General features: G+C 44.4%; 8 protein-coding genes and 1 pseudogene across 10 annotated transcripts; 4 read left to right on the plus strand and 5 right to left on the minus strand.

The window, feature by feature from the left end:
• Positions 1-23,844: 23,844 nt before the first annotated feature.
• LOC307070293 (interferon regulatory factor 6-like) lies at positions 23,845-126,466 on the plus strand (the record flags this gene model as incomplete). Its single annotated transcript, XM_079728592.1, has 8 exons — positions 23,845-23,895; positions 24,937-25,113; positions 28,926-29,130; positions 30,163-30,291; positions 32,305-32,463; positions 123,873-124,265; positions 124,980-125,098; positions 125,757-126,466. 8 exons carry the CDS (start codon positions 23,845-23,847, stop codon positions 125,979-125,981), a joined length of 1,458 nt encoding a protein of 485 aa, XP_079584718.1. The 3' UTR covers positions 125,982-126,466.
• Positions 49,740-67,966, plus strand: LOC307048906 (TRAF3-interacting JNK-activating modulator-like; the record flags this gene model as incomplete). Its single annotated transcript, XM_079698191.1, is given in 16 exon segments — positions 49,740-50,066; positions 51,716-51,863; positions 51,996-52,059; positions 52,330-52,354; positions 52,617-52,646; positions 52,740-52,835; positions 58,246-58,317; positions 60,573-60,713; positions 60,836-60,973; positions 62,784-62,919; positions 63,450-63,512; positions 65,017-65,076; positions 66,123-66,169; positions 66,171-66,256; positions 67,702-67,712; positions 67,715-67,966. Coding segments are annotated over 16 exon segments (1,521 nt in total). The 3' UTR covers positions 67,792-67,966.
• On the minus strand, positions 68,106-68,967 carry LOC307048724 (UPF0739 protein C1orf74 homolog; the record flags this gene model as incomplete). The annotated part of the gene is made up of 1 exon (XM_079697931.1): positions 68,106-68,967. One exon carries the CDS (start codon positions 68,965-68,967, stop codon positions 68,176-68,178), a length of 792 nt encoding a protein of 263 aa, XP_079554057.1. The 3' UTR covers positions 68,106-68,175.
• IRF6 (interferon regulatory factor 6) lies at positions 74,096-85,493 on the minus strand. The gene is made up of 7 exons (XM_079696428.1): positions 85,317-85,493; positions 81,299-81,503; positions 80,614-80,742; positions 78,196-78,354; positions 76,538-76,930; positions 75,705-75,823; positions 74,096-74,818 (listed from the first exon to the last, which is right to left on the minus strand). Exons 1-7 carry the CDS (start codon positions 85,488-85,490, stop codon positions 74,594-74,596), a joined length of 1,404 nt encoding a protein of 467 aa, XP_079552554.1. The 5' UTR covers positions 85,491-85,493; the 3' UTR covers positions 74,096-74,593.
• LOC307070294 (U3 small nucleolar RNA-associated protein 25 homolog) lies at positions 112,066-123,206 on the plus strand (annotated as a pseudogene). The gene is made up of 7 exons: positions 112,066-112,178; positions 113,300-113,339; positions 114,046-114,279; positions 116,280-116,450; positions 118,741-118,829; positions 120,535-120,945; positions 122,915-123,206. The product of its transcript is annotated as a U3 small nucleolar RNA-associated protein 25 homolog (transcript).
• A 5,142-nt stretch (positions 126,467-131,608) lies between the features above and the next one.
• LOC307048963 (UPF0739 protein C1orf74 homolog) lies at positions 131,609-132,470 on the plus strand (the record flags this gene model as incomplete). The annotated part of the gene is made up of 1 exon (XM_079698259.1): positions 131,609-132,470. The coding sequence occupies one exon, from the start codon at positions 131,609-131,611 to the stop codon at positions 132,398-132,400; it is 792 nt and encodes a 263-aa protein (XP_079554385.1). The 3' UTR covers positions 132,401-132,470.
• A 139-nt stretch (positions 132,471-132,609) lies between these two features.
• LOC307048023 (TRAF3-interacting JNK-activating modulator-like) lies at positions 132,610-150,836 on the minus strand (the record flags this gene model as incomplete). The annotated part of the gene is given in 16 exon segments (XM_079696870.1): positions 132,610-132,861; positions 132,864-132,874; positions 134,320-134,396; positions 134,398-134,453; positions 135,500-135,559; positions 137,064-137,126; positions 137,657-137,792; positions 139,603-139,740; positions 139,863-140,003; positions 142,259-142,330; positions 147,740-147,835; positions 147,929-147,958; positions 148,221-148,245; positions 148,517-148,580; positions 148,713-148,860; positions 150,510-150,836. Coding segments are annotated over 16 exon segments (1,521 nt in total). The 3' UTR covers positions 132,610-132,784.
• A 25,803-nt stretch (positions 150,837-176,639) lies between these two features.
• Positions 176,640-208,110, minus strand: HSD11B1 (hydroxysteroid 11-beta dehydrogenase 1; the record flags this gene model as incomplete). Of its 2 annotated transcripts, XM_079725528.1 has the most annotated exons (6): positions 208,002-208,107; positions 207,128-207,258; positions 206,276-206,387; positions 205,954-206,145; positions 178,467-178,610; positions 176,640-176,857 (listed from the first exon to the last, which is right to left on the minus strand). In XM_079725528.1, exons 1-6 carry the CDS (start codon positions 208,087-208,089, stop codon positions 176,640-176,642), a joined length of 885 nt encoding a protein of 294 aa, XP_079581654.1. In that variant the 5' UTR covers positions 208,090-208,107. The 2 variants fall into 2 exon arrangements, with proteins under 2 accessions (XP_079581654.1, XP_079581655.1); XM_079725529.1 differs by lacking the exon at positions 178,467-178,610 and having other exon boundaries at positions 208,002-208,110.
• Positions 208,111-230,080: 21,970 nt separating this feature from the next.
• On the minus strand, positions 230,081-231,035 carry G0S2 (G0/G1 switch 2). Its single transcript, XM_079696498.1, has 2 exons — positions 230,934-231,035; positions 230,081-230,774 (listed from the first exon to the last, which is right to left on the minus strand). The coding sequence occupies exon 2, from the start codon at positions 230,741-230,743 to the stop codon at positions 230,432-230,434; it is 312 nt and encodes a 103-aa protein (XP_079552624.1). The 5' UTR covers positions 230,744-230,774; positions 230,934-231,035; the 3' UTR covers positions 230,081-230,431.
• Positions 231,036-256,892: the final 25,857 nt, after the last annotated feature.

Consider the following 256,892-nt stretch of genomic DNA (forward strand, 5'->3'; position numbering starts at 1 on the left):
TACATCCCTCTAATGAGTTGGTGCAGCTCCAAGGCTCTATCCAGTAACAAGGTAGTGTCAGGCAGTGCTTGTTGTACTCACTGGCTTTTAATCCTCCAACTGCCTTGTAATCTCCTCCTTCACACCTGGATGCTTAGAAATGGCATATTTCCTGAGGAAGAGGTTTCTAGGGAGTCCTGTATACTTGCTTGACATGGGGACAGGAGGATGGAGGAACAGAAGGGAAGATACTGGGAAGATGAACGGGGTTTTTTTATATAAATTTTTATGCCATAAAAACTATAGGTACCAAGCAAAGCAATCAGGGAAATTTATATTCATGCATTAATTTACCACTTACAATGATGAGTAGATAGAGAACATTAGACAGATTAAGGAAGTATCTAGGAGGTAAAATGGATAAGACTGATAATGGATAGGATATTGTGGCTGATGTGAGAGGTTGAACTCAAGGATTATTGTTAGGTGCCTGGTTTATACAACTGGGTGAATGGTGTCACTACACACTAAGACAAATGAAAATGAAGGAGGAGAGATTCGGCAGTTTAGGGAGACCATGAGTATTTAGCTTTATGTATATTTTTAATGAACAGATTTAGATGTTAAATAGGCAACTGGATTTACAGAATTCAGATTAGAGGTCTCAGGTACACAAATGTCCAAACTTTATGGAGTTGGTAACTGAAGCTGTGTGTTTCTGTGAAATCATATTACGAGTTCTAGAGTGAGAGGACATAATGGCCTAGAACTGAATTTTGAAGAATTTCAACATTTAATGTCTGAGGAGAAGGATATGTAACTGCAAAGAAGATAGAGAATGAACTGCCACAGAGATTAGAGGAAAACCAGAGGAGTTTTTGGGTCAAGGAAAATCAAGTCTCAAAGACAGAAGCAAATCCTACTTACAGGTCAAGTAACTAGGAGATAAAATTTTCACATCGCATCCATGGATTTGGAAATAAGTTATGAAGTAACTTTTTATTGGAGTAATTTGGGAGTGGGTTGAAGCATGAGAAGGAAGTAATAAAGTGAAGATATCAAATATAGATAAACATTTATAAACAGCTTTATGGAGGTAAAACTGATGCACAAAAAAATGGCACATGTTTAATGTATACTATTTGATGAGTTTGGACATATGCATAAACCCATGAGACAATTAACACAATCAAGGTAATAGACATATCTGTCCCCTCCAAAAGCTTCCTTGTGTCCCATTTTTTCTGTGTGCGGTAAGAACACTTAACATGAAATCGACCCTCTTAACTAATTTTAAGTGCTTAACACTATTGTTAACTACAGACACTCTTTGTACAGCAGATTTATCGAATTTATTCATCTTGGATAGCTGAAAATTCATACCTGTTGAACAACAGCTCCCCATTTCTCCCTTTCCCCAGCCCCTGGCAACCAACATTCTATTCCCTGCTTCCAGGAAGTCTGATTATTTTAGATACCTCATATAAATGGAATTATGCAGTATTTGTCCTTCTGTGACTGGCTTATTTACTCAGCATATTGTCCTCCAGGCTCATCCCTGTTACCACAATGGTAGAACCTCCTTCTTCTTTTAAAGTTGAAAATATTCCATTGTAAATATATACTACATTTTTTGAACCATGCATCTGTCGATGGACATTTTGGGAAAAGCTTCTTGACATTGATCTTGGCAACGATTTATTGTCTATGACACCAAAAGCACAGACCACAGAAGCAAAAATAGACAAGTAGAACTACATCAAAATAAAAAGCTCCTGCACAGCAAAGGAAACAACCAACAGAATGGAAAGGCAACTAATGGAATGGGAGAAAATATCTGCAAATCATGTATCTGGTAAGGGGTAAATATCCAAAATTTGTAAGGAATTTCCACAACTAAGTAGCAAAAACCCCAAATAACTCGATTAAGAAATGGGCAAAGAACTTGAATATACATTTTCCAAAGAACACATACGAACGGCCAAAACGTATATGAAAAGGTACTCAGCATCACTAAGCATCAGGGCAATGCAAATCAAAATCACAAAGAGATATCACCTCACACCTGTTAGGATGGTTAGTATCAAAAATACAAAGGTAACAAGTACTGGGGAGAATATGGAGAAACTGGATCTCTTGTACACTGTTGGTGGGAATACAAAATGGTATATAGTCACTATGGAAAACAGTATGGAGGCTTCTCAAAAAATTAAAAATAGAACTATCATATGATGTAGCAATCCCACCTCTGAATGGATTTATGTATATATATATATATATATATATATATATATATGTATGTATATATATGCATGTGTGTGTGTATATATATATGTATAAGAGAACTGAAATCAGGATCTCAAAAAGATTGCACTCTCATGTTCACTGAAGCATTATTCACAATTGCCAAGATACAGAAAAACATTTTCCAGAATTATTTTAAAAACTGCGCCTTTGAAGAAGAGATAGTGTGGTAATCAGTAACAGAAGTCAGGTAGAGAAAGGTGAGTTTGGTTTTGCTTTTCTTTTTTGCTTTACTCTTCTTTATTATTTTTCCCAATTTGGAAGATTTTAGAATGTTTAAAAAAGATAGTGGGAAAGATCCAGATTAGAGAAGGTATTGAACAAAATAAGGATCCTTAGAGAGTGGAAGGTGACACAATCCAAATCACGAGTAAGGGAATTGGGTTTAGTAGGAATAGAGCTTCTATTCTGTTAAATTACCAAAGGAGACAAAGATGGGAGCAGATGTAGTAATTCTATTATATTAATTAAGAGGAAAGTTCTCCTAATGTCTTTTCTTTTCTTTTCTGTGAATTAAAAGAGATTATCTCCTGGGCTTCCCTGGTGGCGCAGTGGTTGAGAGTCCGCCTGCTGATGCAGAGGATACGGGTTCGTGCCCCGGTCCGGGAAGATCCCACATGCCGCGGAGCGGCTAGGCCCGTGAGCCATGGCCGCTGAGCCTGCGCGTCCAGAGCCTGTGCTCCGCAACGGGAGAGGCCACAACAGTGAGAGGCCCGCGTACGCAAAAAAAAAAAAAAAAAAAAGAGAGATTATCTCCTGATATTATAGCAAATGGTGGGGACATGGCCATTTAAGAACAGTGCAATAGCTGAATCACTTTGTTATACAGCAGAAACTAACACAACATTGTAAAGCAATTACACTCCAATAAACACGTTTAAAAAAAAAGAATAATGCAGAAAGAGAGAACGCACTGTAGAGAGTGGGAAATGATGGGTCCAGATTAATGTAGCAGAATTAAAGGGCAATATTAAAGGATCTTTTAGGTTAGTGATCATGAATTTATAAAGGAAACAATCTAAACTATTATACACTTTACTTGGGAAGACTTTGAAAGCTGGAGATCAAGAAAAGAGAAAGCAATGGTTTGGGTTGGTCCAGCATAATTAAAAGACACTGGAACGGGGTAGGGACAAACACACTATTAGATAATGGACATTGGAATGTAAGAGAGTAAGGAGAGACACAAAGGCAGTATCAGGAGAAAGCAAGGGAGTAAACAGACCTGCTTCAAAGTACTATCATAGTGGTGGGGTATTGGAACAAGTGAACTGGAATGTGAGAAGTTATTGAAAAGGGATGGCATATTTGTGTTAATAATTTTTAAAGACTATTTCTCTTTTTCCAGCTCTGATTTTTATTTTAGAGGACTGACTCCTGAAATCTCGGTTTCCCAGGATTCACTGACAACTAGCTTCCAATTAATTTTGAGTAAAGGAAGGACTGGTGAGAGTTTGGAAGAAGGGGATAGGGGAGAACCCAGAATGACCTCTTTCTTTGAGTTGTACATACAACTGAGGCTTCGTCTCCCTCATGCGTCCAATTCCTCCTGCTCAAGGGCTTCTCCCTCCATGTTCCCAGCACCCACCAGCAGTCTCTACATTCATTACAGTTCTGCTTAGGGGATTCAGTCTTTCCAAACTCTAGGTTGCCTTCCTATTTCGTTTGACTCCAGCTTTTATAACTTTTGAAACAAGCTCCTTTTATTAAAAACTACTTTCTAAACTTCCTGAAGCAGATTTCCTGTCCTGCATGAGTAATCCCAGGAAAAAGATGCTCAAGATGGGACTCTGGAATAAGGTTTTGAGCTTGAATGTACTAGTGACTCCATTGCCAATGCAAAGACAAGTGCTTCTTTCGAGTAGTGGAAGCAATAAAGAAATTACCAGCAATAAATTACCAGCAATATTTGCTTTGAACATATTGCCAATTGAAGACAATACTTTTACATGTCAAGTGGCAGCTGATTTTGTCTATTATGGCAGTAATTACTAAATGATCGTCTGGGGCAATGCTGCCTTAATGAGAACATTTGTGCATTCTCACAAGGTAAAGTTTCCTTCCCTGTCATTTTGATGACTGATAATATTACTGTAAATGTATTTGGTTTTCTGAAGCTCAGAGGGTATTAATATGTTGGAGCACTATGTAAACTTAAAGAAGTCATAAACAGCATTTATTACTTTGGTATATCAAAAAAAATAATATCAAGATCATTCAAATCACACATTAAATTTGAGGTTTCTATTAGACATCTAAGTGAAGAGGTCCTGGAGGTAGTCAAATATGCATGCACATCTGGGATTCAGGGGAGAGTCCAGGATGCCCAAATGGGAGTGGTCAGCATATGAATGAGACTGAAAGAGATCACGACGTGTAAATACAGAGAAGGAGCCTGAGAACTGAACCCTGGGGGCTTGTAAATTTCAGGGGCTGGTGGGGGGGGATGAGGAAGAACCAGCAAGGTGATGGAGAAGGAGAAGCCATTTGGGGAGCAGGAAAGCTGATATCTTCTCCCATTTACTGATCAATCCGTCTCAGGAAAGGCAGGTTTACAAAGGGCTTAAGACTGAGGGTATTGGACTCAGTTGGATCTGGATTCAAATCTCCATCACAGTAAGTACAAAATGAGTTTACACTTCATATATGCCACTGGAACTAGTATAGGACCTGGAGGGTATTTGTTCAGTAGTCACTGATTGCGCATTACTGTACACTGGGCATATATTGAGTGGCAAGGGAGTTTATGAGAAAGAATAAAACAGAGGCCCTGGCCTCAGGGAGCTCAGAGTCCTGAGGGAAGGAGGAGTCCTAGAAGCCGATGATTGTCCATGACATCACAACATGATAAATTCTTGAATGAAAGTAAGAGCCATGCACCGAGAGAACAGAGGTGGAGTGATTAATCCAGCCTGCAATGGCCTGACTTAAATGTGATGGGTTTTTTTTTCTCATTCACCTTTTACATGCCATTTTGCCCATAAAATTCATGACTTTTCTGAGCACCACCAGTTAACCTACATGACAGTTTATGAGAATGCTTTTCTTTAGGAGAAAAGAAGTGGGGGGAAAAATCCTCAGGATATAGACTACGATCCTACATTTAAAAAAATGAAGTTAAGAATTACCATCTTGAATGAAAGTGAATCTATAATTGCCTCTTAGCTCAAGTTGACAGCAGCTGCTATGTTCTCCCACATTTTTTTTTTTTTTTTTTTTTTTTTTTTTGCAGTATGCGGGCCTCTCACTGCTGTGGCTTCTCCCATTGCGGAGCACAGGCTCCGGACGCACAGGCTCAGCGGCCATGGCTTACGGGCCCAGCCGCTCCGCGGCATGTGGGATCTTCCCGGACCGGAGCACGAACCCGTGTCTCCTGCATCGGCAGGCGGACTCTCAACCACTGCGCCACCAGGGAAGCCCAGTTCTCCCACTTTTGACTGTTAACAAATCACTCCCTGGTGTGGTTCTCCCATCACAGGCTTAACTGCCCAGCCTGTTACATCTGGTGTGGGAGGCTTCAGTGATCTTAATCTTTTTCCTTGGGCGCTGATTTACCTTGCATTTTGGGGGCAGCTTTTCTTATTCAGATAGTGAAGCCCCAAGAATGTCAGCCTTTCCCATATTGAACAACCATACATTTCTCATGAAGAAGATTTCTAGCATCTTCTTGTGGTTTTTATTTCTCCTTGTTTTCCTCTCTGTGCATTTATTCTGACTAGAACTAAAAATTTTAGAAATAAAGTTTGCAGCTAAAGATGTCCTTCATGAGTTTACCATAAATTCTTGCACTGAAAATTCCACAAAGGCAGATTGCAAAGCTGCTTGTAAGTCAGTGTTGAAAGCGGACTACCTTCATTCTGCAGACTTAGAACTCCTCCAGCTCTGCCTGAAGAGGGGATTTTGGAGCCAGATGAATGTTTGGATCATTGTATCCTCCAATCCTAAAGTAACTGTACTGTAGTCTCTTTGATGGCTGGAGTGGATGACAGTGAATGTACCTTTGACAAGGCAGGAAAAGAGATGAGGGCAGCATGGGTAAGTGTTGAGCACTGTCAGCTGGGATCCAAGGCGGACATTCTCTTCAACCAGCCAAGAATATACCCAGGAACCAGTGTTTGTTCTTCCCAAAACAAAAAGAGCATGAAGACTCACTAAAAGAAAATAAAATTAGACAAGTGTGTAGCCCTGATTCAAAAATGAAGAAAACACTAGCTTTTTCTCTTAGAAAAGATAGTTAAGGTTTATTTCCCTCAAAGGGTATATATTATTTGAAGAATAACTGCTCTTCAAAGTTGTCCCTGTACTTCAGCCTTTAACTAAAGGGACCAAGTCTCTTTTAAAGTTGGAATCCCAACGACACTGAGTACAATGGACTGAATATTTGTGTCCCCACGCCCCATTGCCAAATTCATATGTCGAAATCCTAACCCCCAATGTGATGGTAGCAGGAGCTGGGGCCTCTGGAAAGTGATTCGGTCATGAGGGTGGAGCCCTCATGAATGGGCTTAGTGCCCTTATGAAAAGGACTCCAGAGAGCAACCTCGTCTCTTCCACCATGGGAGGACACAGCAAGAAGATGGCCTTCTAAGAACTTAGAAGTTGGTCTTCACCAGGCACCAAATCTTCTTGGAATTCCCAGCCTCCATAACTGTGAGAAATAAATATCTGTTGTTTATAAGCCACCCAGTCTATGGTACTTTGTTATAGCAGCCCAAATGGACTAAGACACCAAGTTTCTCCATGAGTAGATTAGCAAGGAGTTCAGTCTTCCTTCTGGTTTGGCCAAGTCTCTCAATGATGTTGACCCAGTCCAAAGGGTCAGTCCTGGTTACATTCATCAGCAGTCACTGCTGAAGCCTGGGTGTGCTCCAGCGGGCAAGAGCAGACATTCTCCCCAGCCCTCCCTGTGCCCTCCCCAACTCCCCCCAATTTGTTATACTCAGTCTCAGGCATGCCACTAGCTCCCAGTGGTATAGCTCTTTAAGGTCCGAGTCTTTCACTTGATGAGTGCATGGCCATTTCCCTTGGCACACCCATAGTGTCAAGGCAGGTGGGTTGGAAGGAGGCTTCAGCATCAGCCTCATGCCATTCCCAGAGCCAACTCACCCCTATGATGGGCTCCAGGCCCTAGGTCACTACTGTCTTACGGTGAAGGTCATTTCAGTGGCCTTGTCACAACTGTCTGTCATTGAGCCTTGTCAGGACCCCTCTAGTTCATCTGACATGTTCTGGTGACTCTGAATCTCAAAGAGACTAGATCTACAAAGCTCAATGTGAGCCATTATGATTGTTGAGCAAAATTTGCTGTCTAAGCATAAGTTCCTATTAAATTAAACTGAATGAAATAGGAAGGTGGGGAGGAGTTGACTCTGCCACTCGCAGATGAGTGTGTGTGTGTGTGTGTGTGTGTGTGTGTGTCTATGTTGTGGGGGGAGGAACAAGCTATAAAGACCTGAAAGCACATTCTACTGAGGTCCAGGACTCTAATTTTCCTTCTTGTGATTTCCTAAGAGAATCTAGGGTAGGACAATACCAAGGTGTTGAAAACGGATTTGGGGTGAGAGGGAAATTTTATAACCTCTAGCCGTCATCAGAGTCAACTGTCTAAAATTCTTGAACCTTCAGCCAGTTTGGGCAGAGGCCTTGCACTGCCAGTAGTAACCACATAGAGCACTTCTGTAAGTTTTTACAATCACATAACAGGCCACATAAAAATCATACAGTAGGTATGCCAGGAAACCCAGAGAGAGCTGCTAAGAGCCCTGGGAATCCAGAGAGAGGCAGACATGCTTCTTTGGTCTATCACAAACATCAATTTTTGACACCCCAATTAGCAATGCTGAGTATCTCCTCTATGCTACACCTTTACGGAATGGAATGCTCTGGCTCCTCCTGTGCAAGAGTTGATCACCTCCTTTGGGAAAGCAGAAGGAGGCATTCCTAGGAATAAATAATTAAGACAACAGACTCTGGACAAGGCCCCTGGGCATGACCTTTAGCTACCCTGGTTACCACTGTATGACCAGCTACCTTCAGAAGGAAATGCTATATACCTCCCACATGACCACTCTACATAGCAACAACCTGGTTCCTGGGATTAAGGAAGTGTTTGCTCCTAGTGGTCAGGGCATTTGGGTTGAGAAGTGAGATGGCAGCAGCTGGCACCCCTTCTGTCCATTCCAGAGCCAGGGTAGACCATTTACCAAAAGGCTTTACTCCAGGCTTTACCATTCATCAAGAAGGCACAGACATCTCCCAAGAGAGGGTGGCTACTGTGCCTGGAGAGCCGGGTGCCTTGTTGTAGTGAAAAACCATCTGAACAAATAAAAAGACAAGGCTAAGTCAGGGTAGGTGGGAGCAGACACGGGCTGGCAGGGACATCTACCCTCGTATTGGATTAGAAGAGGTTGGCTATCTCCTGGGAGAGTGAGGTAGGTATTTCTTACAAAAAGCAAAGTCCCCAGTTTCCTACAGGGCTATGAGCAAAAGTGCTGTTAATTATGTTAATTACAATAACAGAGCACTTCAGTTCTCAGGAGAGCTTTTCATCTTCAAAGGGACTCCAGGACGGAGCATTACCGGTTGACATGAAAGTCTCTGGAGTTTCAGAACTGAAGTCTGAAGTCCGAGGGGGCCTAGCTGTGTGGGACAGGAAATGCCCAAGGAATTCTCTTGCTTCAGGGTGGGGAGCAGGTCAAGGCAGGGTTATGTGTCCAGAAACTGGCCCTTGCCTCCCTGAAATTGGAGAGGCAGGGGGATGGAGTGTCAGCCTCAGTCCAGTTCAACCAAGTCCTGCCCCCTATATTGGGGTTGCCAGATAAGTTCAGTTAAATTTGAATTTCAGATAAGCAAAAAGCTCACGGAGGCACTAAACAATTATTTGTTACACACACACACACACACACACACACACACACACACACACACACAGCCCCTGCGCAATCAGAGGCTGGGCTTCCTACCCAGACTCCTACCTGAGAGCTCAGCGAGTCAGGACGTGTTCCCCCAAAGCCACAGGGAACAGGTGCTCTCCAGACCTGCCCAGACCCAGTCTCTTTCCCACCCTCCTGTAGGAATGTGAGAAAGTCCTCCTTTCAGAGACTCAGGACTGGGCTGCTGGGCAGACAGTCCAGCCTTCCCAACTCCCTTATTTGCCTTGGATTTGGGGATGAAACAACCTCAGGGATGGAATGTCTCAAGCTTCCCTTCCCTCCCCTCTTTCCTTCTCCACACACTGATATGCACCCCACCACTCTGTAGCTTAAGGGAGAAGAAGCCCGTGGCCACCCACCCACCCCCATCACCCTGAACTACTGGAATAGAAATTCCTCTGTGACAAAACCCAGGGAGAAATGGTCCCTGGGCTGAGATGAGCTTTCTGCCTAGGCGGTGGAATCCAGGCCACCGGGACGGGTCTGGGCCTGAGGTAGAAACGCCTCCGGTTTCCCAGGCTGGGCGGGAAGGGAAGACAAGCTGGCACTTGCCACAGCGCAGAATAGCAACTGGGAGTTGGCCATGCCTGCTCTGAGACAGCGAAACTCTTGGGGCCTCCAGACATTGAAGCACTTAGAGAGAGGTTCCCCGGCCCCTAAACCTCCAGATCCAGCCCCTGGGTTCAGTCAGTCAGGGTCAAGGACAGAGCATCTTGCCTTCTTCACGCCCCCAGGACAGACAGATGGTCATGCACATTCACATCCTGGGATATTACTTCAGGCCCGTGGGCAAGATTAACATTCCAAAGCTTGGGTTCCCCTCCATGACCTAATGCAAAGGACACAGGGGCAGGCAGATCGGGCCTGGCCAGCTTCCTACTCACCATTTACCAGCTGGTAATTTATCCATTTACCTTGGATAAGACTCTTTTAAAGATTAAATTTAAGAAAAATCCCCCGATGGACTTGAAAATAAATCCACTAAAGGAAAATGAATGTGTGCAAGATGAACTGACTGGCCAGCAATGTAGTGCATGGGGTTCTGGCACAGAAAGCAGTGCACTGAGCCGTGACTGTGCCTTCAAATACAAGCTTCTGGAAAGAGTCCAGAAATTGGTAAATTACTCTCAGAATTGTATAGAGGAACAACAGCTTTCCCCTGTGAATTGTAATAGTTGGCAAAACATGCTAGTGTTTCCTTCTCTCCTTATCCTTTCTGAATAAATTGAAAGTGTATGAATATATGAATAAAATGTGACACAGTTCATGGGCATCATTCAAATCATTCCCTGCCAATTATGGGAGTCTGTTGAACACTGAACAACAAATGTTTCTTGACTGACTAAACTATTGTCTGATTTGATGAAGGGAGGAAGAGAGGAAGAAAGAGGGAAAGGAAGGAAGGATTGATTTTATGGCAACTGAGTAGATCTTAGCAGAAATCCTGACTCTGATTTTAATTTATTTATTTATTTATTTTTAGCTGTGTTGGGTCTTCGTTTCTGTGTGAGGGCTTTCTCTAGTTGTGGCAAGTGGGGACCACTCTTCATCGCAGTGCACAGGCCCCTCACTGTCGCAGCCTCTCTTGTTGCGGAGCACAGGCTCCAGACGTGCAGGCTCAGCAGTTGTGGCTCTTGGGCCCAGCTGCTCCACGGCATGTAGGATCTTCCCAGACCAGGGCTCGAACCCGTGTCCCCTGCATTGGCAGGCAGATTCTCAACCACTGCGCCACCAGGGAAGCCCCTGACTCTGATTTTAGAAGCCTCAAACACTGATATTCTATTTCCCCAAATCCCCCTTCACTGGCTCTATTGTTTTCCCACCTCCTTTCCTTTCTTTCTTTTTTTAAAATTAATTTTTATTGGAGTAGAGTTGCTTCACAATGTTGTGTTAGTTTCTGCTGTACAGCCCACCTCCTTTCATTTCTATGTATGCAGCAGCCATGAGCAGCTCTGCTAATAATGTTTGTAAAAGAGTGAACTAGATCAGAAAAAGCCTTGTAGCTACCTGGTACCCCTAGGGATTTAGTCATCCAGGATCCTGGACAGCAAGATCTGATGAGTCCTTGTTTGATTTAGAAAGACCCAGAAGAAACTGCTACTGCTAGCAACTCAACGTTTTACAGATGTCACTGTGCTGGGGAGGGACAGGTGGTGAGTGGGCTGCCTCATCTCTGATTCCTAGGTCTGAGTGAGATAAGAGAGGGAAAACAGTCCCAGAGAATGGCATCAGAAGTTTCCCAGGGGGGTGAAAATCAAGTGGAGCCACACACAGGACATCTGAGCTGTCCCCACATCCTGGATAGGGGATGGGGGTGGTGTAAGGGTCTGACGAAGAGCTGTTTCTACTCTTCTGCTCTTAGTCTACCTTAATCTATCTTTCTTGCAAGACATTTTGTCTATTTCCAAGTTCATAGATTTGAACTTGAACCTGAGTGTGGCCACTTCCCGTGTCATCTATTGTCTTCCATGAGCCTCAGTTTCCTCAAGCGTACAATACGAATACTAATAACTAACACATACATATACATTTAGCAAACATGTATGAACACCTACTGTGTGCCAGGCTCTATGGCAAGCACTGAGAACACAGTGGAAATAAGACAAAGTCCCTGTCCTCCCGGAGCTTACTTGAACTCCAGGCAGAAGCCCCCAGAGGGCAGCTCCTATGCAGGGTTTTATATACAATTGAAATTTTATACATAATCAAAATTTTTTAAAAACTTGTTGCAAACGTATAAAAAATTGGAAGATTTTATATAAAAATCTAGATTTCCCAGTGGCAAAACTGGGCCTGTCTTTCTGTACAGCAACCATCAGCCAGAACTCTGGCTGCTTCCTTTACAAGGAATGCATGCTTCCCAAGTAGACACAGTCCTCAACATTCCCGGACACTCTTAAACAATATTGTTTAAAGCTTAAACAATATTTTTGTTTACTTGTTTGTTTACCTGAAACCCTGCAATGTTCCCTCACTGTAAATAGGAGAAAGTCTAGCTCTTTGATATGACATTCCATTCAAGGCCTTCCAGATCTGTTTCCTGCCTAATGCATCCCTATAAATGCTACACACCAGTAAACTGCAGTTTCCTGACCCTCCCATGTGGTACCTCTGAACCTGTGCAGTGCTATATTCTTTGCCTAAAATGTCCTTTGTTTCTGCTTTTCTATCCAGATAATTAATATTGACATTTAAGTGTCATCCTAAACACCTCCCTCTCCCTTTGTGCAGGCTTCCTGTGAGGAAATGCCCATAGGGTCACATGGTCTGGAGACCCATAAAGATGCAAATGGTCCACTTGAGACCAAAAGGGAATCAAGTGTTCTTTATCTTATGGTTGGGCCCAGGGACCTTCCAATGGCTGGCAACTTGTAAAAAGCCTCAGCTTTCCCAATAAGTGGGGACAAAATATAAACATTAAATGAAATAATGTCTGTAAGTGAAATTAGACAATACTTTTTAAAAAATTTAATGGAATTATTGATGCTGGATAAGTAGCAGCTATTATTCCAGTTGTTATTATTATTCGAAGTGGAGGCCACTTCATCAAGGATGATAGGTCAGCCGCTGCCAAGTGTGTTCAGGGAAGAAGAGTCTGTTAGGGTTACAGGGTAGCAGAATAGTAAGAGATGTGATTGGACAAACAGAAGAGGGCCAGCAAGGGGCCTTCCAACTCATCTCCCTGCTTGGCCATTTTCTCCTTTCTCTTTATTTTAAACGCAGCAGCCAGAGTGATCCTGCAGAACAAGTCACCCCACGTCACTTTTCTTCTCAAAGCCCCTAGTGGCCCCCTATCTCTATCAGAGTAAAAGCTGCAGCTATTAGATCTCAGATCTCACATCCCAACCGTCTCCCCTCTCTCCTCACTCTGCCAGACACTGGGCCTCATTCTGACCTCCCTGCTCATCCTTTAAAGTGTGCTCTTACCTCAGGGCCTTTGCACTTGCCAGCCTCTCTTTCTGGACCCATATTCCCTCTGCTATCTCCAGGGTTCCCTCCTTCATTTTCTTAGATCTTTACTTAGATGTCTTCTTCTTGCTGGTTAATCTATCTAAAATTTTACTTCTCCCTCACTCCCTCCACTTCCTGACCTGTTGCCTTATTGCTCTTAGAACTTATCACCAACTAACATGCTTTACTTATCGTACTTGTTTATCTTGGTTATTGTCTATCTCCCCCACTAGAATATAAACACTCTAAGAGCAGAAGTTTTTATCTGTTTCTCATGCTCACTGCTGTATCCTCAGCACCTAGAACAGAGCCTGACCCATCGTAGACATGCAATAAACATTTGTTGGATGAGTGAATCAAGTTTCTTGATTCAATAAACATTGGGAAATCACAGAATGTTTTTGACCAGAAGAGTAAACTGATCAGAGCTCACAAAGGGGCTTAGGATAGATTAGGGTAGGGGATAGGATGGGGCCACAATAGTAGAAGGATACACATGGGAAGGTTTAAACAGAGGGTTTCAGTGGGAATAAAAGAAAACAGTAGGAGGCAGTAAGTTTCATGAGGGCAGGGATTTTGTCTGGCATATAAGAGGCGCTGAATAAATATTTACTGAAGGATGAATGAATGAATGATGCTTGTGTCACATGTGGGATGGACCCAGGGCTCTGGTTTGGGTCTGTCTTAGAAAAGATATAAATCCTTTTTGATCTTGACTCAGATGCGCTCGTGGTCAGGGCTTACACGAGATCAACACTGAACGCTTATATCTGTATGTACACCTTCCCTTTCTTCCTGGATTGAGCTAACCCTCCATGGCATTTAGTCACCTTGTAGGCCTCAGTTCAACTCAAACAAATTGGGATTCAGACTGTGGGAATTGAGGAGGTGGGTCGAGCTGTAGGTGTCTAGGAGCAGCATCCAGATCGAATGACCTGTTTGAATGCTATGCAACCAATGTTTTAAGTGATGTGGAGAAGTTAGTGTGGAAGGCAGCCCATAGTGTGGAAAATCACTGTGCCAGTCCAGAGCCACTCAAGAGAGAGGAAATCCCTGTGGACACCATCTTTACCTTTTCTGCAGAACGATAGGTAATGGAATAGGAGGCTAATCTAGGTTGAGGTTGTGTATGTGGACACTGTTAAGAGAAAGTTCCCACAGTGGAGGGGTGGAGGGATGGAGGGTACTTGGTCAAAGAACCTCTCATTCATGCCCTCCCTTGTCTACCCTTTAATTAGCTACCTCTCCTCAAAGGAATTACTCACTAGGCTCTGATATCCACACTTGGACCTTGCCCCTAATACAATCAACAGAAATGAGGTGCTTCACATTCTCCCTACCCCAAGAATAAATAATACAGTGACTTATTTCTGAACTCTTCAGGTGTTAATTAAACCAATGCCTGGTGACCAGAACTGTGCCAGATCCTTGCCTAAATATGGGAGGTGCAGCAGTTGAGAAAACATACATTTGCTGCTTCACTTATTTGTTGCTTTACTTATTTCATTTAATCCTTCAGTCAGTCCTGAGAAATAGGCAGTATCCTCATGCATGAGTTGAGTAAACTGAGGCCCAGCCAGCTCACACAGCTAGGAATTGAAAGGGGAAATTTGAGACAACTTTTGACTAATTCCAAAGCACAGGTTGTTTTTCTGAGGACATCAGTGCTGCCTCTATAAGTTACTTGTAGAACTAGGAATTGTTAGAACTAGAAGGTGATTGTGAGATTTGTTCAGCTCCTTCAGATAAAGGGGCTCAGGCTCAGACAGAGACGGTGACAAGCTCTGCTGTCACCAAGTACCAAAGAAAGATCTGACACCCAGGTCTCTCCTGAGTCCCAGGTGCTCTTGCTTCTTTCTTTAAAAAAAAAAAACTTATAATAATATTTTTCTTAAATTTTATATATATCTGCTTTAAAAATTAAATAGTACTGCAAGGTTTATAATCAAAATATCAGCCCTCCCCACTCCTTATTTTTGTTAACATAATATTTCATCTCCTAATATTTCCTGTTGAAATCTTTCATCCATCTTATCTCCCTGCCTGTGCTTCTGTCCTCTCTTAACCTTGTGGGTTAAAATCTTTTTTTTTTTTTTTTATTCCTTCATTGTCATTTTACTGGAATGGCCTGGGGAGGCAGACACGATAAAACACATTTGGTCAATCAGTCTTACTGAACAGAAGTCCAGTTTTTCATCTCACTGACCCCCAATGATCCTGTATCCCCAGATAACTCATTTTTCTGAAGTCAACACATTCTCCATTGCTCGTGGAGATCACCCTGCCCCTAGCCCTGTGCCAGGATCTCCTGACTTACAGGAGTTCCTGTCTGGCCTGTGCCTTGCTGCCCTCAAGGACTTGACTGAGGCCTGGAGAGAATGATTTACAGGAGGAAACAAAAAGCAGATAATAGCAGTGAGAAGCCCTCCCATCCACACAGCACTTGTCCAATTTCAGAGAGCTTTCATATCCACGATCTCATATCACAGCCACAGATAATAAAAGGATAGGTGGTTTGGTGGTGACCAAAGTCAAAATCAGGACACTGCTCTGTCCCAACAGGGAAACATATTTGAAATCAGGACTATGAACCCTCACGCTCATGGTACTTGTAACTTCTTGTTTGGCTCTTTTATCTGCAGGTCCAGTGACAACTTTCTTTGCCAGGGGAGATGGAAGTGGACTGTTAGATTGGTGCTGAAGGGAAGAAGTTTGGAGGGAGGGCCCCAGGTGGGCAGCGTACTTCCAAGGGAGTTACTGAGCCTTCTTTTTCCTCCTCCTCCTCTTATACAGATCCAAGTTTGGAATAAAGAAAGCTGCTTCTCTGAGAACACTTACCAGTGCTCAGCTTGGTCCAAGGATAAGAAGAGAGTCAGAAACAAGTAATTCTGAACACGTTAGTGGAGAATTCTCCTAAAGTCCCAGGCCAAAGTCTGTTTCATTGTCTGGGTTGGAAAGTGAGATAGATTCATTTATGGATTTCTGCTGCAGCTTCCGTTGCAGAAAGCTCAGTGATTCTAGGATTTGGATTGCATTCTGGGATGCAGTCTGTGGAGGGTAAGGGGACAGAGGAAGGGGCAACAGCAATGTGCACTACAATTTAGGTTGTTGTTCAGGCAATGTGTTAGGCCCATCGGTGGCCCCAGTACCTTGAAACACTTGATGGAGCCAGAGATAAGCCAGGGCCCAGAAAGGACTTGGGGTAGACCTGGTGGGTTCCAGAATTGCCTTCCAGAGGCTGGCTGGGGTCTGAGTTCCTCTGAGAGAGCACAGAATTGGATTGTTTCGCTTGAAGTCCCTACCCCTTCTTCAGGAGCTCCACTGACGTGCAGCCCAGTCTCTGAGATTATTTGCTGTCACTGATTCCAGGAACACTCTCCACTGTACCGAGCCATTGGGAAAGGTTCCAGTTGCCATGCCCTCTACTCTGCCAAGAAGAGGGTGGGATGTGGGTCACATTTGGGCTTTGGGCTTTATTGTCCTATGTTTGATATTGCAGAGACCAAAGCCACAGGGTGGTGAAAAAGACCCCTCCTCACCAGGTAAGAGTTGCCTGGGAGCCAGAGAGGGAAATTCCCTGATTCCCTGTAGTTATGAATCACGGCCTCTGTGCTCAAACGTACATCCCACTGCCTGAAACTCAGACTCACAAGTGACTCAGTAATGCCTCACCTGAGCAGGGACGGAGGGCAAAATGCTGGCAACACTGCAGGCTCAAGCCACACTGGGGAGGTCTGAATCCCGTGAGAGCTCTTTTGAGAACATAGAAGAACTGATTCCTCTAGAGCCCTTGCAGAGACTCACAAGATGTTCTTATTCCTCAGACCAAGCAGATGAGGTATGTCTCAAGCAAAGGAGACTTCAGGGTAGCCTATTGCCAGCTCTCATCATTTGAAGAGCCAGGAGTTTCCTCCTGATCTCTACCTTAATTCCTCCTGCTTTATTCCCTTTCACTGATTCTTCAGTCGGGTGACACAGGAGTTGTTCACCATAATATATCGACAGTGTCTAGATGCATGGGTAACTTAAAAAAAAAAAATTAACGACCAGTGCAGCACAGTCAGAATAGAGTCTGGCTGGGGTGCTGAACAGGGTCCAAGTGAGAAGAGCTCTGGGCTTGGGTTCTAGTCTTGGCTTTGTGGCTAATTTGCTATGTGACCTTAAGTAAATCACTTGACCTCCTTGGGCCTCAGTTTTCTCACCTTTAAAAAAGGGATATTTGGACTAGAGGTTGCAAACTCATATGCCTACAGAATCGGGAAATTAAAGTAAATGAGTGAATCCAATATGATGGGGTTGTCCTGACTGCTACCTGTAGACTCCCTCTAAATGGGCAGCTGCTGCCTGTTGGAAATGCTGACCTAGGCTGTCCAGAGCATTTGACTCTTCAAGAGATGCTAAGGACCTGGATGTTTATGTGAAATCTCCCAATGTTTAAAAAACTGTTTGGGGGACTTCCCTCGTGGCACAGTGGTTGAGAATCCTCCTGCCAATGCACGAGACACAGGTTCGAGCCCTGGTCCGGGAAGATCCCCCATGCCGTGGAGCAACTAAGCCCATGCACCACAACAACTGAGCCCGCATGCTGCAACTACTGAGCCCGTGTGCTGCAACTACTGAAGCCCATGCACCTAGAGCCCGTGCTCTGTGACAAGAGAAGCCACCGCAATGAGAAGCCCATTCACCGCAACGGAGTGTAGCCCCGCTTGCCGCAACTAGAGAAAGCCCACGCGCAGCAACGAAGACCCAATGTAGCCAAAAAATTTTTAAAAAGTAAAAAACCAAAAAACGTGTGGGTCAAACAAACATCTCTAAGCCAGTTTCATCCCTAGACTAGAGGATTTGAAGGGCCCTCCCAGCTCGAATTTTCTGATTCTAAACTCTGTGTCTTCCAGGGAATTCCCTGGTGGTCCAGTGGTTAGGATTTGGAGCTTTCACTGTTGTGGCCCCGGGGTTCAACCCCTGGTCAGGGAACTAAGATCCCACAAGCCACACAGAGCAGAAGAAAAATAAAATGTGTCTTCCAAAGAAGATCACTAAGAAATCACCTTAGTTATGGTAATTTCAGCTACTGGAAAAGTGAATGTCCATGTGTGCACTCATACTCGTATGCCATTGGGCTTTTGGCTCCCCTCAAATGACACTCTCCTGGTGGTCTTCCTCCATCACACACACCTGCAGTGGACTGTTGGCTTGGTCTCAGGAGCCCAGCCCTGGGCCTGATGGAAGATATGGCTTGTCCGGTGAGCTCATCAGCAGTAATAGGCTGGCTGTGCTGACGAGATAGCCCTTCCCTTCCCCTAAGTGAAGGGAAGAGTGGCCACAAGCAGTGACTGAGACAGAGGCTGCCTGAGTCAGGATCTGGGCCTTGCTGCCTTCCCAGGCCTTTGCTAGCTATGTCCCCAGGCTGAATTGGGACTAGGAATCAAGTCCACAGTATTACCAAATCTGGAGCTCTCCAACCCATCTGTATTAGTTTACTAGGGCTACTGCTAAACAGCAGCACAGACTGGCTGGCTTAAACAACAGAAATTTATTGTCTTACAGTTCTGGAGGCTAGAAGTCCAAAATCAAGGTGTCTGTAACGTCGGTTCCTGCTGAGGACTTTGAGTGAGGAAAGGATCTGTCCCAGGCTTCTCTCCTTGGCTTGAAGATGGCTGTCTTCTCCCTGCGTCTCTTCACATCATCTTCCCTCAATGCCTATCTGTCTCTGTGTCCAAATTTCCTTTTTTTTTTTAGAATGACACAAGTTGTATTTGATTAGGGCGCACTCTAATGACTGCATTTCAACTTGCTTACCTCTGTGAAGACTTTATCTCCAAGCACGATCTCATTCTGAGATACTGCAGGTTATAGGACCTCAACATCTGAATTTGGGGGGGACACAAGTCAGTCATAACACTACTCCATCACGGTCTCTCACACATTGCTTTAAACTCCAAAACCTAAGTACCCTGCTTATGCCCCTTCTTACCTGTGACAGCCTAGTGCTTCCACATCTCATGTGCTAGTACACAGCTCACCGTAAGCATGCACTTTACATGGACCGGAGTTCTCTGCAGTGGGAAAGGTGAGAGAACTTTTATCAAGCACCTGTTAAGGGACATACAGGCTTTGAATTTCAGGTAACAGTAGATGTCTGTTTCTTCCATGAGGCAATGCCAATATGGTACTTTTTATCCTCACACCAATAAAAATGGTATTTATACTGCACTTGGAAAGTGCCAAATACTGTTCCAAGCACTTTATATGAAGTAATTTTTTGAATGCCCACAACACGCCTTTGAGGTGGGTATTATTATTTACCTCCTTCTACAGATAAGAAACTGAGGCCCAGACAGCTTAAAAAACTTGCCCAAGTCTGTAGTAACTGATGGAGTCGGATTTGAATCTCAGTAGTTGGCTCCAGAGGCCATGCTTTTAATCATTACCTGATAGTATTTGGAAAAGGCAGGACTATTATTCTCATTGAATAGATGAGGAAACTGAAACTGAGCAGCTAAGCAACTCACTCGGGGTCATAGGGGTAAAAGGCACAGTGAAGGCAGAATTCCTGCCCTGTAAGCCACAGGTCTTCCCTCAGAAGGGACCAAGTGTCCCGAGTCCCTCCCTTCCCCATACCCCACTCCACTTATACAGGCCCACAGGTATTAGGGCCAACACAGGTTCTCTAAATATTTATTTGTAGTTAACTGTCTCCACATCGCAGGGGGATTATGGGGCATGAAGGAAGGGAGGCACCTTCTCGACTTAGATCTAAGTCTTTTCGACTTATTTTTCCTCCCAGTCGCTTCCAGTTCACAAGACCACTAGCCCCAAGGGGTCAGGTCTAGACCCCAGTCCCGGAATTTTCTCAGCCCGGATTAGAAGCCGGGTAGGGCGGTAGGGAAGGGGCTGGTGGGGTGCTGGGCTGCCCAGGAACACGGAGTATCATATTTCTCGCAACCCGCCAATCCTGAACGCAGGGGGGCGTGGCCACACCTGGGAGGCGTGGCCGGACGGCTGATGGGTCCGCGGCGTCCCGAGGCGAGGCGCTGACGTGAGCTTGGTTCACCTGGGCGGGGAAGGTGAGGGCCGGTGTGGGACCGGGAGCGGAGCCTGCAGTCCCTACCTGCGCAGAGCCAGGTGTTGCTTGCCCAACCGGCCGAGGAGAGCAGTGGCGACGGGTGATCCTAACTGGGGACTTGGTTCGGAGGGACGTTCGCTTCTGGCAGCCGGATTGCAGAAAGGTGGGGACGCCAGCGTCTGTAGCCTCGCTTGAGGGAGGGAGGACACGCCCGCCGGTGAAGAAGCGTCCCCTCCAGAGTTTGTGGGGGTGAGGAAAGCTTGCTTAAGGACATCTGTTTGTTTGGGGATAGCCTGTAGGGCTGGGTGCCCATCGCTCTGCTTCAGGTAGCTTTCGGGCGGTCCTAGCCCGGGGTGGCGCTGGGCCCTTACCGACCCCCTACTTCTGTCGACTCCCTTTCCCTCCCGCCCAACTGGAGTGTGACGCTCTCGGGCCCCTACCCACCAACCGTCGGGGAGCGCTAAGGCTCCTCCACCACGCTGGTCCTCCCAGCTCACCGCTCCGCAGGCCCCTGGATCCCGAAGAGGGGATTTCCCAGGCCGGCCGGCGCTTGATCTTGGTGGGTGTTTTGGGAAATTGCGCGTCGGGCCGGCCAGTAAGTTTAGCCAGTTTGTTTCCTCTCCTGGGATTTGTTTAGCACAGTCAGGCCCCTGCCCTGGGCCTGAGAGACACCCGTGAATTTCCAAGTAGCGAAGCTACGTGCTGGCGAAGGCGGCGCCGGGCGTGGTTGCTCTGGGGGTGAGGCCCTCTTCGCCTGAAAGGGCTGGAGGGCTGGTATAGAGAAGTGGGGAAAGTCTTCCAGGCCTGACTGGAAAGCAGGCCCAGGGTGCCACTGTTTACAGGGAGCCTGCTGTGTGGTAAAGGGGTCATCCCTGCCCCAGCCCTGCTCTCTTGGTGGATGTCAGAAGTGGAAGCCAGGGAAAGGAGAGGAAGAAGGCGTTTGAGTAGGGGTTGGTGAAAGCTGATGCCGACCCAGGAGAGTAGTTTTCGATGTTTGTCTACTGGGTGACAGCAGCACCTCTACCCTGTAGCTCCCTCTCTCCAGCCCCCAACTTCAATCAAGCAGGGAGGCAGGGTGTGGGAATTATGGCTAGAGGCCCAGAATTTACCCCTAAACAGGGCTAAACTAAACGGAGGAAAGACTGGGGAACTTGGAAGATGGCATTTCAGGTCTCTCCAGGAGGAAGGGAAAAAGCAGGACCACTCCTGAGGCCTGTCTGCAAGAAATGAGGGTGTGTGTTTTACTCTGAGCAAAACCATTGACGACTGAATCTTGGCTTTGGGGTGGCCGTGTTCCTGGAAACTAGTCTGGGCAGGGGCTGCAGAGGTGGCAGTACAGGTGTTTGTAGGGGACCTGTTCCCTGGAATGGGGGTGTGAGATTGGATGGTTTATGCCTTGGGGAGGTTGATAGTGTCCCTGCTCAGTGCCCAGTATGAGGGGAGTGGATGGGTTCAATCTTTGTTCTTTGGCTAGTTGAAAACCTGTTGGAGACACAGGCCTTGAATTTTGCTGTGATGGCAGCTAGAGACGCCAGAGCTGAGTTAAAGTAGGCTAAGCTTGTTCTGTGGGCATTGGGATTTGGGTGGTGAGAGTGTTCTGAAAGAGAACTCTGGTTTAGGTGTGTTTAAGGGTGGGTGTCATGCAGTCTCCTCCCTAACCACTTCGTTGGCCCTCCATGCTGCTTGGATCTTTGTTGATGTCTTTCATTTACTTTCTTGGTGTATAGAAGAAGGGAGGGACTTAGAAGGCTGGGTGCAGTGGCAGGATATGGTACAGCACACTCTGACTGAGAAGTGTTGGGTCCAGGCCCCAGATAAAACACTTTGCTGTGCCTCAGTTAACCCAGCTGTAAAATGGGGATGATAACAATGGGGATGATCATTTCATTATGAGGATGAAATCAGACACGTTAAACAAAAGCGCATGAAAAAACTGTTAAGCCTATGTAGATAGAGGATTGTTGTTACCATGGTTTCATTAGCTGAAGGCCATCATCTTTTATATCTCCCAGTGACCAAGAAATGTCTTAGCTTCCTGTGGTTAAAAAAAATACTACTTGTAGTGTTTTGTTTTTAAGTTGTGAAGCGACACACGGCATTGTAGGAAAATGTGAATCGTATATAAAAGTACTTAGGCACGTATAAAATTCACCCACAGTCCTATCACCAGGTAACCACTAAGAACTTCTTGTCGCATCGATGTATTATTTGTTTCCCTTTCAAAAATTCTCTGTGCTTATGTACACAAGTGCGCGTCCTGTTACAAGATGGAGATACTACTATACAGTCAATATTGTATGATGCCTTTTTCCCCCTTAAGTACATATTTAAACATTTTCCCAAATCCAGTAAAAATTCTTCAGATGCCTCGATGTTAATGGCTACTTGCTATTGCAACCTATGAATGTCTAATTAGATATTTTTCTCTGTGATCTTGGTTGCTTCCAAAGTTTCCCTCTCTGCCTGTTCTTATAGTCTTAGGTGCTGGGTGGCAGGTGGAGGAGATCTCGGTGGACTTTCAGAAGGTGGAGAGGGTTAGCTGTGATGGAGGTGGGGCATAGAGGAGGAGGAGGCTGGGGCAACGTTGCTCCTGTGTACTGCCATCTTGGGAGAATGCTGAGAACACAGGGCTCTAGATCTTAGTCATCGACCTCTAAGGGTGGCTGCCTCTCCCTCCCCATCACTCTGTGCAGTTCCTTGCGTTGGCCTGGTTGCCTTAATTTTTTTTGATGTGCTGTGGATCAACTAGGATAAGCCCTTTTCTTCAAAGCCCATGATCCGTCAAGAGGTGGATTTCACGTGTCTGCCAGGCCTCGACACAAGACTGACCAATATTGCAACAGAAATTCTCGAAAGCCCCTCACTAGGTGGACCAGTTTGCTGCCCATTTCCCTGTTCTCTTTGTTCTTCCCTTACCCCATCCCCCTTCCCGCAGGCCAGGACTGAGGAAGAGAAGGCTAGAACTTGCCCTGGGGAGAATATGCATTCCCTCCTCCTTATAAGGTAAATGTTCTCCATGGTGTGATAGCTTGACTTTGCAGTCCTACAGAGCAACCTACACCAAGGCCAAGAACATGGGGGTGGGGGGCACTTGAGTACCGAGTGCTACCTCACCTACCCACTGTGAGCTGCTCCCAGGGGGGAAGGTTTCAGTTGCAGAACTTGGTAATTGGGTCAGAAGGCTCAGGTGAGAGCAGGTCCTGCCTTGCTCTTAAAGTGCCAGTGACCGAGCTGGGTTTGAGTTTTCCCATTTGTTGGGAGCCTGGCTGGGGAGAGAAGTGGCCTTAGGACCCACCCCTTAAGCTAAGTTCCTCCGAGGGGGAGCCTTCGGGGGAGCCTTCGGCTGACTCTTCGGCTGACTCAGCTGGTTTGGGTTCTGAACCGCGATCCAGGTGGGAATCTTTCTGGGTGGGAAGGTGACTTATTTATCTTCCTTTGCTCAGGTCAGTGGATGTTTGAGCAATTCCAATGTGGATTTCTTCAGGGAGTCTGATGAGAACATTGTGTTTAGTAACTAATGTCGCCCTTGTCACACAGTACCTGACGGACAAATATTTGTTGAATTAACGTTCTTTTGCAGGCCTTTCTCACCCGAAGTAAAAACAAAGAGGAATGAGAACGCCAAAAAATCTAAACACAACACCCCAGGCACACACTTCTCCGGTAACTGCTTTTTCCTTTAGGCACCCAATCTGGGCAGGCCTTTGTTTCCCCGCTGTGGCCACCAATGTTATCTGCTACGCTATGCCCTTTATGAGAATCAATTGCAGACTTTACCCAGGCTGGCTCCAGCAACCAATCAGTTCAATTCAGCCTCTGTGGGGAGGTAAACAGACCCAGGTGAGGAGGCTGTCCCAGCAGTACAGAGCTTGTCTTATGACTGGTTTTAGTACTCTATAGGGTTAGGAACTGTGGTATTTGATCATTCTAGGGCATCTTAGCTTTACCAGACTCAGATACAGGGCAGGGTTCTTACACTTTGTCTCCAGTGCTCCCAAGCCTTCTCCTAGACACTGGATTGTCGTGGGGATAACCAGCTCAGACCCCCACACCCCGCATTTTTTTTTTTTGGTGCAGAAACTTTGGGTGGCCCAGAGAAAGGAAAACTGACTTGAGGCCCAGCTCTCAGATCCCTGTGGATACACTGCCTGCTCATCTATGTAAGTGAGGACTTTGGAACCAGGGACCATCCCTCGCCTACTTCTCTCTCATCACGATGGTGTCACTTCTTACTAAAATATTCCCATTCACCTTAGTTGTCTAAAAAGAGAGCATGCTTCAAGTTCTTGCCTATATACCTGCTATTTCCGTGACTTTTTTCTTCCTTCTCCCGAGATGAGATTGAAAAGAGCAGTTTCCCTTCTCTTCCCTTGGTACTTGCAGAAGGACTGTTTTCCAGCAGGGATGACATCATCTCTTTATTTTTCTGCCTCAGGATTTAAATAGAAGAAATGTGATCTACTTACGTGATAAGTCTGATTTGGCTAGAGCATGAAAAATAAATGGCTTTGGAATAAGAATCAAAAGAACCTTTTAACCTGTTTTCTTTTCTTCCCCACCTGGCACAGTTTATTCCCATATTTAGTTTCTTTGCTGTAATCTAATGGAACTGTAGCTCTATCATATGGGAACAGTGGCTGGGACCTTTTCCCAGGGGCTGGCCTAATTCTCCTCTCCCCATTTCTTCCCCCTCCCCCAACCCAGATCATGGCTCTCCACCCCCGCAGAGTTCGGCTGAAGCCCTGGTTGGTGGCCCAAGTGGATAGTGGCCTGTACCCTGGGCTCATCTGGCTACATAGGGACTCCAAACGCTTCCAGATTCCCTGGAAACATGCCACCCGGCATAGCCCCCAACAAGAGGAGGAAAATACCATTTTCAAGGTAAAGGTATTCTTTTACCATCTGACTTGAAGTGTTTTCCAGTTCTCTCAGACCTTTCTGGTTTTTTGTTCTTCTGTTTTCGATTTTGGCTTGAAGAAGGTACTAGATCCAAAATGCTGATGCAGGGCTTCCCTGGTGGCGCAGTGGTTGAGAGTCCGCCTGACGACGCAGGGGACACGGGTTCGTGCCCTGGTCCGAGAAGATCCCATATGCCGCGGAGCGGCTGGGCCCGTCAGCCATGGCCGCTGAGCCTGCGCGTCCGGAGCCTGTGCTCCGCAACGGGAGAGGCCACAACAGTGAGAGGCCCGCATACCGCAAAAAAAAAAAGAAAAAAAAAAAAAACCCAAAATGCTGATGCAACAAAAAGAATGTTTATGATGGGGGGTGGGGGCAAACTTAGCAGGCAGAGTAATTTCTCTTGTTGGGGCATGTCTGTTATGGTTGAGGCCATTTATTCTTTCCCATTGGTCAAAGCTACTCAACTCACATCCCAAGGGATCCCAGGTGTGATTGGTTAAACTCCTGTAAGTGCGTGTATGCTGTGTATGTTGTTCTAGAACTCCCAAGGGTCAGCCAGCAGTCAACCCTTCATTCGCTCAGGGCTCTTGCTCTGGCCCGGGAATGGCTGTCCAGATCAGAGCAGAACTCCTGAGTGTTCGCAGGCTCCTAGCAGCCTGTAGAATGGATGTCGAGGGCCCTTTGCAAGTTTTTCTTTTGATGTTAAAACCTTTTGCCCCATCCATAACCTCCGCTTAAAAATGAAAGGCGATTTAATTACAGGTTTTTATTCTACAAATATGTTTTCTTAACTGAAGAGTAGCTCTGATGTGACAGTTACTTTGCTTCACTGAAAATAAGATTGAATCACGTGGCATTTCATAAAATGTCAGTGAAACCAAAGTCTAAGACAGAAGTAGGTGGGAAGCTCGTTGTGGGAAGGGATATTATGTGGTTTGTAACTCCGGAGCCCATGCCTCTGCTCCAGACCAACTTCTCTGTGCTGGTCAGTCTTCCATCTCATGAGTAGCTTTAGTTCCTGCACTCCCAAGACACGGAGAAATGAGTTTGCCCATTTCTTCCCTGACTATAAGTTGGAAGTCAGAAGTGAAATCCAGTCCCTGCCCTGAGCCTCTCAAGATTGATGCTCCAGGTTCTTGCTGAGACTGGGCCAGGAAAGGTGGGCTCATACCTCAAAGGAGAGAGAGCCAACTTAGAGTTGTTTCCCACCCAACTCGGTTATATTGGGTGTAGAGATGAGAGGTAGAAGAAAAATTGGCCTGTGAATATTAGAAAGTAAATGAATGCTTTTAATGTAAACATTAAATAATGATATGAAAGTGGTAAGGAAAACATCTGTAAATCAGCACCAATTACTGGAGCTGGCATCAGAGGGGGATGGGCCTGCCCTGGCCCAGCTGGCCTCTCGCTGTGGCCTTGGTCTGAAACTGGACTTGCTGTTGAAGTGCCTGGTGGTGGCTGGCCATGTGGGAGAAGACTGGTTCCTGAAAGCTCCACTCATGAGAGTGTTCTGTATGCTTAGGGCTTGAGGAAAAATTGGCTGTGGGAAGCTGCTTTGTCCTACTTATATCTGTGTATCTGTTTGCAGAATGCTAAGGGAGGGCCTGGGTGTCAGGAGAAGAGTGAGGGTGCTTTCACAGATCCCAAGCTCTGACAGGCCTTTGGCAGGATATGGGGTGTGGGCAGTTCTGACTAGCATTAAGTGGGTGCCTGCTGCATACCCTAGGTCCATTATCTCATTTGCTTCTCGAGAACACTGTAAGGGGGGCGGCACCCTCATGTTACAGATGCAGAAGCTGAGTCTCAGAGGGGCTAAGTAACTTTCCCAAGTCACATAGCCAATAAGCGGTGGGGTTAGGGTTTGAACCCAGGCCTATCAGCTCCCGCATTATCAGACGGCCCCTTCTGACCAGGAGCTGGAAGATCTGGCTTCAGATCCTACTACCATCCCTTGCATGTGAGGTCTTGAACAAGTCACATAATCTCTTTGGGCTTTAGCTTCCCCTTCAGTAAAATGGGGCCAAAACCAGTCTTGCCTGCCTCACAGGATTGTTGTGAGAATTGAGTGAAATCAGTGTGTGGGAAGGTACTCGTAAATTGCCATGAAAATGCAGAGACTGTGTCCATTTTAGGAAGAGAAATAGGGACCTGCCCAGTGACCAGAATCTCAGAGGCAAGACTCAGAATGGGTTTGAATAAGGGATGTTTATAAAGCACAACGATTGTCATGTGGTGGGTACCACCCTCTGCTGCATCAGCCTCAGGTTCTCTGCATCATCTGAGTGGGCCCTGGGGAATGGCTGTGTTTTGAGCAGGATGTTAGTCTGGCTGCTCTCTGTGGAGGGGCAGGGATTCAGGGAGCCACAGAAATTTTGCAGACCTGTGCCAAAGTCAGCACAGCCCAAGCCAGCTGGATGGGGCCAGAGCGGGAGTGGGCATGGAGGATCAGGCAAAGAGAGGGGAAAACGTGAGGAGGCAGCAGCCAGGTACTGCCAGGTGCAACTGGAGACATGCCTCTCCGACACTAGGGACTGATGAGGTTGAAATCCCCTACAGGGGGTTGGATGGAATGGAGCCTGCTGAGTGCCCAAGGGCAGCAGCTTTGTCAAACTGCTTCATTCCATACTGCACATCAAGTGGAGGAGCCCCCAGGTCTGAGAAGATGGTAAGAAGAAATGAGTGAATTGGAGGAGAAGGATTTAGCTCGGCTATTGAGAGAAGCTTCCTCATGATTGTGAGGCTCTGCAGGGATTGACTGAGGGAGACCAGAGAGCTCAAAGGATGGGGCCGGAAAAGTTCCATTTCGGCTTGAGGAAGTAGTCTAGTTCAGGAGCAGAGGCGGGGAGTTGGGACTGGACAAGCGATGTGCCCTGTCCACTTGAACAAGCTGCCGTGTGCTTCCTGACCTTGAGTCCTCTGCAAAAGACATCCCCCTTTTCTGCACCAGCACATACGTCACAGCCCTGAAGAAAGTGTAGACATCTGAGATACGTTAACAGTGGGAGAGGGCTGATATCCCGTGAACAGACACGTAAATGCCTGTTAGACCTGGAAATTGAAAACCAGAGAGGCGGGGCCACACTGGTCTTGGCCCAGGCCACCAGCCACTGGTGTTCCCAGCAAAATGTTCCCAATGTGGGAGTTTGAGGAAGCAGGGAAAGGCAGGTGGTGTGAGTTTATTAGGACTTGAGGCCCTCAGCCTCGCACTGAGGCCAGCTGAACCCCCAGAGCGTGCTTCCTGCCCTCCTATGGGCTGCTACTCCTAAAGGTACTTGGTTTCAACAGTTATTTGTGCATCAGATTACAGACTGAAGGGGAGGGAACAGCAAGCCTAAATTCTTCATATCATATGCCACCTCCCTTTCTCTTCTCATTATATAAGCAATTCATGTGAAAAACAAATAAGACAAACAAAACAAAACAAAATTACCTGAAATCTTGCTATCCAAAAGTTACCATTAGTATTTTGGTGTATACTTGTTCCAGATTTTACTTTATTTTCAACCTTTCATTAAGGCCATTGTAGTCTTGACAGATGATGCTGGCACAAGCACTTGAGATGAGGCTCCTCTTTTTAAAATACTGTATTTGCATTTGGCTTAATTTCTCTCAGGCCCTGCCTTGCCTGGTGCCCAGCGTGGTGTTTTCTGCTGCAGTCTCTGTAAATTGGAGTTGGGGTGATGGGGCGGTCAGGCAGGGCTGTGTGTATCTGTGTCTGTATGAGGGGGGGCGGGTACACTTTCCAGTGTTTCTGGGCGACAAGCAGGCACTCACTGCAGTTTCCTATCCCTCAGGCCTGGGCTGTGGAGACAGGGAAGTACCAGGAAGGGGTGGACGACCCCGACCCAGCTAAATGGAAAGTCCACCTCCGCTGTGCGCTCAAGAAGAGCAGGGAATTCAACCTGATGTACGACGGCACCAAGGAGGTGCCCATGAACCCAGTGAAGATATATCAAGTGTGTGACATCCCGCAGCCCCAGGGCTCTATCATTAACCCAGGTGAGGCCCCAGCTGCTGGGGAGAAGGTGGACAGTGTGCCAGGTTCCGGGCTGGGCCCTTAAAGCGATAGTCGACTTGAAAGTCTCCTCGCTTACAAAGTTGAAGACTGGTAAATAAAGCAAGAAATCCTGTCCCTAGAAAGAACCCAGAGAACAAAAGATATAAACTCAGCACAGTCTTCCTGCCCACGCAGTGGAACAGTAAAGCATTAGAAAGAAGAGGGGGTATTGAGTTCTATAGAAAATAACTTCTCTTGGGACTCAACACTGAGAAGAGAGGCCAGGTAGTTTAGAAGAAGGAGGGATTAAAACTTAGAAGGTCTGAGTTATAAACCTCGGTCTTTCCATCTCACTACTTGTGGGACATTGAATCAAATCGTTCAACCTTTTGAGCCTCAGCTTCTCTCACTATAAAATCTGGGTTCTCATCTTTCCTGCGTATTTCAAAGGCTGTTCTAAGAATCAATTGACATGACATTATGAAGGCTATTAAGTTCTCTTTATAAATGATGGGTAAGTGATCATTTAATTTGTATGGTATTTTTCCTAGGAGAATACCACCTGATCCCTATATTTACTCAATTTTTACCAAGTTCCGACTAAGAGCCAGATAATTTAGACTTGACCTCCAGTGAATCTAGTGAGGCTCTGCCATGAGGGAAGGGTCTGTCTTCACAGTAAGCGTATAAAGGAGAGAAGCTGTGCTCCTTGGGTCCTTAGAAGGGATGCTAATGTGTAGAAAGGGGTTTAGAGTAGGAATTAAAAGATTTCTAGGAGAAGGGAGTAGGGTCTGCAGCTCCTGGATAGGGGAGGGGATGAGAGCTTTCACTGGGGCACCGTAGGAGGAGCTGGGAGTGGGGTGAACACCCTTGGTTCCCACTCTTTGGCATTGAGGGTGCACACTGAACCCAAGGAACCTCTGTGCTGGCAGTGCCTAGCTTGAACAGTGGGTCAGCTGCAGGGATGACAGTGCAACGTGAGCGCCTCACTTTTGACCTTTGTGTGTGTGTGTGTGTGTGTGTTTCTCGGGTAGGATCCACTGGATCTGCTCCTTGGGATGAGAAAGATAATGATGTGGATGAAGAAGATGAGGAAGATGAGCTGGACCAGTCACAGCACCATGTTCCCATCCAGGACACCTTCCCCTTCCTGAACATCAATGGTGAGTGGGGTGGGGGGTGGGACAGAGGCATGGAGAGGATGTAAGGGGCTTTGATTTTGCAACCGTTGACACCATATCCACCATTGCACTGGGAGCAGCGACCAGGCCCTGGGGCCAGGCTGCCAGTCTGTTAGCAAGTAGGAGTCATAGGCAAAGGAACCCCGTAGGCATAGTTATCCCAGTGGGGTGGCTTCTAGGCAGAGAGAGCATCTTCTGAATCTTATGTGATAATTCAGAGAAATTAAAAAAATTAAATTCATTCTCAATCCTGCATACAAATACACAAGCTGTTATAAATTTTGCTGATTTCCTTCAGGCCAAGTGCAGGGATCATTTTCGTGAATTGTAGGCAAACTCTTCTGCTATTTCCCTCGGTACAAATTTTCTGTCACTGCCTTAACAGCCTCTGCTAAGGCTGTATCATGGGAAACTTGTGGCTCTACAGCTCTTAATACTAGGCTCTGATAAAATTTCTCTACTACAGACTTTTATCTTTCTTTTCAATTGACTTTTTGAATTCAGCTTCCCAGGAAAGATGAGTTTAGAGGTTGGAGGGTCACTGTGAGACAGAGCAGGTACTGCGTCTCCCATTGCACATTCTGAGGACGCTCAGACACAAGGTGAATTGCTCTTCCACAGCATCTTCACTTGAACTTTTCACTGACATGCTCCTAGTCATATGACTTCCATTCAGTTGAGTAGCTTTTCTCTACTGCCTGCTAGGGTCAAATGAGATACTTTTGCCACCTAGAAACTTTAGTATATGAAGATGATTGCTGTAGGATTTTGGAGTAACCTTCCCTAGGTGATGCCCCTTCTTTTGAGAATCAGGAAATGACTCTTATCTGTCTACTTGCCCTCCTTGACTTACCCTGTCATTTATAACCTTGCAACCAAGTGATGAGTAAAGACAACGATCATAGAGCTCTCTCAGGTTAATATTGCCACAGCTACATTCCCACTTGGTGCAATTTTTAAGATTTGGACATTTGGAAATGTGAGATCCTTTCCCAAATCATTGGCTCACTCATTCTGTTATTCTCACCCCTTAAAAGGATGCAACCCATTTCCAGGATCATGATTTCCCTTTTTTTTTTTTTTCATGTTTTTTTAAAGCTAATATTGTGTGTCCTTACGTTATGGGCCACCTTGGATCCTTTATGGAAACATGTGAACATATATTAAAAATAAAAAAGTAAAATGGGTACATAGATATAACCAGACTCGTACACAAAGGGTCAAAGAAACCTTAACCTCTGATTTCAGAGCTGTTGGGCAGAGGAAGAAGAATTGTTGAAGGATAGATGCTTAAAAGGTGAGGCTAGGAGGAAAAATCTGTAAACTTTGGAGTGAGCCAACCTTGACAATAGCAGGGATATAGGATGTGTTTTTCATTCTCTCTTTTAAAAGCTTTAACTGGATACTTTTGAATAAATAATACTTTTACATGGTTTAAAATTCATAATGGTACGAAAAGGAAATCAGCTGAAAGGTTTTCCTTCTAACCTGTCTGAACAGTTCCTTCCCTGGAAGAGAGACAGATCTTTCCAGGTTCTTGAGTGTCCTTCCAGATGTTTCATGCATGTAAAAAAGTATGTGTTTGTTTTTAAAGGAATTTCTATACATTAACACTTACTTGAAGCTAATCAACCAATTTAGTTGAGTTCATTTTACGGAAGACAACCAGTTTCTGTTTAATTGCTGGGTTCAAATTTTGTAACAGGGAATCTCTCATTCATGCCTGTTCTAATTTAACCCCAGGGAGTGCCCACTTGTCTGTTAATCATCAGCAAATGCATGTTTTCAGAATTATGAGTTTATGAGAGAACTAATAAGATTAGGAAGCAGAAGCAGCAGAGCCTTATTTCTTTTGGTGTTTTTTGGGGGAATTACTGATGGGCTGCCACACGGAGTTGTGGTCCAGTGTTGGACCTTTTAGGTTTGAGAGCTTCGGAGCCAGGTGATATGCATGTGTGGTGCTCCTGCCTGCTCACCCACATCCTTCTGTTCTAGGTTCTCCCATAGCACCAGCCAGTGTGGGCAACTGCAGTGTGGGCAACTGCAGCCCCGAAGCAGTGTGGCCCAAAACGGAACCTCTGGAGATGGAAGTACCCCAGGCACCTATACAGCCTTTCTATAGCTCTCCAGAGCTGTGGATCAGCTCTCTCCCAAGTAAGTGAGCCTTGATTTTCTAGCTGGATCCTCAGCTCCTATTACAGTCCACTTCCTGCCCCACCTTCTGCCTCCATTTCTTTGCCATGTATAGAATAGTCCCCCAGGCAGCCTCTGTGTCTGGTTCCTGGCTGGCTGATGAGTCACCAGGAACTAAAGAAACATTAGCCCATACCTACTTGCCCATGGGGATGCTCTGATTGGTGCTGTGCAGCTCTAGGTTACTCACCTGTTAGGTGGGTGGAAGGCCTGGGTTTATCAGTTTGCCCAGGGGATTTGTGGGATGGGGAAGTTAATGACTGTGGATTTGGTCAAGGAGGCCCTTGGGGTTTGAGGGACTTTAGGACCCAGAGAAAATCTCTTTCTGAATTGGGTACACATTGATCTCAGTGAAGAATCATTGTCATTGCACCTCCCTTTCACACTACACATGGTAGGGGAGGTGCGGGTGGGGAGCACTAGCATTTTGTCCAAGAGGCTGATAGCTTTGATAAGACCTATAGGGTTCAATGGACACTTGCTGAGTGAAAATTTACTTTGTTGTGAACTGTGTCCTTCTGTGATATATTATTAGAACATATCAACAGTGTGTGCTCATCTGTGTAATTTTCAGAAATATGCCTTCGTATTTCGTATTGTTCCTCTGGTGTCTTTAAACAGTGAGTCAAAAATGATACACAGGGCTTCCCTGGTGGCGCAGTGGTTGTGGGTCCGCCTGCCGATGCAGGGGACGCGGGTTCGTGCCCTGGTCTGGGAGGATCCCATGTGCCGTGGAGCGGCTGGGCCCGTGAGCCGTGGCCACTGGGCCTGCGAGTCCGGAGCCTGTGCTCCGCAGTGGGAGAGGCCACAATAGTGAGAGGCCCGCGTACCGCAAAATAAAAAATAAAAAAATTTTTTTTTAAAGTTACATATTTTATTAAACACACAAAAATAATAATAATAAAGATATTTAGATTGTCAAAAGATTACATATTTTAACTTTTGCCATCATCTCATGGATGGAGAGGTTCCACATGTTTATTGGTCTTTTGAAGTCATAACTTGAAACATTTTTATCCTATAGATATACTTGTGAAATTATACCAGACAAAAACTCACTGAAACCACTCCTTCATATTCATACAACTGCAGATCCAACTGAGAATCCATTACCTCCACCACTGACAGGTCACAAGGGCTAAAATAATAGTTACAGCTAACATGTACTGAGTACTATATAAGTGTTAGGTCATATAATCTTTAAATAATCCCATAGGGTAGGGATTATCATTATAGTCATTTTACAGAGGAAGAAACTGAGATGTAAAGAGGTTAAATAATTTACTAAACTGAAACAGGCAGTAAAGGTGAAGCCAGGCTTCCAACACAGGCAGGCCTACTTTGGAGCACCCTTGCTGCTCTATTGCCCTGGGCTGCCACTCAGGGCAAAACCCTTCAGAGTGAGCAACAGGACGTATCAGATATGATACATAAAGTAATCTTGTTCCAAAGTTGAAAGGTATCCCAGCGCTGAATTTATCATTGTAATCACAGAAAATTATAATATTATAACTCATAGTTAATTTTATGTCTATTAAATGGTATTAACCAGTGGTTAATCATTATCCTGAGCAATGCTAGGGAGGCATGGCTGTCATTCAATAATAAGGAAATTATTAAACAGATCGTAGCACACTCACATTATGAAAGATTGTGACAACACTAAAAAGTAAAAATGTGAAAAAAGGTAAAAACATGAAAACTATTTATAATACAGTATCAAGTGGAAAGAAAACACTTAACTGTAGATTCACAACACAAAATCTATATTTAAAAAGAAAAAGATGTGTGCATACAGGCAAAAACTAGAAGGGAATATAAAACATATGAAACTAATTTGTGTTTGGGTGGTAAGATGAGGTCTTTCTTTTTCTATTTTAAAAATTCTTTTAAGGGTATCAGATTACCCCTTTATAGAACTGAAAAAAAAGAAAATGAAAGAAAATCTGTAGGCCTTCTGACCCATTTCTCCACCGAGCTGCTTTCATTATTGGTCTTCAGAGCCCTGGAATGCTCTCTGAAGAGCAGGCTGACAGCCATCTAACATGTCAGCGCTCTGGTGAGATCAGTCTGGGTTCATTTTACTGCATCAATTCAAATATTCTCTGTTATGGATAATAGATTGTGCTGAGTATAAAACAGATCTGAAAGGTTAGGGTAGAAATGTAGATGTAAGATATATTGAAAAGGCTCTGGAGGACATTACAGTTTGGGAATGTGAGGCCATCTGTGAAATAATTGGTATTGTTTAACTGAAGCTGTGGCCAAAAAATGACAATTTAAACTAGAAAGGAAAATTGTCAGTTTCAGAAAGAGGATAACACTATCAAATAACCTAAACTTACCAGAGAGCAAATGTCTCTGGAATTACAGTGTTAGTGTGTACGGTTACCATGGTTGAGGTTCTTAGAATTCTTGGCTTCAGACAGTTACTGGCTCTGACGACCCAGGCTTGTGGAAGTGAAGTAGAGTAAGTGAAAGCACGTTTTAAAGAATAGAAGCTTCATATTTTTAATTTCTTCTTAAGTGACTTTTGGTAGCTGAGTAATTTAGGTAAGTATATTGTTTTTAATAAATAAGGTGGCTTTTTAGTGATAAACTAGAAGTTCTCAGAGTCCTGTTATTGGACAACTCACCCTGGGGAGAGGAGGGCAGTGCTTTAATTGAACCCTAAAAAGCAGTAGTTTTCAAAGTTCAGAAAGGGGTATGGCATACCTAGGGGATAACTCATGATGATATTTGATTCGGAGAAAAGCCTTATTTTGTACTCTGACAGGCCCAAGGGGACACAATCCAAAACAAAGTCTAAAGGGAGAAACTAAGTTGCTCTGAAGACTAACACTCAGTTTTTCCTTTTAGTCCAAACAGATTGGTGTCTGGGAGGCCCTCCTTTTCTGGCCTACCTTCTTCTTCGCTTTTCTATCTGTCCATTCTAACACACACACATGAACACACCTTCCACCCCAGCCTCAGGCTTAAAGTTGCATCCTGTCTGGGCCCTTCCAGGTCAAAGCCAGTGAGATGGTCCTTCTCAGGAGCCTCAGATGAAAAGTAACCTGTTCCTTGCTCAGACCCACAAGAATGGATCCACAGTTAGCTGTGCATTGGGGTTAAGCCTTTCAGATTCTTAGCGTCTATACAATAGATGAATCTCATGCCAATATTGATCATCTCTCACAGTGTAACTTGGAGGTTTTAGTACAGTAAAAGGTCCTCTATCAACAATGATGACACAAAGCACAAAAAAGAGGACTGAGACTTCTGTCCTGCCATGAATGTGAAGTTGTAACTCCACTGTTAGAGAAGCAAACTTGCAAATGGACAAGTTCAGAAGATATTTATCTTCTCCTGATGAGTTTAGACTGTATCACCTCTGAGAATGAATATTTGTCCTAGGGATGTTTGTACGGACATCTGATTAAACAGTTAGCAGCTAGACACTTGGAAGACTAAAGAGGAAAGTCTGCAAGTCTGCACTGGGGAAAACTTGAATGGGAACAGACTTAAGTATGCCCACCCTGAGCTGCTCTGCAGGACTTAGAGTTCCAAGCTCCCCTCACCAAACACCCCTGGTACCTTCGGCAAAATGTGGGTTGCCAAGGCCACCGGGTACTATTCTGTTGAATGTCTGTGAACTTATTCTAAAGTGAATAACTTAGACTTCAGGAAGGCATTGCTGAGAAAACACTGGAGGGACAACTGCTTTTGAGCAAGGTTGCCATTTCCCAAAAAATGAATAAGGAGTCATCCAGTAGAGTGGAAAGGGGGAACAAGATTAGAACTAGTAGCACCCATAGGGGGCCCTCCATGGGTTAACTAGGGGTTAACTTCATAGTGCTGTTTCTTGGAGTATAGGAAAAGTCATACTAGCATACAGTTTAAAATTTTTTCTTTCATAATTGAGATTCCCGGTCATTACCCCAACCCTACCATAAAATCTGATAATCCTATACCTCCCTGTGTGATGTTGTGAAGGGTAAAGCAACAGGGTTCTAAAGCATAGTGTTTCTTATCCTATATTCACCCCTTCATGGGAGCTCATAGAGGGCTCAGCATCTATCAAGGCGACCATATCCCAAAGTTCAGGATATGACCATCAACAAAGGGACCTGGAAATAGTGAGGAGAAGCACAGAATGCCAGCCAGTAAATGCCAGGTGGTCAACTCAACAGGGGCCTGATCTAAATCCTTCTCTTTACTAACCCACACTAGAGGAAGGGGACCCTCAGGTAGAGGCAGGCAGATGATTAGACTATCTATCTCTACTTGAGTCTAATTTGGTAAAGCAGAGTTTCTTAAATCCATCTTATCCAGATTTTCAAAACACTAGCATAGTTACACAAATAACTCTACATTTATTTTAGTTTCCATTGAATTATATTTACTTTCCATGTATCATTTATACATTTTTACAGATACGCTTTTGCTTTTTTACATTGATTTGGCTTGCTAGTAGTTTATTTTACTGCTTTTGTTTTCTATTGGTATTTATACCTCTCTCCACAAACACACACGAGGACCAGTTCCTGAATTATTTATGAATAAATAAATGAATTCTACTCTAAATTCCGATTTATTCTATTGATTTCCCCTTTAGCTCCCTTTTATTCTTACCTCCTTTCTTTTTTTAGAAATTTATTTGAAAATAAATAAATGGACAGACGTGCGCAAGCCGCGGCTGAAAGCATGGAGCCCAGAGACGGGCGTGGGACGCTGGGGCTGCTGCTGCCGCCGCCAAGAGGCCTGTGTGCGAGCGCAGGTCACTGTCCACGCCGCCCTTCCGGGAGCCTGTACAGCCAGTCACTGCCGGGGTCCTGGGATCCAGAGACGGCTTCCCTGGGAGAACGCACGGCGCGCCACGGGCTGGTGCAACGTCACGCCGTCCTCTGCCGCTGCAGGCTCACCCCGCACTCCGTGCCCCTCCCTCCCCCCCCGGCCTGAGTGAGCCAGAGTCCCCGAAGCGGCTGCTCCTTTAACCCTGTCCTGTCTGAGCGAAGAACAGACGCCCTCCGGCGACCTACACGCAGAGGCGGGGCCAAATCCAAAGCTGAGACCCGGGAGCTCTGGGAACAAAGAAGAGAAAGGGAAATCTCTCCCAGCAGCCTCCGAAGCAGCGGATTAAAGCTCCACAATCAACTTGATGTACCCTGCATCTGTGGAATACATGAATAGACAACAAATCATCCCAAATTGAGGAGCCAGGAGTCAGTGCTGTGCCTCTGAGGTGGGAGAGCCAACTTCAGGACACTGGTCCACAAGAGACCTCCCAGCTCCACATAATATCAAACGGCGAAAATCTTCCAGAGATCTCCATCTCAACACCAGCACCCAGTTTCACTCAACGACCAGCAAGCTACAGTGCTGGACACCCTATGCCAAACAACTAGTAAGACAGGAACACAACGCCAACCATTAGCAGAGAGGCTGCCTAAAATCATAAAAAGTCCGCAGACACCCCAAAACACACCACCAGACATGGACCTGCCCACCAGAAAGACAAGATCCAGCCTCATCCACCAGAACACAGGCACTAGTCCCCTCCACCAGGAAGCCTACACAACCCACTAAACCAACCTTAGCCACTAGGGACAGACACCAAAAACAACAGGAACTACGAACCTGCAGCCTGCAAAAAGGAGACCCCAAACACAGTAACATAAGCAAAATGAGAAGACAGAAAAACACACAGCAGGAGAAGGAGCAAGATAAAAACCCACCAGACCTAACAAATGAAGAGGTAATAGGCAGTCTACCTGAAAAAGAATTCAGAATAATGATAGTAAAGATGATCCAAGATTCTACTTCCAAGATCCAAAATCTTGGAAATAGAACAGACAAAGTGCAAGAAACAGTTAACAAGGACCTAGAAGAACTAAAGATGAATCAAGCATCGATTAAAAACACAATAAATGAAATGAAAAATACTCTAGATGGGATCAATAGCAGAATAACTGAGGCAGAAGAACGGATAAGTGAGGTGGAAGATAAAATAGTGGAAATAACTGATGCAGAGCAAAATAAAGAAAAAAGAATGTAAAGAACAGAGGACAGTCTCAGAGACCTCTGGGACAACATTAAACGCACCAACATTCGAATTATAGGGGTTCCAGAAGAAGAAGAGAAAAAGAAAGGGACTGAGAAAATATTTGAAGAGATTATAGTTGAAAACTTCCCTAAAATGAGAAAAGAAATAGTTAATCAAGTCCAGGAGGCACAGAGAGTCCCATACAGAATCAATCCAAGGAGAAATACGCCAAGACACATATTAATCAAACTGGCAAAAATTAAACAAAAAGAAAACATATTAAAAGCAGCAAGGGAAAAACAACAAATAACACACAACGGAATCCCCATCAGGATAACAGTTGATCTCTCAGCAGAAACTCCACAAGCCAGAAGGGAGTGGCAGGACATAATTAAAGTGATGAAAGGGAAAAACCTGCAACCAAGATTACTCTACCCAGCAAGGATCTCATTCAGATTTGATGGAGAAATTAAAACGTTTACAGACAAGCAAAAGCTGAGAGAGTTCAGCACCACCAAACCAGCTTTACAACAAATGCTAAAGGAACTACTCCAGACAAGAAACACAACAGAAGGAAAAGACCTACAATAACGAACCCAAAACAATTAAGAAAATGGGATAGGAACATACGTATCGATAACTACCTTAAATGTAAATGGACTAAATGCTCCCACCAGAAGACACAGATTGGCTGAATGGATACAAAAACAAGACCCATGTATATGCTGTCTACCAGAGACCCACTTCAGACCTAGAGACACATACAGACGGAAAGTAAGGGGATGGAAAAAGATATTCCATGCAAATGGAAACCAAAAGAAAGCTGGAGTAGCAATTCTCATATCAGACAAAATAGACCTTAAAATAAAGACTATTAGAAGAGACAAAGAAAGACAAAGATCGATCAAGGGATCGATCCAAGAAGAAGATATAACAATTGTAAATATTTATGCACCCAACATAGGAGCACCTCAATACATAAGGCAAACACTAACAGCCATAAAAGGGGAAATCGACAGTAACACAATCATAGTAGGGGACTTTAACACCCCACTTTCACCAATGGACAGATCATCCAAAATGAAAATAAATAAGGAAACACAAGCTTTAAATGATACATTAAACAAGATGGACTTAATTGATATTTATAGGACATTCCATCCAAAAACAACAGAATACACATTTTTCTCAAGTGCCCATGGAACATTCTCCAGGATAGATCATATCTTGGGTCACAAATCAAGCCTTGGTAAATTTAAGAAAATTGAAATTGTATCAAGTATCTTTTCCGACCACAATGCTATGAGACTAGATATCAATTACAGGAAAAGAGCTGTAAAAAATACAAACACATGGAGGCTAAACAATACACTACTCAATAATGAAGTGATCACTGAAGAAATCAAAGAGGAAATTAAAAAATACCTAGAAACAAATGACAATGGAGACACGACGACCCAAAACCTATGGGATGCAGCAAAAGCAGTTCTAAAAGGGAAGTTTATAGCAATACAATCCTACCTTAAGAAACAGGAAACATCTCGAATAAACAACCTAACCTTGCACCTAAAGCAATTAGACAAAGAAGAACAAAAACATGCCAAAGTTAGCAGAAGGAAAGAAATCATAAAAATCAGATCAGAAATAAATGAAAAAGAAATGAAGGAAACGATAGCAAAGATCAATAAAACTAAAATCTGGTTCTTTGAGAAGATAAACAAAATTGACAAACCATTAGCCAGACTCATCAAGAAAAAAAGGGAGAAGACTCAAATCAATAGAATTAGAAATGAAAAAGGAGAAGTAACAACTGACACTGCAGAAATACAAAAGATCAGGAGAGATTATTACAAGCAACTCTATGCCAATAAAATGGACAACCTGGAAGAAATGGACAAATTCTTAGAAATGCACAACCTGCCAAGACTGAATCAGGAAGAAATAGAAAATATGAACAGACCAATCACAAGCACTGAAATTGAAACTGTGATAAAAAATCTTCCAACAAACAAAAGCCCAGGACCAGATGGCTTCACAGGGGAATTCTATCAAGCATTTAGAGAAGAGCTAACACCTATCCTTCTCAAACTCTTCCAAAATGTAGCAGAGGGAGGAACACTCGCAAAACTCATTGTACGAGGCCACCATCACCTTGATACCAAAACCAGACAAGGATGTCACAAAGAAAGAAAACTACAGGCCAATATCACTGATGAACATAGATGCAAAAATCCTCAACAAAATACTAGCAAACAGAATCCAACAGCACATTAAAAGGATCATACACCATGATCAAGTGGGGTTTATTCCAGGAATGCAAGGATTCTTCAATATACGCAAATCAATCAATGTGATACACCATATTAACAAATTGAAGGAGAAAAACCATATGATCATCTCAATAGATGCATAGAAAGCTTTTGACAAAATTCAACACGCATTTATGATAAAAACCCTGCAGAAAGTAGGCATAGAGGGAACTTTCCTCAACATAATAAAGGCCATATATGACAAACCCACAGCCAGCATCATCCTCAATGGTGAAAAACTGAAACCATTTCCACTAAGATCAGGAACAAGACAAGGTTGCCCACTCTCACCACTCTTATTCAACATAGTTTTGGAAGTTTTAGCCACAGCAATCAGAGAAGAAAAGGAAATAAAAGGAATCCAAATCGGAAAAGAAGTAAAGCTGTCACTGTTTGCAGATGACATGATACTATACATAAAGAATCCTAAAGATGCTACCAGAAAAGTACTAGAGCTAATCAATGAATTTGGTTAAGTAGCAGGATACAAAATTAATGCACAGAAATCTCTGGCATTCCTATATACTAATGATGAAAAATCTGAAAGTGAAATCAAGGAAAAACTCCCATTTACCATTGCAACAAAAAGAATAAAATATCTAGGAATAAACCTACCTAAGGAGACAAAAGACCTGTATGCAGAAAATTATAAGATACTGATGAAAGAAATTAAAGATGATACAAATAGATGGAGAGATGTACCATGTTCTTGGATTGGAAGAATCAACATTGTGAAAATGACTCTACTACCCAAAGCAATCTACAGATTCAATGCAATCCTTATCAAAATACCACTGGCATTTTTCACAGAACTAGAACAAAAAATTTCACAATTTGTATGGAAACACAAAAGACCCCGAATAGCCAAAGCAAAGTTGAGAACGTAAAATGGAGCTGGAGGAATCAGGCTCCCTGACTTCAGACTATACTACAAAGCTACAGTAATCAAGACAGTATGGTACTGGCACAAAAACAGAAAGATAGATCAATGGAACAGGATAGAAAGCCCAGAGATAAACCCACGGACATATGGTCACCTTATCTTTGATAAAGGAGGCAGGAATGTACAGTGGAGAAAGGACAGTCTCTTCAATAAGTGGTGCTGGGAAAACTGGACAGGGACATGTAAAAGTATGAGATTCAATCACTCCCTAACACCATACACAAAAATAAGCTCAAAATGGATTAAAGACCTAAATGTAAGGCCAGACACTATCAAACTCTTAGAGGAAAACATAGGCAGAACACTCCATGACATAAATCACAGCAAGATCCTTTTGGACCCACCTCCTAGAGAAATGGAAATAAAGACAAAAATAAACACATGGGACCTAATGAAACTTCAAAGCTTTTGCACAGCAAAGGAAACCATAAACAAGACCAAAAGACCACCCTCAGGATGGGAGAAAATATTTGCAAATGAAGCAACTGACAAAGGATTAATCTCCAAAATTTATAAGCAGCTCATGCAGCTCAATAACAAAATAACAAACAACCCAATCCAAAAATGGGCAGAAGACCTAAATAGACATTTCTCCACAGAAGATATACAGACTGCCAACAAACACATGAAAGGATGCTCAGCATCTTTACTCATTAGAGAAATGCAAATCAAAACTACAATGAGATATCATCTCACACCAGTCAGAATGGCCATCATCAAAGAAATCTAGAAACAATAAATGCTGGAGAGGGTGTGGAAAAAAGGGCACACTCTTGCACTTCTGGTGGGAATGTGAATTCGTACAGCCACTATGGAGAACGGTATGGAGGTTCCTTAAAAAACTACAAATAGAACTACCATATGACCAAGCAATCCCACTACTGGGCATATACCCTGAGAAAACCATAATTCAAAAAGAGTCATGTACCAAAATGTTCATAGCAGCCCTATTTACAATAACCCAGAGATGGAAACAACCTAAGTGTCCATCATCGGATGAATGGATAAAGAAGATGTGGCACATATATACAATGGAATATTACTCAGCCATAAAAAGAAATGAAATTGAGCTATTTGTAATGAGGTGGATGGACCTAGAGTCTGTCATACAGAGTGAAGTAAGTCAGAAAGAGAAAGACAAATACTGTATGCTGACACATATATATGGAATTTAAGAAAAAAAATGTCATGAAGAACATAGGGCTAAGACAGGAACAAAGAGACAGATCTACCAGAGAATGGACTTGAGGATATGGGGAGGGGTAAGGGTAAGCTGTGACAAAGCGAAAGAGCGGCATGGACATATATACACTACCAAACGTAAGGTAGATAGCTAGTGGGAAGCAGCCGCATAACACAGGGAGATCAACTCGGTGCTTTGTGACCGCCTGGAGGGGTGGGATAGGGAGGGCGGGAGGGAGACGCAAAAGGGAAGGGATATGGGAACATATGTATATGTATAACTGATTAAATTTGTTAAATAAAAAAAAATTTTTTTAAAGCTAAAGAAGAAAATAAATAAATGGCTAATTTGTTTTTAAACCCCCTTATTTAAGTAATGAAAATATTTAAGACTACGAATACAAAAATATTTAAGACTATGCCTTGGCCATATCTCATAGATTTTGTTCTTAATATTCTCATTAGCATTGTTTTCAAGTCATTGTTAGTTACAGATTTGGTTTCCTCTCTATTTCAAGAGCAAACCAGGAGGATTTTTTTCCCAAGAGGTTGAAATGTTTATTTCTTCCAACTTTTGCTATTTCTTTCTTTCTTTCTTTTTTTTTTTTTTTTTTTTGCGGTACGCGGGCCTCTCACTGTTGTGGCCTCTCCTGTTGCGGAGCACAGGCCCCGGACGCTCAGGCTCAGCGGCCATGGCTCACGGGCCCAGCCACTCCGCGGCATGTGGGATCTTCCCAGACCGGGGCACGAACCCGTGTCCCCTGCATCAGCAGGCGGGCTCTCAACCACTGCGCCACCAGGGAAGCCCTGCTATTTATTTCTAATTTTACTGTACTACGGTTAGAAAATCCTGCTGTAAGAGAGAAACTTGTTTTAAGGTTTGCTTTATATTCTTTTGTATGCATGAAATATAATAATTTTTATTGTGGTAAAATATACGACATAAAGTTTAGAATTTTAACCACTTTTAACTGTACAGTTTAGTGGCACTACTTAAGTAATTCACATTGTTATGCAACCATCCACCATTATCCATTTCTGGAACTTTTTCATCATCCCAAACTGTGCTTTTGGTGTCACATTCAAGAAATCATTGCCAAATCCAATGTCCTGAAGATTTTGCCCTAAGTTTTCTTCTAAGAGTTTTATAGTTTTAGCTGTTACATTTAGGTCTTTGATCCGTTTTGAGTTCATTTTTATTTATGTGATAAGGGTCCAACATCATTCTTTTGAGGGTAATACATTTTTAAACGGAAAGCAAAGAATCAGAAAATATCAGCTCCAGAACGGGCCCTCCCCATTACGAATGAAGAAATTGGGATAGTAATAAAATAATAAGCCAAGCTCACACAACTGATTGAGGGCAGCAGCAGACTAAAAGTCAAATCCTGTCTATTTTCAATGCATTACACTAGACTAATGTTTACTTTTTTTTAATGACGCTTGCTTTATGATCAATACGGTGAATTTTTTGACACTTCTTGGGCATTTGAAAATAAGGTACGTTCTCTGTATTCAGAGTTCTCTCTCTCTGTGTGTGTGTGTGTGTGTGTGTGTTTCTCTTTCTTTCTGTCCATATAGATAGATAGGTATGACAACCTTATTAATTGTATTATTCTCAGAACATAGTGTTAAGAGCTCAGGCTCTGATGCCAGGCAAACCTGTGTGACCTTGAACTCACACTTGTAACCTCTCCAAACCCAGGTTAAAGTAGAGGTGGTATCCCATTGAATGCATAGCCCTAAAAGGGATTTCAATCTTCATTCACATTTCTTTCTGACTTTCAGTGGAACCCAAATAGTTGGCCCACAGGAACTCCTATTACCGTCACCTGTCCTCTCTTATGCTCTAGCACCCTAAACTCCCAGAACCTTCTCATACTTCTGTGCCCATAACATTCTCTTACTCTGCCATCTTGGGCTCCCCAGCCCCTCTGTCCTCATTCCCATTTCCATGTGCCAAGCTTCAGGCGCAGGACCTTGGGCTATTGTCTCTCATCCTGAGGGAATGTCGTTTCCCTTCAGTCCCAGTGCTTGAGAATTCATCCTCTTCATTTTCCCCTACCTACTCCTGTTCTCTTCTCCTCAGAGAATGGAGGCAGTAGTAGGCAACCGAGAAGATTGTGACATACTCCCAACCTCATAATAATTGTTATCTTATCACAGCTATTTAAAAGTCTCATTACGTGTCTCACATGTGAAGTCTTAGACTTCATGGTAGCCACATAAATCATCCATTCAGACGCTGAATGGACCATTCAGACAAGATGAATTGCACAAAGGTTACAAAGCTACTCAGTCAACTTGTCCCAATCCGGTTCCCTCTCCACCATCTTATACTGAACTTCTTGGAAATTTCCTGACTATCACATTTGTAATAGTTTCTTTTTAATACACACAGATAAGTTCCTTTTAGTTTTTCCCCACATTTCCTAGTTCAGTGGACTAGGAAATATTTTCATAAGATTCTGCCTGCTATTGCTCCCTGATTTCCCAGCCACCCAACCACCATCTTTTCACCTTCCCCTACCCCCTGTCCCCCGTCCCATTGCTTCAGAAAGGAGGAAATTCAGAGCTGACCTCATTCCAGAATTCTGAAAAACAAAATACCAGTACTTTAGAAGAGCAAAAAGCCTTTACAACACCAGGATTGGGAAGAAGTAAAGTAAGAAAAGAGAAAATCCTTACACAGAGAACTACCTGATACACATGAAAACCTACACTGGAACCTCTCTTCTAGGTCAAAAAGGCCTTTTTTCCCCCTTCATAGAAACTGCAAGGTTTGACTCTGACCCAGAGACCCATCCTTGTCTAAGCTAGAAAGGGATTTTTGACTTGAAACTGCCCGAGAGCTCAGACCAATCGAAGAGCAAGAGAAAGGGTGGCTGGGATGCCCGCTGGTGGGAGGAGCTCCTGAGCCCAGCCCTGAAGGCCTCAAGGGTTCAGGCGCCCCTCAGATCGCACCAGAGAGCAAGAGAGGAACTGGGGTGAGCAAGTATTGTGGTTTCCTGTTTCAGCAAGGCTGCTGTACAAAAAGAAAGACAGTACCAAGAAGGGAAATGCTAAGGGGGCCCAGAGCCATGGATTGAGAGCTTGCCCCATTAGAGACCAGAGCCGAGATCTGCCCAGGAGCTGGGATGCTTTCCTGAGCTTCTTGGGTTGGAGCCTGGGACCCAAGGTAACTGAGGAGGAGGCTTTTGTGTCCAGGTTGGGGACCTCCGATTCTGGGGTGGGGCAGAAGAGGCTCTGTCTGTCAGCTTCCCTGGTCTGAAGGGGGAGACACTGGAGTGGATGTTGTAGTTTTGAGTGTTGGGGGTTGGGTACACAGGAAAGTGTCCCGCGTTGGTCTCCAGAGGCACAGCTTTCATCACTGTCTGCTCCATCCATAAGATTAGATTAGCAGTGAGCCAGATGACTAAGGGTTCAGGCTCCCCAGTGATGGGGGGTACATTTTACAGCTCCCTTCACAGCAGGGACCCCATAGCACCTAGCTGCCTGCCCAGCAGCTTGGGTGCAGGCCCTTCTCTCCTAGCTCACTCTGAGAGCTCTCGGCTAGGAAGTCCAGACCGTTCATTCATGCAGGAGGCCATTTATCACACACACAGCAGGGAATTAGGAGCAAAGACCGGGAAAGTCAGCAACAAAGCACTGTCAGGTGAGGGCAGCGCCCAGATCTCCCCCTGTGGCAGTGAGCACAGTCTCCCCCAGCCAATACCATCCTTTCCCAGAGCTCCAGCTGGGCCCTGTCATGCCACCAAGGGCTGCCTGGGCAGTGGCCCAGGGACCTTTCTTTGAAGTACATGGGGACCCGTTCCATTTTCTTCTAGAGCCCATCTCTGTCAGTCAGCCGTCCACATGGCTTCTTGTGTTTAAGCAAATCAGAATAACCAAGACCTCCCGGAAAGTTGGGTATGATTCTACCCAGGTGTGCCACACCAAGTCCTACCCAGTGTGAGAGTCTGGGGGCCTGAGAACACTCACATCTCTGAGGAGACTTTCCCACTGCAGCTCCGAGCTTGGGTAGCAAAGGCTAACGTCTGCCCCCCCAGAAAACAGAGCAGGGCAGCCATGCGCTTCAGTGAACTAGAGTAGACACAGCCCACACACTTATCTCTCCCTAACAGCCCTTTCTTCTTCACAGCAGGAGGCAGGAGGATTCTCCACAATCAAGGGATCTGCCTAGTCTACGAAGCCTGAGGGATTACCTGGAACCAAACAGGGAGGGGACCTAGCGCCCCACATTTTAAAAGTGAGAATCAGGCAGTCCTCTCTTCTTTGCCTTTCTGCCAGGCCTAACTGAGATGGCAGTTGTATCCAGACCACAGAGTAGTCCTTTCTCCCTGCAGCCTACACCCAGAAGTCAGATGAACAGAGCAACAGTAAATATGATTTCAACCAGGGACCAGCATCGCCTCCGTGGGGTAGACAGTGCCCCTTCAAAGAGAAAGGGGGCGGGGGAATTAGAGGATGAGGCATTCTCGGTCCTGGAGTGCTAGGTTAGCTCGGGACATTTGTCTTATAGCACTGAGTCTTCGATATCCAAGATCTGTAGCACAAGAGTGATAATAATCATATTATTCTAAAAAGCTAACATTTCTTGTGTGCTATGTCCCAGATGCTTGACATGCATTTTCTCTTTAATCCTCATAACCTTAGGAGGTAGGTTCCCACTTTATAAATGAGGAGACAGAGACATAGAGACAGTTAATAGCTTGTTCCAAAGCACGTGGGTAGTAGATGACAGGGCCAGGACAGGAGTCCACACAGTCTGAGTCCAGGGTCGGGGTACCTCGCCTCCCCCATTTACGGCAGAATAACTAGGGCCTATGGCTTAGGACACCACAAGTATAGATTCTGAAGGTGGAGTTTACCTGCACACCCAGTCCTTCATAATTGAATATGAATCAGCCTCTCAGATCCTTTCCTAAGTTTTTTAACGAAGAAAGTGGCAGGTGAGAAGTGAGGGGACCCTACAGAGTAGGAGTGAGGAGAAAAGCCTAAAGAGAGGGGAGAAGCACCCAGGGATGAGACGAGCGGACAAGCATTGACAACTTAACAGTTCTGCTTGGGGTCAGCACTGCCCAAGACCAGAAGATGCCCCTCCAAGCCTGGAGAGTCAGGCATTGGAGAGCGAACAGGGTCTGACTGTGTAAGACTCCCTCTCAGGGGGTGTGATACAGCCCCACCCATGACCCCACCACCCCCGTAAGGAGTCGTATGACCAGAGAGAGAGAAAGAGAGCAAGAATCCTGCAGAGAATTCCAGACTGATCCAGGAGGAGCAGGGAACTCCAAAGAAAGGGCGGAGAGGCTGCTACCTGTTGGGTCTGTCTGACTATAAATAAACCCGAGGGGCCAGAGCCAGCAAATGCCTCCTGGTTGGTGAGGCTGAGAAATCCCTTCACTGACCTCCCCGGGAGCTAGATTCCCAGGGCGGTGGGTAGTGAGGCTGTGGGACAGAGAGAGGCGGCAGCTGTAAGGGGAAGTCCCCCTCCCTTCATCAGTCTCTGGGCTGACCCCAGGGACCAGAATTTCCAGTGCTCAGAATCCAGCTTAGCCATGTCCAGCCCCAACTCAGCCAAGCTACCAGACGGTTCTAGGAGAATGAATAAATTTGCAGAAGGTAGGTGAGGGAGAGTAGGAAAGAGAGAGAAGGGCACAGAGAAGGCAGAAGGGGTGAGGGTGGGCTTATGTGAGTAGCAGGTAAGGCCACGCAGAGGGGCAGCAAGTGTGGCCTCTACTCCAAGCCTGGTGCCCTGGGGACCTTTGGTTACTGTTTTTGTTTGTTTGCTTTGGTTTCCTTTTTCTTGGCAATAGCTTTATTTAGGTATAATCCACATCGTTGCTGGTTTCGATGGCACAATCTGTGTCTGGGCTAAGGAAAGCAGACTTGGCACCATACTCAACCCTAACAGAGAGGTGATTCTAAAAAAATGGAACCTGCCACTTGAAGAGATACTGAGCTGAAAGCTCTGAAATGAGTTTTGGTCAGTGATACTCAGCCAGTATGGATCTGGGTGGTCCTGTACCTCAGAGACAGAGCCCAGTCCTGGGCCAGGAGTGGAGTGCCAGGGGACCAAGGTCAGGACTCCATGACTGTAGGCAATAGCGTGGGGTGTCCCTGCTGGACCATGCCCCGGTTCAGGCTGGCAAGATAGCTGCTAAAGGCTAAGCAGAGGACAGTGAGTGCTGGCCATAGGACTGGTAGCACCTCGAGGGGTTTGCCTAGCTCTCCAGGCCTTGAGAAAAGTTACTCACCTATGTTAGTAACAACTGGGCCAAGAGAGCAGTAAAGATTCTGGCTTTCCTTTTAGATTGGGGATCAGGGAGCCAGTTTAACTGGTTTTGTAGAAGTCCCTGGAAAAGAAACACAGCCCCAGCTGCCCTCCAGAAGGCTAGAAGCTTTTAGTGATTTTTATCAATTATTTCTCATGTTCCCCTAACTTAGAAGCAGGGTGAGACGTTTGGTCAAGGAAGAAGTGGCAGCCAGAGGAATCTCGCCACTTTGCAGAAGGGGAGATGCAGGCCAGAGAAGAGCAGAAATTAGTCTAGAGGCTGAATCCAGAAGTCCTGTGTTCCCGCATGACATCACCCCCTCTTCAGTTGTCAACCCACACATATGGGACGCTGTGATATTTCTGCCCCCTCGTCCAGGCAGATGGCCATTTTTCGGCCCATCTCCTGACCCCTCCTCTTCGCCTCCCTCTTGGCACTTGGCAGATCCGGGCAGCTATTCCAGGAACTGGAAGCGAAGCACAACAGATGCTCACGAGGTCATCATGATCAACCCAGACCCTATGCCTGCCTCTGGCTTGGCCTGGTGGGCTGAGAGCTACGAGGCCAAGTGTGAGCGCTGGCAGGAGACCCGTGAGAGCCGCCGCTGCCGCCCCAATGTGACCACTTGCCGCCATGTGGGGAAGGCGCTGAGAACCCAGCAGAGGGAACAGCTCCAGAGGGCACGACAACAGCAGTTTTTCAGGCAGAGGAACCTGAAGGTGGAAGAGAAAGGCAAGGCACAGAGCCCGCAGGCCAGGGAGCCAGGCCAGGCGACTGACCTCAAAGAGCCCTTGTCTTGGGCCAACAGGATTTCTTCCCCCAGACAGCAGGTGGGCCATGTCGAGGGACACGCTTCTCTGGAGGGGATGGGGTGCAGCACCAAGGCAGGTGGGTGGGCTCAAGGTCACTAAGAAGTGATTTAAATGAAGTCCCTCCTTCCTCAGTCATCAGAAAGTCTCCCTTAGCCACTTACTCAACAGATATTTTTGTTGTTGTGTTTTGGGGGGTTTTTTTGTTTAGCTATTTTTTTGTTTTGCACTTGCCTTTTAGGAGAAAAAAGAATCATTTAAAAACAATTCCATAGCTAATTCCTAGTATTAGTTCAAATTCAGTCTATCTAGACGTATCTTCTACAGCATTCATTCATCCGTCATTCAACAAACATTCAATGAATGCTTACTGTAGGCCAGGGACACAGACCAATCTTCTTAACGTCTCCCTCAAATCTCTCACACACACACAGTCACACACACACACACACACACACACACACATTTCTCATCTCTATTGTTCTGTAAGGCTGCTGCATCATCCACCTTCTCTCTTTCTCTTGGGCCATCCCAATTCCAATATCGTTCACCTAAGGCCGCATCTGTCCCAGGAAGCACTAGCTTCCCTAGCTTCTTCAGGCCACCTCTGCTCTCTGTGGTTTTTATGAGGTTATAAATCCTCTAATATTGTGTAACTTTTAGAGGGCCCATTAGTCTGTCCTGGGAAGGAGCAGTGCTGGCAAAACCCAGGGTATGTTGAAATGAGCTCAGCCAGCAAACCATCTGTGTCTTCCTATCCACGTTGTGAGCATGTGGACAGCAGGGATGGGTCCTCCGGATTCCCTGGGAGTAACTGGTATTGTACTGTCCCCAGAATAGGTGCTCTGTTGGGCCTTCTGAACCAGTGCATATGTTATCCACAACAGGAGGTGCTGTTCAGAAAAATGATCCTTGAGCCCAGCTGTAAAATAAAACCAACTGTGTACTTTCTAAGGCAAGAAGGTTTCTATGTGCTTTCGTTGAAAAAATAATTTTAAGGAGAAAAAGAACAGAAAACACAGTTACCTAAAGAACTCTTCCTCAGCCTATCAGTTATTTAAGGTTTCTTGAGATTGAGTTAGTCTGCATGATTAGCTGCCACAGGCATTTCCTAGCCTTCTAGTGTTATGTTACAAACATAAAATTTTTTAGTTTGTAAGAAGAAAATATAAAAATAGCAGGCAAAATTGTGACAACTACTGCTACATTCCTCCCTACAGCTGCCTAATTTACCTTCTCTTCACACAAAACCTCAACAATAGTCCAGCTGTTAATAAGAGGAAGGAAACCACCTCTAGAATAGGACGGCACCTTGGACACCATCTACTCCAAGCTCCTCATTATACAGCCAGGAGACTGAGACCAAGAAAAGGCAGGACCTGATCCCAGATCCCCTCATTCCCACCTCAGACCGGTTCTCTTTCCGGGATCATGGACTCTAGAGAGAGTAATTGGAGACAAGCCCAGCTCCCCATTTGCCTGGACTGAGGAGGACCGATCCCACCAGCCAGGACAAGAAAGGGCAGGAGCAGGGATAACCTTGTAGCTTTGAAGGCTTGAATGGGTTCCTTTGGTTTTCTGGACCCGAAACGATCACTGGCTCATCTTTCTGCAGTCAGCTGGAGAATCCTGTTCTAAGAGGCTCTCAGCATCCCCCACTTGCTTTCCAGGTGTCAGGGACCAGCTCCGAGGTCTTTGCAACCCAACACCATCCTCCGTCAGGCGCCTGGAGGGATCCGGCTGACCACCTCCCCTCCCAGGCTGGGGGCCTTCCACCACAGGACTCTCTCATCAAGAAGCCACCCAAACACCACCGTGGTAAGAGCAGGGCCTTCCTCACTCACTGGGCCGAGGCATTTCCACTCGCTGGCGGTGGAGAGTCCCTATCCCTCCCCACTTCCCTCACTGCCTCTCCCATGGGCTCTGAATCACCCTATCCCTATCCCTCAGGCACTCAGACAAAGGCAGAAGAAACACAGCCAACAATTAAGAATGACGCCAGTCAGCAAACCAAGTGAGTACCTTTCATGTTCCTGACCTCAACTCCTTCACAGCCCATCCATTCCTCTCTTCTAAGCTTTTACCTGAACCCTCCCCCAGAATGTGGAGAGGAGCGCAAGGAACTTCCACGTCCACCTTAATTAAGAAAAAGGAAGGCCTTCCCCCCCCTTCCCCATTGGCTCTTCAGAAGAGATCAGAGAAGGAATCAATACTCTGACTCCTGACACTCTTATTTCTTTGATCCATTGTCATTTTTGTTTTTTGTTTTTTTTGTCTCTTCCAGTTATGGAGCTGCAGTTCTAGACACGGTAAGAAAATCCTCATGGTGAAGGTGTTGAGTCAGGTGGCATCTAAGCTCCTCCAAGGTCTGACATTCTGGAATTCCACGGTAAACTCAGCTGGGATGGAGGGGTACCCACTTCCTGGATGAGCATAGACATGGGGGCCTGGAAGGACCCTGAGCCAAGGAAGAAAGTTGACTCAGCACAAGCCAATCCTGGCTCGGGTTCCATGTTCTAGGATTTCAGGGAACCTACAATCTTCTTAAATACCCTTTTTCTTTCTCTCTAGAAAATCATCCAGCTTTCTGAGTACCTCAAAGTAAGTAACATGTGAATTCTCCCCTCAGCTCCTCCATCCATCTGCTCCCTTCTCCTCCAACTTAATCTTACCCTCTTGCATTTTGCCCCCCAGGAGGCCCTACAGAGTGAGCTGGTTCTAAAACAGAAAATGATGATTCTCCAAGACCTACTGTGTGCCCTGATTCAGGCCTCTGACAGCTCTTGGAAGGTAAGGGAAATCTTTGCTTGAACAAAGTCATGGACTTCCATGTGTGCCTATCTCATTCTTCTTTCCATACCATCCCAGCAAGAGAAGGGGCTTTTTCGCTACTGAAGAGGCCGAAGGTGGGGGATGGTGCTAAGACCTAGAGGTCAAACATGTCACAGTAAATATATGGGAAAGCTTGGCTCAATCCAGGGTGGTCAGCTGAGGACACACCCATGGAAGACCCAGAACCAAAAGAGGCAAGAGTTTCCATTCTTTAATTTGTTGGAAGAAAGAAAGGACGGTCCCAATTCGGTTAATATTACTGACTGTGATAAATGCAACTATTTTCATATGGGATTCACACCAATATTTATTCCAAGTCATCCTACACCTACTAGTCAGCCCAGACGTGAATGTCAAAGCGGGAAGGGACCTTGGAGATTAGCTAATTTTCTCATTTTGCCAATGAGGAAACTGAGTGTCAGGGAGGTCAGGTGACTAGTCCACAGTCACACTGCTAGTCAGAGGCAGAACTGGAACTAAAATTCAGACCTCCTGATTTTAGTCCATTCATTCAACAAATATTCATAAGTCATGGTCTCTACACTGAGCACTGGAAATGAGGTTAGTTAGACAGGGTTCCTGATGCTAGAGAGCTTGCGGTTTTGTCAGGGAGACAGATGCCTAAACAACGCAGAGATGTGAGAAATAAATGTTTGCAGGATATGGTAGAATACAAGGAGGAATGAATGACTCCACAGAAGGAGAGAACCAGGGAAATATTTATAATTATGTTAGTATTTTCCAGGCAAATGTGGAAACAGGAACTATATTCTGGGCAGGGGATACAGCATAGGCAAAGAACCAGAGGCATGATATAGGCTAATGCAGTGGGTCTCCAGCTTTTTAATCTCAGGACCCCTTTATACTCTTTAAAAAAAATTATTAAAATCCAAAGAACTTTTTATATTTACCACTTTGAAATGAAAACAGGAATCTCAAAATATGTATTAATTTTAAAATAACAATAGTAAATAGATTACATGTGAACCTAAATTATATATTTTTGTGAAAAATAAGTATTTTTTAAAAAATAGTGAGAGGAGTGGCATTGTTTTATGCTTTTTCAAATTTTTGTTTCGTTTTGTTTTTTGGGTTTTTTTAACATCTTTATTGGAGTATGATTACAGTGTTGTATTATTTTCTGCTGTATAACAAAGTGAATCAGCTATATGCATACATATATCCCCATATCCCCTCCCTCTTGCGCCTTCCTCCCTCCCTCCTTATCCCACTCCTCTAGGTGGTCGCAAAGCACGAAGCTGGCAAATCTTTTTAACGTCTGAATGGAAGACAGCTAGATTCTCATATTTGCGTCTGCATTCAGTCTGTTGTTAATACATTGTTTTGGTTGAAGCATATGAGGAAAATCCAGCCTCACACAGAAATGTAGTTGGAAAAGGGAAGACCTTGCAGATCCTGGATTCCCAGGGGTCCTTGGACCCCACATTGAAACCCCTAGACTTTAATGTTCAGGGAGCATAAGCAGTTTGATGCCACTGGAGCAGAAAGCCTCGGGTGCACAGAGAGAACACCCAACCTCCCAGCCTCCGTGAACATCTGACCTTACCACGTAGATGGCTGTGCTTAGACAGAGAGATTTGATGGGAGGACGTGGGACAAAACTAAGAAGTTTGCAGTGATGTCAAAGAGACTCCTAGGCTCAGCCCTCCCTCTTCATGTCGGTCACTGTATCCGGATTTAGGTGTTTATGTTCAGGGCTCCTGCTGGTTAAGGAAGTTGTTTTCATAGCTGAGTAGGAGCCTGAGACACACAGCTGTGCATGCCAGGTGGTTTCCGGTGCTGAACTAAACTGAGTTGTCTCACTCGTTCATTCAACAGACATCTGATAAGTTCCAACTGTGTGCTGGCTTGGGTGCTCCAGGGACAGAGGTAGGGTCCTTTGTCTTTAGGAGTTCCAAAAGCAGCCAGGAAGAGAGAGACAGCTCATAAATAACTACTGCAGTGTGCTAAAGCTGCAACAGCACTTTCTACAAAGTGACACAGAGAAAAGAGAAGGGAGCAATTCTTCTGCCTGAGGTGGTATAGGGTAGACTCTCAAGGAAAGGGACCACTTTAGCGGGGTCTGGAAGGATTGAATAGGAGTTTACCAGTACAGAAGCAGGAATGATGAAGGGAAAGAAGAAGGAAAAAGGAAAAGGGTGCTTACAGTAAAGGAATCAGAATGACTACAGGCCTAGGTGTAACAAAGCATAGGGTACAGCAGAGTGTGATGGAAATGAAGGGACTGTGTCAGAGTAGCTCCAAAGATAAGACCGAAAGGGCCTCAGATAGGTCTCTAGAATTATGGTGCTTAAACATTTTCTGTTGAATAGAGTATCTGAAACTTAAATAGTTATAGATTCCCTCTTAAAGGAAAAGTATATATATATATACATACATATATATATATACATACATATATATATACATACATATGTGTGTATATATATATATATAAAATGAGAATCCATTCCACCCCAGTTTAAGAAACACTGCCACAGGCAATAATCAGGGGAGCCGTGGGACCACGTTTTCCTCAGGTTTAAAGCCCTACACTTAGCAGTGTCCGGCCCATCCTGAGAAGGAACTTGTCCAGTAGCCGTGGAGTTGCACTCGCTTGGCAGCACGTGTACTAAGATAGCTGTGGTGGGACTTCCTTGGTGGTCCAGTGGTTAAGACTCCACGCTTTCAATGCTAGGGGTGCGGGTTCGATCCCTAGTCAGGGAAGTAAGATCCCTCGTGCCGTGTGGCGTGGCCAAGAAATAAATAAATGAATGAAATGAAACGAAAAAGATAGCTGTAGAACTGAGTTGAAAGCGATTGATCAGATCTGTGTTTTATAAACCTTATAAAAGGTTCTCTGACAACAATGAGGACCCTGGCTCCGAGTGGGGGTAGGGGTAAGCTCTTGCAATACCGCAGGTAAGACACAGTCAGAACTTGAGTTACGGCCCGCGTGGTGGGAATGGGGAGGATTTATTGAGAGCCATTTCCAAGGTGGACTCTGAGGGCAGTTTCGCTGCCCCTGCGGGGGGCAGGAGTTCCTCCAGCTGTGGTTTTCTCCCTCCCTTCTCCCCCCGCCCCCCTCCCGCTAATATGCGCCCTTTTTGTCTTCTTCCTCCCCACCAACCCCTCAGCTTCCTGTTTTTAAGAAAAATAGTCTCAGATTTTTCAGTTAACCGCTCTTGCTTCCCCCAAAGCAAGACAATTCAACCCCCTACCCCTCCCTTGGAAAGCTCAACTTCAATGAAAGGACAGTCCCTGACTGCAGTACTTGGGGAAAGTAAGTGGAAGAATGTGGCCAGAACAGGGACTCCGATATTCAGCCAAGTTCAGGCCTTTATTTTTTTTCCATTTGGCCTCCCTAATTTGAATCTCCAACTTCACATGCAGAGAAGCTCACGACAAGCTCTATTAGAACACCAGATCAGCTCCCTCTGTTGCCTCCACCTTCAAGCTGACTTTAGGCCTTTTGGATGTGACAGGCCCTGGGGCACAGCAGAGACTCCTGAGCTGGGTCCAAGCTTCAGAGCAGAAACAAATCCGGCAGTAGAGAAAGTGAGCCCTCAGTATGGGGCAATACAAACCCAGAGCAGGGCACACGTGGGTTTTAAGTTCTGCAAAGTGGAAATGAGATCTTAAGATGACAGCGCAGTGGGGGATTGGCTGCAGGCCCTAAGCAACCTCTAGTAGAGCAGAGAGATCAGAAGTGGGCTGGTGCTTCTGCGGTGAGGCGGTGGTGTTTCTGGAGAGCAGATCAGAGGAAAGCCAAGCAGAGGCAGGAGCTGAAGCCCTCAGACCAGCACCGGGTGTGTATGGCCTCCACCTTGCTCCCTTTTACAAGCGGGGGTACTATGCTCTCTGAACCCTGGGTTCCTGGAATGCAACTGCGAAAAAAGGTCCACAATGGCCTGTAAAAGGTGCTTCTTTCCCCATACTGTACCACTGGGCTTCATGTAGGAAGAGCTGGGGCTCAGACCAGGAAACCACGTGCCCCATTTGCAACAACTTGGCTGCAACTTTCCTGCCTGCCTTCGGGAGTCTGGGCAGGCAGAGCTGTGGATCACAGATGTTTTCAAGTCCCAGACTTGGGTGGCCCTTTGTCTCCACTGAAGGGGCTAGCCTGAATTGTCTTCTATTATAATGTGAATGGAAAAGTAATCTGGGGTGTGGTTAAAGCACAAAAACAGTTGGAAGAGGCAAAGACACAGGATAAAAACCATACTAAGGAAGGAGAAGGGAGCTACCCAGAAAGGGTAGGAGACTGGGGGAATTGTAAGAATATTGCCTTGGGCTTGTTTGTTTTCTTCTGAAACTACGGCAAGATAAACTGTCAAACTTAGTGGGTTTGATTGCATCCTGCAAATTAAGAGTTTAGGCAAAGGAAAATACACAGAGTCAGACTCTGAACCTGGAGCTGCGGTACAGGTGGAGGGAGCTGATTTCAGGACTTGTGGATTAATGATGAACAGGCCATGCAGGGGAGTAACTTTTCCCAGTTACTCCGGAGCCCAGAACAGTGGAAGTCTTTGTCCATCTGTTCTATCTGTCCCAAAGCCCTGTGGTTATTGTAGATGCCAAATCCTGGCTCTCGGTTCTCACACCAGACATTATGAAAAACATTAATAGCAGGAGGCACTTTGAAAAATTATTTTTGGCAAAGGCTTTTGCTTTTGCAAGGCCCCGCTGAGGAATACTGGAAGGAAAAAGGGTGGAGGCGCCTCCTGGCTCCCAGGGTTAGAAGAATTAGCCAAACAAGGTCAAAACAGGAGCTGTGAGATACCACCTCCTGCCTCTCCCAGGTGCCCTGAAACTCAGTGAGTGGGACAGACCTCAAAACAGAGGCTCGGGCTTCCCTGGTGGCACAGTGGTTGAGAGTCCGCCTGCCAATGCAGGGGACACGGGTTCATGCCCAGGTCCGGGACGATCCCACATTCCACGGAGCGGCTAGGCCCGTGAGCCGTGACCGTGGAGCCTGTGCTCCGCAACGGGAGAGGCCACAACATTGAGAGGCCCGCGTACCGCAAAAAAAAAAGAAACAAAAAAAGAAGAAGAAAAGGAGAGCTTAGAAGCTTTCCTTCAAATGGGCCCCTGCTATGATACACTGAGCCATTTGATACAAAACTCAAGGTACACAGAAGACTTTGGGGGCCAGTCTGATTCTTCCTTCTCCTATTACAGAGAAAGAGGAAAACATCCTCTTCTTTCCAAACATCCATCGTCTCTCCCCCTCTCTACCTCCTGAAAGAGCTCAATTCCACATACACTGTTTATTCTAGGCAGTAGGCTGGGAATAGGGAACAAAACTCTTTGCGTGCTATATTCTAGCCCAAGCTGTATTCTGGCTAACTCATCCCATTTGCTCCAGGGCCAGCTTAATGAAGACAAATTGAAGGGCAAACTGAGATCTTTGGAAAACCAGCTGTACACCTGTACCCAGGTAAGCATTCTGGAGGACCCTTCTAGCCCAGGAATCTAGAATTAAGGGAGAGAATGCTTGAACCTCAAGCTTCCTCTCTAGAAACATCACCTGCTAGAGGTTAATGCACCCACCCCTACTCACCCAGTTCTGGCCTTTACCATCTTCACTCTGGCCTCCAATTCACCCGAACACTATCTGCATCACCCTCTCCCTTTCTCCTGGTGTCCCTCACTTTGCACCCTAGGAAAGGAAGCCCAGCACTAAGCACTTTGCCAGCTCCGGGGGAACCTTGAGAATACCTGGAAACGTAGGGAGAGGCCGTTGGTAAAGATTCAGCTCACCTGGACAGAACTTCACAGGCCCTAACATTTGAACAGATGAGTTGGCTATTACAGTGAAGTCTCGCGAAATGATTTTCATCCCATGGGCAACTTGTATCTAGCAGCAATCCCTGGGAGAAAGTAAAAGACTGTGACTCCTGGCTTTCTGTGGCATTGTTATCCAGCTCCAGTAATCTCTTGATTGGCCTCATCTTGGATTATATGAGATAGAAAAAAGTTTTCACACTCGAGAAGTGATAGATTTCTGACAGGCGGGGAGATAAGTCAAGAGAATGAGATGGACCGGCGAGACTGCTCCCACTTGATGTTAGGAAGATAAGGTGGCCATGTAGTTAGAATTCTGCAGGGGAACATAGTCTATATAGTCTATGGGTCTGCGGATCCACAGCTTTTATTTTTTCAGTAATGCCAACCAAGCTCATAAGAGACTGACATATAATCCAGAATGCCAGTCTACTCGTTTTCAATGGGGGATAAAGCTGGTCAGTAACCAGCATGGTTAAGTCCAATAACCTGGACATAACCATGTATGAACTCAACCAGTAACTCCTGTATCTGGTTTCTAATGACAATTCCAAGAACATAAGACCCACTCAACATTTAAATCCAAATTTTCAGATGACTCCAAAGCTAAATGAAAATGATTTGATATTGAACTCTAAATTTGCATTATCTAGACTATCTCTTACCCAGTTGGGTAACCCAGAATCGATAGTCAAAGGCTCCTGCTTTCCCCAAAATCACAGGGCATAAAAATGAAAAGCACTGGAAAGGCAAGACCCCCAGTGAATTTGCAAAGCTGCTCTTGTGTCTTTTTCTTTTTGACCTTGAAGCCAGGAGAAATTCTAAAAATACAAATGTATTAATTTTTAAAACTTGACTTTACTGAATATTGTTCAGATCCCCAAGCCTACAAAAATAATTTTATTTTTTTAAAAATGCTCCCTGCCTCAAAGGAGTTTACAATCCCTTAAAGGAGACAGATGAGTCAATAGATTAGAAATATAGATACTATGTGAACACCAGTAAAACTGCCTAATCCATAAAGAGTCGGGGGGTAGGTATGGTTGGCCAAGTTTATCAGAACTTATGATTCTAGGGCTGAATCTTGAACATGGGTAGAAGTTAAGCAGGTGAAAAGTGTGGGTCACGATACTCTAAGCAGAAGAAGCTTTATGGGCAAAGGCAGAGGCTGAAAAGCACAGTGCTTAGGGGACCTACAAGCACTTCAGCTTGCGTGGAGGCAGCATGAGATGAAAGTCTGGGCTTGTAAGTAGGAACCATGCCAAGGAGTTTGGACCTGATTCTTAGAACACTGAGAACCACTGAGAGATTTAAGCAGGTTGTGATGGGATCAGATTTAAGTTTTAGAAAGAACCCTCTAGCTGCAGGACTGAAAAGGGTTTGAAGGGAGGCAAGGCATGAAGATAATACATAGTCTCTATATAATCCATATAATAGTATTACTAGGATCTGAACTAAGGAGGTGGCAGTAGGGATAGAGGATACAGGTAATGAGCTGTTAAAGACGTTGACTTGACAAAGCTTGATGATGAACTGATTCCTTGAAGAAGGTGAGAGAGAAATCAAGGATGGTTCCCTGGTTTAGGGTTTGGGAGACTGGGTGGGTGGTGATGCTGGCCACTGAGATAGGAGCAGGTTTAGAAAGATGATTTCCCTTTGGAAATGTCGGATTTCAAAGGCCTAGGGGAGAATGCCCGGCATGCCCAGGGCAGTTTTTTATCCCCACTCACCTCTCACATCACCTGAGGGACTCTCCCTGCCTGCCTCCAGCCTGGAAGAAGGTCCACCAGATGACTGACATCTCTGCCCTGTGGGCAAGGACCGATTTCTTTTCATTTCTGTGTCCCTGCTCAGGCTTTAGCACACAGTAGGTCAATGTGTATTTGTTGAATTGCCTCAAATTTACAGAAATACACTTCTTGGGGATTGAATAAGTTGCTATTAGAGATGGAAGACCAGAAAAACAGCTATGAGCAGAAGGCCAAGGAGACACTGCAGAAAGTGCTGGAGGAGAAAATGCGTGCAGAACAGCAACTGCAGAGCACACAGGTGTGGGGATGCTCCATAATCCTTGGGGCTGGGAACCCTGGGGCAGTCTGGGTGGCAAGGGAGCCAGCTGCACAACTCCCTGGAACCCCCAAGGCACCACCCTCTCCTCTGATCTCCCTCAGCGGTCCCTGGCTCTGGCCGAGCAGAAGTGTGAAGAGTGGAAGAGCCAGTACAAGGCTCTGAAGGAGGACTGCAGGACCCTGGGGACCCAGAACAGGGAGCTGGAGAGCCAGCTCCACGTGCTTCAGTCCAAACTGCAGGTACCAGGCCCTGGGGGTAGGGAGGTGGGGAGGGAAGGCAGGGTTTAGGGGAGGGAGGTGTTGACAGCAGTGATGAGAGAAGCTGCCGCTGGGCAGGGGGCCCCAAAGTTAATTTTGAGTTTAGCAAGGATATCTGCACTGCTCATGCAAATGACCTAAGTGTTCATTGAAATGACATCATCCGAATGCAAAGAGCTGGGCTGGAATAGTCATCAGCCTACTGTCATACCCCAACCCACTCTCTGCACCCCATCCCAGCAGGGCATCCAGTTCAGAAATGCCCACTACTGGGGCAGAATAAATGTCACCAGTTTACTTACAGTTTGAGTATCAACTAACACATCTTGCCAATGTGTTTTTTAAGCCATTACAGTAGACCCTTGGCATTCTCAAGGGTTCCATCATTTCCAATCCGTGTTTACCTTGGAGAAGTTAACTAACCTCCTAAGCCTCAGTTTCCACATCGGTTAAATGAGGATAATAATGGTACCTCTATCATAGGATTGTTGTGAGGATTAGGTGAGGAAATCCATGCAAAGCACTTAGCACAATGCCTCGCACATATAAGCTCTCAATAAATATTAGCTATTGTTTTTCGCGGATTTTACTTACTTGGTTTGGAATTTCGAGGACCCACCTCAAAAGTGTCTCTTTATACTTCTACTGAAGCTGGGATCTGAGAATCCTAGTGTGTGCCAGTTCTAGAAATAAGATCAATTAAGTGTGAAAGTTGTTTTTGTTTGATTTGTTATGTTTTTTAACAACCTAAACCTTAATGTGTGGCTCTAAGGTGAGCAGGGAGAAAGGGGAACATTTTGAGTGATTGTAAAGAATTTGTTGGGGGAATGGTGGTCCAGATATCAATGTGTTTGAGTTTTATTTACAATATCCTATTATTAGCAATGAAGAAGAGTGCAACTCTAGTTCAAAGTCATTAAAAAGACATTTGTAATTCCCTTATTACCTCGAGCACTTTGTACTCATTGACATCATATTTGTTTATGAAGAATTAATGTGCCAAATGTAGGAAAAGGAAGAACAGATCAGACAGAGGAATGGGGGTTAAAAACATTTAAGATTTATCTATAGATTTCCTTTCAAATCTATTAAAAAACAGAAACCTTAGAATTTATTTGCTTCTCGCTTTTTTTGCTTCTCACTTTTCATATTCTTATGTACAAGTTATTCTTATATTGTTCTTTAATTTTTTATTTTAAAAGGCAAAGAATTTCTCAAAGGACGTTAAAATTCTTTTTTTTTTTTTTTTTTTTTTAAAAAAAAAAAAGCCCATTTGATGAGAAACAGCAAGTGAGTCGTCTTATCACAGGAGGGAACCTTGCTGGGCGCTGCACCGCAGCCACATCTCACCCACTGTTCTCTTCCTCGAATCACCTACAAGGCAACTCTCCTGAAGGCCCTTTTCTTTTTAACCTTAATTCGTTGTGAAAAATGATCCTACCCGCCTCCCCCCACCCGCCGCCTCCCCCCGCCACCCCAGATAGCGTGAGAATGAGAAGTAAAGACAAAGTGAAGACATCTAGAAAAGTGATGATTCAGTATTCCTTAATTTGGGCATTTACCCAAATGTATCCCTTGTGAACATCAAAAATCTAATGCACTGTTTGCTGTAAGCATGAGGAATAGAGCAAAGCGAAGAATTTAAAAACTTTTCCTATTTTTCCATTTCCCTAAGGCTCCTTCCAGCTCTAAAATTCCACAATTTTCTACAGTTTTCCTCTTCCTTGGCATCTGCCCCCCACCTTCACCCTAGCACTGACCTGCTTGTGTCCACCCCTCCTCCCCCTTCCAGGGAGCAGACAGTAGAGACTTACAGATGAACCAGGCCCTACGGCTTCTGGAGAATGAGTGCCAGGAGCTGCAGGCCAAGACTGAACACCTGCAGGGGGACAGAGACCTGTGCAGCTCGGATACCCAGCACCTACAAGGTACCCTTCTCCTTGGAGGCCTCTGGCTGAAGGAGCCCAGAGAAAGGAAGCTGGGTGCAAATGCTTCAGTCTTTCACTTGTTCCTTTGGTTGACTTGGCGATTTCATTTGACTTTGAGAAAAAGTCCAGGCTGTTTTAATCATCCAAGACAAAGGATCCAGCCCATCCCTCTAAGCCAGAACACAGCAGTCACGTGTCAAGGCCGCATTCCTAATTTAAAGGGAAAGGTCAGTTGAAACACAAGGCATAGTGAAGGTTTCCCAGTCACAGCCTCTGTCAGCTGAGAGAGAACCAAATTATGTGCACATATAACCCTTAATTCAGCCCACTGTTGATGCAGATGAAATCCCAGGTAGTCGGGTTCTGGTTCACCTCTTCCAAACTGGGACAAGCAGAAGAAAGAGCAACTTCCACTTGACACTGGTCAGAGGCCATGGGCAAGACAGCATCTGTTACTAATTTCCAGCCTCAGGGGTGAGCTCATTAAGTCTTAGGTTCTTCTGTTTTGGTTTGCATTATTTCATTTTCAGATCAACTAAAGAGGTCAGAGGAGGAGAAACTTGCCCTGGTGACCAAAGTACAGCAGTTGCAGAGTAAGTCCCTTTTCCAGATTCTGAAAGGAGCACAGGTGGCTTTTTGGTGTCCCTGGGGCTCCTGCCCCACGAAAGGCACCCAAAGAAGGGATGGGGAGCCCGGTCCTTGGCATATCCTCTACCTCTGCATTTTCAGACTCTCTTCTTGTGCAGTGAGGTGATTTACAGCTCTTCACAAGTTCCACATTAGCCTCTGGGTTTTTTTATATCTACTTTTCTCCACCATGTTCTCTGACAACCACCTGCATTTCCCCCAGAACTGCAGATGTCAAAACGTGTCGAGGTTTATAAGGTAGTTCTTATTTTATATATTCTAATTTATTATGTACATATGTCACATAGACCTCTGTCACTAGGAATGGTTCAGAAAATAAGCTCACACTACCTATGCCTCAGTCCACTTCAAAATTACATGTTGAGGCCAAAGAAGAAAAGGGACGTCTCAGAAGAAAAGCAGGCAATTTCTGAAAAGCCGGAGAACCTGATTCAATTAATAGCTCTGCTGGTTGCCCAACACCTTAACCTCTGACACCCTGACAGGGAAGTTTCATGCAAACAGTAATGAATATGAAAACAGCAAGACAGCCACAGGGGTAAGGGAAAAAGAACACCAGCAGAAGCCGGGCTCCTACACAGTGGGAGCTGAATGGGCAAGTCACTTCAAAATCATGCCTTTATTTCTTCAATACATATTTATTGAGCCCCTACCAAGTGCCAGGCACCCTAGATACACACTGGGGATACAGTAATGAACAGAGCTGGCATGGTTTCTTCCCTAACAAAGCTTACATTCTAAGGAAACACTGCAGTGGACTACGGAGTTTCTAGGAACAAATATGTGTCAGGTATTAACAACGGCTACAGAGAAAAAAATAAAGCAGGTTAAAGAGAAACTAGTTGCTATTTTACACAGGGTCATCTGGGGAAGTCTTTCTTCTAGGGTAACATTTAAGCAGAGACTTAAATGTACATTGTAGGAAAAGACATAAGGGTGGTGTGTTCATAACACAGCACCACAAACTGGGTGACTTAAAGAACAGACATTTACATTCTCATAGTGCTAGAGGCTGGAAGTCCAAAATCAAGGCGTCAGGCAGGGTTGGTTCCTTCTGAGGGCTCTGGGGGAAGGATCTGTTCTAGACCGCTTTCCTTGTTTTGCAGATGGCTGTCTTGTCCATCTCTTCACACGTCTTCCATCCATCCACATCTGTGTCCAAATTTCCCCTTCTTATAAGGACGTCAGTCATATTAGGTTAGGGCCCATTCTAATGTCCTATTTTAACTTGATTACCTCTGCAAAGAACCTATCTCCAAATAGGGTCACATTCTGAAGTACTGGGAGTTAGGGCTTTGACATATGAATTTGTGGGGGCCAGCGGGGGGAGACACAATTCAACCAACTACAGATGGGAACACAATCATTGAGGTTCTAAGCAAAGTTCTGAAAGGATACTCTTCGCAGTAAATACGCTAGCACAGAAAAGTTCCTTGTGTTTTCCAACAGGTCTGCTTCAGAATCAATCCTTACAGCTTCAAGAACAGGAGAAACTCTTAACAAAGAAAGGTCAGCAAAGTTATTTCCACAAATTCTAAGATATTGCCCTTTCCTTGTCCGCCTAGAGACAGAGGGACGGACTACATGACCTCTTGGAGTCCCACCCAGTTCTGGAAGTCTGTTAGGTCAGGGAGCTAGAGGACCATTTTAAGGACTCATCACTGGCTCTGAGAATACTTTAGTTAGCCTCCTCACCTGAGAGGTATATAAACTGTGAAAAGGATTTCTACTCCCTCTGAAAACATATGTCTGTATTGGATATTTCAATAAATTGATTTTGAACTCAGGGCTTTATGTTAATTTTTACCCTTAACTTTCCAAACCACATCCAGCTCCCCAAGTAGAAACCACGTCACATGCAACAGTCAACCTCACTCTCAGCCCTCAAGTCTGCTGCCCTAGCTTCCCGAGAATTCATCATACATCTGGAGGGGCAAAAGCTCCTCATTTATCCACTGCACATGGCCCTCTGTTTTGTCATCACAATCACTGGGTAAAATATAAAGAAAGAATTATTATGCCCACACAGGATGGATAAGAAAATGAAGGTAAATGAAGGTCTGTGGTCATACAAACTAAGGACACAGCTATGACAACAATCCAGAATTTCTGACTCCCAGTCCAGGGCTCTCTTCACCAAGATGTAGACTGTCAGGTGGCATTCTCATCTCACCATTTTGAAACAAGGACAGAAGGAAAATGGAGTTATACTGAAGCATCCAGCAAACCTCCCAGCCTAAAAGATGAGACATGCAACCAAAGAAACTAAATTAATAAGTATTTTCTAAAAGAATCTGGCTTTAGACAGGACTAGAGATACAGAGAAAAGTAAAATGCCAACCTTGCCCTCAAGGGGCTCAAATTCCCGCTCTCTGTCCAGTCTGGGCAGGGTCCCAGTGGATGTTCTTTAAAGGTCAGAGAATTGCAATCCACACAGTCTGGCCAGGGACAGGCCCTTCCTTATTCCCTCCCGCCTAGGGGTTCTCTCAGTGTGTAGGGGCCATTCCTCAGAGGTATGGGCCTCACTATCACTGTGAATCTGGCTGATTTTTCAGATCAAGCTTTGCCTGGGTGGAGTCCAAAGCCCTCCCATAACGAAGTGGAGCCTGAGGGTCCAGGGAAGAAGGACTGGAATTTCAGAGACCAGCTCCAAAAGAAAACTTGGCAGCCCCTGGCCAAGGAAAAGGAGGTGAGATGGTGACCTCAGATAGTAAGGGGCTCATCCTACAGTGATAGGGAAACTGCTGGGAGGCAGCCAGACAACAGGCATTTCAGAGCTTAAGTTGTGATTGGGTGCCTGCAGGTATTCATTTAGGCCTGAATAAAACATCTTTGCTTTCGGGTTAACTTGTCAATCTTTTCTCTTATTTATACCAACCCTTATTCAAGGTTTTACTAAAGAGTTACTTTTCAGAAAGTCAATCTAAACTCAAACACATTTAACAAACACATTAACTCCTCAAACTTTGTCCTACATTGAGTATCTTAAAACTTTATACAGTGTCTTTTAAATAACAAAACTTTTCCTATCTGTATACTCACAGAAATACGTAGCTCCAGAAGTGTTCACATGCAACTAGTCCCCAGCAAAGAGACTTGCACTGAGATCACTTCCAGGTTGTGTGTGCTATAGGAACTTCATTTTTGTGTGTCTCCATTTACAAAGCACTGGCACATACAACTGTCACACATGTATAATATATAATAATATGCATTATGATCAATCATTTAAATGAACACATTACAAACAAACTAGGTGAGACAGTCAGAAGGCAAACTGAAAGCTCTGAGAAAAGCTGGGGAGGATGGAGGTAAAAATTCCAAATGAATGACAGGGTCACTTACACAGGTCCCTCTCCCCTACCTGGGCCCTGTCCCTGACGGAACTGTCTTGATGACCTTGGTGGTGTTCTCCCCCCCCCACCCCCGCACAGTGCAGAGAACTGCATTCAGAATTAGACAACCTCAGTGATGAGTATCTCTCCTGCCTGCGTAAGCTGCAGCATTGTCGAGAAGAGCTGAACCAGAGCCAGCAGCTGCCTCCCAGAGTTAGAGGGTCTATCCTCCCAGACAGCCCTAGGTGATCGTGGGACGATTCCTCCTTTAGCCAAATCTTGCCCATAAAATTGTTCAGCCCCTGCCAACATCTGACCAGCCGGCCCCGTTCAGCTTGGTTTATACTGTACTGAGAGTATAGCAACAATGTAAAGAAACACTGGCTCATGCCTCCAAGCCTAATTTTCATGGAACGCCTGAGCCTGAAGGGAAAAACTTACTGAAACGGTGTTCTTTTAGTCTATTATGAGCATAGTGGCAAGGACAGAGTGACGAGAAAAGTAATATAAACAGAGGACAATTTTGCTGAGTTATTTTCCACTTTTGATTATTCATATCAGTATTTAAGTACCTGGCCCCCGCTGGCTGTGGTTCGCTGGGCCAGCGACCGTTGGAAAGTGGTTTTATCCCGAGGGAGGTGGCAAAGTGAGAGAGACAGATATAAAAAGCTTTTTGTCCGCCACCAACCCAAGGTTTTCCACTGGGCTAGAATGGGAAGAAGGAAGATTCTTTTTGCCTGCATCTTCTCTGACCAACCCATGGCCTCTTTCTCTTCTCTCCCCCTCCCTCCTCACAAAGGCAATGTGGCCGAAGTTCCTGATGCTGATGGCGCTGATGGCTATAGCAGTGGCAGTGTTCCTGGCCAATAAGGACTTCCTGAAGTTCTGAAGAACTGGTGACAGCTGCCTTGGGTGAAAATCAGAGGCAAGACATTCAGTAAAAAAACTGAAGTCTGGGTACTTTAATGTGTGGGTTTTTCCAACTCAAGTGAGATTTCTGACCCTCATTATTTTTTTTAACCTGCTGTAAAAAAAAAAAAACAAATAAACTTCACCTGATGGCCTCTGTTCCAAAGAACTCTGTTTATTCCTAAAGCATCCTGGTCTACTCTCCCTAGTCCAGTTCAGCATAAAAATGGCAAATTTATTACAGCATTCTTCCCTAGTGTCCTCGAGATGCTTGGAATTGGCACTTGAGGTGATTCCTATTTGCCACCTCTGACCTAGAGCTGATCATTTACCGAGCTCCTTCTACACAGGAAAAGAGTTAAAGTCAGAGGGCCACAGCCGGCAGTGTGACTATCTCAGAGGAGATGCTGAGGTCAGCGAAGTCATTCTGAGTCCTACATCGAGTTCTAAGGTCCTTCTCCCAAGTGTTTAGAATGTTCCTCAAGGATGGGAACAAGCTCTCTGGGACACTAAAGGAATAGAGCAAGACTGGTGGTTGACCACGTAGCCATGAGATCCGGGCAGTGAACACCCGTAGTGGAGTCTGGGCTAAGCAGTTGTCATCTCCCTGGTTCATGTGAAAAGTATAGGGGACAGGATAGCCCAGGAGGATCCCAAACACAGTACAGAGATTCCAGTCTGAGGAACGGAGCCTGCTGCAGGAGACTGCCAGGGATCGGTTCCTCCGTGGCCCCTGCAAATGTGTGATGATCTCAGCCACGAGGGCCTTTAAGTCCTGAAGCTGGTCCAGGGAGCAGATGGAAGGGTGAAGTTGAGAGCTGGAAACATCCACAAAGACTGTGGTACCAAGCAGCACCTGCTCCAAGTGCCGACACACATGCTCAGGAAGGACAATCAGGCTGTTTTCTCCAATCTCAAGGATGTGAAGTCCCTGGGTCGGGAAGCCCAGGCCCTGCAGCTCCTCCAGATAGCTCTGGAGCTCTGCTGCCCCTGCACAGTTGCAATCATAGAGCAGAGCTGGCTTCAGTCCCCTGGTCACAGCCAGCACCTCTCCGGCTAGATGAAGGCAGACAGCTCGGGGTGGGCCTCGTCTCTTTCCTATGCCCAGGGTCTGCTGAGCAGCTGCCACCAGCAGCTGAGGACTTGGTGCTGACATGGGATCTGGCAGCAACAGTAAGCATGGCCTCCTCAACTAGTCACATTTCCCTCCCCTGGGCTGCATCTCTGAGCTCCAGACACTTGAAGAAGGGCCTAAAAACAAAGCAGTAGCAGGGGATTATTAACACCAGCTAGTGACATACCAGGAAACCTGCCAACAACTTTCCCTTAAGTCTTACAGCATCTTCCAGAGGCCATTTCCCCCTCCCTCTGCTTTGGAATGCTAACCCAGCCCAGACAAGATGGGGTCACCGATGCTATCTGATTTTTTTGGTTGACTTGGCCTCCATTAGTCCCAAATTCATGTGTCTTTCTAGCCTACGGCTAGATTTATATTCTCTCTGGCTGAATTTTACCTGTTTTCATTGATTTTCTCTGATTCAAACGTTAAGGAGTTTGGGGCAGAAAGGAAGCAGAGGACTTTTTGGCAAAATTCTGAGCATTTCACCTAAAACTGCCCTCTGAGATAGAGTTCTAGGTTCCAAATGCACTGTTTTCACTGCCAACTCCCCCTTCTCTTCCCGCCAATAGTTGTAAGAATAGCAATCTGATTAAACTAATATACACTAGAATGTGGACTACCAACCATCTCACCCTGAGACGGAAGAGTAAATAAATGAAATCGGGTAGAATTGCAAGAGGGTTGTATTTTAACTTCTGCTGGTCCCGCCTTCCCCTACTAGTGGACATCCACGGGCCCTCGGACGATGGGCTCACCTCCACCCCTACACCGTTTCCTGAGCATAGTACCGTAATTTGTTAAATGAGCCAGAGGTCTCTCTCACACATACATACGTTCTTCTACTTCCGCTGCACGTTCAGGCTCAGCAACTCCTGCCAGTTTCCTGCCCGCTGCCAAGAAAGCCGCTAGGCGCCCGCCCTCTGCCACACAACTGCCACACAACTGGAAATCCCACCGCGTGGGCAGGTCCTTTAATGCCGGCGGGGCCAGGGTCGGCGAAGTCGATCTATTGCGCATGCCCAACACGTCCCCCGTCCCGCCGCCTTCCTTGACGTCACCCAGTCCGCTCGCGCGCCTCGCGTTATAACTACCCGCAGGGCAGCCCGGCTGAGTGCCGGAGGTCTGGGCGCCTGCGGCCCGGCCCCTTCCGGCCCCTTTCCATTCCTACGCAGATGCGGGCCGCACCCGTCTGTTTAGGAATGGAAAGAGGCGGGAGTGGAAGGAAAGAGGCGGGTGAAGCTAGTAGCCCGCCGCCGCCCTCCCTCGGCTCCGCCGCTTGCTCTCCTTCTGTGTTAAGTCCGGTGTCCCGTTTGACCCGGAAGGCAGAAGCAGGGCACTCGACGTAAAAACACGCTTTGATTTGTCTCTGGAGAAATGTACTTTCCCCTCCAAACGAAACTTATCTCAAGACAAGCGACGTGTTTTGCATAATACCCTCACCTGTGGGTGCTGGAAGGTTTTTTTGCTTGTTTGTTTTTTACTTTGACCTACCTAAATCCTGAGAGGCTGAATTCCGAGAAGTGGGTGGACAGGTGTCCTGGCCAAAGTTTGTCATATCTAAGCAGGGTGTGAAGTGCATGAGTATTCACGCCGAACAAATGTGTGCTAGGTATGCTTCTGGGCGCTGGAAGTATTACAGCGTAGAAAACAGACAAAAACCCCACCTTCTTGGAGCTCAAACTGAGGAATTCAGTTTGCTGACTTCACATGAGAAATGAGAGGCAGAGGTGCAGAAGCTTTTCAATCAGGTCATTAGGAAGAAAAAGTTAGTTCACTGAAAGGTTAACTACCAGTGATATGACCCATACCACGAAGGGAAAGAATTTCTTGAGAAAATTCGTATCTGAAGAGATAGCCCCAATTTATTGATACATGGGCAGGGCAGAGGCTAAGGGAACTGCAGTCACCTACACTGGAAGTTTCACTCCTGGCTGTACCTTGGTGGCATCTTCAGACTGTGAAAAGAGACCACTGTAGAGTAAAGGTGGGGCCAGCCTGGAAGGAGGTCCAGCTTGTAGGGGCTCCCACACTAACGTTCTTAGCTCAGAGGGAGTCAGAAGCAGAGCAGAAACTAATTGTAGAATTTTTTCCATCCCCACATTTACTTTATTTTCCCATGGTAGTTAGCAATCAGTTTCTGAAATGAAGGACGTATTGAGTTAATGCATTTATTCTAACAATAAATATTTGAGAACATACTATGTACCAGACATTGTGCTAAGGGCTGACAGCAAAGTCCAAGACAAACAGTCCCTACCTCTAGCAAGTCTGTAGTCATGCAGGACACAAACTGAGCAATTACAAGGGAATTGATTATTCTGAAAGAGGAACTATAGGGTGCTATGGGAACATATAGCCAGGGACCTAATTATGTGGGCAAGGGACCAGTCCAGATCCAACATTTGCCCTCCCAATTTACACCTACAGCTAATCTAGTTTAGTGGGGTGGACAGTGAAGAAAATGAAAAGCTGGGGACACCACCTAACTCCCTTCCCAGTCTTAAGCAAGGTGAAGGCAAGGAAGTAGAAAACACCAAGGGAATGAGTGGTGTAGCCACCAAAGGAGATAGCAGACTGAGTCTCCAAGAAAGGACACCTGGCATCAGGACCAGAGACGGAGCACTGAGGGAGATCAGTGGAGAGCCCTGCATGCACTCTCCCAGTGTTCTGAAAAGGATAAAGAACAAGGAAGAAACTACACTACTGGGTTAAGACCACATAAAACCACTCATCCATTCCTCTAACATATTCATCAGCTTTTCATTACAATCACATACTAAATGTTCAATCCTTCTTGGCACTTAAGAACACCGTTCTCTACACCCTTTGCCAGCTCACATTTTCTGGGCCCCCACCCAGGTGTACAGCCTGGCTGTTAGCGTCTCACAGAATAAGGGGAAGAGACCAGCCCAGATCCAGCAGTTGCCCTCCCAATGTATTTTCTGTGGATTCTTTTTAACTTTGAGCTATGCAGATACAGACAGAGGCAGCCAGACATCAAGACCAAATCCCTCACTTCACCCACTCAACAAAATGCCCCCAAAATATAAAGTTCCTATACCTTGCATGTTTCTTGGTCTCTAGAAGCCCAACTTCTGCTCACAGCCGAGCCCCTGAGCACCCAGATTTCTCTTGGTCATGCTTTAGTAACAGCAGATTCTACTAGGTCCCTTAGAGAGAACACCCAGATTTCTCTTGGTCATGCTTTAGTAACAGCAGATACTACTAGGTCCCTTAGAGACCCTAAAACCACAGCTTAGGCTTTCTAAATAAATAAGTCCCATTGCCACTTGCGATTGAGGGGTTTTTGAAATAAAGCTAGCACAATTTTACGGCTAGCTCAACTACAGTAGCAAGTAGGAGGTGGCTTGCTTTAAGGGTAGCAGACCAGACATGGACTTTCTTAATATGGCATGGCACACATAGGTATCAGTATTCAGGAGGGTTGGAACCTGCAACCAGAGATAAGCATCTTGTTTTGCATTTAGGTCCTGGAGTTTAAATTATGTATAATTTCATCCTAAAAAACAAAACAAACAAAAACAAAAGAGAGTCAACGGGTCAGGGACAGAGCAAACGTTAATAGATCAGACCAGTTTGTGGCAGCCATAGCTGAAATGTTCTACACCTTAATTGTAGCCATAGCTGCAATGTTCTACACCTTAATCTACACTCTTCACCTTAACTGTTCACACCCAGCTACCTCCACCAGGAAGGGAGACAAGCAGGTTTGTGCTAGGTGAGCCATTTCCAGAAAAGCACTGCTCAGCCCTTCTTCACCTTGACCTTTACACATTTAACACCCCACTTTTCCCATCCACAAAATATCCAAATGACAGGAAGACTGTAAACATCTCCATACAAGGAGGAACTGTCCCTCTCTCCTCTGTGGTCACAGGAGTTGGTCCTGGATGCCCAGCTCACTCTCAGGTCTTCCTCAAGGAAGGGAAAAAAGAACAAGAGAGCTCTGTCCTCTCCAAAGGCTATCACTGAGTTATATACTGTCGTCTACCACACACATACAGTGGTACAGACATACCTCATTTTATTGTGTTTTGCTTTATTGCACTTTGCAGATACTGTGTTTTTTACAAATTGAAGATTTGTGGTAAACCTGCGTCAAGCAAGCCTATTGGCGCCATTTTTCCAACAGCATTTTTTCACTTCATGTCTGTGTGTGATGTTTTGGTAGTTCTCACAATACTTAAACTTTTTTATTGTTATGTTTGTTATGGTGATCTGTGATCAGTGATCTTTGATGTAACTATTGCAAAAAGATTATGACTTGCTGAAGGCTCAGATGATGGTTACCATCTTTTAGCAATCAAGTATCTTTTTTTTTTATTAATTAATTTATTATTTACTTTTGGCTGCGTTTGGTCTTTGTTGCTGTGCGCGGGCTTTCTCTAGTTGCAGCGAGCGGGGGCTACTCTTCGTTGCAGTGCACAGGCTTCTCATTGCGGTGGCTTCTCGTTGTGGAGCGCAGGCTCTAGGCATGCGGCCTTCAGTAGTTGTGGCATGCGGGCTCAGTAGTTGTGGCTCGCGGGCTCTAGGGCGCAGCCTCAGTAGTGTGGCGCACAGGCTTAGTTGCTACGCGGCATGTGGGATCTTCCCAGACCAGGGCTCGAACCCATGTCCCCTGCATTGGCAGGCAGATTCTTAACCACTGCACCACCAGGGAAGTCCCCAACTATTTTTAATTAAGGTATGCACATTTGTGCTCTTAGACATAATGCTATTGCACACTTAACAGACTACAGTATAATGTAAACATAAGTTTTATACGCACTGGGAAACCAAAAAATTTGTGTGACTTGCTTTATTGCAATATATTTCACTTTATTGCAGTGGTTTGGGAATAGCCCTGCAATATCTCCGAGGTACGCCCATATTTCAGTGATGATAAGTTGAAAACCTGACAGCCAATTCTTCTACAGAATCCCTAAGCCTTCTACATCAACAGCTTCCCTTTAGAAGCTCAATTTGTGAGTTTTTACTCCACAGGCTGGGTGACTTTCAGACTTTGGCACCTATTTCTATTTAGATATCTAGCTTGGTTCCCAAGCAACCAGCCGGTGCCCCTCCCTCCCTCTTCCCCCATCAGGGAGCCAGCTTACTATACTAGCAGAACAGGTCAAACGGAGATCAATCCTGGACAAATCAGTGCTTGAGGGAACTTTAATGAAAGCAAAAAAAAAAAAAAAATGTGGTGCAAGAACAAGGCAGAAATGTTCTGTTCCAGGCAGTTTTGCCTTGTACAAGTAGAATGAAGTCACTGAGTCAGAGTTTTAAAGCTGGCATTATTTCAGGCATCATTCCAGCTCCTTCATTTTACAGTAATGAATCTGAAGCCCAGGGGCTAAATGACTTGGTTCAAGGTCACACCACTGGAAGCAAAGCTGCAGCTAGAACCCTGGTGTCCAAACTCCCAGGTCCAATCTCCTTCTACTACATTACACTACCATGGGGAGGTTTAAAAAAGAAAGGGAAAGTATGAAGGGTGATTTTTCCATAAATTAAATCAACTTTAAAAGGCACATTTGGAGAGTCAGAGAGTACTAATATTGTTAGAAAGAAGAAAGGTTTAAAAGCTGGTTAAATCTAATTTAAAAAATCCATATGTACAATATTGTAAAAAAGAGAAGGAAGACGGCATTCATGATTACTGGGCTGGCAGGGTAGGGGACAGTTGCATGCTGGGGGTGGGCTGCATGGGCTGCCAGCTTTCCTGGGTTTGCAGGATGCGGTACAGCTGCTTCAGCTGAGCAACAATGTTATCCTTGATGTCTGGCGTTGAGATCTGCAGGCGGACACTGCCACTGTCAAAGGATCGTGTGAAATCACCAGAAAACATCTCATAGATCATCCGAGCCACCACCGGAATGACCTGTTCAGGACACAGAGCACACAGCTATCCACTGAGGAAAGGGTATTTTTTTTTTTTTTTTTTTTTTTTTTCGGTACATGGGCCTCTCACTGTTGTGGCCTCTCCCGTTGCGGAGCACAGGCTCCGGACACGCAGGCCCAGCAGCCGTGGCTCACAGGCCCAGCCACTCCGCGGCATGTGGGATCCTCCCGGACCGGGGCACGAACCCACGTCCCCTGCATCGGCAGGCGGACTCCCAACCACTGCGCCACCAGGGAAGCCCAGGAAAGGGTATTTTTAAACAGCAGGAGGGGCCCAAGATTGAAGGAAGGACCAGTGAGGCTGTGGGGAAGCCCACCACTTTAATGTCTAGATACAGACTATGCCTTCATCTCTCTGGACCATCCTGCCAAGGTTCACTTTAGAATTTGGTTCAAATGAAGGTAAAGAACCTAGAAGTAGCATCACATCACATGCCTAAATAAATAACTGCTTATTTAGCAAGACTTTTATCCAAATTTCATCTACTGCCTGTCTTGATGCACAAATCCACAGCCAAACCCAAGTGGTCTTGCTGCCACTTTCCAGAATAAGAACACGTTCTTAAAAGTACCTCAAAAGGTTTTTCCAAAAGAGCTAGCAAGAGTCATATCCTATTATGTTTCAGCAAGACTCTAATATTAGTCAGTAAGAGAATAAGGTCTCCCCGAATCAGTCACTTGCTTTGAGGACACTGTATTCTCCAGCCTGGTCCTACTGTACAATGTACAAAGCTCAAGTTACTACATCTGACGGGATTAAAACCCGCAGAGGCTGATGGATCCTCACTCAGGGCTCAAGTCCAGACCTAGGGGCTAAAGCATTAATAAAAAGGCAAAGAGTTGTTGACACAGTAGTATCTCCTCACCTGAACCAAGATGAGTTTCCTTTCCTGAGGTTTCCCATCTGGCCATTCTTCCCCAAAGCATAAGTAGATCTCAAATGGTGGCTGTTTCTCTATCTGTCCTTTCTGGTGGGCAATGAGATCTGCAGAACATGGAAGAGCATGGAGTTTGGGGTACTGGGTCATTCCACACCTACTCAGTAAACACTTTCTTTTACACTGTCCAGAATAGTAGCCACTGGCCACATCATGTGGGTATTGAATTTAAATTCATTAAAATTAAGTAGTTCCTTAGTCACATTAGTTACATCTACATACTCAATAGCCACATGTGGCTAGTGGCTACCATACTGAACAATACAAATATAGAACATTTTCATCATTGCAGAGAGTTCTACTGGACACCACTTAAACCAGACTTAGGGTTCAAATCACATTGGAAAATTCACATCTCAGTGCTCTCCCTAAATATGTCTGCTTAAATTTGCCACGCAAATATGTCCCAAATGAGAAGAGTATATGTTTTGCTGATTATGATAAACAGGGTCACCTTCCAAAGTTAAGGATAAGCTGGTAGAATGTGGGGAGCAAACACAAGGCTGTCTCCTTCTTCTGCCAATAAAGGGGCCACAACCACCTAAAACTGCCTTCAAATGCATAGCTTTGGAGCGGAACACCCTTCTTTGTTGCCCAGGTCACTTTTATTTTTCAGAATCAAGGTCCCCTTCTACCTTGACTTCCTCCAGAAGAAACTGTTTGGTTAAGATCTTTGCAGAGCCAGGAAAGGGGGGCAGGAAGGAGGAAGACAGACTTGCAGGGAGCAGTTCCCACCATCAATCGTCTGAAAAAAGACTCACCACTAAGGAACGTTTCCAGACAAAACAGTTTGACCTTCTTTTGTCTCTCGATCAGGTTGGGGGCAACAAGCGATGGGGCACATGGCCCAGACCAGTACACCTTGCACTGGCACAGCCTGATGGCATAGATGGCATGACCGCTGACCTCCAGGATCAGTCCTCTGTCCATGACGTCTAGCAGCTTGCTGGTGAACAGCTTCTGCTTCTCATTGGTGATGTGCTCCGGACCTGGGAACTTGACCTGCTCCAGGCTGACGGGACCAAAGAGCTCCTCCTGGTCAGGCATGGGACCCAGGTCTCCATAGAAGAGCCGGCAGCCCTGGGGGTTGCTCACCGTCATGGTCTGTGCATACTCCTTCCCACGGTACTGAAATTTGATGTCCAGGTCAGTCACTGCAAGGTGAGGGGGGGACAGTGAGAGTCCTGCTCTGCTGCTCTGCTGCTCTGCCCGTCCATCCCTAAGACTCATGCAATGCAAGTCCATCAAGATCAAGCCACCTTTCAACCAGCATTCAGGAAGGCCACTGCCATAGTTATCCTTCCTGCAACAAAGGGAGACATCAACATATCCCTGGAATATTCACTCAAAAGGCTGCCTTGAAGCAAATAGTTCAAATTCCATCTATACTATCACTGTTCAGTCACCACACTCTAACAGCTAGAATTTCTCCAACCAAAGTTCTGGGTCCCGGTCTCCCCATTTTGTACTGAGTCTTTACATCAATAGGCATTGGAAGGAGCTGAAAACTAAGGCAGCATCTGGTTTGTGTATCTTTTTTTTTTTTTGTGGTACGCGGGCCTCTCACTGCTGCGGCCTCTCCCGCTGCAGAGCACAGGCTCCGGACTCGCAGGCCCAGTGGCCACGGCTCACGGGCCCAGCCGCTCCACGGCACGTGGGATCCTCCCGGACCGGGGAGCGAACCCACGTCCCCTGCATCGGCAGGCGGACCCACAACCACTGCGCCACCAGGGAAGCCCTGTGTATCATTTTTGACTCACTGTTTAAAGACACCAGAGGAACAATAAGAAATACCAAGGCATATTTCTGAAAATTACACAGATGAGCACACACTGTTGATACGATATAATAATATATCACAGAAGGACACAGTTCACAACAAAGTAAATTTTCACTCAGCAAGTGTCCATTGAACCCTATAGGTCTTATCAAAGCTATCAGCCTCTTGGACAAAATGCTAGTGCTCCCCACCCGCACCTCCCCTACCATGTGTAGTGTGAAAGGGAGGTGCAATGACAATGATTCTTCACTGAGATCAATGTGTACCCAATTCAGAAAGAGATTTTCTCTGGGTCCTAAAGTCCCTCAAACCCCAAGGGCCTCCTTGACCAAATCCACAGTCATTAACTTCCCCATCCCACAAATCCCCTGGGCAAACTGATAAACCCAGGCCTTCCACCCACCTAACAGGTGAGTAACCTAGAGCTGCACAGCACCAATCAGAGCATCCCCATGGGCAAGTAGGTATGGGCTAATGTTTCTTTAGTTCCTGGTGACTCATCAGCCAGCCAGGAACCAGACACAGAGGCTGCCTGGGGGACTATTCTATACATGGCAAAGAAATGGAGGCAGAAGGTGGGGCAGGAAGTGGACTGTAATAGGAGCTGAGGATCCAGCTAGAAAATCAAGGCTCACTTACTTGGGAGAGAGCTGATCCACAGCTCTGGAGAGCTATAGAAAGGCTGTATAGGTGCCTGGGGTACTTCCATCTCCAGAGGTTCCGTTTTGGGCCACACTGCTTCGGGGCTGCAGTTGCCCACACTGCAGTTGCCCACACTGGCTGGTGCTATGGGAGAACCTAGAACAGAAGGATGTGGGTGAGCAGGCAGGAGCACCACACATGCATATCACCTGGCTCCGAAGCTCTCAAACCTAAAAGATCCAACACTGGACCACAACTCCGTGTGGCAGCCCATCAGTAATTCCCCCAAAAAACACCAAAAGAAATAAGGCTCTGCTGCTTCTGCTTCCTAATCTTATTAGTTCTCTCATAAACTCATAATTCTGAAAACATGCATTTGCTGATGATTAACAGACAAGTGGGCACTCCCTGGGGTTAAATTAGAACAGGCATGAATGAGAGATTCCCTGTTACAAAATTTGAACCCAGCAATTAAACAGAAACTGGTTGTCTTCCGTAAAATGAACTCAACTAAATTGGTTGATTAGCTTCAAGTAAGTGTTAATGTATAGAAATTCCTTTAAAAACAAACACATACTTTTTTACATGCATGAAACATCTGGAAGGACACTCAAGAACCTGGAAAGATCTGTCTCTCTTCCAGGGAAGGAACTGTTCAGACAGGTTAGAAGGAAAACCTTTCAGCTGATTTCCTTTTTGTACCATTATGAATTTTAAACCATGTAAGAGTATTATTTATTCAAAAGTATCCAGTTAAAGCTTTTAAAAGAGAGAATGAAAAACACATCCTATAACCCTGCTATTGTCAAAGTTGGCTCACTCCAAAGTTTACAGATTTTTCCTCCTAGCCTCACCTTTTAAGCATCTATCCTTCAACAATTCTTCTTCCTCTGCCCAACAGCTCTGAAATCAGAGGTTAAGGTTTCTTTGACCCTTTGTGTACGAGTCTGGTTATATCTATGTACCCATTTTACTTTTTTATTTTTAATATATGTTCACATGTTTCCATAAAGGATCCAAGGTGGCCCATAACGTAAGGACACACAATATTAGCTTTAAAAAAACATGAAAAAAAAAAAAAAAGGGAAATCATGATCCTGGATATGGGTTGCATCCTTTTAAGGGGTGAGAATAACAGAATGAGTGAGCCAAATTTTGGGAAAGGATCTCACATTTCCAAATGTCCAAATCTTAAAATTGCACCAAGTGGGAATGTAGCTGTGGCAATATTAACCTGAGAGAGCTCTATGATCGTTGTCTTTACTCATCACTTGGTTGCAAGGTTATAAATGACAGGGTAAGTCAAGGAGGGCAAGTAGACAGATAAGAGTCATTTCCTGATTCTCAAAAGAAGGGGCATCACCTAGGGAAGGGTACTCCAAAATCCTACAGGAATCATCTTGATACACTAAATTTTCTAGGTGGCAAAAGTATCTCATTTGACCCTAGCAGCCAGATGGAACTTAGAAATCTGTAGTGAAAAGCTACTCAACTGAATGCAAGTCATATGACTAGGAGCATGTCAGTGAAAAGTTCAAGTGAAGATGCTGTGGAAGAGCAATTCACCTTGTGTTTGAGCATCCTCAGAATGTGCAATGGGAGACGCAGCACCTGCTCTGTCTCACAGTGACCCTCCAACCTCTAAACTCATCTTTCCTGGGAAGCTGAATTCAAAAAGTCAATTGAAAAAAAAGATAGGGCTTCCCTGGTGGTGCAGTGGTTGAGAGTCAGCCTGCCGATGCAGGGGACGCGGGTTCGTGCCCCGGTCCGGGAAGATACCACGTGCCGCGGAGCGGCTGGGCCCGTGGGCCATGGCTGCTGAGCCTGCGCGTCCGGAGCCTGTGCTCCGCAATGGGAGAGGCCACAACAGTGAGAGGCCCGCGTACCACACACACACAAAAATAAATAAATTAATTAAAAAAAGATAAAAGTCTCTAGTACAGAAATTTTATCAGAGCCTAGTATTAAGAGCTGTAGAGCCACAAGTTTCCCATGATACAGCCTTAGCAGAGGCTGTTAAGGCAGTGACAGAAAATTTGTACCGAGGGAAATAGCAGAAGAGTTTGCCTACAATTCACGAAAATGATCCCTGCACTTGGCCTGAAGGAAATCAGCAAAATTTATAACAGCTTGTGTATTTGTATGCAGGATTGAGAATGAATTTAATTTTTTAATTTCTCTGAATTATCACATAAGATTCAGAAGATGCTCTCTCTGCCTAGAAGCCACCCCACTGGGATAACTATGCCTACGGGGTTCCTTTGCCTATGACTCCTACTTGCTAACAGACTGGCAGCCTGGCCCCAGGGCCTGGTCGCTGCTCCCAGTGCAATGGTGGATATGGTGTCAACGGTTGCAAAATCAAAGCCCCTTACATCCTCTCCATGCCTCTGTCCCACCCCCCACCCCACTCACCATTGATGTTCAGGAAGGGGAAGGTGTCCTGGATGGGAACGTGGTGCTGTGACTGGTCCAGCTCATCTTCCTCATCTTCTTCATCCACATCATTATCTTTCTCATCCCAAGGAGCAGATCCAGTGGATCCTACCCGAGAAACACACACACACACACACACACACACAAAGGTCAAAAGTGAGGCGCTCACGTTGCACTGTCATCCCTGCAGCTGACCCACTGTTCAAGCTAGGCACTGCCAGCACAGAGGTTCCTTGGGTGCAGTGTGCACCCTCAATGCCAAAGAGTGGGAACCAAGGGTGTTCACCCCACTCCCAGCTCCTCCTACGGAGCCCCAGTGAAAGCTCTCATCCCCTCCCCTATCCAGGAGCTGCAGACCCTACTCCCTTCTCCTAGAAATCTTTTAATTCCTACTCTAAACCCCTTTCTACACATTAGCATCCCTTCTAAGGACCCAAGGAGCACAGCTTCTCTCCTTTATAAGCTTACTGTGAAGACAGACCCTTCCTTCATGGCAGAGCCTCACTAGATTCACTGGAGGTCAAGTCTAAATTATCTGGCTCTTAGTCAGAACTTTAGCAAGTTAGGGGTTAGGGTTAGGGGTTAGGGTTAGGGTTATCACTTTAAGGGTCTAGCCCGGAACCTGGCACACTGTCCACCTTCTCCCCAGCAGCTGGGGCCTCACCTGGGTTAATGATAGAGCCCTGGGGCTGGGGGATGTCACACACTTGATATATCTTCACTGGGTTCATGGGCACCTCCTTGGTGCCGTCGTACATCAGGTTGAATTCCCTGCTCTTGTTGAGCGCACAGCGGAGCTGGGCCTTCCATTTAGCTGGGTCGGGGTCGTCCACCCCTTCCTGGTACTTCCCTGTCTCCACAGCCCAGGCCTGAGGGATAGGAAACTGCAGTGAGTGCCTGCTTGTTGCCCAGAAACACTGGAAAGTGTGCCCGCCCTCCCTCATACAGACACAGATACACACAGCCCTGCCTGACCGCCCCATCACCCCAACTCCAATTTACAGAGACTGCAGCAGAAAACACCACGCTGGGCACCAGGCAAGGCAGGGCCTGAGAGAAATTAAGCCAAATTCAAATACAATATTTTAAAAAGAGGAGACTCATCTCAAGTGCTTGTGCCAGCATCATCTGTCAAGACTACAATGGCCTTAATGAAGGGTTGAAAATAAAGAAAAATCTGGAACAAGTATACACCAAAATACTAATGGTAACTTTTGGATAGCAAGATTTCAGGTAATTTTGTTTTGTTTTGTTTGTCTTATTTGTTTTTCACATGAATTGCTTATATAATGAGAAGAGAAAGGGAGGTGGCATATGATATGAAGAATTTAGGCTTGCTGTTCCCTCCCCTTCAGTCTGTAATCTGATGCACAAATAACTGTTGAAACCAAGTACCTTTAGGAGTAGCAGCCCATAGGAGGGCAGGAAGCACGCTCTGGGGGTTCAGCTGGCCTCAGTGCGAGGCTGAGGGCCTCAAGTCCTAATAAACTCACACCACCTGCCTTTCCCTGCTTCCTCAAACTCCCACATTGGGAACATTTTGCTGGGAACACCAGTGGCTGGTGGCCTGGGCCAAGACCAGTGTGGCCCCGCCTCTCTGGTTTTCAATTTCCAGGTCTAACAGGCATTTACGTGTCTGTTCATGGGATATCAGCCCTCCCCCACTGTTAACGTATCTCAGATGTCTACACTTTCTTCAGGGCTGTGACGTATGTGCTGGTGCAGAAAAGGGGGATGTCTTTTGCAGAGGACTCAAGGTCAGGAAGCACACGGCAGCTTGTTCAAGTGGACAGGGCACATCGCTTGTCCAGTCCCAACTCCCCGCCTCTGCTCCTGAACTAGACTACTTCCTCAAGCCGAAATGGAACTTTTCCGGCCCCATCCTTTGAGCTCTCTGGTCTCCCTCAGTCAATCCCTGCAGAGCCTCACAATCATGAGGAAGCTTCTCTCAATAGCCGAGCTAAATCCTTCTCCTCCAATTCACTCATTTCTTCTTACCATCTTCTCAGACCTGGGGGCTCCTCCACTTGATGTGCAGTATGGAATGAAGCAGTGTGACAAAGCTGCTGCCCTTGGGCACTCAGCAGACTCCATTCCATCCAACCCCCTATAGGGGATTTCAACCTCATCAGTCCCTAGCATCGGAGAGGCACGTCTCCAGTTGCACCTGGCAGTACCTGGCGTTTGGAGTCCCTCCTCACGTTTTCGCCTCTCTTTGCTTGATCCTCCGTGCCCACTCCTGCTCTGGCCCCATCCAGCTGGCTTGGGCTGTGCTGACTTTGGCACAGGTCTGCAAAATTTCTGTGGCTCCCTGAATCCCTGCCCCTCCACAGAGAGCAGCCAGACTAACATCCTGCTCACAACACAGCCATTCCCCAGGGCCCACTCAGATGATGCAGAGAACCTGAGGCTGATGCAGCAGAGGGTGGTACCCACCACATGACAATCGTTGTGCTTTATAAACATCCCTTATTCAAACCCATTCTGAGTCTTGCCTCTGAGATTCTGATTACTGGGCAGGTCCCTATTTCTCTTCCTAAAATGGACACAGTCTCTGCATTTTTATGGCAATTTACGAGTCCCTTCCCACACACTGATTTCACTCAATTCTCACAACAATCCTGTGAGGCAGGCAAGACTGGTTTTGGCCCCATTTTACTGAAGGGGAAGCTAAAGCCCAAAGAGATTATGTGACTTGTTCAAGACCTCACATGCAAGGGATGGTAGTAGGATCTGAAGCCAGGTCTTCCAGCTCCTGGTCAGAAGGGGCCGTCTGATAATGCGGGAGCTGATAGGCCTGGGTTCAAACCCTAACCCCACCGCTTATTGGCTATGTGACTTGGGAAAGTTACTTAGCCCCTCTGAGACTCAGCTTCTGCATCTGTAACATGAGGGTGCCGCCCCCCTTACAGTGTTCTCGAGAAGCAAATGAGATAATGGACCTAGGGTATGCAGCAGGCACCCACTTAATGCTAGTCAGAACTGCCCACACCCCATATCCTGCCAAAGGCCTGTCAGAGCTTGGGATCTGTGAAAGCACCCTCACTCTTCTCCTGACACCCAGGCCCTCCCTTAGCATTCTGCAAACAGATACACAGATATAAGTAGGACAAAGCAGCTTCCCACAGCCAATTTTTCCTCAAGCCCTAAGCATACAGAACATTCTCATGAGTGGAGCTTTCAGGAACCAGTCTCCTCCCACATGGCCAGCCACCACCAGGCACTTCAACAGCAAGTCCAGTTTCAGACCAAGGCCACAGCGAGAGGCCAGCTGGGCCAGGGCAGGCCCATCCCCCTCTGATGCCAGCTCCAGTAATTGGTGCTGATTTACAGATGTTTTCCTTACCACTTTCATATCATTATTTAATGTTTACATTAAAAGCATTCATTTACTTTCTAATATTCACAGGCCAATTTTTCTTCTACCTCTCATCTCTACCCCCAATATAACTGAGTTGGGTGGGAAACAACTCTAAGTTGGCTCTCCTTTGAGGTATGAGCCCACCTTTCCTGGCCCAGTCTCAGCAAGAACCTGGAGCATCAATCTTGAGAGGCTCAGGGCAGGGACTGGATTTCACTTCTGACTTCCAACTTATAGTCAGGGAAGAAATGGGCAAACTCATTTCTCCGTGTCTTGGGAGTGCAGGAACTAAAGCTACTCATGAGATGGAAGACTGACCAGCACAGAGAAGTTGGTCTGGAGCAGAGGCATGGGCTCCGGAGTTACAAACCACATAATATCCCTTCCCACAACGAGCTTCCCACCTACTTCTGTCTTAGACTTTGGTTTCACTGACATTTTATGAACTGCCACGTGATTCAATCTTAGTTTCAGTGAATCAAAATAACTCTCACATCAGAGCTACTCTTCAGTTAAGAAAACATATTTGTAGAATAAAAACCTGTAATTAAATCGCCTTTCATTTTTAAGCAGAGGTTATGGATGGGGCAAAAGGTTTTAACATCAAAAGAAAAACTTGCAAAGGGCCCTCGACATCCATTCTACAGGCTGTTAGAAGCCTGCGAACACTCAGGAGTTCTGCCCTGATCTGGACAGCCATTCCCGGGCCAGAGCAAGAGCCCTGAGCGAATGAAGGGTTGATTGCTGGCTGACCCTTGGGAGTTCTAGAACAACATACACAGCATACACGCACTTACAGGAGTTTAGCCAATCACACCTGGGATCCCTTGGGATGTGAGTTGAGTAGCTTTGACCAATGGGAAAGAATAAATGGCCTCAACCATAACAGACATGCCCCAACAAGAGAAATTACTCTGCCTGCTAAGTTTGCCCCCACCCCCCATCATAAACATTCTTTTTGTTGCATCAGCATTTTGGGTTTTTTTTTTTTTTCTTTTTTTTTTTGCGGTATGCGGGCCTCTCACTGTTGTGGCCTCTCCCGTTGCGGAGCACAGGCTCCGGACGCGCAGGCTCAGCGGCCATGGCTGACGGGCCCAGCCGCTCCGCGGCATATGGGATCTTCTCGGACCAGGGCACGAACCCGTGTCCCCTGCGTCGTCAGGCGGACTCTCAACCACTGCGCCACCAGGGAAGCCCTGCATCAGCATTTTGGATCTAGTACCTTCTTCAAGCCAAAATCGAAAACAGAAGAACAAAAAACCAGAAAGGTCTGAGAGAACTGGAAAACACTTCAAGTCAGATGGTAAAAGAATACCTTTACCTTGAAAATGGTATTTTCCTCCTCTTGTTGGGGGCTATGCCGGGTGGCATGTTTCCAGGGAATCTGGAAGCGTTTGGAGTCCCTATGTAGCCAGATGAGCCCAGGGTACAGGCCACTATCCACTTGGGCCACCAACCAGGGCTTCAGCCGAACTCTGCGGGGGTGGAGAGCCATGATCTGGGTTGGGGGAGGGGGAAGAAATGGGGAGAGGAGAATTAGGCCAGCCCCTGGGAAAAGGTCCCAGCCACTGTTCCCATATGATAGAGCTACAGTTCCATTAGATTACAGCAAAGAAACTAAATATGGGAATAAACTGTGCCAGGTGGGGAAGAAAAGAAAACAGGTTAAAAGGTTCTTTTGATTCTTATTCCAAAGCCATTTATTTTTCATGCTCTAGCCAAATCAGACTTATCACGTAAGTAGATCACATTTCTTCTATTTAAATCCTGAGGCAGAAAAATAAAGAGATGATGTCATCCCTGCTGGAAAACAGTCCTTCCGCAAGTACCAAGGGAAGAGAAGGGAAACTGCTCTTTTCAATCTCATCTCGGGAGAAGGAAGAAAAAAGTCACGGAAATAGCAGGTATATAGGCAAGAACTTGAAGCATGCTCTCTTTTTAGACAACTAAGGTGAATGGGAATATTTTAGTAAGAAGTGACACCATCGTGATGAGAGAGAAGTAGGCGAGGGATGGTCCCTGGTTCCAAAGTCCTCACTTACATAGATGAGCAGGCAGTGTATCCACAGGGATCTGAGAGCTGGGCCTCAAGTCAGTTTTCCTTTCTCTGGGCCACCCAAAGTTTCTGCACCAAAAAAAAAAATGCGGGGTGTGGGGGTCTGAGCTGGTTATCCCCACGACAATCCAGTGTCTAGGAGAAGGCTTGGGAGCACTGGAGACAAAGTGTAAGAACCCTGCCCTGTATCTGAGTCTGGTAAAGCTAAGATGCCCTAGAATGATCAAATACCACAGTTCCTAACCCTATAGAGTACTAAAACCAGTCATAAGACAAGCTCTGTACTGCTGGGACAGCCTCCTCACCTGGGTCTGTTTACCTCCCCACAGAGGCTGAATTGAACTGATTGGTTGCTGGAGCCAGCCTGGGTAAAGTCTGCAATTGATTCTCATAAAGGGCATAGCGTAGCAGATAACATTGGTGGCCACAGCGGGGAAACAAAGGCCTGCCCAGATTGGGTGCCTAAAGGAAAAAGCAGTTACCGGAGAAGTGTGTGCCTGGGGTGTTGTGTTTAGATTTTTTGGCGTTCTCATTCCTCTTTGTTTTTACTTCGGGTGAGAAAGGCCTGCAAAAGAACGTTAATTCAACAAATATATGTCCGTCAGGTACTGTGTGACAAGGGCGACATTAGTTACTAAACACAATGTTCTCATCAGACTCCCTGAAGAAATCCACATTGGAATTGCTCAAACATCCACTGACCTGAGCAAAGGAAGATAAATAAGTCACCTTCCCACCCAGAAAGATTCCCACCTGGATTGCGGTTCAGAACCCAAACCAGCTGAGTCAGCCGAAGAGTCAGCCGAAGAGTCAGCCGAAGGCTCCCCCGAAGGCTCCCCCTCGGAGGAACTTAGCTTAAGGGGTGGGTCCTAAGGCCACTTCTCTCCCCAGCCAGGCTCCCAACAAATGGGAAAACTCAAACCCAGCTCGGTCACTGGCACTTTAAGAGCAAGGCAGGACCTGCTCTCACCTGAGCCTTCTGACCCAATTACCAAGTTCTGCAACTGAAACCTTCCCCCCTGGGAGCAGCTCACAGTGGGTAGGTGAGGTAGCACTCGGTACTCAAGTGCCCCCCACCCCCATGTTCTTGGCCTTGGTGTAGGTTGCTCTGTAGGACTGCAAAGTCAAGCTATCAAACCAAGGAGAACATTTACCTTATAAGGAGGAGGGAATGCATATTCTCCCCAGGGCAAGTTCTAGCCTTCTCTTCCTCAGTCCTGGCCTGCAGGAAGGCGGATGGGGTAAGGGAAGAACAAAGAGAACAGGGAAATGGGCAGCAAACTGGTCCACCTAGTGAGGGGCTTTCGAGAATTTCTGTTGCAATATTGGTCAGTCTTGTGTCGAGGCCTGGCAAACACGTGAAATCCACCTCTTGACAGACCATGGGCTTTGAAGAAAAGGGCTTATCCTAGTTGATCCACAGCACATCAAAAAAAATTAAGGCAACCAGGCCAACGCAAGGAACTGCACAGAGTGATGGGGAGGCAGAGGCAGCCACCCTTAGAGGTCGATGACTAAGATCTAGAGCCCTGTGTTCTCAGCATTCTCCCAAGATGGCAGTACACAGGAGCAATGCTGCCCCAGCCTCCTCCTCCTCTATGCCCCACCTCCATCACAGCTAACCCTCTCCACCTTCTGAAAGTCCACCGAGATCTCCTCCACCTGCCACCCAGCACCTAAGACTGTAAGAACAGGCAGAGAGGCAAACTTTGGAAGCAACCAAGATCACAGAGAAAAATATCTAATTAGACATTCATAGGTTGCAATAGCAAGTAGCCATTAACATCAAGGCATCTGAAGAATTTTTACTGGATTTGGGAAAATGTTTAAATATGTACTTAAGGGGGAAAAAGGCATCATACAATATTGACTGTATAGTAGTATCTCCATCTTGTAACAGGACGCGCACTTGTGTACATAAGCACAGAGAATTTTTGAAAGGGAAACAAATAATACATCGATGCGACAAGAAGTTCTTAGTGGTTACCTGGTGATAGGACTGTGGGTGAATTTTATACGTGCCTAAGTACTTTTATATACGATTCACATTTTCCTACAATGCCGTGTGTCGCTTCACAACTTAAAAACAAAACACTACAAGTAGTATTTTTTTTAACCACAGGAAGCTAAGACATTTCTTGGTCACTGGGAGATATAAAAGATGATGGCCTTCAGCTAATGAAACCATGGTAACAACAATCCTCTATCTACATAGGCTTAACAGTTTTTTCATGCGCTTTTGTTTAACGTGTCTGATTTCATCCTCATAATGAAATGATCATCCCCATTGTTATCATCCCCATTTTACAGCTGGGTTAACTGAGGCACAGCAAAGTGTTTTATCTGGGGCCTGGACCCAACACTTCTCAGTCAGAGTGTGCTGTACCATATCCTGCCACTGCACCCAGCCTTCTAAGTCCCTCCCTTCTTCTATACACCAAGAAAGTAAATGGAAGACATCAACAAAGATCCAAGCAGCATGGAGGGCCAACGAAGTGGTTAGGGAGGAGACTGCATGACACCCACCCTTAAACACACCTAAACCAGAGTTCTCTTTCAGAACACTCTCACCACCCAAATCCCAATGCCCACAGAACAAGCTTAGCCTACTTTAACTCAGCTCTGGCGTCTCTAGCTGCCATCACAGCAAAATTCAAGGCCTGTGTCTCCAACAGGTTTTCAACTAGCCAAAGAACAAAGATTGAACCCATCCACTCCCCTCATACTGGGCACTGAGCAGGGACACTATCAACCTCCCCAAGGCATAAACCATCCAATCTCACACCCCCATTCCAGGGAACAGGTCCCCTACAAACACCTGTACTGCCACCTCTGCAGCCCCTGCCCAGACTAGTTTCCAGGAACACGGCCACCCCAAAGCCAAGATTCAGTCGTCAATGGTTTTGCTCAGAGTAAAACACACACCCTCATTTCTTGCAGACAGGCCTCAGGAGTGGTCCTGCTTTTTCCCTTCCTCCTGGAGAGACCTGAAATGCCATCTTCCAAGTTCCCCAGTCTTTCCTCCGTTTAGTTTAGCCCTGTTTAGGGGTAAATTCTGGGCCTCTAGCCATAATTCCCACACCCTGCCTCCCTGCTTGATTGAAGTTGGGGGCTGGAGAAAGGGAGCTACAGGGTAGAGGTGTTGCTGTCACCCAGTAGACAAACATCGAAAACTACTCTCCTGGGTCGGCATCAGCTTTCACCAACCCCTACTCAAACGCCTTCTTCCTCTCCTTTCCCTGGCTTCCACTTCTGACATCCACCAAGAGAGCAGGGCTGGGGCAGGGATGACCCCTTTACCACACAGCAGGCTCCCTGTAAACAGTGGCACCCTGGGCCTGCTTTCCAGTCAGGCCTGGAAGACTTTCCCCACTTCTCTATACCAGCCCTCCAGCCCTTTCAGGCGAAGAGGGCCTCACCCCCAGAGCAACCACGCCCGGCGCCGCCTTCGCCAGCACGTAGCTTCGCTACTTGGAAATTCACGGGTGTCTCTCAGGCCCAGGGCAGGGGCCTGACTGTGCTAAACAAATCCCAGGAGAGGAAACAAACTGGCTAAACTTACTGGCCGGCCCGACGCGCAATTTCCCAAAACACCCACCAAGATCAAGCGACGGCCGGCCTGGGAAATCCCCTCTTCGGGATCCAGGGGCCTGCGGAGCGGTGAGCTGGGAGGACCAGCGTGGTGGAGGAGCCTTAGCGCTCCCCGACGGCTGGTGGGTAGGGGCCCGAGAGCGTCACACTCCAGTTGGGCGGGAGGGAAAGGGAGTCGACAGAAGTAGGGGGTCGGTAAGGGCCCAGCGCCACCCCGGGCTAGGACCGCCCGAAAGCTACCTGAAGCAGAGCGATGGGCACCCAGCCCTACAGGCTATCCCCAAACAAACAGATGTCCTTAAGCAAGCTTTCCTCACCCCCACAAACTCTGGAGAGGACGCTTCTTCACCGGCGGGCGTGTCCTCCCTCCCTCAAGCGAGGCTACAGACGCTGGCGTCCCCACCTTTCTGCAATCCGGCTGCCAGAAGCGAACGTCCCTCCGAACCAAGTCCCCAGTTAGGATCACCCGTCGCCACTGCTCTCCTCGGCCGGTTGGGCAAGCAACACCTGGCTCTGCGCAGGTAGGGACTGCAGGCTCCGCTCCCGGTCCCACACCGGCCCTCACCTTCCCCGCCCAGGTGAGCCAAGCTCACGTCAGCGCCTCGCCTCGGGACGCCGCGGACCCATCAGCCGTCCGGCCACGCCTCCCAGGTGTGGCCACGCCCCCCTGCGTTCAGGATTGGCGGGTTGCGAGAAATATGATACTCCGTGTTCCTGGGCAGCCCAGCACCCCACCAGCCCCTTCCCCACCGCCCTCCCCGGCTTCTAATCCGGGCTGAGAAAATTCTGGGACTGGGGTCTAGACCTGACCCCTTGGGGCTAGTGGTCTTGTGAACTGGAAGCGACTGGGAGGAAAAATAAGTCGAAAAGACTTAGATCTAAGTCGAGAAGGTGCCTCCCTTCCTTCATGCCCCATAATCCCCCTGTGATGTGGAGACAGTTAACTACAAGTAAGGATTTAGAGAACCTGTGTTGGCCCTAATACCTGTGGGCCTGTATAAGTGGAGTGGGGTATGGGGAAGGGAGGGACTCGGGACACTTGGTCCCTTCTGAGGGAAGACCTGTGGCTTACAGGGCAGGAATTCTGCCTTCACTGTGCCTTTTACCCCTATGACCCCGAGTGAGTTGCTTAGCTGCTCAGTTTCAGTTTCCTCATCTATTCAATGAGAATAATAGTCCTGCCTTTTCCAAATACTATCAGGTAATGATTAAAAGCATGGCCTCTGGAGCCAACTACTGAGATTCAAATCCGACTCCATCAGTTACTACAGACTTGGGCAAGTTTTTTAAGCTGTCTGGGCCTCAGTTTCTTAACTGTAGAAGGAGGTAAATAATAGTACCCACCTCAAAGGCGTGTTGTGGGCATTCAAAAAATTACTTCATATAAAGTGCTTGGAACAGTATTTGGCACTTTCCAAGTGCAGTATAAATACCATTTTTATTGGTGTGAGGATAAAAAGTACCATATTGGCATTGCCTCATGGAAGAAACAGACATCTACTGTTACCTGAAATTCAAAGCCTGTATGTCCCTTAACAGGTGCTTGATAAAAGTTCTCTCACCTTTCCCACTGCAGAGAACTCCGGTCCATGTAAAGTGCATGCTTACGGTGAGCTGTGTACTAGCACATGAGATGTGGAAGCACTAGGCTGTCACAGGTAAGAAGGGGCATAAGCAGGGTACTTAGGTTTTGGAGTTTAAAGCAATGTGTGAGAGACCGTGATGGAGTAGTGTTATGACTGACTTGTGTCCCCCCCAAATTCAGATGTTGAGGTCCTATAACCTGCAGTATCTCAGAATGAGATCGTGCTTGGAGATAAAGTCTTCACAGAGGTAAGCAAGTTGAAATGCAGTCATTAGAGTGCGCCCTAATCAAATACAACTTGTGTCATTCTAAAAAAAAAAAAGGAAATTTGGACACAGAGACAGGTAGGCATTGAGGGAAGATGATGTGAAGAGACGCAGGGAGAAGACAGCCATCTTCAAGCCAAGGAGAGAAGCCTGGGACAGATCCTTTCCTCACTCAAAGTCCTCAGCAGGAACCGACGTTACAGACACCTTGATTTTGGACTTCTAGCCTCCAGAACTGTAAGACAATAAATTTCTGTTGTTTAAGCCAGCCAGTCTGTGCTGCTGTTTAGCAGTAGCCCTAGTAAACTAATACAGATGGGTTGGAGAGCTCCAGATTTGGTAATACTGTGGACTTGATTCCTAGTCCCAATTCAGCCTGGGGACATAGCTAGCAAAGGCCTGGGAAGGCAGCAAGACCCAGATCCTGACTCAGGCAGCCTCTGTCTCAGTCACTGCTTGTGGCCACTCTTCCCTTCACTTAGGGGAAGGGAAGGGCTATCTCGTCAGCACAGCCAGCCTATTACTGCTGATGAGCTCACCGGACAAGCCATATCTTCCATCAGGCCCAGGGCTGGGCTCCTGAGACCAAGCCAACAGTCCACTGCAGGTGTGTGTGATGGAGGAAGACCACCAGGAGAGTGTCATTTGAGGGGAGCCAAAAGCCCAATGGCATACGAGTATGAGTGCACACATGGACATTCACTTTTCCAGTAGCTGAAATTACCATAACTAAGGTGATTTCTTAGTGATCTTCTTTGGAAGACACATTTTATTTTTCTTCTGCTCTGTGTGGCTTGTGGGATCTTAGTTCCCTGACCAGGGGTTGAACCCCGGGGCCACAACAGTGAAAGCTCCAAATCCTAACCACTGGACCACCAGGGAATTCCCTGGAAGACACAGAGTTTAGAATCAGAAAATTCGAGCTGGGAGGGCCCTTCAAATCCTCTAGTCTAGGGATGAAACTGGCTTAGAGATGTTTGTTTGACCCACACGTTTTTTGGTTTTTTACTTTTTTTAAATTTTTTGGCTACATTGGGTCTTCGTTGCTGCGCGTGGGCTTTCTCTAGTTGCGGCAAGCGGGGCTACTCTTTGTTGTGGTGAATGGGCTTCTCATTGCAGTGGCTTCTCTTGTCACAGAGCACGGGCTCTAGGTGCATGGGCTTCAGTAGTTGCAGCACACGGGCTCAGTAGTTGCAGCATGCGGGCTCAGTTGTTGTGGTGCACGGGCTTAGTTGCTCCACGGCATGGGGGATCTTCCCGGACCAGGGCTCGAACCTGTGTCTCGTGCATTGGCAGGAGGATTCTCAACCACTGTGCCACGAGGGAAGTCCCCCAAACAGTTTTTTAAACATTGGGAGATTTCACATAAACATCCAGGTCCTTAGCATCTCTTGAAGAGTCAAATGCTCTGGACAGCCTAGGTCAGCATTTCCAACAGGCAGCAGCTGCCCATTTAGAGGGAGTCTACAGGTAGCAGTCAGGACAACCCCATCATATTGGATTCACTCATTTACTTTAATTTCCCGATTCTGTAGGCATATGAGTTTGCAACCTCTAGTCCAAATATCCCTTTTTTAAAGGTGAGAAAACTGAGGCCCAAGGAGGTCAAGTGATTTGCTTAAGGTCACATAGCAAATTAGCCACAAAGCCAAGACTAGAACCCAAGCCCAGAGCTCTTCCCACTTGGACCCTGTTCAGCACCCCAGCCAGACTCCATTCTGACTGTGCTGCACTGGTCGTTAATTTTTTTTTTTTTAAGTTACCCATGCATCTAGACACTGTCGATATATTATGGTGAACAACTCCTGTGTCACCCGACTGAAGAATCAGTGAAAGGGAATAAAGCAGGAGGAATTAAGGTAGAGATCAGGAGGAAACTCCTGGCTCTTCAAATGATGAGAGCTGGCAATAGGCTACCCTGAAGTCTCCTTTGCTTGAGACATACCTCATCTGCTTGGTCTGAGGAATAAGAACATCTTGTGAGTCTCTGCAAGGGCTCTAGAGGAATCAGTTCTTCTATGTTCTCAAAAGAGCTCTCACGGGATTCAGACCTCCCCAGTGTGGCTTGAGCCTGCAGTGTTGCCAGCATTTTGCCCTCCGTCCCTGCTCAGGTGAGGCATTACTGAGTCACTTGTGAGTCTGAGTTTCAGGCAGTGGGATGTACGTTTGAGCACAGAGGCCGTGATTCATAACTACAGGGAATCAGGGAATTTCCCTCTCTGGCTCCCAGGCAACTCTTACCTGGTGAGGAGGGGTCTTTTTCACCACCCTGTGGCTTTGGTCTCTGCAATATCAAACATAGGACAATAAAGCCCAAAGCCCAAATGTGACCCACATCCCACCCTCTTCTTGGCAGAGTAGAGGGCATGGCAACTGGAACCTTTCCCAATGGCTCGGTACAGTGGAGAGTGTTCCTGGAATCAGTGACAGCAAATAATCTCAGAGACTGGGCTGCACGTCAGTGGAGCTCCTGAAGAAGGGGTAGGGACTTCAAGCGAAACAATCCAATTCTGTGCTCTCTCAGAGGAACTCAGACCCCAGCCAGCCTCTGGAAGGCAATTCTGGAACCCACCAGGTCTACCCCAAGTCCTTTCTGGGCCCTGGCTTATCTCTGGCTCCATCAAGTGTTTCAAGGTACTGGGGCCACCGATGGGCCTAACACATTGCCTGAACAACAACCTAAATTGTAGTGCACATTGCTGTTGCCCCTTCCTCTGTCCCCTTACCCTCCACAGACTGCATCCCAGAATGCAATCCAAATCCTAGAATCACTGAGCTTTCTGCAACGGAAGCTGCAGCAGAAATCCATAAATGAATCTATCTCACTTTCCAACCCAGACAATGAAACAGACTTTGGCCTGGGACTTTAGGAGAATTCTCCACTAACGTGTTCAGAATTACTTGTTTCTGACTCTCTTCTTATCCTTGGACCAAGCTGAGCACTGGTAAGTGTTCTCAGAGAAGCAGCTTTCTTTATTCCAAACTTGGATCTGTATAAGAGGAGGAGGAGGAAAAAGAAGGCTCAGTAACTCCCTTGGAAGTACGCTGCCCACCTGGGGCCCTCCCTCCAAACTTCCCTTCAGCACCAATCTAACAGCCCACTTCCATCTCCCCTGGCAAAGAAAGTTGTCACTGGACCTGCAGATAAAAGAGCCAAACAAGAAGTTACAAGTACCATGAACGTGAGGGTTCATAGTCCTGATTTCAAATATGTTTCCCTGTTGGGACAGAGCAGTGTCCTGATTTTGACTTTGGTCAGCACCAAAACACCTATCCTTTGATTATCTATGGCTATGATATGAGATCGTGGATATGAAAGCTCTCTGAAATTGGACAAGTGCTGTGTGGATGGGAGGGCTTCTCACTGCTATTATCTGCTTTTTGTTTCCTCCTGTAAATCATTCTCTCCAGGCCTCAGTCAAGTCCTTGAGGGCAGCAAGGCACAGGCCAGACAGGAACTCCTGTAAGTCAGGAGCTCCTGGCACAGGGTGATCTCCACGAGCAATGGAGCATGTGTTGACTTCAGAAAAATGAGTTATCTGGGGATACAGGATCATTGGGGGTCAGTGAGACGAAAAACTGGACTTCTGTTCAGTAAGACTGATTGACCAAATGTGTTTTATCGTGTCTGCCTCCCCAGGCCATTCCAGTAAAATGACAATGAAGGAATAAAAAAAAAAAAGATTTTAACCCACAAGGTTAAGAGAGGACAAAAGCACAGGCGGGGAGATAAGATGGATGAAAGATTTCAACAGGAAATATTAGGAGATGAAATATTATGTTAACAAAAATAAGGAGTGGGGAGGGCTGATATTTTGATTATAAACCTTGCAGTACTAATTAATTTTTAAAACAGATATATATAAAATTTAAGAAAAATATTATTATAAGTTTTTTTTTTTTTAAAGAAAGAAGCAAGAGCACCTGGCACTCAGGAGAGACCTGGGTGTCAAATCTTTCTTTGGTACTTGGTGACAGCAGAGCTTGTCACCGTCTCTGTCTGAGCCTGAGCCCCTTTATCTGAAGGAGCTGAACAAATCTCACAATCACCTTCTAGTTCTAACAATTCCTAGTTCTACAAGTAACTTATAGAGGCAGCACTGATGTCCTCAGAAAAACAACCTGTGCTTTGGAATTAGTCAAAAGTTGTCTCAGATTTCCCCTCTTTCAATTCCTAGCTGTGTGAGCTGGCTGGGCCTCAGTTTACTCAACTCATGCATGAGGATACTGCCTATTTCTCAGGACTGACAGGAGGATTCAATGAAATAAGTAAAGCAACAAATAAGTGAAGCAGCAAATGTATGTTTTCTCAACTGCTGCACCTCCCATATTTAGGCAAGGTTCTGGCACAGTTCTGGTCACCAGGCATTGGTTTAATTAAAACCTGAAGAGTTCAGAAATGAGTTACTGTATTATTTATTCTTGGGGTAGGGAAATTGTGAAGCACCTCATTTCTGTTGATTGTATTAGGGGCAAGGTCCAAGTGTGGATATCAGAGCCTAGTGAGTAATTCCTTTGAGGAGAGGTAGCTAACTAAAGGGTAGACAAGGGAGGGCATGAATGAGAGGTTCTTTGACCAAGTACCCTCCATCCCTCCACCCCTCCACTGTGGGAACTTTCTCTTAACAGTGTCCACATACACAACCTCAACCTAGATTAGCCTCCTATTCCATTACCTGTCGTTCTGAAGAAAAGGTAAAGATGGTGTCCACAGGGATTTCCTCTCTCTTGAGTGGCTCTGGACTGGCACACTGATTTTCCACACTATGTGGTGCCTTCCAAACTAACTTCTCCACATCACTTAAAACTTTGGTTGCATAGCATTCAAACAGGTCATTCGATCTGGATGCTTCTCCTAGACACCTACAGCTCGACCCCCCTCCTCAATTCCCACAGTCTGAATCCCAATTTGTCTGAGTTGAACTGAGGCCTACAAGGTGACTACATGCCAGGGAGGGTTAGCCCAATCCAGGAAGAAAGGGAAGGTGTACATACAGATATAAGAGTTCAGTGTTGATCTCGTGTAAGCCCTGGCCATGAGCGCATCTGAGTCAAGATCAAAAAGGATTTATATCTTTTCTAAGACAGACCCAAACCAGAGCCCTGGGTCCATCCCACATGAGACACAAGCATCATTCCTTCATTCATCCTTCAGTAAATATTTATTCAGCGCCTCTTATATGCCAGACAAAATCCCTGCCCTCATGAAACTTACTGCCTCCTACTGTTTTCTTTTATTCCTACTGAAGCCCTCTCCTTCTACTATTGTGGCCCCATCCTATCCCCTACCCTAATCTATCCTAAGCCCCTTTGTGAGCTCTGATCGGTTTACTCTTCTGGTCAAAAACCTTCTGTGATTTCCCAATGTTTATTGAATCAAGAAACTTGATTAACTCATCCAACAAATGTTTATTGCTTGTCTACTATGGGTCAGGCTCTGTTCTAGGTGCTGGGGATACAGCAGTGAGCATGAGAAACAGATAAAAACTTCTGCTCTTAGAGTGCTTATATTCTAGTGGGGGAGATAGACGATAACCAAGATAAGCAAGTACGATAAGTAAAGCATGTTAGTTGGTGATAAGTTCTAAGAGCAATAAGGCAACAGGTCAGGAAGTGGAGGGTGCGAGGGAGAAGTAAAATTTTAGATAGATTAACCAGCAAGAAGAAGACATCTAAGTAAAGATCTACGAAAATGAAGGAGGGAACCCTGGGGATAGCAGAGGGAATATGGGTCCAGAAAGAGAGGCTGGCAAGTGCAAAGGCCCTGAGGTAAGAGCACACTTTAAAGGATGAGCAGGGAGGTCAGAATGAGGCCCAGTGTCTGGCAGAGTGAGGAGAGAGGGGAGACGGTTGGGATGTGAGATCTGAGATCTAATAGCTGCAGCTTTTACTCTGATAGAGATAGGGGGCCACTAGGGGTTTTGAGCAGAAAAGTGACGTTGGGTGACTTCTTTTGCAGGATCACTCTGGCTGCTGTGTTTAAAATAAAGAGAGGGCTTCCCTGGTGGCACAGTGGTTGAGATTCCGCCTGCCGATGCAGGAGACATGGGTTCGTGCCCTGGCCCGGGAAGATCCCACATGCCACGGAGCGGCAGGTCCCGTGAGCCATGGCCGCTGAGCCTGCACGTCCGGAGCATGTGCTCCACAGCGGGAGAGGCCACAGCAGTGAGAGGCCCACATACCGCAAAAAAAAATAATAAATAAATAAAATAATAATAATATAAAATAAAATAAAGAGAAAGGAGAAAATGGCCAAGCAGGGAGATGAGTTGGAAGTCCCCTTGCTGGCCCTCTTCTGTTTGTCCAATCACATCTCTTACTATTTTGCTACCCTGTAGCCCTAACAGACTCTTCCCTGAACGCACTTGGCAGTGGCTGACCTATCATCCTTGATGAAGTGGACTCCACTTCGAATAATAATAGCAACTGGAATAATAACTGCTACTTATCCAGCATCAATAATTCCATTCAATTTTTTAAAAACTATTATCTAATTTCCCTTACAGACATAATTTCATTTAATGTTTATATTCTGTCCCCACTTATTGGGAAAGCTGAGGCTTTTTACAAGTTGCCAGCAATTGGAAGGTCCCTGGGCCCAACCATAAGATAAAGAACACTTGATTCCCTTTTGGTCTCAAGTGGACCATTTGCACCTTTATGGGTCTCCAGACCATGTGACCCTATGGGCATTTCCTCACAGGAAGCCTGCACAAAGGGAGAAGGAGGTGTTTAGGATGACCCTTAAATGTCAATATTAATTATCTGGAGAGAAAAGCAGAAACAAAGGACATTTTAGGCAAAGAAAATAGCACTGCACAGGTTCAGAGGTACCACATGGGAGGGTCAGGAAACTGCAGTTTACTGGTGTGTAGCATTTATAGGATGCATTAGGCAGGAAACAGATCTGGAAGGCCTTGAATGGAATGTCATATCAAAGAGCTAGACTTTCTCCTATTTACAGTGAGGGAACATTGAAGGGTTTCAGGTAAACAAACAAGTAAACAAAAATATTGTTTAAGCTTTAACAAGGTAAGAGTGTCCGGGAATGTTGAGGACTGTGTCTACTTGGAAAGCATGCATTCCTTGTAAAGGAAGCAGCCAGAGTTCTGGCTGATGGTTGCTGTACAGAAGGACAGGCCCAGTTTTGCCACTGGGAAATCTAGATTTTTATATAAAATCTTCCAATTTTTTATATGTTTGCAACAAGTTTTTAAAAAATTTTGATTACGTATAAAATTTCAATTGTATATAAAACCCCACATAGGAGCTGCCCTCTGGGGGCTTCTGCCTGGAGTATAAGTAAGCTCCAGGAGGACAGGGACTTTGTCTTATTTCCACTGTGTTCTCAGTACTTGCCACAGAGCCTGGCACACAGTAGGTGTTCATACATGTTTGCTAAATGTATATGTATGTGTTAGTTATTAGTATTCGTATTGTACGCTTGAGGAAACTGAGGCTCATGGAGGACAATAGATGACACGGGAAGTGGCCACACTCAGGTTCAAGTTCAAATCTCTGAACTTGGAAATAGACAAAATGTCTTGCAAGAAAGATGGATTAAGGTAGACTAAGAGTAGAAGAGTAGAAACAGCTCTTCGTCAGACCCTTACACCAACCCCTATCCCCTATCCAGGAGGTGGGGACGGCTCAGATGTCCTGTGTGTGGCTCCACTTGATTTTCACCCCCCTGGGAAACTTCTGATGCCGTTCTCTGGGACTGTTTTCCCTCTCTTATCTCACTCAGACCTAGGAATCAGAGATGAGGCAGCCCACTCACCACCTGTCCCTCCCCAGCACAGTGACATCGGTAAAACGTTGAGTTGCTAGCAGTAGCAGTTTCTTCTGGGTCTTTCAAATCCAAACAAGGACCCACCAGATCTTGCTGTCCGGGATCCTGGATGACTAAATCCCTAGGGGTACCAGGTAGCTACAAGGCTTTTTCTGATCTAGTTCACTCTTTTACAAACATTATTAGCAGAACTGCTCATGGCTGCTGCATACATAGAAATGAAAGGAGGTGGGCTGTACAGCAGAAACTAACACAACATTGTGAAGCAACTCTACTCCAATAAAAATTAATTTTAAAAAAAGAAAGAAAGGAAAGGAGGTGGGAAAACAATAGAGCCAGTGAAGGGGGATTTGGGGAAATAGAATATCAGTGTTTGAGGCTTCTAAAATTAGAGTCAGGGGCTTCCCTGGTGGCGCAGTGGTTGAGAATCTGCCTGCCAAAGCAGGGGACACGGGTTCGAGCCCTGGTCTGGGAAGATCCCACATGCCGTGGAGCAGCTGGGCCCAGGAGCCACAACTGCTGAGCCTGCACATCTGGAGCCTGTGCTCCGCAACAAGAGAGGCTGCGACAGTGAGAGGCCTGTGCACCGCGATGAAGAGTGGTCCCCACTTGCCACAACTAGAGAAAGCCCTCACACAGAAACGAAGACCCAACACAGCTAAAAATAAATAAATAAATTAATTAAAATCAGAGTCAGGATTTCTGCTAAGATCTACTCAGTTGCCATAAAATCAATCCTTCCTTCCTTTCCCTCTTTCTTCCTCTCTTCCTCCCATCATCAAATCAGACAATAGTTTAGTCAGTCAAGAAACATTTGTTGTTCAGTGTTCAACAGACTCCCATAATTGGCAGGGAATGATTTGAATGATGCCCATGAACTGTGTCACATTTTATTCATATATTCATACACTTTCAATTTATTCAGAAAGGATAAGGAGAGAAGGAAACACTAGCATGTTTTGCCAACTATTACAATTCACAGGGGAAAGCTGTTGTTCCTCTATACAATTCTGAGAGTAATTTACCAATTTCTGGACTCTTTCCAGAAGCTTGTATTTGAAGGCACAGTCACGGCTCAGTGCACTGCTTTCTGTGCCAGAACCCCATGCACTACATTGCTGGCCAGTCAGTTCATCTTGCACACATTCATTTTCCTTTAGTGGATTTATTTTCAAGTCCATCGGGGGATTTTTCTTAAATTTAATCTTTAAAAGAGTCTTATCCAAGGTAAATGGATAAATTACCAGCTGGTAAATGGTGAGTAGGAAGCTGGTCAGGCCCGATCTGCCTGCCCCTGTGTCCTTTGCATTAGGTCATGGAGGGGAACCCAAGCTTTGGAATGTTAATCTTGCCCACGGGCCTGAAGTAATATCCCAGGATGTGAATGTGCATGACCATGTGTCTGTCCTGGGGGCGTGAAGAAGGCAAGATGCTCTGTCCTTGACCCTGACTGACTGAACCCAGGGGCTGGATCTGGAGGTTTAGGGGCCGGGGAACCTCTCTCTAAGTGCTTCAATGTCTGGAGGCCCCAAGAGTTTCGCTGTCTCAGAGCAGGCATGGCCAACTCCCAGTTGCTATTCTGTGCTGTGGCAAGTGCCAGCTTGTCTTCCCTTCCCGCCCAGCCTGGGAAACCGGAGGCGTTTCTACCTCAGGCCCAGACCCGTCCCGGTGGCCTGGATTCCACCGCCTAGGCAGAAAGCTCATCTCAGCCCAGGGACCATTTCTCCCTGGGTTTTGTCACAGAGGAATTTCTATTCCAGTAGTTCAGGGTGATGGGGGTGGGTGGGTGGCCACGGGCTTCTTCTCCCTTAAGCTACAGAGTGGTGGGGTGCATATCAGTGTGTGGAGAAGGAAAGGGGGGAGGGAAGGGAAGCTTGAGACATTCCATCCCTGAGGTTGTTTCATCCCCAAATCCAAGGCAAATAAGGGAGTTGGGAAGGCTGGACTGTCTGCCCAGCAGCCCAGTCCTGAGTCTCTGAAAGGAGGACTTTCTCACATTCCTACAGGAGGGTGGGAAAGAGACTGGGTCTGGGCAGGTCTGGAGAGCACCTGTTCCCTGTGGCTTTGGGGGAACACGTCCTGACTCGCTGAGCTCTCAGGTAGGAGTCTGGGTAGGAAGCCCAGCCTCTGATTGCGCAGGGGCTGTGTGTGTGTGTGTGTGTGTGTGTGTGTGTGTGTGTGTAACAAATAATTGTTTAGTGCATCCGTGAGCTTTTTGCTTATCTGAAATTCAAATTTAACTGAACTTATCTGGCAACCCCAATATAGCGGGCAGGACTTGGTTGAACTGGACTGAGGCTGACACTCCATCCCCCTGCCTCTCCAATTTCAGGGAGGCAAGGGCCAGTTTCTGGACACATAACCCTGCCTTGACCTGCTCCCCACCCTGAAGCAAGAGAATTCCTTGGGCATTTCCTGTCCCACACAGCTAGGCCCCCTCGGACTTCAGACTTCAGTTCTGAAACTCCAGAGACTTTCATGTCAACCGGTAATGCTCCATCCTGGAGTCCCTTTGAAGATGAAAAGTTCTCCTGAGAACTGAAGTGCTCTGTTATTGTAATTAACATAATTAACAGCACTTTTGCTCATAGCCCTGTAGGAAACTGGGGGCTTTGCTTTTTGTAAGAAATACCTACCTCACTCTCCCAGGAGATGGCCAACCTCTTCTAATCCAATACGAGGGTAGATGTCCCTGCCAGCCCGTGTCTGCTCCCACCTACCCTGACTTAGCCTTGTCTTTTTATTTGTTCAGATGGATTTTCACTACAACAAGGCACCCAGCTCTCCAGGCACAGTAGCCACCCTCTCTTGGGAGATGTCTGTGCCTTCTTGATGAATGGTAAAGCCTGGAGTAAAGCCTTTTGGTAAATGGTCTACCATAGCTCTGGAACGGACAGAAGGGGTGCCAGCTGCTGCCATCTCACTTCTCAACCCAAATGCCCTGACCACTAGGAGCCAACTCTTCCTTAATGCCAGGAACCAGGTTGTTGCTATGTAGAGTGGCCATGTGGGAGGTATATAGCATTTCCTTCTGAAGGTAGCTGGTCATACAGTGGTAACCAGGGTAGCTAAAGGTCATGCCCAGGGGCCTTGTCCAGAGTCTGTTGTCTTAATTATTTATTTCTAGGAGTGCATCCTTCTGCTTTCCCCAAGGAGGTGATCAACTCTTGCACAGAAAGAACCAGAGCATTCCATTCCCTAAAGGTGTAGCATAGAGGAGATACTCAGCATTACTTATTGGGTTGTGAAAAATTGATGTTTGTGATAGACCAAAGAAGCATGTCTGCCTCTCTCTGGATTCCCAGGGCTCTTAGCAGCTCTCTCTGGGTTTCCTGGCATACCTACTGTATGATTTTTATGTGGCCTGTTACGTGATTGTAAAAACTTACAGAAGTGCTCTATGTTCTTACTACTGGCAGTGCAAGGCCTCTGCCCAAACTGGCTGAAGTTTCAAGAATTTTAGACAGTTGACTCTGATGACGGCTAGAGGTTATAAAATTTCCCTCTCACCCCAAATCCTTTTTCAACACCTTGGTATTGTCCTACCCTAGATTCTCTTAGGAAATCACAAGAAGGAAAATTAGAGTCCTGGACCTCAGTAGAATGTGCTTTCAGGTCTTTATAGCCTGTTCCTCCCCCCACAACATACACAAACACACACACACACACACACACTCATCTGCGAGTGGCAGAGTCAACTCCTCCCCACCTTCCCATTTCACTCAGTTTAATTTAATAGGAACTTATGCTTAGACAGCAAATGATGCTCAACAACCATAATGGCTCACATTGAGCTTTGTAGATCTAGTCTCTTTGAGATTCAGAGTCACCAGAACATGTCAGATGAACTAGAGGGGTCCTGACAAGGCTCAATGACAGACAGTTGTGACAAGGCCACTGAAATGACCTTCACCGTAAGACAGTAGTGACCTAGGGCCTGGAGCCCATCATAGGGGTGAGTTGGCTCTGGGAATGGCATGAGGCTGATGCTGAAGCCTCCTTCCAACCCACCTGCCTTGACACTATGGGTGTGCCAAGGGAAATGGCCATGCACTCATCAAGTGAAAGACTCGGACCTTAAAGAGCTATACCACTGGGAGCTAGTGGCATGCCTGAGACTGAGTATAACAAATTGGGGGGAGTTGGGGAGGGCACAGGGAGGGCTGGGGAGAATGTCTGCTCTTGCCCCCTGGAGCACAGCCAGGCTTCAGCAGTGACTGCTGATGAATGTAACCAGGACTGACCCTTTGGACTGGGTCAACATCATTGAGAGACTTGGCCAAACCAGAAGGAAGACTGAACTCCTTGCTAATCTACTCATGGAGAAACTTGGTGTCTTAGTCCATTTGGGCTGCTATAACAAAGTACCATAGACTGGGTGGCTTATAAACAACAGATATTTATTTCTCACAGTTATGGAGGCTGGGAATTCCAAGAAGATTTGGTGCCTGGTGAAGACCAACTTCTAAGTTCTTAGAAGGCCATCTTCTTGCTGTGTCCTCCCATGGTGGAAGAGACGAGGTTGCTCTCTGGAGTCCTTTTCATAAGGGCACTAAGCCCATTCATGAGGGCTCCACCCTCATGACCGAATCACTTTCCAGAGGCCCCAGCTCCTGCTACCATCACATTGGGGGTTAGGATTTCGACATATGAATTTGGCAATGGGGCGTGGGGACACAAATATTCAGTCCATTGTACTCAGTGTCGTTGGGATTCCAACTTTAAAAGAGACTTGGTCCCTTTAGTTAAAGGCTGAAGTACAGGGACAACTTTGAAGAGCAGTTATTCTTCAAATAATATATACCCTTTGAGGGAAATAAACCTTCACTATCTTTTCTAAGAGAAAAAGCTAGTGTTTTCTTCATTTTTGAATCAGGGCTACACACTTGTCTAATTTTATTTTCTTTTAATGAGTCTTCATGGTCTTTTTGTTTTGGGAAGAACAAACACTGGTTCCTGGGTATATTCCTGGCTGGTTGAAGAGAATGTCCTCCTTGGATCCCAGCTGACAGTGCTCAACACTTACCCATGCTGCCCTCATCTCTTTTCCTGCCTTGTCAAAGGTACATTCACTGTCATCCACCCCAGCCATCAAAGAGACTACAGTACAGTTACTTTAGGATTGGAGGACACAATGATCCAAACATTCATCTGGCTCCAAAATCCCCTCTTCAGGCAGAGCTGGAGTTCTAAGTCTGCAGAATGAAGGTAGTCCGCCTTCAACACTGACTTACAAGCAGCTTTACAATCTGCCTTTGTGGAATTTTCAGTGCAAGAATTTATGGTAAACTCATGAAGGACATCTTTAGCTGCAAACTTTATTTCTAAATTTTTTAGTTCTAGTCAGAATAAATGCACAGAGAGGAAAACAAGGAGAAATAAAAACCACAAGAAGATGCTAGAAATCTTCTTCATGAGAAATGTATGGTTGTTCAATATGGGAAAGGCTGACATTCTTGGGGCTTCACTATCTGAATAAGAAAAGCTGCCCCCAAAATGCAAGGTAAATCAGCGCCCAAGGAAAAAGATTAAGATCACTGAAGCCTCCCACACCAGATGTAACAGGCTGGGCAGTTAAGCCTGTGATGGGAGAACCACACTAGGGAGTGATTTGCTAACAGTCAAAAGTGGGAGAACATAGCAGCTGCTGTCAACTTGAGCTAAGAGGCAATTATAGATTCACTTTCATTCAAGATGGTAATTCTTAACTTCATTTTTTTAAATGTAGGATCGTAGTCTATATCCTGAGGATTTTCCCCCCACTTCTTTTCTCCTAAAGAAAAGCATTCTCATAAACTGTCATGTAGGTTAACTGGTGGTGCTCAGAAAAGTCATGAATTTTATGGGCAAAGTGGCATGTAAAAGGTGAATGAGAAAAAAAAAAACCCATCACATTTAAGTCAGGCCATCGCAGGCTGGATTAATCACTCCACCTCTGTTCTCTCGGTGCATGGCTCTTACTTTCATTCAGGAATTTATCATGTTCTGATGTCATGGACAATCATCGGCTTCTAGGACTCCTCCTTCCCTCAGGACTCTGAGCTCCCTGAGACCAGGGCCTCTGTTTTATTCTTTCTCATAAACTCCCTTGCCACTCAATATATGCCCAGCGTACAGTAATGCGCCATCAGTGACTACTGAACAAATACCCTCCAGGTCCTATACTAGTTCCAGTGGCATACATGAAGTGTAAACTCATTTTGTACTTACTGTGATGGAGATTTGAATCCAGATCCAACTGAGTCCAATACCCTCAGTCTTAAGCCCTTTGTAAACCTGCCTTTCCTGAGACGGATTGATCAGTAAATGGGAGAAGATATCAGCTTTCCTGCTCCCCAAATGGCTTCTCCTTCTCCATCACCTTGCTGGTTCTTCCTCATCCCCCCCCACCCCTGAAATTTACAAGCCCCCAGGGTTCAGTTCTCAGGCTCCTTCTCTGTATTTACACGTCGTGATCTCATTCAGTCTCATTCATATGCTGACCACTCCCATTTGGGCATCCTGGACTCTCCCCTGAATTCCAGATGTGCATGCATATTTGACTACCTCCAGGACCTCTTCAATTAGATGTCTAATAGAAACCTCAAATTTAATGTGTGATTTGAATGATCTTGATATTATTTTTTTTGATATACCAAAGTAATAAATGCTGTTTATGACTTCTTTAAGTTTACATAGTGCTCCAACATATTAATACCCTCTGAGCTTCAAAAAACCAAATACCTTTACAGTAGCATTATCAGTCATCAAAATGACAGGGAAGGAAACTTTACCTTGTGAGAATGCACAAATGTTCTCATTAAGGCAGCATTGACCCAGACGATCATTTAGTATCTGTCAAGATGGATAAAAGGGTCTCTGAGCCACAGGAACGGAGGGAGAACAGAAGCAGTTAACAGCGATGGGGAGCAGGGCCCATTAGCTTGGCCCCTATGATCCCCTCATGTTGTATCCACGCCCCGCACAGGAACTAGCATGGATGGCGTGGATTTCACAAAGTGAATTCCCTCCAGTCTCAACTGAGAATAATTCTATCAGGAGAGACTTGAAATACTAGTTTCAAGAAATGTTGAGAAGTGGGAGGAAGCCTTTGGTAAAAACATGAAAAAGGGCTTCCCTGGTGGCGCAGTGGTTGAGAGTTCGCCTGCCGATGCAGGGGACGCGGGTTCGTGCCCCAGTCCGGGAAGATCCCATATGCCGCGAAGCGGCTGGGCCCGTGAGCCATGGCCGCTGAGCCTGCGCGTCCGGAGCCTGTGCTCCGTAACGGGAGAGGCCACAACAGTGAGAGGCCCGCATACCGAAAAAAAAAAAAAAAAAAAAAAAAAAAACATGAAAAAGTCTCCAAAGTCTTTTGGAGGTGGGCAGCATCAGTAGCGAATCGGCTGCTCCAGGAAGGCGTCGGAAAGGAAGATTTAATGTCCTTGTCACCCGTACAGACATCACCGTGATTTCGCTGAAGTCCAAATCGGTTCACATAACCCCCTTGCTTGAAATCCTTTAAGGGTTCCTCACCTTACATGGGATTGGGCCTCAATGCCCCAGCAAGGCATGCAAGGCCTTTAGTGGGCTGAATCCTCACCTGTCCGTCTCTCCAACCTCTCTACTCCCAGCCACCCACCTCAGCAACAGGGTCCACAGACAGTTCTCCAAACATATCTTTCCACCTTGATCATGCTATTCCCTCTCTTGGAACCTTCTTTCCCAGGAAACCCTGACTCAGTGCATCCTCTGTGCAACTGCCCATGACCTTTCCTCTCTCCTCCACAGCAAGAGGAGCTTCTTTATCTTCTGGGTTCCTAAAACCCTTTGTAGACACCCTTCTAATCTAGCCCATGACAACATAATTATGTGTTAATTGCTTTGTCTCCCCCAACTAGACTACGAGGTCTTTCAAGGGGAAAGCCTGAGGTCTGAGCTTTTTAAATCATTAATGCCTAACATTATGACAGGAACATGGTAACTGTTTAGAAAATGTTTGATAAATGAATGAAGGTTTGCCTGCTAAGTCTCTGCAAGAAAAATGTGAAAAACAGAATGTAGTTACACCAACATTCCACTAGAGAGAGGGAGGTAAAACTTTATCCCCTCTAGTGTAGCATTTTAGCCTTGTTCTCAGTCAGATGAATATAATCTGATAAAATATTTCAGTTTTAGGCTACGCCTAATATAAAACAACCTCTGATAAGCTTGAGGAAACATAATTATTACAGGTCACTCTATGCCAGGCTCTGGGTTTGACAATGGATAGTTCTTCTGGGTACAGATGAATAGAAAGTGTAGGCACTATATATAATAGTGTTTTACATTTTCAAGTTATGTAGAGTGCATTGAAATGCACTACAAAGCTTTTCTCTTTTCAGACATAATCTCGTTATCTAAAACATGCTCCACCTAGAAAGCTCATTGCTCCTTACACAATAAACGCTGTGGAATCCGATGACTACCCAGCTCTCTAGTTTCCTGTTGCCCTATATCCCTCATACCCTGTCTTGAACACACACACATGCTGTTCATGAAGTCAGCTGAAACTACTCATACCGCCTAAAATCTAGAATCTAGATTAATCTCAAGTTCAATACCGATGTTCAATGAACGTGACAGGCTGACAAACGCTCAAAGGCAGCAGATGACCCTCCCCCCCGGCCCCCAACCCCCAGCAGCACCAAAACCCTGACTGAGCTGCTTCCTTAGCACCCAGCATCCATCAGTTTAGCATTTATCACAGTGTATCGTAATAGTCTGCATACTTATCCATACCTGGATGAGGCTGAGAGCTCCTTGAAGAGGCTGGAATGGATCTTCTTCTTTCCCCCAGCCTCAGCTACTAGCACAGCACCTGGCACATGGTGTTTCGTACATTTTTTTTTAATGAATAAACAAGCTCATTTCATTATACAGGTAGCGAGAGACTGATTTCTGCCAGCACTCTCAGGAAGAGGCTGGATGGCTTTGGGGTGTATACAGACATGTATGCATACATGTGGTGGAGGAGACTGTCTGATTTGAGGCATCTAGGAGGAGACAGATGTGTGGGTGCACACACACCTTCCCCAGAATCTTCCCAAATCAGTAGCTGAGGTGTCAGAGCTTTCATAATTAGAGAGTCATACCTTTGGATTATTTATGGCTCCCTGTCAACATATCTTGAACACGTGCCCTTGTTACCACTTATATTATCACATAAATTTCAAAACTCAAACTTCCCCAGCACCTGATCTGTATCCTCAAATTGTGCTCCTTCCCCACCTTCCCATTCCTGCTCTGTTGAGAAGCTCAGATAGACTCCTGTTTACTTTCTGTGGTTTGTATTAGGACATAGTTTGTCTTTTCAAATACATCACTATATGTCAAATAAGCTCTTTCCAATCATGTACAGCATAATATTTGCAAGGGATTAAAACACATCAATTTGTATAATTCCATGAGTTCATAATGATACTAAAAATTAAAAAAAAAACTTGACTGGTCAACATTAGAAGATCCAGTGAATTGACTCCTTGTGTTGAAAATTAGTAAATGAAGGGAGAGAATCAAGCATTTCTTCTGCTTTTCCTATACAAACAGTACCGCTGGGTAAGCAAAATTTAGGGGAAGGAAAAGCTTGCTTTCATAGAAATAGTCCAGCAAGTAAGTGAAGAAGAAATGATAGAATTAGAATATCACCTCATGATAGAATTAGAATGTGACCTCTAATGAATTCACGAATTTAGACATTGACTACCAATGACTGGTAACATCACAAAATGAAAGACAACCAGACGGTATACACCTCCTGATGGAAGTATAAAATATCAGCTATAATGAAATCTGATCAAAGTTCTAAATCCCACAATGTATTCGCGAGAAACACAGAGAACAGCAGAACATGTTCAACTAACAGTGTAAAAAAAAAAAAAAAAGACGACATTTATGAGACAATCAGAAATCTGAATACTGACTGGTTACATGATGATATTAAATAATTGTTATCATCTTTTTTTTTTTTAGGTGAAATAGTGCCATTGTAGCTATGTTAAAGAAAGAACCCTTATCTTTTAGATATTTAGAAATAAATATTTACAGATAAATATTTACAGAAATAAATATTTACAAATACAGTCTGGGATTTGCTTCAAAAATAATACAGGGGCGGGAGTTAGGGGTAGTGGGTGGGCATATAAATGGAACAAGATGGCCTTGCATTGAAGCCGAGGGATGGGAACATGGGAGTGTATTATACTGTTTTGTCTACTTTTGTATATACTTGAAATTGTCCAAAGAAAAAGTTTTTAATAAAGAAAAACTAACACTTTTCTGAATATTCTGACCATCTTGTCTTAAGGGACAGCCACCGCCCTCCCACCCCTTGAGATCGTTATCCTAGGGAGTCTCCCCGAATTGAAAATACCCAAGTAACATTAATTCATCAGCCTCTCTTTACAAACTAGTATAAAAGATTATTTCCTGGATTGTTTTTACCCCTGAAAATACTGAGTCCCTGAGGACAAAGGGCAAAGAAAACCCTTCAGGAGGGAAAAGGAAGGGCTGAGCGTGAGAAGAAGAAAGGGAGGAACAAATTTTGCCTTTATTACAATTTTCCCAGGCCTTCACTAGTTGGCACATGCATCTTCTTTGTGTGGGTTTTACCAAGAGAACTTTCACTGGAGGCATGAAAAATACGTTTAAATTCCGAACTCTCAGGTTAAAATTTCACAAGGCATCCCCTTTTATGTTGTCAAAGGCTAATATAAATATTTTCAGAAGCGGGCTCAGTGAGCCAATGATGAGACCACTTGGGTGGAGCTAGGGCACAGTTGTGTCTGAATCTGGGAACAGTCTAGACCTGTCCATAGGACTACAATGCCATGGAAAGCAGGAGAGAGTAAAGAGTCACATCAAGTGCTCAAGAGTATAGCTTTTTAGAGCAGATCTCTGGAAGAACACCAAGAAACTGGTTGCCTCTGGGGAGGGAAGCTGGGGCACTTGGAATAGGGTGGGAGGAGACAAAACATTGTATGACTTTATTGTCATAGCCAGGTTATACTGTGGTTAGTGCCTTAGTATGTATGATGACATTTGCAAGCAGCCTTTTGTTTACGTAAGTGACTGTACTTTTTTTCTTGAAATGAGACAGAAGACAGTTGTGTGTTTGTTTCTGGGTTCCTTGGCTGGGCCACCTGCTGGCACCACCTGCTGTTTGCATATTTTCTTGATCCTCCCTCCCCTTGCCTCCCTCCCCCACCCTAAGCTCCCAGAATCTAATTAGGAGTAGATGGTCCCCAGAAGGACAAAACTAGGATTTGAATAGTTGTAGTGCGACTTGTATAGGTGTGACATGGTATTGGACAAAGGTCCAATTCTCTCACAGACGCTCGTCTAATAGGAGAGGCCGTGAACACTATCTTTGATGGCTCCTATTTTACGTTAAATATTCAGGTGAATTCTGTGGTTTATGATTGACATTGTAAGTTACTATTAGAAACAAAGTGTCTCTGTGTTTATCCTGTGGTTTTTGTTTTGTTTTGTTTTTCCGGTACGCGGGCCTCTCACTGTTGTGGCCTCTCCCGTTGCGGAGCCTTGCGGAGCCCAGGATCCGGACGCGCGGGCTCAGCGGCCATGGCTCACGGGCTTAGCCGCTCCGCGGCATGTGGGATCTTCCCAGACCTGGGGCACGAACCCGTGTCCCCTGCATCGGCAGGCGGACTCTCAACCACTGCGCCACCAGGGAAGCCCTATCCTGTGGTTTTTAAGTATCCCTGCACACTCTGCCTGTCTCTAGAGTATTAAGTCTAGTTGCGCTGTTTTTACCTCTTTGTTTATTGAGGTTATTATTTACTTGCATTAAAATGTACCAATTTTAAAGGTACAGTTTGATTAATTTTGGTAATTGTATACAAGGTGTAACCACCACCACGACCCAGATATAGAAAAGTTACTTACCCTTTAAAAGTTTTCCATCCCAATTTGCCCCAATTCAGTTTTGAGACACTTTATTGAGTTTTACTGCTTTCTCTAACATCGACTCTCCGGGTGATTTAGGAAAGTCACTTTACCTCTCTGGATGTGTTTTTGCTTTTATAACATGAAAAATGCCAGAACAGATTTGTTACCAAGGGCCCTTGCAATCCTTTCAGAAAATGAGGGGGTAGGGTAAGGGCGGGAATCTCAGCCTTGCGTCCCCATTCTTCACATAGCACACGCATGTGGCAGATCCTAGTGGGAAAAGCCTGTGGTCGCATCAGAGAGAATTAGGTTTCCATCTCCTCTCTTGCTAGTGTGTATGTAACCTTTTGTAAGCATCAGCTTTCTCACCTCCAATATCAGGCTTATTAACAAGGCCTATTTGTTTACTGTTGTTGTGAGGATGAATTGAGATGCACCGGCAGCCTTAAATGTTAGTTGGTATTTGTATTATGGCATAATATAAAGGCACTGCATTCAACCATCTCAGTTACTACACGTTTATGCAGGTTGATTCTCACAGCCAGAACAGACGCACAAAGTACACCCACCCATTTACCCACCTGGGGAAGCCCGAAGCCTCCCTGCCTGCCTGCCTTACGGGGCTCAGAGAAAAGCTGCGCAGGCGTGCACGTGCTTCCAAAGAGCCTCGCTAGGGGGCGGAATGGGAAACAGGAAGTTCTAACGCCTGTCGTACAAGCGCGACGTAAAGCGGGCCTGCTTTATGGCACCCTGCTTCCGCCGTAAAGCGCCGTTGGCACTCCTGCGTGCGTGGGTTGACGAGACTACTTGCAGGTGAAAAACGCGACTCTTGGAGGTTGGCTGACTTGACGTCTTCCCATGGGCAAACGCGGGAGCCGGAGCCGGAGCCAGAGCCAGCTGCTCAGCTCCCTAACTAAAAAGCAGAAGAAGCATCTAAGGGTTTTCGGCGAGCAGCATCCCTTCTATGACAGGTATGGAGAGGCAAGGCTGGGACCGGCGCTGCCGGCGTCCTTTCCCGGTGGGAGCCCGCGTGTCCCCGCGTTTGGTCCGCCGGTGCCCCGGGGGTAGTGACAGGGCAGCTCCCGCCGCGTCCCACGCTGCCCCGGCGCCGGCCTAGCTCGCCCGGGGATCCTGGCGGCTTCCCGCCTGAGATGGGGTTCTTCACCGGTCTTCCTACCCTTTGTTGAGCCTGTAGTTTTATGCTAGACGGCACGCCTCCTGTGTGGCGACTGGGCAGAGATTTTATAAGCTTGTTTTCGTTTGATATGTTTTTAAAGAATTGCTTGGGGGCTTCCCTGGTGGCGCAGTGGTTAAGAATCCGCCTGCCAACGGAGGGGACAGGGGTTCGAGCCCTGGTCCGGGAAGATCCCACATGCCGCGGTGCAAGTAAGCCCGTGCGCCACAACTATTGAGCCTGCACTCTAGAGCCCGCGAGCCACAACTACTGAGTCAGGATGGTGCAACTACTGATGCCCGCGAGCCTAGAGCCCCTGCTCCGCAACAAGAGAAGCCACCGCTCGCCGCAACTAGAGAAAGCCCGGGCGCAGCAACGAAGACCCATAGCAGGCAAAAATAAAGAAATTAAATAAGTTAAAAAAAATTAAAAAAGAATTGCTTGGGACCCTCGACATCACCTATCTATTCAATGACCATGAGGAAACTAATGTTTGGGTAGTTGTGGGTTCCTCTGTAAGTGTCCAGACTCTCAGTTATGATCTTAGTGCTCATCCCACCCCTTTGGGCTGCTTTATCAACCGTTAGAGGGATAGTCTACTTAAGAAATTTGCTAGAAAAGGTGAACCCCGAGGGCTTTTATTTGCCAAAATTTCCCATCTTTTGGATGAGAGCCTGTTACTGTGTGACTGTAGTATTTGTCATGTGGTCTTGTTAGACTTTTTCATTCGTCTCTTATTATCTATTTGGCATATCCTTACAAAACCTGTCCAAATGCATATGGAGTTTTTACTTGACACTAGATATAATGTATTTATAACGGTATAGTCTGCCATGTTCATTTAAAGTTGTATCATTAGACTTTTCCTAATTGCTACATACTAGTAGTTAAAGTTTAACATTGCCTGTTTCTTCTCAGGGTTTCCAGAAAGGAAGCAAAACCACAGACTTGTCAACCGGTAATGCTTTATACCTTCTTTATGATAGTAGATTCTGGACTGTTACTTTTAAGATTATATATGGTAATAAAGTTTGGCTACATTTCCACTCTTTTTGATTTTAGATGTAAGCTATATTTTAGTAATATTGCTTAGTTTTAAGTGCAGATGTCTGTTAAACTGCCATTGTGATAACTAATGTAGTATAGAGTATGAAACTGTCCTGAGAGATTAGCCTGTTAGAACCTGTTAAGGAGGCTTCCCAGAGGGCTCTTGGTGAATCCTAAGAGGGAATGTCATGTTTGCTTAACATAAAATAGAGTGCAAAATCATCAAAGGTCTTATTATTTTATTACTACAGACTCAGAAATAAAGTACACTTTTTTATTGTAAGTTTTCCTGTTTCTCCTTTAAAGGTGCCAAATGTCTGACACATAGGTTAGATCGCCTTATAACTAAAGCTCCATGTGTTTAGTTTGCTGTCTTCCCATGTGGAACATTAGCAGTTCAAAGAAGAGGAAGCGCTTCTACAATCATAGCTAGATTAGCTGTTTTAAACAAATTTGGTGCTAGGTTTGGTTGAATAGATAGGATCGCATATTTGCAGAAAAGCTAGTTTTTATTTAGAAAAGTCTGAACTTGGTTCCACTGTGGGCCTGATGATAGTCGTGGGGTAGCAACAAGAACAATATAATTTTTGTTTTTAAAATCCCCATTTTCCTTTTAGTCAGAGAGTTTATAGATACTTCAAGTTCTGAAAGTGAAGCATAGAGTGAACCAGAACAAGTTTCTGGTTACAACAGACTACTTGCCACATTAAAGGATGTTTCCAAGGAAGATGAGGAGGAGGAAGAGGAAGAAGACAGTGTTATAGATGCGACAGAAATGAATCTTGAAGATGGCGATAGTGACATCATTGTGGAGGAAGAGATGGCAGTAGAGTCTACTGACATGCAGAAGAGTAAGTGTCTTTGATGTGGGTTTATCATCTTTGCAGGGACCACAGACAGATTGCCCCAGGGGCAGGGTGCCTTGTACCATAGAGCTGGGTGAAAGCACATGGATTCAAAGCAGAGATTCTTAACATTGTTGGGCTCTGTGATATCTTCAAGAATCTGATGAAAACACAGGACCCTCTGGCCATAAAAATGCAGAAATGACCTTTTTGCTTATGATTTCCAGGATTTCATCAACCCTACTTCAAATTCCCCTGATTGAGAGGAAAGGGAACATAATTCTGTTTTTGTAATGGTCTCAATTTATGAAAGAGATGATTGTTCCTGCCTTAGAGGAACCAAGTTTAATGGAAGATGGACATAAAATATACAAAACTTTTCAAGCATCAAATCTGAATGGAACCGATAAATATAAGGTGTTAAAGAGATGCAGAGTGGTCACATGCTGCCAGGGTGCATGAGGGGAGGCTTCAGAGAAGAGCTGGGATTGAAAGCTTAAAGGAACTCTGTCTCGCTCAGACATCTAGGTGACTTATTTTTTTTTAAAAAATTATTATTAATTTATTTACTTTTGGCTGCATTGTGTCTTTGTTGCAGTGCGCCGGCTTCTCACTGTGGTGGCTTCTCTTGTTGTGGAGCATGGGCTCTAGGCACGTGGGCTTCAGTAGTTGTGGCACACGGGCTCAGTAGTTGTGGCTCACGGGCTCTAGAGCACAGGCTCTGTAGTTGTGGCGCACGGGCTTAGTTGCTCTGTGGCATGTGGGATCTTCCCAGACTAGGGCTTGAAACCACGTCCCCTGCATTAGCAGGCGAATTCTTAAGCACTGTGCCACCAGGGAGGTCCCCATAGGTGACTTTTTAATTTAACTTTAAAATCAACTTGATTGAAGTATGAATTACATTCAACAAGGTGTACCCATTTTAAGTATGTAATTTGATAAGTTTTGACAAATGTGTATATCTATATTGTCATCGCCAAAGTCAAGATACAGAACTCTTCCAATACCTGCAACAAGTTCCTTCTTGTCCTTTTACAGTCAGTTTCCCAGGCCTGGCATCAGGCAACCACTGACATGCTTTCTTTCACTATGTGTTCGTGTTTCCTATTCTAGAAATTCATACGAATGGAAGCATACAATAAGTACCCTTTTGCATGTGGCTTCTTTGGCTCCTCATGTTGTTGTGACTCATCCGTGTAGTTCATATTAGTAATTCATTTCTTTTTATTACTGGAATAGTAGTCCATTGTCTGAATATATCTGGGTAACTTTTTATATTCTATTATCTTAATGCCTATTTGCCTTACTGTATTTTTTTCTGTACCTTAAGGTGTCACACACCATTCTTAGTGTTTTCATTCATCACTTGTACTCGGATAAAAAAATCGTTTCCTCAGACTTAGGGACTTTTTAAATTTTGTTGGTTTTCCAGTTTTCTTTCATGTTTTAGGTTTTTAAAAATGAAAAGTTTGGTTTTTTAAATTATAAAAGTAATATATATTTACTGTAAAAATTTAAGAGGGTAATATAGTTAACGTATATCTCCTCCACCCTGGGATGAACACCTTTAACATTTTATAGAACCTTCCAGACTACTTTTTTATGGATATATGAGTGAATATATATTTGTGTGTATGTGCATAATGGCCTCATACATTTCTGTAAGTTACTTTTTTCTTTAATAATATAACGTGTGTAACTGTGGGTTCACATTAGCTTGATCACATAGTATTCCATTGTAAATAATATGTGGTAATTTAATTAGTACCCCTTCGATAGAAATGACAAAATTATTTTTTCTAGTTATTTGTTATATCAACGCTGATTTGAACATCTTTACATGTACCGGATCAGCAGTCAAGCTCAATTTTGAAACTTATGTCTTCTACCTGAATTTGCTTAAAAGTAAATGATAGCCTAAGGAATTAGATTTCATTTGTCAACAAAAGTGTAATTATATTTATGAGTAGTAAATAATTTCACAAAATGTTTTATCAAAACTGCAGATGTGGCCTTACCTGCTGACCCTAAGGGAAAAGATGGGCACGGGCCACCTGGCACATCAGAGGAATCCCCAGAGGAGTTTACAGATGCAAAACATGAGTCACTCTTCAGCCTAGAAACCAACTTTCTCGAAGAGGAAAGAGGAGGCAACTGTTCTCTGAAAGCATCACAAGGTCAGAGCACAGCTCATGTTGTTTGAATTCAGCTGGTGCTTAGTATGGGTGGTTGTGGTCTAATACCTGTTAAATCTCCTGTTATTGGAATGAGCAGTAATAGAAACAGATAGTTTAGCAGCTAGATGTAGAGCTGGAAAGAAATGCTTCTCCAAGATCTTTTGTGTTTTTCAGGGTTAGGCAGTGTTGCGAGTGGGCGCGGCTGTTCATGAGAACAAATAGTTGAAGAATGATAGCAGAGAAGGCCAGTTCCTCAAAGCTCACGATCCACAGCTGGGGTCAGGGGAAGACTTCTGATTTTTTTCCCCAAGCAGGGAAGGGAGAGAAATAGGAGAAAAGTACTTTGCATTTTTCTCTCTATCCTTCACTTGCTCTTCCTTACTGGAGCAGTACTTTTACAGATTTGTGAGACCTGGCAGTGGCTAATCTGATTGGTCCTTATTACCAGGAAGCACCTCAGAAGCCAGAAAGCTCCACCCTGTCTTCCCAGTCTCTCTCTTTATTTTTGGCTGCATTGGGTCTTTGTGGCAGTGCGTGGGCTTCTCACTGTGGTGGCTTCTCTTGTTGTGGAGCGCAGGCTCTAGGCACGCGGGCTTCAGCAGTTGTGACACATGGGCTCAGTAGTTGTGGCTCGCGGGCTCTAGAGTGCAGGCTCTGTAGTTGTGACGCACGGACTTAGTTGCTCCGCGGCATTAGCAGGCGGATTCTTTTTTTTTTTTTTTTTTTTTTTACGCGCAGGCTCAGTAGTTGTGGCTCACAGGCCTAGCCGCTCCGCGGCATGTGGGATCTTCCCAGACCGGGGCACAAACCCATGTCCCCTGCATCGGCAGGTGGACTCTCAACCACTGCGCCACCAGGGAAGCCCGGCAGGCGGATTCTTAACCACTGTGCCACTGGGGAAGTCCCCATAGGTGACTTTTTAATTTAACTTTAAAATCAACTTTATTGAGGTGTGAATTACATTCAACAAGGTGTACCCATTTTAAGTATATAATTTGATAAGTTTTGACAAATGTGTATATTTATATTGTCATCGCCAAAGTCAAGATACAGAACACTGGGCCATGCCTCTGTCCCCATGACTGTTACTTAGACAAGCCTGTGGTAGGCTGAGGCAGGGCTCTGCTGTCTCTCAGGTCCTGTGTCTTAGCCTGTGCCTGGGTGGGCAAGTCAGGTTGGTCTCATTCTGTGTCCTAACTGCCTTTTTTGGTCCCAGTGCCATTCTTCAACCAGCTGTGCCATTGAAGTTGAAATTTTAATCCTCATTTGGTTCTGTTAGCTATTCTAGACAAGAGGAAGAAGTAGCAGGTAGAATTTGGGCAAAAACCGCATTCTGAACTCAAAAAAACTTAAAAAAAAAAAAACCCTGGAGGAAACATTAGGAGGCTTGACTGTCCTAAAGTTTCTCTGGTTGTTTGGTCTGTACTGATATATTATCACCTAGAATTCTTATTTCCTATTGTTCGCCTTTATCTTAGGTCTTAATATAAGGTGCACTGCATTTGAAGTTCTACTACCTGGGTCTTTGAATGGGTCATTTAACTTTGCTTCTTACATGAGTGGGGCTGGAAGAGAAGGTTGGGTGGCCAGTGCAGAGCACTGACCCTGCCATTTTGATCATTTGTTCACCTCAGTTGAGTGTTGAGCATTTACATTTGTCTTCCAGTGCAGGTTAAATCAGACCTGGAACCTGCCCTCAGGGATCTTGCAGTCTAGTTAGGTGAGGTAGGACATGCACATATATGTGTTGGTGTGGATAACTGAGGGCAGGGTGGGGCACTTGAGAGAAAGTGATGACTGTCTATAGGGGACCAGAGATGGCTTCTTTGGAGCCAGAACTGTGCCTGACACAGTAGGCTCTTGGGAAATAGTTATTTATTGTGAGTCAGGGGGTAACATTCAACGGATACTATTTGGATATATAGAAATGCGGTGAACAAGAGGATAGAATTTTCAGTTAAAGGAAGGAAAGCCACAGTGGCAGAAGAATTTGAGAGCCATGTAATTCAAAAATTACATTAGAGAGGTAGGTTAGAGGTGTATGTTGAATTTCAGACCGAGAAGTTTCTTCAAAGGTTTTTGAGGTGGGGAATAATGTGATTAAAGAAATGCTTTAGGGAGATGGACCTGTCAGAAACTTTTAAGCTCTGGACTGGGATAAATGATGGGGAAAGTTGATGGGGAAAAAGATGAGTCAACATCATGAAAACAGGATGTCATTCACAGGGGAAGACTGGAAAATCCCTGTCATTTGCCCTAAGTGTTCTAATATTCTTTATTTCTGAATTAGATCCATTTGCACAACATGTAAACAAAGAACTGAAAGAAAAAGAAATCCAGGCTGTTGCCACAAATCCCAAAACTACCCACCAGCTAAAAGTAAGCATTGTTCCATCATCACAGTTACAAATGGAGAAAAGCAGTGGTCTTGGGTTTTAGTGGTCTCCCTGAATGTATGATACACACCCGTGGCAGATGGCTTGATAGGGAGCAAGACAGAGGAAGACTGGAAGAGCCCAGTAAGGCACAGGCATAGCTAGAAAAGGCACTGGGAAGCTGGAAGGTGGGAACCAATAAGATAAGAATGCTTTGGAGACAGGTACACCAGGGTTTAGACCAACGTCTGCAAGGGGCTATCTCATGACCTAAGGCAAGTTAATCTACCTTTTTAATCTTCACTGTTCTCATCTGTTAGAGGGGGACAGTAATGCCTGCATCAAAATAAAGTAATTTAGTTTACTGGAAGATATGTACGAAGTGTTCAGTCAAACAGTAGCTACTGCTGTTCATTTGTTTGAAATATCTGAGATAAGTTCACACCTAAATTATTCAGTATGCAGCAGTTTTTGCTTCTTTTTTCGGTGATTTTTTTTTTCACCACTGATGCTATTCATAACAATTGGTCATCCTTGTTTCATTGAAATTTTTATTGAGATAATAATTATAGATACAGTTGTAAGAAATAATACAAAGGTATCCCATGTGCCCTTTGCCCGGTTTCCCCCAATGGTAGCATCTTACAAAACTGTAGTACAATATCACAAGTAGGAAATTTCCACTGATACAACCTACCTGTCTTATTCAGATTTCCTCACTTTTGTTCCTGCTCCTTTGTGTTATTTAGTTCTATACTGTTTTATCACGTGTAGGTTGCCCTGGCCACCACCACAGTCAACATACAGAGCATTTCCAGCACCATAAAGATCCCTCCTCTTCCCTGGTGCCATTTTATAACCACACCCACCTCCCTCCCCCCATTCCTAACCCTTGGTAACCACTAATCTGTTCTCCATTTCTATAATTTTGTTATTTCAAAAGCATTATATAAATAAAATCATACAGGTTGGCTTTTTTCACGCAGCATAATTCCTTGGAGATTCATCCCAGTTGTTGGCATATATCAATAGTTAATTCTTTTTTATTGCAGAGGTCATCCTTTCTTTATTGCTAAGATCAGCAGTTTTGTTACAGTGCAAAAATTCCCAGACTGGTATTCCACAAAATATTATTCTTTACGATTCTAATATATGTCTCCAAAAAGAAAAAAAAAAATCCAAAACAACAACAAAAACCTTGTTCCATGTCCAAGTAAATTTGGAAAACTCTGGATCAAACGAAGTGGAACAGAGTCCTTGCTACAGGACTCAGCAGAACCTTAGTGTCCAATCTGCATGTGACTCTCCCTGAGGGGGATTAGGTTTTGTGGTGGTTACCGAAGTTATTTGACCGTTGGGCCCCCTTTTCTTTTGTCTAGAGTAAATTTTGACTTCCTACAGTGTGGTCCACAGGACAGTTTGTGACCCACTGATCTAGTGAAGAGCTCACAAGGTTTCTAAAGTCAGAAACCTTGGGCTCTAACCCTTAGCTCTGTTCTCCTCTGTTTGTCTGAATCCTATAACCTCTGAACCTCGGCATTCCCTAAACTGCAAGAAGAGCATTATAGTGTTTAGCTTGTAAGGTTGTTGTGAGGATAAAGTGAGAGGATCTGTAAGTTGTGAAAGGCCTTGGTAAATTATAAAGCACTATATGAATGTAAGGTACTATAATTCATTTCTAACTTAGTTCTTGATCATTTCTCCCACAGTGGCCCATCCTGGGCCAGCTTGTCTTTTCATCCAGGTTTCAACAGTTGGAAACCTTTAAACCCCCAAAGGACATTGACTTAAAGTCACTTCATCTCCAGAAGCCTCTGGAATCCACCTGGATCAAGACCAACAGCCAGTTCCTCTCTGGTCCCCCAAATTCAAGTAGCCCCTTCACACCCCTCCAGAAAGAGCTCTTCTTAATTATGAATTCTTACCGGGACCTGTTCTACCCAGAAAGGACTGCCCTGAAGAATGGGAAAGAGATCCGCCACGTGTACCACCTGCATGTGATAAATCACGTTCTCAAAGCCAATGCCCAGGTGCTTGCCAACAACAGCAGATGCCGAAGCCAGAAACTTGGGGTGGGTGATGATGATGACTTCAGGGACCAAGGGCTAACGAGGCCCAAGGTGAGTGGCAGCAGCAGAACTTTGCCCTCAAGGAGGCTGTAAGGCTCTAACATATAGGTCCTGGCACTTAGCAGGTTCTCACATGTTTTAATGATTGGAATATTGAATGAGTCCAAGAATGAGCATATTAGATGGGCCAGGTAATGTCACAGCAGTGCTGCAGACAGCTCAGTGGACTGTCTCTAACAGTAGATCTAACTGGAAACTGGAGTAGGAGGTACCTCCATGATAATTCGCTCCTTAAAGATAAACCCTGGTCCTACATAAGTAACATTCCACTATAAATCTCTTCTTTGTGATTGTCAGAGCTGGATGGGACCTTAAGGAGCCTTTTATTCAGTCCCTACATATTACACCTGTGGACACAGACCCAGATTCGTAGAGGACCTTGCTAAAGAGAACCAGGGAAAAAGTAGCAGAGACAGGACTAGAAACAAGGATTCTCTTCACTAAGCCACATAAATATGTAAACCTTGGAAAACAAAATCCCTGTTTTTGCATTGTATCATTATTACTGCTTAAAGTGATGATTACATTTATGTGGCTCATAAGCCTAAGCTCCAGTGGATTGGGAACTTACATCGTTTAATTCTGTCTACATTTTTCATGATGTCCTGGAGCTAGATACTGTGCCACCCATACCCCCTTACCCCTTAGCCTCTGTGTCTGTATTGAAGAAGCCTCATCTTCTTAGATTCTTCTCATTGGGCTTAATAGGATTTTAGGATTTTAATACTGATATGGCTCTTAGAGATTTCTTAGTCCAACCCTCTTGTTTGATAGTTGGGGAAACCAAAGCCTAGACACTTACTTAGTGTGACAGCCGGGACAGTAACTTGGCCCTCTTCAAAACTGATCCATCATCCCTGCACTGTACCAAACTGAATCACTACACCCCTCTGTCTGTGGTGCTTGCCTTTCTGAGAAACTACCTCAGAATCTTGAACATCAGGGTAATAAGATTATCTGTTTCCATTTAGAATTGCAAAATAGAATATGAGGTAGATTACCCATGAATCACATTCAGAATTTGGTGAATTGCCTGATCTGACTGGGGTTATATCCATTGATTGTATTGTTTACACAAGGGTAGTTAGAAGATAATCATTTGTTAAGCATCTTCTGGTTTTTTTCCTCAACAGTTAAAATTAAGCACTTTTGGAAATGTTTGGAAAACTGAATCCTATATTTCCCATTGAAATATCATCTTATTTCAGAAATCCTTTATCATCATTTCTGAAAAATGTACTAGGAAATGTACTAGAAAAGTAATGATGCTTTAGTCCTTTCCTTACCAGCTTTATTCTCAATACATCTAATTCCTTTGTTCAGCATATTCCTTGGGTCTTACGGATCAAAATACTGAACTAAGTTCTGTGGGAGACAGAAATGAGTAACATTTCTTGTCCTCAAAGAGCTTTGTGTGTTTATGCCCTTGGGTTTTTGCTAATGGACACCTCTATTAACGGCATTGACTTACCTCAAAAAGTATTTCTGGGCTTCCCTGGTGGCGCAGTGGTTGAGAGTCCGCCTGCCGATGCAGGGGACACGGGTTCGTGCCCCGGACCAGGAAGATCCCACATGCCACGGAGCGGCTGGGCCCGTGAGCCATGGCCGCTGAGCCTGCGCGTCCGGAGCCTGTGCTCCGCAGCGGGAGAGGCCACAACAGTGAGAGGCCCACGTACCGCAAAAAAAAAAAAAAAAAAAAAAAAATTCTACATTCTGCTTAAGAATTGCGCCCCCCACCCCAAGGAGCCATGAGATTGAAGTCCATAGGACATGGTGCTGTGGGTCGGAAAGATGCTCAGCCTTCAGTACTGAGCCAGGTCCTGTGTAAAGGGGGTGACACGGATGTGGTCCTTGGCCAGGGGCTGTGGAACAGAGGGCTCCTTAGGTCCCCAGCAGGCTCACCTCGAGCTGTCCTTCCTTCCCCGTGCCCCTCCAAGGCTGCCCATCACTCCCTCCACAGGTGCTGATAGTGGTGCCATTCCGGGAAGCTGCTTTGCGGGTGGTACAGCTCTTCATCCGTCTTCTTGAGGGCGACAGCAAGAAGAAAATAATTGTAAGCAACAAAAAGAGGTTTAATGGAGAGTATGGCTCAGATCCCAAGGAGAGACCACCCAACCTGAAGAGGCCTGAGGATTATGAAGCTGTATTTGTCGGCAACATCGATGACCACTTCAGGACTGGTAATTCCTCCTTGTCAAAACTGAGACCCTGAGGGACCTGAGGTGTGAGGTGCACATAGCTGGAAGCTAGAAGCCTGGAATTAGGCATTCTTTCAGAGGGTCTTCTTATTGTTCCTCTGGTGTCTTTAAACAGTGAGTCAAAAATGATACACAGGGCTTCCCTGGTGGCGCAGTGGTTGGGGGTCCGCCTGCTGATGCAGGGGACGTGGGTTCGTGCCCCGGTCTGGGAGGATCCCACGTGCCGTGGAGCGGCTGGGCCCGTGAGCCGTGGCCACTGGGCCTGCGAGTCCGGAGCCTGTGCTCTGCAGCGGGAGAGGCCGCAGCAGTGAGAGGCCCGCGTACCACAAAAAAAAAAAAAGATACACAAACCAGATGCTGCCTTAGTTTTCAGCTCCTTCCAATGCCTATTGATGTAAAGACTCAGTACAAAATGGGGAGACCGGGACCCAGAACTTTGGTTGGAGAAATTCTAGCTGTTAGAGTGTGGTGACTGAACAGTGATAGTATAGATGGAATTTGAACTATTTGCTTCAAGGCAGCCTTTTGAGTGAATATTCCAGGGATATGTTGATGTCTCCCTTTGTTGCAGGAAGGATAACTATGGCAGTGGCCTTCCTGAATGCTGGTTGAAAGGTGGCTTGATCTTGATGGACTTGCATTGCATGAGTCTTAGGGATGGACGGGCAGAGCAGCAGAGCAGCAGAGCAGGACTCTCACTGTCCCCCCCTCACCTTGCAGTGACTGACCTGGACATCAAATTTCAGTACCGTGGGAAGGAGTATGCACAGACCATGACGGTGAGCAACCCCCAGGGCTGCCGGCTCTTCTATGGAGACCTGGGTCCCATGCCTGACCAGGAGGAGCTCTTTGGTCCCGTCAGCCTGGAGCAGGTCAAGTTCCCAGGTCCGGAGCACATCACCAATGAGAAGCAGAAGCTGTTCACCAGCAAGCTGCTAGACGTCATGGACAGAGGACTGATCCTGGAGGTCAGCGGTCATGCCATCTATGCCATCAGGCTGTGCCAGTGCAAGGTGTACTGGTCTGGGCCATGTGCCCCATCGCTTGTTGCCCCCAACCTGATCGAGAGACAAAAGAAGGTCAAACTGTTTTGTCTGGAAACGTTCCTTAGTGGTGAGTCTTTTTTCAGACGATTGATGGTGGGAACTGCTCCCTGCAAGTCTGTCTTCCTCCTTCCTGCCCCCCTTTCCTGGCTCTGCAAAGATCTTAACCAAACAGTTTCTTCTGGAGGAAGTCAAGGTAGAAGGGGACCTTGATTCTGAAAAATAAAAGTGACCTGGGCAACAAAGAAGGGTGTTCCGCTCCAAAGCTATGCATTTGAAGGCAGTTTTAGGTGGTTGTGGCCCCTTTATTGGCAGAAGAAGGAGACAGCCTTGTGTTTGCTCCCCACATTCTACCAGCTTATCCTTAACTTTGGAAGGTGACCCTGTTTATCATAATCAGCAAAACATATACTCTTCTCATTTGGGACATATTTGCGTGGCAAATTTAAGCAGACATATTTAGGGAGAGCACTGAGATGTGAATTTTCCAATGTGATTTGAACCCTAAGTCTGGTTTAAGTGGTGTCCAGTAGAACTCTCTGCAATGATGAAAATGTTCTATATTTGTATTGTTCAGTATGGTAGCCACTAGCCACATGTGGCTATTGAGTATGTAGATGTAACTAATGTGACTAAGGAACTACTTAATTTTAATGAATTTAAATTCAATACCCACATGATGTGGCCAGTGGCTACTATTCTGGACAGTGTAAAAGAAAGTGTTTACTGAGTAGGTGTGGAATGACCCAGTACCCCAAACTCCATGCTCTTCCATGTTCTGCAGATCTCATTGCCCACCAGAAAGGACAGATAGAGAAACAGCCACCATTTGAGATCTACTTATGCTTTGGGGAAGAATGGCCAGATGGGAAACCTCAGGAAAGGAAACTCATCTTGGTTCAGGTGAGGAGATACTACTGTGTCAACAACTCTTTGCCTTTTTATTAATGCTTTAGCCCCTAGGTCTGGACTTGAGCCCTGAGTGAGGATCCATCAGCCTCTGCGGGTTTTAATCCCGTCAGATGTAGCAACTTGAGCTTTGTACATTGTACAGTAGGACCAGGCTGGAGAATACAGTGTCCTCAAAGCAAGTGACTGATTCGGGGAGACCTTATTCTCTTACTGACTAATATTAGAGTCTTGCTGAAACCTAATAGGATATGACTCTTGCTAGCTCTTTTGGAAAAACCTTTTGAGGTACTTTTAAGAACGTGTTCTTATTCTGGAAAGTGGCAGCAAGACCACTTGGGTTTGGCTGTGGATTTGTGCATCAAGACAGGCAGTAGATGAAATTTGGATAAAAGTCTTGCTAAATAAGCAGTTATTTATTTAGGCATGTGATGTGATGCTACTTCTAGGTTCTTTACCTTCATTTGAACCAAATTCTAAAGTGAACCTTGGCAGGATGGTCCAGAGAGATGAAGGCATAGTCTGTATCTAGACATTAAAGTGGTGGGCTTCCCCACAGCCTCACTGGTCCTTCCTTCAATCTTGGGCCCCTCCTGCTGTTTAAAAATACCCTTTCCTCAGTGGATAGCTGTGTGCTCTGTGTCCTGAACAGGTCATTCCGGTGGTGGCTCGGATGATCTATGAGATGTTTTCTGGTGATTTCACACGATCCTTTGACAGTGGCAGTGTCCGCCTGCAGATCTCAACGCCAGACATCAAGGATAACATTGTTGCTCAGCTGAAGCAGCTGTACCGCATCCTGCAAACCCAGGAAAGCTGGCAGCCCATGCAGCCCACCCCCAGCATGCAACTGTCCCCTACCCTGCCAGCCCAGTAATCATGAATGCCGTCTTCCTTCTCTTTTTTACAATATTGTACATATGGATTTTTTAAATTAGATTTAACCAGCTTTTAAACCTTTCTTCTTTCTAACAATATTAGTACTCTCTGACTCTCCAAATGTGCCTTTTAAAGTTGATTTAATTTATGGAAAAATCACCCTTCATACTTTCCCTTTCTTTTTTAAACCTCCCCATGGTAGTGTAATGTAGTAGAAGGAGATTGGACCTGGGAGTTTGGACACCAGGGTTCTAGCTGCAGCTTTGCTTCCAGTGGTGTGACCTTGAACCAAGTCATTTAGCCCCTGGGCTTCAGATTCATTACTGTAAAATGAAGGAGCTGGAATGATGCCTGAAATAATGCCAGCTTTAAAACTCTGACTCAGTGACTTCATTCTACTTGTACAAGGCAAAACTGCCTGGAACAGAACATTTCTGCCTTGTTCTTGCACCACATTTTTTTTTTTTTTTTGCTTTCATTAAAGTTCCCCTCAAGCACTGATTTGTCCAGGATTGATCTCCGTTTGACCTGTTCTGCTAGTATAGTAAGCTGGCTCCCTGATGGGGGAAGAGGGAGGGAGGGGCACCGGCTGGTTGCTTGGGAACCAAGCTAGATATCTAAATAGAAATAGGTGCCAAAGTCTGAAAGTCACCCAGCCTGTGGAGTAAAAACTCACAAATTGAGCTTCTAAAGGGAAGCTGTTGATGTAGAAGGCTTAGGGATTCTGTAGAAGAATTGGCTGTCAGGTTTTCAACTTATCATCACTGAAATATGGGCGTACCTCGGAGATATTGCAGGGCTATTCCCAAACCACTGCAATAAAGTGAAATATATTGCAATAAAGCAAGTCACACAAATTTTTTGGTTTCCCAGTGCGTATAAAACTTATGTTTACATTATACTGTAGTCTGTTAAGTGTGCAATAGCATTATGTCTAAGAGCACAAATGTGCATACCTTAATTAAAAACAGTTGGGGACTTCCCTGGTGGTGCAGTGGTTAAGAATCTGCCTGCCAATGCAGGGGACATGGGTTCGAGCCCTGGTCTGGGAAGATCCCACATGCCGCGTAGCAACTAAGCCTGTGCGCCACACTACTGAGGCTGCGCCCTAGAGCCCGCGAGCCACAACTACTGAGCCCGCATGCCACAACTACTGAAGGCCGCATGCCTAGAGCCTGCGCTCCACAACGAGAAGCCACCGCAATGAGAAGCCTGTGCACTGCAACGAAGAGTAGCCCCCGCTCGCTGCAACTAGAGAAAGCCCGCGCACAGCAACAAAGACCAAACGCAGCCAAAAGTAAATAATAAATTAATTAATAAAAAAAAAAGATACTTGATTGCTAAAAGATGGTAACCATCATCTGAGCCTTCAGCAAGTCATAATCTTTTTGCAATAGTTACATCAAAGATCACTGATCACAGATCACCATAACAAACATAACAATAAAAAAGTTTAAGTATTGTGAGAACTACCAAAACATCACACACAGACATGAAGTGAAAAAATGCTGTTGGAAAAATGGCGCCAATAGGCTTGCTTGACGCAGGTTTACCACAAATCTTCAATTTGTAAAAAACACAGTATCTGCAAAGTGCAATAAAGCAAAACACAATAAAATGAGGTATGTCTGTACCACTGTATGTGTGTGGTAGACGACAGTATATAACTCAGTGATAGCCTTTGGAGAGGACAGAGCTCTCTTGTTCTTTTTTCCCTTCCTTGAGGAAGACCTGAGAGTGAGCTGGGCATCCAGGACCAACTCCTGTGACCACAGAGGAGAGAGGGACAGTTCCTCCTTGTATGGAGATGTTTACAGTCTTCCTGTCATTTGGATATTTTGTGGATGGGAAAAGTGGGGTGTTAAATGTGTAAAGGTCAAGGTGAAGAAGGGCTGAGCAGTGCTTTTCTGGAAATGGCTCACCTAGCACAAACCTGCTTGTCTCCCTTCCTGGTGGAGGTAGCTGGGTGTGAACAGTTAAGGTGAAGAGTGTAGATTAAGGTGTAGAACATTGCAGCTATGGCTACAATTAAGGTGTAGAACATTTCAGCTATGGCTGCCACAAACTGGTCTGATCTATTAACGTTTGCTCTGTCCCTGACCCGTTGACTCTCTTTTGTTTTTGTTTGTTTTGTTTTTTAGGATGAAATTATACATAATTTAAACTCCAGGACCTAAATGCAAAACAAGATGCTTATCTCTGGTTGCAGGTTCCAACCCTCCTGAATACTGATACCTATGTGTGCCATGCCATATTAAGAAAGTCCATGTCTGGTCTGCTACCCTTAAAGCAAGCCACCTCCTACTTGCTACTGTAGTTGAGCTAGCCGTAAAATTGTGCTAGCTTTATTTCAAAAACCCCTCAATCGCAAGTGGCAATGGGACTTATTTATTTAGAAAGCCTAAGCTGTGGTTTTAGGGTCTCTAAGGGACCTAGTAGTATCTGCTGTTACTAAAGCATGACCAAGAGAAATCTGGGTGTTCTCTCTAAGGGACCTAGTAGAATCTGCTGTTACTAAAGCATGACCAAGAGAAATCTGGGTGCTCAGGGGCTCGGCTGTGAGCAGAAGTTGGGCTTCTAGAGACCAAGAAACATGCAAGGTATAGGAACTTTATATTTTGGGGGCATTTTGTTGAGTGGGTGAAGTGAGGGATTTGGTCTTGATGTCTGGCTGCCTCTGTCTGTATCTGCATAGCTCAAAGTTAAAAAGAATCCACAGAAAATACATTGGGAGGGCAACTGCTGGATCTGGGCTGGTCTCTTCCCCTTATTCTGTGAGACGCTAACAGCCAGGCTGTACACCTGGGTGGGGGCCCAGAAAATGTGAGCTGGCAAAGGGTGTAGAGAACGGTGTTCTTAAGTGCCAAGAAGGATTGAACATTTAGTATGTGATTGTAATGAAAAGCTGATGAATATGTTAGAGGAATGGATGAGTGGTTTTATGTGGTCTTAACCCAGTAGTGTAGTTTCTTCCTTGTTCTTTATCCTTTTCAGAACACTGGGAGAGTGCATGCAGGGCTCTCCACTGATCTCCCTCAGTGCTCCGTCTCTGGTCCTGATGCCAGGTGTCCTTTCTTGGAGACTCAGTCTGCTATCTCCTTTGGTGGCTACACCACTCATTCCCTTGGTGTTTTCTACTTCCTTGCCTTCACCTTGCTTAAGACTGGGAAGGGAGTTAGGTGGTGTCCCCAGCTTTTCATTTTCTTCACTGTCCACCCCACTAAACTAGATTAGCTGTAGGTGTAAATTGGGAGGGCAAATGTTGGATCTGGACTGGTCCCTTGCCCACATAATTAGGTCCCTGGCTATATGTTCCCATAGCACCCTATAGTTCCTCTTTCAGAATAATCAATTCCCTTGTAATTGCTCAGTTTGTGTCCTGCATGACTACAGACTTGCTAGAGGTAGGGACTGTTTGTCTTGGACTTTGCTGTCAGCCCTTAGCACAATGTCTGGTACATAGTATGTTCTCAAATATTTATTGTTAGAATAAATGCATTAACTCAATACGTCCTTCATTTCAGAAACTGATTGCTAACTACCATGGGAAAATAAAGTAAATGTGGGGATGGAAAAAATTCTACAATTAGTTTCTGCTCTGCTTCTGACTCCCTCTGAGCTAAGAACGTTAGTGTGGGAGCCCCTACAAGCTGGACCTCCTTCCAGGCTGGCCCCACCTTTACTCTACAGTGGTCTCTTTTCACAGTCTGAAGATGCCACCAAGGTACAGCCAGGAGTGAAACTTCCAGTGTAGGTGACTGCAGTTCCCTTAGCCTCTGCCCTGCCCATGTATCAATAAATTGGGGCTATCTCTTCAGATACGAATTTTCTCAAGAAATTCTTTCCCTTCGTGGTATGGGTCATATCACTGGTAGTTAACCTTTCAGTGAACTAACTTTTTCTTCCTAATGACCTGATTGAAAAGCTTCTGCACCTCTGCCTCTCATTTCTCATGTGAAGTCAGCAAACTGAATTCCTCAGTTTGAGCTCCAAGAAGGTGGGGTTTTTGTCTGTTTTCTACGCTGTAATACTTCCAGCGCCCAGAAGCATACCTAGCACACATTTGTTCGGCGTGAATACTCATGCACTTCACACCCTGCTTAGATATGACAAACTTTGGCCAGGACACCTGTCCACCCACTTCTCGGAATTCAGCCTCTCAGGATTTAGGTAGGTCAAAGTAAAAAACAAACAAGCAAAAAAACCTTCCAGCACCCACAGGTGAGGGTATTATGCAAAACACGTCGCTTGTCTTGAGATAAGTTTCGTTTGGAGGGGAAAGTACATTTCTCCAGAGACAAATCAAAGCGTGTTTTTACGTCGAGTGCCCTGCTTCTGCCTTCCGGGTCAAACGGGACACCGGACTTAACACAGAAGGAGAGCAAGCGGCGGAGCCGAGGGAGGGCGGCGGCGGGCTACTAGCTTCACCCGCCTCTTTCCTTCCACTCCCGCCTCTTTCCATTCCTAAACAGACGGGTGCGGCCCGCATCTGCGTAGGAATGGAAAGGGGCCGGAAGGGGCCGGGCCGCAGGCGCCCAGACCTCCGGCACTCAGCCGGGCTGCCCTGCGGGTAGTTATAACGCGAGGCGCGCGAGCGGACTGGGTGACGTCAAGGAAGGCGGCGGGACGGGGGACGTGTTGGGCATGCGCAATAGATCGACTTCGCCGACCCTGGCCCCGCCGGCATTAAAGGACCTGCCCACGCGGTGGGATTTCCAGTTGTGTGGCAGTTGTGTGGCAGAGGGCGGGCGCCTAGCGGCTTTCTTGGCAGCGGGCAGGAAACTGGCAGGAGTTGCTGAGCCTGAACGTGCAGCGGAAGTAGAAGAACGTATGTATGTGTGAGAGAGACCTCTGGCTCATTTAACAAATTACGGTACTATGCTCAGGAAACGGTGTAGGGGTGGAGGTGAGCCCATCGTCCGAGGGCCCGTGGATGTCCACTAGTAGGGGAAGGCGGGACCAGCAGAAGTTAAAATACAACCCTCTTGCAATTCTACCCGATTTCATTTATTTACTCTTCCGTCTCAGGGTGAGATGGTTGGTAGTCCACATTCTAGTGTATATTAGTTTAATCAGATTGCTATTCTTACAACTATTGGCGGGAAGAGAAGGGGGAGTTGGCAGTGAAAACAGTGCATTTGGAACCTAGAACTCTATCTCAGAGGGCAGTTTTAGGTGAAATGCTCAGAATTTTGCCAAAAAGTCCTCTGCTTCCTTTCTGCCCCAAACTCCTTAACGTTTGAATCAGAGAAAATCAATGAAAACAGGTAAAATTCAGCCAGAGAGAATATAAATCTAGCCGTAGGCTAGAAAGACACATGAATTTGGGACTAATGGAGGCCAAGTCAACCAAAAAAATCAGATAGCATCGGTGACCCCATCTTGTCTGGGCTGGGTTAGCATTCCAAAGCAGAGGGAGGGGGAAATGGCCTCTGGAAGATGCTGTAAGACTTAAGGGAAAGTTGTTGGCAGGTTTCCTGGTATGTCACTAGCTGGTGTTAATAATCCCCTGCTACTGCTTTGTTTTTAGGCCCTTCTTCAAGTGTCTGGAGCTCAGAGATGCAGCCCAGGGGAGGGAAATGTGACTAGTTGAGGAGGCCATGCTTACTGTTGCTGCCAGATCCCATGTCAGCACCAAGTCCTCAGCTGCTGGTGGCAGCTGCTCAGCAGACCCTGGGCATAGGAAAGAGACGAGGCCCACCCCGAGCTGTCTGCCTTCATCTAGCCGGAGAGGTGCTGGCTGTGACCAGGGGACTGAAGCCAGCTCTGCTCTATGATTGCAACTGTGCAGGGGCAGCAGAGCTCCAGAGCTATCTGGAGGAGCTGCAGGGCCTGGGCTTCCCGACCCAGGGACTTCACATCCTTGAGATTGGAGAAAACAGCCTGATTGTCCTTCCTGAGCATGTGTGTCGGCACTTGGAGCAGGTGCTGCTTGGTACCACAGTCTTTGTGGATGTTTCCAGCTCTCAACTTCACCCTTCCATCTGCTCCCTGGACCAGCTTCAGGACTTAAAGGCCCTCGTGGCTGAGATCATCACACATTTGCAGGGGCCACGGAGGAACCGATCCCTGGCAGTCTCCTGCAGCAGGCTCCGTTCCTCAGACTGGAATCTCTGTACTGTGTTTGGGATCCTCCTGGGCTATCCTGTCCCCTATACTTTTCACATGAACCAGGGAGATGACAACTGCTTAGCCCAGACTCCACTACGGGTGTTCACTGCCCGGATCTCATGGCTACGTGGTCAACCACCAGTCTTGCTCTATTCCTTTAGTGTCCCAGAGAGCTTGTTCCCATCCTTGAGGAACATTCTAAACACTTGGGAGAAGGACCTTAGAACTCGATGTAGGACTCAGAATGACTTCGCTGACCTCAGCATCTCCTCTGAGATAGTCACACTGCCGGCTGTGGCCCTCTGACTTTAACTCTTTTCCTGTGTAGAAGGAGCTCGGTAAATGATCAGCTCTAGGTCAGAGGTGGCAAATAGGAATCACCTCAAGTGCCAATTCCAAGCATCTCGAGGACACTAGGGAAGAATGCTGTAATAAATTTGCCATTTTTATGCTGAACTGGACTAGGGAGAGTAGACCAGGATGCTTTAGGAATAAACAGAGTTCTTTGGAACAGAGGCCATCAGGTGAAGTTTATTTGTTTTTTTTTTTTTACAGCAGGTTAAAAAAAATAATGAGGGTCAGAAATCTCACTTGAGTTGGAAAAACCCACACATTAAAGTACCCAGACTTCAGTTTTTTTACTGAATGTCTTGCCTCTGATTTTCACCCAAGGCAGCTGTCACCAGTTCTTCAGAACTTCAGGAAGTCCTTATTGGCCAGGAACACTGCCACTGCTATAGCCATCAGCGCCATCAGCATCAGGAACTTCGGCCACATTGCCTTTGTGAGGAGGGAGGGGGAGAGAAGAGAAAGAGGCCATGGGTTGGTCAGAGAAGATGCAGGCAAAAAGAATCTTCCTTCTTCCCATTCTAGCCCAGTGGAAAACCTTGGGTTGGTGGCGGACAAAAAGCTTTTTATATCTGTCTCTCTCACTTTGCCACCTCCCTCGGGATAAAACCACTTTCCAACGGTCGCTGGCCCAGCGAACCACAGCCAGCGGGGGCCAGGTACTTAAATACTGATATGAATAATCAAAAGTGGAAAATAACTCAGCAAAATTGTCCTCTGTTTATATTACTTTTCTCGTCACTCTGTCCTTGCCACTATGCTCATAATAGACTAAAAGAACACCGTTTCAGTAAGTTTTTCCCTTCAGGCTCAGGCGTTCCATGAAAATTAGGCTTGGAGGCATGAGCCAGTGTTTCTTTACATTGTTGCTATACTCTCAGTACAGTATAAACCAAGCTGAACGGGGCCGGCTGGTCAGATGTTGGCAGGGGCTGAACAATTTTATGGGCAAGATTTGGCTAAAGGAGGAATCGTCCCACGATCACCTAGGGCTGTCTGGGAGGATAGACCCTCTAACTCTGGGAGGCAGCTGCTGGCTCTGGTTCAGCTCTTCTCGACAATGCTGCAGCTTACGCAGGCAGGAGAGATACTCATCACTGAGGTTGTCTAATTCTGAATGCAGTTCTCTGCACTGTGCGGGGGTGGGGGGGGGAGAACACCACCAAGGTCATCAAGACAGTTCCGTCAGGGACAGGGCCCAGGTAGGGGAGAGGGACCTGTGTAAGTGACCCTGTCATTCATTTGGAATTTTTACCTCCATCCTCCCCAGCTTTTCTCAGAGCTTTCAGTTTGCCTTCTGACTGTCTCACCTAGTTTGTTTGTAATGTGTTCATTTAAATGATTGATCATAATGCATATTATTATATATTATACATGTGTGACAGTTGTATGTGCCAGTGCTTTGTAAATGGAGACACACAAAAATGAAGTTCCTATAGCACACACAACCTGGAAGTGATCTCAGTGCAAGTCTCTTTGCTGGGGACTAGTTGCATGTGAACACTTCTGGAGCTACGTATTTCTGTGAGTATACAGATAGGAAAAGTTTTGTTATTTAAAAGACACTGTATAAAGTTTTAAGATACTCAATGTAGGACAAAGTTTGAGGAGTTAATGTGTTTGTTAAATGTGTTTGAGTTTAGATTGACTTTCTGAAAAGTAACTCTTTAGTAAAACCTTGAATAAGGGTTGGTATAAATAAGAGAAAAGATTGACAAGTTAACCCGAAAGCAAAGATGTTTTATTCAGGCCTAAATGAATACCTGCAGGCACCCAATCACAACTTAAGCTCTGAAATGCCTGTTGTCTGGCTGCCTCCCAGCAGTTTCCCTATCACTGTAGGATGAGCCCCTTACTATCTGAGGTCACCATCTCACCTCCTTTTCCTTGGCCAGGGGCTGCCAAGTTTTCTTTTGGAGCTGGTCTCTGAAATTCCAGTCCTTCTTCCCTGGACCCTCAGGCTCCACTTCGTTATGGGAGGGCTTTGGACTCCACCCAGGCAAAGCTTGATCTGAAAAATCAGCCAGATTCACAGTGATAGTGAGGCCCATACCTCTGAGGAATGGCCCCTACACACTGAGAGAACCCCTAGGCGGGAGGGAATAAGGAAGGGCCTGTCCCTGGCCAGACTGTGTGGATTGCAATTCTCTGACCTTTAAAGAACATCCACTGGGACCCTGCCCAGACTGGACAGAGAGCGGGAATTTGAGCCCCTTGAGGGCAAGGTTGGCATTTTACTTTTCTCTGTATCTCTAGTCCTGTCTAAAGCCAGATTCTTTTAGAAAATACTTATTAATTTAGTTTCTTTGGTTGCATGTCTCATCTTTTAGGCTGGGAGGTTTGCTGGATGCTTCAGTATAACTCCATTTTCCTTCTGTCCTTGTTTCAAAATGGTGAGATGAGAATGCCACCTGACAGTCTACATCTTGGTGAAGAGAGCCCTGGACTGGGAGTCAGAAATTCTGGATTGTTGTCATAGCTGTGTCCTTAGTTTGTATGACCACAGACCTTCATTTACCTTCATTTTCTTATCCATCCTGTGTGGGCATAATAATTCTTTCTTTATATTTTACCCAGTGATTGTGATGACAAAACAGAGGGCCATGTGCAGTGGATAAATGAGGAGCTTTTGCCCCTCCAGATGTATGATGAATTCTCGGGAAGCTAGGGCAGCAGACTTGAGGGCTGAGAGTGAGGTTGACTGTTGCATGTGACGTGGTTTCTACTTGGGGAGCTGGATGTGGTTTGGAAAGTTAAGGGTAAAAATTAACATAAAGCCCTGAGTTCAAAATCAATTTATTGAAATATCCAATACAGACATATGTTTTCAGAGGGAGTAGAAATCCTTTTCACAGTTTATATACCTCTCAGGTGAGGAGGCTAACTAAAGTATTCTCAGAGCCAGTGATGAGTCCTTAAAATGGTCCTCTAGCTCCCTGACCTAACAGACTTCCAGAACTGGGTGGGACTCCAAGAGGTCATGTAGTCCGTCCCTCTGTCTCTAGGCGGACAAGGAAAGGGCAATATCTTAGAATTTGTGGAAATAACTTTGCTGACCTTTCTTTGTTAAGAGTTTCTCCTGTTCTTGAAGCTGTAAGGATTGATTCTGAAGCAGACCTGTTGGAAAACACAAGGAACTTTTCTGTGCTAGCGTATTTACTGCGAAGAGTATCCTTTCAGAACTTTGCTTAGAACCTCAATGATTGTGTTCCCATCTGTAGTTGGTTGAATTGTGTCTCCCCCCGCTGGCCCCCACAAATTCATATGTCAAAGCCCTAACTCCCAGTACTTCAGAATGTGACCCTATTTGGAGATAGGTTCTTTGCAGAGGTAATCAAGTTAAAATAGGACATTAGAATGGGCCCTAACCTAATATGACTGACGTCCTTATAAGAAGGGGAAATTTGGACACAGATGTGGATGGATGGAAGACGTGTGAAGAGATGGACAAGACAGCCATCTGCAAAACAAGGAAAGCGGTCTAGAACAGATCCTTCCCCCAGAGCCCTCAGAAGGAACCAACCCTGCCTGACGCCTTGATTTTGGACTTCCAGCCTCTAGCACTATGAGAATGTAAATGTCTGTTCTTTAAGTCACCCAGTTTGTGGTGCTGTGTTATGAACACACCACCCTTATGTCTTTTCCTACAATGTACATTTAAGTCTCTGCTTAAATGTTACCCTAGAAGAAAGACTTCCCCAGATGACCCTGTGTAAAATAGCAACTAGTTTCTCTTTAACCTGCTTTATTTTTTTCTCTGTAGCCGTTGTTAATACCTGACACATATTTGTTCCTAGAAACTCCGTAGTCCACTGCAGTGTTTCCTTAGAATGTAAGCTTTGTTAGGGAAGAAACCATGCCAGCTCTGTTCATTACTGTATCCCCAGTGTGTATCTAGGGTGCCTGGCACTTGGTAGGGGCTCAATAAATATGTATTGAAGAAATAAAGGCATGATTTTGAAGTGACTTGCCCATTCAGCTCCCACTGTGTAGGAGCCCGGCTTCTGCTGGTGTTCTTTTTCCCTTACCCCTGTGGCTGTCTTGCTGTTTTCATATTCATTACTGTTTGCATGAAACTTCCCTGTCAGGGTGTCAGAGGTTAAGGTGTTGGGCAACCAGCAGAGCTATTAATTGAATCAGGTTCTCCGGCTTTTCAGAAATTGCCTGCTTTTCTTCTGAGACGTCCCTTTTCTTCTTTGGCCTCAACATGTAATTTTGAAGTGGACTGAGGCATAGGTAGTGTGAGCTTATTTTCTGAACCATTCCTAGTGACAGAGGTCTATGTGACATATGTACATAATAAATTAGAATATATAAAATAAGAACTACCTTATAAACCTCGACACGTTTTGACATCTGCAGTTCTGGGGGAAATGCAGGTGGTTGTCAGAGAACATGGTGGAGAAAAGTAGATATAAAAAAACCCAGAGGCTAATGTGGAACTTGTGAAGAGCTGTAAATCACCTCACTGCACAAGAAGAGAGTCTGAAAATGCAGAGGTAGAGGATATGCCAAGGACCGGGCTCCCCATCCCTTCTTTGGGTGCCTTTCGTGGGGCAGGAGCCCCAGGGACACCAAAAAGCCACCTGTGCTCCTTTCAGAATCTGGAAAAGGGACTTACTCTGCAACTGCTGTACTTTGGTCACCAGGGCAAGTTTCTCCTCCTCTGACCTCTTTAGTTGATCTGAAAATGAAATAATGCAAACCAAAACAGAAGAACCTAAGACTTAATGAGCTCACCCCTGAGGCTGGAAATTAGTAACAGATGCTGTCTTGCCCATGGCCTCTGACCAGTGTCAAGTGGAAGTTGCTCTTTCTTCTGCTTGTCCCAGTTTGGAAGAGGTGAACCAGAACCCGACTACCTGGGATTTCATCTGCATCAACAGTGGGCTGAATTAAGGGTTATATGTGCACATAATTTGGTTCTCTCTCAGCTGACAGAGGCTGTGACTGGGAAACCTTCACTATGCCTTGTGTTTCAACTGACCTTTCCCTTTAAATTAGGAATGCGGCCTTGACACGTGACTGCTGTGTTCTGGCTTAGAGGGATGGGCTGGATCCTTTGTCTTGGATGATTAAAACAGCCTGGACTTTTTCTCAAAGTCAAATGAAATCGCCAAGTCAACCAAAGGAACAAGTGAAAGACTGAAGCATTTGCACCCAGCTTCCTTTCTCTGGGCTCCTTCAGCCAGAGGCCTCCAAGGAGAAGGGTACCTTGTAGGTGCTGGGTATCCGAGCTGCACAGGTCTCTGTCCCCCTGCAGGTGTTCAGTCTTGGCCTGCAGCTCCTGGCACTCATTCTCCAGAAGCCGTAGGGCCTGGTTCATCTGTAAGTCTCTACTGTCTGCTCCCTGGAAGGGGGAAGAGGGGTGGACACAAGCAGGTCAGTGCTAGGGTGAAGGTGGGGGGCAGATGCCAAGGAAGAGGAAAACTGTAGAAAATTGTGGAATTTTAGAGCTGGAAGGAGCCTTAGGGAAATGGAAAAATAGGAAAAGTTTTTAAATTCTTCGCTTTGCTCTATTCCTCATGCTTACAGCAAACAGTGCATTAGATTTTTGATGTTCACAAGGGATACATTTGGGTAAATGCCCAAATTAAGGAATACTGAATCATCACTTTTCTAGATGTCTTCACTTTGTCTTTACTTCTCATTCTCACGCTATCTGGGGTGGCGGGGGGAGGCGGCGGGTGGGGGGAGGCGGGTAGGATCATTTTTCACAACGAATTAAGGTTAAAAAGAAAAGGGCCTTCAGGAGAGTTGCCTTGTAGGTGATTCGAGGAAGAGAACAGTGGGTGACATGTGGCTGCGGTGCAGCGCCCAGCAAGGTTCCCTCCTGTGATAAGACGACTCACTTGCTGTTTCTCATCAAATGGGCTTTTTTTTTTTTAAAAAAAAAAAAAAAAAAAAAAGAATTTTAACGTCCTTTGAGAAATTCTTTGCCTTTTAAAATAAAAAATTAAAGAACAATATAAGAATAACTTGTACATAAGAATATGAAAAGTGAGAAGCAAAAAAAGCGAGAAGCAAATAAATTCTAAGGTTTCTGTTTTTTAATAGATTTGAAAGGAAATCTATAGATAAATCTTAAATGTTTTTAACCCCCATTCCTCTGTCTGATCTGTTCTTCCTTTTCCTACATTTGGCACATTAATTCTTCATAAACAAATATGATGTCAATGAGTACAAAGTGCTCGAGGTAATAAGGGAATTACAAATGTCTTTTTAATGACTTTGAACTAGAGTTGCACTCTTCTTCATTGCTAATAATAGGATATTGTAAATAAAACTCAAACACATTGATATCTGGACCACCATTCCCCCAACAAATTCTTTACAATCACTCAAAATGTTCCCCTTTCTCCCTGCTCACCTTAGAGCCACACATTAAGGTTTAGGTTGTTAAAAAACATAACAAATCAAACAAAAACAACTTTCACACTTAATTGATCTTATTTCTAGAACTGGCACACACTAGGATTCTCAGATCCCAGCTTCAGTAGAAGTATAAAGAGACACTTTTGAGGTGGGTCCTCGAAATTCCAAACCAAGTAAGTAAAATCCGCGAAAAACAATAGCTAATATTTATTGAGAGCTTATATGTGCGAGGCATTGTGCTAAGTGCTTTGCATGGATTTCCTCACCTAATCCTCACAACAATCCTATGATAGAGGTACCATTATTATCCTCATTTAACCGATGTGGAAACTGAGGCTTAGGAGGTTAGTTAACTTCTCCAAGGTAAACACGGATTGGAAATGATGGAACCCTTGAGAATGCCAAGGGTCTACTGTAATGGCTTAAAAAACACATTGGCAAGATGTGTTAGTTGATACTCAAACTGTAAGTAAACTGGTGACATTTATTCTGCCCCAGTAGTGGGCATTTCTGAACTGGATGCCCTGCTGGGATGGGGTGCAGAGAGTGGGTTGGGGTATGACAGTAGGCTGATGACTATTCCAGCCCAGCTCTTTGCATTCGGATGATGTCATTTCAATGAACACTTAGGTCATTTGCATGAGCAGTGCAGATATCCTTGCTAAACTCAAAATTAACTTTGGGGCCCCCTGCCCAGCGGCAGCTTCTCTCATCACTGCTGTCAACACCTCCCTCCCCTAAACCCTGCCTTCCCTCCCCACCTCCCTACCCCCAGGGCCTGGTACCTGCAGTTTGGACTGAAGCACGTGGAGCTGGCTCTCCAGCTCCCTGTTCTGGGTCCCCAGGGTCCTGCAGTCCTCCTTCAGAGCCTTGTACTGGCTCTTCCACTCTTCACACTTCTGCTCGGCCAGAGCCAGGGACCGCTGAGGGAGATCAGAGGAGAGGGTGGTGCCTTGGGGGTTCCAGGGAGTTGTGCAGCTGGCTCCCTTGCCACCCAGACTGCCCCAGGGTTCCCAGCCCCAAGGATTATGGAGCATCCCCACACCTGTGTGCTCTGCAGTTGCTGTTCTGCACGCATTTTCTCCTCCAGCACTTTCTGCAGTGTCTCCTTGGCCTTCTGCTCATAGCTGTTTTTCTGGTCTTCCATCTCTAATAGCAACTTATTCAATCCCCAAGAAGTGTATTTCTGTAAATTTGAGGCAATTCAACAAATACACATTGACCTACTGTGTGCTAAAGCCTGAGCAGGGACACAGAAATGAAAAGAAATCGGTCCTTGCCCACAGGGCAGAGATGTCAGTCATCTGGTGGACCTTCTTCCAGGCTGGAGGCAGGCAGGGAGAGTCCCTCAGGTGATGTGAGAGGTGAGTGGGGATAAAAAACTGCCCTGGGCATGCCGGGCATTCTCCCCTAGGCCTTTGAAATCCGACATTTCCAAAGGGAAATCATCTTTCTAAACCTGCTCCTATCTCAGTGGCCAGCATCACCACCCACCCAGTCTCCCAAACCCTAAACCAGGGAACCATCCTTGATTTCTCTCTCACCTTCTTCAAGGAATCAGTTCATCATCAAGCTTTGTCAAGTCAACGTCTTTAACAGCTCATTACCTGTATCCTCTATCCCTACTGCCACCTCCTTAGTTCAGATCCTAGTAATACTATTATATGGATTATATAGAGACTATGTATTATCTTCATGCCTTGCCTCCCTTCAAACCCTTTTCAGTCCTGCAGCTAGAGGGTTCTTTCTAAAACTTAAATCTGATCCCATCACAACCTGCTTAAATCTCTCAGTGGTTCTCAGTGTTCTAAGAATCAGGTCCAAACTCCTTGGCATGGTTCCTACTTACAAGCCCAGACTTTCATCTCATGCTGCCTCCACGCAAGCTGAAGTGCTTGTAGGTCCCCTAAGCACTGTGCTTTTCAGCCTCTGCCTTTGCCCATAAAGCTTCTTCTGCTTAGAGTATCGTGACCCACACTTTTCACCTGCTTAACTTCTACCCATGTTCAAGATTCAGCCCTAGAATCATAAGTTCTGATAAACTTGGCCAACCATACCTACCCCCCGACTCTTTATGGATTAGGCAGTTTTACTGGTGTTCACATAGTATCTATATTTCTAATCTATTGACTCATCTGTCTCCTTTAAGGGATTGTAAACTCCTTTGAGGCAGGGAGCATTTTTAAAAAAATAAAATTATTTTTGTAGGCTTGGGGATCTGAACAATATTCAGTAAAGTCAAGTTTTAAAAATTAATACATTTGTATTTTTAGAATTTCTCCTGGCTTCAAGGTCAAAAAGAAAAAGACACAAGAGCAGCTTTGCAAATTCACTGGGGGTCTTGCCTTTCCAGTGCTTTTCATTTTTATGCCCTGTGATTTTGGGGAAAGCAGGAGCCTTTGACTATCGATTCTGGGTTACCCAACTGGGTAAGAGATAGTCTAGATAATGCAAATTTAGAGTTCAATATCAAATCATTTTCATTTAGCTTTGGAGTCATCTGAAAATTTGGATTTAAATGTTGAGTGGGTCTTATGTTCTTGGAATTGTCATTAGAAACCAGATACAGGAGTTACTGGTTGAGATCATACATGGTTATGTCCAGGTTATTGGACTTAACCATGCTGGTTACTGACCAGCTTTATCCCCCATTGAAAACGAGTAGACTGGCATTCTGGATTATATGTCAGTCTCTTATGAGCTTGGTTGGCATTACTGAAAAAATAAAAGCTGTGGATCCGCAGACCCATAGACTATATAGACTATGTTCCCCTGCAGAATTCTAACTACATGGCCACCTTATCTTCCTAACATCAAGTGGGAGCAGTCTCGCCGGTCCATCTCATTCTCTTGACTTATCTCCCCGCCTGTCAGAAATCTATCACTTCTCGAGTGTGAAAACTTTTTTCTATCTCATATAATCCAAGATGAGGCCAATCAAGAGATTACTGGAGCTGGATAACAATGCCACAGAAAGCCAGGAGTCACAGTCTTTTACTTTCTCCCAGGGATTGCTGCTAGATACAAGTTGCCCATGGGATGAAAATCATTTCGCGAGACTTCACTGTAATATCCAACTCATCTGTTCAAATGTTAGGGCCTGTGAAGTTCTGTCCAGGTGAGCTGAATCTTTACCAACGGCCTCTCCCTACGTTTCCAGGTATTCTCAAGGTTCCCCCGGAGCTGGCAAAGTGCTTAGTGCTGGGCTTCCTTTCCTAGGGTGCAAAGTGAGGGACACCAGGAGAAAGGGAGAGGGTGATGCAGATAGTGTTCGGGTGAATTGGAGGCCAGAGTGAAGATGGTAAAGGCCAGAACTGGGTGAGTAGGGGTGGGTGCATTAACCTCTAGCAGGTGATGTTTCTAGAGAGGAAGCTTGAGGTTCAAGCATTCTCTCCCTTAATTCTAGATTCCTGGGCTAGAAGGGTCCTCCAGAATGCTTACCTGGGTACAGGTGTACAGCTGGTTTTCCAAAGATCTCAGTTTGCCCTTCAATTTGTCTTCATTAAGCTGGCCCTGGAGCAAATGGGATGAGTTAGCCAGAATACAGCTTGGGCTAGAATATAGCACGCAAAGAGTTTTGTTCCCTATTCCCAGCCTACTGCCTAGAATAAACAGTGTATGTGGAATTGAGCTCTTTCAGGAGGTAGAGAGGGGGAGAGACGATGGATGTTTGGAAAGAAGAGGATGTTTTCCTCTTTCTCTGTAATAGGAGAAGGAAGAATCAGACTGGCCCCCAAAGTCTTCTGTGTACCTTGAGTTTTGTATCAAATGGCTCAGTGTATCATAGCAGGGGCCCATTTGAAGGAAAGCTTCTAAGCTCTCCTTTTCTTCTTCTTTTTTTGTTTCTTTTTTTTTGCGGTACGCGGGCCTCTCAATGTTGTGGCCTCTCCCGTTGCGGAGCACAGGCTCCACGGTCACGGCTCACGGGCCTAGCCGCTCCGTGGAATGTGGGATCGTCCCGGACCTGGGCATGAACCCGTGTCCCCTGCATTGGCAGGCGGACTCTCAACCACTGTGCCACCAGGGAAGCCCGAGCCTCTGTTTTGAGGTCTGTCCCACTCACTGAGTTTCAGGGCACCTGGGAGAGGCAGGAGGTGGTATCTCACAGCTCCTGTTTTGACCTTGTTTGGCTAATTCTTCTAACCCTGGGAGCCAGGAGGCGCCTCCACCCTTTTTCCTTCCAGTATTCCTCAGCGGGGCCTTGCAAAAGCAAAAGCCTTTGCCAAAAATAATTTTTCAAAGTGCCTCCTGCTATTAATGTTTTTCATAATGTCTGGTGTGAGAACCGAGAGCCAGGATTTGGCATCTAAAATAACCACAGGGCTTTGGGACAGATAGAACAGATGGACAAAGACTTCCACTGTTCTGGGCTCCGGAGTAACTGGGAAAAGTTACTCCCCTGCATGGCCTGTTCATCATTAATCCACAAGTCCTGAAATCAGCTCCCTCCACCTGTACCGCAGCTCCAGGTTCAGAGTCTGACTCTGTGTATTTTCCTTTGCCTAAACTCTTAATTTGCAGGATGCAATCAAACCCACTAAGTTTGACAGTTTATCTTGCCGTAGTTTCAGAAGAAAACAAACAAGCCCAAGGCAATATTCTTACAATTCCCCCAGTCTCCTACCCTTTCTGGGTAGCTCCCTTCTCCTTCCTTAGTATGGTTTTTATCCTGTGTCTTTGCCTCTTCCAACTGTTTTTGTGCTTTAACCACACCCCAGATTACTTTTCCATTCACATTATAATAGAAGACAATTCAGGCTAGCCCCTTCAGTGGAGACAAAGGGCCACCCAAGTCTGGGACTTGAAAACATCTGTGATCCACAGCTCTGCCTGCCCAGACTCCCGAAGGCAGGCAGGAAAGTTGCAGCCAAGTTGTTGCAAATGGGGCACGTGGTTTCCTGGTCTGAGCCCCAGCTCTTCCTACATGAAGCCCAGTGGTACAGTATGGGGAAAGAAGCACCTTTTACAGGCCATTGTGGACCTTTTTTCGCAGTTGCATTCCAGGAACCCAGGGTTCAGAGAGCATAGTACCCCCGCTTGTAAAAGGGAGCAAGGTGGAGGCCATACACACCCGGTGCTGGTCTGAGGGCTTCAGCTCCTGCCTCTGCTTGGCTTTCCTCTGATCTGCTCTCCAGAAACACCACCGCCTCACCGCAGAAGCACCAGCCCACTTCTGATCTCTCTGCTCTACTAGAGGTTGCTTAGGGCCTGCAGCCAATCCCCCACTGCGCTGTCATCTTAAGATCTCATTTCCACTTTGCAGAACTTAAAACCCACGTGTGCCCTGCTCTGGGTTTGTATTGCCCCATACTGAGGGCTCACTTTCTCTACTGCCGGATTTGTTTCTGCTCTGAAGCTTGGACCCAGCTCAGGAGTCTCTGCTGTGCCCCAGGGCCTGTCACATCCAAAAGGCCTAAAGTCAGCTTGAAGGTGGAGGCAACAGAGGGAGCTGATCTGGTGTTCTAATAGAGCTTGTCGTGAGCTTCTCTGCATGTGAAGTTGGAGATTCAAATTAGGGAGGCCAAATGGAAAAAAAATAAAGGCCTGAACTTGGCTGAATATCGGAGTCCCTGTTCTGGCCACATTCTTCCACTTACTTTCCCCAAGTACTGCAGTCAGGGACTGTCCTTTCATTGAAGTTGAGCTTTCCAAGGGAGGGGTAGGGGGTTGAATTGTCTTGCTTTGGGGGAAGCAAGAGCGGTTAACTGAAAAATCTGAGACTATTTTTCTTAAAAACAGGAAGCTGAGGGGTTGGTGGGGAGGAAGAAGACAAAAAGGGCGCATATTAGCGGGAGGGGGGCGGGGGGAGAAGGGAGGGAGAAAACCACAGCTGGAGGAACTCCTGCCCCCCGCAGGGGCAGCGAAACTGCCCTCAGAGTCCACCTTGGAAATGGCTCTCAATAAATCCTCCCCATTCCCACCACGCGGGCCGTAACTCAAGTTCTGACTGTGTCTTACCTGCGGTATTGCAAGAGCTTACCCCTACCCCCACTCGGAGCCAGGGTCCTCATTGTTGTCAGAGAACCTTTTATAAGGTTTATAAAACACAGATCTGATCAATCGCTTTCAACTCAGTTCTACAGCTATCTTTTTCGTTTCATTTCATTCATTTATTTATTTCTTGGCCACGCCGCACGGCACGAGGGATCTTACTTCCCTGACTAGGGATCGAACCCGCACCCCTAGCATTGAAAGCGTGGAGTCTTAACCACTGGACCACCAAGGAAGTCCCACCACAGCTATCTTAGTACACGTGCTGCCAAGCGAGTGCAACTCCACGGCTACTGGACAAGTTCCTTCTCAGGATGGGCCGGACACTGCTAAGTGTAGGGCTTTAAACCTGAGGAAAACGTGGTCCCACTGCTCCCCTGATTATTGCCTGTGGCAGTGTTTCTTAAACTGGGGTGGAATGGATTCTCATTTTATATATATATATATACACACATATGTATGTATATATATATGTATGTATATATATATATGTATGTATATATATATATACTTTTCCTTTAAGAGGGAATCTATAACTATTTAAGTTTCAGATACTCTATTCAACAGAAAATGTTTAAGCACCATAATTCTAGAGACCTATCTGAGGCCCTTTCGGTCTTATCTTTGGAGCTACTCTGACACAGTCCCTTCATTTCCATCACACTCTGCTGTACCCTATGCTTTGTTACACCTAGGCCTGTAGTCATTCTGATTCCTTTACTGTAAGCACCCTTTTCCTTTTTCCTTCTTCTTTCCCTTCATCATTCCTGCTTCTGTACTGGTAAACTCCTATTCAATCCTTCCAGACCCCGCTAAAGTGGTCCCTTTCCTTGAGAGTCTACCCTATACCACCTCAGGCAGAAGAATTGCTCCCTTCTCTTTTCTCTGTGTCACTTTGTAGAAAGTGCTGTTGCAGCTTTAGCACACTGCAGTAGTTATTTATGAGCTGTCTCTCTCTTCCTGGCTGCTTTTGGAACTCCTAAAGACAAAGGACCCTACCTCTGTCCCTGGAGCACCCAAGCCAGCACACAGTTGGAACTTATCAGATGTCTGTTGAATGAACGAGTGAGACAACTCAGTTTAGTTCAGCACCGGAAACCACCTGGCATGCACAGCTGTGTGTCTCAGGCTCCTACTCAGCTATGAAAACAACTTCCTTAACCAGCAGGAGCCCTGAACATAAACACCTAAATCCGGATACAGTGACCGACATGAAGAGGGAGGGCTGAGCCTAGGAGTCTCTTTGACATCACTGCAAACTTCTTTGTTTTGTCCCACGTCCTCCCATCAAATCTCTCTGTCTAAGCACAGCCATCTACGTGGTAAGGTCAGATGTTCACGGAGGCTGGGAGGTTGGGTGTTCTCTCTGTGCACCCGAGGCTTTCTGCTCCAGTGGCATCAAACTGCTTATGCTCCCTGAACATTAAAGTCTAGGGGTTTCAATGTGGGGTCCAAGGACCCCTGGGAATCCAGGATCTGCAAGGTCTTCCCTTTTCCAACTACATTTCTGTGTGAGGCTGGATTTTCCTCATATGCTTCAACCAAAACAATGTATTAACAACAGACTGAATGCAGACGCAAATATGAGAATCTAGCTGTCTTCCATTCAGACGTTAAAAAGATTTGCCAGCTTGGTGCTTTGCGACCACCTAGAGGAGTGGGATAAGGAGGGAGGGAGGAAGGCGCAAGAGGGAGGGGATATGGGGATATATGTATGCATATAGCTGATTCACTTTGTTATACAGCAGAAAATAATACAACACTGTAATCATACTCCAATAAAGATGTTAAAAAAACCCAAAAAACAAAACGAAACAAAAATTTGAAAAAGCATAAAACAATGCCACTCCTCTCACTATTTTTTAAAAAATACTTATTTTTCACAAAAATATATAATTTAGGTTCACATGTAATCTATTTACTATTGTTATTTTAAAATTAATACATATTTTGAGATTCCTGTTTTCATTTCAAAGTGGTAAATATAAAAAGTTCTTTGGATTTTAATAATTTTTTTTAAAGAGTATAAAGGGGTCCTGAGATTAAAAAGCTGGAGACCCACTGCATTAGCCTATATCATGCCTCTGGTTCTTTGCCTATGCTGTATCCCCTGCCCAGAATATAGTTCCTGTTTCCACATTTGCCTGGAAAATACTAACATAATTATAAATATTTCCCTGGTTCTCTCCTTCTGTGGAGTCATTCATTCCTCCTTGTATTCTACCATATCCTGCAAACATTTATTTCTCACATCTCTGCGTTGTTTAGGCATCTGTCTCCCTGACAAAACCGCAAGCTCTCTAGCATCAGGAACCCTGTCTAACTAACCTCATTTCCAGTGCTCAGTGTAGAGACCATGACTTATGAATATTTGTTGAATGAATGGACTAAAATCAGGAGGTCTGAATTTTAGTTCCAGTTCTGCCTCTGACTAGCAGTGTGACTGTGGACTAGTCACCTGACCTCCCTGACACTCAGTTTCCTCATTGGCAAAATGAGAAAATTAGCTAATCTCCAAGGTCCCTTCCCGCTTTGACATTCACGTCTGGGCTGACTAGTAGGTGTAGGATGACTTGGAATAAATATTGGTGTGAATCCCATATGAAAATAGTTGCATTTATCACAGTCAGTAATATTAACCGAATTGGGACCGTCCTTTCTTTCTTCCAACAAATTAAAGAATGGAAACTCTTGCCTCTTTTGGTTCTGGGTCTTCCATGGGTGTGTCCTCAGCTGACCACCCTGGATTGAGCCAAGCTTTCCCATATATTTACTGTGACATGTTTGACCTCTAGGTCTTAGCACCATCCCCCACCTTCGGCCTCTTCAGTAGCGAAAAAGCCCCTTCTCTTGCTGGGATGGTATGGAAAGAAGAATGAGATAGGCACACATGGAAGTCCATGACTTTGTTCAAGCAAAGATTTCCCTTACCTTCCAAGAGCTGTCAGAGGCCTGAATCAGGGCACACAGTAGGTCTTGGAGAATCATCATTTTCTGTTTTAGAACCAGCTCACTCTGTAGGGCCTCCTGGGGGGCAAAATGCAAGAGGGTAAGATTAAGTTGGAGGAGAAGGGAGCAGATGGATGGAGGAGCTGAGGGGAGAATTCACATGTTACTTACTTTGAGGTACTCAGAAAGCTGGATGATTTTCTAGAGAGAAAGAAAAAGGGTATTTAAGAAGATTGTAGGTTCCCTGAAATCCTAGAACATGGAACCCGAGCCAGGATTGGCTTGTGCTGAGTCAACTTTCTTCCTTGGCTCAGGGTCCTTCCAGGCCCCCATGTCTATGCTCATCCAGGAAGTGGGTACCCCTCCATCCCAGCTGAGTTTACCGTGGAATTCCAGAATGTCAGACCTTGGAGGAGCTTAGATGCCACCTGACTCAACACCTTCACCATGAGGATTTTCTTACCGTGTCTAGAACTGCAGCTCCATAACTGGAAGAGACGAAAAAAACAAAAAACAAAAATGACAATGGATCAAAGAAATAAGAGTGTCAGGAGTCAGAGTATTGATTCCTTCTCTGATCTCTTCTGAAGAGCCAATGGGGAAGGGGGGGGGAAGGCCTTCCTTTTTCTTAATTAAGGTGGACGTGGAAGTTCCTTGTGCTCCTCTCCACATTCTGGGGGAGGGTTCAGGTAAAAGCTTAGAAGAGAGGAATGGATGGGCTGTGAAGGAGTTGAGGTCAGGAACATGAAAGGTACTCACTTGGTTTGCTGACTGGCGTCATTCTTAATTGTTGGCTGTGTTTCTTCTGCCTTTGTCTGAGTGCCTGAGGGATAGGGATAGGGTGATTCAGAGCCCATGGGAGAGGCAGTGAGGGAAGTGGGGAGGGATAGGGACTCTCCACCGCCAGCGAGTGGAAATGCCTCGGCCCAGTGAGTGAGGAAGGCCCTGCTCTTACCACGGTGGTGTTTGGGTGGCTTCTTGATGAGAGAGTCCTGTGGTGGAAGGCCCCCAGCCTGGGAGGGGAGGTGGTCAGCCGGATCCCTCCAGGCGCCTGACGGAGGATGGTGTTGGGTTGCAAAGACCTCGGAGCTGGTCCCTGACACCTGGAAAGCAAGTGGGGGATGCTGAGAGCCTCTTAGAACAGGATTCTCCAGCTGACTGCAGAAAGATGAGCCAGTGATCGTTTCGGGTCCAGAAAACCAAAGGAACCCATTCAAGCCTTCAAAGCTACAAGGTTATCCCTGCTCCTGCCCTTTCTTGTCCTGGCTGGTGGGATCGGTCCTCCTCAGTCCAGGCAAATGGGGAGCTGGGCTTGTCTCCAATTACTCTCTCTAGAGTCCATGATCCCGGAAAGAGAACCGGTCTGAGGTGGGAATGAGGGGATCTGGGATCAGGTCCTGCCTTTTCTTGGTCTCAGTCTCCTGGCTGTATAATGAGGAGCTTGGAGTAGATGGTGTCCAAGGTGCCGTCCTATTCTAGAGGTGGTTTCCTTCCTCTTATTAACAGCTGGACTATTGTTGAGGTTTTGTGTGAAGAGAAGGTAAATTAGGCAGCTGTAGGGAGGAATGTAGCAGTAGTTGTCACAATTTTGCCTGCTATTTTTATATTTTCTTCTTACAAACTAAAAAATTTTATGTTTGTAACATAACACTAGAAGGCTAGGAAATGCCTGTGGCAGCTAATCATGCAGACTAACTCAATCTCAAGAAACCTTAAATAACTGATAGGCTGAGGAAGAGTTCTTTAGGTAACTGTGTTTTCTGTTCTTTTTCTCCTTAAAATTATTTTTTCAACGAAAGCACATAGAAACCTTCTTGCCTTAGAAAGTACACAGTTGGTTTTATTTTACAGCTGGGCTCAAGGATCATTTTTCTGAACAGCACCTCCTGTTGTGGATAACATATGCACTGGTTCAGAAGGCCCAACAGAGCACCTATTCTGGGGACAGTACAATACCAGTTACTCCCAGGGAATCCGGAGGACCCATCCCTGCTGTCCACATGCTCACAACGTGGATAGGAAGACACAGATGGTTTGCTGGCTGAGCTCATTTCAACATACCCTGGGTTTTGCCAGCACTGCTCCTTCCCAGGACAGACTAATGGGCCCTCTAAAAGTTACACAATATTAGAGGATTTATAACCTCATAAAAACCACAGAGAGCAGAGGTGGCCTGAAGAAGCTAGGGAAGCTAGTGCTTCCTGGGACAGATGCGGCCTTAGGTGAACGATATTGGAAATGGGATGGCCCAAGAGAAAGAGAGAAGGTGGATGATGCAGCAGCCTTACAGAACAATAGAGATGAGAAATGTGTGTGTGTGTGTGTGTGTGTGTGTGTGACTGTGTGTGTGTGAGAGATTTGAGGGAGACGTTAAGAAGATTGGTCTGTGTCCCTGGCCTACAGTAAGCATTCATTGAATGTTTGTTGAATGACGGATGAATGAATGCTGTAGAAGATACGTCTAGATAGACTGAATTTGAACTAATACTAGGAATTAGCTATGGAATTGTTTTTAAATGATTCTTTTTTCTCCTAAAAGGCAAGTGCAAAACAAAAAAATAGCTAAACAAAAAAACCCCCCAAAACACAACAACAAAAATATCTGTTGAGTAAGTGGCTAAGGGAGACTTTCTGATGACTGAGGAAGGAGGGACTTCATTTAAATCACTTCTTAGTGACCTTGAGCCCACCCACCTGCCTTGGTGCTGCACCCCATCCCCTCCAGAGAAGCGTGTCCCTCGACATGGCCCACCTGCTGTCTGGGGGAAGAAATCCTGTTGGCCCAAGACAAGGGCTCTTTGAGGTCAGTCGCCTGGCCTGGCTCCCTGGCCTGCGGGCTCTGTGCCTTGCCTTTCTCTTCCACCTTCAGGTTCCTCTGCCTGAAAAACTGCTGTTGTCGTGCCCTCTGGAGCTGTTCCCTCTGCTGGGTTCTCAGCGCCTTCCCCACATGGCGGCAAGTGGTCACATTGGGGCGGCAGCGGCGGCTCTCACGGGTCTCCTGCCAGCGCTCGCACTTGGCCTCGTAGCTCTCAGCCCACCACGCCAAGCCAGAGGCAGGCGTAGGGTCTGGGTTGATCATGATGACCTCGTGAGCATCTGTTGTGCTTGGCTTCCAGTTCCTGGAATAGCTGCCCGGATCTGCCAAGTGCCAAGAGGGAGGCGAAGAGGAGGGGTCAGGAGATGGGCCGAAAAATGGCCATCTGCCTGGACGAGGGGGCAGAAATATCACAGCGTCCCATATGTGTGGGTTGACAACTGAAGAGGGGGTGATGTCATGCGGGAACACAGGACTTCTGGATTCAGCCTCTAGACTAATTTCTGCTCTTCTCTGGCCTGCATCTCCCCTTCTGCAAAGTGGCGAGATTCCTCTGGCTGCCACTTCTTCCTTGACCAAACGTCTCACCCTGCTTCTAAGTTAGGGGAACATGAGAAATAATTGATAAAAATCACTAAAAGCTTCTAGCCTTCTGGAGGGCAGCTGGGGCTGTGTTTCTTTTCCAGGGACTTCTACAAAACCAGTTAAACTGGCTCCCTGATCCCCAATCTAAAAGGAAAGCCAGAATCTTTACTGCTCTCTTGGCCCAGTTGTTACTAACATAGGTGAGTAACTTTTCTCAAGGCCTGGAGAGCTAGGCAAACCCCTCGAGGTGCTACCAGTCCTATGGCCAGCACTCACTGTCCTCTGCTTAGCCTTTAGCAGCTATCTTGCCAGCCTGAACCGGGGCATGGTCCAGCAGGGACACCCCACGCTATTGCCTACAGTCATGGAGTCCTGACCTTGGTCCCCTGGCACTCCACTCCTGGCCCAGGACTGGGCTCTGTCTCTGAGGTACAGGACCACCCAGATCCATACTGGCTGAGTATCACTGACCAAAACTCATTTCAGAGCTTTCAGCTCAGTATCTCTTCAAGTGGCAGGTTCCATTTTTTTAGAATCACCTCTCTGTTAGGGTTGAGTATGGTGCCAAGTCTGCTTTCCTTAGCCCAGACACAGATTGTGCCATCGAAACCAGCAACGATGTGGATTATACCTAAATAAAGCTATTGCCAAGAAAAAGGAAACCAAAGCAAACAAACAAAAACAGTAACCAAAGGTCCCCAGGGCACCAGGCTTGGAGTAGAGGCCACACTTGCTGCCCCTCTGCGTGGCCTTACCTGCTACTCACATAAGCCCACCCTCACCCCTTCTGCCTTCTCTGTGCCCTTCTCTCTCTTTCCTACTCTCCCTCACCTACCTTCTGCAAATTTATTCATTCTCCTAGAACCGTCTGGTAGCTTGGCTGAGTTGGGGCTGGACATGGCTAAGCTGGATTCTGAGCACTGGAAATTCTGGTCCCTGGGGTCAGCCCAGAGACTGATGAAGGGAGGGGGACTTCCCCTTACAGCTGCCGCCTCTCTCTGTCCCACAGCCTCACTACCCACCGCCCTGGGAATCTAGCTCCCGGGGAGGTCAGTGAAGGGATTTCTCAGCCTCACCAACCAGGAGGCATTTGCTGGCTCTGGCCCCTCGGGTTTATTTATAGTCAGACAGACCCAACAGGTAGCAGCCTCTCCGCCCTTTCTTTGGAGTTCCCTGCTCCTCCTGGATCAGTCTGGAATTCTCTGCAGGATTCTTGCTCTCTTTCTCTCTCTCTGGTCATACGACTCCTTACGGGGGTGGTGGGGTCATGGGTGGGGCTGTATCACACCCCCTGAGAGGGAGTCTTACACAGTCAGACCCTGTTCGCTCTCCAATGCCTGACTCTCCAGGCTTGGAGGGGCATCTTCTGGTCTTGGGCAGTGCTGACCCCAAGCAGAACTGTTAAGTTGTCAATGCTTGTCCGCTCGTCTCATCCCTGGGTGCTTCTCCCCTCTCTTTAGGCTTTTCTCCTCACTCCTACTCTGTAGGGTCCCCTCACTTCTCACCTGCCACTTTCTTCGTTAAAAAACTTAGGAAAGGATCTGAGAGGCTGATTCATATTCAATTATGAAGGACTGGGTGTGCAGGTAAACTCCACCTTCAGAATCTATACTTGTGGTGTCCTAAGCCATAGGCCCTAGTTATTCTGCCGTAAATGGGGGAGGCGAGGTACCCCGACCCTGGACTCAGACTGTGTGGACTCCTGTCCTGGCCCTGTCATCTACTACCCACGTGCTTTGGAACAAGCTATTAACTGTCTCTATGTCTCTGTCTCCTCATTTATAAAGTGGGAACCTACCTCCTAAGGTTATGAGGATTAAAGAGAAAATGCATGTCAAGCATCTGGGACATAGCACACAAGAAATGTTAGCTTTTTAGAATAATATGATTATTATCACTCTTGTGCTACAGATCTTGGATATCGAAGACTCAGTGCTATAAGACAAATGTCCCGAGCTAACCTAGCACTCCAGGACCGAGAATGCCTCATCCTCTAATTCCCCCGCCCCCTTTCTCTTTGAAGGGGCACTGTCTACCCCACGGAGGCGATGCTGGTCCCTGGTTGAAATCATATTTACTGTTGCTCTGTTCATCTGACTTCTGGGTGTAGGCTGCAGGGAGAAAGGACTACTCTGTGGTCTGGATACAACTGCCATCTCAGTTAGGCCTGGCAGAAAGGCAAAGAAGAGAGGACTGCCTGATTCTCACCTTTAAAATGTGGGGCGCTAGGTCCCCTCCCTGTTTGGTTCCAGGTAATCCCTCAGGCTTCGTAGACTAGGCAGATCCCTTGATTGTGGAGAATCCTCCTGCCTCCTGCTGTGAAGAAGAAAGGGCTGTTAGGGAGAGATAAGTGTGTGGGCTGTGTCTACTCTAGTTCACTGAAGCGCATGGCTGCCCTGCTCTGTTTTCTGGGGGGGCAGACGTTAGCCTTTGCTACCCAAGCTCGGAGCTGCAGTGGGAAAGTCTCCTCAGAGATGTGAGTGTTCTCAGGCCCCCAGACTCTCACACTGGGTAGGACTTGGTGTGGCACACCTGGGTAGAATCATACCCAACTTTCCGGGAGGTCTTGGTTATTCTGATTTGCTTAAACACAAGAAGCCATGTGGACGGCTGACTGACAGAGATGGGCTCTAGAAGAAAATGGAACGGGTCCCCATGTACTTCAAAGAAAGGTCCCTGGGCCACTGCCCAGGCAGCCCTTGGTGGCATGACAGGGCCCAGCTGGAGCTCTGGGAAAGGATGGTATTGGCTGGGGGAGACTGTGCTCACTGCCACAGGGGGAGATCTGGGCGCTGCCCTCACCTGACAGTGCTTTGTTGCTGACTTTCCCGGTCTTTGCTCCTAATTCCCTGCTGTGTGTGTGATAAATGGCCTCCTGCATGAATGAACGGTCTGGACTTCCTAGCCGAGAGCTCTCAGAGTGAGCTAGGAGAGAAGGGCCTGCACCCAAGCTGCTGGGCAGGCAGCTAGGTGCTATGGGGTCCCTGCTGTGAAGGGAGCTGTAAAATGTACCCCCCATCACTGGGGAGCCTGAACCCTTAGTCATCTGGCTCACTGCTAATCTAATCTTATGGATGGAGCAGACAGTGATGAAAGCTGTGCCTCTGGAGACCAACGCGGGACACTTTCCTGTGTACCCAACCCCCAACACTCAAAACTACAACATCCACTCCAGTGTCTCCCCCTTCAGACCAGGGAAGCTGACAGACAGAGCCTCTTCTGCCCCACCCCAGAATCGGAGGTCCCCAACCTGGACACAAAAGCCTCCTCCTCAGTTACCTTGGGTCCCAGGCTCCAACCCAAGCAGCTCAGGAAAGCATCCCAGCTCCTGGGCAGATCTCGGCTCTGGTCTCTAATGGGGCAAGCTCTCAATCCATGGCTCTGGGCCCCCTTAGCATTTCCCTTCTTGGTACTGTCTTTCTTTTTGTACAGCAGCCTTGCTGAAACAGGAAACCACAATACTTGCTCACCCCAGTTCCTCTCTTGCTCTCTGGTGCGATCTGAGGGGCGCCTGAACCCTTGAGGCCTTCAGGGCTGGGCTCAGGAGCTCCTCCCACCAGCGGGCATCCCAGCCACCCTTTCTCTTGCTCTTCGATTGGTCTGAGCTCTCGGGCAGTTTCAAGTCAAAAATCCCTTTCTAGCTTAGACAAGGATGGGTCTCTGGGTCAGAGTCAAACCTTGCAGTTTCTATGAAGGGGGAAAAAAGGCCTTTTTGACCTAGAAGAGAGGTTCCAGTGTAGGTTTTCATGTGTATCAGGTAGTTCTCTGTGTAAGGATTTTCTCTTTTCTTACTTTACTTCTTCCCAATCCTGGTGTTGTAAAGGCTTTTTGCTCTTCTAAAGTACTGGTATTTTGTTTTTCAGAATTCTGGAATGAGGTCAGCTCTGAATTTCCTCCTTTCTGAAGCAATGGGACGGGGGACAGGGGGTAGGGGAAGGTGAAAAGATGGTGGTTGGGTGGCTGGGAAATCAGGGAGCAATAGCAGGCAGAATCTTATGAAAATATTTCCTAGTCCACTGAACTAGGAAATGTGGGGAAAAACTAAAAGGAACTTATCTGTGTGTATTAAAAAGAAACTATTACAAATGTGATAGTCAGGAAATTTTCAAGAAGTTCAGTATAAGATGGTGGAGAGGGAACCGGATTGGGACAAGTTGACTGAGTAGCTTTGTAACCTTTGTGCAATTCATCTTGTCTGAATGGTCCATTCAGCGTCTGAATGGATGATTTATGTGGCTACCATGAAGTCTAAGACTTCACATGTGAGACACGTAATGAGACTTTTAAATAGCTGTGATAAGATAACAATTATTATGAGGTTGGGAGTATGTCACAATCTTCTCGGTTGCCTACTACTGCCTCCATTCTCTGAGGAGAAGAGAACAGGAGTAGGTAGGGGAAAATGAAGAGGATGAATTCTCAAGCACTGGGACTGAAGGGAAACGACATTCCCTCAGGATGAGAGACAATAGCCCAAGGTCCTGCGCCTGAAGCTTGGCACATGGAAATGGGAATGAGGACAGAGGGGCTGGGGAGCCCAAGATGGCAGAGTAAGAGAATGTTATGGGCACAGAAGTATGAGAAGGTTCTGGGAGTTTAGGGTGCTAGAGCATAAGAGAGGACAGGTGACGGTAATAGGAGTTCCTGTGGGCCAACTATTTGGGTTCCACTGAAAGTCAGAAAGAAATGTGAATGAAGATTGAAATCCCTTTTAGGGCTATGCATTCAATGGGATACCACCTCTACTTTAACCTGGGTTTGGAGAGGTTACAAGTGTGAGTTCAAGGTCACACAGGTTTGCCTGGCATCAGAGCCTGAGCTCTTAACACTATGTTCTGAGAATAATACAATTAATAAGGTTGTCATACCTATCTATCTATATGGACAGAAAGAAAGAGAAACACACACACACACACACACACACACAGAGAACTCTGAATACAGAGAACGTACCTTATTTTCAAATGCCCAAGAAGTGTCAAAAAATTCACCGTATTGATCATAAAGCAAGCGTCATTAAAAAAAAGCAAACATTAGTCTAGTGTAATGCATTGAAAATAGACAGGATTTGACTTTTAGTCTGCTGCTGCCCTCAATCAGTTGTGTGAGCTTGGCTTATTATTTTATTACTATCCCAATTTCTTCATTCGTAAATGGGGAGGGCCCGTTCTGGAGCTGATATTTTCTGATTCTTTGCTTTCCGTTTAAAAATGTATTACCCTCAAAAGAATGATGTTGGACCCTTATCACATAAATAAAAATGAACTCAAAACGGATCAAAGACCTAAATGTAACAGCTAAAACTATAAAACTCTTAGAAGAAAACTTAGGGCAAAATCTTCAGGACATTGGATTTGGCAATGATTTCTTGAATGTGACACCAAAAGCACAGTTTGGGATGATGAAAAAGTTCCAGAAATGGATAATGGTGGATGGTTGCATAACAATGTGAATTACTTAAGTAGTGCCACTAAACTGTACAGTTAAAAGTGGTTAAAATTCTAAACTTTATGTTGTATATTTTACCACAATAAAAATTATTATATTTCATGCATACAAAAGAATATAAAGCAAACCTTAAAACAAGTTTCTCTCTTACAGCAGGATTTTCTAACCGTAGTACAGTAAAATTAGAAATAAATAGCAGGGCTTCCCTGGTGGCGCAGTGGTTGAGAGCCCGCATGCCGATGCAGGGGACACGGGTTCGTGCCCCGGTCTGGGAAGATCCCACATGCCGCGGAGTGGCTGGGCCCGTGAGCCATGGCCGCTGAGCCTGAGCGTCCGGGGCCTGTGCTCCGCAACAGGAGAGGCCACAACAGTGAGAGGCCCGCGTACCGCAAAAAAAAAAAAAAAAAAAAAGAAAGAAAGAAAGAAATAGCAAAAGTTGGAAGAAATAAACATTTCAACCTCTTGGGAAAAAAATCCTCCTGGTTTGCTCTTGAAATAGAGAGGAAACCAAATCTGTAACTAACAATGACTTGAAAACAATGCCAATGAGAATATTAAGAACAAAATCTATGAGATATGGCCAAGGCATAGACTTAAATATTTTTGTATTCGTAGTCTTAAATATTTTCATTACTTAAATAAGGGGGTTTAAAAACAAATTAGCCATTTATTTATTTTCTTTTTTAGCTTTAAAAAAAAAATTTTTTTATTTAACAAATTTAATCAGTTATACATATACATATGTTCCCATATCCCTTCCCTTTTGCGTCTCCCTCCCGCCCTCCCTATCCCACCCCTCCAGGCGGTCACAAAGCACCGAGTTGATCTCCCTGTGCTATGCGGCTGCTTCCCACTAGCTATCTACCTTACGTTTGGTAGTGTATATATGTCCATGCCGCTCTTTCGCTTTGTCACAGCTTACCCTTTCCCCTCCCCATATCCTCAAGTCCATTCTCTGGTAGATCTGTGTCTTTGTTCCTGTCTTAGCCCTATGTTCTTCATGACATTTTTTTTCTTAAATTCCATATATATGTGTCAGCATACAGTATTTGTCTTTCTCTTTCTGACTTACTTCACTCTGTATGACAGACTCTAGGTCCATCCACCTCATTACAAATAGCTCAATTTCATTTCTTTTTATGGCTGAGTAATATTCCATTGTATATATGTGCCACATCTTCTTTATCCATTCATCCGATGATGGACACTTAGGTTGTTTCCATCTCTGGGTTATTGTAAATAGGGCTGCTATGAACATTTTGGTACATGACTCTTTTTGAATTATGGTTTTCTCAGGGTATATGCCCAGTAGTGGGATTGCTTGGTCATATGGTAGTTCTATTTGTAGTTTTTTAAGGAACCTCCATACCGTTCTCCATAGTGGCTGTACGAATTCACATTCCCACCAGAAGTGCAAGAGTGTGCCCTTTTTTCCACACCCTCTCCAGCATTTATTGTTTCTAGATTTCTTTGATGATGGCCATTCTGACTGGTGTGAGATGATATCTCATTGTAGTTTTGATTTGCATTTCTCTAATGAGTAAAGATGCTGAGAATCCTTTCATGTGTTTGTTGGCAGTCTGTATATCTTCTGTGGAGAAATGTCTATTTAGGTCTTCTGCCCATTTTTGGATTGGGTTGTTTGTTATTTTGTTATTGAGCTGCATGAGCTGCTTATAAATTTTGGAGATTAATCCTTTGTCAGTTGCTTCATTTGCAAATATTTTCTCCCATCCTGAGGGTGGTCTTTTGGTCTTGTTTATGGTTTCCTTTGCTGTGCAAAAGCTTTGAAGTTTCATTAGGTCCCATGTGTTTATTTTTGTCTTTATTTCCATTTCTCTAGGAGGTGGGTCCAAAAGGATCTTGCTGTGATTTATGTCATGGAGTGTTCTGCCTATGTTTTCCTCTAAGAGTTTGATAGTGTCTGGCCTTACATTTAGGTCTTTAATCCATTTTGAGCTTATTTTTGTGTATGGTGTTAGGGAGTGATCGAATCTCATACTTTTACATGTCCCTGTCCAGTTTTCCCAGCACCACTTATTGAAGAGACTGTCCTTTCTCCACTGTACATTCCTGCCTCCTTTATCAAAGATAAGGTGACCATATGTCCGTGGGTTTATCTCTGGGCTTTCTATCCTGTTCCATTGATCTATCTTTCTGTTTTTGTGCCAGTACCATACTGTCTTGATTACTGTAGCTTTGTAGTATAGTCTGAAGTCAGGGAGCCTGATTTCTCCAGCTCCATTTTACGTTCTCAACTTTGCTTTGGCTATTCGGGGTCTTTTGTGTTTCCATACAAATTGTGAAATTTTTTGTTCTAGTTCTGTGAAAAATGCCAGTGGTATTTTGATAAGGATTGCATTGAATCTGTAGATTGCTTTGGGTAGTAGAGTCATTTTCACAATGTTGATTCTTCCAATCCAAGAACATGGTACATCTCTCCATCTATTTGTATCATCTTTAATTTCTTTCATCAGTGTCTTATAATTTTCTGCATACAGGTCTTTTGTCTCCTTAGGTAGGTTTATTCCTAGATATTTTATTCTTTTTGTTGCAATGGTAAATGGGATTGTTTCCTTGATTTCACTTTCAGATTTTTCATCATTAGTATATAGGAATGCCAGAGATTTCTGTGCATTAATTTTGTATCCTGCTACTTAACCAAATTCATTGATTAGCTCTAGTACTTTTCTGGTAGCATCTTTAGGATTCTTTATGTATAGTATCATGTCATCTGCAAACAGTGACAGCTTTACTTCTTTTCCGATTTGGATTCCTTTTATTTCCTTTTCTTCTCTGATTGCTGTGGCTAAAACTTCCAAAACTATGTTGAATAAGAGTGGTGAGAGTGGGCAACCTTGTCTTGTTCCTGATCTTAGTGGAAATGGTTTCAGTTTTTCACCATTGAGGATTATGCTGGCTGTGGGTTTGTCATATATGGCCTTTATTATGTTGAGGAAAGTTCCCTCTATGCCTACTTTCTGCAGGGTTTTTATCATAAATGCGTGTTGAATTTTGTCAAAAGCTTTCTATGCATCTATTGAGATGATCATATGGTTTTTCTCCTTCAATTTGTTAATATGGTGTATCACATTGATTGATTTGCGTATATTGAAGAATCCTTGCATTCCTGGAATAAACCCCACTTGATCATGGTGTATGATCCTTTTAATGTGCTGTTGGATTCTGTTTGCTAGTATTTTGTTGAGGATTTTTGCATCTATGTTCATCAGTGATATTGGCCTGTAGTTTTCTTTCTTTGTGACATCCTTGTCTGGTTTTGGTATCAAGGTGATGGTGGCCTCGTACAATGAGTTTTGCGAGTGTTCCTCCCTCTGCTACATTTTGGAAGAGTTTGAGAAGGATAGGTGTTAGCTCTTCTCTAAATGCTTGATAGAATTCCCCTGTGAAGCCATCTGGTCCTGGGCTTTTGTTTGTTGGAAGATTTTTTATCACAGTTTCAATTTCAGTGCTTGTGATTGGTCTGTTCATATTTTCTATTTCTTCCTGATTCAGTCTTGGCAGGTTGTGCATTTCTAAGAATTTGTCCATTTCTTCCAGGTTGTCCATTTTATTGGCATAGAGTTGCTTGTAATAATCTCTCCTGATCTTTTGTATTTCTGCAGTGTCAGTTGTTACTTCTCCTTTTTCATTTCTAATTCTATTGATTTGAGTCTTCTCCCTTTTTTTCTTGATGAGTCTGGCTAATGGTTTGTCAATTTTGTTTATCTTCTCAAAGAACCAGATTTTAGTTTTATTGATCTTTGCTATCGTTTCCTTCATTTCTTTTTCATTTATTTCTGATCTGATTTTTATGATTTCTTTCCTTCTGCTAACTTTGGCATGTTTTTGTTCTTCTTTGTCTAATTGCTTTAGGTGCAAGGTTAGGTTGTTTATTCGAGATGTTTCCTGTTTCTTAAGGTAGGATTGTATTGCTATAAACTTCCCTTTTAGAACTGCTTTTGCTGCATCCCATAGGTTTTGGGTTGTCGTGTCTCCATTGTCATTTGTTTCTAGTTATTTTTTAATTTCCTCTTTGATTTCTTCAGTGATCACTTCATTATTGAGTAGTGTATTGTTTAGCCTCCATGTGTTTGTATTTTTTACAGCTCTTTTCCTGTAATTGATATCTAGTCTCATAGCATTGTGGTCGGAAAAGATACTTGATACAATTTCAATTTTCTTAAATTTACCAAGGCTTGATTTGTGACCCAAGATATGATCTATCCTGGAGAATGTTCCATGAGCACTTGAGAAAAATGTGTATTCTGTTGTTTTTGGATGGAATGTCCTATAAATATCAATTAAGTCCATCTTGTTTAATGTATCATTTAAAGCTTGTGTTTCCTTATTTATTTTCATTTTGGATGATCTGTCCATTGGTGAAAGTGGGGTGTTAAAGTCCCCTACTATGATTGTGTTACTGTCGATTTCCCCTTTTATGGCTGTTAGTGTTTGCCTTATGTATTGAGGTGCTCCTATGTTGGGTGCATAAATATTTACAATTGTTATATCTTCTTCTTGGATCGATCCCTTGATCGATCTTTGTCTTTCTTTGTCTCTTCTAATAGTCTTTATTTTAAGGTCTATTTTGTCTGATATGAGAATTGCTACTCCAGCTTTCTTTTGGTTTCCATTTGCATGGAATATCTTTTTCCATCCCCTTACTTTCCGTCTGTATGTGTCTCTAGGTCTGAAGTGGGTCTCTGGTAGACAGCATATACATGGGTCTTGTTTTTGTATCCATTCAGCCAATCTGTGTCTTCTGGTGGGAGCATTTAGTCCATTTACATTTAAGGTAGTTATCGATACGTATGTTCCTATCCCATTTTCTTAATTGTTTTGGGTTCGTTATTGTAGGTCTTTTCCTTCTGTTGTGTTTCTTGTCTGGAGTAGTTCCTTTAGCATTTGTTGTAAAGCTGGTTTGGTGGTGCTGAACTCTCTCAGCTTTTGCTTGTCTGTAAACGTTTTAATTTCTCCATCAAATCTGAATGAGATCCTTGCTGGGTAGAGTAATCTTGGTTGCAGGTTTTTCCCTTTCATCACTTTAATTATGTCCTGCCACTCCCTTCTGGCTTGTGGAGTTTCTGCTGAGAGATCAACTGTTATCCTGATGGGGATTCCGTTGTGTGTTATTTGTTGTTTTTCCCTTGCTGCTTTTAATATGTTTTCTTTTTGTTTAATTTTTGCCAGTTTGATTAATATGTGTCTTGGCGTATTTCTCCTTGGATTGATTCTGTATGGGACTCTCTGTGCCTCCTGGACTTGATTAACTATTTCTTTTCTCATTTTAGGGAAGTTTTCAACTATAATCTCTTCAAATATTTTCTCAGTCCCTTTCTTTTTCTCTTCTTCTTCTGGAACCCCTATAATTCGAATGTTGGTGCGTTTAATGTTGTCCCAGAGGTCTCTGAGACTGTCCTCTGTTCTTTACATTCTTTTTTCTTTATTTTGCTCTGCATCAGTTATTTCCACTATTTTATCTTCCACCTCACTTATCCGTTCTTCTGCCTCAGTTATTCTGCTATTGATCCCATCTAGAGTATTTTTCATTTCATTTATTGTGTTTTTAATCGATGCTTGATTCATCTTTAGTTCTTCTAGGTCCTTGTTAACTGTTTCTTGCACTTTGTCTGTTCTATTTCCAAGATTTTGGATCTTGGAAGTAGAATCTTGGATCATCTTTACTATCATTATTCTGAATTCTTTTTCAGGTAGACTGCCTATTACCTCTTCATTTGTTAGGTCTGGTGGGTTTTTATCTTGCTCCTTCTCCTGCTGTGTGTTTTTCTGTCTTCTCATTTTGCTTATGTTACTGTGTTTGGGGTCTCCTTTTTGCAGGCTGCAGGTTCGTACTTCCTGTTGTTTTTGGTGTCTGTCCCTAGTGGCTAAGGTTGGTTTAGTGGGTTGTGTAGGCTTCCTGGTGGTGGGGACTAGTGCCTGTGTTCTGGTGGATGAGGCTGGATCTTGTCTTTCTGGTGGGCAGGTCCACGTCTGGTGGTGTGTTTTGGGGTGTCTGCGGACTTTTTATGATTTTAGGCAGCCTCTCTGCTAATGGGTGGCGTTGTGTTCCTGTCTTACTAGTTGTTTGGCATAGGGTGTCCAGCACTGTAGCTTGCTGGTCGTTGAGTGAAACTGGGTGCTGGTGTTGAGATGGAGATCTCTGGAAGATTTTCGCCGTTTGATATTATGTGGAGCTGGGAGGTCTCTTGTGGACCAGTGTCCTGAAGTTGGCTCTCCCACCTCAGAGGCACAGCACTGACTCCTGGCTCCTCAATTTGGGATGATTTGTTGTCTATTCATGTATTCCACAGATGCAGGGTACATCAAGTTGATTGTGGAGCTTTAATCCGCTGCTTCGGAGGCTGCTGGGAGAGATTTCCCTTTCTCTTCTTTGTGCCCAGAGCTCCCGGGTCTCAGCTTTGGATTTGGCCCCGCCTCTGCGTGTAGGTCGCCGGAGGGCGTCTGTTCTTCGCTCAGACAGGACAGGGTTAAAGGAGCAGCCGCTTCGGGGACTCTGGCTCACTCAGGCCGGGGGGGAGGGAGGGCACGGAGTGCGGGGTGAGCCTGCAGCGGCAGAGGACGGCGTGACGTTGCACCAGCCCGTGGCGCGCCGTGCGTTCTCCCAGGGAAGCCGTCTCTGGATCCCAGGACCCCGGCAGTGACTGGCTGTACAGGCTCCCGGAAGGGCGGCGTGGACAGTGACCTGCGCTCGCACACAGGCCTCTTGGCGGCGGCAGCAGCAGCCCCAGCGTCCCACGCCCGTCTCTGGGCTCCGTGCTTTCAGCCGCGGCTTGCGCACGTCTGTCCATTTATTTATTTTCAAATAAATTTCTAAAAAAAAGAAAGGAGGTAAGAATAAAAGGGAGCTAAAGGGGAAATCAATAGAATAAATCGGAATTTAGAGTAGAATTCATTTATTTATTCATAAATAAATTCAGGAACTGGTCCTCGTGTGTGTTTGTGGAGAGAGGTATAAATACCAATAGAAAACAAAAGCAGTAAAATAAACTACTAGCAAGCCAAATCAATGTAAAAAAGCAAAAGCGTATCTGTAAAAATGTATAAATGATACATGGAAAGTAAATATAATTCAATGGAAACTAAAATAAATGTAGAGTTATTTGTGTAACTATGCTAGTGTTTTGAAAATCTGGATAAGATGGATTTAAGAAACTCTGCTTTACCAAATTAGACTCAAGTAGAGATAGATAGTCTAATCATCTGCCTGCCTCTACCTGAGGGTCCCCTTCCTCTAGTGTGGGTTAGTAAAGAGAAGGATTTAGATCAGGCCCCTGTTGAGTTGACCACCTGGCATTTACTGGCTGGCATTCTGTGCTTCTCCTCACTATTTCCAGGTCCCTTTGTTGATGGTCATATCCTGAACTTTGGGATATGGTCGCCTTGATAGATGCTGAGCCCTCTATGAGCTCCCATGAAGGGGTGAATATAGGATAAGAAACACTATGCTTTAGAACCCTGTTGCTTTACCCTTCACAACATCACACAGGGAGGTATAGGATTATCAGATTTTATGGTAGGGTTGGGGTAATGACCGGGAATCTCAATTATGAAAGAAAAAATTTTAAACTGTATGCTAGTATGACTTTTCCTATACTCCAAGAAACAGCACTATGAAGTTAACCCCTAGTTAACCCATGGAGGGCCCCCTATGGGTGCTACTAGTTCTAATCTTGTTCCCCCTTTCCACTCTACTGGATGACTCCTTATTCATTTTTTGGGAAATGGCAACCTTGCTCAAAAGCAGTTGTCCCTCCAGTGTTTTCTCAGCAATGCCTTCCTGAAGTCTAAGTTATTCACTTTAGAATAAGTTCACAGACATTCAACAGAATAGTACCTGGTGGCCTTGGCAACCCACATTTTGCCGAAGGTACCAGGGGTGTTTGGTGAGGGGAGCTTGGAACTCTAAGTCCTGCAGAGCAGCTCAGGGTGGGCATACTTAAGTCTGTTCCCATTCAAGTTTTCCCCAGTGCAGACTTGCAGACTTTCCTCTTTAGTCTTCCAAGTGTCTAGCTGCTAACTGTTTAATCAGATGTCCGTACAAACATCCCTAGGACAAATATTCATTCTCAGAGGTGATACAGTCTAAACTCATCAGGAGAAGATAAATATCTTCTGAACTTGTCCATTTGCAAGTTTGCTTCTCTAACAGTGGAGTTACAACTTCACATTCATGGCAGGACAGAAGTCTCAGTCCTCTTTTTTGTTGCTTTGTGTCATCATTGTTGATAGAGGACCTTTTACTGTACTAAAACCTCCAAGTTACGCTGTGAGAGATGATCAATATTGGCATGAGATTCATCTATTGTATAGACGCTAAGAATCTGAAAGGCTTAACCCCAATGCACAGCTAACTGTGGATCCATTCTTGTGGGTCTCAGCACTGAGCAAGGAACAGGTTACTTTTCATCTGAGGCTCCTGAGAAGGACCATCTCACTGGCTTTGACCTGGAAGGGCCCAGACAGGATGCAACTTTAAGCCTGAGGCTGGGGTGGAAGGTGTGTTCATGTGTGTGTGTTAGAATGGACAGATAGAAAAGCGAAGAAGAAGGTAGGCCAGAAAAGGAGGGCCTCCCAGACACCAATCTGTTTGGACTAAAAGGAAAAACTGAGTGTTAGTCTTCAGAGCAACTTAGTTTCTCCCTTTAGACTTTGTTTCGGATTGTGTCCCCTTGGGCCTGTCAGAGTACAAAATAAGGCTTATCTCCGAATCAAATATCATCATGAGTTATCCCCTAGGTATGCCATACCCCTTTCTGAACTTTGAAAACTACTGCTTTTTAGGGTTCAATTAAAGCACTGCCCTCCTCTCCCCAGGGTGAGTTGTCCAATAACAGGACTCTGAGAACTTCTAGTTTATCACTAAAAAGCCACCTTATTTATTAAAAACAATATACTTACCTAAATTACTCAGCTACCAAAAGTCACTTAAGAAGAAATTAAAAATATGAAGCTTCTATTCTTTAAAACGTGCTTTCACTTACTCTACTTCACTTCCACAAGCCTGGGTCGTCAGAGCCAGTAACTGTCTGAAGCCAAGAATTCTAAGAACCTCAACCATGGTAACCGTACACACTAACACTGTAATTCCAGAGACGTTTGCTCTCTGGTAAGATTAGGTTATTTGATAGTGTTATCCTCTTTCTGAAACTGACAATTTTCCTTCCTAGTTTAAATTGTCATTTTTTGGCCACAGCTTCAGTTAAACAATACCAATTATTTCACAGATGGCATCACATTCCCAAACTGTAATGTCCTCCAGAGCCTTTTCAATACATCTTACATCTACATTTCTACCCTAACCTTTCAGATCTGTTTTATACTCAGCACAATCTATTATCCATAACAGAGAATATTTGAATTGATGCAGTAAAATGAACCCAGACTGATCTCACCAGAGCGCTGACATGTTAGATGGCTGTCAGCCTGCTCTTCAGAGAGCATTCCAGGGCTCTGAAGACCAATAATGAAAGCAGCCTGGTGGAGAAATGGGTCAGAAGGCCTATAGATTTTCTTTCATTTTCTTTTTTTTCAGTTCTATAAAGGGCTAATCTGAGACCCTTAAAAGAATTTTTAAAATAGAAAAAGAAAGACCTCATCTTACCACCCAAACACAAATTAGTTTCATATTTTTTACATTCCCTTCTAGTTTTTGCCTGTATGCATACATCTTTTTCTTTTTAAATATAGATTTTGTGTTGTGAATCTACAGTTAAGTGTTTTCTTTCCACTTGATACTGTATTATAAATAGTTTTCATGTTTTTACCTTTTTACACATTTTTACTTTTTAGTGTTGTCACAATCTTTCCTAATGTGAGTGTGCTACGATCTGTTTAATAATTTCCTTATTATTGAATGACAGCCATGCCTCCCTAGCATTGCTCAGGATAATGATTAACCACTGGTTAATACCATTTAATAGACATAAAATTAACTATGAGTTATAATATTATAATTTTCTGTGATTACAATGATAAATTCAGAGCTGGGATACCTTTCAACTTTGGAACAAGATTACTTTATGTATCATATCTGATACGTCCTGTTGCTCACTCTGAAGGGTTTTGCCCTGAGTGGCAGCCCAGGGCAGTAGAGCAGCAAGGGTGCTCCAAAGTAGGCCTGCCTGTGTTGGAAGCCTGGCTTCACCTTTACTGCCTGTTTCAGTTTAGTAAATTATTTAACCTCTTTACATCTCAGTTTCTTCCTCTGTAAAATGACTATAATGATAATCCCTACCCTATGGGATTATTTAAAGATTATATGACCTAACACTTATATAGTACTCAGTACATGTTAGCTGTAACTATTATTTTAGCCCTTGTGACCTGTCAGTGGTGGAGGTAATGGATCCTCAGTTGTATCTGCAGTTGTATGAATATGAAGGAGTGGTTTCAGTGAGTTTTTGTCTGGTATAATTTCACAAGTATATCTATAGGATAAAAATGTTTCAAGTTATGACTTCAAAAGACCAATAAACATGTGGAACCTCTCCATCCATGAGATGATGGCAAAAGTTAAAATATGTAATCTTTTGACAATCTAAATATCTTTATTATCATTATTTTTTTTGTGTTTAATAAAATATTTAACTTAAAAAAAATTTTTTTTTTTTTTATTTTGCGTTACGCGGGCCTCTCACTGTTGTGGCCTCTCCCGTTGTGGAGCACAGGCTCTGGACGCGCAGGCTCAGCGGCCATGTCTCACGGGCCCAGCCGCTCTGCGGCACGTGGGATCTTCCTGAACCGGGGCACAAACCCGTGTCCCCTGCATCGGCAGGCGGACCCCCAACCACTGCGCCACCAGGGAAGCCCAAATATGTAACTTTTAAAACTCACTCAACGGACCAGGTTCTTTTAAGAATATGTGTTACACTGCTCTGTGGAAGAAAAATATTTGATGTGCCTCATAGAGTGCCCCCCACATAAGTGTCTGGTAGGCCACTTAACTTCTATTTTTTTTTGGACCAAATCAAATGTGTTCTGCCATAAATAATGGGAATCATAATAGCACCTACCTCATTTTGAGCACTAAGTGAGTTAATATTCACACAGTAGATTACTGTCTGAACATAGTGAGTATATGGAAATGTTGGCTAATAAATGAAGTTAAAAAATCATCCCAATGTGTTGATACTCTTTTTAGCTTTTGCATTACGTGATTGATAATTTGATTTATATGGAGATTATATGGAGGAACTTAATTTTATTTATATGGAGATTTTGGTCATTTCTAATTTTTAGCTTTTACTACAGTGCTGCCAGTGAGCACCTTCATGCATGCAGTTATGCGTTTTCTTCTTTTAAAATATATCCTTGAGGATGAACATCTCAGGAGTGGGTTTGCTGGAGTGGTTTCATGAAGACGTGGATTCCTTCTGATGAGAAAGTTTTGCAGGAAGTGGGCCGGAAGGAGAAGAGCTAAGGTATAGGGCACTGCTGGAGATGGCAAAGTCAGGAGAGCTGCAGAGAGATGAGGGTCCTCCTACCAGCATGATAGCTCAGTTCTGCTGGGTGTTGGCAAGGAGGCAAAACCAGGGTGATGTGGTGAAAAGAGTAATGGTCTGGAATCTGGAGAAATGACTTTTACATCCATCTACGCCTCTCTCCTGAAATGCAAAGTTGTTTTGTCTCTGTGGGTCTCAGTTTCCCCTAAAGCCTTTCCCAGTGTTAGGGTCTAAGAGTCCTCTATTTCTGAAATGTTAATTAAATACCTTATACATGCCAAGATCTGTGTTTGGTACTAGGGATGCAACAATGAGTAAAAGACAGTAAGTCCCTTGATGTAGTCATGTAAGACAATTTAAAGGGTAAATTTAGAGTTGGTAAACTCAAGTGATAGGTAAATACAGAAATTTATAGAAGCACGGGAGAGGGGTGGGAGAGTACCCATCCCAGCCTTGAGGGGTGGGCCCTGGCGGAAGGGGGCAAGTTTTCCTAGAGAGGGTAGTGGTTGAGCTGTGTCTTAAAGGGTGAGCAGGATTTAAGCAGACTGTGGGGAGAGTGAAGAGTGTCCGGGCAGAAGAGGTGGCCTGGGTAGAGGTACAGTGGGAATAGCAGGGTGCCTTCAGAGGGCCAGCGGTTCCGTGTGCTCAGGGAATCCAAAGCATGGCAGGTGACCTGAGGTGTGTCTGGGGAGGTGGCCGAGGTCCTTACACATCACTGTAAAGAGTTTAGGTTTTCTATGTACCATTTTACCCAAGGATGGCTTTGGGTATATGCTAGCCTCCGCTTGCAGCCAAGACTCTGTCTTGATTTCCCCATACCTTGACATTTCTTTCCCCTGGAGGCTCAGAGCACCTTGCTTTTGAGGATGACCGCTAGCTGTCGCTATTGAACAGATCTGGCTGCCCGCAGCTAAAGGCGAATGGTGGTGTCCTAGGCTGCTAGCTCCCGGCGGCCCTACCAGATGCTTGAGTGTGCCCCGCCTCCTCTGGGTCTGTTCATACGTCCTGAGAGGTGACTTACAGTAGGCACGCAGTGAGGAGGTGGTGGTAGCCCTTGAGCAGAACCTGGGCAAGCTGGGGGAAGGAATTGTGGTGAAGTGCGGTCCACCACACCACCGCAGTCAGCCACTGGGTGGCGCTGCCACCACTGACCGCAGAAAGGGAGGCCTGTGAAAAGGGTAAGTCTCTGAATAGGACTGCTTTGCTGCTTTGGGGTGGGGTAACTTTTGCGTCCACTCTGTTACCTGGAGTTCGGGTGCCACAGGACTGGTCAAGGACAGTGTGAGGGAAGCCTGGAAGCACACCGACCCAACAGTCCCAGATCAGCCAACACTGCCATTTTTCGGGTCCTTCAGGCCTCACCCCTGGTCGGCGTGTGTTTTTTGACTTGTCCCCAGTTTCCACCCTTTGGTTCCAGGTCCTGCAATGAGCCAATACCCCCTTCCCTTTGGCTTCTGTTTCCTTATTTTCCTTCCCAGTAACTCCCATCTCCAAAGCCTCCCCATTCAGCAGGTGTTCATCTGGGACTTTTCTTTTTTAGGAATCCACTTCCCCCTCTCCTTTTTCCTGTGGCATTGCTGTTCGCTGTGAGTCTGTGTCCTCACCCTGTGTGTTCGGATCTGTGCAGACTTAATTCTACTTCTCCTGGCTTTTTTGCCTCTGGGCGTTGTAGTTCTAAGCACTATTTTACCTTTTTAAAAATTCTCTCTTTTCTTGTCTGCTTTTTCTTTTCACATTTGCCCTGTCTTCGTCCCTGTCTCCCATTCCCCCACCTACAAAAACCAGAGAATTTAGACATATTCTAAGTCTAACTAGAAAACTTGTGAGTCTAACAACTAGAGAAGTTAAAGAAGTTAAAGTCTAACAACTAGCGGGGGAGGATATAGCAAGTAAGGGGTATCCCGACTTTTCTTGGCATCCTTCATGAACTGGCGACCCTCTGGGGTGGGCTGGTGATCTAGGGGTGCTGAGAGGCTGACACTGAGGCAGACTTGCTGGAGACATTGTAAGGCAGCATGGGTACTTATGTGTTTTTCTTTTCCCTTAATGCTGCAAGTTAGTTTGGTTCTCATACCTCCCTCGAGAAATTAAGGGATGCTTCTGGGACTTGATTAGCATATGTGTCCCCGTGCTCTGGGATGGGCACTAAAGAAGAAGAATGTGGGTTCTTGGCAAATTCCATGGACAGCAGGCAATGCCCAAAGGGGTAAGGGTTCTACCCAACATGTAGCAACCTCAGAGGGGAACAGGAGCACGCTCTGAACCAAGGGAAGGTTAGGCCTGTAAAAGGTCCCAAAGGACTGGTTAGTAGCATGACATATGCTGACTTCTTCCTCTCACACAACTTTGGAGCCTTAGTCTCCAAAGGGGATGTGTTGCAGGGACTACTGGGGTATAGGGAGAAAAATATTAGAATTTCTCTTTATTTTTTTTATCTTGTCTTTTTAAGATTTCTATTTTTGCATATGTTTTGTGCTAGTAAATATTACATGCATATATTATATAAATAGTAGCTATATATCTATTAGAAATACATATGCCTAATCATTTTTTAATGATGAAGTGTGGGATCCAAAGTTTCAGAGATCACTGCTCTGGAGAAACTTTGGAGCTTGCCATGGACTCTAGCGGAGGCCTGTGATGCTGGCCCAGAGCAGCCCAGCTGAGGAGGAAGGCCGAGCCTGTGTGGACAGACTTGGCGGCAAGGTGGGACTTAGTTGTCCTTGAGAGGGAGCTCTCCAGAAACAGCAGCTGGATGACTGTCCCCCATGCCCATGTGAGTCACAGCCTCTGAGGTCACCTCAGGGTCCCCTGCTACCTGATATCTTAGGGCCTTTTATTACATTCTTTGTTGAGGAGAGGTTTCATAGTTTCTCAAAGGGAAATTTGAAGAGGTGAGAGGCCTAGGATATTCTCCAGCATGGGGGGAGCTGTGACTGATTAGGACTTTGCAGATGGTCAGTGGGAGGGGATCCTGTCACCATGGTTAGGAGCCTGGCATCTTAGGGATTGTGTCCTTCTGCTCTGACTGTATCTCAGACTTGTTTCCGAGGTGATTTACATTTGTGACAAATACTTGTGGTTGCCTAACGGAACCCCATTTTTGTTTGGGGTGGAAATGTGCTCAGCTGAAAATTCCATTTCTCAACCTCTCTTGAAGGGAGAGGTGGTCCCAAGATGTGACCCTAGCCCAGGGGATGTAAGCTGAAGTCATGGCTGGGGCTTTCCCATTGGCTGTTTATTAGGGGTCAGAATCAGCTGGTGCACACATTTGGCCCTTCACATTTCTCTTTTTTTTTTGGCATGATGCTGAAGGTGGGGCAGCTGTCTTGTGACCCCACCATGACAAGGAGGAAGATGGATAATTGGAAATATAGAAGGAGCCTGGCTGTCGGAGGTGCTGGTCTGCTCTTCCCAGACTTTTTGTTATGTAAGGAAAAGAAATCTCTATTTGATTCAGCCATTGCAGGGGTTTTTCTGTTGCTCCCAGGGGAATGTAGTGCTAGCGAACATGAAGGTGGACTCAGGGCTCGCAGACACTTGGGTTAAGGCCATGACTTCATGCAAGATGCTGACGTACTTAGAGTTGAAGAACGTGAGCGTCCCCTGTCTCAGGGAGCCCTTGTTCCCTCTTCTTCTCCAGCAATGATGGAAACAAGCTGTCCTGTTACTTGCAAGTCCTTGGAAGAGGAGAGAGGCATTGAGCTGGCCCTTTAAGAATTACTAATTCTATTAAGATTGTGGAAATTGAAAGTCAGGGTGAGTGCTGGAGCCGGCTGTGCAGGTTTGAGCGAACGGATGGTGCTTAGCTCCGCTAATACAAATTCAGTGGTGGCAACTGGTGGCTTCAAATTGGCCATGGTGAGAGTATTTGTATCATGGAAGTAGGCAAATATTACACATCAGGGCTTTTTTCTTTTTTTTTCTTTTCGGGAGAGCCAGTTGTTAAGTATTTACCAACACACCCTTGGAAAGACCACAAGTTTAGTTTACTAACTACCTTAATATTGTTTCATAGCTTCTCTGCTTTCCCCATGCTGTCTAATAAGTTATAAGTGAGCAGAATCAAGAAGCAGCTGATTTCTACTGAACTCAGGCTGAAGTCTTTTATGTATTTATTTTTAAAGATCCTTGAATTTTATTTACTTATTTATTTATTTGGCTGTGTCGGGTCTTAGTTGTGGCATGCAGGGTCTTTTGTTGTGCACGGCTCTAGGCATGGGCTTAGTTGCCCCGAGGCATGTGGGATCTTAGTTCCCCAACGAGGGATCCAACCCACATCCTCTGCATTGGAAAGCGGGTTCTGAACGACTGAATCACGAGGGAAGTCCCAGACTGAAGTCTTATTATGTCTTTGGGCCTAAGGTGAGCCCTGAAAGTTCAGCCTGAAGGCAAAACTAATTTTAATCTGACTTTGGCTGTAAATTTGTCATCCAGTCGAGCCCCTGTCTTGGCATTCATCTCCTTTCCACGTCATCAGCCTCCTGCCCCCATCCTGTCGACAATCTACAGGGCCTCAGCTCTTGCAAACCTGGCTTCTTGCCCCAGTTGTGCCACCCACAGAAGCCTCCGATTCTGGGTCTGGAACAGCAGTTTCTCACTTGCATCCACATACCTTATGATCTTCCTTATGAGCACACCACATGCTCTTCTTACGATGTGACATGACACCCCTCTATCAAGAGGTGGGGTCTGTATGTCCTGTCCTTGAAATGGGGTGGATCTTCATAAAACTGCTTCGCTAATAGCATATGGTTGGTCGTAATGGGCAATACAGCTTCTGCCTGGCTCTGTCACTCAGGACACATGCCTTTGGAGCCCGGAGCCACCATGTAAGAAGTCCGGCAGTCCTGAAGCTGCTGTTCTGAGAGACCACGCGGAGAGGCCACAGAAAGCTAGAGATGCCCAAGGAGCCCTCAGCTGTTCCAGGCTCCAGCCAGCCAAGTCTTTCCGGTTCAGGCGCAGGCTGCATGTGCGATGGGGCCTGCAGATGATTTAGTGCCTGGCCTTTGAGCCAGCCCAGCTGTGCTGAGTGGAGCAGAAGTGAGCTGTCCCCCTCTGAGCCCTGCCCAGACTGCAGACTCATGAGTGAAGTAAATGTTTCTCTGAGGTACCAGAGATGAAGCCTTCACCGTATCTTTAGAGGGGGACACACTTCAACCCACAACACTGCCATTGCAAGAAACACAGGTCTGCTCTTCAGAGGGAAGCCATTCCTGATTCTGTCAGGTCTGAGAAGAGTGCTTCATGCAAGTTAGCCTCCCCATTCCATACACTCACACTGACACTCACACTCACGTACGTGTGCACAAGCCTCCCATTATGTGTGTGTGTGTATATATATATATATATAATATAAATATTATATATATAATTTTAACATAAATGGGATTATGTTATACACATTTGTAAACAACCTGTCTTATACACTTAACAGTATGTCCTGAAGGTCCCTCCATGTGAGTACGTTTAAATCTACCTCATCCCTTGTTATCATGATATAGTGATTTCATAGTATTGATAGCCTGTGGGTAGATAGTAAAGTTGTTTTCAGTGTTTTGGTTCGGGTTAGCCCTAACCACAAATGTAATGTTTGGTGACTTTAAAATTTTCCTAACAGTTAGTACAGTAATTCCTTATGGTAAGAGAATATTTTTGTTAAAAAAATATTGCTGGGTGACCTCCAGGTGGAGTCGTAATCCACTTTTCATGATAAATGGGGGAGCAGAAGGAGGGTGGGGGCTGAGCGCTCTGGGCTCTGAGTCAGGGAAGACATGGAGCTGGGGAGGAAGCACTTTGAAAGAGACCTGGCCCAGGGGGACCTTTTGAGTTAAGTGATGCCCACCCAGGGAATGGAAACCCAGTCTTCCTTCCCCTCTCTGAAATATTAGGAAAAGGTGACATTGCTCACTAATACGTTCAGTGAGAGTGGAATTGCTTTTGGAATCCACAAAGGAATGCTGAATTTTCGTGTCACTGTGGGTGAAAACAGACATCCTTGCATATATATTTTTGAGCTCATTATGAAGTGAGCTAGGCAGGCCAGATTCTCTTACATGGAACTCATCCAATGACAAAAACCTTTGGACTGCTGGTGTCACTGAAATTGGACCTTGCCTCTGGAGACAGTGGGCAGATATCTAGGGGTAGGGGAACCAGGTAAGGAGCTGGGTTAGGGCCCCACCTGTGGGTGAGAGAAAGAGCTGAGTTTATTGCTCACTCAGGTAAGGGGAAGTACTACCTTGGATGGAGACTTAGCAGCCTTTCAGAATGGGGAGGGCAAAGTCGGGGTATTTATGAAGTGTTGGAGTCTAGTTTAAGGTGGGCTTTCAGTGTGGTGGTTTGATTAGAATTGGGGAAGGATCGTGATGCAAACATTTCAGATTGGTGATGACAGGGTTTTGACATGAGGTTCCAAAGAGCCTTGAAGAGTAATAGCCATTTGATGCTGTCTATTGAAAAGCTGAGCATTTTTAAATGGGTTTGCAACACTTATCTTCCTGGACAGAAATTGATTGGAATAGTAAGGTCATGCTGCTGAAGACAAACGAATTGTAATGTCCAGGTTAGTGAAGACAGCAAATGATGAGGGTGTCAATGGTATTGGTTCTCAGACCTAATTTCTGAGATCATCCCCTTTGGATTCTGGGGAAAACCTCATGTAGTAAGATGTTTAACCTCTACCCAAGCAAATTCTAAGTCGCTTTTAATATTGTCCCCTCCCTTCAGTTAAGGAATTATTGCACTCTATGTCATCAACAAAGTCTGTGAAGAGGGAGCCTCATTTCTACAGGAGACTGAGGAGTGTTAATATGACTGGTCAGAAACCAAGATATCTACTAGACCTCATTTTACATGTGTGTGTGTGTGTGTGTGTGTGTGTGTGTGTGTGTGTGTGTGTGTGTGTATTATGCTATATAGTCAGAAACCAGACTTCACGTTTTTGATCCATTTTCTCACACACAGGCTCAGTCAGGTCTCTCCTGCTCCCTTTGCCCTGGACATAACCTGGGAAGGTCCATGTTATGGACTGAGAAAAGTCCAGCCATATTCACACTCCCAGATCCAGCTTCTTCTCCATGCGCTGGCAGCTCAATGGACTCCAATTTGTTCTCCTGACCAGCCATTTAGATTAAGAAGCGAGAAAAGGAAATTTACCCTATACTTCCAGACCCGTGTCTTGTGTCCCAGCATTACTTCCCATGGAAACTCTACATTTGGGAGTGTTGGGTTTGTGCTGGATATATACCATCTATCCCTCCAAACACTCTCCATCCTTTTCCACCCCGCTCTGTGTATGGGTAGGCTGACCTGTATGGTTTATATCAATCTACACTTTGCCCCTTTGTTCACCTAATAGAAAATATCAGCCAGAAACCAGAGGGAGGGAAGTGAATGAGGCTGGTATATTTTTTTCCCCGGATCCCTCCCCTGTGGTCCTTGATGGGCTGGTGGTATCCTTTAACTGAATGTCATAGCTCCTGTCACGTGGCACTCTGCAAACATTTCTTTCTATCTGGGCTTTTATAACAGTTCTCACCTCTTTTCCTGATGGTGGGCCTAGGGCTGGAAATAGCTGCAACTAACCCTGAGATGCTACATTACCTCTGTGATTTCCCTATAACCTTGCCCACACTTTTGTAAAAAATCTCCTTTTCATTAACCTCTACTAAAATTATCCAGTTTGCCACTCTTACCTGTTGGGGGACCTGGCCAATATAGGGCTTTGTTGAGTTGTTAATATTTTGTTTCCTCTTTGGTTGTAGTCAAGTGATGCCTGGCAAGTGTTTGATAGATATTTGTTGAATGAATGAATGACTAAATGTGTGAGTGACAGGATTTGAACTCCAACCCCTGCTCTACAAACTTCTAATATACTACTGAGCGTTCACATGTAGAGTACAGTTGCTTGATGCACTCTGAGTACAATAAACAAGTGTAGGTTGTGTGGCTCCAGTTTCCAGGAACCTCCACTTCTCTGGATTTGCCCTGGTTGTTCATACCCAGATGTCCTCCTTCCCAGAGGAGCAGTATGAAATAATATAAAGAGTATCTGAAATATACAAAATGGTAAAGACACGATGTTCACTAAATGAAGAGTAGGATGATTTTTTCAACTCAAAAAGAGATAAAAGGTCCATATCACAAAATAAGAAATGTACACTGAAAAACTTCGCATGTATAGGTTATGGTTTTAATGGAGCCGTACTGAATGAACTGAAGTTACGGCCATGAGGCATGAATTTATAAAGTTTATGTGACCTTTATTATAATTAATATTGACTAAGCATTATAACATTATTACATATGAGATCAATTTGATATAACTATCTTGTAATTATATCTGTTGTTACTATCAGTTTCACAATTGATGGTTCATGACATTCGTACACTTTCTACTGTATAAGTGTTAGAGGAACTTCTTTAAATTTTGAGATGTGATATGTGACTTGCAACACCCTGGGAACACCCATATCTCTCTGGGGAGATACCTTCATGATGGAGCTCATGTAAATATCAGGCAGAATTGTTCCAAGCCCCCTTATCATGCCTAGCCCTAAGGAAGTGCCTAGTTGTTTATAAATATTTCCATATTATAATTTCGTAAGGAGAGAAATTCCATGATCTTCCTCCCTGGATTTCCCAGCAGGAAAGGAGTCAAGACCGAACTGTCATAATACACTTCCTTTTGGCGCAGAGCTCCCCCTTTGATAATCTCCAGGGCACATTCTTCCTTTGGAGATGCTTCTGCATTGTATATCCCAGCAGTTCCTGTCATGGCTGTTTCTGTAGAACAACAAGAGAAGAGTGGGGTTATCTAAGACTAGTAGAGTCTACACAATAGAAGGCCTGCAGACACCAACAGCTTAGCTTTTAGGGGCTGTTGGCCAGTGCTTGCTCGGCAAGGTCCACGGGCCCTGGCAGGAATACGTGGAGAAGACTGGGTATGTTTAGGGCCTATTGGGCAAAGAGAGGCTTAGTGTTCATGTGGGCCTCATCTAAATGGATGAAGATTTGTGGAGGCAGCTGGAGGTTACTTGTTGGGAGATTTGAATCATGCTCCTCTCTTGGGCGTTTTGGCTGGAGTGAGGGAGTAATATGGGGGAGCAGAATGAGGATAGAGGTCATGTGATGGGAAGTGTCAGTGGGCAAAACCAGAGTGAGGTATGATAACGACTACTGATTTGTAAAAGGAAATGATGGACGAGAATCCAGACCTTTGCTCCCTTGTCAACACCAATCACTTTCAATTAGAAGGAAACTATTGTTACCTGCTCTCTTCCTCCAGGTATTTGTGTCCTTCTTGCCCAGCTTCTCTCTCTCTCTCCATCCTTGCTTCACTGTGTTTCTTTGTCTTTCTCTCTCTCTCTCATTCTGTAACTACTACTCAATTTACTCAGTGACTCTTAAATAAAGTTTTCTTTTAAAAAAAATTTTTATTTTTATTTATTTATTTGGCTGCGCGGCATGCGGGATCTTAGTTCCGCAGCCAGGGACAGAACCCGTGCCCCCTGCAGTGGACGTGTGGAGTCTTAACCACTGGACTGCAGGGAAGTCCCTTAAATAAAGTTTCCTTATCATACTTGCCACATGTTTTAGATAACCTTGCATTTGGACTTACAGAAAAGTCGTAAAAATGGTGCAAAGTTTTTCCTTATATCCTTCAATCACAACAGCATAACCATTGTACGATTATCAACAATAGATATGATAGAATTGGAACAACCTTACTAATTAAACTGCAGGCTTTATTTTTTCACTGATACCCTTTATATAGTCCAGGATCTTATCCAGGATTTCACTTAGTAGTAATTTCTTCTTATGTTCCCTCTTATCCCTGACAGTTCCTCAGTCTTTCCTTGTCTCTCATGGCCCTGATGCTGTTGAAGAGTACTGTTCAATTGATTTGTGTAATGCCCCTCAATTTGGGTTTGTCCACTGTTCTTATAATTAGAATGAGGTTATGAATTTTTGGTAAGAATACCCCCCAAATGATACTGTGTCCTTCTCAGTGCATCATATCAAAGGGTTCATGATATCTAGGTCTTATTACTGGTATATTATTAAGGAAAACAAACTCACATTTGGTAAGTCTCACATAGGAAAATAATGGCCACTGAGTTGTCATGAGGACATAAGGTGTTCAGAATAGGGTCATATGATGAGTGTGGTGTCACTCAGCACGCTTGGTGGTCAGAATGGAAAGAAGGGTCAAAGAGCAGTCAGAGGCTCCACTAATGACAGTGGAGCCCCTTCATTAAAGGGAGACTAGCGCTGTCACTGGTTTTCAGTGCATGACACATGACGATATCAGGGAGTTCAGCACCCTCTTTACCCACAATGGTAAGAAAGACAATCCATCTACAGGCCATTTATTCCAATCTCTTGACCTTACCTGTGTCTATGAGGCCAAGGATACAGAGGGTGATCGACACATTGACATTGGTCACTGCATATTCCACCCTGAGAGAGGAGAAGAACCCATCCAGAGCAAACTTGCTTGCAGAATAGGCAGCAATAAGTGGATTAGCTATTCTCCCTAAATGATATAGAGATGGGTTAACACGGGGACCTATTTCAACTCTGACAGAGCTGATCTGTGTTTTATCAGTAGCAGGCTTTGTAACCCCTGTGAAGTCCTTTTACCCTTTGAGTCTTTGTTTCTCTCTACTCCCCAAAGAGATTATTATGCTGTGTTGAATTTCTGAAAGACAAAAACATTAAGGTATCAAAGAAACTCTCTTTGATGAGACTGGGATGCAGTGTGGAGTGGGCTGCAGGAAAGCCTTCATTGAAGAGGGGTTAGTTAGATTTTTAGTAAAGATGGTAAATAAGTGGATTATGAAAGAGCCATGTAATTCCACAGCTGCTAACTTTTCCACCTCTGACCCAAGAGCGCTGGAAGGGTTTGGCAAGGGCTGTCTACACAGAGACCTATCACTGATTTACTTTCTATGCAAGGGGAATGAAAACTCCTGTCTTTGTTTTCTACTCCATATCACTTTTCTTACTTTCATCAGCCTGGTTAATTCTCACTCCGTTTTTTTGGAGGATATGTGGACATATGCCTGATAGCATAACCTATTCATTATACCCTTTCCAAGAGGAGAGAGTAGTGGTGTCCTGAGACCTTAGACTCTTTGCTCAGCATTATTATAACAGCTACTTTAAAATTCTTGTCTGCTAATTCTAAAATCTGGGTCATTTTAGGACTGATATCCATTGATTGCCTTTCCCTCCTGAGTATGGGTCACATATTCCTATTCTTGTATGTGCAGTCATTTTTCATTGTATCCTTGATATTGTAAGAGTCTCTGGATTCTGTCATATTCCTCCAAAGAGTATTCGTTTTTATTTTTTATTTTTTGGTGGGCAGTTAACTTGGCTGAAACTCTGTGTCTCTTGCAGTAGGTACCAGATGAAATCTCTGTTTAATTATTTGAATCTTAACTGGGCTTCTTGGTATCTACACTGCCCTGTGAGTATTTCAGGGGACAAATAGAGATTTGAGAAGGGTGTTTACATACAGAATTTGGTGCTCTTGCACCATGGCTCTTTCCTTTCTGGGATGTCTCCCTTCACTTTCCAGCTGTTACAGAAACCCCAAACTCTTCTTTCTGCTTTTACAAGGTAGTAAGATGGCAGATTTCAATCCTAAAAATGACACTGATTGGGGTCTGCCCTTGAGCACAAGCTACAAAATTGGGAAACTCATCTAGTGTCATTTCCCTCTTTCAAGTGCCAACAACTCTCCAGTTTCTTCTTTTGAGTCTTCTCTTCAGTGCTTTCAAAGGTTGTTTTCTGTATTTTGTCCAAGTTTGTTATCTGGAGAAGGTTGGTCTATTAGGTATTACCCTGCCATTATTGGATTTGGAACCTCTGTGAGTTTTTAAAATATAATGAAGTTTCGTTCCAAATCCATGAAGGAAGAATGATTTATTCAGTAAAGATGCTGGGAAAGTTGGTTAACTAATTGGAAAAAATTGTTAGCTCCTTACTTTATGTCATATATCAGAAAATGATACATGGAAAATTATGGCAGATGGTGTTGTCTACCCAATATCCATTTCCCTTTCTTTAATAAAAGAATCTAATTTTGTTCAGGATAGCAATGTATTCAGGTAAAAATATTTACTTCTTCAAGGTTCCCTTGCTCTTTTGGGTAGTCACGTGATCTAAACCTGGCCAATGAGAAATCTAGCAGTTGGGGTCTCCAGGAAAGATATTGATTACCTGATAAAATAGATGGATTCAGGTGACATGCAGCTTTTACATTTTGCCCTTTCACTTTCTTTCTAAGTAGACTACAGCTGTGATGCCTAAAATTGCAGTAGTCATTTACGAACTTGAGGAAAAGCTGTATATTAATTATATAATTAAGGATTATAGAACAAAAATGTGGAATGAGCTTAGATTCTTGAAGATATAGTAAGTCCATCAAACCAGCCCTGAACTTATTACCTGAGAAAAGGAAACCCCATCTAGTGTTAAGCCATTTTAAGTGGAGTTTTTGTTACATGTGCAGCAGAATGAATCTCCTGACTGATTAAAACATTCAATCATAGAAAGAGGATAATATAGGCAAACACTTACCAGATTCTTGTTTATGAAAAATCATTCTAACATAAAAGTAAAAAAAACATGTAAAGGCAAAGAATATTTTATTATACAAAATGTAAAATTTCTATATGTCAAAATGGTAGCTATAATAATTTCACTATAAAGGTAAAGGGTAAATGATAAACTAGAAAATCATTTTCAACATATCAGTCAGACAAAAGCTTAATATCATCAATCTTTAGTATATAAAGAACTCTTAAAAATTCAAAAAATACAAGCAAATCTCTGTAGGGAAACACTCCATCCTCAATCCTCAATCATGAGTTTTGGCTTGAGATAACTCTGCAGTCAAGTTCCAGGAAGGGGTGTGTAACACAGGATGTCCAATCAGAGTTTCTGATACCCTGGGTTACTGACTAGTCTAAGGCTGGACCAAAGACCCAAGCAGGGCATCAAGATACATTGTTGTTGTTTAACAAGAAATCAGTTCCCTTTTCTTCCTCTGTATCAGAACCGCAACTGAATTCATGTTTCCACCTGTTGCAGAGACTGCAGTATTCTCTCCAAATATCTTCTGCCCCTCTTCCTTAGCAGTAGAATCCCGGATTTGTAGCTGGGCTCAGTTATCTGGAATAAAGTCCACATTTCTCAGCTTCTTTCAGCCAGATTGTGCCAAATGACTAAGTGCCATCCAATAAGTTGTACACAAAAGTGTGTCATGTGATTTCTGGGATATGTCCTTAAAGGAAGAAATCAGTCTCTCCCTTCTCAATCCTTCCTCCTTCTTGGTTCCTGAAGGTTGACCCCAGAACTATCATGGACCTTGAAGTAGAAGCCATATGTTGAGAATGGCAGAGCATTTAGAGAAAAGGAAGGAACCTGGGTGACCATGGAGCTGCCATCCTAGCCCTATACTGCTTACCTCCAGACTTGATTTGCCTTTTAACTTATTACATCCACTGCTATTTTAGGTTTTCTGTCAGAGAGCTTCACCTAATCCATGTTGAGAGTCTCCTTCACTTTTATGTAGCCCATGTGCCAAAGGAAAGCTGATACCATCTCTAACTCTAGGGGTGGCTTGTATGATTTATTTAATACCATCCTCCTTGCCCATGATTGTTACAGGAATGGGCATGGGGCCCAGTTTGGACCAATGAGACTCAAGCGGAATCTTGTTGGAGTGTCTGGGAAAGTGCTTTGTCCTTATGGGAGAGTTTCTTAAAGTAGAAATCCTGTTTCTCTTCTGTTGGACATTTCCGTGTATGGATATGGGGGCTGAAATTGCTACATCTATCTCACTGTCAGCCTGAGGATGAAGCCGCACATGGAAGAGAGCAGAGCCAAGAGAGTCACGGGGACACCGAGCTTGAGCCAAGTCAGTTGCCTGCTCTGCATCTGGACTTCCAGTTATGTCAATAATTTTCCTGTTGTTTAAGTCAAAAATAGATCCAAATTTTTTATAAGAATAGCATAATTGTCAAAACTATGAGTTCTCGAGTTAGATGACCTGGGTGTGAAATTCCAAGTATGCCATTTCTTAGCTGTAATATGTGGATAACAATATTACTAAGCTGAAGTAATCCATGTAATGGACTTAGCACAAACTGACACTTAGTAAATGCTATTATTAGTAGTATTAGTATTTCAAATTGGTGAGAAAAGCATGAGCTGTTCAAAAAATCACGTTGGAACAAATAGCTAGCTATTTGGAGAAAAGAAAAATGCCATTCTAATAAATAAGTTCAAATTATATTAGAGAATATATGTGGAAAATAAAATAATAAAATATGTGTGAATATATAACCTCAAGGTAAGAGATATTTGCGGTACGAGGGCCTCTCACTGTTGTGGCCTCTCGCTTTGCAGAGCACAGGCTCCGGACGCGCAGGCTCAGTGGCCATGGCTCACAGGCCTAGCCGCTCCGCGGCATGTGGGATCTTCCCGGACCAGGGCACGAACCCGTGTCCCTGCATCGGCAGGTGGACTCTCAACCACTGTGCCACCAGGGAAACCCCAAGAGATACTTTTTAAAGCATGAAATCAAAAGCATATGCTATAAAGGAAGAAATAAAGAGGTTTGAATATATGAGATTTAAAAAGCTTCAGTGTACTAGAAATGCTCGCCATTGCCTTCCTACACACATCCCCTTCAAAAAGATTTTGTCTTTCCATCTACAGAAGGTCGGGTCAGTGGTAGTTAATATGCACAATGGCTTGAACACGTATCATGGTGTCTCTCTCAAGAAACTGAAATAAGCAACAGCAGGGTTCTAATTAGCCCCTGTGGATTTTGAACTAAAACATCATGTAAGATTGGGACTGGGGTAGCCATTTCCAGTCATGGAAAAGGATAAGTAAACAGACAGACAAAATAAGCGGCCAAACAAACAGACAAACAAAATAATCATAAAAGTTGGAGCTAAATAAGAGCTAACATTTACTAACATATATTTAGCTCTTATATACTAGTTTAAAGTCTAAAGGCTAAATAATTGCCTAAGGTTTCATGGTTAATGAGTTGGAGAACTAGGATTCAAATCAGAATTCAAACTTGACTCTAGTGGTCCACACTTTCAAGCACAAGGTGGTATTTCCTCTACATAAGTCATCGTTCTTTATATGAGTGTTTCTCAGGAGCCATGTGTCAAATCCAGCCATTCCTGAGTGGGTGAAGATTTTCTCTACTCGACAGCTAAGCCCCAAATAGGCAAAATTTATGAAAAGCAGAAATATTTTCAGTTAAAAAAATTTTACTTATTTAATCTATTTATTTGGCTGCGTTGGGTCTTTGTTGCTGTGTGTGGGCTTTCTCTAGTTGTGGCGAGCGGAGGCTACTTTTGTTGCAGTGTGCAGGCTTCTCATTGTGGTGGCTTCTCTTGTTACAGAGCATGGGCTCTAGGCGTGCAGGCTTCAGTAGTTGTGGCACGCGGGCTCAGTAGTTGTGGCTCATGGGCTCTAGAGTGCAGGCTCAGTAGTTGTGGTGCACAGGCTTAGTTGCTCTGCAGCATGTGGGATCTTCCCGGAGCAGGGCTCGAAACCATGTCCCCTGCATTGGCAGGCGGATTCTTAACCACTGCACACCAGGGAAGTCCCAATATTTTCACTTTTAAGCTGACAGATGAGGGTACCCGTAAAAAGATGGGGCTAGTTACTCCTAGTCACTTTGTATTAGTTTCCTGGGGCTGCCATAACAAATTTCCACAAACTTAGAGGCTGAGACAGAGAAATTTATTCTCTCATAGTTCTGGAGGTTAGACGTCCCAAACCAAAGTATCAGCAGGGCCACATTCCCTCTAAAGACTTTAGTGGAGAAACCTTTCTTGTCTTCAAGCTTCTAATGTCTGCTCCTCATCTTTGGTGCTCCTTGGCTCGTAGATACATCAGTCTCTGCCTCCATCTTCAAAATTTTGTGTGTGTCTGTAGCTCTTTTTGTAAAACGTGTGGCTCTTTTTTTAAAAAGTGTTTTTGAATTTATTTTTGGCTGCGTTGGGTCTTTGTTGCTGTGTATGGGCTTCCTCTTGTTGCGGCGAGCAGGGGCTACTTTTTGTTGGGGTGCGCGGGCTTCTCACTGTGGTGGCTTCTCTTGTTGTGGAGCATGGGCTCTAGGTGTGCGGGCTTCAGTAGTTGTAGCACATGGGCTCAGTAGTTGCGACATGCAGGCTCTAGAGCGCAGGCTCAGTAGTTGTGGCACTCGGGTTTAGCTGTTCTGCAGCATGTGGATCTTCCTGGACCAGGGCTCGAACCCGTGTCCCCTGCATTGGTAGGCAGATTCTTAACCACTGAGCCACCAAGGAAGTCCTGCTCTTCTTATTAAGACACTTTTCATTGAATGTAGGCTCACCTAGATAATCTGAGATGATCTCATCTTGAGATCCTTAACTACATCTGCAAAGACCCTTTTCCATATAAACTCACATTCACAGATTCCAGGTGGACATATGCTTGGGGGTGGGTCACCCTTCAGCCCATTATACCATTCTAGATGATGATAAAGATATCGACTATGGCATTTCATAATATATATGTCCAGGTAGCAAGAAAAATGCAGAAGCAAGGGACCATGTGAACCCATAGTCTGCATTCTCATAGCAGTGATTTTTGTCCCACTAATGGAGCTTAGTGTATTCCGTTTTCTATTCTTGATTACCACTTAGGTAACGCTCAAAATAATAAAAAGGATTCTAAGTTGTTTGGCAGGAGAAAAGGGACAGATTTTTTTCATTGTTGTTGTTCCTGAGAGGAAGGTGAGAAAAGAGAGGAAGGGAAAGAGGAAGAAAGGACAGGGGTACGGAAGGAGCCATGGCAGAAGAGTTTTTGAAAAATTCATCAGATAGCTGTATGGTTTCAAAAAATGTTTTAAATGGTGAAGAGAAGTACTGAATTGACATAGAGATGGCCAACAGGCACATGAAAAAATGCTCAACATTGCTAATTATTAGAGAAATGCAAATCAAAACTACAATGAGGCACCACTTCACACTGGTCAGAATGGCCATCATTAAAAAGTCTACAAATAATAAATGTTGGAGAGGGTGTGGAGGAAAGGGAACCCTCCTACCCTATTGGTGGAAATGTAAATTGGTACAGCCACTATGGAGAACAGTATGGAGGTTCCATAAAAACTAAAAATAGAGTTACCATGTGATCCTACAATCCTACTCCTGGGCATATATCCAGAGAGAACTCTAATTTGAAAAGATACACACATGCCAATGTTCATTGCAGCACTATTTACAATAGCCAAGACATGGAATCACCTTAAGTGTCCATCAAGAGATGAATGGATAAAGACGTGGTACGTGTGTGTGTGTGTGTGTGTGTGTGTGTGTGTGTGTGTGTGTATATATATATATATATGAAATATATATACATATAATGAAATATTACTCAGCCATAAAAAGAATGAAATAACGTGATTTGCAGCAACATGCAGGGACCTTGAGATTATCATACTAAGTGAAGTAAGTCAGACAAAAGTAAATATATGATATTGTCTATATGTGGAATCTAAAAAAAAATGCAGATGAACTAATTTACAAAGCAGAAATAGACACACAGACATAGAAAACTTATGGTTACCAAAGGGAAAAGGTGGGGAGGGATAAATTAGGAGTTTGGGATTAACATATACACACTACTATATATAAAATAAATAACCAAAAAAGACCTACTATAATACAGGGAACAATACTTGATATTTTGCAATAACTTATAATGGAAAAGAATCTGAAAAAGAATAGGTATATTATGTATAATTGAATCGCTTTGCTGTACACCTGAAACTAACACACACACACACACACAAAATAGTGAACTATTAGGCAAGGGTCAAGACTGAACAGACTACTGAAAGTTTTTCATCTTTATTATGAAAATTATGCATGAGGTACACTTTAACCTAACTACCTATGGGAACTGTCAGTTTTTCAGCTGAAGGCTGTAGCTGTCATTGACATTCATTATAACCATATTTCATTTCTTAAATTTTGTGACCTGCCACTGATCTGCAAACCTTTAAACCAGTAGTTCTCATATTTAATTCCCATAAGCACCATGTGTCAAGAACATGCAGTTTTGAACCCACCTCTTCTTCAGAGTCTTCTAGTTGATGTTTTGGGGTAGAGGCTGTGCTGAAGGGTTCAGTAGGAAAGAGGGTCATAAACCATATCTAGGATGGTTTTAAGGGTGGATATGGGAGCAGGGAAGGTATGGCGACATAAGCTTACTGAACCTGATCTAGGAACTTACAGGAGAAATGGAGGGGGAAGGTCTTTGGAAGGGGCTGAAGTCTCTCACAAAGATAATTGGATGAGCCGTCAGTAAATTATGAGTTGTTGGATCTCTTTAAAGCTCATACTAGTATGATCAGGGAAAACATCTGTCCCAAATCTAAAGTGGATATTCAGGTGAAGAAACATATTGGACTAACCAGGAAGCTTCACCTGAAGGAGGTAAGTTCTGAACTCCGCTTGGATGAAAGAAAGTGCAGGAGGGGCCAGGTTGGTGGGGGAATGGTTTGTACAAAGACAAGAGGTGGGAATGAGTTAGTTACAATGAAAAGCCAATGGAACAAGAAAAATAACAACGAAGTTTATTATATTTTCTCCTCTGTAGAAGTATAGGCTTATAAGCACTTATCCAAAGCCTTTAGGGCCTGATGTGTTATGGAATTATTTTTGGAATTTAGAAGATGGTGTGAGGCTTATACAGCGTATTACATAACACTCCCAGTAGGGCCTGGGGAGGCATCCTGTAAGCAAACACATTATTATTTCTGCAATAAGATATTTGAAAATTCACACAGAGATAAAGGCTTTAAGTAGCCTCACTTTAGTTCAAGTTAAATTAATTACAGTAAGTCCCCTACATACAAACGAGTTCTGTTCCGAGAGCACGTTCCTAAGCCCACTTTGTTCGTAAGTCCAGCAAAATTAGCCTATGTACCCAACTAACACAATCGGCTATATAGTACTGTACTGTAATAGGTTTATAATACTTTTCACACAAATAATACATAAAAAACAAACAAACACAAAAAAACAAAGAAAACATTTTTAATCTTACAGTATAATACCTTGAAAGGTACAGTAGTACAATACAACAGCTGGCATACAGGGCTGGCATTGAGTGAACAGGCAAGAAGAGTTACTGACTGGAGGAGGGAGAGGAGGTGGGAGATGGTAGAGCTGAAGGAACGTCAGCAACAGGAGACGGAGGGCAAGCTGCCATTTCACTCATGCCTGACTTTGATGGCACAGGTTCTGGCTCCTTGGTGGATTCAGTTCTATCTACCCTCTTGAAAAAATGATCCAGTGATGTCTGGGTAGTAGCTCTTTTTTTTCTTGTCATAGATGACATGGTGGCACTGGATTGCATTCTGAACGGCTGCTGCAACCTTCATGTACCGTTCTACATTCGGGTCCTGTGCCTCCAAAACTAACAGTGCCTCCTTAAATAAAGAAAATCCCCTTGCCACTTCCTGCATTGTGAATCTCTTTGGTTCTTCAGTTACTCTTCCTCTTGTCTCTCTTTGTCCTTTTTCTGGACCTTCAATACCATCAGGTCCTCATTAGTAAGCTCCTCGTGTTGCACATAAACCGTACTGTACAGTAAAGTACCCAAAAGCACAACCACTTGTAGAGGATGCATGTACGTAGCAATGTACACCAGACACGTGAACTAACTTACGTGACTGGACATTCGCATGCATGTTCGCATCTTTGAAAGTTTGCAACTTGAAGGTTCATATGTAGGGGATTTACTTGTATATAGAATTAATTATTTTTTTAAAATCCTTGGTTTTCAGTGTTTTTTTCTTTTTCTTTTACCCCACACAGCTTTTTGGATTTTTGGAAATTGCAGATAAAGGATTGTAAACCAGTCTAGGCTGGCTAAAGGAAAGCTGAAGCATATCAAAAAATAGAGGAAAGAGGAAAAAACCTCCTAGGTTCTCACGATTCCAAACAATCTTGGTGCATTTCGTTAAAGTCTGTTTTCTCTTCACAGCACTATTCTTAATCATCTCCCCACATAATGCTAATTAGCTTGTGTGAGGAAACCTTTGCATTCTGCTCTAGGTAAAATATATTTCGAAGTTTCAGAGAACTGAAAAGGGCAAAAGCCCTCTAAAAACACAGACTTTTATTTTTCAAAAAGGATCTTTGAGCTAAGGGGCCCTGGTCAAAATGGAATAAATAATATGTAACAGGATGTTAAAATATGACTTTTCCTGCTCTAATTTCAGCTGAGGTTCAAAGACTGAGAACATAGTAAACAGCAAAAGCCTCCATATTCTGAAGGGAGGTTCCAGACTACCCGTGCACCTTATGTAAGATGTGGTAACACAAACAAACCCCCCCAAAACCCTAAAAATAAAATCTAGCTTGCAACACGTAGACCCTTAACCATCCCAAGGGAATAAAAAGGGCCGAAGGTGAAGAGGTTGGAAAGGACAGGCATTAGGGAGAGGAAAAGAACAGTGTCTCAATGAGCTTCCAAGAAGAAGGGGTTAATCCACCTCGTGGAAAACTTGTCCCCAGAAATTTGAGGGGCAATAAGGGCTGGGGCTTGACCCAACCTGAGAGGCGCTGGTTACGGGCAAGGCCACTGCAGAGCTAGTGCAAATTGTGTCCTATGTAAGGGAACTCTCCCTGTGGGGGGCCTGAAATCCAGCCCACACTCTGCTTGCCAACCTGCGGGTCTTGTCCCAGGGCTCATCCCTTCTCCCCTAGAGTCATTTCCAGTCCTGCCCAAAAGGACATCCCTATGTGATAAGTGTATTCGCCTGTACTCCCACTGTATTCTCAGAGTCTGAGGGAAATAACATAAGCAACTGCTGCCCAGCTCACAGGAAGAACTCTCAATATCCCAGCAAGGACCTCCAAAGAACCCATGAAAGCACCCAGTGGAAGAGTCAGGTGTGGTCATACTCCCAGTCCAGAGAACATGAGCTTTCAACATGCACTGTGTCCAGAGGAGACTGATGCTGTAATAGCTGGGTACGAGCCAAGGAAGATCTTTCCTACCCTGAACTTTTCTTCCCTGCATCCTCCCTTTCCTTTTATAGGAGAGGCTAGAGGGAGCCTGATGAGTAGGGAGATGGGGAACAGGAGGAAAAGTTGAACACATGTCTCTTTCCTATCCCAGGTCTCCTATGACAACAGGTTCAAGCTTGATGAGGGGAGAAGCTTTACTTAAATTACAAATGAATGGACATTTTAATTACTGAAGTGAGACCTTTCCTGAGACTGGAGGCAGCTGTGGAGGATCTTTTATTATCCTAGAGTGTTGCCATCTGCCCTCAATCACATCCAGGTTCAGGGAAGAACTCACCCATAGAACAGGTATGAACAAAGAATAAGTTTGTTTTCTGATTGCACCTTACAAGATCCACCGTTCAACCATTGCTCATAAAAAATATGCCAGAATATGAACCTAATTAAATCAAATGAATAAATGAATGAATGAATAAAACAAACAAACAAATGAATAAACTGTTCTAATATGCATGACTCAGTCATGAAAGTGAAGGGATTAGAAGCCTGAGTGCTTTTGCTCAGGGTTAAGTTTTGGTTTACATAGGGAGAATGGAGCCCGCAGTGAGGTTTATCTTCTAGGAAGTTTTAGACCACAAAGAACAAGAGCTATGGCGACCATATTTTCTGAAGCAAAATATGGGACATGGAATCTGACAAGTAAGAGTGCAGACTTGGTGATAGATGGGACAGACTGCAATTAGCTCTGTCCCAGAAATGCAGGGAGTTAGCCACTGTAGAAACAGCAAGAGCCAGAGAGCTGGCAGATCAGCTGTGCGCTGGAGCTTGTTAGCTGAGCAGAGGTCAACAGCAGGTCTCGGTGCTTTTGTTCATCCACTCCACACCCTCCATCCCCAACTGCTTTGCTGAGATTTTGAAATTATTTCCATTTCAAAGGCAGATTTTAAGCTACTTTAATTGAGAACTCGGAAGAAAGTGCACAGGATTGCAAAGCTTCATTCCTGCACGCCCTTAGACTTTCAGAGTGACCCCAGGAAAATGTGCCACATCCTCTATTGAGCAAGCCCCAGCTTGAGGTTCATCAGGCTTCAAAGGCTGGGTCCTGCCCATTTTTTTCTAGCTCTTCCTAGAATATTTTTTCTCAGCTAGGACCCTCATGGTCTAAACTCTTTAGTTGTTTGGGTTGAGTTGGGTGCTAAAGATAAATCCAGCTCTTTCCTCCAAGCTTTGGTAAACTGAGGTGTAGTCATAGGTATTGAGACAACCCACAATTATCCAATAATAATTGAAATAATGGGAATGGATGGGATTGTCCAGGGAGAATATATCTGGGGGGAAAAGAGACACAAGGGCTTACAATGGAAAGAATCCTGAGGAAACGAACAAGAGAGAACTGAGACAGGCAGTCAGAGCAGCTAGAGGAAACCCAGGGAAGCATTTTGGCTGAAGACAAGGGAGTGTATGGTGTAGAATCAGCACAAAATCCTTCAGAGATGAGATAAAACCTGTAAAATTTCACAAGGCAACTTAGGCAAGAGCATTTCTGTTCAGGTACAGGACCTGGGAAATGTAGCTCTTCCTTAGATCCTTAGCGCATCTCCCAAGGCAAGAATAAAAGAATAGATTTTAAGAACCCCCATAGTTGAAGGGTGGACCAAAACCAGTTCCACCAGCATCACCACATCTCCCACATGCAGCCTAAATAGCTGTACTTGGAGAGAGGAGAGTTGTCAGTGTCCTATGTGTTCATCCACCAGAGGTCAGTTCATCCACTAAGGGTCAGGTTCATCCACCAAGGGTCAGGGGAGGCATTTGCATTGCCTTCATCTTAATCAGCATGAGAGGGACTTCAAGAGGATTTTTTGGAGACCTTTACAAGTATCCCTGGAGTTTGGGGATTGGTATTTGACACACACCTGGAAGTCTAAAGACAAGAGGCAGGGCTGGAACTGCTGTAGCTTGAGAGTGAATCTGAGTGCATTGTGGGATCAAATATATCCACACACAGCAGTCTTCCCAGAGACCTGGGAAGTGTGAAGGGGGACTGGCTTGGGGTCACCTACTCAGGGATGGTGGGTGGACTGGGTCAAGAAGGCTGGATTTATTGAAGCCCTGGAGCAGAGGAGGACACTTAAAAGAGTGAGCTAGAGGGACCACTGTTCATGCCAAGGGGGTCTCTTTCAGGGGATCCCTGAGGAACCCATGATAAAGCCCCACAGAATCCACCCTCACTTCCTCCAAGTCAATAGAGCCCTAAGATGGGGATTCTTTTTTCTTTTGAAATAATTTCGGATCTATGGAGGAGTTGCAAGAATAGTACAAATGACACACCCCTCTTCCTGAACTATTTGAGAGTAATTGCTATAATTTAGGTAGTTGCTGACCTGATATCCCATTGCCCCTGAATATGTTAGCATGCATTTCCTACACGTAGGGACATTCTCCTACATAACCATCCAAATGAAGAAAGTAATTTATTAGTTTCTTAGAACTGCTGTAATACATTACAATAAGCTGGATGACTTAAGACAACAGAAATGTATTTTCTCACAGTTCTGAAGACCAGAAGTCTGAAATCAAAGTGTTGGCAAGGCTGCACTCTTTCCAAAGGCTCTAAGGGAGGGAGAATCTTCCTTTGCCTCTTCCAACTTCTAATGGCTGTCAGCATTCCTTACAGCTACAAACTCTGCCTCTATCTTCACGTGGACCTCTCCTTGTTTCCTTCTGTCTTTGTCTTCTCTTCTGTCTCTTATAAGGACACTTGTCACTGGTTTTAGGGTCCACCCAGATAATCTTGGATGATATATTGCAAGATCCTTAACTTAATCACACCTTCAAAGGCCTTTTTTTTCCAAATAAGGTCATCTACACAAGTTCAGGGAGTTTGGATGTAGACATATCTTCTGAAGGCCACAATTCAACCTACTCCATCAACATTGATGTATCCATTTCATTTAGTCCAAAGACCCCATTCAAGTTTGTCACATGTCCCAATGATACTCTTTATAGAAAAGGATTCAGTCGAGGGTCACATGTTGCATATATGCATGACTCTTTAGCTTCCTTCAAGCTGGAACATCCTCTAGTCTTTCCTTGACTTTCATGACTTTGACACTGTCGAAGAGTATGCCAGTCATTTTATACTGGAGTTGGTTTATCCTGGATCATGAGAGCTGGTTGTGCAATTTTCATGAGTTTTGAAAGCAGGTTGATCTTGATATGGCTATCAAGAGATTATTTACACCATGGAAATGCTACAAAGCAGAGTTCTTAATGTTCCCCTTCTAAAGAGCTAGTTGGTAAACATTTACCAGCTCACTGCAGATGAATGTCCCTCAGTTTGGATTTCTCTGTTTCCTATGATTTGATTGAGGCATATATTTTTGGCAAAATCATACAAATAATTATCTTCTTTTCACACTGTATCCCATAAAATTATACATGATTTCGGTTTATTCCATTACTGGCGATGTTAAGTAACTTCGATCATTTGATTCAGGTGGTGTCTGTCAGGTCTCTCCACTGTAAAATTACTCTTTTTTTCTTCTGTAATCAATAAGTATTTTGTAGGATGGTACTTTTTTTTTTGTTTTTTGGGTTTTTAAAAAAATATTTTAACCATTTTTAAGTCTACAGTTCAGTGGCATTAAGTTCATTCACATTGTTGTGCAACTATCACCACTTTTTATCTCCAGAGCTCTTTTCATCTTGCAAAATGGAAACTCTGTACCTATTAAACAATAACTCCCCATTCCCCCATCCCCTGAGTCTCTGGCAACCACCATTTTACTTTCTCTCTATGGTCTTGACTACTCTCAGTACCTCATCTAAGTTTAATCATGCAGTATTTGTCTTTTTGTGACTGACCTACTTCACTTAGAATAATATTCTCAGGCTTTATCCATGTTGTAGCATATATCAAAAATTCCTTTCTTTTTAAGGCTGAATTGTATATATGTACCACATTCAATTTGCTTATCTATTATCTGTTGATGGACAATTGGGTTGCTTCCATGTTTTAGCTATTGTGAATAATGCTGCCATGAATGTGAGGGTACAAAGATCTCTTCAAGACTCCGCTTTCTAAACATATTGAATCACTCTGTTGTACACCTGAAACTAATATAACATTGTAAAGTAACTATACTTCAACTTAAAAAAGGAAGGAAAAATGAAGAAAAGACTCTGCTTTCAATTCTTTTGAGTATATACCCAGGAGTGGAATTTCTGGATCATATGGCAATTCTATTTTTAATTTTTGGAGGAAACTCCATCTATTTTCCACAGCAGCTACACCATTCTACATTCCCACCAACAGTGTACAAGGGTTCCAATTTCTTCACATCCTTGTCAACAGTTGTTATTTTTTGTTTTTGTTTTTGATATAGGCCATCCTAACAGTTGTGAGGTGATATCTTCTTGTGGTTTCAATTTGCATTTCTCTGATAATTAATGACGTTGAGCATTTTTCATATACCTGTTGGCCATTTGTATGTCTTCTCTGGAGAAGTGCCTATTCAAGTCCTTTGCCCATTTTTCAATCAGGTTGTTTTTTTGTTTTTGGGTAGGGTTGTACTTTGAGACTATGTAAATACTATGTTTCTTATTAAACTTTTACCCACTAGGTTTAGCATCGATTTATGCTTCCTGGATAAATTATTACTATGATAGTTGCCAAATGGTGATTTTACTAATTTCATTATTCCATCTATATTTATCACTTGGCTTTTTATTGTATGGGAAAAGCTTCTTCTCTCCCCATTTATTTATTCATGTATTTATTTATATCACTTTGAATTCTTATTGTATGTAATGGTTTATAATCTGTTATTATCTTTACTGTTTATTTGAATGTCCCAGTGGTCCCAGATTTGGCTAGTGAGAGCTCATGAGAAGTTTCTGTGTTCTAGTAACGTGTCCCTGTTTTTCTTTGAGCAGTTCTTTACTTACAGCCACAACGAGATTTTCAGGTTCATCCTTCTGGCCATTGTCCTGGAATCAACCTTTTCTCCAGAAAGTCTTGGTTTCTTTTAGTGGAGAATGATATTTAGAAACTAAGATCTGGGTGCTAAGTGTGCTTCCAGGGCCTCTCAGATGATAGAGCTAGGGAATATATGTACTCATATATAGACACATATACCTATATTTCCCTATCTATCCATGTATATTAAAAACTATTGATTCATACCAACACCTCCAATTCCAATTAAACATCATTGGATTCATTCTAATTTTCTTATTTTCATATTTATAACTCCAAAAGTGAGAACCTAGCTTCTGTTATCCTCAATATATACTACTTATTTGATTAATGATCCTGTATGTGAGTATTCTTCAGTTGCTTCTGTGCCCTCTACATGGATGCCCTCTCCAGTGTACCTGGGCTCTGACACCCCCATGCCAGGCTACACAGATGCCCTCTTCACTCCACATTGGGCTGCCCCATTGCAGCCCCCTTGCACATACCCTCTTTGCCACTCTTAGTTCTGACACCCCATGACAGATTATCCAAAGGCTATGCAAGCAACTCAGACATGTCTACCACTGCCTACCTTGCTTCTAGCCTAACTCTGCCTTCCCTCAGCATGGCTTTGCTGATGAGACCTGAGTCAATGACTGTACCTCTCTAGGCTGGTCTTCATAAATAATTTGGGGGGTTGACTTATAAAATTCAGCTAAGCCAGTTAGACACCCCTTCTTTGGGGGGAAGTTTAGAGTTGGAAAATTGAGAGACCAAGAATGTTGGCAATGGGGTTGAAGTCAAGAGTGCACTGAGAACTGTCATGCTGAGAAAGGACTGTAACAGCCAGATTGAACTCTGTCCCAAATGAAGCAGAGCTTAATAGGGAGAGAAGGAAGAGGAGCAGATGTGCTGAGGGAAGCTGGTATAACCTGACCATGTTACCTCTGGGATATCCCAGCTGCAGTTCCCCCAAGGCCAGTTGTCTCCCCAGGGATGGACTGAGACAGATGTGTGCCCAGTGTGGGCCAGTAATTTGGCAGCCCTTCAAATAATATTCTTTAAATATTGTTCACATTTAATTATTTAGTGAGTACAGGGAAAGACTAATTTTCTAATGCTATAAGTAAAGGATTTATTATATACACTTATTACATGGAAGTTCCTGAACCAGACAACTTCATGGAAAAATGTTAAATAATTTAAAACCCATATAATCAACTCAACTCTGCCATACGTTAATCAGAATCTGACTTCAGGCACATGTCCATTGCCTATTTTCAGTATTGGTAGCTTTGCTTGTAGGTGCATAGACACATTGAAAAAAATCCTACAACACATGTATTTGTGCATATATCTATGACTGGATTGATGATTATTCCTTGACAGATTCTTAACATTATATTTGCTGGGTGAAGTTGGAACCAAGAAGAACCCTGCAGACTCCACACTACCCCAAGTACAAGAGCCCCTCTATGTCCCCTGCCTCTTGTTTGTAGGAAACCTGAAGTCTCCCAGGCCTCCTACAGTCAGAAAAAAGCAGGCTCAAGAAGTCAAAGATTAGGACAATAGAGTCACAGACTCAGTGTCTGATGCACATTCCTGAGCTGTTTTTCAGATACTATAACTGCCACCAGAGAACATGACATACGCTGCTCCATCTTGATCAGTACTAAATCTATGACTAATACAATTCCAAGAACTGGCCTCAAGAGAATGGGATTAACATTATTGCTCATAATGATCTATATCTTTGTGGTCATCAAAATAATTATAGCTTGCTCTGCCTGTATATGTAAGTGGGCAATTAAAATTGTCAGCAAAGAGATGCTACAGACCCAGGCTGACATCTTCAACTCTGAAAATATGGCACCCTATGTGAGCATGAAGAAGTTACAGAAGATGGACCTTTGCTCTTAATCCCATAGAAATGGAATGACGTTGGACAGTGGGGAATTGAAAGTAGCTCTTTTGCCTCTTTCCTGTTTGCCCATTTCTGTTCCCCTCTAACCTTGAAAGAACCTAATTATAAGAATGAGATCACTAGACAATTTAAACTAACTTCTGACTTATGTGCTCCTGAATGCACACCATGCCTTGCCTAAGCTGTTGATTCTTTTCCTAGATTAAAAGAATTAAGAATGGAGAATTGGGCTTCCCTGGTGGCGCAGTGGTTGAGAGTCCACCTGCCGATGTAGGGGACACGGGTTCGTGCCCCAGTCCGGGAAGATCCCACATGCCGCGGAGCGGCTGGGCCCGTGAGCCATGGCCGCTGAGCCTGTGCGTCCGGAGCCTGTGCTCCGCAATGGGAGAGGCCACAACAGTGAGAGGCCTGCATACCGCCCAAAAAAAAAAAAAAAAAAGAAGGGAGAATTAAGTGGTTAAAGAGTGACTAGCTCTCTACCCCCAATAACCCCTTTAGCAATCCTGCAGGCAGATCATGAGGGCAAGATAACATCTGAAGAGTCAGCCAGCCTGCACGCACGCAATGGAGAATGATGCAGAAGCCAACCTCCTGCCTTGATGATTCACTGGGATTCTTCCCCCTCTTTTTCCCTTTAAAAACTGTCATGGCTGAGCAGATTCTTTGGAGTTGGTCTCCGGACATGAGTCCACCTTCTCCCTAGATTGCTGGTTTTTCTGATTAAAGTAACTTTCCTTTCTACTGACACTTGCCTCTTGAATTACTGGCTTTTGAGTGGTGAGCAGCCGAACCTGAGTTCAGTAACAAAATGATGGGAACACTTAAGGCTACATATTGAATATAGAATATTCATATTCTACATATAGAATGCATATTGCTAGATTGCTTTAGGTGAGATGAAAAATGAAGAACTAGACTTTTAAAAATCAATAGTGAAACCAGTTAAAATGAATAAAAGAACTATACCCTTTCCCACCATCTCACACCTACTTTGTGGAGTTAACAAAGTTTGCAACAATTTACAATGTTGTAGGCAAACAAAAGACCAAACCAAACAAGAAAAAACAATAACTCCACCCGCTCCATGGTATTTAATAGTTTGAATTTGGTGTTTTAGTAGTTTCAGTCATTTGAATTTATTTGTTTACTTGTGAGATGGAGTACAATATCTGTCGTCCTGAAGTCAGTCATCCTGAGAGGTGAAATATTTTGCTTTTGGTTACCATACAGAACCTGATCCCTTACTTTTCTTTAACAAAGTTATTCTAACAAAATTCATACCAAGCTTGTTGTACAATAAGTAGTTCCAAAGTGTACAAAATTAAAGGTAAAAGACCCTTTCTTTAGACACAGTTGAGCTCATACTATATATACTGTTCTCTAAATTATTTTACCTTGAACTTATGATTTTTATAGTCAGTATGCATAAAAATTTATGTAGTATTTCACCACCATTTAGAAACCTGTCCCTAGTGGTGGATATGTACGTTGTTTTTAGTGTTTTTATGACCACGAACAATTCAGTGGTTTGCACTGGAATGTGGGCTCCAAGGTGACAAGGGCTTGCCTTGTCACAGCGCCGGCATCTGGAACTGTGCCTGGCTCAGAGTGGACCCTCCATTCATATCTTTTGAATAAATGAATGAACGTATTTGGGGAACATTTGTGCAAGTTTATCTGTAGAATACATTTCTCAGGTATAAAGTGATGCTCTCTCTCCCCAACCTGTCCTCATTTTATTTAAAGATTTAAAAAATTTTTAGATGGTTTTATTTTTTAATGTTTATTATTATTATTTTTATTTTTTGGCTGTGCTGTGCAGCATGTGGAATCTTAGTTCCCCAGCCAGGGGTCGAACCCACACCTCCTGCAGTGGAAGCGTGGAGTCTTAACCACTGGACCACCGGGGAAATCCCCTGTCCTCATTTTGAAGTAGCTTAAGTGGATTTCTCCTCATTGAAATCAATGCTTATTTCAAGAGGAATCTTCCTTGGGTCAAGCTCAACCATCTAAAGCTATATAGTCACACCATGTCAAATTCACTTTTCACTTTATTAACTTTATATTTAGCTGTGTCTCAACGATATACCTTTGTCAAAGTTTGCAACAAGAAGCTGCATATGACATTGATTTGCTGTACATACTGTTAGAAAAATTTTGCTAACATCTCAATGGGCAAGAACATAGAAAAACAACTCACAGAATAGAAAATATAAATAACCTATAAACACATGAAAATTCATTCATTCATTAATTACCTGACTTTTATGAAATATCCACCATGTGCCAGGTGCTATTGTAGGAAATAAGGAAATAAGTATAACCAAAAATAGAATACTATTAAGGGAAGAGACAGATGAGCCCCCAGGGCAAATGGTTTGAGTTCGTTCCTTGTGGACAAATACTCCGAAACGGGAATAACAGGGCAATTGAGAGAGGAGACTGGCACCTGCCCAGATAGAAGATGAGACCACATATTCCTCATTCTCGAAGTCAGAAGACCTCCCTGACTACACATGTGCAGAAAGGCTCCTTGGAGCTCAAAAAGGGAGTGATGCCAACTAATGCTCACTACCCATAGGCCTCTTTGGTAGAATCCATTTTGGCTAAGAGATGTGCGTGCACACATGGGAAAATCCTGAGCTATACCAAATACGGACTTTGAACCAGGCAATTCAGAATGATTGGCCAAAGGAAACTTGGAAGAAATGCACCATAAAAGTGATTCAAACTGCCACGAGGGCGCGACTCTCTCTCTGAGCCTGCCCATGTGTCTATCCACACGTACTCTTTTTTCCTCTTAATAAATACTTTACTTGTTTCACTACTTTCTGTCTTTGTGGGAATTCCTTTTCTGCAGAGCTGTAGGGCCAGGGCCTTGTCACTGATCACGGGTCTAGGGGCTAGGAATCAGTGCTCTCACCACCGAGACCCAACCTCAATCACTGGCCGGGAGCCGAAACTTTGCTTCAAGCTGCTGCAGGATGAGGCCACCCAAGATCATTACTGCTCTCAAGGGGACAGGGACCTCACATTCCATTTCATAAGTAAACAAAGAAATTCAAATTATAACCACTAAACGCCTTTCTCCTTTACTTACAAAATTGTCAATGGCTGAAAACTTTGTTAACTCTGCAAAGCAGGTGTGAGATGAACACTCATATGTATACTCAGGGTGGGAATGGGACATGATGTTCATATTCATTTAAACTGGTTTTTCTTTTTATATATTTAAAAAGTCAGGGCCTTTATTTTTCATTTTATATAAAGCAATTCGGAAATATGTACCAACCTTAGAATTGGTTCCATCATTTCACCCAGTAAATCTAGTACTAAGAATTTATCAAGGAAATAATCATCAACCAGGCCACAGATTTATGTGCAAGATACTTGTTTAGAATTTTTAAAATACATTGAGAGTAACTGAAACCAAGTCCCCCTTAAACTGAGTTCCCCTGCTGAGTTAACAATCTTTCTATCCAAAACTTTATTCCCTTTCTTGTCCCACCCTTGTTCCCCTCAAGATTGAGGAACATCAAAGAAAAGGGGGGATTGAAACCAAGCATGACCCTGAGGGGCATTCCTGGGGCCTTCCGTGTCCCCCATTTCTTGTTTGTAGAAAAAAATGTTTTCACCTCCTAGGCCTTCCCCAAGTTCCAAAGTGCAGACTCAAGCCATTAATGATTAGGACAAGAGTCACAGGACTCCTATTTCCTCCTGAAGGGATATAAATAATGATCTGATGCATATCTTTGAGTTGTTCTGCAGGAACCAAGCCCCTCACTCCAGTGGAGGATGATGACTACATGCTGACCACAAGCTCGTGGACCCCAGACTGTTGGAACCAGAAGGCTGATGATTGAGATCTCAGAAACATTACCCTGTTACCTCACAATCAACCAATCAGAAAAAGGTCCTCAAGCTGATCCTATGACTCTCTCCCCAGCACTGTCTTTAAAAACCCTTGTCTAAAAGCCAATGAAGGACACATTCGATCCCTGGTCAGGGAACTAAGATACCGCATGCTGGCCAAAAAAAAAAAAAAAAAATGCCAATGAAGAGTTTGAGTCTTTTGAGCACGCGCTGCCTGCTCTCCTTGCATGGGTGACTTGCAGTAAACGCTGTACATTCCTTCACCACAACCTGGTGTCAGTAGATTGGCTTTGCTGTGAGACAGGTAAGCAGACTTGAGTTTGGTTCAGTAACATAACCTAAATATCTGGCAGTAGGAAAATAATTGTTCTGTATCTATATGTACCTAGAAGGAAATTTTCCAAAATATTGGCATGAATATGGATGATCTTTATTTTCAGCTTTGTGCTTCTCTTCATTTTTCCAATTTTCACAATGTGTGTGTATGTGTAGCTTTTATAATCACAGAAACATTTTTAAAAAGTTGTTAGGGGCCTTGCTAGTTCCATTACTTTGTGCCTTCAATTTATAATCTTTTATGAGAGGTTTATTTCAGAAAATATTGGCTTCCTGCAGTGCTTCCTTCTTTTGAATATAATCTTGTGTATATACTGATACTATTTTTTTTCTTTTTGTTAAGAAACTCAAGAGCCAAGTTAGAAACTTAAGCACAGCTTCTATGTTGAGTTTAATTTTGGTGTTTTTATATTCTTCTTTTCTTAAGACCTAGTTTTTTATTTGGGTGTTTCCAAATAGAGTGTATTTGTTGTAAGCCTTTTGAAACTCCTTGGTGAGTGAATGTAAAGGCATGGATGATGGTAGAACCCTGCTATTTTTGTCAAGAACAGTACTTGAACAAAAATAATGGTCCAGCAGGGTTAAGGAGCCATGACTATTTAAGCTCTTCCCACCCACCCCTTTCAAGGGAGTAAACGGAGTAATGGTCACATAGATAGCATTACAGTGTTCTCAACCTGCACTAAATTGTCACTGTCATCAGCAGGGAGTCTTCTCTTCCCCTTTAAAATCTCCAGTCACCCCTCCTGGGGGGCAGATACAACACTGAACTCCAATGTCGAGTGCATCAAGTTGTTTCAATCCTCCAGATTCTGCCTGAGCCCACTCTCTTGAATTTAGGTAACAACGACTCCTGAAATTTTTATGTCCAGGCTGTTGATTCTTACTCTGATCTCCTTTTTTTTTTATGCTTTAACATTTTGTATTAATTTGTTTCTAATTACATACTTAGCACAGACAACTTGGAAAATATATTTAAGAAAGGAAAATTTGTATAATTCCATCACCCAATATACATTTAACTCCAGTTACCCTCCAGTTTTTTTATATACATAAATATTTTGTTTATAAAAGTATGGCACACTGTTTTGTAGCATGATTTTTCTATTACAAATATTTTCCCAAGCAATGAGTGTTTTTATACAGCAATACATATACTAACATCCATTAATGAATGTACCAAAACATAGTAATCTCAATCCAAGTCTATACACACACATGCCTCACCTCCCTGTGTTTCTCCCCACGCCCCTCCACACAGTCCAAATCTGCAGCACTCCCCCATCATGTAAATACCTGTATCCACATGCATACACTTCCACTTACCTTGGAAATTGTGGTCCCTGAAAATTATTTCTGAGGTAATCAGGTTTAAGGGTAAAGATTCATCTTTCTTAGAAAAATTAGGACAATTGGGTGAGGGATAAACTACCCCATTCTACTATATTTCTTAGTCTCCTTTGCATCTTAGACCTTGGTTTCCACTCTCTCCCCTGCACTCAAGTTATGTCCATAAACTAAGCATTGATCTATCTTTTAGGAAAAAATGTGTGCCAGAGGCGAAGGTGGGGGATGAGATTAACACCTGTACATTCTTTTTTTTTTTTTTTTTTTGCGGTACGCGGGCCTCTCACTGTTGTGGCCTCTCCCATTGCGGAGCACAGGCTCTGGACGCGCAGGCTCAACGGCCATGGCTCACGGGCCCAGCCGCTCTGGGCATGTGGGATCTTCCCAGACCGGGGCACAAACCCGTGTCCCCTGCATCGGCAGGCGGGCTCTCAACCATGTACATTCTTGTCTTTATGCAGAGCAGCATTTTGCATATTCCAAATCCTGTTAGTTGATCGGTGTAGTTGAGAAATCTGTTTTTTCTTTCCTCTTTGTAATGTAGAATTCTTGAAATAGGTTTGGACTGCACAGCCAACCCTCAACCAACAAACAGTTTAAGGTCCAACAAGTGACTTCATGCATTGGTTTGAGTTTTCCCACAAAAGCATTGTCTTACAAGGTATTTGCCTCTGGCTAGTCAGCTTATAATGAGCCTGAAATACTACACACTTGTATAAAAATAGTATGAAACAATGCTGGGAATGAGTAAACCAGGAAAGGAATACATTTGAATAAGACTTAAACTATAAAACTATATATATATAATATATTATTATATATATAATATATATATAATATATATATAATATATATAAAAGTTGATCTTTCTAAAAGAAGATTTACTTGGAGAAAAATGAATAGGTAACTGGAGACATTTAATGGAGCTTCCAAAGAGAGGTCTGAGCATTCAGAGGTTATTGGCAAGGCTCTTTTACTCCTTTTGATGTGTTTTTCACTTTGAATATTTAAAGAAACCCAGTGCTTTATTATGTCTAGTTTCACTTCAAAATAGACCTTGGGTTTTTCTTGATACAGATGAATCACCATCCTTACACTTGTACTGGCCCAGTGTGGTTGGCATTTGTACTATAATTGCTGTTGCTAGTATTTGTATCACCAATGAAGCCGGAAAAGAGAAATAGAGAGGAAGTAGGGTTTCTAAAGGTAACTTAGGACAATGTAGTAGGTAAGAGGAAACGTTTAAAGGAAGCTGGTGAGGACTGAAAAAGTCTTCGTAGGAGGTGAGGTTAAATGGATCCTTAGAGGAAAAAAGGTGGGGCTGTTGGTAGGGGTGACAGGTTTGTCCATGATCCCCCTGAGGGGGAGTAAAGAAGGGGCAGAGAAGCAGTATTAGATGCTGGGTCCAGTTGTCATGTGTGTAACTACCATAGTTATGGGGTTCACAGAACCAGGGAATTCAAAACTGGAATGACTTTTCCTTTTCTAAAATTGACCCTAAGACAACCTTTTTGACTCATGGCAAATAAACTTTTTCCAGATGTTGTCAAATGTTCCCTGCCCAATCCAGTGATTTTTTTCAGGGATATTGGAGTGTTAATCTCTCTGTCTCAGTTAGTTTCACAAATACCATCTAGGTATTTTCTTCCCATTCTTTCTCTTACTCCACTGTCTCCTGCATCAGTGGAAGGGGTTTTGCTTTCATGATGGACCTGAATGTGAGAGAGATTGGGTCTGGGATATGTGTGTATGGTGTGAGGTACACATGTGGGGTGACCTAGAGGGAATACTGCCTCTGGTCTTATATGCATGGGTGATATGGGGGAGACTGTTAATAGTCAACATCAATGTCTTTTATAGAAATAGAACCCCTGATTTTCAGCTGGACACAAGTTCACCTTGAATAAAATCCACAACTGCAATCAGCTGTAGCAGAAGTATACGACATTCAAGTTGTATTCTTCTTTCTCCATTTTCTCTAGCTAGAATTCTGACATGATAATGAGCCACCTTGGACATACAGGTGAGGATAACACCCAGGGATGGTGGTTTTGTGATAGAAGGCTCCTAGACGATTCCATGGGGCAGAACTCCCATTGCAGCTCTAAACTGCTTACCCCAGGCTGTTTCATGAGAGAAAAATTAATTTCTATTTGTTTAAGCCGTTGTAAATGTAGGGTTTTTTTTAATAGTAGCTCAAAATATATCCAAACTAGCATGTGGAGGAAGGAGAGGAGACTAATCGATGTAACATATACATAGAAAGTTGAGTAGTAGGTGCCAGAAACAGTGTTGAGTGGTGGATGGATGTGGACTGTAAGGAAATTCCCAGAGGCAGCCATACTGTCTTTGATGATGCTAAAGAAATAGCTGAGGTTTTAAAGAACGTATTAAAAGTATGGGATTTCCATGTAACACAATACCTAGAAATGCACTGGGGATAAAAACAATTGCTGATTACTGCAATTCAATAAACCACTTAATTCAGTCCCTGGAAAGAATTATTAAAAAGCCATCTCAACACTCTTTGGCTGACCTTAGGATCAATCTGCGGTTTAGCATCCCATGTTTGTGGAATTCAGATTTTACGGAGGAAGGATTAAGGAACATATTTGCTGACTGTCTGAAAGAACATAGCTTATGTAAATCAACTATGCTTCAATTTAAAAAAGAATATAGCCTAGAGCAGAGAAATTCTTCAGTTAGGGAGAGAAGGCAAAGTGTTTGTACTTTGCCAATTCACAGACATGCTTCAAAGCAAACAGGCTGAACTTCTGGCTATACAAACAACAGACACGAAGTTTAGTAGTCCAGCTAGATTTCTACCTCCAAGAGTCCATAGAAATTACGAGGTGACATTTGGTAGGTGGAGAAGATGTGTGGAAGCAGAGGTTATCAGAATTTCATCACACCCTTGGACTTCTATAGTAACTCTGTTCCTTCTGAGGACATTTAGGCTGTAATGTTGTAAGGCTGTAAAACCCCCTTTGCCTAAAGTGGATATATTACTTATTCAACTGAGATCATTAAAGCCACCTACATCATGACTGATGCGAGGGTTTTGGCCAATGCCCTAGGATGGTTTGGGGATGTGCCCAGCACCCTCTCACTCAGTATGCATCCAGAAGCTCTCCCTTCCTTTCAGCCCAGAGAGAGGCTGTGTCTGGGGAGGGGTAGGGGAGTGTGTGTTGTCCAGGAAGCACAGGGATGCATATCAATCACCCCGTTTGGCGGGTAGAACAGACACACTGCCCTTTTATCTGATCACTGATCACTATGTCCGTCCTGGAAGTAGAACTCTTTACAGCATAGATGGTGTTCTGAGTTACAGGAATAACTAATGTTTGTGAAGTACTTAAGAAATTACAAAGTCTTCTAGGTTATTTGTTTTTACATTGCTATGAATCCCATGTAGATGGCTAATTTTCATCCTGGTGTTTGCATCTTCCAGGCACATCCTTCTAACTGACTAATCGACAAATACGTGTGGAAATTCTCTACTGGACCCATAATGAAATGGGCCTAGGAATCCCCCAAGCTGGAAACTCTCTGGCTTTTCACTGGTGATAACTTCGAATGCTGTCACCATCCGAAGCATAGGGGACTTCTCTTGATCACACAGAGTTCTCTTTATATTTCTCTGTACACACTCTCTCCCTACCCTGTTGGTGGATTAAAATGGACTTTTGATGTAGCAAGTTCAGATTTTGGAGAACACCCCAATATAGGCAGGTCTGTTATAGTATGGTGTGTTTGTTTTTGTTGTTCATTTCACTTTGGCTTGGCTCAACCCACTTATCAGACAACTGTATGTTGTTAAAACATTTCACCTCTCAGGTTCTACCTTTGTATCAACTGACTTTACCAACCTAGAGCTCTTGGTCATGGAAGAAGCAAAATCTTGTTTATCTGTGATGACCAGGTCTCTCCCTGAAACTCAGGACAGGCTGTCCCTCCAGCAGCCTCTCGATGACCCTTTGGACTCCCATTTGTTGATCACAAACAACCAGGCGAGTTCAGGGAAGCACTCTGAACTGCTGCTCTTCCTCCGTTACTTCCAGGAATCTTGTAGTCTATCCATCCTGAACAAGTCCTCATTTTTATGGTCTCACTTGTTCCTAACACTGTGTCTTTTACTCAGCATGCATGCTTCTCGGTGAGTTTCCATACCCAAGGCTCTTATTCGTACATCTGCCTGTCCACGCATACGGGCAAGCTGTTAATCAGCTTTTGTTTAATATCACTGTGAGCATTTCAACTTCCAGTTTCCATTGTGTTACTTCTCAAGATGGAAACTGATAAAATGCATGTTCACTGAAGAGCCCCCAAGACCATCCCCGGCACTTCTGCCACTCCTGCCTTCCACACTGGCCCCTGCCCCACTCACCAGCTATCGAGGAGACAACCACAATGCTCCCGTTGCTCTGCTTCAGCATGGGCATGGCGGCCCCGCTCAGGACCACATAACTCAGGAAGTTAACCTCCATGCTTTTGCGCACGTGGTCAATGTCATCAATAAATACAGTCATAGGATTGTTGCTGCTGGTGATGTGGTTGAGAATGAGCATGTCTAGTCCCCCTGTAAGAGACGGCTGTGTTGAGAGAAACCATCTGAGGTTGATACCTTCTTCCCCTCCTCCCCGTCTCAAAAGCTCCCTGGTGATCCCTAGGGCAAAGTCCAGAAGAGGAGAGAGGAGAAGCTGTCTCACCCATGAGTTTTCCAGCTTTGGCAACAAATTGCTCTGCGAAGGTCATGTTCTCCATGGTGCCAGCAACGTAGTGCGCTGAGGATGCACCAAGCTCCAGGCAGTGGGATACCACCTGCAGAGGCACAGCGGCCATGGTGTCAATCTTGGCTGCAGACTTTTGGGGGGCAGTCTCTGACATAATGGGGGTTTAAATGAGAGTTTGCTCACAGCCCTGTTTTGGTAGGGGTGTGTGTGTGTGTGTGTGTGTGTGTGTGTTGTTAAATGCAACTGACACAATATTAGTTCCCTCTTTGAAATACTCTCTGGAACAAGATAGGGTATAAATGGCTAAATCACTGTGCTGGAGTTTATGTCTGTGCTCATGAGTTTCTGTAAACAGATGTTTCTGAACACATTATTGGTAGAGATGCTAGTTCCTGTGTGGGTAGCCCTAAGTTTGTGAATATTTGTGTATCCTTGGGTTTGTGAGTCTGAGTATATAAGAGAGCATGTGTCCGCATGGGTACCAGAGTATGAATTCATGAGTAGGTACTGGAATGTTGGTATCTGAGCACATATGTGTATGTCTGTGACTCCAAATGTGTGTGAATAGGCATGTCTATCTCATAGATAGAGATAGAGCCCAAGAACTTTGTGTCTAGATATGTATGCATGAGAATGAATACTTAAATGCATATTTTTATATTCTTGTGGATGTCTGGGTGTTTGAATCCTCTGTGTGTGTGTGTGTGTGTGTATATGCATCTATGTCTGAGTGTGCCAGTTCTATGTGTTGGCATGTATATGTGAGCATACATAGGAATACATCTGGGCATGTGAGGGTACCTATGGCTGTGGGCACATGACCCTCACCTTCTTTAGAGATTCTTCTGACCTCGCTGTCACTACCACATGGGCTCCCATTCTCGCCAGATGATAGGCCATCTCTCTTCCAATCCCCTTGCTGGCCCCTGTGACAATCACTCTTTTTCCTCGAAGCATCTCTGGGAAACCCCAAAAGAAAGTGAGGACCATAGCTGGCAGCAACATTCCTCCTCCCACTTTAGAGGTGGACAGCCTTATCTCAGTGTCTAAAGGTTATGAGCCCAGATCAACTCATCTCAAATTGCATAAATCAATGAAGGAACAGATCAACTCTTCCGTAAACATTCTCTGAAATGGGAGTTTGCTTTGGTTGCTCAAAACCAAGCCTTCCTGCTGTCCTTTTTTGAAAACCCCTATGGAAAGAGAATTCAGCTAAAACACTGGAGTTCCGGACATTTCTGGATTCATCCAGTTGCTCAACTGAAATAAAATTCAAAGAATCATCAAAACAAATGTGCTCAGAGAGATTCCAGATATTTTCTCTCACTTCTATTTAGTCATCAACTCCAGAATTCTTTCTTGTTTTCCACTTATCCATCTCTCCACAGAGCCCAATTATCTGGCTAAGTTGTGAATTTTGGAATTACCCCATTTTTTTGGTAAGAGATCTGAAATTGCTTTTGATCAAAGGTGCCAAATAAAACATGGACTATTAGGTAATCTTTTAACGTGATGATTACCCCTCCCTACACCCCTATTAACCAGCCTGTGGCTGGAAGACATAGAAACACAGTCTCACCTCAGGGTCCCCTCTTGTCCAGCAACTTTGGGAATCAAGAACTCCTTTTTATCCTCAGAAACACTCTAGCCATCCCTGGCTTTTAAAATCTATTGCTCCAAAATTAGACACATTGGTACTTACCTGGTCTGAATTCCTCCTTCGCAGAATAGTAGTAGTAGGCCAAGAAGATCCCCAGAATAGGGAGGAGATATTTTTTCATAAAAGCCATCAGACAGGGACCTGGCCCAAGGAGCCCTGTAGGACACACAGAGAGAACCTACAGAGCTTTCTACAACCTCCTAGGCAGGCAGCGGCCTCTGAATTGTGACATCAGGGATGGGGGAGGCCAGTTTAGTCTCAGGCAGTCCTAGCCAATTTCCCTGTCAGAGCAGTGATTGGCTTTGGGTGGGATCCCATTCGTCCCTGGCAGCCTGTGTGGTGGATTTCATAATGGACAATGTTTACTCCATTTCATTGAGCAAGAAGAGACTTCCAGATGGCCAGGCTCATGATTGTACAGGGCTGGATTCCTGAGCATCCCTACCCTGAGCCCGTCTTCCTCTTAATACCATTTACTCCAGGAATCAACGGCCTTTCAAAAGTGGTATATCAAAGGCAGAGAGAAAGTGTGCACGGGGCTTCTGGGGAAGTGTGAGTAATAGCAAAGAGAGCCAAAGTCAAGCAAGTCTCATTCTCAGCCCCACCTCCTAATCGGAAGCAATTAAAAATAACAGCACAAAACAGAAAAATAAGCTTAGTTAAAAAAAAAAAAGTGCACATTTTGGAGAAAAAAAAAAGCAAAGAAGCCCTATAAATCCCACACTTAAGTTCAATGAACAATATTACAACATCAAAGGGGAATGCAAACCAGCCAGAACCCAGATGGCGGGAAACCCATGACTGGTCAAGACTCTCAGGCAAGTGCAATGGAATGTACACTTATTAATTTAACAGCAAATAAAGAAGAAATAATGAGTGCCAAGAAAAAAAGGCATTAAGCTGTTAAAGTAGGTCTTATAAGTGTGACAGAGGACCAAGAATGTGAAGAGGATGGTAGGAAGAGGGGACCTGATGTAGAATAAAAAAGAATGAGCATCGTTGAAGCAAAGCTAGCCTGAAAAGCCCACATCCAGCTAAAAATTGATCTAGTAACAGTAAAAGGACTGGGGGGCGGGGGGGAGAAACCCCTACTAATTTAGAATTTATCACAGAAATATAGAAATAACCACCTTGGTATGTCTGTAGCAAGAATTCATTAAGGATCAATCTTCAAAGAAAGAATTTAAGATATAGTATTGTTAAGTTTTTCAACTTAAAAACAACTAACCAAACCATACACATTACCCTATCACAGAGCAAATCCAGAATTCTGCAAGTTGCCAGTGTAGCCAAGAAAATCATTTAGGTATGGCAATAAGAATAGGTACCTGTGCTTTGGAGGAGGAATGTGGGTTGAGGGCGGGGGTTGGAGGTTTCACACAAGATTAAGAGAAATCAAATTATGACCCCAAGTACAGTATCTGGAAACACTCACTGAATTTTCACTTCAGAGCAAGGGAAAATAAGTTAAGACCCAGAGGAGATGAAATAATTTGTCAACAAAGGCCCACAGCTGTGAAGTTCACTTCCAGAAAACAATGCAGATTTGAGAACCGTTGAGGGCTAGATAGAACTCAAGGTTCATGGAGGGCAAAATAGAAAACATGTTTTTTAAAAATCAAGTGGAAAATTACAGTACATAGTGTCAGAACTACAAGATCTATATGCATAGTTTTATAAAGGACTTTATGCCACCAAGATATGTGACACACTAGACTCCATTTTCATCTCTACAGGAAAAGGAATTTAAGTTGTATTTTCTTAATACTATACTATTAATAGCAAAAATATAGGAAACAATGAAAAATGACTTTCCAAGCTGATGATGCTAAAATGATAGAAAGAGGAACAGATTAGGGAAGTTTATTGCCTGACACACACACAAAAAGAATTTTAAAGTGCACTACAGAAAATATAAATGAAAAGAAAGCAAAAATAACAATGAACAGGAGAAACTGTAGGTGACAGAACATAAAACAAACAAGTCAACTATTGCTCATTGTTGGCTGAATTAAAAAACGAAGTCCAATACAGATGTAAAAAAAAAAAAATGAAGTCCTATGTTGTGCTGCCCCCAAAGACACATTTAAATGCAGACACATAAAAAAACCTGCAAACAGATTAATAATTAGATGGCCAAAGAGCTATCATGTTGGAAAATAAGCACACAGAGAGAGCATCCAAGAAAATAATTTTCATGGACTTTGATGAAATAATTTTTTTTATATCTTTTTTTTTTTGGCTGCATGGCATGCGGGATCTTAGTTCCCCGACTAGGGATCGAACCCGAATCGGTACCCCTGCAGTGGAAGTGCGGAGTCTTAAACCCTGGACCACCAGGGAAGTCCCTGATGACATAATTTTTAATCAATAAAATGCATCAATGAGAATGAGGACACTGTGTAATGGTTGATGACATTCAATCTTAGAGGTTCTCAGAAGTTTTGGTCTCAGGATCCCTTTAACAATCTTAAAAATCATTGAGGATCTCAAAGAATTTTTGCATATGTGTTTTTACCTATTGACATGGATGTATTAGAAATTGACAGAGAATTTCTTTTTAGCTCAAGAATACATAAGCATCCATGTATTAAGCTTTGTGTTATTACACATCCTGTAGGCTGGGGAAACTCATGAGAGAAGGAGAAGGAAAAAGGACAAATAATGTTGTAGTATGATTATGAAAGCAGTTTTGACTTTTCAAACTCCCAAGAGGGTCTCAGGGACCCAGGAGACCACACTTGAACCACATTATGTAATACACATGGATTCACTGTATGTCTACAGTTACATGCCTGGTTCTCTCATTAGCTTGTCAACTCGGACACGGACTATGTCTTTTTCATCTTTATCTCTCTCCATCTCCCTCTAGCTTTGCTCCAAAATAGGCATTCAGTGAACTTTTGCTGTTTTAGTGTTTCCGAGGCACTGCAGCGATGAGAAAATTGCTGTCTTTCTGGAGCCTGATTTAATCCGGGGAAGTCACTGAGATTTAGCATTCTGGCCAGATCTGATCAACCCCCGCCCCCTAATCCTCTTCTGGTGGTGCTCAACAAATTGAAAAAAAAAAAAAGAAAGAAAGAAAAAAAGACAAAGGAAATATGAACACTTCACCTAGCATTTGTTTGGACAAATTTTCACCAATCAAGTAAAGTTTCTTTCACTGCCATGGCAACGAACTGAGCTGTTCATTCCTTCACGCTGTTCCTCCTTTGTAAGGCATTGACCACCTACATTGTAGAGCAGGGTTTCAGTGAAATGCCCTCAACATGACCTGGTCATTTTCAAAAACCCACGTAGCATGGGTCACTCTCAGCTGGAGGTGCATGGCTGAGCCCAGCCAGGAATTCTCTCCGACTTGATCAGCCCCACCTAAATAAACGGGGTCAAGAAAAGCGAGCCGGTGAGAAGATGTGCGGGGGTTGTTGAATGGGAAAGGGCCTCGGAGGGACGGGCCAGATCTGGGAGGACTCACAGGAAGTGGCAAACACGTGAGGGGGAGCAGCCACAGGGGAATTCCTGTGCATTTGGCATAAAATGTAGATCATGCAAGGAGCACCTGTCATTTCTGAGGCAGCAGCATCTGGAGGGCTTTCTGGGACTGTTTGGTAGCTTTGTTAAGAAAGCTGTCTCTTCCTTGTGAAAACTAATCCTGCCCGTGGAACAGCGGGCAGACCTTGGAGTAAAAGGTGGGTGAACCCTCTCTGTTCCGAGGTTCTGCCTTCTCTGGGAAAATAGCACCAACAGGTTGAGACAGGAAAGGATCTTAGCATAATGTTAGAACGCATAAAATTCTCCCCTTTCCTCAATCCTCGCCCCCTGTTCCCCACCCCAATCCAGTTCCTCTGGTCCTATTGTTTTAAGAACTCCTCAGTCTGTGCCATGGCTGCCAAAATCTGTTTCTAGCCATGGAAACAACTGTAAAATGAAATTCATGAAATTCATTTTATGGCAAGACAAGAAAAATTTAAACAAAAAATCTTCTCTACCCTTTGGCCTCCTTTCTCCTCCCACTGTGCATTGTATTTCTGTATTATGCATGGCCCAAACCTTCCCCATCGACAGAAATACCTGCTCAACCATAAGAGCGATGTTCTGCTAGCATCAATAAGACAATTCCTTAAAGATAACAGTCCTTCATGGTGCTTAGATGTGGATTATGTAAATTGTCAATAATCCGTCATTATATGTCAATAATACAGCCCTCTGTCTCAAAAAACTTATATAACTGTAGCTTGACTTCTAACGGGCAGAAAAATTCTCAGAACTTTCTGAGATGCTCTTCCTGGGTTGTAACCCTCAAATTTGACTCAAATAAAAATTTCCTTTTCTTTCTTAGATCAACGGATTCATTTTTTGTCGACACAACTATCATTTTATGTCATTTTCTCTAATAACATGGATTCCCTCCCTCCCCTCCCCTGTCCCCTTCAGGTGGGATTCTTAGGGTGCCATGACTACAGCATTAGAGGGAGGCCACTTCCCTTTGGGGCGAAGTAGGGTTGCCACATTCAGCAAATAGAAAGACAGGACACCCAGTTAAATTTGAATTGCAGATAAACAATAAATGCTTTTTGAGGATTTATAGAATCTCAACTATTGAATGGGATTATATGAACACTAAAACATTATTCATTGTTTATCTGCAATTCAGATTTAACTGGGTGCCCTGAGTTTTATCTAGCAACCCTGGAATTGGCACAGAACTTTGGGAACGCTGGGAAATTGTACCTTAGGTGTGGACAAAGCATCCTTGACCGTGGCTACTGATAGCAGAGGCGAGTACCTTCCCCGCAATGGAATCCAGCTGCCCGGCCACAGACAGTGGCGAGTACCTTCCCCACAATGGAATCCACAAGTACCTTGTGTACCTTCCCTGCAATGGAATCCAGCTGCCCGGCCACAGACAGCTCCCAAAGGGCTATAAGTAGCAAAGAGGAAAAGGGTACATGCCACATGTTGGCTGAGTGACTTCATTTATTTAGGTTGTACTACCGATCGGATCCTATGACCTATGAAAGAACAAATGCGTTCCAAGTCCCAGTAGGCGCTAGACATGGCAATAAATGAAACGTGTAAAGTATTGTCAGTGCTGTGATGGAAGTCTACAGTGGGGAGTAAAGAAGGAAATAGCCCTTTCAAAGTGGGGGATGGGCAAGTAGGACAGGCTTCAGAGGAGAGGTCAACCCTGATCCATATTGGAGCAAGAGCAGGAATACTCCAGGCAAGTGAAGAAGGGTAGGAGGGAGCATTGCTAGGGTTCCAGAGTGTGTGGAAGAGAGAGGAGGGTTGGTCTGTAGAACACTCCATGCAGAGGAAGCTGTGTGAGAAAATAGAAGGAGGTGTGGAAGAGAATGGAGTGTTTGGGAAACTGCAAACAATTCCACATGGCAGAATCACCGAATTTCAAGAGGTGGGGTTACGTGGGGCGACATCAGCCAGGAGAAGTAAGCAGGAACCACATCCTTGAGGGCCATACACATTTACTGATGGAATCTGTTGTTCTGGCATTTACTGCCAGACATGAAGCCTCTGGACCCTCATCCCTTCCCAGAACTCTGCCTGTTCGCTGGCCTTTTGCATCCCTCACAGCCTTATGCTGAAAATTCTGGATCCCCTGCCCACCTCGGGCTCATCAATCCAGCCCCCCTCCCTCCATCAACACTTCACTCTCCCAGTGCCACGCTGGGCCTGGCCTCGTCCTCTGGCAGCTTGCAGCTCTGAAGCTTTGCTGAGCCATGTTCCTGGGCTCCCCAACCCATACGCAGGTAGATTTTCCTACCATGTCTTCCATGTTTTGGTTCTGTTTACTTATCTGATGTCTCAGGAGCCCTTTCTGCTCTTGCCTCTCTCCCCTGCTCCCAAGCATCTTCTTCCCTTGGATTCTGTCCATATATAGTCTCTGGGCTTTCTTCCTACTCCTCAGACTACTTCCTCTTGGTGTCCTTTAGATTCTGTCCTCACTCTTTCCTCCGTTCTATCTTCTCTGGGCAATTTCCCTCATTCTCATGGTTCCAATGGCTATCTTTAAGTTGATGACTATTAAAAATCTCTATCTCCTGGGCCGCATTGTATCCTAAATTTCAGGCAGCATAACCACCTGTTTACTCCACCTCTCCCTCTTAATGCCTCCTAAACACCTCAAACTCAACATGCCGAAACTGCCCTGATTATTTTTTTTAACAGCTTTTGTGAAGTACTGTTTTTGTTTGTTTGTTTGTTTTTTTTCGGTACGCAGCCCTCTCACTGTTGTGGCCTCTCCCGTTGCGGAGCACAGGCTCCGGACGCGCAGGCTCAGCGGCCATGGCTCACGAGCCCAGCTGCTCCGCGGCATGTGGGATCTTCCCGGACCGGGGCACGAACCCGTGTCCCCTGCATCGGCAGGTGGACTCTCAACCACTGCACCACCAGGGAAGCCCAGTGTCGTTTTTATACCAGAAGAGTATCTCGTGGTAAGTGTACAGTTCAATGGTTTTTAATAAATTTGCGGAGTTGGGAAACCATCACCACAATCCAATTTTACATTTCCGTCATCCCCCAAAGATTCATCTTACCCATTTACAATTACTCCCTGTCCCCATCCCCAGACTTGGGCACCCAATAATCTAAGTTTCTGTCTCTCATTTTAGTGGAATCACATAATATGTGATCTTCTGAGCCTGATTTCTTTGACTTATCATGTTTTTGAGGTTCATCCGTATTGTAGCATGTATCAGTACTTTGTTCCTTTTTATTGCCAAATCATAGTCTGCTGTATGGATATACTACTTTTTGTTTATCCATTCACTAATTCACAGACATTTAGAATTTCCCACTTTTTGGCTATTACAAATAGTGCGTCTATGAACATTGGTGTGAAAGTCTTTGTGTGGCCTTGCTGGGTTGTGAGGTAAATTTATATTTAACTTCTAAAGAAACTGTTAAACTGTTCTTCAATGACTTTATGATTTATTTCAATCAAGGGCTTTACCATCCATCCAGTTAATGCTCCAGAACCTTGGAAGTCCTTCTTTACTCCTGCTTCCCCATCTCCCCACATTCCATTACTTACCAAGCCCAGGCAATTCTACCTCCTGGATATCTCTAGAACCATGTCCCAGTCCTCACTCTTGCTGTGACTATCCTCACTCTTCTCTCTGCCTATCCCACCTTCTCCAATCCATTTATTTATTTATTTGTTATTATTATTTTTGTTTGCGGTACGCGGGCCTCTCACTGTTGTGGCCTCTCCCGTTGCGGAGCACAGGCTCCAGACGCGCAGGCTCAGAGGCCATGGCTCACGGGCCCAGCCGCTCCGCGGCATGTGAGATCTTCCCGGACCGGGGCACGAACCCGTGTCCCCTGCATCGGCAGGCGGACTCTCAACCACTGCGCCACCAAGGAAGCCCCATTTATTTATTTATTTATTTATTTATTTATTTATTTTTTGTTGCTGCACGTGGGCTTTCCCTAATTGCAGAGAGCAGGAGCTACTCTTCCTTGCGATGCGCGGGCCTCTCATTGCGGTGGCTTCTCGTGTTGTGGAGCATGGGCTCTAGGTGCACAGGCTCAGCAGTTGTGGCACATGGGCTTAGCTGCTCCACGGCATGTGGGGTCCTCCCGGACCAGGGCTCGAACCCATGTCCCCTGCATTGGCAGGCGGACTCTCAACCACTACTCCACCAGGGAAGCCCCAAATTTATTTTTTAAAAAGATTGTGAAACATTTGATATGCACAAAACAATAGATGAAGCCATGAACAATTTAGGGGGCATGATAATGAAGCAAAAGCCTTGCTGGCCTACCAACCACCTTAAGACCCAACTGTTGCCAACACTGTGGAAGTGCCCTGTGGGCTTCAGTGCACCCAATTCTTCAATGACTCCTTATTGTTCTTAGAATAAAGTCCAAACACATTATTTTAGCTTTAACAAGCTCTTTGTAAGCTTTGAAATACTTTCCCAGGAACCTCTCACCACTCTACCCCCATTCCTTCTTATTCTTTAGGTTCTACCCATTGAAGTCTCCCTCCCTGCCCTCCCTTGGACATGTAACATATCCCCAAACACTGGGTATTTCTCTTATCATAGCTCCCATCACTTTGTACTCACAGTTGCCCATTTGTCTGTTTTTCCCATTACACACAGGTCTGAGAGGGCAGAGGCTTGATCTATCTCACCAGTGTATCTCCCGTGCTTAGCACGGTGCTTGCACACGGTGCGAGTGCTAGAAAGCATTTTCTGAGTGCTTAATGGAAACAGACTCTTATACATACAAATAAATATGTCTGCTAGGTATTTGAAGGTCAGGAGAAATCTCTAGGCTAGAGATATTGATTTGGGAGAATGAAATCATATAAGTTAAAGTTAAAAGCAAACAGATGACACCCCCAGGGAGTGGGTGAAGGGCACAGTGGGATATCACAGAAGACGAGAACTGGTGGAGAGGAGCAAAGCAGGAACAGGCAGCCGGAGGACCTGAGGCAACAGGTAACCTGGGGGAGGGGGAGGGGTGGGCGGAGGGTGGTCTCTACGAGATGCGAGAGGTCACAGCTTCTGAGAGGTCAAGGAGGATGAGAAGCGACCAAAATACATCGGGTCTGGAAATAGGAATCGCTGGAGTCCTGTCACAGTCGTGAAGGCACTAAAGCTAGGATGCTATGGGTTGAGGAGTGATGTACAGAAGGAAAGGACATGTTTAGTGTGAGTGTGGAGGAGGGGGACATTCGAGGAGCTTGGGAGGCACGCAGATCTGAAGGAGGGTTCTGATTTTTAGGATAGCAGTGAGTTAAGGTTTCATTCAAATGTTTTCGAGCATTTTCTCTGTGCCAGACACTGTGCTGGGCTGAGCAGATTTTCAGCGTTTGGGAAAGATCCAACAGTGTCCATAGACGGAATCGCTGGAGCGACACGATTTACAGGGTCCGACGACCTGGCACGTGGCTCCAGAAAAGGAGACTCAAGGAAGGAAGGTGAGGGTGGCTATTGAACTCCTGCGGTCTGCTTCTAAATTCCGTGAGCTTTTTAGCCCAGCATGTTTCCTTCCTTCGATTTTTGAGAAGCAGATGGCTAAGGCTTCCCCATGTGTCCACCTCTCTTGGAGGAGGGCGAGGAAGCAGGCGGGGAGTTGAACTCCTTAAGGTCTCCTTTTCCTCGGATTTGGCCACAGTAGGTAACTTCTATCCTCATATCTGCCTCATCCTGCGCCGTTCCTGATCTTTGTGCATTCACACCTGTAAGGCAGGAAAGTCTGTCCCAGGGTGGTTGAATTTTTCCTTTTCTGTCTGATGGGAGGTTCACGAAGTTTGAGGGCTTGGAAATCACCTGGGGAAATGGCCTTATAGGAACGGAGGGAGAATTTCTAGGTTTAGGACGCTACGAGTTTTAACAGGTTTCTGCCAGAAGAGGGAGCCCCAGGGCTGAGAGAGAAAGCACAGACTGCTGGGGTTTAAAATCATGGGGATGGGGTCTTTGTTTCTCGTATTGTTTTCAGCAGTCCTCAGGGGTTTATGCGTTAAGATAAAAGAAGATGAAAGAGGGAAGGAGGGAGGAAGACAGACATATACACAGAAACAGTTACACACACACAAATCACATAAACCCCCCTTCCTCACCCCTCCCTACATGCACTCACAATTTCTGCTTTAGTCCAGTGATTCCTAAAACTTGCTGTGCAATTGAATCATCTGGGGGAACTAAGGGCAGATCCCCAAGCCCCACCAAGGCCTGTTGAATCGGAACCATCAAGGGTGGGACCCAGCAATCCGTATTTTTGCAAAGCTCCCCAGATGATTCTGAAGTAACTTTTAGGTAGACAGACTGGGGAACTCTTCTGGGTAATTAGGTAAATACTTTAAATATAGCTTGTTTGAGACTGAATTTAATGGCTCCAGCCATCAACATGTTGAGTGGTAGGTAGAATGTAATCCATGAATGCTGTTATAACTGAGCCCTTTCCTCTCATCTTTCTTTCTTCTTCCCTCCCTTCCTCCCTTTCTTTCTTTCTTTCTTTCCTTCTTTCTTTCTTTCTTTCTTTCTTTTTGTATTTATTAATATAATACATGAGAGGCGTTACAAAGTCACATGATATCAAAAGGCCTATGATGATAACAGCAATCCTTTCTTCTCCCTTCCCCATGCCCTAGTCCCATTCAGAGGCAACCACGTTTTAAAATCTTCTTTCTTTCCTTTGGGAATTAACTGCATATTTAAAAACATTTACTGCTATTTCTTGATTTTGCAGTTTTAGAGATTATTTATTGATTTTCCACTAAGGAATATTAGGACTTTTCCTTTTTTTTTTAAACAGCACACACAGATGCTCATTCCCTTCCTTCTAGATTCCTAACACTATTAAATTACAATTTTAATTAAATCAATAGTCAGTGTTCATATTATTATGACTGATTTTTTGCAGCTCAGCAATATAATGTACTATGATTGCATTTCTTTTCTTCTATTCCCCACCCCCGACTGGGGAGTCAATAATCACCTCATTTTTGTTTGTTTGCTTACTCAGTTGTCATGTTCTCCAAATCCTCCAGTAAGAGCAATACAACTCAAATAAATTGGTCAAATTAATTGGATAAGCTATCTATTTTTTCCCTTGGAGACATCCATCTTGGAGCCCAGTTCTTCCTGTTCCAATCTGGACTAGGAGCTTGATAGGCTGGTAGATGGGACCTCCCTCTGCCATCCACCTGGCAACCCCGACTTTTTCTTGGTTTATTTCTTCATGATGGTAGGGAACTTTTTTTGAGACCTTGGATGCAGGAGTGCTATTTTACATTGAACATCTTTACATGGGCTTTAGTCCATCAGACCCTGGCCACATACAGCCCAGTGTGTCAGCCCTGCCTGCTTGTCCTTACTTTACCCTCTCCCTGATTCATTGTTTGGCTGGGTAAGAATTTCAAGATTGGAGATTATCTTCTCCTGGAATTGGAAGACATTGCTATATTGCCTTTCGGTTTCTAGCTTCCAGTATTGATACTGAGAAGTTCAATTTCTGTCTGGACTTCTGATCCTTGGTTTGTGAACTGTTTTTCTTCTCTCTGGAACTTTTGGGATCCTTTTTTCCCTGGTGTTCTAACGTTCCTAATTATGTGCTTTGGGGAGAGGTTTTTTTTTTGTTGTTGTTCATTGTGTTGGGCACCCACTGGGTCCTTTCAATATGGAAATTCAAATTTTCATTATGGGAAATTTTGGAGAAATTATCTTTTTGGTTAATGTATTCCCCTCCATTTTCTCTGTGCTCTCTTTTTTGGAATTCTTATTAGAAGATGTCAGATTTCCTGGATGGATCCTGTAAGTCTCTTATTGTTTTTGTCCTATTTTTCATCTCTTAACCTATCTGTCCTATTTTCTGGGAGATTTTGTCAATTTTATCTTCCAGTACTTCTTTTTAATTTTTAAATTTCTAGTTGTATTTTTATTTTAAAAAGCTCCTTTCTGTTCTCCACTATTTTTAAAAACACTGACTTCCTGATCTTCATTGATGTATACACTGCCTTCCTTTATCTCTGGGGGGATATTGACATTGCCAGGGCTGTTGTTAATGATTTCTTCTGCTCCCTGGATTACCTGTGTTGGGGTCTCCATCGGCAATGTTAGGGGCTTTCATTTTATGCTTGGTGATCTTTGGAGTCAATTCCTTGGCTGTTGGAAGCTTTGTGTGTGAGGGCAGGGCTTGTCAACTATGGGAATGCACTGCAGGGTAACCCAGAGGGAAGTTGGCAGTATCATTGGGGGACCCGCAAATATCAGTGTCTGTAATCATTTTTTCTTTAGTTGTATACTTTCTACAAGGAGGAATGCTTCATTCTTCTGCCTGGGGTGGGCTGGAATAAGGAGAATGCAGAGGGCTGTGCGTGTTCTGGGATCTGAGTCAGGATAGAGGCTGGGGAGTCTCATCTTTCAGGATGGCGTCTTCCTCTAATCCTCTGTTTCTAGCTCCCTGCCTAAGCCCACCCTTTGCTGTGCCTGATGTCCCTGAGCCTGGCATCTCTTTGGCCGATTTCTCCAGAAAATAAACTTTCCTTCTTCTTGGAGGGAAAGAAAGGGGATTTGGAGCGTCTCTTCCTATTTTTGCTCCCATCTCTCCCTCTGAATTGAGGTTTCTGGTGGCCTGATCCCTGGGACTCTCCTGGGCTCTGTGGCTTCTTGTTGGCCTCCATGGGCTGTTGGGCTTCAGCAGTCTCCAGTTTGCTAAGTCACTTATCCCTCGTCCATCCACTTTCCATCTTCTGAAAGGGTATTGACATTTCTCATCTGTTGTTGTCTCCATTCTGGTTCTCTGTCCTTGTGATTTATAGCATGCACATTCTTCTACTGTACTGTGATCAGTGCATTTTGTAAGGGAGCAGAAATGAATGTTTGTTCAACTGGCACGTATAACCCTAGAGAGTGCTTCTGAGCAGCCTGTCAGGTTTGAAAGGAGAAGAAGTCTATAGTAGTGCCATCTTCTATTCCTTCCAAGATACCCAAAAGTCAAGAGTGTGGGAGTGAGACTTTTTAAGAAAAGGAGGGGAAATCTTTCATTTGTTCATTCATCCATTTCCCCCAAATGTTTATTGAGCACTAATAAATGTCCAAAACTGTGCTTGGTGCCAGGAATATATTGTAAAAGCTGATCAATATCTGATGTTTTCCTTCAAGGAGATTCTAGTTAACTATAAGGAGGGTAGGCAAGTAAATCAAAGCTCACAATAGTGTAATAATAATGTGCATAGTGTGCTAACGGAGTACAGAGTAGGGCAGCCAAGTCATCCTAGGGCAGTGGGAAAGCCTTCAGGGAGGAGGTGACCCTGGGGCTAAGCTTTGAAGAATAAGTACAAGTTATGGAGACGAAGAAATTGGGGGAAGGCCATACCAAGCAGAGGGAGCTATATGTGTTTAGGTAAGGAGTCTAGAAATAGCTTGATACGTCAGAGCGACTTCAAGTAGTTTGAAGTGGCTGGAGCAGGGGTCCATGTTGGGGAACGGCCTGAGTAAGAATGTAACAGCCACTGAAATATAAATATTCACGTTAGTCCACAGCATGATGCTGGACCTACTAATGAAAGATGCAGAAATAATAATATCTTATTCTCTCTGTGAATTTGAACAAATTAAAAAAATATTACTTGTAAAAGGAGGATACTATGCGATTATATAAAGAGATAAGATATGTAAAATGCTGGATCAATGGTAGGAATGTAAAATATTCTGGCTCTTTCATGACAAATCTGTCTTGAATCCTTCTACTCTCTCCAGTTTCCTAACAGTTTCAAAACAGATCTAGAAAAGCTTAACTATTAGGAAAATCTTTTCCCACTTTCCATTTCTGCCAAGTAAGGATTAGTTGAGCATCTTTAACTGAATATTTTATTTTATTTAATCAGGAGTTGCCATGTTTATGTGTCCTTGGGTATCTGGGGCACTTTTGCCTAAAGTTTCTTGCAAGGCCCCTGGGTGGGACTGAGATAATTGAGTTCCAGTCTCCCTTCCTCCACTGACATATATGTGACCTTGGGCAAGACCCTGCCCCTGTCTTGGCTTCAATTCCTTCACCTGGCAAACAAGGGGAATTAGATTACCTTTAAGATTTGTTCCAGCTCAGAAATTGGATGCATGGAGCTTTTTAGCTATACTGAAATTAGTATCAAGAAAGAGCTAGGATTTTTGGATTTTATTTTCATATCATACATAAGAGGGAAAGGCAATTCCTTCCGAATTTTGGCAAGCAAGCCGAAGTGAGATTCTTCCATCTCTCCTTACCTCTCCCGCCTTCCTTTCAGCTTCTGTCTGTGATGCACTCACAGAAAACCTAAAGGAAAATACTGGCACTAAAAGAAAAATAAACACTTCAAGTGTGTCCCTTTGAATTGGTAAGCTCTGTTGGAAAGGTTGGGGGAGCAAGACTCTTCAAAGCCAAGTGTTGTGAAAACACACCACCATGGTCTATAGGCATTTTCCAAAGTGTGAGTTTAACTATTTTAATTCCCCCAAGTGACTGGATCAGTAAACTGCAACCTTCTGGATGGTACTAGCTATCAATGGCAAGGGAAGGTTTGGGCAAATGGGGGTGTAGAGAGTGGGGAATACTATTTCTTTCTCCTGTTAGGTTTCCTCTAATGGACCTAAAACCAGGGGCTTTGAAATCTGATTAGACCCTTCTAAGGCTCAGAATGTCAGTATCCTGAGCAGCAGGCTGGACTGGGATTAAGGAATAGATGAACAGCACAGGAAGAATTTTGAATGACAACTTTAGGCCTCCCTTGGTCCTTTGAATAAGACTCCTTGAGATAAAACATGCCTTCTTCAAAGCTCTAGATCTCAATATTAAAAATGTGAAACTAGCTGATGATTGGATGCAAAAGGCAGATATCTGCACTCTTAGCAATTCCCAAGATACAGCATAGTGTTTGTGCTCTGTCATTACTTTAAAGCCGCTTTATAAAAATGCTTAAGACCTGCAATCTTTGTATGATTTCAAAAGAACATGCAGACACTTTTTATAATATTTTTGCAATTTTTTGTTTCAACTTAACTTTCTGTCCCAAAATGATCAGAATGTGCTCAGTGCCAGTAACAGACATCTGGTTCCATCTGTGTTTTATCACATCTTCCCTCCTACAGAATGCAAAGCTCCAAAAAGAAAAAAGAATGCAAAGCTCATCGGGCATTTCTTTTTGTTTCTTGTTTTGACCAGCATTTGACATTGAAATCTCTTTCAGCCCAGCCCTCCAGTTTATTCCAAATAGATGCATTATTTCAATAGCGGTTTTTTGAGGACCTACTATGGACTAGGCCCTTACACAAATGGTGATGCTATTACATATTATTGTGATTTAAAAAAGTCTTACCTTAGCGTTTCAACCAGATTTGACTTCTTTTTATTGATCTCGTTTTTCCTTTTGCTTCTTCTTTCCCTCTCCCTCCTTCTCTGCTTTCCCTTCTGTTTCATCTCTCTCTTCCTCTGCGGTTTCCCACTCTTTGGGGAGGGGCAGGGTTTCCTGTTCAGAAGGTGGTTGGTTTCTGGGAGGAGTCAGAAGATCTGATTAGGAACTGGAACCAGCTGGTCTGCCACCTGATACAAGAAGGTGAAACCCGGGCCAAGGAAGAAAGCCCACATGCTAGGACTGAGCTTGCAGCCAGGAGGCACCGGGAGATGAGCCCAGTCCTGGGCACTGGGCATCAGGACTCCCCAAAGAATAGAGGGCCCCTGCAGCGGCCCACGGTGGGAATGCTTGGAAGTGGTCCTGGTTGCCCTGGAGACTTGTCTATTACTACTGCTAGCTCTGAACATGCCAGAGGCACACCAGGCAGAACCCCTGTCCCACCCTTAGCAAGCGCTCACTCTCAGATTCCTGGCTTTGCCTCAAAGGAAATAATTAAAACAAGAACTGGGTTTGGGCAGATTTTCCTTTCCCACCAAGAGAGACCAGCAATCTAATGTACTCTGTGAGGCTGCGTGTCTACGCGTTTCTTAGTTATAAACTCCTTAGGAATCATCGAGATGACTTATAGACCATTATGGTGATCACATCAGCGGGAGTGTGGAGTGGACGGCAGTGAGGAGACGGATCCACATGGGGTAGGGTCTCCACAAGTAGGGACAGTAATTCCAGCCTGATTGACACCAACTAATGATGGAGGGTCACATCCCAATTTAGAGGTTTCCATTCTTTTGGACTAAGGCATGGATAACAATGGGTCATCAGAAAGTTTAACTTTCTTCATCCATTTATTTATTCTATATTCAACAAATATTTAATGAGTACCTGCTCCTTGCCAGGCCCTGGGTTAATACTTCAACTGTTGGGTTTACTCCAGAATGCTCTTTGAAAGTTTCCCGAAGTCTGTTTTCATTTTTAACTTACAATTTTGTATTTTTGTCCACTGTATCTTTAAAAGAAAGGCTTCTGGAATTGTCTTTTGTACTGTGTTTTCTGTTTTTTTTCTTGCCCCCCCCTTAAAACACTTTTTTTTTCATTTTACACAGCTGACTTATTTAAAATTTTCCTTTCTTACCCTGCTGCTTTTAAATATTTTTCTCCAGCTGAAGGATTAACAATTCACTGAACTAGTTGGTAAAGATCTAGTCCAGAAGAATAAGTACCAAGTAAAATCCTAAATGATGTAAAAATTTTTTACCTGGCTTCCTGAGATTTAGGAAAATCCTTAATTTTAACTCTTAATATGGCTCCAGATCAGGGTTTAAATTTAACTTCTTTAGGGATGCCTTCTGGTTTAGCAGATTTACAGTGTAATTGCATCTTTTCTAAAGAAAACTCTGAAAAAAAGGTGTTTCATATAGAAGGTCAGAGAAAGGTGAGTGGAAGAGAGAGAAATGAAATTAGGGTGGATCTCAGAAGGTATTAGAGTTTTTGCGGGAGACCATGCTGGAATTAGAATTTTGTTTTTTAGGCCTCAGCATACTAATCAAAGAAGATAACTACTGACTCTTTAGATTTCTGGGGTTCCTCTTAAATGTATTAATTTCTTTGGAGGTTCCTCAAATGAATTAATTTATTGATTTTGATATGTCAAAAGTTCCCTCATGTTGACCATAGTTATTCTAAACTCAAAGTTTTTGCTCTTTATCAAAGTAAGTGCAAGAACTGGGATTATAGTGCAACAGGAAGCAGGAGTTCTTCCAAGAGGAGTTTTCAGATTTGACGTAGAAGAACCCAAGAAAGACAAGAAAGGCTACTTAGTAAGAATGTGTGCCTGTGAATGGTATGTTGGGTTCCCTTTCTATGCAAAAGTTAGGAAAGGGCCATGTAATCAATGACCTGACAGTCTTTGACCTCAGAATACAGACTAAAAGTGACCTTCTTTTACACCTTGGTGAGATAGATAGAGAGTGCTCTCAAGAAAGTTTTAAGGAGACCCAAAGCCAAGTTTGATCATTTACCTTTTCCTGAATTGGTCACCAATCTAATGGAGCTCCAACTGTTGTCCCCTAGGACCAGCTTGGATTGGCTTGTTGACTTATTGGGCCATTCCATATGGAACACTTCTTTATTTGTGTATCAGAAATAAGGCATTTCAGTACAAAACAAAAACACATAAAATAAAACTTTACAATATAGATAAACAAAAGCAAAAGCAAGGTGAGCAGCAGGGAATTAGCAGTTTAATGGCAAATACAGTTATCAAATGGTATGCCTCCAAAAAAAGAGTCTAATGAACTTATACAAGACCTATGTCTAATTACTCAATAGTATACCTCCCAGACAAAAATGTCTAATGGCCATATACAAAGGCCTAGGTATAATTATTTACCAGAATGTACATCTGTAAACTAAAATTTCTATTTACTTTACACAAAGACTGAGATCTAATGATTTTATACAAAGATGTACTTGGTTAGAAATTTTAGAAGCCATGAGAACTCAGTGAAACTCATCAGATTCAGATTATAGTTGAGACTGACTTATCTGGCAGCAGATCTGAAGGACATATAGAGTCTGAACACAAGGAACCCGGTAAGTTTATCTTTTGGTTTTGGGAAAGCAGGAAGTTCAGAGTTTGGTGTACTTTCCTGGTGGGCTGATATCTGTAGAAGCATATTTAATGGTTGATTGGTTGACACTCTGAAATATATTTATGGGGGTGAGTCACTTCATGGTTAAATGATCCTTAGAAGTGAGGGAGTGTTACTGATTGGTTGGCTTGTAAAAGTGTGTTACCTGAGGAGAGTTGTGATTTATTGAGCCAATGGGTTTAAAACTGGTTCTGGTTACCGTGACTACACAACAATCAAACTTTTCCTAAGAAAGTGTGAAACTTTTAAATGTTCTCACAGTTGATACCTAGTATCTGTTTTCACTAGAAAGTAGTACAAGTTCACATCTGATATAGCACAAAATGATGTATATATATTTATTTATGTTAATAGATCAGAGTTTTGTGGTGTTTTGTAAAGAGCAAGTTGACTAATAAGTGGACTTCCTTGGTGATGCAGTGGTTGGGAATCCACCTGCCAATGCAGGGGTCACGGGTTCGAGCCCTGGTCTGGGAAGATCCTACATGCCACGGAGCGGCTGGGCCTGTGCACCACGACTACTGAGCCAGTGCTCTAGAGCCTGCAAGCCACAACTGCTGAAGCCCGGGTGCCACAACTACTGAAGCCCATGCGCCTAGAGCCTGTGCTCCATGACAAGAGAGGCCACCTCAGTGAGAGGCCCACGCACTGCAATGAAGAGTAGCTCCCTCTCACCGCAACTAGAGAAAGCCCGTGCACAGCAATGAAGATCCAACACAGCCAAAATAAAATTAATTAATTAATTAAAAATAAAAAAAGGTGACTTATAAGTGTTTCACTATGACTAACTGTGAGGACCATTAGGTTCAACTATGAAGTTAAGGTATTTTCTAAGAGACAAGAGCATTAGTTAAGTAAACTTAATCAGGAAATAGTTATTTTTAAATTAAATGAACTTAATCAGGAAATCGTTTATTTTTAAATTACTTCTAATAGTCACTGAGCCAGAAGGAAAATATTTGTCAACATGCTAAGAAAAAGAACAAAGAAACACTGAAAACATAGAGAAGGAGGGTGGGTTCTAGAGAAGCAGGCTGGAATGAGTAATACATTCTCTATTTGGTGGTTATATTAAACAGAATCCTAGCATCATATAATTGGATGGGACCTCAGAAGTCATATAACTAACCTCCCTCCAAGTACAGAAATCTCCTCTCCAGTTTATCCCATCCCTAGCATCCTTTGCTTGGGCATTTTTAGTAATGGAGAGCTTACTATGTATCACAAGGCAACTCATTATGTTTTGAATTACTCTGATTTCTTAATGACCTATGATCTGCTTCCTTGTACTCCTAGTTGCTAGTTCTAGTTCTGCATTTCTCAAGCCACATAAAATAAGTGTATTTTAGTGGACTTTGTTGGACCAATATGGCAGCCCTTCAAATATTTGGAGGAAATTGTTGTGTGACACTACTGTATTTTATCTTCTCTAGATCCATTCAATTGTTCTGCATATGGCAGGAGTTCTAGACTTTTATCTGCCCAAGTTACTCTGATCTAAGCAGGTTTTTGTTTGTCAAGGTCTCTCTAGAAATATAACAACAACTATCTTTGGCTGAAAGCTTACTATATGCCAGGTACCACTGTAAACACTTTATGTGCATTATCTCATTTAATCTGCAAAATTATCTCGTGTGGAAGGTACTATTTTATAGATGAGGAAAGAATTGAAGTAACTTGAGGCAGAGAGTTTACAAGTAACTGGTCCAAGGTCTTAGAGCTAGCAAATAGAGGCGTCAAACCCAAGCAAATCCAGGCAGTCTGACTTAACTTCTTTGGTTTCCCACCTGCCAGACTGCAAAGTAAAACAAAACCACCTCTCCTTCCCTTTTTCTGGTCATTCTACTTCTACTAATAAGGTGTTAGTTTATTTCAGTAGCGCTATCACAAAACTCGTTGGGTTATACCGAGCTTGTAATCAGTGAAAATACCTAGGTCTTTTTCACATCCTAGAATAAGTCTAATTTTGTGGTCATGCAACTGATTTTTGGACCTGAATTCTGTGCTGTATCTTCTTCCGTGTTCAGTGTCAGTTGGTTAGCCTCAGTGCATGGTTCTAGCCTGTTGAGTTGTTCTGAATCCTGACTCTATCTCAGCTCTGCATCATCAAAAAGAACTGATAAGTATAAATTCTGTCACTTCTCCTAGGTTGCTGATAAAATTTGCCAAACAGGATAGGGCCAAGGACCCTTTTTGTCCCTGTGTTGAGAGAGGGACTTTTGTTTCATCACAATCAGACATAGTCTTTCGAGACCACCTCAAAACCTGGATTCTGAAACGATTAAGCAAACCCTTTTTCTTTACTTTCCTTTAACCCAGGGTTTCTCAATCTCAGCCATATTGAAATTTTGGACTGGAGAATTCTTTATTGTGAGTGGCAGCCCTGTGCATTGTGAGATATTTAATGGCATCCTTAGCTTCAACCCATTAGATGCCAGCAGGAGTGCCCCTCCTTCACTACCAGAGAAGCAGAAATGTCTCCAGACATTTTCCAATGTCTCCTGGAGGACAAAACTGCTCCCCTTCCCATTGAGAGCCACCGCTCTAAAGTTATAAGTAGATTAATCGAGAAATCAAGTATATATTAAGAATCTACTGTTTGCCTAGGACTTGTTCATTTCCTTCAACACTAAAGAGAAATACATCAAGAAGATTATACTCTGAGAGAGATGATCACCTCCATAAAACAACTGGGACAGAAATGTCCATTACTGTGTGATCCAGTATGAGACCCAGACTGAATGTCCTGTAGGAATTCAGAGAAGTGAAAAGATCAGTGAGGACAGAAAAGATTTCGATAGCTTGGATTTGATTGGGTTGGGTAGTTTGTACACGTATAGGTAAAAGGCATACCCTTCGAAACTAAAAATACATAGGCATTTCCTATATATTTAGGCAAATATGTAAAATATATGTAGTTTTACATATAGGCAAACCAAAAAATATAGGCATTACCTTCTAAACCAAAAATTGGAGTACATGATTTGATATACAGTTTGACAAGAGGCAGAATATTTGAAATTATCCCTCTCTTGGAGAATCTGAGGTCTGTGGCTTCAGAAGGTGTGGCGATTGTGGGTGGGCGGGCATTCAGGTGGGAAGAGTAATGTGAACAAAGGTGTGAAAGACCAGAAGGGACTAGGAAGGTCCTGGGTTCATGTGGAGCGTCAGTTGGGAGGGCTGAGATGCGAGCAGATCACAGAGACACTGGAAAATCTGGACAGGAGTCTTGGGCGCTGACATTTTTGAGGGAGGAGTAGCAGGATGAAGGAAGGTCACAATCCCCAGTCTGGCAGGGATGTTTTGGGGTGAATGTGCTAGAGAGTGCAGGAGGTCATTTGAGATGCTGACAGCTGGACCAGAGGGTGGCTGCATGGGTGGAAGAATAATAGACATAATAGGAGAGGCACTTGGGAAGGAAAACTGAAGAATAAGATGGGGTGAATTCCTGAGAAGTTTTTTGGACAATTAAGGTGAGGTTATGTCACCTTAATATAGGGTCAAGTTCCCATTTTGGAAACTGCGAGAACAGTGGTTCCACTGATATTCTTCTTTTCCTTTAAATACGTGTCTTTTCCCTTGATTAATCTCACCCCATTCTGACTGCTCTCTTGTTTGGAGTGATAAGGATAGATATCAGAGATGGCACTTGATCAGGGCCAGGAACACTGGGTAGGATTTGAGTTGGCAGAAATAAAATGGAACGGTGTGTGTGAGGGAAGAGGGTGGTGGTGGAGAGAGAGTCTGGTCAGAGGCGATGGCACGAGCCTTGCTATGTTTGGCAAAAATGCATAGCCATGGATGGAGAGAGGGAAATGTCTGTACCTGGTTAGGGCAGGAGACGTATTAAAATCACTAGGGGAGTGGCATCAGGCCTATGCCCCTAACTACTTCTTTAAGAGCCATTGTTTAAAATTCCCTATGCTGAGCCCTATAGAGCCACTGGACTAGCTATTACCACAGAGCAAATTCTGTCCCTGGAGGAAGATGACTCAGGACTGTGACAACCGGTCTTTTCCCCTCCTAACCTAGAACTTCTTACTGTGATTCAGTTTGTGAGGAGAAAGGCTTGGTAGAGCTAGACATACAATTAAATGTTCTTGGGAGATTGCCTTCCCTCTTTTCCTACCAGCTGGCTAGTTTCCTCCCTCCCTCCCTCCCTCCATCCCTCCTTCCCCCTCACTGTCCCCACCCCCCTCCACTAAAATAGTTAGGAAGAAAGAGGTATCAACCATGAGATCCTCTGGTGCACAGGTGTGAGATGGCAAATAGGCTTTGTGCCCTAGAATTAATCAGTATCTCTCATTCACTTACTCTAGCTCAGAAGTTGATTTATCTTCTGATCTTAAAATGCTGAGGCTGGTGGGACTTAGAATAAGTTTCTCTCTTGCCACTCCTAACACAAAGCAAAAACAAATCCTCAACAGACTTATAAGCATGTAACATCAATATGAGTCCAGAGCCCTGAAGCAAGTGTTGCCTGACCTTCAGGAAACTGCTCTCTCCACTGGGCTCACGTAAGACCCCCTCCGCCAAAATGCCCGCCCTCCCTGCTGCCCACCCCAGAAAACCGTGCCCCTCAGGAATCAGATGCTGAGATATAGTACAAAACGTTTTTTATTTCAAAATGAAAAATGGTGGTCACTGTAATAATAATAACAATAACAACAATAATAATATAAAAAGCATTTCTCCTCCGTTCACCCTAGTGCAAAATGCTGGATGCAGTCAGAGAGCTGGAAGGTTTTGGACATGTCATCCTTCTGCAGTGCTGCACAGCAGCAAAACTCAATCCCAAACGCCTTTTGGTGGATCCATGTGATAGTTCAATTCTAAAGTCAGTAGTTTCTCGGAAGTCCAAACAGCACGAGACGCCCACTCGAGCCCGACCCTCGCGCTCTGCCTCACTCTCCTCTTCCTGTGTGTCTCTCTCCCGCTCCCTCCGCCGGCCCCCAGGGTTCCTACGAGGCGTGCAGCCGGTTGGTTGGGGCCCGGCAGCCCTGGACGGCCTCCAGCTGCTTGCTTTTCTCCTGCAGGGCCCGCGCCCCGAGGGCCTGTCGCTCCCGGGCGACCTGCAGCTCGGCCACCGCTGCCTCCCGCTCCCGCAGGCGGCCGGCGGCCGTGAAGGGGCTGCACAAGGTCTCCATCAGGCCGAGCACGGCGCCGAAGAGCGCCAGCACGCCGCCCAGCACGTACAGCCTCACCAGCTTCCGGCTGGGCTTCTGCGCCATCAGCTCCTTGGCCAGAGGAATCAGCTCCTGGACCGTTTCCATCTCGACTCCGGGCTCTCGGGGTGGGAGTGATCTGCGGGAGAAGCGGAGCAGAAAAGGGGGCTTTTAAGCCACCGAAAGACGGATGCATCTTCCCGAGCAGCCCTCACTCGGCTCTCTCGGGGTAGGCCTGCAGAGAGGGGAGCCCACCCTGGACCCCGCGCCCCGCCGCGCTCTTCCCCGCCGGGCTCACCTAGGGGCGTCGAGCGAGCAGCAGGCAGCGCAAGCCGGGTGGGCGATCACGGTGTGCGTGGGTCCCGCGGCTCTGCGTTCTCCTCCTCCGCCGCCGCCTCCTCCTCCCCTTGCTCGACAGCCGCGGGTATTCCGGATGGAGATTCCGCAACTGACACCTGGTCAGCGCCCCGGGGCCACTTATATGTTTTTCTCGGAGCCCCGCCTCCTGGGCTCCTTGGGCTGGGGCCCGTGCTGCACCGGTCAGAGAGTGGAGGGGGCGGGAAGAGGAGGGTGGGGGAGGAGCGGGGCAAGGACCCTGGGGGAGTCAGCCACGAGATGTGCACGTCGCGCCGGCCGTGTGAGCCCGGGGTGCGGGGGAGGGCGGTCCTGGGTGTACAAGGGTGAGGACCCAGAGCCCAGGGAGGTATGCACGTCCATTTCTGACCTCTTTCTTCTTCTTCTTTTTTTTTTTTTTTTTTTTTTTTGCGATACGCGGGCCTCTCCCGTTGCGGAGCACAGGCTCCGGACGCGCAGGCTCAGCGGTTGTGGCTCACGGGCGCAGCCGCTCCGCGGCATGTGGGATCCTCCCGGACCTGGGCACGAACCCGTGTCCCCTGCATCGGCAGGCGGACTCTCAACCACTGCGCCACCAGCGAAGCCCCTGACCTCTTTCCTAATCGTGTGGGTGGGTCACAGCTTCCCTCGTCCGGGGCAGCCTGGAAGGACCCCTTATAAGGACACCTGGGGTTCTACCTAACTGAAAAATTAGTTTTTATTCGGGAGGTTTGTCGTCTTCACACACGTATAGGGATCGGAGGTAGAAGGCAAGGGGGAGGGATCCGGGTAATGATCAGAACGGGTCTCCAGGCTCTGCATAATGCAGTTTGTGCTTATACTGTTTATTTCTGGTCTGACTGGTTTTATTCATAGGTGCTTGCATTGCTAGGGTCACTTGATAGATAACTATTCACTGAGGGTGCCCTTTATGCACAGATGGGGGCGTGTGTGTGTGTGTGTGTGTGTGTGTATGTGTGTGAGTGATGTCAGTCTCTGTGCCTGTAGGTGTTTGTATCTGTACTTTTGTGTATCAGGGAACTGCCATTAAATCCAAATTGTCCCCACTCCCACTTGAGAAGTGAAGTTGGGGTCTAGGGAGAGGTGACCATGGAGGGGGGGCCGTTGGTAAAAGTTTGTCTGCTGGTCTTTCCTCAATAATTATATGCCACTTCCCTGGATCTGGGGGGCAACACCACCGTACCAGCTCCACTTGGCATAGAAACAGTTTAGGGGCAGAAGAGTGAGAGTAGGCAGCCTGGGTAAGAAGCGAAAGAGTAGAGAGTGCTCTAGGACGCATGAGGAGGGTGGGGTTGATTTCAACTAGGATTAAACTTCATCACCTTTGCGGCGGGTGTTCTGGTTTAGCTTTGGTTATCCATACACCAGAGTTAGTTAGCAAGTAGGGGAAAGGAGAGACATTGGGCTAAAAGCGCTTCAAGCAGAGAAAGGGAGAGGGCAAAGAGAGGAGGGGGAAATTGGACCGGCCAGAAAATTGCAAAAGTCAGTGATGCAATCTTGCAACAGCGAAGTCAGTCAGGCTGAGCCTTGCGGTGAGGGACCAGGAAACGGCTGTGGCAGGGCTCACGTATTTGGGTCCTTGGAAATTTTAACAGTAATCTTTCTTTGGGGTCTGAGGTAATTTCCTAGACAATTCAGTTTAAAAAGGCAACAGTTACGCCTACCCTTCACCTTGGCTATTAGTAGTTCAGTTAATAGGATTTGTGTGTGCAGAGCGGGCAAGGATACCTAAAGAGCTTATTTGAAATTCTACATTTTAATATGTACACAAGCAGTCAAGGTGACAAAGGGCCAAATAGGGATGATTCCTGGAGGCTTGTGTCCCCTGCTTATTATTCTTTTCACCTCGTGAGGCAGGAAAATTCTGTAACAAGGGGGGATGAATATCAGTCTTGGCATTTTCTTTGAATCTTCCTTATAATTTTGGAGAAGCCTCTAATAACTGGCGGAAATGATCTGTGAGCAATCCCAAGATCTGTGTGAGTTTCAAATACTACGGCTTCTGAATGAGCGTATGCTGTACACCTTAATACCAGGGCTTTCACGTGGTTTCTGATCTGAAGGTGAGTCAGCCCTTTGGAGCTTTGGACCCAAAACTCCGAAATGGACGGTTCAGTGAGCATTTCTAGTGTTTCTGTAACTCAAAGACGCAAACTGCACGTCTCCCGACGTCAGCAGACTGTAATTTATCGGGGGTTCCCCTTTCTTGTGATTTGCTGTGGTACAGCACGTCACCATCTCAGATGGGTTCCCCTCTTTCCCTCTCTGATAACCCAACTTTGACCACCGCCCCCAGGCCCTACCAGCTTGCTGTCCAGGGCTGGGCAGAGAGGGTGGCCAGTGCCATGGATTGGGGTCACTGGTGGATTTGGTGTTCCTTGTTTAGGTGGTAGCTGGAGCTGAGTGTGAGATGGTGGGAATAGAAGGCTGAGGAATCCAGGGTCACCACATGCCTAGGAATTTCTGACACAGCTCCTCTGTCTGGGTGGGAAAGAGTACCCAGTTTCTAGGGTAGCAGTTTGGCTAGGGCTTGGGAAACTAAGCACGTGATATGACTGCGCTCTTCTCTCTTTAGAGATGTAAAGCCTTGTGTTGCATCATGCAGGTCAGACATAGGGTATAGCAGTCAAGTTCATACCAGTTGTAGGGTGACCAACCATCCCAGTTTGTCTAGGGCTGAGGGGTTTCTCCAAGATATGGGACTTACAGTGCCGAAACTGGAACCGTTCCGGGCAAACTGGAGCCTATGAGTCTATCCCAACGTTAATTCCTGCCATTTCTAGGAAGGCAGGATTGGTCAGTTTAAAATTTGTTTATTTTGCTTGCCAAATCCCTTTCTCCCAAACATTAAAACGTTCAGAACTGTCAGCAGAAGAAGCAATCACAAAGGGGCAACATATGGTCCAAGGAGTCAGTACGGAAGAGGGATAGAGCTATCCCAGCAACCGTGCTTAGGGGTTTGAAGGAACAGGGGACAGACATCTTTTGGATGGTTGGTTGTGTATAAGCCTCAATTATTAGTATTATTATTTTGTTACTAGCTTGCTGCCTATCAAAGTCACTGCCCAGGGCTTCCCTGGTGGCGCAGTGGTTGAGAGTCCGCCTGCCGATGCAGGGGACACGGGTTCATGTCCCGGTCCGGGAAGATCCCACATGCCGCAGAGCGACTGGGCCCGTGAGCCATGGCCGCTGAGCCTGCGTGTCCAGAGCCTGTGCTCCGCAGCGGGAGAGGCCACAACGGTGAGAGGCCCGCGTACCAAAAAAAAAAAAAAAAAAAAAAAAGTAACTGCCCAATTCCTGAGGTTCCAGGAGGCTGGAGCATGGGGATCATCACAGGAGATATGGTAAAACTATTTGTGTATCTTATACTCCAATTTTTTCAGTCCTTGAGTTACTTACATTTCATGTCAATTAGTTTTGGAGAGAAGGTTCTTATCTCTGAAATATCAATGGATGATTTTAAAATCTACATGACTAATGTTTATCTTCCTCTGATCTTGTACATTAGAGTTCTAGTATCCTGACATTTCTGTGTGGATATCCTGCTTTTAACACAAGCCTGCCACACTTGAAACAAGACTCCCCACTTTCTCTATACTCTTCCAAACTGAGTCACCTCAATATTCTTATTTCTAGTGGTGGCATCTCCATTTTGCCTGTTCTCTGGGTTTGAAATATTGTGACATTTTCTTTTAGAGGTCTTCCCTGACCTCTTTATCACACCATTCCCTGCCCAATGCCCTGCTTTATTTTCCTTCATAGCACTTCGTACCTGGCTTTACATTGATGTAATTATTGGTTTGCTTTTGTGTTGTCTTCCACACCCACCTGAGGCTAACCTTTATGAGGGCCAGAGCTTTGTTTTATTCTTCACTGCATCCCCAGGACCCAGTATAATCCTTGGCACATAGCAGGTCCTTAATAGGTAACTATGGGATTAGTGAATGTCTTCCTCGTTGGACTGGCAGGAGATAGACTATGTTCATTAAGTTTGCGTGCAGTCAGATTTTTAGTGTATACCCAAGAAGCATTCAGGATTTATTTGTTTTTGTTTTTGTTTTTTTTTGACAGTTTTTTTTTGTTGTTGTTTTTGCCTTTAGTCCTTTTATCTCTAATCCATCTCAAACACTACCACCAAATAAATCTTCCTCAAATTAAATTTTTATTCTTAATTGCCTTTTTCAAAGCCCGGATGATTTCTCATTGCCCACGTGACGAACTTTTGTGTTCTGCACGTTAAATTTACTTGATCAATATTCTTGGGTCCAGGACCTGTATCATCTGATCTTCCCTACTCATCTAACTTCAGATCCCATTCTTCTCCAACAAGAATCCTTTGTTCCACAGATGGGTTTCATACAGCCCAAGAAACAGTTCCTTCTCATTGCTGCCGCCTCACCTTTGCTCCCCCTCTTCCTCCTACCCGAAAAGCTCTTCTCTTCTACTCTGTCTTCCTTCATGTGCTCCAAGAAGCCCCCACTGCCTGTGCCAGCACACTCTGCTCTTTCCTTTCTGTGAATTCCAGCTGCCTTTGTGGCTGGGACCGCACAGGTTGGCGCTGCATTATGTATTGTTTTATACAGCGCTCTCATTGTGTCCTGTCGCTTGCCCTGTCTCTGCAGAAGACCAGGTCTTTGTACCTTTCTCGGTGCTAACGTCTAATCAGGGTCCAATCAATGCTAATGACATTGACCTAAAAGTCAGAACTGGGATAATGATTACAAAATGGTCAGTTAAGGCTCTCTTGGGAGGTTATTTTAGGCACAGTGGCTTGTCCTTGGCTCAGGGCCTTGGGCTTGAAATTGCCCAAGACCTGGCAACTTGGCTCGATCCTCTCCACTCTGGCTCCCTCACCTTTTACTTCCATTCCCAACTTCATGTCTGACATTGCAGTGACTGGCTTACTCTTTGGAATCCCTCCTCCCTGCCCCCAGGACCCCAGGGCCTTGACAAATCAATACCAAGGGAGAGACCCTTCACAGACGTTTTGCTTTTGTCCCTCACAGCTTCTGGCCAAGCAGAGCCACTAGCTGCTGGAGTGGGCAGCACGGGCTGGGAGCAGTGGCACCCTGCTGCCCACATAGCACAAGCCCAGTACTGTCCGTCACAAGTTTGAATCAGTGCAAGGAACTTCCTTCAAGCTCAAGTGCTAGCTGGACTTAAGAGTATGGGGCTCTGGAGTCAAACAGACTTGGGTTCCTTCAAGTCCTGGCTCCTCTTGCCAGGGTCTGACCTTGGATGAGTGACTTAACTTCTCTAGCCTCCATTTCCTCATCTGTAAAGTGAGGATGATGCTAACACCAACTAAGGGGTGTGGTGAATACTGAGCTAGGGCACTATGAAGGGCTTAGTGGTCTGGCACCAATGAAGCAGTTGGTTCAGTTATTATTTGGTTATGCTTCAGTTGTCTTTGCTTCCTGCTCCATGTCAGCAATTCCCGTGGTCCTTTATCCTAGCCCAAGACATTTGCATTCCCTAGGTGGTATAGGCAGCAATAAGGTCCAGAGCCTTTGTTGAAGCCAGCTGTGTGTCTGATACTATGTCATGTATAGCTATAAAAAAAAGCAGAATACAAAGTTCTCCTTGCCCTCAAGTAGCTCATAGTCAAGTAGAGGACACAAACATTAAATAAGTTATGACAATATATTGAATACTAGGATAAGCACAATCATAGAACTATATACCAGGGAAACAAATAGAATGAGAAATGTATTGATTCATTTTGGGGAGGAGGTGGTCAAAGAAGGCCTAAGAGTGGATGATGTCTGAGCAGCTTAGAGTATTAAAGGATAGATAGTGTTCACTGATTCTGGGAGGGAAAGGAGGGGATCAGGGTTGGGGATTCAGGAATGAGAGAGGGCTTCACATGAAAAGGGGAGGATGCATGAGAATACATTGCATGGTCCAAGAGAAGTTAGGCAAGATTGGTGTTAGAACATAAAGGATGGGTTTGGGGAAATGGCAGGAAATGAGGAGGAAGTAGTATGCAGGAGGCAGGTAATGAACAATTCTGTAAATGATCACGACGTATGCCATGCCTAGGAACTGTTGACCACTCCCTTCTAGAAATACATTCTCCTTGGCTTCCATGATATCAGATTCTCTTAGTTTTCCTGCTGTCCTATTATGGACACTCCTTAGTTCTTTTTCTCACTCTTGCTTTTTATCTAACCTCTAAATGTCAGCATTTCTGAGGACTAAGTCCCAAAGCCTCTTTTCTTATTCTGCATACTCTCTTTAGGTAATTTAGTTTACTCCCAAGCCTTCCATTACTGCCTCTATGTAGATGACATACAAATCTGAGCTCTAGACCTGTGTGTCTCCCTGCCTAGTCTACATTTCCATTTGGATATCTTGCAGGTATCAAACTTACCATGTCTAAAGCCAAATTCAATATTTCTACCCTATAAACTTGCACCATCATCTGTCTTAGTCTAAGCTTTGCTGTTTACCTAGTGGCTCAGATCCTGAGCCTGGGAGCCATCCTTTGCTCCTCTCTCTCTGTCACCTCTTATATGCAAACAGTTACCAAGACTTGTCATTCTTCCTCTTAAGTATCTCTTGATTTTATTTGCTTTCTATCCCCTCTGCCATCCTCCTAGTCAAAGCCCCTGTCATCTCACCTGGACTATTACTGGTCTCACAGCTGATCTCTCTGCTTTGGGTCTTGACCCACCCAATCCAATCCAGTCCAATCCAGTGCAATCTTAAAAATAAAAAAAAAGCAAAACGTGTCACTCTTCTCCTTAAAACCCTTCAATGGATCCCCACATTGCCCTTGGATTATGTCCCAGATTCTTAGCATGGCTTGTAAGCTCACCCATGATCTTGTCCTTGTCTATTTTCCCAGTTTCATTTTATATATAATTTCCCTCAACCTTTGCTCTCTAGGTGCCAGCCACACTGTTGTGTTCTTTCACAACTTCAGATCCTTCCTCATGCTATTCTCTCCCCTTGGAACACTTCCTTCATTTTTTCCTTTGACCTGGTGAACTCTTACTCATCCGTCAAGTGTCACTATACTCCCACTTCCTTAGGGAGTCCTTCCCTACTGCTTAGATGAGGCTGGTTCTCTTTGCTACACACGTCCACACAGTCACCTCATTTTCCCTTTCATAATTATCATCTATCTCCATTGCAGAGCTGTAAACTCTATGAGGGAAGGAACTACCTCTGTCTTGTTCTCAGAACTAGCACAATGCATAGTTCCTTGAGGTGTTTAATCATAACTATCAGTTTGTCTTATATTGAATTGGTTATCTTGCAGGCAATGGGAAACACTGATGAATTTTAGGCAGCAAAAGAGTTCAACAAGGTTCCCATTTTAAGTAGATAACTATGGAAGAGTGAAGAATACATGAGAATGGAGCAAGCTAGAGGCAGCGAGTGGGGTATTGTTAGAATAATTCAGGCAGGAAGCGGTGAGGGAGTGGACCAAGACAGAGGCAGTGGGGACAGAGGGAAAGATCTGAGTCATAAATTATAGGTGAAACTGGCAGACTGTGGAAGAGAGAGGAGTTGGAGGTAACTCCCAGGCTTGGAGAAGAGAAGAGGAAAAACACATTTGGTGAGGAAGAGGATGAGTTCCATTTTGAATGTATTAAGTTTGGGCTGTTTATGGGACATACAGGCAATGATGGTCAGCAGAGAGTTGTATGTAAACCATGAATCTGGAGCTCTGGAGAGAGGGTAGGTCTGGAGTTGAAGATCTGAGAGGTTTCAGTGAGTTGAGGATGGATGAGATCTTGGGAATGGGAGAGATCACCCCATGAAGGGACAGAGAGGAGGGAAAGGTTGGAAGTCTGGAGACTGAGGAAACTTCGATGCTTGCATAAGGCTGGTAGTGAAGCAGAGCAATAGGTTTTATTTCCTAAATCAGCTTCCAGAGTAGTTCAGTTCTAGGGGTATGTATCACAAAATCTGATTTTCTCCCTTCATATCCAGAATCTAGGTCAGAAGCCCTCTTGTGATAAAGTACTCTTTTCTTTCCTTCCTTCCTTTCTTTTTCTTTCTTTCTTTCTTTCTTTCTTTCTTTCTTTCCCTTTCTTTCCTTCCTTCTTTCCTTCTTTCTTTCTTTCTTCCTTCCTTCCTTCCTTCTCCCTTCATTTTTTCTTTCTTTTTTCTTTTTTTTTTTTTTTTAGTAAAGCCAATACTTTATTCACATTTCCTTAGTTTTTGCCTAATGTCATTTTTCTGTTCCAGGGTCCCATGAGAATATCACAATCCATTTAGTCATTATATGTCTTCAGGCTCCTCTAGACTGTGACAGTTCCTCAAACTTTCCTTGTTTCCATTGACCTTGACAGTGTTGAGAAAACTGGGCAGGTATTTTGTAGAATGTCCTTCAATTTGGGTTTGTCTGATGTTTTCCTCATGGCTAGACTGGGGTTATGGGTTTGGGGGAGGAAGATCACAAAGGTAAGGTAACATTCCCATCACAGCATATCAAGGGTACATGACATCAATGTGACTTACCACTGTTGACATTGACCTTCAGGCTCAGGTAGTGATTGTCAGGTTTCTCCAGTGTACTCATTAAAAGGAAGTCTCGGGCTTCCCTGGTGGCGCAGTGGTTGGGAGTCCGCCTGCCGATGCGGGGGACGCGGGTTCGTGCCCCGGTCTGGGAGGATCCCACGTGCCGCGGAGCGGCTGGGCCCGTGAGCCATGGCCGCTGGGCCTGTGCTCCGGAGCCTGTGCTCCGCGGGGGGAGGGGCCACAGCGGTGAGAGGCCCGCCTACCGCAAAAAAAATAAATAAATAAATAAAAAGGAAGTCTCTGTGCATGGCTCACATTTCAGGGACAGAGAGTTATGTTCCACCTCCTGGAGGGGAGAGTATCTACATTATTTGGGATTCTTCTGTCAGATTTGTCTATTCTCCCCCACTTAAAAGGACTCTTTTCTAGTGTGGTAGGCAGAATTCTAAGATGGCCCAAAGATTCCTGCCCCTGGTGAACAAGCCCTGTAAAATTCCCAGGACCTGTGAATATGATTGGATAGTCACTCCCATGATTAGGTTATGTTACATGGCACAGCTAATTTTAAGAAAGGGAGATTATCCAGATGGACCTGATCTATTATGTGAGCCCTTAAAAGGAATTGGGCTTTTCCTGAAGAAGAAATTCAAAGTGTGAGAGGGATTCAAAGTGAGGGAGAATCTCCCTTGTTAACTTTGAAGATGGAGGAGGCAATGTGGCAAGAAATGTGGGTGGCCTCCCAGAGTGGCTCCCAGCTAACAACCAGTGAGAAAATGGGATGTCTGTCCTACAACCATAATGAACTGAATTATCCTGCAACTACGTCAACTTGAAAGAAGATCCTGAGCTCCAGATGAGAATGTAGCCCCCTGGATATTAGCCTTGGGAGACCCTGAGCTGCTGTGCCCAGACTTCTGACTTACAGAAGTGAAAGCTTATAATTGAATGTTGTTTTAAGCTACTAAGTTTGTGGTAATTTGCTATGCAATAATAGACAACTAATACAAGCAGTATGCTAGGAGCTCTTGCTGGGATGCCAGGGAAAAACCCAATCAAAACTTGATGAGAATTGGGGAAGACTCCCCGGGATGAGGAGAATCTGGCTTTGATTCTATGGTCCATCCTCATAAGCACTTCTTTGAAGACACCTTGTCCTTCCTTGTCCTCTCTGTTTCTTTCATATTTACCCAGAAAGACTTAACTGTGGTAGAGTCAGCCATCTGCTCTATATCAATCTACACCCAAGAAATTGGAGAAATTTGTCAAACTAGGCTGACTGCTCATTTTCTATAAATTTAAGATCACAAATCTCAAATGAGCAGTTAGCTATAACTTATGTTTTCCCAGTCAGTTATTTTTATTATTCTCTAAAAAGACTTTTCCACACTTTCTCCCCACCTCTTAAACAGGCTATATCCTCTTCTTCCCTGATACCTCCTGCCCTGGTAAGATAGAAGGAATCAGCCAGGAGCTACTTCATTTTTCAACCACCAAATCTATCTGCATCAGTACCCACACTCTCTACCTTCCGTCACGTTACTAGGGAGGAAGCGTCCTCCTTTCTTTCTATAAGAGGTGCCCCTACATCTCATCCTGACTCAACTATTTAAGGTCTTGGGAATCTACACAAAACTTAGGTTGCTTTGGGTTGCAAGTAAGAATCTAATTCAAAATGATTTAACAATAAGACAAGTATATTATTTCACAAGACAGGGTTTCCAGGATTAATTCAGTAGTGTAACATTATTAAAAAAAAACCTGGTTCTTTCCATCTTTCTCGTCTATTATCTTCAGCATCTTGTGGAGATTGGCACAGTCTGGCTCACATGATGTTTCTAAGATAGCTGCCACTGTTCTAGGCATTGCATTCAATATGATAACATCTGGTGAAAGGAGAGAGACTTTTTTTTTCTTTTATCAGCAAAGAAACCTTTCCTAGAATCTTCCTAGAGACTTCCTTTCATTGGCCAGAACTGCATTAAATGCCCATCCCTAAGACTACTTATGAAGGAAAGGATAACCTTCATGAACTCGGACCGGTGGTTCTCAAAGATTCTTCCTGGGACCAGAGCAGTAACATTACCTGAGAACTTGTGAGAAAAGCAGATTCTTGAGCCCTACTCCAAACCTACTGAATCAGAAATTCTGGATGCAGGACTAGCTGTGTTTTTAAAAGTCCTGTAGGTCATTCTGACACATGCTAAAGTTTGAGAACCATTGGCTAAGGCTAATCTTTGAACTGGGGAAAGGACAACAGCCCTGAAGACTTGAAAAACACTGGGGATCTTTAAGCAAGGAGGAAGGAGGGTAGGGATTTTGGATAGGAAGTCAACTTCCTGCCAGATCCTTCCTCTTTCCTGAATAATCATTTTCTCCTTTATTATAGTATCCCTCAGCATACAAACATACTCTAATATCTGTGTCTTAAAAAACCTAGTCCATGACCCCAAATCACTATCCCGCTGCTGCCAGCATTCTTTGGTCCTCTTCATAACTGAAACTGTTTATTAACAGTTGTCTACAATCACTGTATTTATTTCTTCATCAACCATTCATTCTTTTACCCACTCCTATCTGGCTCCCATTAGCACCACCTCAACAAAATCCAATGGGATGCTTATTAAATGAACTGAATTTTAGTATTCAACAGATAGAACCATTTCTTCCTTCTAGAAACACTTTTTTTCTTTTTGCTTCAGGGACACTGCACTCTCTTGGTTTTCATCGTATTGCATTATTTTATTCTTCTTAGCTCTTCTTCATTACACCTTTCTCCTCTATCAATCAGTGGTTCTCAGCCTTGAATGTCCATTAGAATAACTGGGGAGCTTTTAAAATTTCTGAAGACCAGGCTGCACACTAGACCAATTAAATCAGAAATCTCTCCAAGCAGGACCCAGGCATTAGTAATATTTAAAGCTCTAAAGGTGATTCCAATGTTCAGCCAAGATTGAGAATCACTGCCCTTAATATTGGGGTACCCTAGGGCCCTACCAACATTATTTTCTTAGATCAGTGGTTCTCAGCTCTGGCTCCACTTCAGAATCATCCTGGGAACTTTTAAAAACTACCATTGCCTGGGAGTTCCCCAAGATGAATTGATTCTGAATTCCTGGGGTGATTCTAATGTGTAGCCAGAATTGTGAACCACTTCATAGATGATTTCCTATAGTTCCATGGATTGAGACTCAGTACTTTCCTATAGAACTTTCTGCAATGATGGAAATGTTCTGTATCAGCTCTGTCCAAGATGGTAGCCACTAGCTTCTTGTGGCTGTTGAGCACTTGAAATGTGACTAAAGTGTGACTAAAGTGTCTAATAAACTTAATGTTTAATTTTATTTTAATTAATCTAAATTTAAATTAAATAACCTTATAAGTGTGGCTACTGTCTAGCATATTGGACAGCACAGCACTATATGTTAATGACTCTGAAATTTATTCCTCTCTCCTGAGCTCCAGGATTACATATTAAGCTGTCTAATAGGTGTCTCTTCTTGGATATCTAATAGAGTGTCTTTAACTTAATACATAAAAATGAAATTCCTGATTTTCTTCTTCAAAATTTGTTCCTCTCCTAGTCTTCCCAATCTTGGTAAAATGTTACCACTTCAATTGCTAAAATCCCGAACATGGAAACCATCCTTTATTCCCTTCTTTTTTTTTTTTTTTTTTTGTGGTACGCGGGCCTCTCACTGCTGCGGCCCCTCCCGTTGCGGAGCGCAGCCTCCGGACGTGCAGGCTCAGCAGCCATAGCTCACGGGCCCAGCCGCTCCGCAGCATGTGGGATCCTCCTGGACCGGGGCACGAACCCGTGTCCCCTGCATCGGCAGGCGGACTCTCAACCACTGCGCCACCAGGGAAGCCCCCTATTCCCTTCTTTTCCTCATCTTTGTCAGCCAATTTTCAGCAAGTCCCATTTGTTCTACTTCCAAATATATAATTTGACTCTGTCTTTTCACCTCCAGTGCCTCCAACCTGGGCCAAGCTGCCATTATCGCTCACATAGAGCAGCCAAAGCTAGAAGTCATTGCATCCTTAATACATGCTTTCTAAGACCGTTGTATGTATTAGCTTGTTAATCCTACAAATAACTCTACAGAATAGGTAAACTACTGTCCTCATTTTGCTTAAATAATGTGCTTTGGATCACACAGCTAGTCAGTGGCAGAAATGGGATTCAAAACTAGATTGTCTGATTCTAGGGTCCATATTCTTCACCATTCACTTTTCTGTCTCTCTGACTGTCTATAAGTCCCCATGTCAGTGGTTCTTCATCCTGGCTGCAAGTTGGAATCATCCAAGGAACTTTAAAAAATACCAGTTTCACAACCCCACCTCAGACCAGTTAATTCTCTTGGGGTCAGACCTGGGCATCAGAAATTAAAAAAAAAAATCAGGGAATCCTCCTACATAACCAGTGTTTAAAACTACTCCCTGTCTGAGACCAGGCCCCTGCCCACATGTCCCACCCATTTCAGCTCCTACCTCAATCATACTGTTCCTGTCCCTTCTTCCTACCTGTAGAAGAAGCTAAGCTCTTTCCTGCCACAGGACCTTTGCACTTGCTCATTCTTTGCCTGGAACACCCTTTTCAGGTATTTCCTAGGACTTGAGTAAGACTGCAGAGGTTCTAATCCCTGAAAAGATTGAATGCTCTAAATCATAAAGATGAGAGCAGAAATAAATGAAGTAGAAATGAAGAAAACAATAACAAAGATCAATAAAACTAAAAGCTGATTCCTTGAGAAGATAAACAAAATTGACAAAGCTTTAGCCAGACTCATCAAGAAAAAAAGGGAGAGGACTCAAATCCGTAAAATTAGAAATTAGAACAGAGAAGTTACAACTGACATCATAAAAATACAAAGGATCATAAGAGACTACTACAAGCAACTATATGCCAATAAAATGGACAACCTGGATGAAATAGAAAAATTCTTAGAAAAGTACAACCTTCCAAGACTGAACCAAGAAGACATAGAAAATATGAACAGACCACTCACAAATAATGAAATTGAAACTGTGATTAAAAATCTTCCAACAAACAAAAGTCCATTACCAGATGGTTTCATAGGTGAATTCTATCAAACATTTAGAGAAGAGCAAACACCTTCTCAAACTCTTCCAAAAAATTGCAGAGGGTGGAACACTCCCAGACTCATTCTACGAGGCTACCATCACCCTGATACCAAAACCAGACAAAGATATCACAAAAAAAAGAAAATTACAGGCCAATATCACTGATGAACATAGATGTAAAAATCCTCAACAAAATACTAGCAAACAGAATCCAACAACACATTAAAAGGATCATACACCATGATCAAGTGGGATTTATTCCAGGGATGCAAGGATTCTTCAATATATGCAAACCAATCAAAGTGATGCACCATACTAATAAATTAAAGAATAAAAACCATCCTATCATCTCAGTAGATGCAGAAAAAGCTTTTGACAAAATTCAACACCAATTTATGATAAAAACTCTCCAGAAAGTGGGCATAGAGGGAACTTAACTCAGCATAATAAAGGCCATATATGACGAACCCACAGCACACATTATTCTCAGTGGTGAAAAACTGAAATCATTTCCTCTAAGATCAGGAACAAGACAAGCATGTCCACTCTCGCATTCTTATTCAACATAGTTTTGGAAGTCCTAGCCATGAAAATTAGAGAAGAAAAAGTAATAAAAGGAATCCAAATTGGAAAAGAAGAAGTAAAACTGTCACTGTTTGCAGATGACATGATACTATACATAGAGAATCCTAAAGATGCCACCAGAAAACTACTAGAGCTAATAAATGAATTTGGTAAAGTTACAGGATACAAAATTAATACACAGAAATCTCTTGCATTCCTATATATTAATAAAGGAAGGGCAGAAAGAGAAATTAAGGGGAAAAATCCCACTTACCATTGCAACAAAAAGAATAAAATACCTAGGCATAAACCTATCTAAGGAGGCAAAATACTTGTACTCAGAAAACTATAAAGCACTGATGAAAGAAATCAAAGATGACATAAACAGATGGAGAGATATACCATGTTCTTGGATTGGAAGAATCAATATTGTGAAAATGACTGTACTACCCAAAGCAATCTACAGATCCAGTGCACTCCCTATCAAACTACCAATGGCATTTTGCACAGAATTAGAACAAAATTTTTACAATTTGTGTGGAAACACAAAAGACCCCAAATAGCCAAAGCAATCTTGAGAAAGAAAAAAGGAGCTGGAAGAATCAGGCTCCCTGACTTCAGACTATACTACAAAGCGACAGTAATCAAGACAGTATGGTACTGGCACAAAAAACCAGAATTATAGATCAATGGAATAGGATAGAAAGCTCAGAGATAAACCCACCCACCTATGGTCACCTAATCTATGACAAAGGAGGCAAAAATATGCAATGGAGAAAAGACAGCCTCTTCAATAAGTGATGCTGGGAAAACTGGACAGCTACATGTAAAAGAATGAAATTAGAACACTCCCTAATACCATACACAAAAATAAACTCAAAATGGATTAAAGACCTAAATGTAAGTCCAGACACTATAAAACTCTCAGAGAAAAGCATAGGAAGAACACTCTCTGATATAAATCACAGCAAGATCTTTTTTGACCCACCTCCTAGAGTAATGGAAACAAAAACAAAAATAAACAAATGGGACCTAATTAAACTTAACAGCTTTTGCACAGCAAAGGAGACCATAAGACGAAAAGACAACCCTCAGAATGGGAGAAAATATTTGCAAATGAAGCAACTGACAAAGGATTAAACTCCAAAATATACAAGCAGCTCATACAGCTCAATATCAGAAAAAACAAACAACCCAATCCAAAAACGGGCAGAAGACCTAAATAGACATTTCTCCAAAGAAGACATACAGATAGCCAACAAACACATAAAAAGATGCTCAATATCACTAATTATTAGAGAAATGCAAAGCAAAACTATAATGAGGCACCACCTCACACCGGTCAGAATGGCCATCACCAAAAAATCCACAAACAATAAATGCTGGAGAGGGTGTGGAGAAAATGTCTTGCACTCTAGGTGGGAATGTAAATTGAACAACCACTATGGAGAACAGTATGGAGGTTCCTTAAAAAACTAAAAATAGAACTACCATATGACCCAGCAATCCCATTGCTGGGCATATACCCAAAGAAAACCATAATTCAAAGAAATACATGCACCCCAATGTTCATAGCAGCATTATTTACAATAGCCAGGACATGGAAGCAACCTAAATGTCCATCGACAGAGGAATGGATAAAGAAGATGTGGTATATATATACAATGGAATATTACTCAGCCATAAAAAGGAATGAAATTGGATCATTTTTAGAGACGTGGATGGACCTAGAGAGTGTCATTCAGAGTGAAGTAAGTCAGAAAGAAAAAAGCAAATATCATATAATAACGCGTATATGTGGAATCTAGAAAAATGGTATAGATGATCTTAGTTGCAAAGCAGAAATAGAGACACAGACATAGAGAACAAATGTATGGATACCAAGGGGGAAAGGGGTGGGGTGGGAGAATTTGGGAGACTGGGATTGACACATATACATTGTTGATACTATGTATAAAATGGACCACTGATGGGAACATGCTGTATAGCACAGGGAACTCACCTAGTACCCTGTGGTAACCTAAATGGGAGGGAAGTCCAAAAGGGAGGGGATATCTGTATGTGTATGGCTGATTCATTTTATTGTGCAATGGAGGCTAACACTACCTTGTAAAGCAACCATACTCAATAAAAGTTAATTAAAAAAAAGATTGAATGCTCTAATCTGCCCTAGTAAATCAAAATAAAAACGGTATTAAACTTTAAAATATGTGTAAGGGGGACATACAGCATTCTAATTCCGCCCAAGGTGTCTATTGCCATGTCTTTTTTTTTTTTTTTTTTTTTTGCGGTACGCGGGCCTCTCACTATTGTGGCCTCTCCCTTTGCAGAGCACAGGCTCCGGACGCGCAGGCTCAGCGGCCATGGCTCACGGGCCTAGCCGCTCCGCGGCATGTGGGATCTGTCCAGACCGGGGCACGAACCCGCGTCCCCTGCATCGGCAGGCGGACTCTCAACCACTGCGCCACCAGGGAAGCCCTGCCATATCTTTTAAAATATATTAGATATAAAATTTTTCAGAATAAATTTTGTTGCCTCTCCTTTGCTGGTGCCTTAAATACATGTTTAGGCTGCCTTGTAATGTTCAGCCCTAAATCTCTCAGGCTCATCACAAGGGTCACCTCCTCAGAGAGAATTCTCTTACCCATCCTTTCTAAAGCGGTACTCCCAACATCCTGAGACCCCCATCTATCATGTCATCCTGGTTTTTAAAAATATTTCATAAAAATCATTGAAAGCTGTAATTGTCAGTGTTAGTTTCTAGTTTACTTCTTTATTGTTTGTCTCCTCCATAAAGGCAGGGTCTATCTAGTCTGTTTTGTTTGCTGCTGTATATTTTTGTCCTAACCTAGCACAATGCCTGGTAAAAAATATATATTCAGTAATTATTTCTGAAATGAAAGAATGACTGAATGCAGGCTGATGTATGGCAAGTAGCAGTGAGTAGATTAATTGTAAGGTAGATGGGCCAGCTTGGGTTGTTACCCTGTAAATGGCTATCTTCATGGGGTGAGATGGGAGAAGTGAGTTCACAGAAAGGGAGTTCTCCTGACTGGTTGCTCCCCAGGAGGGAGGACCCTGGTTCCAGCAACCTGGGGAAGGCTTAGAGCTAAGGAGGGAGATGGTAGCAGGAACAGGCTATGATGCTGGATGGATTCTGGAGACAGCGGGAGCTAGTATTTATTGTTAGGTTGTAATTTCCCTGTGTCACCTTCAAACTTTCAGTAAAATTTCTCAAGCTCAGCAGTTATGTTCAGAAGTTTTGTTCTTAGGAGAATGGAGAAAGGATCATACATTTGTGTTTGGGGCCAAAATAGGCTGGAGAGATCAGGGGCAGCATGGAGAAATGGTAAAAAGGAAGCTAGGATTGTTTGAGGACAAGCAGCTACTAGAATGAATTTGCATTATCTCTTAGCATCTCCTTAGAATTCTCAGAATTGGGGTTATTCACATAATAGAGGAAAGAGTGACTTGGATGGCTAAAGAAGTTGAGGTCACTCTGGTTGCATAATTAATGAATTATTTGGCAATTATGTGTTTAATGTCTGTGTTCCATGAGACAGTAGTCCCCCCTTTGGACAGGGATGTGTCTGACTTGTTTACTACTGGGTCAGTGGATGCCTGGCATTGGGTGGGTGCTCAGTAAATATTTATTTTGTGAATGAATGGTTCGGGATGTTTTTGAGTTTCTTGGTCAGAAGTCAGAAGGGTTTGCTGAGATGTGAGGAGAAACTGGAAGAAAAGCCCAGGCTCTGAGGATGAGGACCGGGCAGAAGCTGTGGGTGGAGGGGTGTCAATGTGCAGGCTGATTTGCTGAGAGGATTCAGACCTAATCTTGGGCCTCAAGGACAACTGGAGGGAGAACAGGTCCTATCAGAGGCCCAGGCAGAAAGGCCAGAAAAGCAGCAGACCAGATACACAGAGGGGTGTAAATGAGAGAAGCCCCTCTCAGTGCTCGTGCCAGCTCCTGGGACACTGCTGATGCCCAATGAATGGACTTAGACAAGCAGATACACCTAGACCCATTTGGCTGTGGGACAGGGTTCTTAGTGTACCAGGCTTGGCCCTCATTGGCCAAGGGTTGGGATGGGCCTGAAACTCCTAGCAGGACACATTTTCATTGGCAGCACAATGACAGGCAAGGACCGACAGACCTTTTGCTACACGTCTCCCGATTATCTGGGAGTGACCAAGAATCCTTGAGTCATGTTTAGGAATTCTTGCTTCCCAAGACTCTCTCTCCATTTGTGCCCTCCTCTCCCCTGGACCCACATTTGCTCCTTTCCTCACCTCTCAGGCTTCTAAAAGCTGGAGCTTGAACATCTTGAGGACCTGGATCTGTGACCGACCTCAGAAGTATTTCAGTTCCAAACACCAGAAGTACAGCCAGTTTGATTCCTGGCCTTTCTGTCCCCAAGTACCAGCCATTGTGGATGGGACTGGGAGCACAGCCTTGGAAGTCTGCTCATCAGTGGACCAACTCATCATGAATTTTCTCAGGTTCTAATTCTTAAGGGAAATAAAAGGTATTTCTTTTTCTGGATGATTTTTTGTCTATGTTGTCTTGAGAGGGAGTTATAGGTATCAACTCATGGTTGTATAGTATCAACTCATGGCATCATATTCTTTGAACACTTTTTGGTAGATTTCTCCTTGCCCCAAGGATTCATACTAATAAATCAGTATGTGTTTATTGAGCACTTAACTATGTGCAGACAGTGGGTGATGCACTCATTAGCAGATAAAAAGAGTGGCCAAGGGTTGCCCCTGTCCTCAAGGAGTTTGCAATCCAGGTTTGGGAGCAAATCACAAAATAACTAAATGTTGAATAGCTGTAAGTATGTAAATTTGAGGTAGAAGGGATCTACAAGACAGAACAGAACTGGTTGCTACTTGAATTGTATCGGTAAGGTCTGCTGATGGAGTTTGGAAAGAATTTACAGAAAATAACAGAGAAGCCATCACCTATCCAGGAATCTGATCTGAGTCTTGGATTTAGCATTTGGCCAAGTACACAAGGGTGGAAAGGGCGGTGTAGACAGTCAGAGCCAGATGAATGAAGCCTAAGTGTGGTCAAGGGATTAGAGCAAGTGTGGCAGGATCAGAGCACTTGTGGGAAGCGGGGCTGTGTGAATTAGGGCCAAAAAGACAGCTTTTTTTTCAGCAGGACTCCAAGAGCCTGGCTGTGGACTCTGGACTTTAACCTGGAGATGATGGAGAGTGTATAGGTCAAAGTACTTGCCAAATCCAACTTTGTAAATGGAGTGCTAAGCCAAAATTTACAAGACGAAATGCAATAGGAAAAAGTGCAAAGGCATGTGTGTCCTTCTGTGTGTGTGCATTTGTGAGTACATGCATGTCAAGAATAGCACAAATTCAGGACGCCACCGACCTAGTTTAATGGCATTTGACTTGAAAAAGATAGAGGTATTAATGTATCTATAAACTCAATATGAGTCCTTGATGTGATTTGGCTGGCAAAAGCCTCCTGCACATCAGGCTGCAACAGTAGGAGCAGAGTCATACTCTTTTCTTCCCCCAAGTCCTCGAAGAGGACTACTTTGCTGAGGTGAGCCAATATCCATACAGGAGCTTCCTGAGCTCTTTCCTGTGAGTGAGTTTTATTCTCATGTGCTATTTCCACCCAGGTTTTTCTTGGGCTCAGGGCCAACTTCACTTTCTCAGATCACTGTGCATGTGCACTCAAAGTTTACTGAGCCACTTGAGATGACACCTTCGAAAGTTGTCAGGGTGAAAAAGTATTGATGTACAAGCAGATGACCAAGTATTTGTCTGGGACTGAAGAGTGTCCTGGGAAGTGGAACTTTCAGGGTTAAAACGAGAAGAGCCCCAGTGAACTAGGCTGGTTGGTCACCTTACAACATACCAGAATCTTCTCCTTGAAGATTTGCTCTCACCACCAGTGGTTTTTCTCTTAAAGACTGGAGTGGTGTATATGTCTCATAGATATTTACCCCCTGGGTACAACCTGCAGAGATCTCACTGTGTTTAAGGTTTTCCATGAGGCAATCTTGTGATGCTTTAGGCTTTGCAAATCTAAAACATTCACTATGGGCATTTTTCCTACTAGTATGCTTGAGCAGTCTTATTCTACATGTTATCCTATCAAAAATTTTTTTTAATGAAAAACAAATTCTCTCAATTTTGAGAAGCCAGTTGTTGTAGTGGAAAGAGCATGGATTTTGGAAGCTTAAAGATCTGCTGTTGGATTCTGGTTTCACCACATACTAGTTGTGGTGGACAATGCTATGTGTTCACAAAGTCCTACTTCATTTTCCTCTTTTGGGCATGTGGGAAGGTCACTTAGGAGCCCTCTGAGTAGATCTGCCCAGTAGGTTGTAAGCAGCATGACTGTGAACCCTGGAGTAACTGGGGAGAGTTCCTCCGTGCCCCTATAACCTTGCTGTCAAGGCCACTAAGACCATGTGTCCTGGCTGGTGCAGATGCAGGATGGCGGAAGTCCCTGAGTGACTGGGTGGAACAGAAGACCTCTTCCCTCACCATTGTTCTGCATCGTACTCTGTGCAAGCAACAAATAAACATTTGTCTGTTGTGTTAAGCTGCTGAGATTTTGCGGTTAGTTTATTACTGCAGCATAGTCTAGCCTAACTTGACTAAAATGCTAGTTCTGTGTCTTCATCACTTCAGGCTGCTCTAACAAAATACCATGGTTGGGTGGCTTAAGCAACAAGACATTCATTTTCACAGCACTGAAGGCTAGAATTCCAAGATCAAGGTGCCAGTAGTTTGGGTTCCTGGTGAGAACTGGCTTCCTGGTTTGCAGATCACTGCCTTCTGGCTGTGTTCTCACATGGTGGAGACAGAGTCCTGGTGTCTCTTCCTCTTCTTATAAGGGCACTAATTCCATTATGAGGGTTCTACCTATATGACCTCATCTAAACCTGATTATCTCCCAGGGCCCCCACCTCCTAAGGCCATCACATTAGGTGTTAGAGCTTCAACACATGAATTTCTGGGGGTCCATATTCAGTCAATAACACTCAGAAACCTTGAACAAGTTATCAAATAATGCTGAGGCTACAAAAAAGTTATAATAATAAGTCCTTTCAAAGAGCCACCTTAAAGGGCTGCTGTGATGCTTAAATGAGTTATTGTAGATGTGGTGTTTAGAGTGATGCCTTACTTTCTTACACATTTACCGAGGAACTGTGTTAAGTGCTTTCTTGACATAAATCTAACAGCCCCAATAAGCAATACTTCTTAAGAAGGGGAAACCACACCTTACAAAATCTACAATGATGTAGAAAACTTGTAGAACTCTGGGGCAGTCTGTGGGTTTAGTGGACAGGTTCAGGGCAAAGGAGGGAGCAAAGAGAGGGATGATTAATCACTTGTAGGTGGACAAAAATCACTCTCCTCCTCCTGAAACTTTTTGCTTTATTTGTACTGATTATTCTAGTAAAATATCCTCATTGTGGAAGATGAGAGCACACAGAGGAATATAAAGAGATGGGAAATGTAACATTTTGGATATTCTCTCCCTGTCCTCTCTCTGAGTATTATTTTTCTTTTTTTTTTTAATTGAAGTATAATTGATTTACAATATTGTGTTAGTTTCTGGCATACAGCGAAGTGTATATACATATATATATACACATACCTATATATATACATATACATTTATAATCTTTTTTTGACTCTTTTCTATTATAGTTTATTACAAGATATTGAATATAGTACCCTGTGCTATTAAGTAAATCCTTGTTGTTTTTCTATTTTATATATAGTAGTGTGCATCTGTTAATCCCATACTCCCAAATTATCCCTCCCCCTTCCTTCCCCTTTGGTAACCATAAGTTTGTTTTCTATATCTGTGAGTCTGTTTCTGTTTGGTAAATAAATTCATTTGTACTATTTTTTAGATTCCACATATGAGTGATAGCATATAATATTTGTCTTTCTCTGGCTGACTTACTTCACTTAGTATGATAATCTCCGAGTCCATCCACATTGCTGCAAATGGCAATATTTCATTCTTTTTTATGGCTGAGTAATATTCCATTGTATATACATATGACATCTTCTTTATCCGTTCATCTGTGGATGGACACGAGTATTATTTTGTCTTTAGAGTTAAGTAGATTTTGTGCACGTTTGTTTCCTTATTTTTTCCCCCCAGAAAACCATATCTCATAAACATTTGCCCAGGCTATTAAAACCTCTTTATCAGTATTTTAGATCAGAAGAGGGTCAATTTTGAATGATGTTTTAAAGGGAAGGAATTAGATTAGATAAGGTCTCATCACCCTTGTCTGATAGAATATAGACCAGAATATAATCCGTGTAAGCAGAAGCCCCTGGGAAAGAAAGTGCCTTTTCTCTATAGCCCTCAGACTTGCTGGGCAATTGCCCCAAGGTAAGTAACAAAGTGCTGTCCAGACCAGCTTTGACTCCTCTCTTTATCAGAGGTTGGACTCTTGGTTTTGTTAACTCTTGGAGGCCAGGAAACAATACGTCTGTCATGCTTCCGCTTGCTCCTCTGCCCTCTGCCCTCTGTAAACACCCCACACCCTGTCTTTCCCTGTCCAGGTAGGCCGGAAGCACCACGCTGCTCTCAAGGAGCTTAGCTAGTCTGGCCCGCCGAGTGCCCCCTCTTCCCTTCTCATCCAGAACACTGCTCTTCAGGAATTTGCAGCCCTAAGGAACTGATTGGAATGTGGGACCTGGGGCCTCCCTGGGGGAGATGGAGGGGGGCAGCCCAGGTTGGCCCACTGCCTGGTAAGTGACTTGTGAGACATCTGGATGGAATGGCATTTGCTTTCTGTTAAGCACAGCTGCAAAGACTGCTGCTCATACCCCAACACCTGTGTGTGTGACGCACACGTGGTGACAGACATTTTATAGAGCACGTTTCTATCCAGGTACTCTGCTGAGAGTTATATATGCATTGTCTCCTTTGATCTTTACACGGATCCATGAGGTAGACAGTTATTACTCCCATTGGAGTAGTAGCAAAGCAAGTAGCTTTGGCTGTGCTAAGTCATGTGGCTGCTGAGTACAGAACCAAGACTTGCACCTTCATCTCCCTCACTCTAAAGTCTAGGCTTTGAACTGCTGTCCTAAACCACCACCCCCGAGAACAGAGCATCCTAAAGCGGGAGGGGGCTTCAGGGGAGGTTTGAAAGCATTTTCAATGTCCCTGTCCCTCTGCCATCCAATTAAATCTCTGGCTGGGGCCTGGCCTAAGATATTGTAAGTTGTGCAAGTAATTCTGAGGGCAGCTTGGGTTGAGAACCAGTAAAATCCAACACCTTTATTTTTTATTTTTATTATTTTTTTTGTGGTACGCGGGCCTCTCACTATTGTGGCCTCTCCCGTTGCGGAGCACAGGCTCCGGACGCGCAGGCCCAGCGGCCATGGCTCACGGGCCCAGCCGCTCCGCGGCATGTGGGATCTTCCCGGACCGGGGCACGAACCCATGTCCCCTGCATCGGCAGGCGGACTCTCTACCACTGCGCCACCAGGGAAGCCCCAACACCTTTATTTACAAATGATGAAACTGAGGCTCAGTGGCGGGTTCTCCCAAGTTTATGCTTCTATTGAGAAACAGAGCTGGAGCTAGGTCTGGGATTTCAGAGCTGTTCAAGTCCATAGAGACACGGTGTGGCCACAAACATTGCAGGGAGGTGCTGATTCAAAGCCGATAGGTGGGGTTGATTCCAGACAAGAAGACAGACTCACCCATGCTTCTTCCCCCTCAAACCACGGGAGGCTCATTTCTCCATACTCAGCCCTCAAATGCCAATTAGAACATTAGGAAATTGAGTTTGCCTCTCGAGTGGCCCTTTTAGGGATGATATTTGGAAGTTTAAAGTCCCGTGAGGCAGCCCTCCGCTAGCACGGGGAGCAGACCCCCCCCCCCACGACCTCCGCTGCCAGGTCCCTCTCAGGCATTCCCAGATGCTCCTGACCTCACCTGTGGCCACAAGTTGCCCCCTTCAGGTGTGTGTCTCTCTCACCTCAGGCCACATGGCAAGTCTGTGGCCAAGGGTTACAGAGGTTGGACTTAGGTCCCAAGAAGCTAGTTCCCAGAGGCAATGGTACAGAGGGAGTGTGGTCTGAGCCAGCCTGTCCCCCCAGAAAGGTCGGGAATTTAGGAGGGCAGTGGAAGTGTCAGAATGGTCAAGACATTCCTCCCTCTTTTCTGGGGAGCCACGAGCCAGCGTTAGTTCCCCTCAGGAGGGAGGTGACATTTGGAGGTGCACCCTAGGACCTAGGAGATAGAAGAAACTGGGCCCCCTGACCCAGAAGGCTGACCTCTGGGGAGGGGATCCTCTTCCTTCGGTGAGGGGGAAGTTGTGTCATCCTGTCATCATGTTCATTCTTGTTTGTTTAGTCTTGTCAGCTCTCTGTGATGTTTGTCTGGTCACCTCCCCTGTCTTCCCACCCCTTGTAGGTTGCTCACATCCTCACTCAGAGCAGCTTCCTGTTGGTATGAGGGGGAAACCCTGCTGGTATGTATGTGCTGGAGTCTTTAAGAACGGGCATCTGGAGTCCAGCACCATCTCCATCCATCTCCATCTCCAACACAAAAGAGGTTGTCCACATGGAAAACAAACAGGAAGGCACCTAATGGTGTCTGTTCTGGATGTTTCTATAGCATCAGTGTCTCCTCAGGAGTCTCCAGTCGACATTTATGCCCCCAAAACACCCTTTTTCAGTTATTGGGTCTTGATTAGGTTTGGGAAACATAAAGTTCAGAGTCTGGTGGACTCTGGTCAAGGATTACCAAGGGTGGAGGCAGGGAGTTTAGGCCATCTTAGGCCCAAAGTAATGCTTAAGAACATAAGTGCCAAGCAAACTGGTCTGGTTTCAAATGACCACTTACTACCTGGGACCAAGTTCTTTAAAGTGTGCCTCATTTTCCTAATCTACAAAGGAAGAATAATTAAGTGTCTACTGCACAGAGATGTAGTGAGTATTAAATGAGGTAATATGTATAAAGATCTTAGAACAGTGCCTGGCACACTGTGAGCTCTCCAGAGAATGTTAGCTGTGGTTAGTTTAGGCTGACTGCCTGATTTCTCCCAGACCTCAGGCCAAGGCTGATGTGCACCGCTGTCAGTTGGATGGACATTCAGGATGGGAAGGGGAGGGTCGGGGGAGACAGACTCTATGGAATAGAGTCACCCCATGATGGCAGCCCAGGCTCCCGTTTTCTTTCTCCTGGCCCCCACCCGAGGCTGGGCTCCTGCCTGAGCTCATAAAGCCCCACCTTCTCTCTCTCGTTCTCAGAGAGGTGCACGAAGAGTGACCGCTTCTCTGGGCAGCCGAGTGGTTGTGCAGAAGGGGAGACACGCCAGCTTTAGTCACTTGACAAATCCCCAGGACCCTTCCTGGAGCCCACCCAGTCCCACAGACGAGGACTCAGCCATGACTCACTGGATCCGGGTGGTGCCCAAGCCTTAGTCACCTGGCGCCCCTTCCTCCAACACCTGGGATCTGGCATCCACAGCCTGGACCAGGTTCTCTTATCATAGCTTCTCAACCTCTTTCCTCCTCTCCACCCTCCTTCCCTCCTTTCTTTTCTCTCTATCCCTTGATCTCTCATTGATCAGATCTTGGCTGATTTCCCTGGCAACATGGATGGTTTGAGCCTGAGAGATGGGTAATGGAGATGGTGGCTTCTCAGGCCACCCCCCACCCCACCCCCACCCCGGTCAGAGATATTGTAAGGGACAATGGACAAGCAGGCAGAGAGGGAGACTGCCTGCACTGACATGGTGCCATTTCTGTAATC

The sequence above is a fragment of the Hyperoodon ampullatus genome (genome assembly GCF_949752795.1).
Source record: "Hyperoodon ampullatus genome assembly, chromosome: 2".
Classification (NCBI taxonomy): domain Eukaryota; kingdom Metazoa; phylum Chordata; class Mammalia; order Artiodactyla; family Ziphiidae; genus Hyperoodon; species Hyperoodon ampullatus.

Bases quoted from the DNA above. Each gene is read 5' to 3' on its own strand.
- G0S2 (XM_079696498.1), bottom strand. From the start codon at position 230,743: ATGGAAACGGTCCAGGAGCTGATTCCTCTGGCCAAGGAGCTGATGGCG.
- IRF6 (XM_079696428.1), bottom strand. From the start codon at position 85,490: ATGGCTCTCCACCCCCGCAGAGTTCGGCTGAAGCCCTGGTTGGTGGCC. The intron at 81,504-85,316 runs GTAAAGGTATTC...CCTATCCCTCAG, and splicing joins AGGAAAATACCATTTTCAAG to GCCTGGGCTGTGGAGACAGG. The intron at 80,743-81,298 runs GTGAGGCCCCAG...TTTCTCGGGTAG, and splicing joins GGGCTCTATCATTAACCCAG to GATCCACTGGATCTGCTCCT.